We start from the raw sequence: 286,992 nt of genomic DNA, 5'->3' as shown, positions 1-286,992 counted from the left end.
TACCCAGGACAGCAGTGTGATGTGTGTGGATGTATGCACGCCCACATCAGACCGTAATCCTTTCAGAGCAGAACCTCTTTGCTGGGTTATGGCACGTTTGCTCTGCAAACACTCACGCTTCTGCCTTGCGAAGCAATCCCTGCAACGCTCCCCGAGAGCGGCCGTTTCTGCAGGAGGGCAGAATACGGGTGAGGTTTGAAGAGGTTTTTCACCCTCGTTGCAAGCAGCCACCTGGGTTTAGCTACTAGGATCATGCTTCTCCACGGCAGGTCAAAGACGGAACTCCCCTGATGTTCACTGTGCCCTGTAGGGCTCCTAAGGGCTGGGGAAGGGCAGCAGCAACACAGACGAGCTCAGAGGGAAGTGGCTCTATGTCTTACATGCCATCCAACCTCCTGAGCCCATCCAGGCTGGGGAGGTACCGACTCATGCTCTGCCCTCCCTCTAGTTCGGGGGCTGACTCCGTAGTTTCTCTCGGTTTTTGACTTACTTGTCACTTCCTTTGCCGCCAATGACGTAGATGAGGTCCTTGTGCGACACCACCGCATGGCCATAAACCGCGTAGGGGAGGGAATCGGCTTCACCCCACTTGAAGGACCTGGATCAGGGAAAGATGGGAGACAAGAGGATTTGTAGCTTGCTGGGTGAGGCCCAGAGCACAGGGCGCTTTCCAGACCTGGAGGTGAGTGCAGATCCTGACTAATGGAAAACAGAGTATCTTAAAAATATGAGGTTTCCAGCGAGGTAATGCTGAACCAGTAAATTTTGTCATTCTAAAAAATAAAAAGGAAGATAAAACATAAAACATGCCAGATGCTTATGCTAATGCTCATCCTTTTCTGCAGCATCCTCTACTTTTGGGCTTTGTGCATAAACAGTGTCTTCCCCCAGGGCCTTCCCTCTTCTACAAGCATTACCAGCCAAACAGAGATGAGACAGAGATTTCGGCATTATATAAAAAATGAAAACCAATGAGACTTAGGGGTGCAATATTCTGAGGACAAATTTCTCTCACTTTTTTTTTTTTTTGTTTGCTATGACCTTCGATTTTAAAGTGCTTTGGTTTGCCGGCAGCCACCAAGGTGGTTACACCCACATTTTGGAGTACGGGGTTGTGCTAAAGCCTCTGAGCTAGCCCCAGGGCAGCTGAGCTGAGGACGTAGCTATAAGACTTGGAAACCCCAAAGCGGTGCCTCTGCTAGGATACCCACTGCTTTTCCACGGCAGACCCTCCAGCTCTGTCCTCAGGCAGGGCTTTAGCACACCTGCGGTCTTTATTTTTACATCCTTATTGTTTACGTTGGGTAGCAGTAGCCCAAAATGGAAACAACTAAAATTTGGGGACATTTGTGGTGATCTGGACCCAAGGGAAGGCTCATCATCAATTACACAGCTACGTTCAGGGGGCAGCTATACAGGCACAAACAGGGCTGACCAATTTCTCAAGATGTGGCTGTTGATGTCCACATTGCTTAGAGCCATCCTCAATTTTCATCCATGTAGGGTGTACCCCCCAAGACTTGCGCTTTATTTTACCCAAGAATGGAGGTGCCTGGGCTCTGAGTGCTTTCTAATTGCCCAATAACTCTGGGCAAATTGTTGCTCCCATAGACCAGCAATTTGTCCTCTCCAGGTTTGTTAGCGTTGAGTTTTTTACCTAAATAACACCAGAAATAGAAGAGGTGTTGATCATCTCCCTGCTAGCCTCCAGCCAATATTTAAGCCACCCCTGATCAAGTAGCAGGAGGACACGCAATATGTCCCAGAGGGGCAATAAATACTCTACTCTGGGGAAATGAAACTGGTTTCAAATCTCAGCCTATAAAACAGATTTTGGAGCACACAAACCTAAATATAAGCTGACCAAAGGCTTGTTAACACCTACCACTGTGCCTCTTTAGGGCAGAGAGGAGCACTCTTTGGATATTTCTGCCTCCTGCGAGCAGAACAGGACGGTCAGTTTTAATATAGCTCATGACATAACATGGTTCAGAGCCCATTGTGCAAAAATAATCATATATTCAGCCTGATATCAATCAGGGTGGGCCATTCAGTGCCACATCTGAATAGTTTCAAAACAAGCTTTCCTGTACAAAAACCACTCCCTGTGAGACCACAGCGAAGGTCACCAAAACTCGAACCAATGGGCAAGAGCAGAAGGAAAAATCTCCCCTTGCTCCTCCGTGCAGGTCCCACGTGAGCATCTGCTAAGTTCAGCCCTTGATAATTTAATATCCCAGTTATGGCTCCCACCCTGGGAGCTTCAATTACAATAAATGAAGCAGCTGGAGAGAGACAGCTCGGAGCCCCAAGGTTCATCTCAAATCGCTCCCCGTGGTCCCAGCATCTAGGTGCAGAGTTCAAGCCCTGTCTCTAAACCTGGTCCCTGGAGAACTGGAGTCATTTTGCACGGCAGCTGCCTCACCTTCTCCTGCCAGCCACCTCCTGCCCCTCGCTCACACGTGGACACTTACAGCCGGTCGTAGCACAGGACCGAATCCAAGGTCTTCTCTCCCTCCTTCAGTTCTTTCCCTCCGACCACAAAAATGGAGTTTTCTGCCTCTCCCAGGCCAAAGAGGCAGCGAGGGGAGGGCAGGGGGGGCATGCCCAGCCAGTCTGCGTCCAGATGGTCGTACTGAAAGGAAACACATGCTCGTTAGTGGGCGCTCTCCAGGCATCTTGGCTTAATGAAGAGCCAGAGGCTAAGAGCAGAGCTGTTCCCACGTGCTGCTCATCACCCCAGCAGGCACTTTCTGCCCATGCCTTGCCCCTGCTGCTGCATCTGGTGCAGGATGGGGAATCTCCGTGCAAATCCAAGTCATACATCACCAGACGTGCTTTATGACAAGGCGTAAGAGCAGAGATGCATGAGCAGGAACATTTTCTGCTCCGTACACCAAAGCCTTGGCTTGGAACAAGTTTGGTTGTTCTTGTCCTTGTGCTCTCCCGTCCTTGGACAGGAGAGTCTCACGTTGGACCTATGAAAAAAACAGTTCCTGGGACTGGAGGAGCTGAAGCACTTCGGTCTTAGGGATTTTTGCCCGAACCTCTCCAGAAATAGCACATGCCGCAGTATTTCATCTTGTATTTTCTGTCTCTGCCAGGTAAGAATGTGGTGTCAGCAATGCTGGCTACACGGGTCACTGTCTTGAGCAAGGAAAGAGTGAAATGCCTTCTCCTCCCACCAACTCTCCCTCTTTTTTTGGCAAAGCTCAGTTACCGTGTTCCTCCTCTGCCTCTCAAGATACTGATGTCCTCTACCACCTTGGTGTGAGAGATGAAACGTGTGTGTGTCTGCCAGAACAAACGGTATTTACACGCTACCCGTCTACCCAACATCTACACGGCCTGATGAAGCTGAGATGGTGCTGCAAAAACCAGAGCTCTTGATGCTGACCACGGTGTGTCCATCCCACCCGACAGACACGGAGATTAATCCATACAGTGCCAGTAGATCAGACAGCAAAGTCCTTGGACATCTATGGACCAAGGCATTACCCCACTTCCCACCAGGAAAAAAAAGACGTGAAAGATTATGAGACAGCACGGGGCTGGGAGCTCTTTGGACATGGTGGGACCTGCAAAGTGGGGCAATATTTTTAACATATCTTGGCAGCAGAGGGGGGACATCGTGTGTTAAGCCTGGGGTGACCTCTAGCAGCCTGTTTGGGGGGACTCTGCACGAGGAGGCTGGGCTGAAGCACTGCCCGAAGCATCGTTTGCTGGGGGCTCGGGCCAAGGAGCTCCAGCTTGCTGGGCTGCCTCCAAAACTCAGCCTCAGCTGGGGGCCCGTGGCTGTTGTCTCTTTGTAAGCTGTGGCCCACATATTTGTTATTTATAGCGCAGACCCGAGCAGCCCGGTCACCAGAAGAGTTCCTGCTTCTCAATGGCTTCAGCATTGTTTTCAAGGCATAAATCTTAGAAGTGACAAATAAAGGATACCCTTTCCCATCTGGAATGTCAACGGAATCATTTTGTTCCTGCCAAAATGTGCAAGGCCTCTGGGATTTATCAGCATTTATATACATTGGTTCTTGTCCTTAAGTCTAAACTATCCCTGACCTAACTCTCAGCAGGAGGAACACGAAAACAGAGAGGATAGAAACAGAGTCAGAAGGTGCAAGATGCTGCTGCCCTGACGCCGTGGTTCAAGGGTTTGTCACACAGCTGCCTGCCTACATCTGTGTGAAATTTCAGCTGGAAAAGGCTCAGAAGAACATTGTATTCCTATACAAACTGTGACCTACGTAAGGGCACTGACGGAAACAAATCACACCTCCACGGACTGACAGCACCTTCCAGCCCTGGGACATGTCTGCTCTTCCCATGCAGGAGTGTCACAGCAGGCTTTGAAGGCACCTCTGTCCCTCTTTTTGGGGGAAAGCAGCTAAAAATGGCCATGAGGTGCCCCACTAGGGAGCTGCAGACATCAATGACATCTTCCCCTCCTCTTCTCCAGGCTGACCAGACCCATGTCCTTCTCTTCTCCAGCCCTAACAATCTTGGTGGCTTCTGCTGGACCCACATCAGTACCTCAATGTCTTCCTTGTAGTGGGGAGCCCCAGCCTGGACTCAGCACCCAGATGTGGGCTCACAAGTGCCTGATTAAAGGAAAAATCACTTTCCTTGACCTGCTTGCCGCAGTCATGGTAATACAGCCTTGCTTGATCAGCAACAAAACAGGTGGAGTATTGATCTTTGGACATAGCTTGTTTGCCTGCTCTGCGCTGCTAACTGATGGAGCTGCCCACATCTGCTGTGGTCAAAGCTCCTGCTCAGCACAAAGAGCCACTTCCCTCAGCCACTCCCACTGCCTTTCCCCTCCATCCTACTTTCCTGGGCCACTTTCGTGGTTTCTTCCCACTGACTCCTCGTTTCACAGGCTGCAGAGGCTCCAAATGCTGCCCCTTTCCAGTTGAGGACACGTGGTGTGGGTGCACAGCCCTACCCATGCAACGAGGCAGGGAAAGGACCAAATTGCGTGTCTCAGCGTGGGAGCTCCCCTTGCTTTATCCTTTCGATGCTTTACTGCTTCCTCCGAAAACAGATGTGAGCCATGGGAGAAGTACAAAAGGATTTCTGGGTATAAGGGAAGGATATAGGATTTACTGGATTCATACAGGGTCAGCAGGAAGGGTAGGGGCCTTGTGTTAGCTCCCTGGGGGGAAGGTGCTCATGGATTACAGCCCAGCCTGGGGCTCAGACCGCTCCCAGCTGAGTCTGATCGCAGCTTTGGTTCTTGCTCAGTTAGAGCAGCCACTTGTCTTGTGGGAGATCCCAAAGAGGCATCACACCGCGCCTTCCTCTGCACAGAATGGAAACGGCCAAGGCAGACTGAACTGAAACTAGGACTCACCCAGGGACAAGAGAAGCATTTGAAAAGGGACAGATATTGGTAGGTAGGGACGTACCCCACGTCCTTGGAGTGTTCTCTCTGTGGCTGTAGCTGTTGCTGTTCCCTGTGTTGGCATCTGGCAGAGTCTCTCCTGTTTTGCTGGGGGTTCATACCCAGAAACATGAAGGATGCAAAGCTGAATCCAGCCCTGATCCCACTAACCTTCCAGTTAGCGTGCCTTATGGCAGCAGGGCTGGACAATATGCATTGTTCAAAGTGATGCCCTGTTCAGGATTTGGATCAGGAAGGCTTATTCCTATCACATTCCCTCCTTCCTCAATGACCAGAACCCCCTGTCAGTGAGATCTCCACTAAAATATAAGAATCTCTAGTAAAGCAACTTAGATGTCTCACTTTCATTTACGGCCTTCAGTTTAGCATCGCATGACAATGGATATTACTGGCATCTGGTGGTGCTCTTAAGTGGTCAGAGAAATAAAAAAGAAATAAAGCTGGTACCTGCAGGAAGTAGGAGCTCATGGGATCCTCTTTGCTGTCCTCGTTGTAGTATAGTCCTCCGACAATGAAGATCTGATTCTCTTTGGTCACCAGACTGACGTGGTTCTTGGGGATTTGAGCAGACAGCGAGGCAAAATAGCACTCGTTGGCAGTGGGGTCATAGGCCACTGCTCCACTGTCACTGACCATGAAAATGAGGTCCTGGAGGAACATGCCAAAGCGCATCGTGTCGTTTAGGATCCCTGGAAGGGCATCCTCCTCTGCCTCTTCCTCCTCCTCTACTGCCCCATTGACAATGTTGTCTTTTGCCTGCTTTTCACCGCTTTTCTTCACTTTCTTCTTCTTCACCACAGTGAATTTGCCTTGCTGGGCATCCTTCACCATCTGCAGTTTCTTGAGCAGTTCTGGGCTGGACTTCACCATGGCGTGCTTCTCCACGTGGTCCTTGATGTAGTCCTTGGACATGAGGCGGAAGCGGATGCTTTCAAAGATGACAGGCAGGGCCTTCTGCCGGCTCTCACGGTCCTTGGTCCCCACCCACTTCATCACCACTTCGAAGACAGTCTCCTCTTTCTCAATGTTGAGGGAGTCACTGGAGATGATGGCAATGAGCTCGTCGGGTGAGAGCTGGTAGAACTCCTCATCGCGGGAGACCAGCGCAAAGCGATCGCAGATGAAATCCCGAGCTGCCACGGCCAGCCGGGCACAATCCAGCATCAAACCCAGCCTGAAGATAGCCAAGCAGTTGCTGAGGCAAAGCCGCTTCTGCAAGAAGGACACGCAGACGGTGAAGATGGAGGGGATCTGGAACATGTTGGCCACGGAGAAGATGTCCTGCACATTCTGCTCTGTGATCTCCAGCTCAGAGGTGTAGATGTAATGGAGGATCTTGCCCATGACATCTGGATCAACATCTTCCAAGCTGACCTCCTTCTTCTTGCTCTCTTCCATGTCTGAGAGGAACATTGCCCGGAAATACGGGCTGCAAGCTGCCAGCACCAGCCGATGGCAGGGAAACTCCTTCCCCTTGACTTTTAAGACACAGTCCAGAAACTTATTGTGGTCCAACATGTCCTTGAGTCCATCCTGGAGGAGAGTTTGCTGGTAGAGACGCAGTTCTTCCACTTGATCGAAAGGTAAACCCATAGTGCAGAGTAAAAGCCCTTTTTTTCCCCCGAGCCTTTCACCAAACCTAACTCTGTATTTATGAATATATCTGTCTGTGTGCCCCTGGTAAAGAAACTTACTCAAAGCAGGGCTCGCGGGGCTCCCTTGCTTCCAGCCTGTCAGCGCACGGGGAATGTGAAAGGCTCGCTGCTATCGCAGCTGTCTGTGTACTTCAGCTTCCAGCGCAGGGCTTTATATATAGCCGCAGCGCTACAAAGCTTAGGAATCCATATTGGAGCATGTGTAAGCCGATCACCCTCTAATATGACACACTGGACAAGGGGGAAGGGAGGGGACGGGGGGGAACAGCTGTACTTCCAGCCCCGATGCTTCAGGAGCGGCCTGGCAGCCCGTGAGTCACCGCGGGGGGGACGCGAGCTTCTGCCGCCTTCCCATGACGGAAGACGCGCGCGACCCCACGGCACGGCCGCCACGCTTGGGGAAACATCCTCCAGATGAATCAACCCCCCCTAATCTGCCTGCTGGGTCATGAACGGCAAGGCTGGGACCTTCTCCTAACACCACTAAATGACCGCTCCGAAACCTTTCGCTGTGCTAAGAATAGAGTGTGAAGTCAACGCTGGAAAGATGCAAGAAGGGAGCGTCTTGTGTGGGCTTTGTGGCACCCATGAGGCCAAACAGCTCATCCCCAGGGCTGCTTTTCTGCACAGGTTTGTCCTTTATTCTCCTCTGGAGTCACTTTTCGAGGCTGGAAGGGGGTGGGGGATGAAGGTGAGTTATTTATTTACACCCGTGTATGGGGTACGAGACCTATGTGGGAAGTTACTAAAAAAGTCTCACCAAAGGAGGAGACCCCAGGAGTCTGGGGGAGGAATGTCCCTGTGTTGCCTGCAGTATGTGCATAGGCCCCACCAGCACAGTCTCTGGACACCTCACCACTAACAAATCCACCTTTTCCACGTTTTGGTGGTGGAGAGAATGTCTGAGGCAGATCCAAAACATAGAGACCCCAACGGTGGGCTTCAACTCACAGACTAAGGCATCTAAACCCAGGTATCTCCTTGCAAGTTAGGGGTCTCCTGATAAGGGCTACTGAGATTCAACACCCCCATGCTGAGGCCTAGAGCCTGCCCGGCCCTCAGCTGATGCTCCAGGAAAGCTGAGGACTCCATCAGGTCCTGTGTCCTGCTTGCACCTCCTTGGATGTCAAGGAAGCCTCGTGGGGCCTCAAGTGGCTGGTCCAGGTCCAGCTCTTCCCACAGAGCTCACGAGGAAGCAAATTAATTTTGACAGGCATAGGTGAGCAGAGTAACTATAAGTGTTTATACCTATGCTGAAACTTCTACATAAGTCTTTTATTTTATCTCCATTATTATGGACCCTCTGGGCTCTCTGACACTCAGAGATGGCACAGATTTAATTAACAAACTAATTAAATCTATGCAAGGATGTTAGCCACTCTTCTCGGTGTATTTAAAGCCACATAACCACTTGCTCTGGAATGGATGTGCTTATAAAAGTGCTTTGTGCCATGACGGTTACCTACGTAAATGGGAAGAGGGAGGGAGCGATACTGGTACGAAGCCCTCTAGTACTGGTGAGGTTCCAGCAGCATCCCAGGAAGTACCAATATAGCAGAGGAGTAATCACATGCTGTTTTCAGAGCTCAGATCATAAACTCGCCTGGACTGCTCATCTGTGACAGGATCAAAGGATGAGCATTGATCTTTGAGCTGGGTCATACCTCAGAAATGTTCCTTTGCTCACAGATGTCAGGGACTGGCCAACCCCATCCTCCCCTCTCCCTTCCTTCTGTATTAGTTTTTCATTTTTCCAAGCATAATCCAGTGTGACTGTGCTATTGTTTGGGATTTTCCTCCTCTGCCTTTAATCTCCCTTGAACCCCTGCTTGTTTTCCTTTTCACTGTGCTCTCAGCGTGTGCTGTCATCCGAGGTTTGCTTCCACATTCCTCACGTCACGAGGTGCTGCTGCCGAGCCAGCTACAGCCCAGCTCTTCCCAGAGCAGATCCCAGGCGATCCTGTGGCTTCTTTAAGGTTTGTGGTCCACCCAGGAAAAGAACACCTCCTTGATCCCAAACCTGCGCTGGGGTCTCCGTCAGTTTCTGTGGCTCTGCAGAGCTCCAAGGCCTGGGGAAGCAACCCCAGTTCTTCCAGAGCGCTGCCTCCCCTCACTTCTCATCATAAGGTGACACCTCTAAATGCAATGGGACCTACCTGAAATCTCAGCTCCTGTAGTGAGTATGAACTCGTATATGGTCTTGGACTGTGCAGGTGATTGGAAATGGGTACTGGCTCAGGCACAGGTGAATAACCCACCCTGGGAAGTGGTAGGCAATGAGCAGTGGGCTCAATCCCTCCATGAGCAACAGCTCAGTGAAGAGCAGGAAGGCATTGATCCACCTCCACAAGTAAATCTTTCACTTTAGAGAGTGATGGATTGATGGAAATCAGTGTTTTTTCTGGGCAAACAGGGCCCAAGAACTGTTGTTTTAGGTTCATATTGACAGTTGATGGGCTTTTTCACCCTTATGGATTCCATCCTGGGGCAGACTTCTCCAAAGCAGCAGTGACCAGAGCCTTCCACCCTTCAGGGAGATGGAAAACCCCACAGAGACAACCACCTCAGGACAAATGAGCAGCTGGATTTCGGTTGCTTTCACCACCATGCCCTGCTTTGGCAGGGAAACCAGACTCAGACCCCCCTGCCCAAGTGGGGAGCGGCCCTGTTTCTAAACACATCCAAGCCCACATGTCAGAGATGGGATTTACCAGGCTTCATTTTGCTCTGAAATGAAGCCAGCCCATTCTAGAGCCTCGTAGAAATGAGCCATTTGGACTGAAAGGCCTCAGAGACACCATGTTATTCCACATGGCTTTGGCTCTCTCAGTCTGGGGGTGTTGTTTAAGCTCCCTACAACCACAGGGAGAAGCAGGCACCCCTGGAGCTGATTTCCTGCACCCACGTTAGAGAGTTGCCTGTGATGAAAGGGCTCCAGTGTTGTCCATCTTTCCCCTTTCACTTAAATCATGAATTCATGCTAGACATCCTTAACTGTTCCCAAAGCCTCCTAACCCCAGCTCCATGCCGTTCCCTCGGGTCCTGTCGCTGTCCCCAGAGAGCAGAGCTCAGCGCCTGCCCCTCCGCTCCCCTCGTGAGGGAGCTGCAGGCCGCCATGAGGCCTCCCCTCGGCCTGCTCTGCTCTGGGCTGAACAACCCAAGGACATCAACCACTCCTCACACGTCTTCCCCTCTAGATCCTTCACCAACTTTGTTACCTTCCTTTGGACACTCCCTAATAGTTGCATATGTGGCCCAGGCTGGACATGCAGGCTGTGCCCTCTGTGTTAACCCTGACCTCAAAGGGTCTGTAAGCCTCCTTGGCTCCTGAACACAAGCACATTCATCTCAGATATGGAAAATTCCTCCCCAGACAAGTTTCTGCCACAGCCTGGTGGGACACAAGGTTGATCTGGTGGACTCCAAACCCTCTGAGCAGCTCTGTGCCATGGGGAAGCAGTGAAAAGCCAGCAATGCTTTGTGCAGCTCAGATCCACAGCCTTCAGGTCCTCTCCACCACAGAGTATTTGGAGTTCAGACTAACTTTCATCTCATATTTTAAGGTTATATGTTTCCAGGCTGGATCTCAAGCATGAAATATTTTTCTCATTTGTGTGCATACTCTTCCCCCAGTCCTGTTTTTTATTTGTTTATGCTGGTTTGTCATTGCCATTTTACAATCTGTGTTTATATGCAGGGAGTTCGACAGAACTGGAGAGGTCTGGGGCTGGGTCCTGCCACACTGGCGAGTCAAGACCACATCTTATTGATTGGTGTGGAAGACATTTCTCTGTCTCCATGATAGCAGTGGAAAATGAGGCAATTGACCCTCCCTGTAAATATTAATCTCTTATGGAGGCTTTGATCATGGTAGACTTTTCCCATCCGGTTTCCATTTGCTGCGTCAACATGAAGGTAAGCTGGTCTCCAAGCAAGTACCAGCAAAGTTCAGAGGGTTTTAACATCTAAAAGTAGATGAAAAGGCACATACAGATGTGATTAGAGCAAGCAGTGATCGTTGTTACAATTTGACTATCTCTGTGCACACAAATATGTGAATTTACTCTCTCAGCACCCCCGGGGAACACTCCCAACAGTGCTGACTGCTGTAGAATAGGCAACACAACCCTGAACGGAGGTGGGCTACTCTGAGATAGCGTTCAGCTAACTGACCCTGGTCTAATGGGACTACAGCAAATGATACCCGATGACCAATGGACTAAGTCATTGTCTCCAAGTGGACAACAGTCCCCCACCCAGGGATGAGTGAGAATGAATGGAAAGTATCCTAAGGGGATCACTCCCCATCCAAGCAGGATCACTCCCTCCCATACAAGATTTTAAAACCAGAAAGTTGAACGCAGGACGTACAGCCGTGTTGGGTGTAACATGAAGGTGTCTAGTGTAGGACTATGAATTTGAAGTTTCAATTAAAAAATGCTTTTTTTGGCTTCTAGGTGAGTTTTGCTATCTCAGTCAAGTAATGATGAGATCAGATGAGATGCTTTCCAGGCGGGAGATGGGCAGTTGATAAAACCCACTCCACAGAGGCCTATGCTGAGGCTGAGGGACTCTGCACAAGGCTGAGCAGTGAGACATGGTTGTGATAGCACCACTTTGGTGCTTCTGGCCCTCAAGACTCCCTGAACTTCTAATGACAGTGATAACCAAGGGGATACCTTCAGGCAAAGAGAGAAAAAGCCCAAGTTCTCCCATGTACTGTTTCTCTAACAGATTGCTTGCTCGGTGTCTAAGATTAGCTCCTCCTGACAGCTCCATTAGATGCAGCTGCTGGGTAAATTTAGATCCTTAGTGAATGGGTTATTTTCTCCCCCAGATTATCCAAGTCAGGAGAGCAGTGCAGAGTCACTGAGCTTTGCCATGTGAGTCATTCCAGCACCAGGAGCTGGGTGACTCTCCTTCTCCTCCCGTGCAGCCAGGGACACCCACGGAGACAGAGTCCTTAGTCTCTGCAGCTCAGGGTGGCTTCAACTGTGTGAGGCCACCCGTACGGAGAAGAACTGAACTCTACCCTGGGAGGAAGCACATCACATCATAGCTGTTTTGGTGGTACAGAGTAAATGTGAGATGACGGAGGCTAAGAAACATCTACTAAAGGTCCAGCAGTAGACCTCTGTTTAAAAAGGCTGTGCCTGGCAACAGAAGGGGTTTTAGGAATGTGACAAGAGATGCCACCAAGCACAATATCTCCCTGTACTTCCAGCATTTTGGACCAGGTTCCCAAAAAGAAAACCAGCAAGGCTTCTGCCCCAAAAGCTACACAGATGCCAGTTTTACAGCAGTAGACTAGTGATGTTTTAGCAACATGGAAGTAGATTCAAAATACGAATGCAGCTACAGCCAAACATCACTGGCTCCAACTTGGTGACGCTGTTAAGGTGGGTGTCTGTTAATATCAGCAATGTCTGATGTGTCAAAAGTGGAGGCAGAAGGTGAGGCCTTGCAAACATACCCTTCTGTCTCCCAGCTCCGACGGTAGCTCATTGCCCAGGGTTTCACTGGCAACACAGCAACATACCATTGATGAGTGGCAGGCACCATAAATGTCCAACAATTATTTACTACATAAATAAATGACATTTATCAGGGACTTCATAAATTACTTTGGCAGAGCTGAAGGCTGGCTAAGAACCATTCCTGTTTCATCCACAGAGAAGCCAGAACACACCAGCACCAAGCATCTCAACCCATGGTTGCAAAGTGGTCCAGATCCTGTGCTCACCAAACACTGACATAATTCAGACATAAGGCCACTGAAAGCTACTGTAAAGTGCAAGAGAGCTGCAACTATCTTGAGTTATAAACTCACCTCTTCCCCAAGGCACCGTGTTCCACATTCAATGCGCTCCCTATGCAGTGTCCCAAAGTCTACTTCTCCTAGGAGGCTATCAGGCACTTTCCCTCCACCACCCAGCCCCAAATCGTTGCCCTTCATTCAGCGTCTTTCTCCTTTGGTTATACGTATGTGTGTGCTCCTTTAGCCACACAGGCTTAGGCTGCGTGCACCAAAGTCAGTTGAGCAAAGGGCTGGCTGCTGGAGATGAGCAAGGGCAGGCTGCAGAGTCCTCTTGTCCTCAGCCATGGGTAGGAATGTGAGCTAAAACCTTTGTCCATGGCATGCAAAAAATGTGGGTGGTATTTGGCTTGAGTCCCAGGGCGTATATCACAGAGAGATGGCCGTGGTGGCCACACTGATCTCACAACCATGGTGAGGAGCTTTTTGGGTCTGAGTCGGGGTCTGGGGACTGAGTGGTTGTGAGTTGGGTGCTGCGTTTCTTTGGCATGCCCGTTCCACAGGTGATCAGTACGCAAAGCAGGTATGCCTCCTGCACTGTCATTAACTACGCCTGAGGGTGGCATTAAATCATTTTTCAAGACATTTAGGAGTGAAGGGATTTTAGATCATAACAGACATCACTCTGCACCGCTGACAGGGGCAGGAAGATAATTATTCTTCAGTGTGCAGTTCCTGGTCCTCCCCTTTGCTATAAAGGCTGTTTATTTATTAGCCTCTCGGTGGGTATATATCGTGCTGAGCCACTTCACAGTCCTTAATGCACAGCCACGGGTGCTGAACACTTCACAGTGCATGATGACCGTTTGTTGTAGTGAAAGAAATGTGTGATGCTTGGACTGGAAGTGACCTGGCATGGTCTGCTCAGCGCAGGCTCATCACCAGCTAATCCCCTTCTCAGAGCTGTGTCTGGCCCACCCTAAAACCTCCATATGCAGGACCTGGATAACTTCTTCTGGAGACGTGGGCTACAGGTCCCGTGGGAGAGCTGAATGCTGGTGGGCAAGGTGTGATGGGAAGCATGGGGTGAAATCTCTAGGCTTGTATAACGTCAGAGGGTCAGGAAATTGATGGGTACTTAAATGTCGTGGGAGCCTACCTCAGCTGTCTGCCACACGTGGGGAGCCTGTGAAATGCCCACAGTGTCACAGAAAACCTTCCCTGCACCATGGGGGTGACCTGTGCCTTCCAGGTGACTTCTAGATGGGTGAGCTACAGCAGTCTGAATGCCAGGAGTGCTTGGAGAGCCCCCGCCAGGGGCTGGCCTGGCAGCGGTGGTCAGAGGGGAGTTGCTCTGGGACAAGCCCACCAGTGTCCGCTCTACTCTGCCTTGGCCTTGTCACCCTTCTCCTCCTCGATGGCCAGGATGCGTTCCCGCTCTTTGATCAGCTGCACTCCGCAGTACGTGATGAACCAGATGGACAAGGTGCTGACGGGGAAACCTGGAAGGTGGAGGGAGACATGGTCACCTCGGTGCAGCTGCTTGCCTAGCGGGGCCAGCTTTTCTCCAGCACTTCTGCCTCTCAGATGGGTTTGGGAGGTCCCACAAGTTCATGGCCAGCATCATTTTCCTTTGTGGATCCAGCCCTACAGCTTCACTGAGAGAGGAGAGCAACCCCCAGGGGCAGACTTTAGATGAATAAGTGCCTGAACCCACCGAGGCACCCTAGACCATGGTTAATGTTGCGGGAACGTGCTGGAGCTTTTCTTTGAGCATCCCCTGACCCCCAAACCCGCTTCTGCCCCTCAAATTCAGACTCCGTGGCTAGCTTTGTGCCCATTCAACCTGCCCACACCCATCCTTGTCCAGCATTGTGACCTGCTGGAAGATCTAGGCCCTGATGATGCTAAGGAACAACCCCAGCCTTGTCTCATACCTAACGCAGACACATTGTGTGCCCAGGGTTTTTGTCACCTGGGTCAGTGACCAAGAGCTGGGAGGTCTCCTTCCACTCTCAGGGCCTGAGGGCATTTGTAATGAGTCCGGTATCCACAGCAGAGGGGAGACACAGGCTTTGTACCTGCTAAAACAGGACCTCTGAAATGAATAATGCGACCAGCAAAAGCCAGCTAGCTCAGCGGGCAGGCACTCCTGGCACAGCGAGCCCAGAGCGTCACATTATCCATTTCCTACGCCAGCCCTGTCCCTGAGAGGGAGGAGGACACGGATTCCAGGTGGCTATTTATACCATGAGTTGCTTGAGATGACTTCAAAATAGTGCCAGTATCTACTGGCAAGAAATGTCCAGACAATTCTGTTCATTAGGAGCCTAGAGTAAGGATTTGTACCCTCCCCTTTAGCTTGATGCAGGACTAAAGCAAAAGGAGATGACGTAGGAGAAGAAAAGCCCTTTCTCCAGCAAAGGGATCATTTCACGGCCCCTCAGCCTACCTTGGAGGGGTCCCCGACTGCAACCTCTGCGTTGCTGCAAAGGGTCAAAATCACAGCGTCAGGCTGTGCGAGGAGATGAACAAACACACCTGGGATGCAGCTCGTACCCCGGAGAGCTCATGGGAAGGGTGGGAGCTCAGAAAACCATTCCTTGTACATTTTTCACAAGAATTAAGAAGGTTGTGAGCAGACGTATAACGAGTCAGTGGCCATACCACTTTGGAGACAAGAGGACTTGGAAGCTCCAGACCTTAGCTGCCCTCCCAGTGTCCCCCCACAAAGACAAGGGTCCCTTGGTGGGGAAGGCCGGTGGCACCTCACCTGTCAGGAGCAGTCTCTTGGTGACCAGCAGTGCGAACTCCAGGCTGTTGAGGGCCAGGATGTTGTAGAGGACGATGGCCCAGAAATTCACCGCCCCAAAAGCCGCCCTAATCCGCCGAGACATGGCTGCCGACATCTTGGCCTATACAGGGGAGAGGAGCAAAGAGTGAGGGGAAACGGGGCTGTAAGGAAGGGTTGCTGGTCCTACTCCAGCCCAACTCCATCCAGGATCTCAGAGGGGTAGGCAAAAATTAGAGCAGCCTTAGTGTCTGTGGTTTGAAGGAACAAAAAGAGAAGGTAAACTTCTGTTCTGCTGCTGGACGCAGAAGCATTTGGCACTCTGGACCAGTATTTCAAGGTCCTCTGTCCTCAAAAGGGGCGAGATGTTATACGTGGCTTCATGCTAATTGTAATGCCTGGGTACTCCTTTCTTCATTTTTTTTTCCCTGGTTAAGCTTTTCCACAAGGCAGATGAACGCTGTTGTTCGCCAGGATTATTATTAGCCCTATGTGCAAATCACTCCCAGCTCCCGGTAGAAATTGTTTCTTAGGAATTAAAGGAAAGAAAAAAAAAGCTGAAAACCAGTGACAGCAGCAGAGTGAAATTGTCACTGGCACATAATCCTCAGGAGCAGCTGCTCGGAGTGGAGCAGGGAAGTGGTTTATAACAATCTTCAAAGAGCGTGATGAATCCCCAGGCCACTTAGTGCTGAGAGCTGTGGTGCCGCAGGGAAGGAGATTTCACTGCCTGGGAGTGCTATAATCTGATTAGAAGTTCAACGAGGAGAGCAAACAGGAGGCTTGCTCTGCGAACTTTTGAGTCAAATGGGGTCTTTACTCAATCAGTTTAGGACCTCCAGACTTCGGGTTGGGCAAAGCAAATAAACAACAGAATTGTTTCCAGAATGGAGTTTTCTCCAAATACGTCTCCGAGGCACCTTGATCCCAAACAAAAATGGGGCAATAAGCTTTGGAGTGGTTGGAAAATAATTCATTCTGATACCTAAACATTTACTTTTATCAGAAGTCAGATCAAAAGCACTCAGAATGCCAAAATGTTTTGCAGAACAAGAAGAACAAATGCTTTCCATATGGAAATGCATAAACATTTCCCTGTGGACACACCTCAGATTTTGAAACCATCTGTGCTACTTCAGCGCCTTGTTGGGGCTGCAGCCCTGGTTCTCTTGAACTTTTTTTTTCTCTTTCAAAGCTCCACACTCAGCCTAAATTTCTCATGAAGCAGCGTAGGGACTGGTGGGGATTTGCTCCAGGTGGGTGGCACCAGGCATAAAATGAAGGGGTAAAGAGCATCAGGACTGTCCTCCCCTTGCACAACTGTGTTCCTGACCACAAGGTTGATAAAGTCTGTAGGAGTACCTGCTTGTGGCCCAGCTCCTCACCTCGAGCTTGGCGAAGGGCTCCCACTGGAAGAACTTCTGCACCCAGAGCTCGAAGTTGAGGCCAAAACAGTTGAAGACAGACCAGATGTAAACGATCTCACAGGGTCCCAACCACAGGGTGGTGACGGCGAACGTGGCAATGGTGGCGATGAGCTCCTTGATGATGTTGTCGTGGTTCTCTCCAATGTGGTCATACACGTACCTAATGGCCAACGAAAGTGGTCGGTGCTCCCCGTAGTCAAGGAGAATTCCTTCTCCCATGTTTGCCCACCACAAGCTCCTCACAGACAGGCCAGTCTAAAGTGCCCCAGTGAGAAAGGAGGGACGCTTTGGATGAGGCATTCTAGCAAAAAAATGATTTTACTGCAGTCCAGCTACTTATGGCTCACATTCCTCACAAAACTATAGCTCCTTAAGGACAAAATACCACCCTTTCTCAATTCCTGCAGGTAAAATTTGATAAAATGTGGGGATACATGTCTTAAACTCACTGGGACGCAGCGTTTCAGCACAGTGCAGCCACCACCTTCAGCACAGGTTTGCTGGTTTGTCCTGATGGTTGGACAGAGTTGAAGGGCTGAGGGATACGTACACGGAGATCACCCTTCTTATCCAGGATATGCAAGACCAGGGCTCAATTCCTCTTTCTGCCCAATGAAATATGAACCTTCCTCTTCCTCTGAGGGAACACTAAACCCATCAGACTGAGAGGTTTTCTTGGAGGGAACTCTCTTATTCCCAGTTATGGGTGGGGCTGTTGTACTTTGTTTTGATTAATTCAATGGTCTTTGGGATAAACAGAGCAAATCTGACTCCATTCCCTAGTGGGATTCACCCAGAAGAGAAGACACCTCAGCTTTGGGATGAATGGTATTTAATGCCTCATTGCTGTGTGATGAAAGAGAAGACCCCAAACCAGACTAGAGACACTGATTAGACACTTACTTGCATAGCCAGTCATTAATCCCTCTGTCAAAATGCCTAAAATACAGATGATAAAAAGCTTGTTAAAACATACAGGGCAATGACACCTCTCCATCCAGCAGTCATCCAGAGAAAGGTGCCTGGTCCCCCAGCAAGATACACCTCGAAACTCATTCACAGCCATTCTCCATGCTCCTTCCTTGCACAGGCCCTACTACCGAGTGGCCCTGCTCACCTCCCTCCTTACCCATTGCTCCCTGCCCAAAAATATCTCCTTGATCTAGTATATAGGTTCAGTACGGACTGGTCAAGACGAGGCCAGCTGCTGAGAAGCACGGCTCAGACCTCCTCATCCCCACACACATTTTGTTCAGGTCAGACACGCCGCCTCTCTTCAGCGATGCCCACGGGGTACTCACGTTTCTGCAAAGACGTAGAGCATGGTGATGCATTTGGGGGGCTGGGGAGGGTCCAAGTGGTCCAGTCTGGCAATGGTGTTGGTGACCCCAAACATAACGGCAGCTTTCACCCAGTCGTACACCAAATTGGAGTAGGCCAGGCCAGCTGGAGCAAAAAGAGCAGTCAAACAGGTGAAGAGGAGCACAGGACCTGACATCTTCAGGACTCTGGGACATCATGTCCTGTGGGACTGCGTAGTCTACTGCAACAAACATGCCATTGAGGGGACAATCTGATGCTGTCTGGGACCAACAAAGCTCAAAGAGCTCTTCAAAGCTCTTGAAATTAAGTAGCTTCTTAAGAAGCTTGAACCAAAGGACATCGTCTTCTTGGGGTATTAGGGAGCAAAGTGTTTATTGGTTTTAATAGTCAGAAAAAGTCACACAGATCTTTCATTTTCCAGCACAAGATCTTCCCTTGTAAGGCTTAACCTATGACAAACTCAACACAGTTCTCAACTCTGATCTCTAAGGGTTTTATCCACATTTCTAATTTGAAATACACCCACCCCAGCTCCTTGTGGCTGTAGATGTAACACAGATGCTAGGGAAGAGCTAGGGCCAGAATCTGTGTCCTGGAGAGGTATCTGACACTGTGAAATGATCTCTGCAGGAACAAACAGCAAAGAATTCAAATTTAACAGAAGCTAAAATGCCCCATCTGGGTGGGATTCAGCTCACAGATTAAAAGAGCCACAGGGCCTCAATGTGGGCCATGCCTGAGCTCCCACAGTGGACAAGAAAGATCTGGCCGATGTGGTACACGGAGCCCGCAGATCTGATCAGCTCCCTCTGGTGCAACACATCCTTGATCAGGTTATCTAGGTCTCTTAGGACACCCTAAATCAATGCTAGTGCCATTTGAACTGCATTAGGATCTCCCCCTGGCCTCTAGCTGCCAATCTGGAGAGACATCAGGCTCCTCCAGTCCCTGCCGGCTCTGCGAGGGTGTCACGAACCCTATGGCATCTCAACTGCTGCCCCTGGACATCTGTTTGGGCAGCTCAAATCCTCCGTCCAGCTGTCAGCTGAATGCCAGCGTGCTGCCGCTACCCATCCCAGAAGTTTGGCTTCTGGAAGTCCCTAATCCAGCCCTGAGAGAGCACAGCCAGCTTTGAATGGAGATCAGGTTTTCCTGGACCTTGTCCATTTAAATGTTGGATATCTCCAGCTCTTTGGGAGAATCTGGGCCCCTATTGCAGTGTTTGACTGCTCTGTGCAAAAAAAAAATCCTTAGAGGCACTCATAATTTGTCTTGGTGCACCTTGCCCATTGTGTTGTGCTTATTCTGTGCCACCTCCAAGAACAGTCCACCAACAGCCCTGTTAGGTAGCTGAAGGCTACAGCCCATGCCCCAGCCCCGGGGTCATTTTGGCAGCTCACAAGCACCCTGCTTTGGGACCCAGAAAGAGCAGCCACCTGTGAAGGCATCTAAGGTATCAGATGTGCCTCTGTGGGGCTGATTTTCCGGGGTGCTGAGCTCCCTTTCGGCCCACACGGAGGCAATAGGACTGGTGTGGTGCTCAGCCTCTTAAACCCCTGCACGGCCACTCACCCAGGGACCAGTCCGAGAGGCGGTTCATGAACTTCAGGTCCGAAGGGAGGGTGAGGATGTAGAAGAAGTGGAAGAAGATGTCCACAGCGATGACGGCCCCCACGTGGAGGAGGGCATGGACCCGGATGTTCCTCATCTCGTCGTCCTTGCGCCTCAGCTCTCGGGTGCTCACCTGCCAGGTGGCAAAGCAGGAAGAGGCTGAGCTGAGGATGGGCAGTGGGTTCCTCCATCTGGAGAAACGTTTGAGGTCCAAACGGGGTCTCAACGCCCTCCTTTAGGAATCCCACCGCGGATTGCACCACCCAAATCTCCGTTGATAGAGGACCCAAGTGACTAGCTCAGGCCAGCACACCCACAGGGATGGGGGACACGTCCCACCCAGAGCATCCCTCCAACACCTCCACCTCGATGCTGAGCACAGCAGAACACCTCTCGTGGAGCACGTTCATGGCAAAGGCTGCTCCTGTCACCATGGCAGTGATAGGTCCGGCTGCATCGTAGGGATCCGAGCTGAAAACCATACCAACCGGGGAGCTGGGGCTTGAGACGTGCCCAGGAAGCCAGCTTAAGGGTGGCCCTTGCATGGGTCACTAAGGGCGAGCAAATGTTCCTACCCACCCCATCCATGGGATGCCAGAGCCTACAAGAAAAGACACCTGCATGCCCCGGAGGGGTTGGGAGCAGGGCTGGAGTCCCAGCTGAGCGCCCTGCCCGGGACAGGTGGACGTGTCTGCTTGGGGTCGTTGGGGAGGAGGAGGATGGCTGATGGTCCCTGGAGCTCCTGCTGCAGACATCTGGTAGAAATGAGAGGGACAGCTGCTCGAGGGGCCATCCCGGTGGGCTGGGACTGGATCGATGGGGTTTTCCTCTCTGCTGCGCCCTGTGCAAGCGTGGGCTGGGCTTTGCCTCCCCGAGCTGTCATTCCCCTGGACGTTGTAACACAAACATCACCAGAGCGAGCTTTTAGGATTACATTGGGCGGACTGATGGCCTCGCTTCCCCACATCGCTGGAAAAATTGCTGCTGTATTCAAAATCCTCTTATGTTTATTACTTTCCCTTTATGCCCTGCGAGAGGTAAGAGCCCTCGCCAAGCAATCTGCAGGCTGCCGCACCAGCCCTGCCGTCAAACCAGATGATTCCCGAGAATTAAAGCCTTTGCCAGATTTGCTCGTGTCTGCTGTATGCCAAGTGCTTTACGGAGACGAAGAGGACGCTAAACCCTGAGTCAGGGGAGAAGCCAGGAGCGGACGCGTGGCTCCGGTCTCCCACCCATCCTCACGTCCGTGCGGGGTGGCAGCGCTCTGCCACCGTCCCCTTGGGACTGGGGCTCTGTCCCCTGTATCTCCAGCCCTCCAGAAGTGAATTTGTTCTCCTAACCCCACTAAGGGAGAGCCTCTCCATCCTGGGTGGGACTGGCCAAGCCCTGGGGCAGGTGGGTTCCCACCACACGTGGGGGTGCAAGGGGCGAGGGACCCACCACAGTTCAGCAGCAGCAGGAGCCAAGGAGCCAAAGGCAGCCCCTAACTGAGCCCTAAATGCCAGCCTGGGGAAGGGACTCGATCCCCCCTGCCCCTATAAGTGCTTTTGGGGGATTAGGAATTAACCTCAGCAGCGAGCTGCAGGTCCAGCAGTGCAGGGGGGCATTTAGCCAGGAGGTGGCAGTGGTGGCCAGGCCAAGACAGGGCCTGGGGGGGTGAGAAAGGGGCTGGGGTCTTGTTCCCGGTGCCTTTGGGGACAGGGTTTTACGCAGCAGAGGACGTGATTGCTCATTAAGTGGCTACAAACATCCTGGTTTGGGACTGTGCAGGAGGAGCAAGAAACACAGAGCCCCCCAGTCAAGCCTTGTAGGGGTAAAGGAGAGCTCCTGCCCTGCAGACCCTACAGATTTGATACCCACCACAAGTTTGATATCCCGGTTTCTATACACCTGGCAGCATTGTCAGGAGGAAGCAGGGCTGCCGAATTCTCAGGGAAGACTGATGGAAAGAGGGGAAGGAAAAGTAATATAGGGTGGGGAGGGCGCACCAGGGCTTACGGCCCCTTCAGGGGGCTTGGGCAATGGGGCTGCAGGAGCCATGGGTGCCTGGACGTCAGCCCAACATATAATGCACGACTGGAAGGGCAAAGCCTTAGGATGAGGTGGTGGGTGCCCCAAATGCTTCTGCCAGGGGGCTGGGGAGAAGATCCTGGCTGTCTCTGCTGCTGGGAGCTTGGTGCACTGTGAGCATCCGTTATGGGGGACACCGGAGCTGATCCGGAGAAAGTCCTTGTGGTCCTCAGGGTCAAACACTAACCCTTCGAAATGGATCCTGCAAGACCCAAGGGATCTTCAGTGTAAGAGGATGCAGGGACTGGAGGAGCAGGCGCCTGGTTCTGCTGTTTGGGGTCTGCCCTTCAGAAGCCCCCTTGGTTGCGTGCAACACATGCAAAGATTTGGGGCAGCGGGATGTTTCACATGGATCAGAGGAAGCCCCAGGACTGAGGCTGCCGAAACACAGCCTTCAGTCCAACCTCGTTGGTTTCTAGAGAAATAACCTCATCTTAAGGCACACAGACAGGCCATCCCTGGAAATTCGTGCTCCCTGGGCAAACCAAGGGGATGCAGGTGTGCCTTTGCTGTCCCAGCCAGCAGCGGGCAGAGGTCCCACAGACGGGCACCGTGGCCTCCTGGCATCGCAGAGCAGGACAGCACGGGCACACGGACACCGAGACATCATCAGAGCAAGTCCCCAGCGAGCAAGGACACGAGCTGAGCCCTCCCGTCCCCAGTCCCGGCACAGCACTTTCCCCGCAGCGATATCCTCCCTCCTGCGTTGATGGGGGAAGAAATGGCTAAAATCCCAAAGGAAAGGTTAAAAACCCATCAGTTTTTGCCTTTCCCCAAAAATCACGGCATCGTTGTGCCTCCTGGACCATGCCCAGGGACCACAAGAGGCTCTCACCTTCACTGTGGCAAAGAGTGGGGTTTTGTAGGCATTTAACCCGAATAAAGGGACACAGGGAGAGGTCCCCCTCTGGGCTGGCCCTGGGGACACTCACCTGGGCATGAAACTGGTCAAACGTCATGACGGGCCCGAAGAAGAAGAAGGGGAGGTAGAAGTTGTACTTGAGGAGGTCGAAGATGGAGTAGATGCCCTCCTTCCTCTTGGAGCTCTCGAGCGCGAAGCTCATGCAGCGCATGATGGTGAAGCCGCAGCCTCCGTAGAAGAGGACATCTTGAAGATCAAAAGCTCCCGTTACAAACCCGCTCTGGACGAGAAACGAAGAGTTACCGCCGGGAACGTGGTGCCACTTCTGTGCTCCCTTGCCTTGCAGAAGATGTCCGCACTCTAATTACCTCTAATTACCCTCTGGCACCAGCAGGCAGTGACCCCTGCCACCAGCAGGAGAAAGCCAGGGCCCCATTGCCATTGCCTCCTGCATCCCGAGGAGCCAGGAGGTGGTAGGTCCCCTTGGCCACGTCCTCGCCATGTGGCTGTGGGCCGCCTAGGCTTTGTTCTGGGGTGGGAATGTCACTTCATCCAGGGGACAGAGCCCCCCAGAAGGAGGAGAGGCAGTGGAAGGCGGATGGAGAGGTGGGAACACATTTTGGGAGGTGAGCTCTGGGCAGGGACGGGCAGCGCTGTCCTTCAGAGGGACTGAAGAGCCTTACAAGGTTCTTGCTGGGCTTCTCTCCACCCACCAGGGAGAGAAGGTCCTCAATTGGGCAGACTGAGGGGCAGGCCTGGGCGTCACCGAACCCATCCTAGCATGGTGCTACAGGCGGGGAAACTGAGGCAGGGGGCAGGAAGATGGCTTACCTGGGGGCAGCTGACAAATTGTCATCTAAGCAGCAAGGAGGACCCAGGCGTCCTGAGCTCTGCTTCTCCCCTTGGGTTTGGGCACGGCCCAGGAGCCCTCCCTGGGGCTAAACCCAAGGAGAGGGACATGGGCGGGCTGGAAATGAGGCAGAGGGGTGGCTCAGCACCTACCTGCCAGGAGCTGAAGGGCTCCAGCTTGAAGGAGGCGAGGCAGCAGAGCCCGGCCACGTAGCAGAGCCACTTCTGCTTGGCCAGCGCGACCGAGTAGAGGACGAGGCAGTGGGAGAGGACGATCATCAGGTAGACGAGCCCCATGCTGCCCAGCACGGCCAGGACCCCGTACAGCATGTACACCACGGCCCGGTGCTGCGAGCGGAGAACGGCCCCGACCAGCCGTCAGCCCGGTGAATTCTCCATCCCCTTCTCTCCCCGCCACCCTGCAGCCTCTCCCCGAGCCCCCAACCCCGGGGGATCCCAGGGCCCCTCGGTGCTTTAAATCCCCGGCTCACCTGCGGCACCGTCATGGAGCAGATCTTGGCGAAGAGGACGTGTCCCGAGAGGGCGAAGATGATGACGTTCCGGAACGAGGTGAACCACATCACCCACTCGAAATCAGCCGCATCCTGCAGGAGCAGCACCGGGCGCCTTATTGTCCCCACCCCAACACTCGTTTCGAGAGGAAACCATAAAAATTTCCTAGCCTTTTCCCATATTCCACCCCAGGGCTCCCAAGCACTTTGGCTTGGTGATAAAGACATGCAGACGTTGCTCGTCTCGGAGCACACAAAGCAGGGCATCCGTGCCGCAGGGCTAACATTTCCATCCACTGCACTCTTTAGGGAGAAAAAGAAAACACACACGGGCTTTCCCGAAGTGTCAGGAGCAGAAAAAGCAGCTCTGCTTTTCCAGCGGCCAGCACCAGCAGCGTCGCTGGGATGACCGGATCCTTGGAATGGGCTGCCCAGGGAAGTGGCTGAGTCACCATCCCCGGAGGTCTTTAAAAGACGTTTAGATGTAGAGCTTAGTGATATGGTTTAGTGGAGGACTTGTTAGTGTTGGGTCAGAGGTTGGACTCGGTGCTCTTGGAGGTCTCTTCCAACCTAGATGATTCTGTGATTGCTCCACTTACCATCTTCCTGCCGAAGTAGTGCCAGCCTGGCTTTATGCCATCCCGAAAAGCCTTTCTGTTCGCGCTGTCTGCAAAAGAACAAGAGGCCTGGGGAGAGGGACGGCTCTGGGGACAGAAGCGAGAGGTTTTTCGGCAAGGCAAGGAGCCTTCCTCGCCACGAGGATGAGCCATCAGGGCTCAAACACCAGCAGCCCCCGCCAGAAAGTGCCCGATTGCCACGGACAGCCGAGAATTGGGAACCTCAACCATTTCCACACGGCTTATATTAAACCCCAATGCAAAGGATCCCCAAGCCATTAGGCATGAAAGTTAAACCCGTGGCGATACTGCCGGTACCGAGAGACCCCCACAACGGGGGACGTTACCTCTGGATGCCTCGAAGATGCCGCTGCCGCTGTACACCACGGCACAGGTGACGGCGAGAGCGTAAAACCCCAGCTCGTAGCTGGGGAGCGTGGTTTTAACCCCCATGGCGATGGGTTACGGCCCCGGCCGGTGCAGGGGATCCAGACGTGGGAAAGGAGGGAAGGAGAAGGACTAAAAGCCGCCCTCCCACCCCTCCGGTGCCCTGACTCGGTGCCGGTCCCTGCTCCGTGGGCTTCCTTGCAGGCTGGTGGAAGAGGAGAAGAAGCAAATGGCATCACCTGGGGGCAGCTCGGGTGCAGGGGATGAGGATGCTGCACCACAAAACCCCCCCAAGGAGCGAGGGTTTGGGCTCTTCCCCATGTCCAGAGATGGTACAGGACCCCCCCCCCACCGCCCCCAGGACGGGGCACGTCCAGCATCAGGCCAAATTTCTCTCGTTTTCCCCCCAGGATCGGGCACAAAATGCCCGCCTGGAGGGGCCGCGATGAGGTGCTCCCATTCCCCTGCCCTGGCTGCTGCTCGCTTTCTGCCGGGGTTTTGCCCTTCCTCGAGCTCTCCTGGGGGGCACGGGGGGGGGGGGGGTCTCCTAAAGCCCTGGGCTAATTACTCCCGCCACTGCTAATTAACCCCGGGCACTGGCAATGCCCTCCCATGAGAGCTCAGCAGCTCCTGAGGGTCGGCAGCTGCCGAAATCAGCCTTAGGGGCTGGGGCAGGTTTGGGGGGGGGGGGGGACCTGTCCCCACCACCTGGGTGCTGCCAACCCCCCCACCCCCCCCGCCAGCATCCCCTGCGAAGCCGCTGCCGGCTTCAAGAAATAAAAAAGCAACCGGGTGCCCTTCTGCTCGCCCATCTGCGCTGCAAACCCTCCTAGATAATTTGGGGTCGTGCTTTCGGCCAGTTGGAGAGGGGGGGTCCGGGGGGGGGGGGGGGGAGAAGCCAAGCTGCCACCGCTCTGCAGTCCCCACGCAGCAGGGGGGGGGGGGGGGGGGGGGGGCCTCTGGGGGATGCGGCTTTAAAGGGCTTTTGTGGTTTTTTTATCCCTTTTCCATGCTTTTCAAGGCTTTTCTTCGCTTGTTTATTTATGTACTTTGCGGGGGGGGGGGGGGGGACACAAGGTCAATTCTTGCAGCCGGAGCGCAGCTTCTCCCCCCCCCCCCCCCCCCCCGCTGCAGCAGGGTGCTCAGGGGGGGCACCCATGGGCCCGCAGCATCCTCACCCCCTTCCCACAGCGGGGACCCCTCCCCAGCTTGGCCTTCCCCCCCCCTTCCAACCCCATGTCCCTCCCCATTACTGACCTTGAGCCCCGGGGACGGGGGGGGGGGGGTCCGGCGTCCCGCACCGCGACCTGAGGGCTTGGGGGGCACGAGGGGTAAAAAGTGGGGAGGTGGAGGGGGGAAAAAAAAAAAATAAAAAATCAAGGCAAAGCTTTGGGGGCCCTTGGCTTCCCCTAGAGCATCTCTCAGCCCGGTTGGGTGTATTTGGGGGCTCCGACCCCCCCCCCCGGTGTGCCCCCGGAGGAAGTTTGGCCGGGAGTGGAGCGCGGCAGCGGGAGGTATTTTTATTTTAGAGCAGCGCTGCAGAGGGGCTGGTTCAGGAGCTGTCTGTCACGGCAGCTGCCGGAGAGGACCCGGTGCTGGCTGCCAAAACCAACCCAGGCCAGGTTTGGGGCTCCGCTTCCAGCCCTGTAGGGCCTGGGGAGGGGGGGAGCCCCCCAAAACCCCTGCGGGTCTCTGCGAGCGGGGGGGGGAAACTGAGGCACGGAGGTGAACGGCGCAATCCCTCCCCGGTTGAATCGGCTCCGAGCTCCTCTGGAGGTTGTGACACCTCTGGGAAACCTCCCTTTGGGGTGTTCTTCGGCGTCTGCAGCCAAAACGAGGGGCGTTGAGGGGCCGGGTTGGGTTGTGGGCTCTGTTATTTTGGGGTCGGCCAAGGGGAAGTCAGGCCCAGCCCCGTGTCCCCTGCCGGGCTCCTTCTGCCAAGCCCCTGGGAGGTTTTGGGGGAATCTCACGTTGGGGCTGACATCCCCGAGCATCTCCTGGGCTGCCTGTGGGGCCAGGGGTGAGAAAGAAGGTGGGATTTTATTAAAAAAAAACCCCGCAGCTCGTCTGATTTGGGGTGAGACGAGGCGTGTTGTGGGCTCCAGAGAGAGGAACTCCAGCATGGGCCCCCCTCGCTGAGGGGCTCCTCGTCCTGCTGGAGGCTCCCCATGTGCCTGGGGAGAGCCAAGCCCCCCGTGGGGTGACACTGAGGACCCCAAAGAGCCCCAGCCTTCATCCTTCTGCCACAGCTCGGTCCCTGAGGAATTTGGCTCCTCAGGCCTCGGGTGCTCAGAGGAGAAGTAATTAAAGCGGTCGGCGTCCATAAGCGCGGAGACCCCGTTTGCCACGCTCCACGCGCCTGAGGAGGGCCCCGGGTTTATCGGCAGTCGGGGGCCAGCCCCTGCAGTGCCACGAAGAGGTGACCGGGGCTGAATTAGTCAGGGTGTCCCCAGCAGGACAAGGAGGGGACCCTTCCTCTCCCCTCAGCACCGGTGGGGCCGTGCCTGGAGCGCTGGGCCCAGCTCTGGGCTCCCCAGGACGGGAGGGACCTGGACACAATGGGGAGAGGCCGGCGAAGGGCCAGGAAGGGGCTGCAGGGCCTGGATGTGGCTGGGTGTCCCCAGGGGGACCCAGAGGTCCTGGGTCAACGGTCTGGGAGGCCGCGGGCTCTTGGTTTTGGGTGTGCCGGGGGCCTGGGGGGCTCCTGGGAGTGGATCCTGGGTTTTATCCCAGCGGAGGGCAGGAGGGAGCATGGCCTCGTGGAATATCCACGTTGGGAGGGACCCCCAAGAATCATCGAGTCCAACTCCTGGGTCCCCAAAGGGCCACCCAGAAAACCAGACCATGTCTGAGAGCATTGCCCGAACGCTTCTTGAACTGCTGTCCCCAGGGCTCCCTGTTCCCCACTACAAGACACACGGTGTACTCATAGCCAGAGAGCTTGCGGCTGATGATATACTTTTATTTATTTTTATTTTATTTTATTTTATTTTATTTTATTTTATTTTATTTTATTTTATTTTATTTTATTTTATTTTATTTTATTTTATTTTATATTATTTTGCTTTATTTTATTTTATTTTATTTTTATTTCATTTTATTTCACTTTATTTCACTTTATTTCATTTTATTTCACTTTATTTCATTTTATTTCACTTTATTTCACTTTATTTCATTTTATTTCACTTTATTTCATTTTATTTCACTTTATTTCACTTTATTTCACTTTATTATTTTTACCCAGAGCAATTTGTGAGCTTGCCGGATTAAAAGTGCAATATAGGTGGCGGGCTGTGCGGCAGTTTTTCACGAGGCTCTGGGAAGGGTGGTGATAAAAATCATTTAACTTTAATTTATGGAGAGGATAAAAAATTCGGAAAAAAAAATGCTCTTGATTTCTAATATAATAAGATTTATTTTTAATGTGACCAGCGTGCCTTCCTCGGCACAGGGGACACCTCTGTGTTTTATTGCCCCAGCACTGCTGCTTTATGACTAGGGGTTGTTTATGGCCTCGAGCTGATTTTAATGACAATTTTTTCCAACATCTGGCGGGTTGCTGGAAGCTGTGGCCCTCTTCAGCGTCCAGGGCAGCGAGCAGGAAGGCGGTGGGGTTCGGTGAAAGGCACCCAGCTCCAGCTTGCAGAGGCACAGCACAAACATGGTTTAGGTTGGATATTAGGAAGAACTTCTTTACCGAAAGGGTTGTTAGGCATTGGAACGGGCTGCCCAGGGAAGTGGTTGAGTCGCCATCCCTGGAGGTCTTTAAAAAACGTTTAGATGTTGAGCTTAGTGATATGGTTTAGTGGAGGACTCGTTAGTGTTAGGTCAGAGGTTGGACTGGGTGATCTTGGAGGTCTCTTCCAACCTAGATGATCCTGTTTCTGTTTTTTCTGTTTGATGGGGACACCAAAGGACCCTCCTCTCTGCCGCTTCGTCCTGCTTTATATGGCTGTCTCCCTGCTGCTGGAGCAGCTCTTTATGGGGTGAACTGGAAGGAAAGAGGGTTATAGTAAACCACGTGGTTGTTTTATACTGCCTGAGGTACCCCGTTGGGTTTGTCCATGCACATACACTGCTGGGAACGTGCCGACCACACCAGGACCTCAGCAGGCACCTCCCTGCAAGGATGGTGTGGGAGAAGGGAATGTGGGGAGACGCATCCATCCATCCATCCATCCATCCATCCATCCATCCATCCATCCTTCCATCCATCCATCCATCCATCCATCCATCCATCCATCCATCCATCCATCCATCCTTCCATCCTTCCATCCATCCATCCATCTGTCTGTCCGTCCGTCCATCCACCCACCCACCCACCCACCCACCCATCCATTGACCTATCCATCCACCCACGAATCCATCCATCCGCCCGTCCAACCTCCCATCCCAGGTCACCCCCAGGACCCCTCTCAGCACCCCCAGAACATCCAGCCTGTCCCCTGGGGCACAGAATCCCACCCAAGGCCCTCCTGCTGCCCTGGGAAGGACTCCGAAGAAGGCTCCCACCGCCTTTCAGGGACAGCCCAGCGTCGGTTGAAGCCCACCACCTTTACCCCCTCTTGCCAAGATCCCCTCTCTCTCCCGAGAAAGCCCAGCTAACGATTCCTGCTGACAAACGGGCTGCTCTAAGCCCCGGGAGCTCGCCCCGTGCCAGCAGATGGGATTTGGAGCCTTTGGTCTGTAAGGGGAGACGCGTGGGGATTGAGGTGGCATTTGCTGCACGGGGCCGCCCTGTCCCGCGGGATCGGCCGGCTCGCGAGCTGGGCTCAGCGGGGAGAGGATGAGGAGAGAAACCCAACACCCCTCTTGGCTCCGTGGTGGCTTAATTTAGAGCGCAGGGGCTCTGCTACGGTGTTTTTCCATTTAAAGCCGACCCTCATTCATCGGTCATGCACGGGGCGATGGCCCCGCCGCTTGCAGGGCAGTAGCAGCTGCTGGCCGTAAGCTGCCGAAGGGGTGGGCAAAGCAGATTTGCAGTGTCCCTTCCTCCTAATTTCCCCCTGCAGAGGACTTAAAAGTGTCTCCTCCTCACGCCTCGCCTTGCTCTGGAGCCTTTCCATCACCCAAGGAGTGCTGCTGAAAAGCAAGGTGACAGCCTGGGGTGGAGCGAGTGCCTCGGAAAGGTGACAGCCCCAAAATGCAAAAACCCCCGAGGGTTGAACGCGTGGGGCACGCAGCGCTCACAGCCCAAACCTGCGGCTCTAAATCAGAGCAGTTACACTGGGATCGGCTCCGATCCTCCGCGCTCGGCTCGGCAGAGCCCAGGGCACGGAGAGCTCGCGCGTTGTCGATGCCGTCTATATTTAACCGTGCTAATGCAACTTAATTCACGTTGCGGCCAGCTGGTTCCGCAGGCTGCACTCTTGCCGTGCCTGCTGTCCCTAGGTAGGCTTGCTCACGACAGACCGAGAGGAAAATGCTGACAATTAATCAAAGGTCATCGGGCTTTATTCCCGGCGGCTCAGCTGTGCTTTTAAAATCGGATGCATCCGTCAGGCACTTTCTGGCTGCTCCGTGGAAGTGCTCTGCCCAGCACTCCGGGGCGGGAGACAACCTTTGGCTCAGCCCAAGCGGTTGGAGGATTCGTGCTCTTAGCGCACGCTGGCTAAAAGCTGGCTGAATCCTAACGGAGAGCATCCGCAGCCTCAAATACCTGCAGCAAAATTAACTTGGGCCGTTCTTCACAGCTTAACTGTAGCCACCAGCCTGCGTCAGCAGCACGGGGCGTTGTCACCACAAGCTTGTCCCTGCCATTAACTAAGAGACTGAAAAAACTCGGAGTTTATCAAGAAGTGGCCTGTGACACGACCTTACGCTGCATGAAGGCTGTCCCAGAGAGGAGATGCCGGATACTCACGCCGCTTTTATCCAGCGGAGAAAGGCATCGTGACGGCTGGCTGCAAACCGAAGCCAGAGAAATTCAAATGAGAATGAAGGCAGGGGAGTTTCACAGGCTGGAACTTATCCGCCAGGAGAAACTTCCGAGGAAAGCAGGGGATTTTGAAGGTTTCAGATCAAGCCCAGCTGCATCTCTAAAAGAAACGTGGCTCAGACAGCACATCAAGCTTGCTGGGGAGATTCTGTGGGTGGGGAATGGCAGGAAGGGTTTTTGCAGGCAGTGACACCAGTATTCTCACTGGTTTTGGTCTCTGGGTGATGGGTTGGGAGATACGGGGCCGCTGCAGCCAGCTGAACTAGGGCTGCTGCTTCAAAGATCCGACTGGGTTTCTTATCTTCAGTGACAGAACTACACGCACTGGTAGAAAATTGCTCTCATACCTTGAAAAATGGGAATCAGTTCCTTAAAGAGTCAGCACGGAGAGAATTCAAAGTCAGGTCTCTCTGTTGGAGGTGCAGAGGGAACTTATTTCAAAACTCAGGTGGAAACTGAGAAGGGCTGGACTGCTCTGCGATCCCCCCTGCCCTGTGCTCAGAGACAGATCGCGTATTTCCATGAGGAACGTTCCTTACAGGTATGGGCTCCCTAAACAAGCCATTTCATTGTGACTTACTCCATCCTCCTTCTTCAAGGCACCCTGTGGTTGCATGTGTGAGTAAAAAAAAAGGGAGAAAATGCTTCCGTGCAACCCCAAACAAGCATATGTTTAAAGAAACAAGTGTTGCAGCACTTGCGAAGAAGTTTGCGCCACGTGCTAGCGAGCCATATGTGTTCTGTAACATACAGCGCTCCCATTCCTCTCGGAGTTTCCGGGGTTGACTCAGAGCCACCCCGGGAAGAATTTTGCTAGAGAGCGGTACGACCTTCACTGCTGCAGCACAAGGACGGGAGACAGATGCTGATCGCGTGTTGGGAAGGACGGCAGCTTTCCTCTCGTGTACTTACGGGGAAATATTATTGATTCACACTTCTGTGTAAGCGAAATCAGAGGCCAGCTGCAAGCTGCCAGCCTGAGTGTAGCAGCCACCGCGTAGCAAAACCTCCACGAGTCTTGCCACAGCTCAGGACACTTTTTAGGGTGTGCTCACTACTGCAGGTTCTGAAAATACCTGTCAGAGGTGTGCTGAACTGTTCTCTTTGGTCTGCTCACTCTACCTTGTGCATCATCAGGATAGGGCTGGGCAGAAACGAACCACGGCTCACTTGGATGAGACCTGTGTCTGTCTCCCGATCCAGGAATTACAGCTCCTCCAGCTGCCAGGAGCGCGTTGTGGGTTGCAGGATGTCTTTTCCTCTGATGCTCCTGGCAGGGTGAGCAGGAGGCATCTGGCAGCGAGCGGTTTCGGTCCTGCTTGTTCGAGAGAGGCACCTGACAGCTCTGCTCGGCTGTAAGCCAGCACTGGGGGAGCGGAGCAGGGCTCTAAAGCACAGGCAGGGTTAACGGCCGGGTGCTGAGCTTCTCCTCACCTCCATCGTCTCCGGACTCTGCGACCTGTCTGAAGAGACACCTCCGAACCTGAGCAGGAGAAAGACGGGAAGCACACTGCTCTGACCACGTCTGGATAACTCCTGTTCCGCCCTCTCTGCTTTATCTCAGCGCAAGCAGAGCCAGAACCCGATCCTGATGCTGCGGTGCTTTGCCCGTCCCCAGCTCCACCCTGTGCTGGTTGGGGCTGAAATCCGACAAACTTTGCGCTCACAAAAAGGGGCTGACAAAAGCAAAGCAGAAAGAGAAGAGCTTTCAAAAGACTTTCATCTGAAAAACAAAGCGGCACTATTCAGAAATGACTAGCTCTCCATTTGCTTGCGATCCCCAAGGCTGGCTCTCTGCTGGCAGCCTGCATGTTAATGCCTTATTAGCTTGCGTTTGGTGTTCTCACCACGCTGCAAGAGCAAAGGGCAAGATGCGAGAGTTTTCAGCACCTCCAGAAGTCCCTCCTCTACTGTAGTAAAAACCTGCCTGTGTTCCACTAGCATTTCTTCCTAATGAGAACAAGATCTGCCTGATGCATGCCTGCAGAGACCCAGAAATTTGGGAATTGATAGCCTGGATGGCAAGTTTCACACGAGCTGTTACAGGGAGCTGGATTTAAGGTAAGTCCTACTGATCGTGGGAGCAATCTGCACAGTTTTCCTTTCCAGTGGAAACTCTACTGAGCTTCAGAAAACCCTGCCAGTATGTTCAAGCAAAGAAATAAGCTGGGATTGTCAACAGAGACCACACAAAATGCTCCTGCAGATACCCATATGCCAGGCTAACCCGCTCCCTCAGCACTTGAGCACCACAGAAAACCCCAGACGGGCAGGTGTCAGTGTGCAGATACACAAAGAGCTCAGTTTGTTCTTGGCACGGCTTCGGGAGGGGGCTGGCATAACTTTTGTGCTGCAGATTCCTTCATGTGCTGATAAAAGCAGCAGCGTAATGAATATTGAGCCCTCTCTAGGAAAATTTGTTTGAAGCTAGGGAGCTTTTGCCTAAAATCACACCGCAGAAGTGCAGCTTCCTAAAGTGCACCGAACTATGACACGTGCACCCTGAGAGCCAGCTGCTTGCTAACTCACGATTCGCTGACATGCAAAATCTTCAGTCTTTTTGGATTTAATTTCCATTTCTCATCCTCTCCTGCAAATGCTAACGACATGACATGATCCGAGGCTGCAAAACTACGCTTCCACTGCATTTCAATCCGTGGGCACGCTGCCTGGGCTCTCTCTCTCCCTGCTTTGCAGTCCAAAGGACTCTGAATATCTTGCTTAACTCTTCTCTTGTTTCTGCTGCCGAATGGCCTGTAGAAAGATATCCTTCACTTGGTCCATTGTGTCCTGGTACAGTTTAAAGTCTTCCTCTTTCTTTCTCACAGTAGTCTCCAAAGCAGCCTTCAGAGCTTCGTTCTCATCCAGCTGGATCACAAGCCTGTGAGGAAACAAAAGGCAACTTTCATATGAGCTGTGGAGCTTCAAAGCAAATTAGAACAGTGCTTCAGCTCCAGGGAAGAAAACACTGAACCACATGCTCTCTGGTAATTTTATAACAGGCTTGAGAAAGAGCAGACTTATAAACACTTGTTCCTTCTCTCTTTGAGATAGAAAAGGGTATTAGAAGACCAAATACTTTTCAGACGTGTTTTTTTTTTTTAATTATAATTTTGTTTTCACTAGTAGGTTGAAATCAATGGCTAAGGAAAGAAAAATAAAAAGAAAAAAGGTGTCTTTCTTGCAAGTGTTTTGTGCTGCTTAACATTGGCTTAACATTTCTGGGTGTAATTTTTAGGAACGTTATGTAAGAAGGACATAGACAAGAACAAACCGGAGGATCTGTGACTTGTACAATCTACTGTTTTTTATTTTCTGAGGAGCTGGTCCAGGTAATAGCACTGCTAAGAGGACAGCAATGAATCTGAACTATTGAGCTATTGAAAAAAGGTGGCAGTAACACAGCGTGGAGGAAGGGAGAACATACCTTGTGCTCAGCTCCTCTATCTGCGATTCCAGAGGCAGCCTGGAGAGCTGGGCTGCAGAGAGCTCTTTCCTATCAGTCATGTTCAAGGTGAGTCTTGGGTGACTAGATTGGCCTGTAGATTTCATCACAAAATGGAGCTTTAGTAAAACAATCTTTTTCACTTGGTGAGGCACCGAGTAAACCTCAGGAAACAGTGAATAAATGCTAAGGGATCTGCTCGGTTCTATGTATATCCAAAAAGATGGTGTAAATATATAGGACAGGCTTTTATTTTAATCTCCTTTTAGCAAAATTAAAACACGAGGTAGTAACATATATGTTTGCCTGTAAAAAAAGACCATCCAAAATATTTAAGGCCCCCAAACGAGAGGTGACAGAAGCAGTTGAAAAGTATTGTTTTAACCTTTATCTCACCATTGTATTTCATTCAAGCTTATGACAACTGTTGCTTACTGAATGCCAGTGATGAGGTACGTGTGTGGCACGCACTGAAACAGTTTTTTTAAGCACCTTTTGATGCTCAGCATACACACAGTGTGGGTTAAGCTCAGTAAAGCAATTAAATACGCCTGTATAGTCAAACTGAGACTGTAAATCAAGAGCGCTTTCCGAAATAAAGCTCTCTCAGAACGTGCAGCATTGCTCCTGCCATTTCAAATGGACACAACTTTCAGGGTTATACGCAAAGGGTTATAAGAAAATCTATCTCAAAGTTACTACTGGGCTTGGAGAATCAAAACTGTGACCGATCAAGGAATCCCTACAACAGAAGAAGGCTCAGAGAGGACAGGCAAGGATGATGTGCTCACGAAGCTCAGAAAAGAACGTAGAAAGCAACCACAGCTGTCGTGAGAGAAGCTGAACTTATCTCAACACCAAGGGGACTGGAGGGTAGCCTTTGCTGTAGATAAACGGCTGTGTCAGTTGAGTAAATGTAAACAGCCTTCCCTGAAACAACCCACAGAAAGTACTGGCTCAGCACAACACAGAATATAAAAATCAACCAGCAAACCAAACCTTGAAGAGAACAATGGGCTTGTGCTGGCTTCAACTCATGTATTCCTTCCTGGCAAATGGGGACAGACAGCATCGTGACACCCAGAGAAGTGACAGGAATCATGTTTGTGATTCAACTGTACATTGCAGTCGCTACATTGTGCCTGTGTTGTGATTTCAGTACATTGCTGACATATTTTTTCTAAATTAAAAGACATTAAACATTTTTTTCTAAATTAAAAACCCACGTATTGTGAAATATCTTCAAGTAAATTTGCTAATAAAACACTGAATCCTCCTCATGTGGAATACCTAAAAGAACCTGGTCAGAAAGTACTCTGCTCTGACAAAACCATATGGGGAGAAAGGTCCTGTTGTATAACAAACAAATGCTTTTGAACTCGATGTTGTGTTTCACAGGACTGAGGAAAACCTGCTTTTACTTACCCGTTCTCCTCTGGGATTATTCTTTGCTAATTAGAAATTTGGATAAGACAGATAAAAAAAAAAAAACAAAAGCACGTATAATTTTAAAACACGACTGTGTTGTTTCTAACTACTCAGCCTCATTATCTACTTCCCTTGAATTGAGGAGACTAGAAACATTAGATTAGCAATTAGATCAGCTCTCTCCAATTTTGCACTTTCAGAAAGAAAAGAAAATATTATGTTAATTAGTGGATTCTCTAGTCTCTTATGTTCAAGCTTTTCATTCCTTCTCATTTCCTCAACTATCTGGCATGAAAGCGTTTAGATAACCTACACGCTCTGCTGAAGGGATGTATTACAGATTTCTAGACTTGTTCCTTGTACAAACTCCAGAGAATTTTGGCACATTACAAGGGGCTGGGCTCTCTTCAAACAACCGTGGTGAAAGAGACTGTTACCTACTCATCTTACAGACTCACAGAGGATTTCTTCTTGTTAGTCTTCTTGCCAATCCTTTTCGACATTTGCTTTTAGTCCTTAAGCAGACGAGGCTAACGAACTAAGTATTTAGTAAGAAGGAACCTGTCACGGTGGTAGGAACAATTTGCTTCCTCCAGCTGTGAAATGCCGGTCTCTCAGAGGTGAGTTACCACAGCGTTACAACAATTTGATCGAAATGGCTCAGAACCTGATGAGTTCATCACCACATCAATTTGAGGTTGCGAGGGAAAACGAAGTTGGACACATGCAGAATAACAGAGTAACACATCAAAGCTTTACACTACCAGGCTGTATAAAAGTCTAAGCTCAAAATATCAGTTAAATTCTCCTCTAGAAGACAGCACCAAAATGCTCCCGTACTATTTAAGGCAGGGAGACAGAGGAAAAAACTTGTGATTGAGAGCTGTAGTCTCCAAACTCCCACCTGCCTATTACCTCTCCCTACGTACACTCCGATTTCTTCCTCAGAAGAAGCCAGCTGAGAGCTCCAACGTATCTTACATCAAAACCCTACTGAGAATCATAAATGGTATCACCCAATACCACTTCTGCAAGGCCCAGCACTGCTCTTCTGTTGGGATGAACGTTCCATATCCTAAAGCCCACAGGCTGCTGCACTTGGTTTCTAAGCACTCTTCTAACATCGTGCTGCAACTTTCTGCACCGTGTCAGGCTCTCAGCTAATACAGGTAAGACAGCGCTAAAAATCAGTGCTTTCAGAAAAAGAAATAAGTCAGTGTTGGCTGGAGCCCTTGTAAAAGACACAGCAGTTCTGCTCCAAGGAATTGATGGATATTTTAGAGAGAAGTAGGTTTCAAGCAATCCTTCAGTATCCCTGCAGGACAAAGCTCCTCTGCATCCTGTTCCTGCATACCTGGTTCTCTCTATATGCCGGATGGGTGAATGCCAGTGCTTCACTTGAGGTCCTGAGCTCTGTGTACATCTTACACTGGGGAGCCTAGCTCTCCTGTGTGAATCGAGACCACAGTGAACAGCACCAGGCCTTTTCTTGCATCATCATGCTGCTCCAGAGAGGTTTCATTGCCAACCCCGGCCAATAGCACTGCGATGGGAATTGCAAGTGCAGTGCACTTCGAGCAGCATTTCTTACCTCGCCTGAACCGCACCCTAGGGAGAAACAAGACACTGGAGCAGCTGGAAAGGGAGGTGACTGTTCATACAGGTGTTCAATACAGACCGGCTGTAAGAAGCTGATGAGGTAGGACCGGTACACACAGTAGTAAAAAGCCACACCACGCATCTGCTGCACCGCGGGGCCGTTGTCCTGTGGCCAAAGATCATGTGTTCCTGCGTGGGGCAGGCCAAGAGCACGTACGAGCTCTGTTATGAGGCTTGTGACCTCTCCAGTCACCATAACTCACTCTGATGCCATCCCAGTATTTGCCAAATTAAAATGCTTATTACTACTGTTCGTCTCCTGGCATTTAAACTCCTTTTACTTTATGAAAATACATATAAAAAGGGAAGCCACTGGAAAAGTTTCCTTAAGAATATGTACCATTTTATTGGTTTAGACACCTTACAGAATCAGAGTCCTTAAGTAATAAAGAATCTGATCAGAGAAATAAAAATTTAACATCCATCATGAATTCTCCTCCTTTAACTATGCTAGTAAGGCTTTCATATTTATAGCAGGAGATTATCATGTTCATGGTATAATAAATTACACCAGATCTAATTACTACATCACCAGCAATACTTTCTCATCGACACTGACAGGCCTTAAATTGGGATGCGTCCTTTAATTCTGCTCTTAACCTTCAGATGAATCTCTCAGGCAGAAGTGGAAAGGGAACACAGCAGTGGTCACAGTAGAGACGCAGAACAGTGTAAAGTTCTTTCTCCAGACCATCATCCTGTGAAAACTACATAATGCAAAAGTCCTGGTCCCACTTAAATCTGTGTCAGAGTTCTTTTGAATTAAGTGGAGCCAGGATTTCACCTTCAGTATCAGCCCACTGCTCCGAGCAGGTCCAAATCCCTGTGTGTAAGGTCAAGCACTCGTGTAGGTTTGAGAGATGAGAGCCCAGATGTTGCTGCTATTAACCACCCAGGTAGGATGGGGGACACAGATGTAGATAAGAGCTCCACCTCACCTGTTTTGCTCCTCAGAGGAGGTTTCTGTGTACTTGTGTTCCTCCCAGGATCCATTTGTAGTTTTTCAAGCTGCTGCTCCAAAAGGACACATCGCCGCCGCTCTTCCTGAAGCCTCTTCTCAACTTCCAAGACTTTATCACTGCTTTCTTCCACCCTGATATGCAAAAAAAAGTGGTTCAAGCTTATGTCCTAAGTATAAAGAATGAGCCAGTCTTAAACACTGAATCCTACTCCATAGCTCCCAGCAGAGGGAACAAGAGAAGTTTCCATGCATCCAAAGGCAGAAATCCCAGTGCGATTCTTCCAGATGACATCCTCTACATTTGCAAAACAGAATTAACTAATGAGTATAATTATAAATAATAGGTTGGCTAATGGAGGTTGCCTAGATCCCTTAACACCGGCTAAATTTCCCACTCAGATGAGCAGGCAAGCTGCAGATTGCTGAGGGGAGATCTTTTATTAGAGCAGTAATAAACTGCATCTTTTTAAACACTGGGAAAAATTTGGAAGGAAAATAGTTTATAAAAACATTGTCAAGCATTTAGCTGTTCTGCGTCAGTTATCTGCGAGTACGAAAAGAAGCTGGACGTTGCTTTTAATAAACTTGGCCATTAGACACTACCGTGGAAGGAAGCGGGTGGAAGAGAAAGCGATGCAATAAAGGAAGAGCAAACTACCCATCTGTTCACCTCACATAACACCTTATAAAATTAACCACAAAGGTTTGATGTGCACCCACGGATGTAGTCAGTGGTGCACCTCGTGGGGAGCAGAGCCTGACACCAAATGATTTAGAGGAATTTAAAGCTAGAAGGAATCCTGAATTGACTGACACACTGTATTGGATAATGCAAATACAAAAAAAATCCTCCTTGGTCCTATGGGCGATAACTGATTATTTCTCAAATCAAGAGACTTGATTAGTCTTATTCCCCTCCTAGCTGGCAGAACTTAAAAAAAAATATTACAACTATAATAAAATTATATCACTGTCTTAAAAGTCTAGCTGCAGGCAAGGCTCCAACCTCCTGTGGCAGTGAATTAGCAGGCTGGTGACATGCTATGTGAAATTATATTTCTCCTCAGTGGTTCTGAATTCATTAAACTCTCGTTTGACCAGGTGTTCCCCTAGCACCCGCGTTAGACAAACAGTGGAGGAAAAATGACAGAACTCGTTGGTTTTTATGAAATCTTCTGCCAATATGTGCAGCAAACTGAAATCTTGCTCTAGCTCTTTCCCTTCCTCAAGCAGGGCCCAATCCTACAATCAGCCTACAAGCGAGCTGCTTCTGACAGCATCTTCTGCTCTGCGGTGAGCGGCTGTGAAACACGGTCGTAAATTCTGGCAGCTGCTGTAGGAAAACGCTACTCTCATAACCATTCTCAGTGCTCTTCTCTTGGCTTAAGCATTATATATGTTCCTGGAGCTTTGTTGACCTGTGCTCCAACAGGGGAAAGGAAGAGGAGGAACACCTCACTTTTTTACATATATTCATGTTGAAATACGACTGGATGCTATATTATCCTGAGGTCTTCCAAGAATTATTGCACACAATCTCATAAAATTTGCTTTACCTGCAGGAGCTCTTGATAAATGTGTGATAACCGTGGAGCTGCTGAATCATCACTCTGTGGCACATTTTACTAGTAACTGCGCATTTCATTGACTCTGCGTTCTTCATTAGCCCATATTCGCAACGGCCCCAGTTCAGAAATCACCCAGACCTCTATCCTTACCTAATTGCACAGCTCTATTAGTCACTGGGCTTACAGACATAAATAAAATCCTCCCAGTGCATGTTTCTAGGATTTAGCCCTTAAAAGCACAGGGGATGATACCTTTAGCACAGTTTTAAAAACCACATTTTTCTGATCGTGATTAATTAAAAGTCAGGTAAGTGAGATGATGAGAGTGCCAAATAAAGCAATCAAGCAAACAGTACCTATTGTATTCAAAAATACCCAGACAAAAATGTGTCTTCCTATAAACTGGAATACAGATTTGGGAATCAAAGCATATTTAAATCAAATTCTCTAACTGGGAAAAAGTCAGTAGCTGAAAGGTGTCTAAAGATAAAAGACTTTGCTTTCTCTGCCCTAGCTCGGTTTTAACATTGTCTTAAATTGAATTGAATAATGGGAAAAAAAAATGTCACTGTTATGCTTCAGTTAAGCCAGAAGAAATTCATTTAAAAGAGGATACGGTGAAACTTAAAAGAATGTGAAAAACTTCTGGAACAGAAATCAGATTATAACTCTAATTACAGTATTTAGTATTGGTGAATAATATTGCTGCCTAAATAACACCACACACATAAACACACCAACTCCAGCTTTATCTGAGTGTAGCAAGCTTGAAGATGACTCCATTTTTTTCTGCACTTTGTTCTAAAAGAATTTTAAAAAATGAATCATCCAGTAGACAGTGAAATTGAGCAGAATAGTTTCAAACACCCCTATTTAAGGCAAGTTTCACAGTGGCAGAGTACAGCATACCGGACTGTCTCAGCTGCTCCTTAATCACAGCATCCCACAAAGGGCACGGGCAGAATCAGCCACTACCTTTTCTGCAGCACAGTGACCAGTTCCAGGAGCCTGTCTCTCTCCACCTCAGCAGCCTGGCAGAGAGCCTTGTGCTCTGTGATCTGCGTCTGCAGCACTTTGAAATCCAGGCTGTCGGTGCCAGCAAGCCTAAAAGCAGCAGAAGCGTAAAGAGTCTGTTTCCCATTTCACGAATGAAAGAAATGAAACAAAGACAGCGTTTGAAAAAAACATATCAAAATACACTTCTGAAGCCCGAGCCAGAACGCACAGCCAGGCTCACTAACTCCCCCCAGCATCGTGCTTGATACTGCAGTACATGGAATAAAAATAGGTGGAAATAAAGCCGCTCTGAGTTTCACTAGAAAGGCCTTTCCCCTTGCAACGATGCTCTCCCTTCCCATCACCCTTGAAAACAAACTTCCCGCACCGATCAGTTCACTAACGCTTGACTCTCCTCCCGCTGCTCCTGCCAAAGAGAAGCCTGCACGTGGATTCTCCAAAGTGCTGCGCTAAGCTATTAAATGGCACGCTATTGATTTTCGTTAACTGAAAGGCTTCAGGCAGCATTAGTAAAATGGTTATTCTTGTGCCGAGTAGGTGATGAAAGGAAGGGGCAATTTTTCCACGTATCCCATTACTATGTACTTCGTTTCTTCTACCTCTGCACGGGAATATTCGAGAATATTTCCTTTAGAGCAAAAACCAGGAGAAATCTTGGTGGCTGGGGATGACAAAAAGGGAAAAGGGGATTTATGGGGCATAAAACTAGCAATCAATTAAAAAATTAAGACAGCAAGGAGACACTGCAGCCTGTGTCAGAACCCTTTGACAGTATCACGTGGAAGGGATGGTAAAAGAAGTTGTTCGTTTGGGAAACAAGGCCGATATTGCTGAGGGCTGCCAGCAGCTTGTGGAGCGTTGCAGGTTTCCTCTCTTGTTCGTGGCGAAGTTTATATACGTACCTTCCAGGTGGGATGTTATTACTGAGAAGGGGAGGTTGAGTAGCTGCCGACTCTACAAGCATATGGCCCATCTTGGACACTGCGCTACGAGAGAGAAAGCTCTGTTAAACGACGAGATCTACTGAGAGCAGTCATCCAAGAACTCCTCTGACTTTTCACTGTCTGTGTTTATTGTGGCCTTTCAGGGGAGAGACTCCCAGAGCCTCCTACGAGGGTATCACACAGGCTGGGCATACACAGCAGCTCACCTTGCTCTCCGTCCCCAAAACGCACTGCAAAACCACGTTGTGCGTCCCGTGTACAAATACCATAGCTCAGTTTTTGATCTCTGTGCTTCTGGAGGCACTTTGCTGGCCCTCCACGCCAGCATTTTGGAGCTGCGTGTCACAGCATGCGGATGTGGTGAGCAGGAGCAGCTCTTGACCCTGCCTGGCTCAAGCTGAAAAGGCAAAGAGCCACAGCAGCAGCCACTGCCACTCTGTTTCCTCACGGGCACTGCCTCGGACCCTCGCACAGAGCACTTTCACACACCCCCTAGGACATGAGCCAAGGACAGGTTACTGGGTTTCTTTGCTGGTGTTTGCGTATCGCATGCTTTCCTAACCAACCGAACCCCTGTTCTGCAGCAAGGTGCAGAACTTTCCTTTCCAGGTGTCTTTTAAAAATATATTTTATAGTTTTTTGAACTCTTCTGCTCTTAGGAAGATCTGTCAGACTTACGAATATCAAGATCTTAGGAAGATCTGGCAGACTGCTAACACTAGAGTATCACTTCCAGCCTGGATGAGTTTTATGCATCTGAGTGCTTGGGACGTAAAATTCCAGTGTTTGTTTTCCAGTCTTGAATTCAGCTGCCTGAAGGCCATTCCCTTTTCCTTGCCTTTGTGTTTCCTTGCCTTTAAGCTGCAGCTAACAGAGGATAAAGCCTTAATATTGTGGACCAGGCAGAGCTGCCTTCTAGGCTGTGACTGGTTAATCCATCCTAAAATCAAGTTAAGGTTGGTAATGACAGAAGAGGCCCAGTCTAAAAATGAGGATTTTTACTCTGACATCTCCAAGGGGCTTTAGCTCCTATTTATAGCATTTTTCATTTCATCTTTCCTGATAGGAAAAGATGATTCGCTAAAGCAAAATGGAATAGAGGGTTCATCAGCATATTAAAGTTAATGGAACGAGTGAGCCCTGCTGACCAAATTATTAATGGCTCTTTCAGTTTTCAGACTCTTTCACTGCCCATCTGACACGTCAGCCATTGTCAGGACAGAGCTATGTCAGTCACGTACACAAAAAACAATGTACGTGTTGCATTTAGGGGCTTCTACAAAGCCCATACCCAGCCTAGATTTCCTGTTCACCCTCCTTCAAATATCAGAGGATATTTGAAGTAATTGGTAAAAGGAAAAAAAAAAGTAGGTAAAATATAGATTGGCACCACGAGAGCACAACGTCTGTGGAGTTGGAAGTGGGAGAGTAAAGTCAACCAACATTGGAGACGCTACCACTCTGCCAAGGAAACTTGCATCTAAGTTCTAACTCTCGTTCCAAAACACTCTGAAGAACATTTCTTAAGTTTTGTAGTAATGTTCTACTTAGACTTAGGGATACATCTGACGGTTTTCAGGCCAATCTCAGTGTCTAAAGTAACGTGGTAGGCTAGTTAAAATTCCATAGGAGAAATCAGTTGTATCTTTAACTTAGTAAAAGAATTTCCTCCTTCCTCAGAAGGCCGGTCTCAACTCCTCATTGTCAATTAGACCATGAACTCTTTAGCACCAAACCCAGTGTTTTAACAGGATGGGATACAACTTGTTCTGGTGCAAGTTATGGCACCTTCACACAGCCAGAGTGAGCCAGAGCTGCCTCAGTGTGTACAAAAATCAGACTTATGACTATATTAATATAACTTACGTGGTCCTCAATAAGGCTTTAAAAAGGATGTTTGTTAAGAGTAAACAGCGTGGTGTGCTTTCAACATTTCTGCAAGGAAATCCTACTCAAAGCAGCTTTATTGATTTAAATAATGCACCGGTGATTTAGTGCTTACCTAAATTGGGGCTATGTATTAATTTGCCACCCTGCTTTCAGAAGGCTGCTCATTAGAAACCCTGTTTCTCATAAGAGTCATGAAACACAGGCACTTAAGTTAACCACATAAACATTATCTGAGCCGGAGAAAAAGAATTAGCTGCACTACCATCATGCCAAATGTAGTAATGTCTGCAAGTCTGTGCATCTTTCTCTGTTCCAGGACAAAAGTCCAAGAGACAATGTGATTAGAAATTCCCATATACTGTAAACAGCCCACCACAGCCGCTGGCACACAGCACTTGTGGTTTGATACGGTTGTCTGGGAAAGCTGTGCTTCTGAATAACTCACAGCAACCTAAAACATCGACACTAGGCTCTTCTTACCGAGCGGATTCAATCCTTCCAGCCTGATCACCGCCTGATGGCAGAGGCTTAAGCAGAGTAAAACGTGGATCTTCTGATTGCTCCGAGGGTGGTACAACAGCAGCTCCTGGATCGTCCCCTTGATGGGCAGATTTCTTCTGTTAATGGTGGAGAAGGTTATAAAACCAATGACACAGTTCAAAGGAAAAGAGCTGCACTAACGCCTGATCAGCAGATTATGGTTATTGCTACAAGCATGCCAGAACTTTTGATTTACAGGACCTGCTCCAAAACTTTTCTCTAGTTTCTTACCACTGCAGAAGAGAATCAAAGCAAAAGTCAGTAAAAAGTGCTGTTTTGTAGGTTATCATAGGGTATGCACGGTGTCACTACAGAACCTACAGTGCAGCACCACCACTGCCAGCACTGGCTTGTGTCCCTAACCAGGCTTCACCTTGGACCCAACGCTCTAGCCTCCGTTTCTGAGGTATCTGACAGATTCACAACCTCACCATTGTGAGGGTTTTATACCTTTAGGAACTGGATGTCTACCTGCTCTTAACAAAACCTGAATGTAAGTTAGCAGACCACACGAAAAGCCTTTGACAGTTTAGTGGACTGCCCCTCAATTCCTCTGCCATCTTGCAATCATATGTCTTGCACTCTTAGTTTTTACACTGGACCGTAAAAGTTGAAGACATTCTTAACATACTAGCCCTTAGGAGCCAACCTTCCTGATTCCTTCACCTGTACAACGAAATTTCCACGTGGCTGAGACTCATCAGACTCATAAGACTAGCATGGAGAGCTGAGGAAGATTTTTAAGTGGGTCACAGTGGGAGATGAGAATAACTTACTAGGGAGTCCTGTCACTCCATGAGGGGATGTAGCTGGGCTCCACAGCAGCCTGCTGATGTTGCCTCACCTATGTTTGCCTGCTTGCTTCAGCAGCCAAGGATGGTCAGTCCCCATTGCATCCCCACACCTGCTGTCAGGCTGATGTCACTAATATTTCTATATTTTTCTGCTGCTTAAACAGCTTGAAGAAAAATTATGTATAAACAGGAGAGAAAATTAGAGTTACAAGAGAGGACAGAAGACACTGTCAGTAGGGCAGGTATTAGTGGCCTGAGCTAGGAACCATCTTGGACAACACTGGAGAAGGAAGCGGAAGAACAGATCTAAAATTATTACAAGTGTGCTCCTCTAGATCATTTCTTCTGACTACCTGGAGTGTGAGCTGCCCAATCTCCTCTTCCAGCTCTTTAACTTTTGCCTCTCGTTCAGCCACCAGCTGTCTGAGCTGCTCTATAAGGCAGTTTTGCTTCTGAGCCTCGTTGTTCAAGTGCTGCCCTAGCATCTGCTGGGACTCCTTGTTCTTCTCATCCTGCTGGCTCAGGTGCTTTAAGATCTCCTGCATTTGCTTCTGCTGACTCTGATAAAATAGAAATAATGAGTGAGACATTCACTTTTGTACACAAAGATTATTAAGACTCCCTGTGTTTTACACCCTACAAGACAAATACTCACTTAGGAGCATGAGGGCAAGCCACTGCCCTGCCAAACTCATTTCCTGGTGTAAGCAAGCTGATGTCAGTAGCACTACTCCAAGAATTTGGTCCACTATGCTTTAAGCATGCGGTCACTTTGCCTTGCTCTCAGCAGCTATCACTTAAAAGAATGGCCCCGCACATCTACTTGTAACACCCAGACATGTTCTGCTGGGTAAGGGCGGTCTGCCCTCACTGGTCCTATCAAGACTTCAGTGGCTGGATGGTTCAAGTTGAAAAGATCTAAGGAACTGAAAGGTTCAGTTTGCTGGGAGCTTTGCTACCGAGTGTAGCAGAAAAGAAAGCAAGAACGGCTGGCTTTTGACAAAGAAATAGACTTTTTTCATAAGCTGAATAAAAGTGAAGATTTCAATGCGGTTTTTGTGACATTAGACCACGATCAGACTGCGTGACGGTGACATTAAAAGAGGAGGGTAGTGCGAGCAGACAGCTATGAGGTTAGGCTGTTTTGCCGGTGGGTTTTGGAGTTTTTCACACTCTGACAAATCTAATACTTGCTGGACAGTCTGTTCTGTCAGGCGAACAGACTGAAAGCAAGGTACTTCTTTGATGTAATGGATCAAAAATTAACCGCTCCTTCCAAACAAAAATTGTGTCTTTCTGTAATACTTTTAGTGAGAGTGCTCAGACTTAGCAGAAGTGCCAACTCTTATTTGGCTCCTCTGTAATCAGCCTAATCTGCTGGTCAGTGCCCATATTCCCCTCGTGGCTGCCTGGTGTGCAGAAAGGTGAATGCCAGCTTAGTCATTAGCCTCTGCTGGCTAAAAGCTCTGTACAGAAGCAAGGAAACGTAAGTGCTTTTAAACTTGTGAGAAGCTGGATTAGGGCTTCTACTAGGCAGTGGCATATTTTCTCATATTTTTTTCTCGTTATTGTAATTAGGGAAAACTGTTTGGAACCACCGCAGGACAAAGCAATCCCACAAGAGCATGACAGTGGGCATTTATTTCAGCATATCTGTGTCTTGAGGCCCCACTGGTACTCCTAGTTTTGAAGGCACCAAGTCCTCTCAGCTCCAGCTACTGCAGCCAGATGTGCACACGGTGCAGTACGCATGGTTCAGGTCTTGCGTGTTTTGGGCTGTGTAATACAACAAATTAAAGTGCAAGACTGTAGGCATTCTCAGAGAAAAAAAATCTACCAACGGGGCGGAAAGCAGAACAGATAATCCAGTCCAGCTTCTGAAGTCAGGAATGAAGCCCTTCCTCTACCTAACAGACATTCCTGCTTCCATCCTTCTGCAAAATGTTACTTCCAACACTTGACTCCAACTGTCACCCCCAGTGCTGTCCTGCAGCCTTTAGGTGATCTGCTCCAAAATGCACAAGGGCTTTAGCTAACTCCGAAACCTCTGGCTGTCGCAGTTTGATTCATCAGCCCCCTGTATAAGGTTGTCTGTGTCACTGTGTCATTAAATGACATCGTGTTTCATCACTTAGAGAAAGAGGGCTGATCGCAAGGGCCGGGACCAACACTAATAGGCAGTACCAGTAAGGCATCTATGAGCTCATCATCATGTTTTCCTTTCTCCAGCAGGGTTGCAATCTGTCCCTTCAGGGTTTTCACTTCGCCGCACAGCACTTTGTTCCTGGCTTTTGATGCGTCGAGTTTTTTTTTCACTTCCTCGTGATTTTTTTGGAGAGCCTCGTGTTCCCCAGTGAGTTTCTGCAGATGCAAACACATCGTAGGAAAAGACAGTTATAGCCTAGATGCTTTGGTGAGCTAAAGGAATCACACGTTGCCCAGCAGAACGAAAAACATGGCACTGGCATATCATATCATCCCTAACTAAGAAAGTATAAATAGCACTACTCACTGTTTGCTTGCCACCACCAAAAAAGGTCTGTCTGACCAGAAATACAAGGGAACTGGGTTGGTTTAGTACGTGCCAGGAAGTGTACGATAATTTTGTGCTAAAACCTAATTCTGTATGCTCCTGCTCATTCATTTGTCTCACTATATTCCCACGGGGAAACTGTCTTACTTCCAGATACAGGATGATGCTGCCACAGTGTCTACTAGAAGCTCTGCGTGGCACATGCTGTCTCCTGAGCCATGCCTTCACCTAGCTGGAACTGGCCAGGGAGTGTGCTGGCAGTCATGTAGCCATGGACAAGTGCAAAGGAAATTTTGGAGTGGAGCCTGAAACACAAGGGGAGAGTGGAGCCATGCAGATTACAGTTACCGAGGGAAATCTTCCCAGTGCTGCATGCCCGTGGCTATAAATCTCTCTCCTCCTCACAGCCAAGAGTGAAAGGTGTGCATTACCCCACTGCTCACTCTATTGCATGGTGAAATTGCGGGGAGAAAAGCAGCAGCTAATTAAGCTCTGGAGTGGTGCCAGGTGGCCTTTACAGAAGAGAACGCAGGAAAAGAGCTTAGGGAAACGTGCTTTGCTAGCCTGTCTGTATAGTTGACTCCCCCCTGCTGCACCCTCCCATGGTTCTTGTGGACATAGACCTATGGATCCTTTACGGCTCAGGGTTTACTGCGTGCCACTAGCCACAGCCCCTTTCGAGCCCTAAACTTGTTTATTTTTGTAGCAACTCAATACAATAGATGGAGAGTAAGATCCACGTCCAAAATGCCTCTTGGAAGGAGTCCAGTGCAATTCTGAACTTCATTCTGCTCAAATCTAGGAGCCCATAGCCATAAAGATATATGAGGTGGGAGGGGGATGCTTGTATTTAACATTGCATGGAGAATGCACACCTGGCCACGGGGAGAGGGGGATGCTCCAGAGGTTGGACGCAGCTAAGGCAGGGCTTCTTTCTACATGTGACTTCAGCACGAAGCCAGCACCAGCTGCATTGAAACCGAGGGACTCTCTGCCACTTTCTAACATCATACACCATGCCCAGTTGTCAGGTGTTTCAGGCCAAGTGGATGCATCTGACATGTGAATCATGAAGCAAGGGGATGTATCACGTACTGCAAAGATATGCCTCGACACACGAGTACAATACAGAAAGCCAGCGTGGAAGTCTCTTGCACAGCCTGTGAAGTGTGGCACGACTTCTTCAAGCGGATCGAGTGGGTTTCCAAAATGGTCTTCAGGTAGGGTACGTAACATACACCCCGAAAGTAAGGCAAGTTATTACTCACTATGTGCCCAAGTAGGACTCCGCTCACAACATTTTACCTCCAAGGCTTCTTTCTTTTCTTTTTCCAAGCTGCGAATCTTCAGCAAGTTCTTCTCTTGGGCTGACAGCTTCCTCGGATCAGTCAGTGCCAGCAGTTCCTCATCGATTTCACTCAGTGATGTTCTGCTCTTGGTTTGACCCAGCTGAGTCTCCAGCTCTCGAACCTAGGGCACAACACAGTGGTCCAGCATGAAAGAGCACAGAACCAGAGCTCAGAGCACAGCACCTGACCGTTCACTTCTTGACATTATCATGGGTACACAGAGCAGTGAACGTTGTTTTTTTTTCAAATTTATATTTGCTAGGTGCTTACAAACATGCAGACGCTTAGGGCATCTGTGCAGGAAGGAGATATGACCACAAGACCTACAGGAGATAAAGGACACATGGGAGCTCTGTGCTTTATCACAGCCACATGTGAAAGCAAGGCTGATACCCCAAAGCTTCTTGAATGCCACTAATTATCTATGTGGCCAACGGAATAATGTTAGATATCCTCTACGAGGGCAGACACCCACTTACCCATATAAATTTAAGCATCTCAGTCTTCAGCAGAACCACCATCCAGGATGTCCACATCTAAGGCACAGTTCACTAGCCTGAATATAGGTATCTGGCGTTGTTTTACATGCCCTGGGGTAGCAGAGACACATGGCACAGGATCTACAGGACATCCCTACTCCTCCAGAGCAATGGCCAAAGGTCAAAGGGATACCCTACAGCATCTCAGCTGGCGGTAGACACCAGTGTGTGGGCAACTGAACTCAGCTGCTGCATCTCAGCTATTCACTACAGATTTATTTTATAGTCAGGAGAAGGAAGCAGGATCACTTTTGATCCAGTGACTGCATTTACTGTATCACCACTGACTACAGAAGGGGCCTGCGGAGACTGGCTCCGAAATTTCTACAGTAGAGTACAATAATAATACGTACAGCCTTCAGCTGAATCCCAGCCAGGGGGTCTAATGAAAGGAAAATGTAATTCGGCCACGGGAAAACAGAGATTAACAATTTCAGTCAATCAGAGTGCAAAAATCACAGTTCATTGGCATATAATTCAACACCAGAAAAATTGGAGGATTGCGTACCAAATTACCTGAGAGAAGTTTTATGTAAGACAGACAAACTGCCTCCCTGTCCCGAGCTGACATTTCAGCTAGACTGTGCCCTTCAGAAGATTCAGGAGTTAAAGATTTTACTTAAGTTCCCGGGGGAACAACTTGAACATCTTATCTGGCCTCAATTCTTCCAGTCTGACTTTAGGCACCGAACAAAGGTGTCTGTCAGAGCACAGGCACTGACAGGGCTCCTGCTGTATGCAGTGGAGAGAGGCACCTTCAAAACATCCTGGGATTTTAACTAGGCTGCCACAGCTCTCCAGAGTCACTGAACTCTCTCCTCTGACACAGATGCTAAAGATTCCCGGCTTAAATATGGAAGTTTGCGCGTTTGCAATAGACTAATTAGCAGGAATTCTGAAAGACTCTGCACACATCATTACACGTTTAAAATCTAACACAGCACCACCATACCATGCACACACAAGCACTAAAAAACATTCCAAAAGTTACCATAAAGCTTTTTATTAAAGCAATAAAGGCAACATAAAGCGTAAAGCAATGGTTGCTTTCCTCAACACAGAGAAGATTGGCTACGTATTTGTAGCAAACTCTTTGTCCTGGGGCACATCTTATCAGCAGGTTTAGATGTTTTTACATTACTTAATGAAGAACCAAGAGCTTACCTCAAACATCCCACTCGGAGCACCCCGGCCCCCAGCTTACTGTGCAGGCCCTGTGCAGGGCCTCAACTCACCTTGCTTTGGAGAACAAGAATTTGCTGGGCTCGTCCACGCCAGCTGCCAGAATTGGTCAAGAGACTTTGAATATTCACATCTTCGCCAACTTCATTTGCTAAAAGCTATGAAGAAGGGATTAATATCAGCAATAAGACTAGGCTGAAATACCTGTGGTGGGGAGGGGAGGAAAAACTACTCTTTCTAGCAGTAAGCCCAAACCACTCTATCTATACACAGCAGCCTTTTCACCTGTATCTGATATCCAGGATCCCATGTGATGTAAGCTATTTTGGACCATTATCACAACACAGATTGTTGCTGCTTAGGAGGGGTTTGGCTAACGTGAACGGCTTCATTTGTTAAGGTGGGTATTTCGGTATTTTAATATTTCAGTATTAGTCTTTACTTCTTTTTTCTTTTTTAAATGTGAGTCTATATTTTGCTGCCTACCTACCAAGTCTGTCAAATTGTACTGTCTAGCTGCATAGTTGGGAGTTGTGACCTGTACCCCCTGCCCCTGACACTTCGTAATATGGTTAGCAAAACCAACACCACTTTATTAGGCAAATGGCCATAATATGTAGGCAGCCCAATCGCGTATCAGTCCCTTTCTATCTCCCCCTTTTCTGCATTGTGATAAGAACATCTACCAGGATGTGGTGACCCCCGTTACAGAACAAGCAAGCCTCCTGTTGGCATTGTGATAAGAAACATTTGCCCATGGAGGCTGTCCAAGCACAGGCACTGGGTTGTGACAGCTGTGGTGACACTTGTTATGGACCAGGGAAGCAAAACATGACATCAGACACTGCTTCTAAAATCAAGCAGCTGCAAATCCCAAGCAGGACTTAGAATAGAAGTGTTGCTGGACGGCAAAACCTGTGATCAGAGATGGTCAGGTGTGCCTCACCATCATCTTCTTTCTCTGAGGAGTGAGCAAGTGACTCATGTTCTTTTAGGTGAATTCTGAGTCTAGGCTGTGATTACAGTATCACATACTTGTTAGTAGGGATTTGACCCAATCTGCAGAGTCCAGACGATTAAAAAGTCCAGGTGAGTAAAAATTCTAGATAATAAGAAAGCTACACTACTTACTAAAAAGTCTGTGTAACAACAAGCTATGCTGATTGCTAATTTTTTTTATGTATTAATAAAGCTCTAGTTATAAGTACCCTGTGGCCAGCCCTTATTCTACTGAGGATCCCTAAAAGAACCCGCCTGTCCCCACAGCATGGGGCGACAGGTATCAGACTGTGCTACCTCTGTAAGAGGATTTCAAATTCATCACCAAGGTTTCCCACGCGTTGCTGACAGTTTTCAATACCTGCATTTATTCTGCATTCCATATAACTAGAACTGAACGGGAGCAGAGCAGAGATGCTGTCTTAATACACACCCTTGCAATCAGGCACTAAGCCAATCTCTCTTGCACAGTTCTGAAACAGCCACATTAATGAGAGCTAAAGTTAGTATGACGAGCGTTTAAATTATTTATAAAAAGGTCAGCAGAGTTCTATTTTTAGAAGCATATTCTCTACTCTGATCTGCATTGCAGGTCTCTTATGCAAAGGAATGAAACCAAAGGAAGCAGAGCACAGAGGAATGCATTAAACCCCATCGTGAATCAAGCAGGAAAAAGTTACTCTGGATGTCACTCCACCAAACTGTTTAAACATGCTTTGGTTCACGTGTGGGTTTTAATCTCACCAACTTCATGGGACTGAAGCCTACATTAAAAAGTAAATACTTAATTAAACGTTTTGGAAAAGAGGAATGGGCTTGACTGTATGTTTCAAGTCAGTCAAAACCTATTTTGCTGAACTGGGACTTTCAAACCTTAAAGGATCTGTACCCATCACAGCAGCAGAAATAATGGAAACAGCCATCCAGTTATAGGGGCAGGGCATGAAATCAGAGTGTGCCCATGTGCGTATCTTTCCAGTTCAACCACTCTACCCGTGGTTTTGTTACCTCCTTACAGTTGACTGGAATCACGGAGGCTAACGAAAGCTCAGAGGAAAAGAAGCCTCCTCCTGATGTCACAGGAGTACACCTCCTGAACAGGATCCCAGCCACAGACTGCATCCCGGAACACTACCTTTTGCGTCATCTTCAGTTCCTGCTTTGCAGACTGGAGTTGGTTACGGTACTCCATCACTTTAAAGTTGGCCGAGGTTAATTTTTCTTGCAATGCTTTCACCTCTGGACTCTCAGCCTTTGAAGAGAAGAATGGATTTGGTAAGAACAGAATCCTCAGTGAAAACCTAAAGTTATTAAGATCCACATATCCATCAGGATCACAGAATCTTTTTTTTTTCCAGACCCATTCCCTAATTTGTGGGGTATAGAAGAGGTGAAAACAGAGCAATTTGGTCACAAAACTAAAGACAGGGAGACATCCTTGCCATAAGGCAAGGATATGCACAATAGGAAAGGAATGCACAATAGGAAAGAACTAAGTATCAGCTATTACTTCTCATTTCCACTCTACGATTACAATTCATACCAAGTTTCCTTCTATCTTCTTCAGAGTTGACTGCTTGATTCCTGCATCATCACCACCAAGAGAATGTATTTTTTCCACAGCTGTCTGTAGCTGGAAAAAAAATGCACCGTTATAGAATGGATACAGTGAAGAACACCTTCATGGAAGACTAATTAGAAAAAAATACGATGGTAATTTTAATGATCCTGGATGTTTATCTGCTCTAAGAAAAAAAAAAAAAAAAGACTTCATTTCCCCCTGTTTTTTATAAAAAAGTAGTAGAAAAGCCTTTTCCTGAAATGTTTCCCAAAGAAGCCTGGGTTATTTCACTGCGAAATAACTTCAGGGAAAATGTCTCTGACTTGCTGAGATGGGACCAGTTACGGGTATTTCTGGGGGATTTTCTCATCACAGGTTCATAAAATAAGAATGTATACATATAAACGCAGATTCAATGAAGTACAGATCAGGATGTTGTCTCTGGACGCCAGTTTACTCACTTTTCAAGAATATCACAGGATATTTAATAAAAAGCACACAGCTCTTTTCACCAGAGGAACCTAAAAGGAGAAATGACTACCTAACGCCCTGCAGCTGAGATTTAGTAATGACGTTAAGTCTCTTTTTCTTCAGCTGAGATATCTCTGAAGTAGCATTTCTCAACAGGTAAAGAGTACGTCTGCTATTGCTCGCCACAGAATAGGAAGGCAGACACGTTGCCCCTACTCCTCGGGATCATGTCCTCTGTTGAGGTTGCAAAGACTTCTTGCTGGACCGAAGCGCAGTGAGTTTGGAGCCGGAAAGGCTGGGAAGTGTTGCTTTAAAGGGATGGGACTTCATTCTTTGAGGTGGGCAGAAAATCTTGGTTATTTGCCTGAATAAAAGAAGGCTGTAAGGAACAGCTTCTTCATTGAAGTCGTATCTGGAGAACCAGAGAGCGCAACTCAGGGCCATCTTACCTTTCTTTGCAATAAATCCTTGCATAGACCAACCACCGCTTCTACCCAGTTCATAAATTTGTTTAGGCAATGGACCGAGAGTCAGGAATTTCAGCGAGTGGTGGCAGCTGCTGGGTCACATTTCAATGATGTTTTCTGCCAACACCCATTTGCAGTCTTTGTTCATGTTCTGCTCTTTGCTAAGCGGTTGCTCAACGACCACACCCTGCATTTTGTTTGTGGGAACATATCCATGTTAAAACGCTTATGATTTCCATATTTTGCAGCTTTCATGCAAGCGAAGAGCTAACAACGATGTGAAATAACACTGTTTTCCCCTGGTCAAAGTACACCCTGCGACGTGTTTGCAAGGTACCGTCAATATGATTCATTTCCCTGAGTTTAAGCCATCTAGAAGCAGGCATACGGGATGAGATCCAACTCTCAAATTAACACTTTTCCTCTTCTCAGCGTGGGCTTCTCTATTCGTAATTAATGGAGTCTCATCAATACAATCAGGGAAGTCTACTCTTCAGCTCACTCTACACTAGACCCCTATGTTAGGTCAAGCAGAGGCACTGACCGCGGACTCTTTTTTGCCCCACACAGGTGTCTGGTCCTGTTGGAGGTGCCCAAGGGACGTGACATTAGCAGGCCCTCAGCTGCTGCACCCAGAGTGCCGGTGCTGTCACGTCCTACAGCCCTGCACGGGTGTCTGGGAGGTCAAGTGGCACCTCAAACGGTACTTTTATGCTTTGTGCAGGTAACTGAATTGTGCTTTAGTTGTCTTGTTCTATAATCAATGGAAAAAGATGAGTGGGTCTCATCAGCTTAGCGTAAAAGTTACCGAAGAGATGTGAGTATCTGCAGCTTCCTATCTGTGATAGCTCTCCTTACACCTCACTCAACATTTTTGATAGGTACCTCCCACTCTCGAGCACTGCTTTAATCCTACCCTTCCTTCACATCTTCATACAGCTCCTCTGAACAAACCCATCCCCAAAACTCAGCCAATGATCAATGGTTTGAAGAGCCATCCCAAAGGAGTCTGTGAGAAAATGGCCTCAAGCTGCGCCAGGGGAGGTTCAGGTTGGAAATGAGGAGACATTTCTGCTCAGAAAGAGCAGTCAGGCGTTGGGACGGGTTGCCCAGGGAGGTGGTGGCGTCACCGTCCCTGGGGGTGTTCAGGGAGAGGTTGGACGTGGTGCTTAGGGACATGGGTTAGTGGCGACATTGTTGGGAGGGGGATGTTGGCCCAGATGATCTTGGAGGGCTTTTCCAGCCCTGATGATTCTGTGATTCAATGAAAACACAGACCAGGGCATGGCTTCACTGGGGCCCAACTGTGGTTCATCTCTATCACAGATGAGACAGGTTGACTTCTTTTGTCTTTGATTTTGATGGTGCTGGTGTCCAAGGAACAGATTAGTTCGTACCTGAGGTGCCTATCTCTGCCCTGACCAGCACAGTTTCTTGAGAATTTCTGTTTACTTTGACTTTCTTTCCTGAAGCGTCTGCAATTCCTTTCTTTTAGGTCAATACCTTACAATATTTTACATTTCTGTTTGAACAATGGTCTTTACACTTCTATAATAGAGGATTATAAGCAAGATATTTTTTCTTAAAATTATCTGCATCTTGCTCCCCTACTTATGTAACTTCACAGCTCCTCAGCTACACCAGGTATTTCTTAGCCAGCCTGCCAGCTGCGTGACAAGGCCCTTCTGAGCTCTTTGGATTTATGCAGTTCTCAAATCTGGCATCTACCACGTCTTGATCTTTCAGGTAACTGGGATCCAATTCAGATAGCTGAATGACTCATGAAAATAAATGACTGTGAAAGATGGAGTCAAAATGCACATGTCAGACAGAGCGATAAACATTATCGATACATTTAAATGATGCCTTCTGAGGAGGCCAAGCGAAGAAAAACGCCCTAAAAATGATCAAAAAAATTACCAATACTGCACAAGGAAGATCAGTAGTTGCCAACGAACAAAGTAAACACTGACATCGGGGCATCTAATTTTCATTTCAGCAGTCACCTGAGGGAAATTAGTCCTGTGAAAGGTCAGCCTATATACAAACATTGTAGTAAACCAGAAGAATACAGCCGGCTGAGTGAAGATTTTCCGTCTTAAGTGACATAGTTCGTTATCGCCTCAGTTCAGAAAGCACTTACACTATTTGTGTTTCAAATACAAGCGAATGTTGCTAACTGGCATTTCATACATCTTTGGCTCATTATTTTGGCTCAGCTTACTGATAGCCTCTCCTAGCTCCTCCTTTCTGCAAAGGTGGAAACGGCTGAGGGCATGCATCCCTCCCTCCCAGCGTGGAAAGAAATGACAAGAACTCAAAGCAAGCATGAATGCAAGAGCAAATTCAAAATGGCAACATGAATCAAACCCACAGCTGCTCTGTCCCCAAAACTGGGTTTCTTTGTTTCTTTGAGAAAAAAAAGAACAAGAAAAATGCCTCACTTCTCTCTCCAGCTCTTTGACTTTGTTATTCAGTTGCTTCACTTTGGCTTTTTCGCTCTCAGTCTCGGCAGTTATCTCACGATTCTTTTTGGCCAGTTCAACGATTTTAGCAGCGGCAACGTCCCCCGCTAAACCACACGTCCCTGAAAAGCACACATAAAAGCAAAGGACATATCTGACAGGCAAGATTCAGAATAGACAATGCTTTTGTTCTCTGTCTACCGCACAGTGTACTTTTATTGTCTGAGCCGTCTCTCCCAGCGCTGTGCCAGGCACATAAATGAGTAAGCGAGGGAAAAGAGGCGTCACTGATCCAGCTGGACTGCCTGGCCCTTTGAGCCAGCATCACACCGCGGCTAGCAAAGCCACGTTTCACGCTGTAGGAACAGCCACACGTGAAGAGGCCACACCAGTGGTTCTAGCAACACACACAGAAAGGGGAGAGTGGTCTTCTGCTTGTGGCATATTGTGGCGTTTGTGGCACGTTACAGAAAAAGACAACGTTTTGTTTTGCGCTGGTTGTTTACTCCTGGAGGAGTCGCCGAAACAGAGGTGCAAACTTTTTCTAGACATCTGTCCTTAAAGGTCAGGAGCACTACTACAGCTGACTCCTGGATAACAGCCAGGAAATTTCATTGTGCCTATTTATAAGTCCCTCGCGATAACGCACGCAGCCTTACTGTATTACTGTGCTCCTCTAAACACACACTTTGCTCTCCTCCTCCTCAGAGAGGGGCTGAGCAGTGTCACCGAGAAAGCAATCCCCAGGACTGCCTTCTGTGCCGCTTGGCTTTTGTTAACATCACACAGGTGAAGAAAAGTTCTTGTCCAAGTGCAACACCGATATAATTGCATCCGGCATGCAAGAAAACCTCTAGCTCAGCAATGAATACCAGCCTGCAATCACAAGTTATGTCTGGCATAAATAATGCTCATTATTTTAAGAGTTTCCACTGATCTTCTTTATCTGATGTGCTCCCTCTTTCATCGAGAAGCTACTTTTTCCTTAGTTTTCCTAACAAATAACGGCCGCTAAGGATCACAGGACACACGAAACTAACCAAAACCCAGGCTCGTCCTTCCATGTGATGGCCCCTGAATGCATTGCACGTGTTTAATTAAAGCTCTTTCTTTCCCTGAAATGTGTCCGGGTCTCTTGCCCCGAAGTAGATAGCTAAGGCATGGTGCAAAATGCCACCAGCTGGCATCTCAGTCAGCCAAGAAGCTGCAGCAGCATTTCTGGCTCCTGGTTTTGACCCAGTAATAGCCTATCGCCTCTCCTAAACACAAGATAGAGGTAATTATTACGAGTGGAGGCGTACGCATTATTTGGTTTCGCTTATTGCTGGTTTTCCCCTTCTCTACCGGCCTGGTCATCGCTGCTGTCCTGAACAACAGTGGCACCCAGTGGAAGAGGTTCCAACTGCACAGTTCAGCCTTCAAAGGACACCCAAACCGCTTTCAAAGCTGGACTTTTCGTTCAGCCAGCGTGCTGCACGTGTCCTGTTCAGGCAGTTAAACAAAAGAAGCCTGAATAAGGAATTTAACACTGTGTAGCAGAGAAAACCTCTAACACTGCCCCTTGACATTAATATAAAGGCTTCTAGAGTCATCATTTTTTGTGCTCATCAATGCAAGTTTGGAGAAGATCTGTGAGGAGCAGAGATTAATGTGTATCCCCACGGCACTACACTTCTTTAAAGGGAAGTATCATTATCAATAACAATATTCTGTGCCTCAGTTCTGACCCGGAAACCTCAGACATCTTTTGGTCCTCCCAACAGCTCTCTTTCTAAGATGGGGAGCAGCAGCATTCGTATTTTGCAGCTCATGAAACTGAAGGAGAGTAAGACGCAGACCTTAAGCACACACACGCCAAGCCACGTGTGTGTGCTATCACGTCAAACCACTGCAAGGACCTCCTCACGGCCAACAAAGCCATGAGACTCTCCCGAGGGGGGAAATGTCAATGTTTAGGTAACTGCAAATGCCAAACAGCGTCAGCTTAGACCCTTGCAAGTTTAGGCAGCAACGAAGTGTTGACTATGTGAGTATATTCTCAGGTGTCGATTTCCAAAATCCAGAGACAAGAGGCTTCGGTGCTACGGCAAATTACTGCCAAGCTCAACACCAAATCTCAGAGGCCAGTTGTTTCTCAGTTAAAAGAGCTGATTTTGGTTCATCCTAGCAGAAGCTTATTAGAGAAGAGCAAATGGAGGCAAGCACAATGTGAGTGAAATACTCCTTTTTAAGCCTAAAGCAGGTGAAGGGATGTCACATTACTCTTTCTCTGCCAGGAGGATGATTTGGCTCACAATGACTCCGTCATCCTGCCTCTATTGTCATCAGCATCAAGCAAACCCCGGAACTAACGCGGCGTGAATGCAAAGCTCCCGTGGTTACCTGACAAAGCCAATCTGTCCTCCTGCATTTTTTTCTGGAGTTGCTTTATTTCAAACTCTTTCTCTTTCACCAGTTTGTACAGCCTGCAGTTCTCATCCCGGACCTCTCGAAGCTGCTCCTGAAGTTGCTCATTCTCAACTTCAAGCAACCTGGGGGAAAATAAGTCGTAACAACAACAAACGTCACCATGATGTGCTTCAAAACAATGCTTCCAGAGATAAAAGGAAAAGACTGTGTGCTGGATAAGCTGAGCTCACCAGGAATGAGTTTACTGAATTAAGAAGAATATCCTGAACCTCAGGTCAGAACAGAAGCTGATCATCTGATACCCGATCTATTCAGTTCATTTACGTCTTCTTCAAAAATTCTGCATTTCCCCACGTTTTCTGGGGCACAACATCACGGAGTAGGTATCTTTTTAGGGCTCCTAAGGTTACAGAACAGTCTCACCTCACTCATTCTTACTTATCTGGTTCATCAGAGGAAAGCAGGAAGGCTTGCCATTCAGCATCTGTGACATTCAGCCTTTACTTCCTCTGCTTACCAAAGCCGCTAGAATCCAACAGAGCATAAGTTACAAAAGCTGCTACGGAGGTTCTTTCTTTAAAAATGAACGCTTCAGAGCAATTCACCAGAGGCCAATTGCCTGTGTCCTCATCCGATTTTTTTTGGTACCCCACCAGGACGGCCTAGCATCAGTTTGTATTGTTAATGTCACTTTTTGGAATTCATTTAAGAACAAAGAATATCAAAAAGCCCTCTGAATGGGAGGAAATGGCCTCGCTCCTCCAATTCTTTGGTACATTTAGTAACATTTATGGGTTTCATCTCTCTCAGGCACACAGAGGATGAACAACTTTAATCTCTTTGCTGTCCTCACACGATGGTTCCTCCAAATGTACAATCTAGAAATCAGGGCCGCGGGGGCTCAATCAAACCGTGGGCACGCAGGCATCTACCCGAGACGCCCCAGATTTATCAGAGCCCCCTGTGTGAGGCCAGCAGAAACGATGCAGTGCCCTTGTCTGAGTCCCATGGGGATGCTCCTGATGTACCCTCGGGCACCCCAAATACCACCAGGCACCTATGGCAGGCGGCTGAACTGAGCCTTAGGTTCCCATTACCTGCAGCGCGACCTGGGTAGCTACATTGTGGTGGTTAAATCAGAGCCCCACACCTTTAGCCTACACAGGGCCTGCTCCAGACTGCAGCCGAAGCAGGAAGCAGGCAGCCTGAGTGATCGTAGAGGGTTGGATGTAGGCCAGTTGTTCCAGTGTATGGCTGTGGATATAAGCATAACGAGAGGGATAAAAGCGTTTAGGACGAGAGGGAATGGCCTCAAGCTGCGCCAGGGGAGGTTCAGGTTGGAGATGAGGAGACATTTCTGCTCAGAAAGAGCAGTCAGGCGTTGGGACGGGTTGCCCAGGGAGGTGGTGGCGTCACCGTCCCTGGGGGTGTTCAAGGAAAGGTTGGACGTGGTGCCTGGGGACATGGTTTAGTGGTGACATTGGTGGGAGGGGGATGTTGGACCAGATGATCTCGGAGGGCTTTTCCAGCCCTAATGGTTCTGTGATTCTATAACCACAGCCGGATGTCGGCTTTCTCAATAGCTACCTGCACATTTTCTCTTCAAGTTTTAGCAAGCCTTTGGCTCAAACTGGGCTTTAGCTGTTAAATGCACGCTGCATGTGTGCATGTCAGAATAAATGACCCCTTAAAGCACTGTCACAAACAGCAGAGTCAATTTATAAGATGATTCACAATCCGTAATTAAGCAGTGCACGTCTGTTCCAGAGCTGCAAATCAAAGGGAGATCAAAGGCAGCTGTTTACAAAGGAGAAGAAAGAAAGCAGCAATCTAAGCAGAGAAAAGACAAAACTAAGTTATTCCCACATGTACCACTCACAGAAGTGAACAAAACCATGCAGTTTTAATGAGGGATACACAGAAACATTTTCAACCTTTACGGAACTAACACGAAAAAACGGTTCTAAGCTCCCGGCACACCTGGTCAGCGATGTCTGCCCTGGAGCTGGCTTCCACATGGTAACAAATAGATGGAAATCCCAACTGCAAAGAGCTGGAGTCTCCTCTGAGAGACTTTGACGCGTTACAGAGGAGGTTCTACCCAAGTGGTTCAGCAATGGAAAGTCAGACAAAAGCAGCAGGCCACAGAAAGCCAACCTGTTTTACTGCAGTTCAAGGGAAGAGAGCTGGGGAAGCTTGTGAGCAAGGGCTGTGACTGGAATTCAGTGTTTTTCCCCGCTCTGTTAGGGATTCTCCACGTGATGGGGAAAATCACTTAATCTGAAACGCACCAAACAGACCAGGGAGGATAAAGTCACACGCGCACGCACACAAACAAAACCAAAAAGATGGACTGAAATGTCAGCTAAGCGCTTGCCTGACCAAAATTTGGATGCAGGAACAGAAAGATGGAAAAATGAGCTCCCGAGGCCCAGAGGAAGGGAGACTTCTGGGCAGAGAATGCTTTCAGGGCGCTGCTGTAAACAGCACCGCCACGCTCAAGTCGCCGCCGCTGCAGACCATACGGAGGGAGCCCTGGTTCTCTGAAACGTGTTCCTAACGTCTTATCTTGGCAATCCTGCAAAGCAGCATCCGCGCATCCTGGTGAATCCCCTCCAGAAGCAAATCCTGATTGGATTTGATACACTCATAACCACTCTTCTGCCAAATGTAGATGTACCTGAACAAAGGGCAACACAAATAAACCTGCAGCGTGCTACACCTGCTACGTCAAAACGGGGCTTTGAACAGTCAGTGCTGCTGAACGCAGAGGTAAGCAACAGCTCCTGAATTACTCAGACCTCAGTTTCTGAACTGTAGGTGGCAGAGAAGCAGCCCCAGAGTCGCTGGGACTCTCTTGTACTCTGCACCTCGCTGCACCAGGATGTTACAGGAGCTCCTAAGCCCTAATGCCCAAAGAAATCCACACGCGAAATGTGGGAATGAGTCTCCCCCTGCATTTAAAGAGAAAGAACTGATTCAAATCTCCTCGCTGACCTGTACATGCTATCAGAGAAAATGCTGAAGGGACGAGGACAGCTGGCAGAGGTCAGAGCAGAAGCTTACACTGGCCAATCAGCCAGCCACAGAGAGGGACCTGTGTGTGAAGGAGGGAACGGATGGCGCAAGGAGGAGAGCACCAGGTTACTCCTGGACGCTCGGCTCCCTGTTTTGTACAAACACCACGTTCCCAGAAGCACCTGAAAGTTTCAGTGGGCTCGCTCCCAGGCTCCCTGCATCACCACAGGAGCCCTGCTGCAGCTTCTGTACTCAGGCATTCAAGGAAGCGATCTTCAGAAGAAGCTGATCAGGGAGCTGCCCAGAGTAACACAGAAGGAAGACCAGCATTTAGGGCCCAATAAACCTTGCTTAGTGGCCTGATAAACCTCGGTAGAGGTGCCCTTCCCACTCTGGATTCTGGGAGGGAAAACTGTCTCAAAGGTATACACCTCAGTGCATGTACCACAGCACGTCACCCTATCGTGACGCCAATAAAACAGCTTGTGGGGCTAAAGCTGTAATCTGGATCACTGGAATGACCCGAGATAAAACTACCCTTGCCCCAGAAAGTGAATTCAATTTCCAGCACAGCCCTGAAAACAGCTGTGTCGGCACAGGCGCAAGTAGAGAGCAGAAGCGGGAATTTCTTAGGCTGCCTTCGCCACTAACAGGGGGCAAATCCCAGAACAGCCAACGCTGTGCTAACTGCAGACATCTCCGGGATGTGTCCAGTTCCAGACCTGTTCCAGTCTGCGAAAATAAATTAATTAGGTCGGAAGGAGACACTGACTACATCCTAGAAGGAGGATGAATGATCTGAGCTGGGGTTCCAAATCTGCGCCAGTAAACTGATTTCTGCACTCAGCTCCAAAAGCAAGATTCAGGAAGATCCACAGCAGAATGCCCAGCGTCCAGGCAATCCAGATACTCACCAGTGGGTGAGGTAAGGCCCAAACCCTTGCCACCAGGAAGATTTACAACCCTAACTTGTACATCCCTGTCAAGTATCTTACCTGTGAGGCAACCCCACCCATGAGACTCTCCTATATTTCATCTCCTGTGGCTGTCTTTTGACTTACTAAATCATGTCACACTGCACAGGTACGTGGGGAACACTGTCCTGGGCTGCAGGCCTTTGGCTTGTACCCATTAGCTGCATGACGCGTTGCACACACTGGTCTTTGGAAATTATTGGTGTAGGAAACCTGTTTACAAGGCGAGGCAGGAGCTAACCAGCAGCTCAAAGGGCATTAGTGATCGTGGAGCGACTGGAGGTGGGCAGATGGCGCCCAGCTGCCCTTAGCACGTCACCTCAACCCCTCTGTCCTTCCTTCAGCTCTTCGTTTGTGAAACTCGGATAACAAAATGCACCTAACAGTGCTCTGAGGCTAAACGCACCAGAGACAGCGAGAGTCTTCTCAGGCTACTGAAAGCCTAACACATGAGGACAAAGTGCTCTCTTATTGTGAGTTTCATAAGATCATAAGCAAAACACAGTTCTGTGACCTCCTGAGGGAACAGTGCTGCTACACCTTTACCTTTTGCTGTCATCTTCAGTTACAGGTTGTTCTGTTTCAAACAGGTTTAGATCATTCGGGATGCCGAAAGTCTCCTTTGCATTGCCATTGTTAACCTTCTGACTGCTCTGCTTGTCCTTTTTCCTCTCCATTAGATTCTGCAGCTTTCTTTGCTGTTGTTCCTGAAGAGCCTTAAACTGGCTTTTAAAATGCTCCTGTGCTTTGATGTCTGACTCCATGGTTTACTAAAAGCATCGCAGGAGGAAAATGAAGAGCAACAGAGACCAGAGATCAACATCACATTCAAAACATCCTCTTCTAACAGCTGCTTTGTAGTTTTTCCACCCCGACCTTTGCCGTCTCCCTGCCACCTCCTCCTCCTCCTCTCAGCCACTGCGCTCCTCAGCCTCACAGCCTCGCTTTAAGGGCCCTTTTTTTCCATAAACGGCTTTCAAGCAGAAAAGCCTTTAGGTCTTTTTCGCTCTAGCATTCAAAAAGCAATGCTTTAAAACGCTTGTAAACGTATCTGTTTAAAAGAAACGTTTTTAGAGAAGAGCAAGTTGGAGGAAAACCCAAGCAAACAGAGCAACCAAACCACGCAACTTCTAGTTTTTATGACTAAAAGGAACGCAGGCTGGTTGCAGCCCAGGCCCATGCAGCCTTCCTCCCCAGGTTTCAAAAAAAAACCCAAATCCCCCCATTTTTGGGGCTAAGCTGGGACCGACAATGAGAGATCTCTGCTTATCCTAAACACCAGCAGCGCGGCTTACAACTTTCCCCTCAATTTCCAAGCAGCGAGTGCCACCCAACGTGACCCACGGGCACGGAGCAGGTCCCGAGGGCCCCACCACAGCTCAGACTCCCCTCGGGGGGGGGGGGGGGTGTCCCCGCATGGCTGCCCCCAGGGGCCTGACCAGGCCGCGCTGCCTCCCTCAGCCCCAAGCCTTCGGCCCACGCCTCCCTCCCTTCCAGACCTCCTCCGGCCGCCTCCCCCCACCCCCTGGGCCCACCTACGCCGCCCCCCGCAGCCCCCAGCCCGGCGGCGGCGCCCCCGCAGCAAGGCCCGGGCGCAGGCTTCAGGCTCCCGGCTAGGCCGCGGCCTCACACGGCTGCCATAGCAACGGGCGGGTGGCCCGGGCCGCGCATGCGCCTTGAGCCGGCCGCCATCTTAGCGCCCTTGCCCCCCCGTCCCGCGGGGCTGTAGGGCGGCCGCGGGTGAACGCAGCTCCTTCTGCCCGCCCCCGTTCCGCCCTTCTGAGGGAGGGCTGGGGTCCTCCATAGCAGCCCCCTGCCCTCTCAGGGTTTTTTTTTTTTTTAAATCCCTATGTACCCCCTCACACAGTCCCCACCCCCCCCACCCCGGAGGTTTTGCACACAGGGGGAGCCCCACCATAAATCCCCAGTCAAAACTCAACCAGCTCGTCTCCATTGCTCACGGCTGTTTATTCACATCATATTTTATTTGTATCATATCACACGCTGCTCTCAACAAATCACACCGGTGCAGGGTGTATCTTGCTTTATTAGACCTCCTCTTGTCACACTGCCACCATGGAATGTAAGCTCGTCGGAGAAAATCTTGCCGGTTTTCTACAAATTTGCTTCATGAACACGTTTTTGTGACTGCTGTTAAGAGATTCAAGGGGTTCCTGTGTAAAATAACACTGGCGCTTTGCAGAGAAAGATTTTACGCCTCACAAAGTATGAGGGCGGCTTTTCAGATTCAAACGTTTTAAAACTTCTGTGGGGAATGGTACTGCAAAAGTCAGAGCTAGATCATATTTTAAAAGCATTAGAACAAATCAAAGTGCATTTCAAATGTTACATTTAAATGTTACTCAGAAGAACACTGTAAATAAAGTTACAAAATACAGTAATCAAAGCATCTGAAAACCTATAGTAAAAATAGGGAGCCGGTGTTTTCATTAACAATTAATAAATATAACATTTAAATAGCTGAAACACACCACGTACTTATCTTATGCCTTAAATAAAAAAATAAAATAGATGTCTATAGGTATCTCGATGTTTTAGAAGTCAGTGCTGCTAGAAGCTTCTAAATTACACAGCTGGAGGCTGACAAATATACAGGACAGGAAGTGACAGCAGAACATTCACAGCATTCTCAATGCTACCTTACAGATGGGGCCTCTACCTAAGAGAAGCTAGTTCAAACTTCGTCACTTTGGGCAACAGCAGCAAGAGAAGTCACCAATTGCAGGATTGAGCTAACACTCAAGGGGAAGATAAAGTGATTGTACTCTACTATATCCCCTAAAAATTGGGATAGAGTAGTGTAAATCAAAAAGAACCAGACCCTGATACCCATTTTACCTACTATGCAATCATTCAGACTGCCAGCCTCGGGACAGCGTACCATACACAAAATAAAGGGCAATTCTCTCAAGCCACGTATTTTTTTTCCCTCAAGAACCCCTCAATATTAAGTTGATAGCTGCAGTACACAGGCCACCACCAGGACAGAGGTTTAGGTTCTTCCATTATTCCTTGGGCTTTATCACATACTCCCGTAGCATTGAATACAGCACACCTGCATGACAAAAAAAAAGTATTAGAAAGCTGGGTTAAATATGAAATGAAGGGTTTCAAAATCTGAACACTGAAGTTCTGAGAAACCAAAGTAATATTTCCCTTACTCTTCTGTTTCATCCTCTCTTTAAACAGCCATGATGAACACTACAGAATTCTTTATACACAGGAACTTTTCCTAGTTTAGTGGTATGCAGATCCCCAGCCAACTCTAGTTCACTTTGCAGCCAAAGTCAAGCTTTGCTCTTTTACCTCCTGGGAATACAGTACAGGCAAACAGTGTTTCATGGGATATAAATTCACACACATACACAGCCGAAACACTTAGATGAGACCCAGGAAGCTGACTTTCCAGTGCATTAAGTTCAGAAACAGCAACATATTTTCAAGGGAAAATATTAACAGCAGATGGCCTTTTTTTCTTTGCCTCTAATTTCCGTATCTGTAAAACCACACATACTGTCCACATCTAAAAGTGGTCAAAACTTCTACTCCTAAAGTTAGTGGAGTTTAATATTGAATATATGTACTTAAACAGTATGTGAACTCTAGGAAGAGTGATCAAAGAGGCATAAATATTTATATGTAGTAGCCCGAATGTTTCCACCCCGAGGGTTTTTAACACATGCCGATGTTATCCACCAGCAGAAGAGGTGTGAGAGGGTTTACATGACCCAAAGGACCCATGACAAGAACCTCCTGCTCGGTACCTACCACACGTTATTGCTCCCACGACGAAGCCCTGGGCTGCCACACGCATGTGAATCAGGTGAAGCGACATTTTCATGTTCCCTCGGTGCTTCAGTTTGTACAGCCCATAGCCCACCACCGCGGCGAAGCCAGCCATCCCTGCAAAGGAAGGAAGGCATTCCTATGAGTAAAAATCACCTCCGACATCTCAGTGGCATTGATCTATCTAAACAAGAAATCCTGGGACTACGCCTGGTTTTGCCCAACGCTATTTTTGCGTAGAGGTCCCTTTTCTTCCTACTGCTTTCACTTGAGTGCCATCTCCTTTAACACACAGCGGGCAGAACAATGATTTCCGCTGGTGTTAAAACGCGACAGCAGACTCTCGCAGTACATTCTCAGGGTGTCACGGAGTTTCCTTGGTATTTTTCAGAGGGCACAAGCGCCGCTCGCTTTCTTAGAAGGAACCTCACACCAAGAACACCGCTCGGCTTCAGCCAGGACACTCAGTGCTGCTGGTGCACGGGTGCATCCCGACATGCCACCTGCCCGCCGAGGGTGTTATTTTGGGTTGTCACATTTGGCGTGCTTTCACCGGGACAAGTTCTAAGTCACTCGTCCCACACCGTGGGTCTGAGGTTCAGCAACACCGTTCGTTTTAGTGCTTGGACAGACCAAACACAGCCCAGGCGGTGCCAATTCCCACCACGGACACCGATGCTCTCACAGAACAGCGGTGCGCAAAATATCCCAAACCCAGTCCCTTTTATTCCGCATTTAGGATGATTATTTACATAACCCAAAGAAAGCTGCCAAGTTTTAAGGGCTGTGTGTATTTTACTGCCGAGAACCCAGACATCTTGGCTGCCTGAACAGGAGCGTGACCAGCTCCAGTTGAGACCAAACACCCTTTCCCTGTGCGTGATTCACACGATAGCTTCATTAAATACAAATTAAGAGTTCTAGGGCCTTCAAGCTAGCTCTAACTCAGGCTGAAGGTAAACTCCACTAATCTGCCTGGGAGAAGCTGGACTCACCGAGTCCATCGTGAGCTGGAGAACAAAGTCCTGTGACCACAAACCAGCAGCTATCTGCTGGCAAGGAACAGCTCACCCCGACTGACCCATCCGCCCTCCATTTAAGGCGGCTGGAAATCAAAACCCATCTCCCATCAAAGGCAGTTCCTGATCGGAGGAAAGTTCTCAGGGCACACAACCCTCTCCTCGAGGTTTTTTCGGGTCTCAGCAGAGAGGCTGAGGATTTTAACACCACCCTTAAGCCGGGGAACCACTGAACCTAGTGGGAAAAAGCATTTGGACTAAGGGACGGCCACAAAGAGGTGAAACCTTCAGGAGGTGGGATGGATTTGGGATACTTTTGGCTGGGCGTTTGTTAGCTTGAAAGTCACCGTGTGGTGATCACACAGCTCCCAGTCCCTCCAGAACAAGACACCATCCTCACCACCTACCAGGATCACCCAAACATGTTTTTTTTTTTTTTAAACTCACAACTTTCTTTTTTCTAGGTTCTGGGTGCTCTGTTTAAGATGAGAAGCCTCATTGATTTCTCCCTCCCCTTGGGAGCAAATACCACCCCAGGTAGAAGCTGTTACTACAGCCCAGCCCTGCACGAGGAAGTCATTTCAGAGCAATTTCCTTTTCACGGCAGGTGACCGTGTTTGCCATATTGATCCCCCAGGAGGAGATTGCCAATGAATCCGCATTTTCCCCCACTTAATCTTACCGACGGGCACAAACGGCGTCTCTTTAAATTTCCGCAGCAGCTTCGACGTCTGGCTGCTTTCCGCCTCATACTCGGAGAACACGGATTCCTGACCGGACGACATGGTGCCTGCAAGGACGGGGAGCCTCCCTGGAGGTTTTAGGGATGAGAAGCGCAGAGAAGTTTTCGGAGGAAGGAAAATCCCCCGGGGATCCTACGAGCGCAAAACGATTTACAAGGGCTAGAGCTGAGCCGAAGCGCCGCACAAAGCTGGTTTAATTCGAGTGAAATTTCGGGAAACGAGACCCTGACATACTGGAACGGGGGAGAACGGGAAAAAAACCAAGCAACAGCAGCACGTTCCCACCGCCCCAAAAACCGGGCACCGAGGGCCCCGCTCCTCCCCCCCCAGCCCAGCCCAGCCCAGCCCCGCTCTGCTCCCCCCGGCCCGGCCCCGCGCTCACCGCCCCCGCCGGGTCTCGAACCCGCGAACCCTCGGACCGCCGCCGCTCCGCGCCCGACCTCCGGCACCGGCCGGTCTCGCGCCCCGCCCCTCCGCTCTTATTGGCCAACCGCGCCCCGCCCGCCCCGCTCTCATTGGTCCGTCGCGCCCCGTCCTGCCTGACAACTACAACTCCCAGCGACCCGCGCGGCGCCCCGCTTTCCGCCGGCCAATCCGCAGCGCGGGGGGGGCCTCCTCCCGGCGCCATTTCGGCGCCGGACCGCCCTCCGAGTCCTTATATGGGCAAGAGGCGGGGCAGGGCGTGACGTCACGCGGGGTGGCGCGGAGGCGCGGGGAATCCCCGGGCGGCGGGCGCGCCAAAAGTCGGCCATGCGCCTGCCGCGGGGTGTATGTGCTCCTCAGCTGCTAATTTCTATTGCTGTTTTTCTTAGTTTTTCTTAATTTTTCCTCATTTTTCTTAATGTTTGCTGCTCCACCAGGCGCCAGGAGCTCGCTCCCCAAAGTTACAGGGGTTTGGGGTTGAGCCCGGCGCGTTGCTGCACTCCCAAGTTGGTTTTCCAGCTGCTCCTCGCAGGGGGGAAGGCAGGGCGCTGCTTTTTCTGCCAATTGCTTGAGTTTTTGCTTCAGAAATGTGTTGGTGCGAAGCCACCTTTCGACACCAGATGGGAGTTTTTTTAGCACGGGGCAAGGGCAGGCCCTGCGTTCCCTCCATCTGATTTCCCTGCCAGTGAATTGCCTTTTTATTTTATTTTTTTTTTTCTTCTGAATTTGGGCTTTGCAGCAGGGCTTGGTTTGCCCCCTCTGTATGCCAGGCTGGGGATTTTAAAGCCCCAAGACAACTTAGAAATGGTTCTGGACTTCAACAGCAGGACCCTAGAACAAAAATCCCCTTGGATCCTGCAGATCCTAAAACCTTCCCCTAAGTGAGGCAGCAGCTTGACAGTGAAAGAGCAAAGGAATGAGGCTTTTGGAGCCCCCTGCCCCATTTTTGTCTCAGGAAAGGCAGAGCCCCATTCCTGACCTGCAGCGTTTTCGGCAGCAGGAAAAGCAAGCAGCCCAGCCGAGCGTTTGGTCGTACCACTGAATTTCGCTAAGTGCGCTTCCCATTACTGATAACCTCGTTACCTTAATTGCCAAAGCCATTAAGGATCTGCAGAGTATAAAATGAAAAAAAAAGAAATCTATGCAATTACCAGTTCCCAAATTGAATTAAAGTCTGGTAATAAATGGCAGCGAGGGCTGCTCTCGGCTGTGGCTGGCACAGGCACATCTAATCCCCTGCAGCTCCGAGCGATACGTGCTCGGGGGGAGAAACTCGATTAAAAAACCCAAACTTACTTTGTTTTTGTTGCGGGGCTAATGAAGCTACAGTCACCTGGAGCAGCCTCGTTCAGGGCCTCTGCTTTGTGAGCGGCGTTTTGCTGCCTGCTGCCGGGGGCATTGCCCACACGGATGTGCTCGGGGGCTTGCAGGGGAGGGAGCAGGGCTTCGTTTCCAACCCGAACCTCCCCTGGCACAACTTGAGGCCATTCCCTCTGGTCCTGTCGCTGGTTATCTGTGAGAAGAGGCCGACCCCCAGCTCCCCACACCTTCCTTTCAGGCAGTTGTAGAGTGCAATGAGGTCTCCCCTGAGGCTCCCCTTCTCCAGGCTCAACAACCCCAGTTCTCTCAGCCGCTCCTCACAGGATTTGTGTTCCAGGCCCTTCACCGGCTTCGTAGCCCTTTGTAGCCATTCACTGGGGGGTTTCAGCCCATATCTAGGTCTTTGCTACTCTCCCTTTGTTTCTTTAAGAACATTGATAAGGAATATTATCGAAAGATTTCTGAAAAGCCCAGAAAGGTCCAAAATATCACTGGCTCAGTCCTAACCCCGCACTTGTCTCATCTCAAACAGCTCCAGCATATTCGTTTCCCTCCCCAAAAACTGTTTTTTCCCCCAAAGTCCCCATCCCTGGAGGTATTTAAGAGATGGATGCACCACGAAGGGCCGTGGTTTAGCGATGGGGCTCGGCAGGACCTAATGGTTGGACTCGGCGATCTTGAAGGCCTTCTCCAACCTAGATGATTCTGTGATATCTACTACCTACAAAAATAGCTGCTTATTCTGCTCCTCACCCCGTTCCCACCAGTGTGCTCCAGGTGGAAACCTAATGAGCCCCTCAGTTGTGTCCTGGAGGGGTAGCACGCCCTGGCTCCATGGTGCCCCAGCCTGGCCCCTGTCCCATGGCGAAGGGATGCACGGAGAACGGGAGAGACTTTCGAGAGCCTGACCACTGCTTTTTGAGAACCTGACCACAGGCAAAACGGCGGAGACCTGGAGGATCTTTTGGCCCACCTTCAGTTGGGATGATGTCCGGAGCCACCGAGAACAGGACGGGAGTGGTACCAGCAGGCAGAGCCCACTGCTCCTTGCCTAAACACTGAGGAAAGCAGGGACGAGGATCCTGCAGCGTCCAGATTAACTGGAAAATAATTAGATTTGTTGGAAAACAACAACAACAACAAATTCTACGCTGGCCAGAGAGGTTTCCTGGGCAGTCCCCAGGGCATCTCAGCGCCGAGAGCGAGCGGGTTGGATCCTGCCTGTGGGAGCCAGGAGGCTGCAGGGTGGACATCACCTAAAGGTCCGTCTCTTTCTCAGGCTGGGGCAGATGTTTCCAATAATTAAAGTGTTTGTTTTTTTTTCTGGAAAAATAAATCCGAAAGAACATGTTGTCACATCAGGGGTTGTTACGTAGCGAGCCTCAGGCCAACGAGGAAAACGAAGCGCAGGCTGCGTGCTGAGCAACCCCAGGAAAGGGGAAACAGAGCCAGGGCGGTTCCACTGAGCTCGTGTTTCCTGCCCGTCTTCTGACACCACGACAGGAGGTTTCTAAAGCCTGAGTCAAGCTCTGGCAGGATGGGAACTGCCCGCCGTGGAGAAGCGGCTCTCGTAAGTGTGTTTTCTCTTTTGTGCTTGGAGATAAAGCCGTGGGAGAAACCTGGGGAGGTTCCTTTTTTTTTTCTCCTTGAAGGTTGGCCAGCTCCGAGCGCTGGCACGCGGGCGGGCTGGGATTAATGGCAGCGCACAGCCCACGTCGTTTTTTTGTCAGGGTGGGAGCAGCAGCACAGTACGGAGGAGGAACGACGTGGCGGCGGGGAGAAAAAAGCTGAAAGAGACCCCAAAACGGGAGCTGCGGGGACGGGTGGCCCTGATGGGGGGCCGTCGGAGGTGCTGGGGAGTCCTGCTGGATGGGGCCGCGCTCCGAGCTGCCGGGCAGCTTTGGCTTGCTCCCAAGAGCATCTGGCCGGGGGTGGGTTTCCTCCAAAATACGAATAAAAAACTTCATCCCTAGATCTTTTTTCGGGCGCTGTGGCTGCTCTGATGCGCCGCGGGGCGCTTGCCAAGGGCAGGGCGAGCCAGCGAGGGAACATCGCGGCCCAGCCCTGCCCAAACTTTCCCTTCGTTTCAGCCGCCCCCGGGTGCCTGGGATGGATATTTCAGCAACCCTGGACACGGGATTGCTCCAGGTAGGTCTGCGGCTTCCCCCCTCGCTGCTCTGCACCATCAGGGGCCCTCAGCACCCTGCTCCGAGCCCGGGGTGCTTTGCTGAACCTGCTTGGGGCGCAGCGGCTCCTGCTTCAGCCCCCTCCGGAGGGGAGACCCAGTTCTGCCCCTGGCTGGCTCGGGGGGATTTTGGCTCTTTGGGGTGCTGCACGGTGGCCGTGGGGTGAGCTGGGACCTCCCTTCACCTCCGTGAGGTTGTTTCCGTGCAGACAGCAGCGGGGCAGAGGTCTGCAACCCAGGCAGGAGACACGTGTGTGCTTTGGGATTGCTGGAAAAATGAGTCCCGAGGGAAACGAGGGCAGGTTTGGCCATGGCTCAAAACCTGTGCGCTCTTGGGGTCGGGGGCATCTGCAGCCAATCTTCCCTGGTTGCCGGCAGCACCTGGAGAGTAGCCTTGGCTTGTAAAACCCCGCTAACCTCCGTGGTGCTGGTGGGTGGTGGCTCAGGCAGATCCCATCTCCCGCCACAGGAGATTTCGGCTCTTCAGCAAGAGCCATTGCCCAGGTTCCATTTTTGGAAGACCTCGTCCTCATGGTGCTCCTCGAGGGGTGTGTGTGTGTGTAGTTTCTCGAGAATCAGGCTCCAAAAATAGGAACTTCTCCAAACCATCGGCCACTTCCCAAAGGCCGGGCTGCTGAGACGCTGACCTTGTGCCCCTCGCCTGCCCCACACAGCGGGGTTGGACCCGCTTTATCTCACACGGCGCCAGCAACGCCGTTCCAGCCAAACGTGCCCTCACCTTCATTCAAGGAGGTCATTCTGCTGCCCATGCGTCCTTACAGCTGGGGTTTCCCACTTACTAACATCATTTATGGGTGCCCGTGGCTTTGTGTCCTGGAGCTGGCACGGAGAGGGGACAGAGCCCTTCCAGGAGCGGTTACTTTTCAATGGTTTGCCTCTGGCTGCGGCCCCACCAACACAGAGGTGCCGGTGGTGGGTTCCCCTCACCGAGAAGCGCGATGCCGCTTCCCGGCAGCACCCGGGGTGACCCCAGAGCGGCGCACAGCGGGGTGTGGTGCTGGACTCTGCATAATTTAGGGCACAGACTTCCCCAGAAGCTCGCAGTGGTGTCAGGAGGAAGTAATGAATCATCCCAGGGGAGACCGTGCTCTTAATGCGTGGGAGTGAGGAAACCAGAATGAGATTTTTTTGCGTATGTGTAGGCAGCCTTCTCCGTGCTGCAGGCAAAGACCAAAGAGCGCAGGATGTGGGAGAGTCACCCGGAGGTGGCAGAGATTTAAACCTATGAACTAGAGGGAAACACTCTTCTTTCTATGAACTAGAGGGGAAACACTTCTGCTTTTCCTGGATGGGTTGGAATGATGTTTTGAAACACTCGTCTTGAAACTCGCTTGTCTTTTTTCTTAGGCAGCCCCATGTTGAGCGCAGCTTCCAAGGCAGCAACAACTGCTGCAGCCCTGCTGGATGCCCAAGATTACGCTGCCAATGCCACCGACTACCCCTACGAGTACCTGGATGAGGAGGACTACATGCAGTATGCCCTTTGCACCAAAGAAGAGGTACTTTCCTTCAGCAGGGCGTTCTTGCCGGCTTTTTACACCGTGGTGTTCCTGGTGGGCTTGGCGGGGAACATTCTGCTCTTTGTCGTCCTCATTCTGTACGTCAGGAAGAAAAAGAAGATGACTGAGGTGTATTTGCTCAACCTGGTGGTTTCAGACTTCTTGTTGCTGCTAACCCTTCCTTTCTGGGCCCTGTACATTTCCCAGCGGGTGACCTGGGATATGCTGTGCCCAGTCTTAAGTGCCATGTACACCATGAATTTCTACAGCGGTGTCTTTCTTGTGAGCTGCATGAGCCTGGACATGTACCTGCAGATTGTTGATGCTTGCTCTCCTCGCAGCTCCACGATGCAGAGGAAATCCATCCTCGTCTTGGTGGTGGTGTGGGTCCTTTCCATCCTTCTCTCCATTCCGGATGGCCTCTTCACCACCACGAAGCATATCAACAACAAAACCATCGTGTGTACCCGTGATTATGGGCAGAAACACTTATTCTGGAAAGTTGTCTTTCAGGTCATCCAAAACATCCTGGGTTTCCTTTTTCCCCTCCTGTTCATGGTGTTCTGCTATTCCCGCATAGCGTGCGCGCTCACCGCGTTGCGGACACCCGCCTCGAGGAGAGCCCTCTGCTTGGTCTTCGCCCTGGTGGGCGTCTTCTTCGTCCTGTGGTTCCCTTACAACATCGTCCTCATCCTCCACTCCCTGCAAGACGTCGGTGCGATCCGGAGCTGCGAGAGGAGCAGGCAGCTGGACTACGCCATTCAGATCACAGAGAGCTTGGCCTTCGTCCACTGCTGCCTCAACCCCTTGCTCTACGCTTTTGTGAAGAAACGGTTCCGGCTGTATTTGTGGAAGATCCCTCAGGCCATCTGCAGGAGAAGCGCTTTCGTTGACATCCAGCCCTCCAAGACAAGCCCCTCTTGCAGCAGGTACGCTGCCCAGATAGAAATGCTGAGTATCACAAACGCATGATAAATATTTACACTATTTTACGTTATTTTTTATGTCCTCTGCGCTCTATTTTACTGGTCCTGGCCATGCGATGGGGTCGGCGTGAGCCCACAGGGCTGCGTAGCCAGAAGTGGCAGCCTAGCACCGGCATCCAACTGAGGAATCTCCGCGTTGGGATTGGAAAACTACATGTGGGATTTGTTTCTGGTGTCACTGAAAGTGATAAAATGATTCAAAACGACTGCCCTGGGTCTGTGCTAGAACAGGGGAAGCCCCTGTGTGAGGTTTGTGAGGGATTAGTGGGTGAAGGAGCGGCTTGCCTGGGTGTTGTGCACAATCTGAATGCCCTCAGGGAAGAACAAGGGTGGGAAGGTAAGGAGGGGTGTAAAACCACGATGTGAATCCTGTGCAGAGCTTCTCCCTCACGGATCCCAAAGGGGCCGTCGGAGCAGAGCCGTCCCATTACGCCCCCAGCCCACAGCACCGGCTGGGCAGTGTTTTCGGCACACCCAGCCGCCAGGCCGGGCACGGGCAGACAGAAGCCCACCCTTGGGCAGCTTCGCTTCTCCTGGCTTCTGCCGTCTGCCAGACGTGTTCACAGGATCACAGAATGGTTTGGGTTGGAAAGGACCTTAAAGATCACCCACCTCCAGCCCACTAGATCAGGTTGGCCAAGGCCCCTTCCAGCCTTGCCTTGAACACTTCCAGGGACGGGGCAGCCACAGCTTCTCTGGGCAACCTGTGCCAGTGCCTCACCACCCTCTGAGTGAAGAATTTCTTCCTAATGTCTAGTATAAATCCATCATCTTTTATTTTTAAGACCATTCCCCGTGTCCTATAATGATCTACCCAAGTAAAGAGTCTTCCTCCATCCTTTTTGTAAGCCCCTGTTGTGGTTTAACCCGGCTGGCAGCTAAACACCACACAGCCGTTCGCTCACCCTCCCCCCTCCCTCTCTGGGATGGGGGAGAGAAACGGGAAAGTGAAGCCTGTGAGTTGAGATAAAGACAGTTTATTAAGACAGGAAAATAATAATAACAATAATAATAATAATAGTGATAATGGTAATAGTATTAACAATAATAATGTGTAAGAAAACAAGTGATGCACAATGCAATTGCTCACCACCCGCTGACCGATGCCCAGCCTATTCCCGAGCAGCCGGCCCCCCCACCCCGGCCAGCCACCCCTATATATTGTTTAGCATGACGCCAGATGGTATGGAATACCCCTTTGGCCAGTTTGGGTCAGCTGTCCTGGGTCTGTCCCCTCCCAGCTCCTGCTGCACCCCCAGCCTGCTCGCTGGCAGGACAGAGCAAGAAGCCGAAAAGTCCTTGGCCTGGTGTAAACACTGCTCTGCAACAATTAAAACATCAGCATGTTATCAGCGCTCTTCTCATCCTAATCCAAAACATAGCACCCTACCAGCTACTATGAGCTACTTAACTCTGTCCTAACTGGAACCAGGACAGATATCCACCCCTTATTCCATACCATTTATGTCATGCTCAGGTTACACTCTGTCCAATACATTCTAATTAATCACCATTTTCATCTATGATATATAGCAATCATGGTAGTGATGACATACATTATTATATAATAATTAACATACTACAATTCAACTCATGGGCTATTCTCACCCAGTATCAAATCCCCTTGAGGTACACACCGGACCTCCCCATTCTTTTGCATTACCCACCAAGTGCATCCAGGTCCCTGAGCAAAAGCAATTCCACGAATGGGTTTGCCTTTTCCTGAGGCAGGAGTAGCCCAGACTGTTTTACCCAGCATGTTTCTTACGTGCACTACAGGAACTTTATCCCCTTCTACAGTGCGTAACAGGTTTGATTGGGCAGGTCCAGCTCGGTTGGCAGATCCCCTGGTATTGACTAACCAGGTGGCCTTTGCCAAATGTGTATCCCAATTTTTGAATGTCCCAGCACCCATTGCTTTCAGTGTAGTCTTCAACAGTCCATTGTATCGTTCAACTTTTCCAGAGGCTGGTGCATGATAGGGGATGTGATACACCCACTCAATACCATGTTCTTTGGCCCAAGTGTCTATAAGGTTGTTTCGGAAATGAGTCCCGTTGTCTGACTCAATTCTCTCTGGGGTGCCATGTCGCCATAAGACTTGCTTTTCAAGGCCCAGGATAGTGTTCCGGGCGGTGGCATGGGGCACAGGATATGTTTCCAGCCATCCGGTGGTTGCTTCCACCATTGTAAGTACGTGGCGCTTGCCGTTGCGGGTTTGAGGGAGTGTGATGTAATCAATCTGCCAGGCCTCTCCATATTTATATTTCAGCCATCGTCCTCCATACCAAAGAGGTTTTGACCGTTTGGCTTGCTTGATTGCAGCACATGTTTCACAGTCATGAATAACCTGTGCTATAGTGTCCATGGTCAGGTCCACCCCTCGATCACGAGCCCATCTGTAGGTTGCATCTCTACCTTGATGGCCTGAGGTGTCATGGGCCCATCGGGCTATAAATAATTCACCTTTATGTTGCCAGTCCAGGTCCACCTGAGCCACTTCAATCTTAGCAGCCTGATCCACCTGCTGGTTGTTTTGGTGTTCTTCAGTAGCCCGATTCTTGGGCACATGAGCATCTACATGGCGTACCTTTACAACCAGGTTCTCTACCCGGGCAGCAATATCTTGCCACAATGCCGCAGCCCAGATGGGCTTGCCCCTGCGCTGCCAGTTGTTCTGCTTCCATTGCTGTAACCACCCCCACAGGGCATTTGCTACCATCCATGAATCAGTATACAGATAGAGAACTGGCCACTTTTCTCGTTCAGCAATATCTAAAGCCAGCTGAATGGCTTTTACTTCTGCAAACTGACTCGATTCACCTTCTCCCTCAGCAGCTTCTGCAACTCGTCGTGTAGGACTCCATACAGCAGCTTTCCATCTCCGATGCTTTCCCACAATACGACAGGACCCGTCAGTGAACAAGGCATATTTCTTCTCATTTTCTGGTAGCTTGTTGTACAGGGGGGCTTCTTCAGCACGAACCACCTCCTCCTCTGGTGATATCCCAAAGTATTTGCCTTCTGGCCAGTCCATAATCACCTCCAAGATTCCTGGGCGACTGGGGTTTCCTATTCGAGCCCGCTGAGTAATCAGTGCAACCCACTTGCTCCATGTAGCATCAGTTGCATGATGCGTAGAGGGGACCCTTCCTTTGAACATCCAGCCTAGTACCGGCAGTCGGGGTGCCAGGAGGAGCTGCGCTTCAGTACCGACCACTTCCGAAGCAGATCGAACTCCTTCATATGCTGCCAATATCTCCTTTTCAGTTGGAGTATAGCGGGCTTCAGATCCTCTGTATCCCCGACTCCAAAACCCCAGGGGTCGACCTCGAGTTTCCCCAGGTTCTTTCTGCCAGAGGCTCCAGGTGGGACCATTCTCTCCGGCTGCGGTGTAGAGCACATTCTTTACATCTGGTCCTGTTCGGACTGGCCCGAGGGCTACTGCATGAACTATTTCCTGCTTAATTTGTTCAAAGGCTTGTCGTTGCTCAGGGCCCCATTCAAAAGCATTCTTCTTACGGGTTACTTGGTAGAGCGGGTTTACAATCAGACTGTAATTTGGAATATGCATTCTCCAAAACCCCACGACACCTAGGAAAGTTTGTGTTTCTTTTTTGCTAGTTGGTGGAGACATAGCTGTTATTTTGTTGATCACATCCATTGGGATTTGACGGCGTCCATCTTGCCATTTTATTCCTAAAAACTGGATCTCTCGTGCAGGTCCTTTAACTTTATTCTGTTTTATGGCAAAACCAGCCTTCAGAAGGATTTGGACTATTTTCTTCCCTTTCTCGAAAACTTCTTCTGCAGTGTCACCCCACACAATGATGTCATCGATGTACTGCAGGTGTTCAGGAGCTTCCCCCTGCTCCAGCGCAGACTGGATCAGTCCATGGCAAATGGTAGGGCTGTGTTTCCACCCCTGGGGCAGCCGATTCCAAGTATATTGGACTCCCCTCCAAGTGAAAGCAAACTGTGGCCTGCACTGTGCTGCTAGAGGGATGGAGAAAAATGCATTAGCGATATCAATTGTGGCATACCACTTGGCTGCCTTTGATTCCAGTTCATACTGGAGTTCTAGCATGTCCGGCACTGCAGCACTCAGTGGTGGCGTGACTTCGTTCAGGCCACGATAGTCCACTGTTAGTCTCCACTCACCATTAGACTTTCGCACTGGCCATATGGGACTATTAAAAGGTGAATGAGTCTTGCTGATCACTCCTTGGCTCTCCAGTTGACGAATTAGCTTATGGATGGGACTCAGGGAGTCTCGGTTGGTGCGATATTGCCGCCGGTGCACAGTTGTGGTAGCGATCGGCACTTGCTGTTCTTCAACCCTCAGCAACCCCACAACAGAAGGGTCCTCTGAGAGACCAGGCAAGGTAGACAACTGTTTAATGTCCTCTGTCTCCAAAGCAGCTATGCCAAAAGCCCAGCGGAACCCTTTTGGGTCCTTGAAATATCCTCTTCTAAGATAGTCTATGCCAAGGATGCACGGAGCATCTGGGCCAGTCACAATACGGTGCTTTTGCCACTCATTACCGGTTAGACTCACTTCAGCCTCCAATACAGTTAACTGCTGGGATCCCCCCGTCACACCATAAATACAGATGGGCTCTGGCCCTTTATAGCTTGATGGCATTAGAGTACATTGTGCACCGGTGTCTACCAAAGCCTTATACTTCTGTGCGTCTGACGTGCCAGGCCATCGAATCCACACAGTCCAATAAACTCGATTGTCCATTTCCTCCCCCTGGCTGGAGGCAGGGCCCCTCTAGTCCTGGTCAGAATCTTCATTTCTGTGTTTAAAGGACTGCCTGCTGGAAGTTGGAGCAGCAAACCTTTCAGAGAACTCCTTTTTCCCAATTGTTTTCCTTTGCAATTCACGTACCCGTGCCTCTAGGGTCGCAGTAGATTTTCCATCCCATTTTCTCATGTCCTCTCCATGGTCACGTAGGTAAAACCACAGGGTGGCGCGGTGTGTGTGCCCACCATATTGTCTTCCTTGCATAGATGAACGTTTACCCCTAATAGCTGAGACACTGGTTTGTACAGGTGGGGAGGAAAATAAACTCTCTTTAAGTTGGTGGATCTCTTCAGAAAGTTTCTCCAAGGTATTCTCTTTTAGCTGGTGGACACTGGTTCGTTCAGGTGAAGGGGAAGATAATCTTTCTTCAAGTTGGTGGATCTTTTCAGAAAGTTTCTCCAAAGCATTCTCTTTTAGCTGGTGGACACTGGTTCGTTCAGGTGAAGGGGAAGATAATCTTTCTTCAAGTTGGTGGATCTTTTCAGAAAGTTTCTCCAAAGCATTCTCTTTTAGCTGGTGGACACTGGTTCGTTCAGGTGAAGGGGAAGATAATCTTTCTTCAAGTTGGTGGATCTTTTCAGAAAGTTTCTCTAAAGCATTCTCTTTTAGCTGGTGGACACTGGTTCGTTCAGGTGAAGGGGAAGATAATCTTTCTTCAAGTTGGTGGATCTTTTCAGAAAGTTTCTCCAAAGCATTCTCTTTTAGCTGGTGGACACTGGTTCGTTCAGGTGAAGGGGAAGATAATCTTTCTTCAAGTTGGTGGATCTTTTCAGAAAGTTTCTCTAAAGCATTCTCTTTTAGCTGGTGGACACTGGTTCGTTCAGGTGGAGGGGAAGATAAATTCTCTTTAAGTTGGTGGACCTCTTCAGAGAGTTTCTCCACAGCTGAGACACAGGCCTTTAGGGAAGAGGAGAGATTTCCTTCGTACTGCCGGAGCTGGAGCTGGAGCGGCTGCAGGAGCTGGAGCTGGAGCGGCTGCAGGAGCTGGAGCTGGAGCGGCTGCAGGAGCTGCAGCTGGAGTGGCTGCAGGAGCTGCAGCTGGAACGGCTACAGGAGCTGGAGCTAGGTTGCTAGTAGCATCAATTGCAGCTCGATAGGCACAAGCCAGACCCCAGCACGCTACAGTGATTTGTGTCACTTTGGAACTGCCAGAGTCATGACACCTTTTTTTCAAGCATTCTGCCAGCTTTTTAGGATTTTGCAGTTGTTCAGGGGTGAATGTCCAAAACACTGGAGGTGACCACTGCTCTAGAAACCTGCCCATATCCTCCCACACTCCCTGCCACTCGCAACTATCCCGCCTCAAGACAGATCTCCGGATGAGATTCCTAAGTAGTTGTTTAACCCTCCACAAAATCTGAAGCGCATTCAGGAGACATAACAACAAGAGCAGGCTGGTCTGAGTATCCCAAGGATATTCAACATCTCGGAGAACCACCGTAACTAACTCGGGGGATAAGAGGGTGGTGGTGAAGGAGAAAGGGAGAGTGAACAGGTAGGGAAACATGTCTTCCCCTGTCCCCTTCACAGATTGGCTCCCTAACGAAAACAGGCAATAGGTGTAATTGCTAATAGTTTCCGAGATATGGGTTCCAAAGTATAGAGTCGATGTCAGTGCTGAGTACAAATACCAGGTTAAAGTCATGACCAGATATCTCATCATTTCATAAGCCATTGCTACACCGCACAGTACCATAACAATCTTAAACCAGGGCCCGGAAAGGATAAACAGTGCAACAGGGAGCACATACAGAAAGTAACGCACCATAAAACTCAATTTGGAATACAGGTACAGCAGACTGGAGATTAAGGCAATCAACATCGTGACTAGCAACTATTAAGCAGGTCCAATACTTATACCAATTTTGGTTTAACACACTCTGGTCAGATTTGTCGATATCTCAACCCTTCGAGCCCCACGTTGGGCGCCAAAAAGACTGTTGTGGTTTAACCCGGCTGGCAGCTAAACACCACACAGCCGTTCGCTCACCCTCCCCCCTCCCTCTCTGGGATGGGGGAGAGAAACGGGAAAGTGAAGCCTGTGAGTTGAGATAAAGACAGTTTATTAAGACAGGAAAATAATAATAACAATAATAATAATAATAGTGATAATGGTAATAGTATTAACAATAATAATGTGTAAGAAAACAAGTGATGCACAATGCAATTGCTCACCACCCGCTGACCGATGCCCAGCCTATTCCCGAGCAGCCGGCCCCCCACCCCGGCCAGCCACCCCTATATATTGTTTAGCATGACGCCAGATGGTATGGAATACCCCTTTGGCCAGTTTGGGTCAGCTGTCCTGGGTCTGTCCCCTCCCAGCTCCTGCTGCACCCCCAGCCTGCTCGCTGGCAGGACAGAGCAAGAAGCCGAAAAGTCCTTGGCCTGGTGTAAACACTGCTCTGCAACAATTAAAACATCAGCATGTTATCAGCGCTCTTCTCATCCTAATCCAAAACATAGCACCCTACCAGCTACTATGAGCTACTTAACTCTGTCCTAACTGGAACCAGGACAGCCCCCTTCAAGTATTGAAGGGCCACAATGAGGTCTCCCAGGAGCCTTCTCTTCTCCAGGCTGAACAGCCCCAGCTCTCTCAGCCTTTCTTCACAGGAGAGGCGCTCCAGCCTCCGAGCATCTTTGTGGCCTCCCTTTTGTGTTCAGCGGGCTCGGCCCTTTTGTCGACCAGGTCAGACCGCCGGAGGAATGAGGTGCTTTAAACGGTGCTGAAACATCGCAGTCGCGGAGCTGAAACCAGTAAGAACCAGGGGGGAAGAGAAAAAAACGTGGGCTTGGCAGGATGGCGGTGGAGTTATTTGCCTTCCCAACATAAATTTTGACAAGATAAAGCTCTGCAGCCATCTTTAACGCAAGTGTTGGCTTTACATCACCACAGGGTGACAGCACGGCCTCAGACAGGAGAGCACGGACAGCCGGTACCAGTCCTTACACCCAGTGTAGCTTTAAAGTTCAAGGTCATTAGTTTGCTGACCGTTATGTAAAAGGTACTGTTTGCTTTTGAACCTTAGCTGGGCTATTTCCTGCCTGGAAATAAAGTGAATACAGGAGTTGCATAGAATTGTGCAAATAAAGTTTATAATTTAAGACAAAACTCTCATCACCTTCTTGCTTTTATTGTGAGACGGGGTTACCGACAGGACTGAGAAAGGTTTGGAGTTGAACTAGAAAGGTACGTTTGTTTTCACTGGCATTATATTTTTTTTTCCAGCATTCCTACAGTGAGTTTTCATGCTGCTTGTGCGAAAAACAGTACGGCTGGGAGCTTTGCTTAAAAAAATGCCGAAGCACATATTTTGCTGGCACCATGATGTGGCCTTCATGAGGTCACCGGGAGGGAACGTGGAAAGGGAGAGCAGCTGGGAAACAAATCAAAGATGAAGGCTGCACTCTTTGCATTGGGACCTCCCCAAGGAGGGCTCGTGGGACTGTGCAGAGCTTATGATGGGATGTGTAGGGGAAGGGGGGAAGGTAGGGAAAATGGGGGGTGGATTGGGGAAGGACAAGGGAGGGAAAATAAGGAGGGGGTGCTAAAGGGGCTGGTTGTGGGTAAGCAGCATGCCCTGCGCCTGCTCGTCGCTGTCTGTCCCATTTTCTCTCCAAATCCTTTTTCTCTCTCCGTGTAACATCCCTCCATCCACACCAGGTGCTGTGCCGTGCAAGGGGCAGCAGCTGGGGCAGGGGCTGCAGTCACCGGGCCCCTGGGCCGGGCTGGCAGCAGCGGGAGGCACAGCACAGCACAAGGGACAGGGCCCTGCTCCGTCGCCCAACCCTGTCGGGAGACATCGAGAAGCAGAAGGGGAAATGGGTAAAACTGTTAGAAATCTTTCCTTTTGGCATTTGAGACGGATTTAGATCAGCTGTCAGCCCCTTCCTTCCGTCCCAAGCTCATTTCTAGCAGCATTTCCAACACCTGCTCCTCCTTTCCTTTTCCCAGCCTGCAGCACGTGTCCGTAGCCTGGTGTTAAAGGCAGAAATCACCGAGGGGAGATCTCTGAAGCTCCTTTTGCAAAGCCTGGGCTCAACGCAGCCCAGAAAAGGGGCTTTGCTTGAGCTGCTGCAGAGCCCACGCTGAAGCCCTTGCTCTTTATGCGGCAGCCCAGTAACCCCAGTTGACTACAACGTGCCTTCCACCTTAAAAATCCCTGCCTGTTAGCCAAGGGGAGAGATGTCCTCACGCTACAGGGGAAAAGCAAATACTTGCTGCCAATCCGGGCAGATGCTGTCAGCTGTGCATCTGCATATCAGCCCCTGGATGGGAATAAAAAGCACCCGCCTGCCTCAGCCTGGCTCAGGGTCCCGCTCCCGGCCGGGCACGGGGCTCTCATGGCGCTCTGGGCAGCTCTCCTCTGCACCTTGGTGGCATCGCTGCTCAGTGGGCTCTACCTCCTGGGTGTCTTCCGGAGCCGAAGACCCAATGAACCCCCTCTGGATAAAGGTATCATCCCCTGGTTGGGCTACGTGCTGGATTTTAGAAAGAACAGTTCGGAGTTTCTAAAAAAGATGCAGAGAAAACACGGGGATATTTTCACGGTGCTGATCGGAGGCTATTACTTTACCTTCGTGATGGACCCCTTCTGCTTTGGAGCCATCATGAAGGAATCACGATCTAAGCTAGACTTCAGGTCCTTCGCATCTAAACTGGTCCTCCAGGTGTTCGGCTACAAGCCCATCAAAGCCAGCCAGAGCACGATGCATGCTTTGAGCATGAAGCACCTGACGGGAGATGGGCTCAACCTCCTGACGAAAGCCACCATGGGTAACCTTCAGAAGCTGATGTTTTCCAAGCCGAGCTCACGAGAGGAGGAGCGACCGTGGCAAGAGGACAGCCTCTTCCACTACTGCTACAACATCGTCTTCAGAGCTGGGTACTTGGCTCTGTATGGCACAGAGTCCCACCGAGGGGTAGATAACGAGGAGGAGGCTAACGAGCGAGATCTCATCCACTCCAACCAGCTGTTCAATGAGTTTCGGAAGTATGACCGCCTCTTCCCTTGCCTGGCCTACTCTATGTTGCCCCCCAAGGACAAACTCGAAGCTGAGCGGCTGAAGAGGTTCTTCTGGAGCACGCTGTCCGTGAGGAGGAGCTGTCAGAAGGACAACGTCAGTGGGTGGATAAGCGATCAAGACCAATTTCTGGCACAAAACGGTGTCCCTGAGTACATGCGGGATCGTTTCAGGTTTATGCTCCTCTGGGCATCCCAAGGCAATACAGGCCCCACTGCCTTCTGGCTCCTCCTTTATCTCATGAAGCAGCCAGATGCCATGAGGGCTGTGAAGGAAGAGGTAGAGAAGGTCTTGAGGGAGAACGGCCACGAGGTGAAGGCTGGAAGCCCACCAACTGACATCACTAGGGACATGTTAAACCAGACTCCCCTTCTGGACAGCGCTCTGGAGGAGACCCTGAGGCTGGTGGCAGCCCCGTTGCTGGTCAGAGCTGTCCTCCAGGACATGAGTCTTGAGATGAGCAACGGGACGGAGTACGTGCTCCGTAAAGGAGATAGGGTGGCTCTGTTCCCACACCTCTCTGTGCAGATGGACCCCGAAATCCACCCCGAGCCTCACAGATTCAAGTACGATCGCTTCGTAAACCCAGATGGCACCAAGAAAGATTTCTACAAGGACGGGAAACGGCTGAAATACTTCAACATGCCTTGGGGGGCAGGCATATCCATCTGTCCTGGGCGGTTCTTTGCCACCACCGAAATTAAATTGTTTGTCTTCTTGATGCTGGCTCACTACGACCTGGAGCTGGTCGATGGTGAAGAGGAGATCCCAGCCATCGACATCAGCCGCTGGGGGTTCGGGACGATGCAGCCCATCCATGACGTTCGCTTCAGGTACCGGCGGCGCTTCTGAGAAGGCCTGGTTGCATTTTTTTTTGTTGTTGTTCAGCTGTTACCTATGAAATAAACTGCCCGATCTCATGGTCGCTGGATCTGTGTGGAGCCGATAGCGGTATGTTCTTGTTCGCTTAGTGGTTATTGTGGCTTTCCTCTCTACCTCCTTCGCACGTGTCGCTGCCCTGCACCTCTGGTTCCTGAATTCGGTTAGGTTATGAGGTAAAAGTTCGTCTGCACGCCCACAAAAGAGCGCAGAGGGACAATGGTGAGGTGGGGGAGCCCAAATAACACCCTGCTGGGCTACTTCCAACCCCTGCATAGGGGTCGCCAGCCCATCAGAGACACATCCGCACAAGCCCGGAGGAGCACGGGGGCTTTGTGGCAGGTGGAACCCAAATTAAGGACTTCTGAGGAGCCAGCACTTTGTCCGGGCCCCATAGGGACCTCAGCTGGGTCCAGGACGTGCCATCAGGAGCAGCTCTCCAGACCTCCCCCGGATCCAGGTGGGTCACTGCCAAGGGGTGAGGCGTGTTGTGGGGTGCGGGGGAAAAGCGTTTGGGCATTGTATGGGCTGTATGATGGGATGTTGGGGGAAGGAACCAAAAGTCTGGGGGTCCGTGGTGCCGGCAGCTGGTGTGAGCATGGGTGTGCAAGCCAGACCAAGCTGGATGAGGCAGGGAGTTGGTGAAGGGGCCTGAGAGCTGGGGATGAGCCCTGTGCGTGCCAGCTCCACCTTGGGACCGCTTTGTTTCCCTTCAGAGCCCTAACGACACATCGGAAGGACCACAAGGTGAGCAGGGATCCCAGCTTATTTTCCACATGAAGCATCACGGGCAGGATGGCGTCAGCTTGTAGTACACCCCTACAGGTCAGACAACAACAAATGTCCTCTCCATCAGGATTTCCTAGGGGCTTTCAGATTGCCTCATCTGTCATCCCCTTCTCTCCTCTGTTCAAGACGTGCTCCTATGAAGCCTCCACAGAGGTGCCCCTCACAGCAGATGTGGGACATACAGAGCAAGGACATACTGACAACACATCCCCTGCTCATGCTTAAGAGAAGGACAGATTTTCCAGTCTTGTTTACTGCTTTAGCAAGAGGAGAAGTGAGTTGCAAATGTCAGTAATAGCCTAAGGACCCGTTTCCGTGCATCGCCCTGAACTGGGAATGCATGTGGCCACCTGCCCTACCAGGACTGCAGGAGGCTGGCTGTTCAAGCCCTGTCTTGTGAACGGTTTCTGGGGATATAAAAAGCTTTGTGTGTGTGTTTGTGTCTGGCTTCATCCCACCAACCACAACACAGCTCAGGTGGGATCCCCTGCAGCACGCAGCCAGCTCACTGCTTCAGTGCAAACCTTTGCAAAACCCAGAAATTCTGGAGTTTGCAGAGGCCGGCAGCAGTTCTGTCCTCCTGCGAGGCGAGGGCTGAGCCTGATCAGGATCCCGATGGTCTTCCACCCTTCCCCTCGAGTCCCCTGGGCTGACGGTGTTCCCAGATGCCTGCTGGAAAGTGCCTCCCCCCCTCCAAATTTAGCCCCCAGCCTCTGCAAACGTGTAAGGAAGGAGAAGGGGCTAGAAAAATGAACTAGGGTGTGAGCAAAGAGTGTAACAACCTCAGCCCCTTACAGACTACAGCCGCTGGGACCTTCTGGGACCCCAAACATCTTGGTTTTATCCACCTCGTGTGATGAAGGATAAAACTTTGCCCTACAAGTGCTGCTTTGTTTTTTTCCCTTCATCATCGCAGCTCTAGCAGGAGTTAAACCCAGCCGTGCCTGTGCAGAGGACAACAAACCGATTTTAACACTGACTTTGGACTTTGGAGGTTACGTATGAGTGAGGAACATGACTCGAACATTTTCACGTATGGCAAAACATCAAAGCCAGACCCTGCTCTGTGTCGTGAAGGACAGGGTTGTGCTGTAGATTTGCCCGTCAAGGGCAAACGGCCCAGTGCTGCCACGCTGGGCATGAGCCCAGAGCTTGCAGGGGTGAAAATTCAGACAGAAACTGTCAGGCAGCTGTGGCAGAGCCAAGAGAAACAAGATCTACCTGTAACTGCACAAGGCTCGGCTGTGACACTTCTGATTAAAAACTCCTTTTCACAACTTCCATGTTCCTTCTATGGCTCTCATCTCTTTTTTTTTTTTTCCTTCTTTTTTTTTGTTTTTGTTTTTGTCATCATCACATGTGCTTTTTTTTTCCTTTGCTCTGCTACCAGGAATTAAGCTGGAGCTCTTCCCAAGTTCTGGCCAATGGCCTGACCTTTGCACACTCCAAACCGTGCCCAGGGATGCCTTGGGATAGCCGGACAGGTCAAGGCCACGGCAAGGACTATGCTGCCCCTTAACATGTGGACAACTGAACCTCCACACCTACAAATAGTCCCCGAAAGCACCTTAATTGCCCAGGAGAGTCAGACCCTGCAGCTGATGCTGGTACCTGAAAATCTGGCCTGCATTCCTCCCAGAAATGAGCTTACTTGGGTGGTTTCTGGTGGTTTCTCCCCCTGGTGAAGGCAGCACCGCCCTAGGAAAAAAACACTCTGCATTTTAGTGCTTTACTTTCTCAGCTGTACTCCCAACCAGTGCAGGAAATCTGTCACCGAATCTTTTTTTTGGTCCTATGACAGGAAACTCTTCCTTTCCAGATAACCTAAGTATATCGAGAGGCTGATGGCTCCAGCTGTCTCAAAGCCTTTGGTGACCGCAGAAGCCTCTCGCTCTTTGGGAGACACCCACGGGAGCTCCTGGTCGCACAGCAACGTCCTGGCCGGGTGACATCCCCACTCCAAGGCACACTCTGGCAAGAGGATTTCTTTTTTTTTTTTTCTGTGGGTTGTTTACATAAAGGCTGTTCATGACTAATGCACTTGGTGGTGTGTGTTTTTTGTTATCGCGTGTATAGGCTCCAGGTCAGAGGGGAGGGATGGGTTCTGCACAAACACAGACAGGGTTTGAGAAGGGGGTGTAAAAATAATGACAGTGACAATGATTCGGCAGAAAAATTTGGCTTTACTTCCTTGTCAGAATGGTTAATTTAACAAAACAATATTGAGGCTGTAAAAGACTTCAGACATGCTCAAATGCATGCAAGTGTGAGAAGCAAAAAAATCACTTTGAAAATCAAATTTGAGGAAGTGTGAAAGCTCCAAATGGGTTAATCAGCAATCAATGTTTTATGCGTAGATGGGCTGTCCCCTGGCACCGAGCACTCCATCCCAACGCGTACCAGCAAGAGTGAAGAACTAGATGCGCCGACAGAAACCTTACTGGGTTCATAAAAGAAGTTAAATCGAAGGAATCCAGGGTCCTGAAATATTTAGTGGCCAGACCTCGTCACACTGTCTGTGTTGCTTGACTTCTCTGTCCCTCAGGAGCGGCATCTGGCCCTAAAACCTTGGTTTTCTCTTCTGTAGAGCATTGTGAGGACAATATTACCTTGCTATTCAGAGTTTTACGGTCTATCGAATCAGTGTCTGCTCTCCACAGCACAGTGAAAGCTCCTTTGCTCCCAGTTCACTCTGCACACCATGCAGGAGAAGTAGCCGTGATGCTGCACGCTTCAGGTCTGGGACAACAAGGGTTAAACGTGTTGGAAAAGACCACCACTGGTGAAACAGCATCACGTCTAGTATTAAACTGTAACACGTTAGGAACTGATTTCCCATCCTCGTCCCTCTAAGGAGAGTGAGATGCGGCTCTGGGAAAGCCTCTGCTTACATGCTGCTTGTGAGGAAAGCTCAGGAAACCCAGGTGTACCCGCACGTACAACATTCACACCGGAGAAGCTCGCAGGAACAGAGGTTATAAGTGCGAAGCAATGACACAGCTAACACTGTCCTTCGTGAAGGCAAGCAATCCTCAGCAGATTCTGAGGAAGAAAAAGGACCACGAACGTTCAGGTTGCTCTAGGACTTTTCAGGAGAAATAAACCCCCCAGCATTTGCCAATGCTGCTGGAGTCACGTCCCGTGATAGGTGAGCCTCCCTGGAAAATGACAGCTGGGCTTCGAAGCGGCAAAGTCCCTTGTGGTGCAAAGTCTGCACGGAACGAGGTCACGGTCACTTCTGTGTGCTGCCGTTGCTGTCCTGTGCTGAGCTATCCCCAGCACGTCACAGCATGCGCAGAACTATCCCGTGGCGGGCAGAATGCACAAATCCAGACCTTTGCGAAGCCAGGCGGGAGGGGGCAGTGTCTTTGATGGGCAGCAAAGCAGGGCAGAGACTTTGCTGCAATGAACTGGCCCGGTGCTGACACCGCCACTTCCCAGCTCTGGATGTGCTCAGAGAAGGCTTGCTGCACGTGCTCGTTTTAGCCCTGCCTGTAAGGAAAGACATACAACTAAATCCTGCTCGTGGTGAACATCTTTCCCAGAGCTGCTCAGACACGAAGTCACAGCTTGGTTTGTCCAAGAGTTGTGTCTGTATGTTTGTTCTTTAACGTGTCTCTAAGACAAAGCGATGTGGATGCAGTCAGCCAGATGAGGGATTACTGCTAGATCCTATGTGATGGGTGAGTTGGTCATCTAGGTCTAATATGAAACTTCAAATACACTTCCAAAAAACCCAAGTTTTGTGGAGTTTACTCACCCTGAACCCCTTGAGAAGCACGGTCAGCTCTGCAGCAACAACAGCGCCCATGGAGGGCTGGTGAGCTCTATGACAGCAGGAGCTGAGGGTTAACTTGGGGACCAGGGAGAGCAATAACTCCTCTCAAAGCCAAGCAAGCTATGCGGGGTGAGGATGAGATGTGCGCAGTGGCTGGAAAGCCCTGTTGCCATTGCCCGCCCTGCACACACCCTGTGCTCCAAGGCTGCTCTCACAGAGACTGGCTCGGTTTTTTCTTGGTGTCGTGGGATGGAAAGGGTTTCCTCACAGACAAAGTAAGGTTAAAATCTCCCCTGTGGCACCACTGTCACATACGTAGCACACCTCCCCTTTGCAGCCTCTTGTTGCTCCGCAACAGCCCTTCTCCACCCCACGTTTAGTCTTGGGTCAGGCCCCGTGCGGATGGTGCAGAACTTGGCCAAGTGTGCTGAGCCCAGCTTCCGATGGTGCTGTCAGAGCCCTACTGCTCCCTGTGCCTGGCACGTGGCAAAGACATGGCATCACAGGACAAGTCGCGCTGGGAGGGACCTCACGAGGTCTCCGGTTCAATGCTCTGCTCAACGCAGGGTCAGCTGTTGGCTCAGATCAGGGCTTTATCCAGTTGGACCTCCACGTCTTCCAGACACGCTGCTGTCTAATACCCCACAACTCCCGCACTCTTCGCTATTTCCCCACCGTGAATCTTTCTGACTTATTTACCCCGATTGCTTCCCCCAGTCTCCTATCACCTTCCCTGAGTCCTCTCCACGTCAGATATTTTCCCATCACAAGTATTCACCATTTTCTTTTGGATCCGAGGCAGGTGAGGAGCGCACCAGGCACTCAGACCTTGCTGCAGTGGTTACGGTGGGACAAGCAGGCGAGTAACGTGTCCTAGTGTCTGGTGGTGACACCCTGGGGCCAGGGGCAGAAGTCAGGGCCCAGTATTTGCACACAGGGAGTCTTTCTGACCTCAGGGAATGATTTGCAAAGCTGCTCGGGGCTAGTAGCTAGTCCCCCTCAGAAATGGCTACGCAAACCTTTCCCGGTTATTCCTGGAAGCATGGAGCCGAGTGACACGTACCGTAAAGTTACTGTTAGTCAGCTGAGCCATACTGACAGCCTGTATTTCTGTTCTTACCACGTGGCAATGCGAGTAACGTGGATTCATGTGCTCAGTTACGCTAAATTGCACTCACGGAGAGTGATGTGCACAGCCCCAGGCAGCCAGCCTGGCTCAGGTGATGCACAGTAACTCAACGGCACCCTTCGGTACCAAACGCTGGGTGCAGAAAGGGAGAGGGAGACCGTTGCTGTCCGTCGCCACATCTCCTTCACTGGGCAATCATGAGGCCGTACTTGGAGCACAGCAGGCCCCTTTTCTTTTCTCGTTCAGTGAGGAAATTCCTCAGTTTGGTGGTGGGGAAGGTAACCAGTGCTTGCTGCCTGTTGTCCAAACCGGTCTCCTGGAGCCACGGACTCTGAAGGCACTCGGAGGCTGATGGCCTTCCCCTAGGACATGGGTGAGAAGGTCAGTTGGGGATCCACGTTGGGTGAGGAAGAGCCTCACAAATGGGCGAGGAGGAAGGGGCAATAACCAGGACCTACACAAACTGTCCTGCTAGAAAAGCAGGCGCTGCCTTACCAAGGATTTGCACACAGTGTGCTCTGGAGAAAGGACACGGCTCCTCCAGAAAGACCCGCGTAGCACCGCGTGAGCTTCACCTTCCCCTTCCTGGTTGTTCGCAGAAACTCGCAGGGTACCTCAGAGCTGACAGGGTAGTTGGCACTCAGCCTGCCCCCCCAAAAAAAGAATTATCAGCACGAAGGGTGTAGCTCAAGATGACTCCTTCTCCTGGGAATTCCCACCCAGCTGCGAGATAGGGAGCTCATGGCAATGTGCAGAAGCATGACATGGAGAAACGAAATCCCGAAGAGCAGTGTTTCATGGCTTCAGCTGCTGTTTTGGTCGGTGTAATTTGAATTATTTTTTTTTTTGTTAAAGCTTTTCAGATGAAGCTGAGTGAACACAGCAGCAGCTGCTGTGCTGCAGAACAGCCTCCTTACTTTATGTGGAGACCTCGGTGGGATGGGGCCTCCTTGCAAGGTGCGGCCAGCTCCACACCCTTCTGGGGCACTGCCCAGGAGAGCGAGCTGCGGAGGTTAACTGAGTCATTGCAGCTCCCCTTGCTGATGACTCTGAAATTGCACTTTTAAAGCCACTCCTAGGGTAGGGACAGACAGACAGACTTACATGATGAACGCTGTGATTCCGACGGACCAGATGTCAGTCTGCGGGATGGCTCCTTGCTCTGTCAGCAGTTCTGGAGCTAGAAAAGGAAATCGGTGTGAGCCAAGCTCCTTTCCAGTGCTACAGCACTGAAGCCAGCACAAAACAGCGGGTACTTTTACACTTTGCTGCCTTCCCAAAGATGAAAAAGAAAAACTTTCTAGTATGGGGAGCCGGCTGAGGTAACTCTCCTAGTTCATGACTGCAATGAAACCTTGAGAACATCGAACCAGCAGGGACTGCTGGCTGTAACATTGCATCCTTGAGCTTAGGACTCATGGATGCCTGCCAGAGCGGTGCTGGCCGTGACCTCTGGTTGTGTCCCCTGTGGCCTGCAAGCGGGGTGGCTGTCACTGCTACCCATGCCCATCAGCTCATGCTGCTACTGGAGGGCAGCACTGCGGGGACTGCTTGCTGGGGCCAACTGCCTTGACTGATGGTTCAGTCTGTCTTTTTGTTTGCCACAGATTGCCGATGATGCCAAGGTTCTGTGAATGAACTCCACTCACCCATGGTTTCAACATAGTCCAAGCACTTGTCCATGGTAATAACCTTGTCTTGCGTGTAGAACTGTGCGTTGCCAAAATCCAGGAGCTTCAGCAGGTTGGGCTCGGTGATGATCATGTTTTCAGACCTGAGATCCAGGTGCAGGATGCTGTGCGCATGGAGGTACTCAGCTGCACTGAGGATCTGCCACAGGTAATCTCGGACCTCCACTTCTGAGTACGATGTCCTGGCAGAAGAAAAAGGGGATAGAAACCAGAGGTGTTTTATCTGCACATCTGAGAGCACCATTCTGCACCCACTGTCATATCTAATCCCATGAGACACTTGAGAGCCAAGAAACAACTCTATTAATTTAACAAATCTATCATATACAGAGATTTCTACCCATATTGTAATTCAGGTTTACAGATACAAGAGGTTCGTGAGGTTGTGAGAGCTGCATGTTAGAGGAAGCAGAGGACGTGCAAAAATCAAATTGCAGATTTGATGCCCACCATTCCCACTGTTTCAGTCAGAGGGTTCCAGCAGATCCATCCTCTGCCAATGTGAGAAGCAACATGGAGGGGAAACAAGGCTTCCTGAGCCAGAGTATTCTGCTTATTATGGGAAAAAAGGGGTTCATATTAACTACTGCGATCTGCTTTCAGCAACTCAACCGAGTGGCCCTGAATTGTTCTCTACCCCGGCCTTGTAGGGAACCTAAGTACCTTTTTATGTCATGAGAAGTTGCAGAATAAATGCACTGCAATTCAGACCAGAACAGATGAGAGAGATGAGCCAGTCTGACGAGTGAAAGCAAGAGGTGCTTTGCTACCTACACCAGCCCTGATGGGGAAAACTGTTCGCTCCACTTGTTCTTACCGTAATGCCAAGGAGTGGAGCAGTTCTGGTCCCACGCACATCTCCTGGATCAGCACCAGGTGCCGCGGGCTGACATAGGCTCCCTTCAGCTGAGCGATGTTTGTGTGGTGAAGCTTCCTCAGGACTTGGTACTCCAGGAGCACAGTCTGCTTGTCCTCTTGCCAGTAAGGGATAATTTTAGCTGCTAAAGTCTTGCCGCTTACTTTTTCCCTGCACTGTCGGACGATGCTGAAACGCCCCCTGGCACAGAGGAACACAAGGGCAGGTTAAGCTTCTCCGCTACTCCTGGAAGAGCCAGGAGCTTCTGTATTTCAAAATCATAAGGATCCCATGCTGTGGTTTTCATCCATGCTGTGAGTTATTGCAGCAATTGTCACAGTTTGCACATCCTCCCGTGTCTCTAATCTGTACAGTCACTTTACATCGCAGGAGGGAGATCCTAACTCCTCTGGAAAAAGAGAAGTTGGCTCATCCTGTCGAGAGCATGAGAACTGGCCCCTGCAGGCAGCTGCCTGCTTCTCTTGGCAACAAAAGGATCCCAAGTCCCTCTGGGACTTTATTCCTTTTTATCTAGACAGTGAAAGTTGAATCCCAATGCTACATCTGAAACCACTACCTGCAAAGGGTGTTGCAACAAGGAGAGGAGACTGTTAGCCCTGGCCTCACTCCACAATACGCTAAGGGGCTTGTTATCCAGCACATAGTGCTCACCACAGGTCCTTTTGCTCTCCCGGAAAATCCACACATGAATCCTATTAAACTAAGACGAAGCTCGTTCAGCCAGTGACCTGAGGTTTATTTGCCCAGTGTATTGCTGCGGAGGTGTTCTGAACAAAATACCGTGACTGTAGCTGAGCAGCGCATTTATAAAAGTGACTTTTCTAAACTCTAGCCATATGCAGCGCTTCCTGCTACTGAGTACTCAGTTGGATTCCCTACCTTTTGATCTCTGTTTGGAAGGCATAGGTCTGGTAGGTTGGGAAAGGTTCGGATGGTGTGATTATTTCACTCTCTTCCTCAGTAGCAGCTGTTGGGAAGCTCTTCATTGCAGCATGAAGCTCTGCAGAGAAAAAGTGGCAAGGATTACACGAGAAAACAACTCCATGTGGAAACGGGAGCCTCTCTGAGCCACCCTCCGCTATCTACGGGCAAAGATAAAGACAACAGCAGAGCTTTCTCCAGGGAAGTCTGCATGTTGGCTCCCACTTGAGGCACCAAGGGCTACGTGAATGCAACAGAGTCTGGGCTGACCATCCAGTAATTCCCTGGTGTGACCACTCCGGACTATACGAGATCGATTGCATGCTGTGTGCTGTGACTATGGTATCAAACAGCTCAGCTACCATTTCTCGTCTGCTCACATAACCAATCAACGGGGTACAGTAAGACACTGCTAAAGGATCGGAAACTTATTTTGGTTGGGTATACTGGGAAGTAGCTTAAATTGGTTTCTCTGGTTCTGGCATATGATTCTGTCTAAGTGCTACCTGGAAGTATTGTAGCATCCCCTGACATAATAAAGCATCTGCTTAGAAATGCTGGATGCATTTAAATAAAGGAATCTGACAGTATGGGCCTTTTAGGGAGTGACTGCAAAGGAGCCATATATTTGTTAATGAATCCTGGGCCAAGGGAAAGCAGATGACTTAGGGTGAGTTAAAAATATCTCTGTGAACTGACTTTTACAAAGGAATCATCTCCACTGGGAGGAAATTCCATTTAGACCATCCTTCCACTTCTTGGAAGAGAATATTTTGCTACAAGGGTGTATTTTTTGTGGGGTCATGGACTTCTTCAAAACAAACAAACAAAACAAAACAAGTGAATAGTACAAAGTATTCAAAGAAGAAAAAAAAAACAACAAAAAAGTAAATTGAGCTTGGTTTACTTTGGAGAGAAAATACAGCTGAAAAATACACCGCAGTAGGAAGGCAACTCACAAGTATAAACCAGAGCACATGAATTAACATGAATTAATTACGACTGTGTCTATGAGAAGGAGTAGATCCAGGGCTTTAAACAATGGCAGATATACACAAATAGATCAGTGCCTCACGTAACATGGTCATTGTCCCAGACCTCACGACCTCATGTGGAAAACTGAGTGTGTCGTCAGGGGGCAATCTATAGTTTCCAGATGCCGTGCATAGATACTCCCCTAATTCTGTCCTGAATTAGAAAATAATTTACTTTTAACTAAGAAAACCAAAGGGGGGAAGCCCTGAAACACCTCGAGCCAAGTGGCATTGGTCCTGATGCACTTGTTCTTGATTTCTGGACCTGCATCTAAAAGAGTGCAATTATTTAGATGCAGGAAGAACACAGTGCTCTCCCCGTGCTCTTACCCATTTGATCCTTCCCGATGATTTTCACTTGGGCAGATGGGCTGCTGTAAGGGCCCATGCCTGCTTTACTGGTGCAAGCAATCCTGAAGCAGTAGATAAATCCCCTGGAGAGATTTTTGGCATAGTAGCAGCAGTCAGCAATGTCAGCAGCAAGAGTTGTCCAGTCCCCATCTTAGCCAAGGAAAGAGAGAAAGAAATTAGGACTCATTTAGGATGGTCAAAATGAAAAACTGACCTGATATGGCCTACTTTTGTGCATGGTGTAACTAGTCAATGTGGCAAACTCACCTCTTCCAAAGTCAGCTGGTTTATATTTGATCAGTCCAAGGTGTGGCAATAGTGTTTCAGAGTAATGGTGAAACTTTCTTGTATGGTTTCTCCTTATCTAATTCACACCACCAATCTCAAATGCAAATATATATCATGAACTCCAAACAAAAGCCCAACAAAATCACCTTATTTTCCCTTTGGCCCTGTCTTGAATCTTGCTGAAATCACGAGCTGCAGGATTTCAGCACAAAACCTTTAATTAACACCCTCCTAGCAAACCCAGTATTTGAAACTGAGGTTTCAAGTTCACTCAGCTTTTATAAAACTTAGGTGGTATCTCAGGGAAATGAAATTGTAGGTTTGTCTTGGACTTACCAACCATGGGACTAAGGTGTGAACCAGGAAGTCAGCAGCAGACATTTCACATAGTGCTGTGTCCCACACTTTGTCATTGCTGCTGTGTTCAAGGCTGAACTCAAACTCCCTGAGATTATTCAAGAATAAACCCATCCCTTCATTCAAATAAACACTGACGGGGACCCTTAAATCATAGCAAAGGCAATAATTCCCTACTTAAAACAAAGGTATCAATGACTTTGCAGGGTACTGGTTGAATTAGGGTGTGTGTATGTGTAAGAAGGAGCTTAAAATCAGAGAAGTTTCAGAAGAAGCAGCATGCCAAAGCCTACTGTCAAATAATGCATAAAACAAGGATTATTTTTTCTGTTTATCTTAATCCTCCTGTGTTCAGGAAAGTAGGATTTCACTTGTTCCTGTCAATAACACAGAATGTGATTGAAGATAGTAGATGCAGTTTCCTGGTTTTCTTCCTACCTAGAATAACTTGCATTTAGCATCCTCTCCAAAGTCCTGGCTACAGTTGTGTCGAAAGGAATGACAATAAAGAAAGGTGTGTTGGAGGAAAAACAACTGACATCAGCTCCAGAATAAAAAGGAATGTTAGTGTTAATCCAGAATTAAGTGTTTGGAGAATTAAAAGGAGCACGGAGCAGTACGTTCCAAAGGGTGATGTACGCGTGACTGCAATAGAAGTGACAATTAATTGCAGTACTCTTAAGAACAACAAAACTAATCCCAAGAGAGACTGAACAGACTCAGCGATTTGTTTTGAAGTTCATGGAATTAAACAAGAAAACATCCGCCAATTTCATCAGGCTCTGAATCAAGCCTTGGAAGAGAACAAAAGGGATGGGATGTAGTTTGATGAAACTTGGGTCATTTGGCTGCCTACCCTAAATTTCCTGCATCAATGGAAAAAGAAAGTGTGTCTGTTTGGTGTAGGAAGAATTGCCTTTTTGATGGACCATCCTTCTCCACGGACTGTACAGAAAGCCCAGATATAGGATGATATCATCTGCTAACCACCGTTGCTGTGGATGTTATTAGCGTATAATTATTTCATTCCTAACTCCAAATGAGGGAGCCAAAGCAAGGCTGTTTCTGAATAAAAAAAATACATCCAGCTGGTGGAGAGATCAAACAAATCGAGATGTTCTCTGCAAGGCAGAAAGGCAGAGCTCCACTTTACCTTCACTCTTGCACTGGATGGTGTAACGGACAGGGGTGTTGGTTTCCACGGGTTTCCAGACCACCTGCACTCCATCCTCGTAGACCTCCACGATGTCAGGGGGCGGAGGGCTGGGAGGAACTTCTGTCGAGAGGAGGCACGACAACCAGTGAGTGTTAGCAGCAGCACTGCTGTGATACACACCCAGCCAGCCAGCACTTCTGAGTCACAGACATTCTACATCATATACATACGTATATATATGTATCTATACATACATGCACGTTCATAGTGGAAGGACAGTTCAGTTGTGCCTAGTTTAAACTCAATACTAAGATTTTGAAGTCTGATTCTATAACCACATGGTTACTAGACTGGTTCTAAATCCAGTAGAGAGACTAAAGGGTGAAGAAAAGGGAACAAACACGGCAAAAGGTGCCACGCCACCAGAAAACAAGGCCTGTGGCTGTGGACTAGAGCAGGCAAGGGAGGAGAAACTTTCCCCTGAAAACATTTGCAAGAATCTCACTTCACAGGTATTTAGTGGTCACATTTCCTTGGTGGCAGTACTGCCACCCCTAAACCTGTGGCTGCTTACAGCTTCAAAATCTGCTTGCTGAACTAAACCAGCTTTGTGAAGTTTGTTAATCCTCAGCATCTCCCTCTCTGTCCATGCTCCTGAATGCCAGCTGCATTAGCTATTACAGAGATCCTTTTGTAATTTTTTTTTAAATCTACCCTGCTTCTAACTCTCAAGTCACAGAGTCTCCTGATTTCAGCTGGCTTCTTGCATCTAGGATAAGGGGAAACAACAAAACCAACAATCTGATGAGGGAGAAATCCTCAAGGGCTGACCAGTTCTGCGTACAGCACTTACAAGAGACAAAAAAAAAATCTATATCCTTCTCTTACCTGCTTTTCTTATGATGCAAGAGGTAGATGTTGAACCCAAGGAGTTGGTGGCCACGCAGGTGTAAATGCCAAAATCATCGGCACTGACAGAGAGAATAGTTAACAGCTGGAAGTTTTTGAGTGTGGATGAGATGAGGATCCGACTGCTGCTGTGGACAGGTATCCCATCTGAAAGGCAGAGGATAGGAGAAAAAATAAGTACCCTACAAATTCAGGTGCCTAAACCTTCCCTGCACCCCTGTCCTGGGGGCTGGGTACTCCCTAAAGGGGTGCAAACGTCACCTCTGAACCAGTTGATGAGCAGGGAGGAGTGAGCCGCCGTCCGGCACGACAGCGTTACACACTGTCCTACTGCAGCAGCCTGGTCTAGGAGCTCTTCAACGAACAAAGGCGCTGTGAAGAAGAGAAAAAAGTATTGATGCAGAGCGGACAGGAGTGCTACGTGGAAAGTAAGTGCAAGCAGGATGTTGTAGAGCATTTTTGATCAGTTTAAGAGCATTCTGTTCATGCCCTGGCATTCTGGTGACCACTGGTTTTCAGAGAATCCCCTGGGCACTGGGCACGCAGGCACAGTGTGACTGCCCTCACGTGATAATTGAGACGGATCTGGGGAACACGAGCATTGTACAGCCCTGCTGGTACAGCTACAGCAGCAGAACCCCCAGAGGGGAGGAAGTGTAAGTCACAGCAGGAGTTTTCTGCTGAGCTGGTACAAACGTGTGGGCAAAACTAAATGAAGGCATCTCAAGGACAGGGGAATCGGATCAAGACACCATGAGGAGAAGGAGGAAGAAATAAAAGACGGATATAGAAGGAGAAAAAAAAGCCATTTAGTGGGCTGCCCTACTATTTCTCATCTCACAGCGCTGCCTCTTACAGCAGCTTGCCTGGCCCTTACACATCCATGCAGGTCTGTAGCACAGGAATCCACAATTCCCCACTTCTGCCACATGGATACTCCATTGGATACCCTAAGATACTCAATTTCTTTCCTTTTTAGTTTTCAAGTAGGTTTTAGTTGTCTTTCGTGGTTTCCTAGAATGGCTCCAATTTGCTAGCAAGGCCACGAAAAGACAGTTTTAGCGAAGACACTCTATACAGTACTGATAGAAACTATATATATCAGTATAAAGGACTGATATTCACACATATTCATTGGTGATGCTTCATAATAAAACTAACTGGTGACTTATGCAACAGCGATACCTTTCTCTTTTGGCATGAGGCTTGATAATTTGAAGGAAGCAAGTCCTGATTTCCGCTTCAGAGATCCTTCAGCCCCTGTTAAGGGCTCTTTTTCTGTTACCTCACTCCCCAGCTCACCGAACTCTGTTTCAAAGAAAGGATGAGAAGTCATTCAAGGCCGTCATTCCTCCTGTGGCATGCATTTACAGCAGAGGTCTGCCATTCATGCAAAAAATAACTTGGCAGACAGGGACGTCTTTATTAACAAGCCTTTAGTCAAGAGCCTTTAGAAAAGGCTGTGACAGCCATTACAAGGAGAACGTACGGGAAGAGCAGGGCGTATGTAGGGGTGGCAGAGAAGTAAGGACAGATTCTGTGGTCCTGACATGAATATCATCATTAAGTTAGGCAGCCAGGGTGACTTTACCAACTTCACCCGGTCTCTTTAGCCTTAAAGATTTGTCATGGTCAGACGACAGCTGCAGGTGGAGGCATGCACAGCTTTTGTGCACGGTCAGGCAGGGGAATTCAGCTGCTTCCATCAGCAGATTACCCCAGCTGACCCTGCACTGGAGCGGGACACTAACAGAGAGCTAGTGGTGGGGCTGAGGACAGCTAATTTCATGACCTGCCACTGCCAGTTTTGCAATGACCGTCTAACCTCAGCCTCAGATACACTGGGGGGGAAGGAAGAGGCAGATTTAGTAGAGCTCAGTTATAGTGGTTAATCCATGAAGGCACAGAATAAAATACTTACCTTCCTCTGCCTCTGGCTCTGGAGATGTCTTTCCTTTTAGGATTCTTGAAATATGGGCAACAGAAGCTTTTACTTTCTTCTTCAGACTTTGCTCCACTGACTGCTCCACTGAGTGAGACCTTCCATAGGGTTTAAAGAGTCCTGGCTTGCTGTAGAAGGAGCTTTTCTGCTTGCCACTTGAGTCCTTTTGGGGGCCATACATTTCCCTATGGCTCTCTGACCCTTTTCCCGTGACTACGAGGTTAGCTGCCTTTGAATCCTCAGATATTTCCAAATGGTTCTTCCTGTTCTTTCCTTCTGCCTCCTCTCTGATGCACAGTCTTTTATCCTTATGCAGGTGTCCCGCAGGAGGTGACCTTGCCCTTGCCCTTTCACTAAAAGGTATAAACCGCCTACCCGTTGGTTTGGGCGGAGGCTTCCTAAAGTTCATGAATTCAAACGGAAAATAGACAATGTCATACAAGTCAGAGAAATTCAAATAGGCAGGCTCCACCTCTGATATGTCGAGTTTTGGAGTCCCGCTGCCAGGACTGGGTGCTTCATCCGACAGGTCTTTGATTTTCACTAACGAAACTTCTGGGTGTCTGCCGGTGTCCTTGCTCACGGGCACTTCACCAGGTGTTTTCTCGGCATCCAAGCTCTCCGTCGGGGAAACGCTCGCTTGGCTAGAACTGAGGCTCTCGAATGCCAAGTCCTCCAGATGTTCACATTCATGGGGAACCGTTTGTGCTCCCTGCCCTTTTGGTACCTGTGGCTCCTCGCTCACAGCAAGGTAGGGTTCTGCGAGGTCATCCAGCTCAGAGACTTCTCGTTTACCCCCTTGTACAGAAGGGCAGGAGGTGTCCATGGGTGTTTGGCTATCTAGGCCTTTGTAGAACATCTCTGTGGGAGGTGAGATGTGCTTTCTGCATTCCTCCTGGCCAGAAACTGACTCTGCCCAAACATTCATCTCTTCAGAGAGGGAAACCATCTCGTCCACTAAGCCCTCCAGCACGGCAGACTCCTCATCGCTGTAAAAAGAAGACCTGTGATGGGAGAACTCCTGACCTTGATCCCTGTGGAGCAGCGGTGGGACAGTTTTTCCGTCATCACAGCTTCCACTTTCTAAGGCAGTGTCTCTCGTCTCACCACAAACCTTTAGATGTTCCTCGTATTCTAGCTGATAGACTGAAGCCGGAGACTGAACTTCTGGTTGTGGAGCACTTAAAATACCCGGGCACATGCCCTGCAGAGCAGCAGAAACTTTGCCACCAGGATAGACGGCCTTGTGCTGCTCAAACACCTGACTTCCAGCCTCGGGGCAAGGAGCAGACGAAGTCTGCCCCACCTCTGGGCTTCCACTCGTTGTGACAGCAGATCTCACCTCACTGTGAAGTGGTGCCCTCGGATGTTCTTGCTTTTCCCTCTCATAGACCGAAAGGAGACCAGTATTTTGGGATGTAACAGCTGTAGCCGTGTGTCTGCCCTCCAGAGCAGCAGGCACCATGCCACTGCCCTGAGAAGCCTTCTGGGGTACAGCTCCCCCGATTTCAGCTTCATGGACCGAACTGGGAACAAGTTCTGTGACAGATGAACCTTCACCCCTCAGAGCAGCCAGCATCTCCTTGCTGTGAGCTGGCTGCTCCCTTTCAGCGTGCCGTGCTCTGTCAGCAATGGCAGTTCTCATCGGTTTTGGTGGCAGGACTTTTGAAACTACGGGATGCTCTCCCTTTAGGATGGCTGATGTCGTGTCTGCACGAACTGAAGCCTTTGTGTGGGATTCACTTTCATCACCGTGGGCTGAAAGTGGAGTGATCGCTGCAATACTTGGTCCTTCATGCTCCAGGACTGCAGATCTCACCTCTTTGTAGGTCTTTGGCTTCTGGTGAGCATGTTCACCAGCTGTTTGCAGAGCTGATGGGACACCTGGCTGTTTGCCCTCCAGGCCAGTAGGTGCTGGAATGCTTTGGTCGGAAAGTTGCTGACTTTTTTCTTTACACACTGGAAGTGAATCAGTTTCTGTCTGTGGGCCTGTTACAACAGAAGAGCTTTCGTGCTCCATGAGATCAGACTTGACAACGCTGTGGGCAGAAGCCTTCTGATGGGAATGTTTCTGCCTTTTGTCTTTCCAAGGTGGAGCTGGGGCTGTCCTTTTGATGAGGAAGCCCTCACCTTTTACATCGGGATGGGTGTCGGTGCTGCGAGCGGACTCCTGGGGCAGATGGTACGCTCCTCTCGTACTGCCAGGGGCTGACGTGGAGGTGGTCTCTGACTGCGGGACCGTCGAAATGGCCTGTTCACCCTCCTGAAAAGCAGCGTCAGGAGCACTGCCAGAGGGAGGCTTATCCTCCTTGATTTCATGTTTTTGAGCTGATGACGCAGTTACGTCTGAGTGCTGGGCAGACAGAACGGGGCTTTTGCCTTCCAGATCTCCAGCCTCCTCCTCCATGTAAGCAGCTTTTGACTTCTTCAGGAAATGTTTCCTATTCTCACTCCTTTGAGGTGACACTGGAAGTCTGTCTAGCTGTTGCACACAAACAGCTGGGCACCCATTACCCTCACATTGTGTGGAAGGAGAGAGCTGCTCTTCTGAACGATCCTTGCTGGCTCTCCTGAAGTCCTCTTGCTCTGAAGTGCCTGCAGAACATCCCTTGCCTGGCCCCGCAGAAATGTCGCAGTGCTCGCTGCCCTCTGGGCAACTTTCCTGTGCCGTTGTATCACAGTCTTCTTCCAAAATATCTTGCTCCCTCACTGATCTCGAGGCCCTCAGCCTGTAGTCATCCAGGGAACGACTCCGGCTAGACCCAGCAATAGCAGGATGGGGTGGTTTCCTGGCAGTATCAAACGAAGCTGATTTGGTCAAGGAACCCAGCAGGCTTTCCCTGTGATCATCTCCATCATCAGACTTGCCTTCTTCTTCTTCCAGTTCGAACTGTTCCAGGAGGGGTTCACGGAGACCACTGAGGGGCACTTTTGAATATCCAGCTTTCCGGAAAGTTCTTCTGGCTCTGTCCAAGTGCCTCCTGAGCTCCCTGCTGGGTGACGAAGGCATCCTTGCAGGTAGTTCAGCTGCTTGGCTGTAGAAAGTGCTTTTAATGACGCTCTGTCTAGGAACACACACAGGTGGCTTTTCTGTCCCATCCCCAGCCTTTTCAGTTCTGTCCTTTTCAGATAAAATTATGTCTGGTTTTTGTTTTTGAGATAGATCTGATGCGTTTTCTGAGGAAGTCTTCGCTGATGAAGGTTCAGCTTCACCACTTCTTTGGGACCGCTCTGCTCTTTCATCTTGCATTCTGATCTGAAGCCCCTCCTCTTGCTCTTTTAAAATACTTGTCATGAGCTCTTTGCTTTCTGTAGGTGATTCGTCCTTCACTTCACTTTTCATTGCAGCGTACTTCTTCCTCATGGGTTTTACAGGTGGGATTGAGGTTTTGGAGTGCTTCTCTTCACGTGGATGTTTTGGAGGCTCCTGGCTGCTCGGTGCATCAAATATGGACAAGTGCAGTTCAGGTGCAGAGCCAAAGTGCCTCTTCTTGGGGAAGTGCGAGTTCTCGTTGTCTGAGGAGGAGCCGCTAGTGCTGGAGGAAGTGCTTTCTTCGATCAGATGCCGGGAGATGGCCAGGGAGGTGTTGTCGTGAGTCCCTTCCAGGATTTCTGGGATGGATCGCATCACCAGTATGGATTTATAGCACATCAGGGACCGCTGAAAGCCAATACAAAATACAGCACAATCAGCTGGAAACATGGTGGAGTATGGTAAAGCAAACTTACGAAAATGATCTCCTGCACCCTAAAAACCACAATACTAGTTAAATAACGCGTTGCCACCCTTTTTTAGATACAGTCAGCCTAAGCCTCCGTTGTTCATTGAGCCTTCCTCATCACCCATTCGCAGAGATGAAGCCGTATTGACTACTACATACTTGCTCTGTAAACAGAGAAACTGGACCTGGTCTGAGATTTTTAAAGACAATTTGGCCATTCAAAGCAGATGGAGAAAGAGTTTTTAACCAAACACGTTAGATAAGTGCAAGGTGCTGTACCTGGGTCAGGGCAATCCCAGGCAGGAGTACAGACTGGGAGAAAAACACACACACACACGCACACAAAAAAAAGAAAATCAAAGTAAAAGCCAAAATTTCTGCTGACTCCAGCAGGAATGCAGAAACCTATTCCCATCTACACACCTAAAGGCAGGTGTCTTAGTCCTTGTTTCAGTGCCCGGTGGCAAAGCACTGCACACACCCCAGAACTACAGTAAAAGCCTGGGTAATTTATTTCTGCCACATCCACAGAACTTCTGGGCTTATTCCCCATTCATAGCCAAGCTGAGATCTCTGCCGTGCTCACTGTCCTAGCACAACAGACTTTAAAAGATTCTAATGTAACTGAAAAATATTTACCTAAAAAGAACTAATATAGATTAAGGCCAACTCACCTGCCACTTGCTCCGAGTCACAATGAATTTGAGCTGCTTGGTATTAATGAAATGAGCTGTTTCAAGTGGGAGATTATGCTGCCAGGTAGAAAGAGAGGAAAATCAGTGGTTAAAAATCCTGACTGCATTTCCAGAGAAGTTGTTGTTGTTTGTTTGTTTTGTTTCGTTTTTAAGGACTGACTCCTTCCAGAATTGTTTAATTCAGGAAAGTTATAATAGAACAAATTCTACAATCCCATTATGGCTACATTGTAGGCAATGTCAGTTTTTCAATGATAAAAGCAAGCCTTGTTCAATGCACGTGATTCGGTAAATTTCCTTAATTATTATTTCATTTTTTTAAAGGTTTTTTTTTTTGCTCTTCCTCCTTAGAGATTTATGGCACCAGAATATAAACCATAACTTCCTTCTGCAAAACCAGATTTTCCTCTCTCTACAGACATATTATATTTGCTCATGTCAGTAGCAATCTTTGGAAAGGAAAGATATCCTGGCAAGTAAACACCAATGTGTCTCCTCTTTCTAGAGAGCCATGCCTGGAGACCAAGAGAAAAAATAAAACAGCAAATAATTATCAAGCAGCCTCGATAAGTTATCAAGCGCCGCCCCTTCAAAGGTCTTTTCCATCCTGAATTTATTTTTATGGTTTTAATAAAAAACAAGGGCAAACTTACCAGGAACCACTTGTGGGAAAGGCAGTCCAAAGCACTAGGCCTGTCTCTGATAAGAGAAAAAATAACCATTTTAGTAGCAAGTCACTTCAAGCAGCAACCGCAAGATCTTCCTGAAGGTGCCTGCTTCATATGGACACACGCATACACATTAGTGTATGTCTTTTTGCTTCTGTTTTGGAGCTTAGAAGCCACAGAGACAGAAAGAAGCTTTCAACCCAAAGTTTCCTTCCCTTGAGGCAGAACAATTCTTCCTGCCCAGCCTGAGACTCCCTGCAGATCTGCAGGAAGATCCCACGGCACCCTGTAGGGAGCCTGTTCAAGGGCATCAAGAGCAGTCCCATGAGTGACTCTGACTCTTTAAAGGACCAAAGCAAAAATAGCTTTGGCGCCAGGCAGAAAGAACAGAAATGAAATTAAAAAGCAATGACCTCTACACATGCCTTCAAGCCTCCTTTTGTGCTTGAGACTGCTTAATAAATGTGGTTCATATTGTTTAATTCCCCCATAACTTCCTCTGTAGCAGCGCTCTCTCTTCCCACTTCCCCATGTCATTTCAGAAACTCATGTGCCTGGAGCTAGGGAGTAAAGACATGGCCATACCAGAAGCAGAGCTCTTTGGCAAACTGTGTTCTGGGTAGTGAATAAAGAATTAGGGCATAACGCACCGCATCTCACTCAACTTTCCACTTTTCAAAGCAACTGCAGCTCTGATGAGCTGAGATCTGCCTGCTAAGACACCAGCATCTTTGCATGCCATCTGTAGGAAGCTCAAAAACGCACTCACTTGGGGTGCTGCTGTAGGATCCACTTTATAAAATCCTTTGCATCTTCACTCAGGTGAACAAAATCAGGGATAGTCCATGAAATTTCTCCTTTTTGGATATTTAGAAGTGTTCCTCTGTCGTTCTCCCCGGCAAATGGAGACTTGCATGTTAGGCTTATTCATTGAATGACGTAAAGTAAAAGGAGACAGACTTTAGATTTTTATTTGCTGTTCAACAACAGGAGCACACATGTCTACGTAGGGCTTGAAGAGGCCTGAGGGACTCCATGCGTGGGACTTGCAGTGCTTGTGAACAGTGCATCCATTAACAGAGCATCTTTTACTACAGCATGACTCAACATCTGACTGATTATTTATCTCTTACTCACAGATAAGGAATTTAGGGTCTGATTTTCCACAGCTACAGTAGGATGATGGCTAAAATGAGCAAGATAAAGACTGAACCCGATCCATTGCTCTCATTGCTGAGGAGAGCAGCTGTCGAGTCTTTAGGCAGGGACAGTGACCAAAGCCCTTGGCGATGCAGAAAAGAGTGACCAAAAGAGAAAATAAAATAAATCACCAAAGGACTTGATGCTTCGCTCATTCAGATCCCTCACTGGAAGGTGCTGGAGGGCTCTGACTGGCAAAGGGATATTGAATAAGTATGTCCAAGCAGATTTATTTACCTTAAATATGTGATGACTCCAACAGCCCTGAGGAGAGAAAGAACACAAATGTCAGATGTCCGTCACTTTCTCCCTCCTTCTCAAGCACACAGCCCCTTTTCCTGCCACTAGACAGACACCTCAGCACAGTAAGATAACTTTCTTCTCCTCACCTTTCCAAGGAAAATAAATCCCCAAAGCTTTTGCTTTCACCTCTTTTTTTTTTTTTTTTTTTTTTTTTTTTTTTTTATAAGATTGGTCTCAAGTATTCCTCCGTTTTTAAAGCACAGGTAGAGGCAAAGACTCAAAATACTTTTTAGAGACTGCTGGCCTTTTCTAGAAAGCCTCTTAGGATCGTTCTCTCTAGTTGCTGCCTCTTTATGAAAGATTGGCTTCTCTAAGATGCTGCTTTGCATTAATTAGCTGTCTGAGTTCAGTAATGGTTGACCAAAACAAAAAGAAGGAGCTTTAAATAACCCTAAGGGGTTTGGGATTCTCGGTGTTCACTTTCAGTTTCCTTTCTTATCATCACTAGTCTGTTTACTTATTCAATGTTAAGGACCACCTTTATTAACTGCACCATCTCTATCAAAGTACAGTGTTACTTACTCCCTAGTGCCCTGTTTGTACCTATAAGCACGTGGTACATTGCAGACATGGCAGGTGTGACCAACGGCTCGTGATTCTGCACAACACTCCCCATACCCCCACACAGTCAGATTTGCAAAGCAGAGGGTACTGAGCTTGCGATGAGATGAAGCCTATCCACTGCAAAATAGTTTGCTGTAACTACAATAAATTACCCTATGGAGTGAATGTACACACACAGTATAATATCATTAGGTATTCTTAAGAAAACATTTGTTTCAATCTAGAAGCCCCAAATTCAGGCTGTCTAGTGCAAAAGGTTTTTAGAAAGACAACAGGTTACCAGATATCAGTTGCTTTTGACACCGGTGACTGAGAAACAATTTCTGGGGCAACAAACTCTGGAGACCCATATTTGCTGAACTGAGGCTCAAAGGGTGTGATCTTCTGAGCAAAGCCAAAGTCACAGATCTTAAGGTCTTCCCTTTCAGGATAAACCATGAGGATGTTCAGAGGCTGGTAAAATAGAATAAAATAGAATAAAATAGAATAAAATAGAATAAAATAGAATAGAAAATAAAATAAATAAAATAAAATAAAATAAAATAAAATAAATAAAAAATAAAATAAAATAAAATAAAATAAAATAAAATAAAATAAAATAAAATAAAATAAAATAAAATAAAATAAACATTCCCTGGCCAACAAGAAGCTATGACAAACTAGACCTGCCACTGCACATTACCTTGATGTCCAAATGTAGAATGTTGTTGTCATGAAGATATTTGACTCCTTCCAAAATTTGCTTGATATACAATTTGACCTAAAAAAATCAATAAGATATTAAACAATTAGTCATTAAAGCATTAAACATCAATATTAAATAAAGAAGGTCCCTGATTCCACCAATGGTTTCTTTTTTTTTTTTTTTTCTATGTAAGAGAGGAAGAGATTGAACTAGGAATACTTTTAAAACTGGACTGAACTTCTTATATTAGTCCTTGCAGTTGAAATCAGATGTGAACCAAACATTACTGTGTGGAAGGAAGTTGAGCCTAATGCGAGAAAGCCCTCACTTAAAAAGTTCAATAAGCCTTATTTTTAGAACTCAGATTTGGCTCATAAACAGCGTAAATCAAGCAAACACATTTGAAAAACAAACAGACATTAAAACTATGTTGCAAACCTATTTTCTTGACTGTGTATAGATTCAGTGTGACTAAGACTGAATGAGGAATGAAGATTTACAGCTAGCTTCAAAATTGGAAGTCCATCGCCTTTGAATTTTTATAGTGTTGACTGACATTTCCCTCTGAGTATCTCTGAGAAAAATCAGTTTTGTCAATAAGTACAGGAAACTTGGCTAATAGACAGGAGACGTGAAATATTTTGAGCTTTGAGTACCAAATATTAAAAAACTAAACCCACCACCTTAGAAACTGTCATTTCAGCCCTTGGATACCGGTACAATTGTGAAGGGACAAAGCATTCAAAGCATTACGATATTAAACAAGTGAAGATATGGAATCTCCATAGGTGACAGATAGCAAAGAAATGGTGCATCAGCAAATACGGTTTGTATTAGGCTGAATGTGATGTGGTGTGCAAAATCACTGGTAGTTTCTAGTTGTTCCCTGAAGAAACTGACCAATAAAAGCTGATGGGAACACATTGTAAATCCTGATTCTGTTTTGACAGGTTATCACTGATTCAAAGATATTCCTCACACTGGAAAAAGAAAATATAGCTGGAAATTATTCTCTGCAGAAGGAACAGGTGGTACCCACCAGCTCTGGACTTTCAAACGAGAAGGAAAGCTTACCTCTGCTTCGGTGACGACACTCTTCTTGAATAAACGGTCAAGGAGCTCCTCGCTGGAGCATCTCACAAGGGCATTAAGGGCAAATACAACTACAGTTAAATTACTCTTTTTACTTTGTAGCTACCTCTGCTCAACTAACAGAGAGCAGAATTCATGAGATCTCGTTGCAAACTGAGTCGTTCACTTCCAGATATTTCAGAAAAGAACTTTGGTGCTTAACAACTCATTCCTACTCTTATATGCAAGCTATATCATGGCTTTTCCTAAAACAGCAGAAACATAGTACTTCAGTGAGGAGTGCACATAGCTATGTTATCCTGTAAAGTGTGGAAAGATTGTGTGTTTTTTTTTATCTCAGGCAAAAACTAAAAATGGCTCTTCGCTTTATTTGATAGCTGAGGTCTGCCTGAGGAATACTTCCCAGCCTCCTCAGAGAAGAAGCACAGAAAAGGATACAACTCTAGAATCAAAATCAGGGTTTTCCGTGTTTCAAACTGATCCAGCAGCCTGGTAATTCTGTCATGGGACAGAGAGGCAAGAATATCCCTCTCCTGATGTGCACGAGCCTTCGTTTTGCTTCGCAGAGGGATGAATTTGGCAGCACAAGACACTCTGTTCCCTTTATGCACAACTCGTTTCACAAAGCTGAAGCAGCCCCTGTGTAAAATCAGAGGAAAAGCCCTGCTCAGACTCGGTTCAAAGTCCCCTGCGCTGCAGGTGTAGACCTTTCCACTCCCCAGCCTTTTTCAGCTCCTGCTGCTCAGGGCTTAAACTCTCCGCCAACGCTGATTTTCCTGTGTGCGAGCTGCTATTGCCCTCTCCCGGCTGTCTCCAAAACTAAGCAATGAGTTCCTGTCGAAGGAAAAGGAATTTCAGGTGCTACAGGCTTGTGCTGGCAAAGGCTGATGCTCTCGGACCCCTTGGATGGACACAGTGCTTGTAAGTACGTTACTGTGGGCTTTTGAGGCTAATATTGCCCAAGAGCCATACCTGGGCACCTTTTCTGCCAGGCTCCGACTGGTATTTCTCTGGTGGGAGCCACCTGGACCTGCGGGCTCTATGGACTCTCCCAACCTGGCAGAAAACTCAGGGAAGTGTTTCCAGCCCACCTGTAGCGGGGTGACCTCCCACTTCTGCCAGTCCTTTCACCATTCCCTACTTTTTCACAGCTGGGCCCTCTTGTGCCTCTGGTTGCTGCTGCTCAGCAGCTGAGATGGGCAATGAGCTGTACTCCTGCAGCGATGCTGTGATGTTGGGAAATTCCTTTACCTTCCAATCTCCTGCTTAACCTCGTACAGGGAATGGAGTTTTCTCCGGGTGGCCACTTTTTTTGCTGCTTGGTCTTTCTTAGCTTTGGAAATGAAGAAAAATGTAAGGGTTAATATTCAGACCACGATGTCTTGCTAACGGTATTCAAATTTACTTCAGGACAGTATATAGAAAATATACAGGGGTCCTCTAAACTTCTGCACAGAATTAGGTGTAGTTATTTGATGACAGAACCTGCCAACACGATCACTGGGGCTGCATCTTCATCTGACAGCAATAAGAGGACTCAGGGTAAAGAGCAGACCACCACCAGAGGCATGACCCCACTTATTTCTGCGGCCCACTATATCATATCAGTGTTCATCATATGGTCTCAAGCAGGGAAAAAAAACCAAACAAACTCCTTTGCCCATCTGTGTAGGTGATTAGACCATTTACCTTTATACTGGATCATGCCATACCGCTAATATCCAACTGCTAGGTAGGGATACATGGCAGAAACCACACGAGTACCAGGAGAAGATGGCAACAGAATAAATATTGCAGGGGCTATCGCAGTAAATCCCGCAGCTGAAAGAACGACATTACCTTCGTGTACAACAAGTTCGGCTTTGCACAGAACCTCCCCTCCTGCATTTTTGGCTACACAGGTGTAGACACCACCATCTTCTGAGCCAACGTTGTCCAGGATTAAGAAATACGTTGTGCCTGCCATCCCTTGATGGAGCCTATTGCTGTCTGTCAGCAGTGAAGTGCCCTGAAAGAATGAAAGGACTTTTTGGTACTGGAAAACCAAGATGGAAACAGATATTTCTTCTCTTCAAGAAATGGAAAGAAAACAGATGCTGGCTGAAGAAGTCCTCATGGCAAACTGTTTATCTATGTTACACAACATTTTTGTTTTGTAACCCATTCATGGGAATACAGGCTTGGGAGGGTTCACCAGGGCTGTGTGGTTTATGTTTCATCTCTTCCAACACACCAAGCCTGGGCAGTCAGCCCAGGGAGCACAAAGATCAGCAGCCTTGCTCCTGCCTGGTCCCCACTTTGTGCTGCCACGCATGCTGTTTTACATCCATAAATGCCGTAAAAAAAGAGTACAGGAGGGGTTGTGTGACATAGAGGGCAGAGTATGAAGATGTGCAGACCTTATGAGACCAGTTGACTGGGCAGTAATATATGTCAGATGAAATTTAATACAGATAAAACATAAAGTGATGCAACCCTGTTTCTCCATATGAAATGACGGGCTGTGAGCTGTTCTTTACTACACCGGAGCAAAACTTTGAATTACAACAGATCACTCCATGGCAACACAGCTCAGTGCTGGATGGCAGTCAAAAAAGAAAAAAAACAAAACAACAACAACAAAAATTACATACCAGATGTTAGAAATGATTAGGGAAGAACCATAGAAGGCGATAGTACCATCTTATAAATCCTTGGTTTGCCAAGGGTGAGGAGCTGTTGCAGCAATGGTCTCTCTGTAATAGCTTCCAGACAAGGACTGATAGAGCAAGTTGGGGCTCTTCAGCCTGGAAGGGAGGCTTTAGCAATATGTTATGACAGAGCTGTCTAAAATTCTGAATAGTTTGGAAAGAGTGGGCAAGGACGGACTTTTTCTGATACGAAAACTAAGGGCCATCACAGAACAATGAAAAGAGGTGATGCTTTGGGCAACATACCATTGTTGGATTGAACTCCTTGCCAAAGGACACTGTACATGCAAGAAGCTTACATGGGTGCAAGGGGAGACTAAATAAATGCATGGAGGAGTGCTTTGTTATGGGTTAGTGAACAGGTGAAAGTTCATCAAGCCCACGATAACACTGAGCTGAAAACATTAGAGACTGGGAGAACTGTAACAGGATGTATCACATATTCTTGCCTTGTTCTTATCTTTTCAAGGTGTTCAGGCATGTGTATGTGTGCACATGTGGGTGCAGGAGGGGGTTTTTTTTGGTTTTTAAGGTTATTTCATTTGTCCGAGTAGTTTATCCTTGCCCTTCCCATACAGAAGGTAGAAAAAAATAGAATCAAACTTTCGTGAACAAAAACATTTTTTTGGACAGAAGCATTTCAGACAATCATTATGGAACAACACTGGCTTATTTGAGGGGCACAACAATATTCTGGGGAACAATAAATGATTTCTCCTTCCTTTCCATTTGGTCAATTACTGTCTTTACTCACACTCAGTTTACTCAGTTTATAGAAGAGGTACAGAGCCTGGAAGTCAGCTGACAATTGGAAAACCATTCTTAAGCCCATTTGTGACCCCAAAACTACAGCACACATCTTGGTGGCTCTCAGACAGACACCTCCTGCCCACCTAGGTCCCCAAACCTCTCTGGTTGTCCTCCCTGTGAAAGGAGCCTCAGTGACACTGGAGACAAGACAAAGCAAGGTGCATGATTGGTGTCCCAAGGAGACCTGCAGCTGACTCAACATCTACAGATATGACCCAGAATCAGCATAAGAGGTGTAAGAGGAAAGAATAAGATTTTTCCCCACAGAAGTACTGCTTTGCAGTCCTCCCCACAGTCCAGGGAAACGTCTGCACTTACCTTAAACCACAACACAGTAGGCTGAGGGGTTCCTTCAATGACTGCCTGAAATTTGGCACGTTCCCCAGCATTCACCTGCACATCCTCTATTGTCACTTGCATATAGGGAGGACCTGGTGAGACACAAAGGTTTGAGGTGTTCACGATACCATAACTTTGTCCATGGTGTGCTGCTTTAGGTTGAGTTGCTCGAATGGGATTTTCATGACCAGCCATTTTGGATATGATATTGGCTTAATATCATATCAAGAGACAACACAGCAATATTTTTGGGTTTCTTTATACATTACCTTTAGGCTTATCTTCATGCTTATATGTTACTTTTTGTTTAAAAAAACAGTTATTGGTCAAGACATTGAATTATTTCAAAACAAAAACCACCACCAACAACAAGTCAATTAGAGGTATCAGCCAAAGAGAAGACAACGACAATCACAGGATTTGGGAAATTGAAACAAGTCTCTTCCTTACTTGTTGGGGTCTTCTCCTCAGTCTTGTACACATGAGTTCTTTCCGTGGTCTCAATATAAACTTCACTGTGTACATCCCAGACCACATCTCCTTCTCTTCTGTACCAGTCTCCTGCCCCCGCAGCTGGTGATGTTCTTTCATGAAGAAAAGATTATTACACAGTCACACATAACTGCAGGGATATACTTTGCCATCGATCTATGTATTTAACCACCAGACAAAACAACATCTACTTAAAATTAATAAAAGAAGAATTTAGTTTTGGTGGAATTAATTTCTCCCCAACCATTTATATCCTTCTTGCATACTGCATGTGTGCACAGGACTCTGAAGACGATAACAAACCTACAAGAACCAGTTCAAGTCACCAACTGCTTCTCTACAGAGGACTTGCTTTTCTGATACCAAAGTCTGCCACGTTTGGAAATCTGTGTGTCAGAACCTGTATTCACCTGGAAATGGGAACAGTGCGCTCCTGAGCGCTCTCAGCTCCAGCTGCCGCCTCTTCGCGGGAAAGGCCAGGGCTGGGCTTCGGTGCGCTTGGTTCTTCAGCTGGAATCTGCCTTTGTGCTTTGTCTGGTGGCAGAAATAGGGAAAGTTAGGCATGTCACCCAGGAGGGCACAGCTGAAAGCCAGAGCAAAACTTTGGAGCTATCTCCAGTCTGCCTTGTGTCAGAGCTGAACCCATCCGACCTCAGCTGAGCGTTGTTGAAGCTAAAGGGGGGATTTGGCCCTTTTGAGAAGGCCATATGAAGCAAAGGGCTGCTTTTTCATTATTATTATTATTTATTTTTTATTTATATGAACTTTTCTGTAAGGAAACACATGCAGGCACAAATAGAAAAGGCAGTCTATAAGGGCAAAAAGAAATAGGATGACTGAAAGGAAAGTGTTAGTTCAGAGCATCCATTTTAGGAGATAATTTAACTTGGGCTTGGGTTCCACCAGTGTGTGACTATGATGATATGCCTGGTGTTAGCTTTCTACACACAAATAATACAGTTAAACTATGCATTGTAAGGACAGTTTCGGATTCACTGGTGCAATCAGATTGCATCAGTGAAATTAGTAAGCTTACATAAATGTAGAACTGGTGGCCATGGAAGGCCGTGTCCAGAGGTACAGCTAGCATGGAAATAGGCTAATCTGGAGGAGTAATCTGGTACACCTCCCTTGGGTTCTTGGAAAATGTCCCCATACAGCTCTTAAATTACACCAGAACAAGGTTTGGCATCTGAACATTACAGGAAGGATGAAATAAAAAGATGGAGGAGCTTGAAGGCAGATGAGATATTTTTGTTTTTATTACTAATTATTTGATCAGATATATCTTCAAAAACTGGTTTGAGCATCTATTCCAAAAGTACCTGTTTTTCTTTTGACACTGACCACTAGAGTTACACCCTGGAATAAAATACATCATCTTTTCCATCTGAGAAAAGGGGAAATAAAGAGAAGTCTTTTGCCAGCGGGAAGGAGCTTTTGAGGGCAACATTCTGGCAATGTTTGGTGCAGGCTGGTTTTGGAAGAAAGCAGCAGTTTCTAGAAAGCACATAATACTGCTTTACTTTGATGAACATGATTATTCAAGGCATTACCGGCAGGGTGAGGGATCCCAGCTGGGTGGAAAATGGCTTTGTGCTTTCCTGTTGCCAGCACTATCAAAATATTTGCCTTCTTTTTATTTAAAACATATAATCAAAGGGACAGTTGTCAAGTCTCCATCTTATTAAAATAATTCCCCTGTTGATAAGACCTTTAGCTGCCTCGAGTGAAAGGACTGCAGACCCATCACATTCTCTATTCTGTGCTCTCTGTATTTGAGACTAAAGAAATAATCCATTTCACATTTTACTTCTGATTTTTCATAGAATCATAGATCATTTTTGAATTATTCTGCTTCACCAGAGGATTATTTGCATGGATGATTTCCCACTAAAAGAACAACAACAACAACAAAAAAAAAGGTTTTAAAATCCTGTAATTTTTTGAGCAGTTGTTTTGGGTCTGATTCCATTAAATCATTCTAAAGTTTTAGACATTTTTTTTTTTTTTAACGGTGTCTGGAGTTTGAGGGCTGCAGGCTACCTGACAAATCCTTTTAGGATCACCTTGGTGGAGGCCAGATGCTCTGACAGGACGCAGACAGCCCAGACAAGTTGTTAGGGCAGAAGCAGGAGGAGGAGCGGAAGGGCTGCAGCTTGTTCGTGTGTTTCAGAAACACCACGGACATGAAAGCCTTGTTCCCATAGCAAGACGCAGTCACACACTTCATTGGTGTTAAGCAAATAAACTGCTGAGGGGTCTCCTCAAGCGCCAGGGCCAGCGAACTGCGGGTGAACTTGTGCCCTACGTGCTACAGAGCCTCTGGCGGTTGACAAAGGGCTCTTAAAACTCCAGCTTGTTTATGGCAGACTAGAAGAGAAAAACAATCTCCCTTCCCCACCCCACCAAATCCTGTTTCCAGAAAGATCTGCCCCAAGGTTTGTGCCAACCTAACCCCAACCCACAGCACCACGTTTCACTGGGTCTGGATGTCCTCTCTTACCCTGCGGCTGCTCAAAACAGACAACCAAGGAGGAAAAAAAAAAATCCTTATTTGTGTGTTCAACATTATTGCCTCCCTCAGCTTCCCTGCGACATGTTCCCAATTAATTCCAGACCTACCATGCCCTCCAGCAGTCTGGGTTTGGGTGCTGGCTTCGTGAACAGGAGGCCCGGCTGCTGCTCCCGAGTGGTCTGAGGGAACGGGCCCAGGAAGGCCATGGCCACCGGCTCCTCGCACGCCCGGGGGAAGAGTCACAAGCAGTGACGCCGAGTCCACAAGTTTCCTTAGGGCTGTCTTGATCTCCTGGTCAGCACGCTGAAGCGAGGCCTGGACAGAAGTCTCCAGCGCTGGCGGTGAGGAAGCCCTTCCTACAGACAAGAAGAATAGCTTTTCTCTCTTCAGCGTAAAAAGAAAACAGCAGCAGCATCCAACCCCTCACAATCAGAAGAAGCGTCTGTCATCACGTCCTTTTCCCCTCACAGAGCAGGGAGATGACGCAGGAACGCTTATTCCAGCAGGAGGGAAGGTGGCTAAGACTCAGGACAAGGAGACTGGCACGACAAACTTCGGACAGACGCATCTCACCGGGGCGAGGACACCGCACCACAGCGCGTGTCCCCGGCCCCTCAGACATCCCAGACAGTGGAACGAGGGATTCATCTCCTCACATTGGGATTCATCTCCCAGCTCAACCCCACCCTGGCTGGCCTGGCAAAAATACTTTCATTGAGAGCAGTGAAACGAAGCCAGAGGTGACCTGCTGTGCTGATACCAAGGCTATTGTCCCGGGGAAGGGGAAGGAGAAGGAGGATCGGGCACGTACCAGGCTCGGTGGTGCCTCTAAAGAAGGGAGGGTTGATGAGCCTGTAAGCCTGAAAGGTTGGCAAAAAAGACTCTGAAGCTACTGCTTGAAGAATAATGTATTTGTCCTCCTTTGCAATATTTAGGTTTGCACTGGAAAGTACCTGAAACTTAAATTTTCACTCAGCTGTGTCTTTGTAAGACACTACAGGGGCAAGGCCAGCTGGTGTGCACAGTAATGCACAGCAGTTGTGGATAGGGAAGCGTTATACAGAGGAAGACATATCTTCTGCCTCAAGAAACTACAGTCCTGAAGGAAGAGGGAAGACAAGAAGCTTTCCAAACAAAAATGGATTTTGAACACACATCTTTGCAGAACTGCCACCCGGGAGACAAATCCCACAGAGTCCTCCCCAGCCAGCACTGGCGGAAGAAGCAAGGGGAGGTGGGATCACTGGATAATTCAGATTGGAAAGGACCTCAGGAGCTAATCACATCCAATCTCCTGCCCAGCACTCCTTCCCCAAAACATGACGAGGCACAACAAAGGGACAGATATCTAGGGATACCCTTAAATACCCATCAAAAATGACAAAACCCATGTCAGATTAAGACTATTCATCATGTTTACAATGTGATTGCTTGCAAAGGAAGGGTACAAATGTGAATGATGTTGCAGTCCACGACAAAACGAGCTAAAAAGCTCTACTTTAGACATCTTATTCTGGTTGCCCAAACCTTAATTATTTTAAAAACATTTCATACAGGAATTAAAAAAAAAAAAAAAGTTTCCCATAGGTAAAAGAAAAATAAATCTGATTGTATTCTCGGAGCGGAAAAAATGACTCCCTGCCATACCAAGAATTGGTTCCCAGAGGGCCAAGACGCAGGGAGAGCAATCAGGATCTTGCTGAAAGAAAAAAATTAAAATACTTGCATACACATGGTTCTGACTTGATTCACGTCATTCACATACAGCAGGTCCTGCAGCTCTGTTTCGATTCTGCTTCTTTCCCAGCCTTTAGACAGCAAATTCACATGATAGGGCTTAAGGTAAAGTTGAAGGCTAGGTTTGGATCACCCTCTTTTAACACAACTCACTTGACTTTATTTTTTTTCTACTGTCCTTCTCCCATGGTTATGGAATGTTTCAGTTCTGGGTCTGTTGATGGAAAAAGCAAGTTTTGCTTACACGTCCCAGACTGCCCCATCAGCAGTCATCAGCACTGGGCTGGGTGAAAGATCTTTAAATGTTTCCCTAGAAAAATATTTTGATTCCCTGGAGTTCCTGTTATGATTGCTGCCAGCTGGTGCTGCCCTACCAGCTGGGCAGCTGCCAACAAGTGAGCCATTTGGAAAGGCGTGAAACACCCTCGGTGTCTCTCAAGGAGAAAATATATTTCAGTTTAACTACGATTTGTGTTATTATGGTCAAATGTGGTATTAAGATCAAACTAAGACAACTGGTGAGGCAAGAGGTTCTCAAACATTCCAGGCCTAACAAGATAATGCAGGATTCAGCTCCCCTGTCTTGCTAGTACCATTGCTTTCTTCCGTACTTAGTGATGTTACACACTGGGACTCAAGCTGTTGACCTGAGGAGCTTGAATATTATCTAAGGTACATCAAACTAACACTGTGGCGATGACGCTCCTGCAATGGACAGCCTGTTTGCCAGTCCTAAAATCTTGACCATGAACCTTTCCACCTCACATCCCCTTCAGCAAATAACCAGGAACACAATACCCACGCGTATTTTGAAGTTCCAAATCAGCCTCAGAGAAGAACCCAAGTAGACGAACATTGTTCAAAATTATTAAAGAAACTATTGAACGATCGTAAAACTGAACAGGAAGTATCCCTCAAAACAGGTTCTTTCATTTCCACACTTCTGAAACTGTTTGTAAAATATTGCAGCTAGAGCCGAACTGCGTTAATAATGTCCTTGGGCTGCAGCTCAGCTCCTGCTGGTCGATGGGAGAAGTGGATGAGCTGACGGAGGGTGGAGTGCAATGAACAGAGAAGAACACAAAACCAGCAAGTTTAGTGACAGCCGATGCAAGACATTTATTGATATAAACTCAGCATCTAACAGCGTATCTTGCATTTGATTTGCTTTGTTGTTTTTTTGTCTGTTTGTTTTTTTTTGTATCTCAAGCAAACTGAAGTTTCCACTTTATTAATACCTGCAGGAATTATGGTAAAACATTGTATTAAAATTTTAATACAGCTGTGTTTTCATCTACAAGAAATAAACCCCCACACGTCTCATTAGTTATCTACACAGTTTAATCACTTACAAGCATAATTTTTAACCTCTAGGAAAATATTTTGAAAGAATATGTGATGGACTTCTCATAAACCTTTCATTTTTTGAACAGAGTTCTACATAAAGATTTTAAACATTCTTTTCAATTGATTTTCTTTTGCTTAAATTTCAAAAGAAAGTGTAAACAGATGTTAATTATTTTGGGCTAATGAGTATTTTTTCTATGACCATCTGAACTGCAGCTTTCTAGCTTCTTAAAAAAAATACCTGAGCATCAAGCACATCAGGAGGAACCTCTGCATTCCTTTATGCATCTTTACTATCTTTTGGATTAATATTATGTTTTTAAAGACTAATATAGAGCAAATTTGTTTGTTAGCAGTATCTACATAAATCCAAATGAAATTCACTTCCTCCCGTGGAATTATTCTGTATGGATACTTGAATAACTGAGAATAGAATCAGGTCTGATATGAAAGAAACACTTCCAGTTTCAAAAGTATTTCCCTGTTGTACGTCTGCTACTTTCCAACATACAGTGCAATATATGAAAGAAGCACTAATATATATCCATTGTATTGCTTAATTATAAAACAAACCGTATAAACCAAGGAGTTGTTATCAAAAACAGAAGAGTAACATAAAAGAGGCTTCATTTCTTTCACCATATGCAATCACTGGAAAAGCATCCTATATCTGGAGGGTGGTTCACGTGGTATTACACATAATATCCTGTCTGGATATTGAAATGAAAAAGGCTGTGAAATGCATTAATTTCAGTCACCACATGATCAAGGTGCAGCCACAGAAGAAAAAAAAATGCATTCTTTTCTACAAGCACCTTTTGTAAATTCAGTCCCTGTTAGCAGGAATATTGCCTGGAGGACTCCAGAACAAGTTTCACAATATTACCTAGCTGGGAAACACTGAGACAGAACATCACACACCAACATTTCCAAGGCAAAAACTCACTCAATCCTCTCTCTTCATGCTAGTTAGAAATTCAGCTGCGTCTGAGCATTTCTGGTTTCCCTGCACCATCTAAATGAAAACATTTTCTACTGTGACACGGCCACACAACTCAGCAGGGACAAGGTGTTAGGACTTTTCACCCCATACCTCTGTCAGATGGAGAGGGCCAGTGCTTGGTCCTACTGAGATCAATGACAAATTCCAGTTGACTTCAACTGGGACCAGTATTTGGGCCTATGAGCTCATTTCTTTCCAGGGCTGAGCAACTTGTTGAAGGTTTGTGCAAATTCCACTTTTGGTGAAGCCAACAGGAATGAATGAGCCATGCCCGGTGCATCTCAGCCTTCCCCTCGCAATCAGCTCTCCTGCTGCAAAGCTCCAGAGAAACTCAACAGAAGGCAGTAAGGGTGACATCTACAGTGCAGTTCAACATACGTGGTTACAGTAACGTGATGCAATTGTACCTGGCAGTGCTTCCAAGCAGCCCAAAATATTATCAACAGGTGTATTCTTCAGCCAGACATTTGTGGTCAAGATCTGTTGCTTTGTTTTGCTTTTAACTGCGTTTGTGCTCCTGCTGCTCAGTGGTGAATTCCTTTTAGCATGTTAGGAGACATTATCCATCAATCTGCTAATGGCAACGTTTCACCACTGGCATGGACAGGAGACCAAATACACCAGATTATTCTACCAGTAATATTTATTGACAAAGACCACATTTGTGGTTCTCTGTGTGTGTTAGCATTTGATTATAGATACAGAAGTCATTTTGTGCAGCCCTTTAATTTTTTGCTGAGCATTAAGTAAATCTGTATTTTAAAAGGTATGGTTCATAAATCCACTACACTAGAATGCAGAGAAAATGAAACCTACATCTTTACACAACTAGGAAGTGGACTTGAACATAGCTGTCATTTTAAATACGGTATTTTTTCTTGTATTTTTATTTATTTATTTTTTTAACTCAATGCAGAAGAGAGCAATGAAATCCTTGACCTCCTCAAGTCAGCGGGACTTTGACCACTGACTTCAGTCAAGTTAGAATTTCAACTGAAAGGTCTGAGCAGCCCTTTGCATTCCTAGTAAATGCAATATTTCGTAGTTATTTCATTCTGTGGCAGAAGTTCATAATAGTTTAATCAGGCTGTGCATGTTGAAAGGTTTATGAAGAAAATTTTGGCAGAGCTAATTGGTGTCAAAGCAGTGAGAAACTTCACGACCTTCAGGTGCACACCGTGACAGGAGATTGCTTTAGCTGTAAACAGTCTTCCTATTCTGGCTGCTGAAGGATGCTGAAAAGCTTAGGTACTTTCACCTTCTTGCCACACTATAATTTACAAGTTGGCATGTGAAATAATTTTTATGATCACGAACAAAAAGCACTTATTTATATTTGTGTCACAGGTAGGAGAATCAGGGTTTTCTTAAGCCTATCACCACAGCTCCACTCTGGAATGATATATGTTCACCTCGATCAAAGCTTTTAAAATTACCAAACTGACATACATGTTCCCTTTAAGACTGGAAAAACTCATATTTAAATACATTTTTTTCAAAGATATTCCCTCATACATGTTACCGTGTAATCATTGCCACCAATTCTCCTCACCTACAACAATTCTGATTTTTTTTTTCTGCTTTTCTTTTGTGTTAAAAATTATGCTTGTATCTGCTCAGCTTTGGGAGAGGTCTTCTGTGCTGATGTGCAGCGTAACAGGCTCACCAACAGTCCCATAGCTGAGGGTTCTTGTGGAAACTTCAGTTTTAAAACTCGACTGTCCGTTGTCTGCCGAGAGCTGGACTTCAGTGCAGAAAGATGGTTTCACTGTAAAGGAGGGACCAGGAGAAGCTGCTGCTGTTGCTGCGTGCACTCCAGGCGTCACTGCCATGCAGGTATCGCTCACATGGAAAGAGATGTTTGAGGGGCCTACAGACTGCACACCAGTTACTCTAGATGCCGACACGAACATGCCCCCAGGAACATGCTCCTCAAACTTGCTGAAAAATCTTTGCCTGGGCTTGGAAACCACGGGTCTCCCCAGGTTCAGAAGCACTGGTTTTCCAATCGTTGGCTCGTTAATCTCTGTCTGGAGCACAGAGATCTCGCACGGTTTGTCTGCTGTCTGGTTCTGATCATCACACCCGTAGGTCTCGCCTTCTTCAGGAACATAGTCTTCAAGATCCTCCAAAGTTAATACTTTGCCATTGTGGGTTAAGATTTTGCGGTCCCGGGTGCTAATGTCTTCTGTCTGTAGTTCTTCTGGCTCCTCAACTATGATGACATTATCCTCTTCTGGAAGGACATCTGGCACTACTTCGGGTACTCCCTCTTCAACAGGCCAAGATGTGTCTAATTCATCCTCCTCTTCTTTAACCTCGGGGCTCGCTGGTGAGAACAGAAGTTCGTGTTCGTCTGCAGCAGCAGCAGTCTCAAAGCTGAAGATCAAGGGCTCACCCCCGCAGGCAAGCAGTGGGGAATCGACACCTGATCCACAGTGGGCACTCGCTTCCTGTGGGCTGCTCTTTCCTTCAGTTCCGTAATCAATAAATGAATTATTGCCTAGTTGTTCAGACCCACACGGGGAACTTCTGTCCTCACTGCTGACTTGAGGTCCTTCCTGATCTGTTGCATACACCAGGGGCTGGATGTCAACTTCAGAGAGATTGTCTTTAGGCAAAGAAGATTTTGACTGTTCCACCAGTTTATTGTTGGAATTGTTTGTGTTTGGATCATCATCTGGGGAATGCCTAGGCCTTGAGCTGGGAAAAGTGAATGTTAACACCCCTGAGTCATCTTTTTCTTGTTTTGCTGGAGAAGATCCTCTTTTCCTTGCAGGTTTTGGTGATTTTTTCACCTTGAATTCAATTATTTCTTCTACTTCAACCCATTTGGGCTTTTGCTCTTCTGTCTTGGTCTCTGTGATTTCTCTTGCTGCTGCTCCTTGCCTGTTCTCGGGCTCTGTGATATAAAGCACGGGGACAGCAGACTTCGATGTTGCCTCTTGCTCATGTCTGTGGACAGGCTGCCTGATCTTTGAAACGTAAACTGGCTCTGGAGTTGGCTCCGCTCTCGGAGAGCGGGAAGGTGAATGACCTGAAGAAGAACGGGCAGGAGAAACCCTTCCCCTTTGCCTTGGGCTCTTCACCACAGTGGTTATCGTTTCCTCTCTGATGAGGGAAAGGGTTGAGATGGAGTTGGCAAGAAGACGAGACTTTTTGGGGAGCCACACTCCATCCGCACATGCCATTGTGGATCAAGGTGCTATAGTGGGGTTAGTTTTATGAGCACTCCAGCTTTTGGTGAAGCATGTCATTTTGGAGGGGATACACACACAACACACACACCCACATGCCCATCTCCACTTACTTTCTGAATCAGCCAGAACCTCAGTGCCATTTCCCCGAGGTGGATCCTAGCTCCATTAGCCTCCTTGAGTGCACAAAGACAATGAGTATCTCCAGCTGAGAAATGGTCTTCTGGATGCTGCTATATCTCACGTGCTTGTGTTCACCACCTACTATGCTACTTTGGACCCACATAGCAGTTTCACCCGAAGATTTTAAACACTTGCGGTGTTCACCCTTTTTCTAAGTGTCCTTGGCTAAAATCTGGGCTTCAAACTCAATGGCAAAATGTTCTTTTTTTTTACAGTAGGGTCAGTAGTTTCCTCTTTTTTAATAAGTCTATCATATCTTTATGTTGCTGATTCTTTTGAGACCACACATCTGCCTTTCCACAGGCAGAACAGTTACATTAAGAGGGCATTTGGAAGCCAGGAAAAGGAAGTTAGAACATTTCCCGCAGAAGTCATCTATGTCAAACTATACTCATTTTTACTCTTCATAATACTGCCATTGCAGGCACAGCCTGATCCTACTACCAGCGATTGCCATAGGAATACCAGATCAATCTGGGATGCATGATTGCTATTTCTGAGAGGAATTCTGCTGGTCTTTATATTTTTTGAGGCACCCAAAGCAGTTGGGATTTTTCCGTATCTCTGCAGAGATAAACTGCTTGTGTCAAAACAATATTCTCCTCCCATCCCTGAGCAAACTGACTTTAAATGAGCTATAGGTAAAATTCTATCAATAACTAAAAGCTGGGGACAGGAACACCCAAACTCAGTCTTTAACGTTCATAATTCATATGTTTAACATGCAGTTACTCCTGCAGATATTTTCAGTGTCATTTTTCACATGGAGAAACGTGAAGGCAAAGACAGCGTTTGCTTTGCAAGTGCAAGGAAGCTGATGCTCTTCAGCAGAGGTAGCTAGTTCAGTGGAGCCAAGAGGCAAAACTGATTTTGTTTTTGTACTGAGATTCTCTTCCTACCTCCAAGCAACAGAGACTGGAATAAAAAAATGGAGGTAACTGAAGGATAAAGACAATCGCCTGAGGCAGGAAGGAGTGATTATGAATCAATACGATAGCTTTTTTTTTATTCTTCTGTTTCTCTCTGTTTCCTCCCCAGCCTCAGCAGCTAGTCTGACATGCTGCCTTGAAGGGCTGAAACCAACAGTTCTGCTCTCCAGTCCTCTGTGCTCTGGCTCTTCAGTTGGGACTCAGAGATAGGTGGAAGGAGCCCCTGTGAAAGCAGAGCCTGTTTGTCCTGCTGCACTTGCCTAACCAGCACAGAAGACTAACCAGCTTGAATACCTTGTAGGCTTTCTCATCTACCAATTTGATCTTTGGGGACTGGACTTGTTTTGGTAGTGCCTTCTGCTAATGAGATCAGATTTTTTCCCATGATTATTCTGCCCCTTTGGGGATGAAGTGAAGGTCAGGATTGGATCAGCTACAGTGAAATTTCTTTTCTCCCTGAGCAGCCTTCCAGCCTTCTTTTCTACTGCTTACCTCCTACTGCTTTACTCTTTCCCAAAAGTTATCAGAATTTTTCTGCACCTCTTGTTGGCCTTGTTTGCTGACACTGCAATGCAGAGCCTTCATAATGACCACGGCGCCTTTCTGAATTATGCAAAATTAAGTCCCTTCTATGCAGATGAGAACGAATCCTTTTTGTGTTTGCAATAGACTTTGCTCTACATTGCAAGGTTAAAATGCTTTTTTGGCTCCAGGATTTCCACATACAGATATTGTTCAATCTTGTCTCTGAATTAGCTGTCTATTTATTTCCTGGTTATAGTTTCAAAGCTGCTTCTGTTGCTCTGCTCATTATGTTTCAAAAGATGCAATGTGCCCTTAACAGAGCTGTTCCAAACTTTACTCCATCACTACCCTAGTCCTAGCTGAGGGCCTCCCTGACGGGTTCATGACCCCATCCATTAGCAAAAGGTGGGGGATTTCCATCGGTCTGAGAACCTGCTCTCAAAGATACCAACCTTCTTTGGGGCTGCAGCCCTTAATTTAGGAATCACCTCTCGAGTTGCCCAATGCAGTAGCCCATGGAGCAGTTAAAAATTTATGAACCAGCTGAACTGATGGTATTTTGCATTAGTTTGTTTTTATTTAATCAGCCAATATTAATGCTGCTTCTTGTGATCTGAAATCGTAAAGAGGACGGTAAGCTTACTGAGGAGAGATGTGAAATAAAATCATTTTTTCAGCTGACATACAGGCACAGATATGTAGAAAGATGAGCTTTACTAAGCTTTAGACATGGCCTGTCTGTGGGTGATTACTTCCTGCTCATGACTTTCTTGGGATGTTTCTGAATGTGATATCAAAAAGTATTTCTCTTTTTTGTTACCCTGTAGATATCTGAACCCTGGCTCTTGAGATGGCATAGGCAGAAGCACCTTCATTTTCTGGTCTTTACAAGGTAAAAAAAAAAAGTAAAATGACTCAAGGTGTTAACTGAACAGATGTGTTCAAGGAAGGGGGCAAAGGCAGACCTCCTTCTTGCCTCTCCTTCCTGTTCTTTGCCAATTTATCAGTTATTCAGGGCAGAAGCTTCTAGGAGCAGGAGGCATGGAGGCATATTTATAAGAATGATCCACTGGCTCCAAAGTGGCTAAATGATGACAACTGACAGTCATCGCAGAAAATAATGCAAGAAACAAAAGGTAAAACAATTGCTTAACCATATTTGAGGTGTCATTTCACACATCCACCTCACCATCTAACAAAATTGTTAAAAAGAAAAAGCATCATGTCCAAGAATCACGAAGCATGTCCAAGTCGATGATTGGTTTTAGCAAAATTATGACGCCGGTGGAAATGCATTTCCCCAAAATATACATTCCACAGTCACCTATGGCCATTAAGACACGGCTTACATTTTTTGAAGGTGCTCTGAAGGCCTAACATAGAAGGACAGTGTAGCCCCTCCAGCACACAAGACAATTTTATTTATGTACTTTCTTATGATGCTTATAAACAAGAAGATACTTTAAGATTTCAATGGCTGATGAGCTACTGGTCCACATACAATTGAGAAAGTACTGTTTATTGCTGCAACTAATCTTTATATATTTCAGTATAAATCAGGATCAAAGTAACCAAGAAGCCCAAGGAAAAAAAAAAACTCATATTAGAAATAGAGCCAGAGAGGGTAAAAATGTGCAGCTTGTTTCTGCTTTATCATGAAAGGCCTTCCTGAAGAATTTAAACAGGAAGGCAAAATAAAACATTGTAAGCTGTGTTTGTTATGTCTGTACATCTTTTGAGTAGCCAGTTTCCAACGCCTTTTTTTTTTTTTCCAACACTGTGAGTCAGATTCTACATCCTTGAGCCCTTGTGCAACTCCTGAAATAGTCAGTGGAATTTCCTCTCGTATAGTATCCTAAAAAAAATTAGCCCATGCTGTCTAACAGCAACATTGCTTTTTTTTTTTTTTTTTTTTGAAGGGGACAGTAAGATTTTTCAGGTTGTCACTTTGTATAACACAAAATACCATGAGATCTGGTGGAACAGGAATGAACACACTTGCATGGCCAATAAACACAAGCTTGTTATTGGATCATGCATAGGCAACAAGGCAAATCACAAATGTTACCAGAAAAAAAAAAAAAAAAGTCAGCACTTACATGATGATGGTTTTCTTGGGCACTTTAGTCTCTTGTTCAGTGACTACAAAGAAAACAGTATGAACAGCATGGGGTTAAAGAAAGGCAAAAGCTGAAATGATTAAATTAACTTTCCTCAGTTATTCAAAATAAACTGGAGTGAGAAAAACACCTGTACCATCCCATCCATGCTTTCTGTGGTTATTTCCAGCATCACCTTTAATGATTATGACCAAGAATGAGAATTCAGAGTGCTCTCTGCACAGAGTAATTTAGATTTGCAATTAACTATTTCGTTGAGAACAATACCGCAAAAAATGGTTTTTGCTGTTGTGAGATCATGGCATTTTTGTTTGGAAGGGCAAACATAGAAAACAAAGTCGTTGTTTTTTTTTTCCACCCTTTTTTTTTCCTTCCCCTATAATAAGTTAGTGATAGTGTAAGAAACCTGAAACCTGGAAATGTCTTGATATGAAAAACCCTGGAGAGCTGAAATTCTTTAAACTGTGATTTCACTTACTAGAAGAAAAGTTTCCCCCAAACAATAAACAGTTTCCACTGTGGACTAGATGCAAAATCCAAGCTGATAACAATGAAAACTAAAATCATTATCATCAGAACAGAAAATTGGAATAAAAAATTCTCTACCAAGCCCAGAGGGAGCCCTGTAATACGCTTATGTCTACTTCTTCAATTTTTTATTTTTTATTTTTTTTTACTTAATTTGCAGATTTTCATGACCCTTGTCCCATAATGAACTAGAATTTCTTGATAACATTTGAAGAGCTAATAGAAATTTTCAGCAGGTTCCCAACTTATCTGCCTGAATGAAATTAAGACACTAAACCAGACTGTTTTGAACATATTCTGATCTACTGAACTTATGCGAGATTGAGATAAAAACAAGACCAAGCCCCATCTTTTATTTAATAAGTTAGTAAAACTAACTAACTAATAAGTTAGTTAGTTTCTATAAAAATTAATTTAATGTCAAAGTAATTTTTCCAGCAATTGGTTTACAATCTTCCAGCCAGCGTATAATAAATAAGCTCTTGTCTGAACAATTACAAGTGAACTGCAACTCAAAACAAATACATAAAATCTATAAAATCACAAACAGTTCTTGCCCAGGGAGCTTGTAGTGTCTGTGTTATTTGTCATATAACTTATGATTCATGCTGATATTTTTAATAGTGGCCAAAAACTGCATTGCCAGAATATTTAAAATATATTTACAATATTAGATGGAATAGTTGAACCTAATTTTATTTCCACTTTCAAGGAATTTCTTCTGCCGCTAGGTGAAACTGCAAATCCCACGATAATTAAAGAGAATGTTGTGCAAATATTGATGGTAATATCTGACCTAGAGTTTTATGCTTTGTTTGCAGAGCTCTGTCTCATTTATGCGTGTATAAATTTGGAATCATTTCCAACAGAGTCAGGGAAGTTACTATAGAATTAGGTGGGTTTAAAAATAATTCATTTGGAAATAAGAGTTTACTCTTTACTCTGTATCTGCTATGTCAAGGATAAAATTATTTTGAAATGTTCAGATGTGAATGTGAATAGAATATAACTTCTTTACCTACCTACTTAACAATTTTCAAGTATTTTAAAACATCAATTTTTCTATTACGAAATACATCACTCAGTGATGGAAGATGAATTGAGAGCTCAAACAACTTACTGTGCCCAAACTGGAAATTTCCAATGAATATGTAAATCCTTAAACTGATATTGTGGAATTTTTACGTAACGTGACTTTTAGAAAAAGTCATCAAATAATATCATGAGATGAATCCATAAGCAACAAGAGAATCAGTTCTGATGTAAACAGGAAATGAATTAATTTGATTGTACACCTAAACACAGGTGTTTAAGCAATTATTAGAACAGCAACCCTATTTAGATAATAATTAAATATATATTTAACAATGTCTGTAAGAAAAATTCCCTTGTAATGTTTACTTTATTACTGTGTGTTCTGGAAGTCCTCCCATATGACATTGATTGCAATACTTCTATCTGCAGCAGATGCTAAGGAATTCAGTATTTCGAGGGTCAGCAGGCCTGGGCATGAGGAAACTGTAAATGGCCTGTAGTAAATAGGCCCTGATGAGCTGCAGTTTAGTGCATAAAACATCTGTTTTATACGTGCTATATCCAAGGTGTGAAGGAGGATTTAAGCAATTCTTTGTGAAGGATAGAACCACATGAAAGTAGGATGAGAGAACTTGGGATTCTTTTTCCAAGAGGAAAATATTCTGCATCCGTTTTAGCACCGGATTTATCATTTCAACTTGTTTGATAGCAGTTTAGGAAAACAGCTTTGCAAAGCAGGAGCCCCTGATAAGCAGGTTAAAAGCTGTAAGCATTAGGATCAGCCAGTGCTTCTACAAGACTAGACTCCTCTTTGGTTAATACATTAAATCAGTGACTTATGAGATGAAACATTTAGGCTAAGTCTGAATGAATGTCAGCTTTTGCTGCTCTGAAATGGATGAAAGGTGGTTTCCAATGCAGCCTTCATTACACACTTTAAGTTCTACTTCCTCCACTCACAGAAGCATAAACCTATTTTTCCTGCTGGCATAAACCAGGGGAATGCTTCTCTGCATTCACCCCTCTTCTGCTACATTTCAGAGATAAGCCCACAAGAGAGGATGAACAAAACTGACATGAACTGCTACAGCTAATCTCAAAATGAGCAATTCATGGACACAAAATATTTTCCTAAACTGTGTGAATGAAATGCAAGTGTTTTTCTCTCAATGTAGAGGGAAAAATGTTTTAGTCCCACAGCAACAGAAAATGCTGTAAAGACAGACTGTGCTCTCTTGCATTTTGCACTGAACACCCCATGGCTGGCACAAAAATGAGATTAACTGACACTGACAACAAATTAAAAATAACAAGATTAATATCTCACCCCAACTGGGGAGCTTTAAAATGTTCAGGGGAACAAACTCATATGCCCTATTTCTTCCAGAAAAGGGTAACACTAGGAGATCTAATGCTCTTCTGCATTTAAAGCAATCTCACATTTGAGAGCCTCAGAATACTTAGCTTTACCTCATAAGAGGGGTATTACCAAAAGCCTAGTACAAAGCAACTAAATAACTTGCCCACAGCTCTGCATGTGAACTAACACAAAACTACAAAGAAATTTCTGTTACCTGTGCTAGATTTTGGGTATTTTTTCTTAAAGGTTTTGCTTATATCCGTTTGACTACCTGATCCCTTCTCCTACTGCTGACTGTCTCACTATACATCCTGGATCTGCCCACCCAGATGAAAAAATCCCAACTCTTTTCAGAATCTGGGCTTTTTTTTTCTTGAAAAACAAAGAAAAAAAAAGAACAAGTTAGTGAACCTGAGATGAGTGGATTGCAGTAGTAAGGTGTTAAAAAGGGATGCCAGAGCACATCAGCCCATGTCAGGTCAGATCTGCTGTATGTAGGTTAAGCAGCGAGGCGGGTGGCCACAAAGCAGACAGTCAACTTGAAGTCAGAGAGACAGATCTTCCAATTACATGTTTTTAAAGTGTCTAAAATTCTCCCAATATCCACAGAAAGAGGATTTTTAAAGCAACTCTCCGTTGACTTCAGTGAAACAACCAGGTGTAACTGAAGGCAGAAGTCCGCCTTTCAGGCCTGAAGCCTAAATTGCAACTGTTTGCAAGGGGACCCCTTAGTTCAGTGGTTTCCATACTTCTTGAATTTGATCCTTCCAATGGATCTGCAAATTCCCATACCATGAATTTAAACCTAATGACAAGAAGTTTGTTTTTAAGATCCCCTAATGTGGGTCTGTGGATCATCACTGACTGCAGGCCAGGGCCCGTAAACCACTGTACTAATGGTATCCCAACTTGTAACAGTAGGTTTGGCTCAGTATAATAAACAGTACAGAAAAGGCAGGAGAATAACAACTAAAATAATGGCAATTAAAGGCTCTTGGGTGCCTCAGAAGGCTCTGGTAATAGACATTTCACAGAACCAACAAAAAATCAGGTAGAATGTAGACCCACCATGCAGGTGAGCTAGGAAACAGACGCAGTTATCTATTTTCTAATGTAATAATACCGCACAGCAGTAATGTAGTCCTCTTGGTGAAGTTAGAAATAATCCCATTTTCACAAGTAGGAAGGATTGTAAGGATGGAAAGAGAAAGCCTTCATGAGATCCATCCATCCTCCTGTTCTTTGCCAGATGAGCTTGATTTTTCAATAGGTAGATCAAAGATGGTTATTGATTCCCAGGAAAGCAATGAATTCCCTCCTCGTTCAAGTGCATTGTGCTAAATTCACCCCTGATACGATCCTGCTCAGAACAGTAATAATGCTCCATGGCTGAGCCTGCTTTTTGCTCCAGTTGGCCTGGGGCAGCTCTCGCTGTTTCTCCATGGAGGTGACTCAGGGAACTATTTCCTTCCCTATTACCAACCTCAGGCAATTGCACATCATGGACCAAAAACAATCTCATGATAATATTTCTGGAGCTTTCAGGCAAGCTCCAATTATATTTCTTCAACCAAATCCATAAAATCTGTTTGTTTATGACTGTGGGGATGACACATTACATGACTAATTCAGGGCTGAACACACACATTTGTAACCCCATGAGCTGAACAATGCTTCACAACACTTGTGAAGAGTTTTTACTTGTTTTACAACTCTTGTTTGTTTTTATATCTTCTCCCTTGGCACAATGGAACTTCATGAAGATATGCCACCCTAACAGTAATTTATTTCTGTTCCTCTACATGCTGCATATAAATTATTTTTCTCTCTTTATGCCTCAGCAAGGACAAAGCATTAAAGTACTTCAAGGTTTATGCTACTGAAACAATTCTAGTGTAACTACAGTAATACCATTTTCCCTGCAATGTTGTTGAATGATTTGATGGTACTCTGGTTAAGGACCATAAGAAAAGCAAACATAAAACCAAAACAAGTGAGTACATAGATCTGGATACTACTCTTAATGGCCTAGTGTGGCTGAATCCTCATAGTGTAGCAATACATTATCAGCCCCTACAGAGGGCTGACCCCAAGGTCCATCCAGACCAGGCTCCTGTCTCAGACAGGACCAGCAGAAACCTGGGGAAAATTATAAGAAAATAGGAGAGTGGAGTGCCATTTTCTCAAACTGGTCAATTTGCTGCTCAGAAGCCTCTTCATTCAGGTCTTTGCATTTGATGGCTCTCACTTGAATGTTGATAACACTTATCCCATGTCAAAAGCACATTTGAACCTCTGTTATTATAATGAGTTAATGTGAAAACACTGACAATGAGGAAAGAAGGTTCTACGGTTGTTGGCAAACCTTTGGCTTTTGTTGGCCATGTCTCCTCTAACTGCATCTGAAACAGCTCTCTGACACCAACGCTTGCTGGCATGGAATGGCCTATGCCTATCCTAGTCCTCTCTCTCGCCCTCCAAAACAGTAAACCATTTACTATGTATTATAAATTGTCCCTTGGCTGTATTATCTCCTGAACTACTGCTGGGAGCTCTTCTGAAGAGACAGCATGGTTGGAGCATGTCAAGACAGCCAAGGACATGTATGAAAAACCAATTTCAGATGCTGGGAAATGTGGCATACTCAGATATAGCCACTGATCTAAACTCATTCACAATAGGTTTACAATAAGCATGCCTGACATACTGCTTGTGGGAATTCCTTTAGTACATAGGTAACTACAAGAAGTCACTTCCTAAATGTGTTAAGAAATAGATGCATTATTGGATAGGTGTAAGATCAGCCCTTATCACCCTACTTATACAGATAAAAGATACAGGGAAAAAAAAAAAAAAAAGATTCTATGACTGTGTGATGTTTAATACCTGAACAGTCCTAGCTAACAGGAGAACTAAATTGTTCGTGACATACTGCTGTCAGTTTTGCTTTCTTAATCATTCCAGAAGCTTTTCAGTACTATTTCAAGAAACAATCACAATACATCTGCAGCTTTACTTACTGGCCCCTGTTTTTTTCTCAGTAATATATAACTCATGTTCTGCCAGGCTGATATATGTTTTCAAGTACTGCAACAGGAATAGAAACATTTTTCTTGCGCTAACAGTGCTGTGACATACCCTTCATTTACTCCTCCTTTTTCATATAATGCATTTATGAACATTATATGATGAAGTTGACTTGCCAGATATGGAAATCAACAGATGGTGATGGGTATAGAGCTGAGCCGCAGTATACCCATGCACATCTTGATAGACATACACAGACATGTACACCAATAATCAACATGGATAAGATTGCAAATATATTTGAACCTCGATGAGATTGTTTTGGAGTAGTTCACTGGCATACTTACAGAGCTGGACAAGGATCATACCTTCTATGGTAATGGCTTGGTCTCCTCTCCTCTCCTGAGTCAGGGCTGCAGCAGTGTGATGGTAAAGTTCTGCTCCGCTTTTTGCTGACCCTAATCTGTTCACCAGCTGGAGAGAATTATGCAGTACTGAATAAAATGCAGGGTGTTTTTATAATATAAAATCTTTCTATACTGTGTTACAAATGCATCACAATTACATGACAACAGAAAGAGATGAATTTGTGACCCCAGACCTAAGCTACAGTTTCAATGAACACATGCTGCTCAGTGAGTCCATTATAATGTTTTACCGCAAATGACTCACACAGACAAGCTATGGCCAAACAGCTAGCTTAGTTGCTTGTTGTTTGATCTGTGACTTGGTCCTAACGTGACTCTGTCTTTATCAAGAGACATGAATTCCTGTCATATGCCATTTAAGAGGTAGTTAAGCAGTTGCTGTTTTCTGTTTATCTTCCATTAATCCACTCAATCTTACTCAACCAAGTGAATACTGGATCTTGGAATCTTAGCTAAATGGCAAATGCAAGGTAATGTGATTTTGTTAAAATTCTAACAGAAAACTTTAAATTATATAGATCACATTAAAAATTATGTGGAATAACTGTGAGGTTGCTGTGAGCTGAACTGTGTACAATTTTATTGCTGAGTCCTGAGAGTTTATTACTCTTTTATTACAGTGAATGCACAGACTATGACTAATTTTTAGAGAATGTTTTACAGCACATTTGTTCTAATTTTGTTAGATACTTCCCATATACGCTTAGTAAATAAGCAGGAATGTCAGTGCTTTCCAATTCTATTTAAACTTTACTTCTTACTCTTGGATTTGTAGTGGCATGAGTATGTTCTAATTTAAAGATGGACCAGAAACAAAACATCATGTCAGAACGATCCTAGACTTTACAAGATGTAGCTCTAGAGATCTGGATTTAAGCTCTAGAATAAGCTCACCCTATTATTATTTGAACAACCAAACTCTCAGGTCAGAATATTCTGAAGCTTCACAATTCAGATCTAGTTAGGGAGAACCTGACTTGTATAAACTTTTTTGATATGGCATGCAGCAACAATTGCTCAGCCACTAATTTCATGCAATGGATCTCAGTAAAATGAATTCTACAATCTATGTCGTGTCAGACAGCAGATCTCTCACTCTGAACTTACTTCACATTCATAGTGTCCCATGTCTTCATTGGAAGGGTTCTTGACCACCAGGACTAGAATGCCACTCCGTGGTTCACTGAACGTCTGGTATTTACTTGTGTCTTTCAACAGTACACCATCTTTGTACCATCTGTATGTGAAAAACATTGAATATAAGCCAGGAAAAACAGGCAAGTTCCCAGCTCAGTGATCCATCTATCAGATCAGGGGGCAAACAGCTCAGAAGATAACCATTAGACAAAAACTTGTTTCCTAGAAGACAGGTCTACAGGTAGGTAGATCACACATGGATACTGAACTGCACAAGTTTCTGAGATCCTTCTCAAGACACCTCATCAGCCAATGTAGGGAAAAAACTTCTAATCATGAGAAGCTATCCTGAGCTTTCTATCTGAACACCCCAGACGGGTTGCTTAATTTAAGTGTAGAGTAGGGAGGATAAAGGAATGATAAAAGGGCATTAGATCTTATATATAAGTATTAAGTATTTCTTTTCAGATTCTAGAGAGAAAAAAAAATATTGAGAAGCTCAGGAAAGGTGGGATCAGGAAGAGCCGGCATTGGGATGGCAATGAGGTGGAAAACACAGAGAAGAAAGGGTCATAACCTGGAAAAAAAAAAAGCAAAGAGACTCTTCTGGCCATGCAAAATGGTAAAACAGGATTTGTCCCAAAGCTACGTGAGGAACTGACCTGACTTGAGGCCTAGGTGCTCCTTCGATAGTACAGGTAAACTGAGCATCTTCACCCTCGACAAAATAAGCATTTCTAACCTTGTTCACAAACCGTGGTGGCACTGCAAGGCAAGGATAAATGTAGTTAACAGGTGGAAATATGATAACTCCCTAACAGATACAAAGGATGTATCCCTGACAACATAACTAATGATTTCTGCACACAAAACACTAAAAGAGACAGTTTTTTACCTGAGAACAATTCACGACCACTGTAGCATCAAAGAAAAAGCATTACCCATTACATGCTATACAGAACTTCTGGAATGTCTTAATGTTCCTGTTTATGGCATTATATAGAAGACCTCTTTGAAACAATGTATCTGTGCAGCTCTTTACCTTGAACAAGGATCTTTCCTAAGGTACTGGCATTTCCAGCGGGACTGGAAGCAAAGCACATGTACTGTCCTGAGTCAACACCTGTTAGGTTGTCCAAGATCAACGTACAGGAACCATCGGGATCTTCTATTATAATGTGATGGGGATCCACCTCCACTGGCTTTCCATCTTAAAGATAAAGGGAAAAAAGTCTCTGTAAACTGTTTAGTATGTTTAATTACGTTTTCTCCTTGGGAATTTCATTCAACACTTCCACTTCAGAGGACTGAGAGCTGTGTTTGCTCTTTCAGCACCTGATAGTAGTAGCTGAAGAATGAGGTCTTCATCTTCCTCCATCTGTCTACAAAACAACCGGTAGGTAAATCACTGTTTGAGCATATTGTTCATCATCAATCCTCATTTAAAAATGAAATTCTCCCACAGTATGTGTGGTGTAGTTATAGCTCTTATTTGCTAGCCAAAGGACCACTTCCAAAGTTACTGTAAGCATGCAGAACAAATCTTTAAAAAATATTAAGTTATAGCAAAGTTGTTTCCTCTGCAATATAGCAATGCTAGGGAAAAAGAGTGTGTCCACAGAGCTGCCTGTGCCATGACACAGAAATGCCTGAGCTAGTACAAACAGGTTGTTCATTTCCTAGAAATTGTTTCACTGCAACAAGATGTAGCTTTACACAGACTAAAAGACAAACTTGAAAAGCAGGGTATATTAACTCTCAGGAAGATCTGTATTACCTGCATCTGGGTTGTTTAGTAGCTAACAGTAAGGCTAGAATGGGGTATCTCTAGGTGATTAGCTTTCATATTACCCACTGACAGCTTAACACAGAGCAATGTACACAGAAAAGAAGGCTGGAGTATGCATTCTGTGACTTGCTTCTCATACCTTTGTACCAGCTGACAGATGGCTTGGGAGCTCCTGTAACTTTGCAAGCCAGCTTGACCGTCTCTCCCAGCTCAGCTGTACAGTCTGCCAGTTCTTCCTCAAAGTCTGGAGGTACTGAAACATCAGAATAAGCATGTTAGTCCCAAGGAGGATAGAATGTCTGTAGGACAGCTGCTACAAGGTAAGATAACAGGCATAATTTCTGCAGTTCTGTGAGGTTCAGATGGAAAGCTGAATAAGAAATTTTAGCAGCTAGTGACTTTCAAGGCAAAATGCTGTCCTTGCTTATTTGAGAATAAACTGAATCTGACAAATGTCCTTTGTTGGCAATAAAGATGAACAATAAAAAAAATGTGAATTTGCTGCTGATGTGGAAGTATTTTAGACCATGATTTTAATAAGCACATCCATTATTCAGACACCACACTGCTGCAACAGGTAAAACAATTCCCCCAATTAAAATACACCCTTGAAATTAAAACTAGTATTCTGTTGGTCTCCATATAGCAAATCTATATTTATTAAGATACTTTTATTTTGACTTATTCCTACCACACAAAACTATATAGTTTGTTCTGATAGTCTTTTTCATTAGAACACCTCACTAAAAGCACAGCAATAAACGGCCAGGACTTGTTTTCAATGTATATACATGGAAAACAACTATGTTCTGGCATTTTAAGATGACAAATTTCCTTATGCTGTAAAGCGCACCATTTTTGACTTATAGCTGGACAATAAATATCTAATATTCCTGCTGACAGATTTTGTGGATTGGAAACTGGTAGAATATTAAATAACAGTGAGGACAAAACGACTTGAATGACAAGATAAAAATCCAAAGCAAATCTACATGACCAGGTACAACAATGTAAGCCAGAAGTCTAGGGTGGAGGATTCGATACCCAGGAAAGTCACAGGTGGCTTTATACTGATATCAGCAAGTCTCTGGTCTAAATCTTGAGATTCTTTCTAGAAATTTCAATAATGTTTGTCTGTCCTCCAGAGATGCACATTTTCTGGGCTATTGTAATGGAAAACGACATTCTCTGTTTATTGACAAGGACATCCAAATATGAAGACAGAGAACTGAGCAACCACCTCAGCCTCTGACTCTGACCCTCCATCAGAGGGAACCCACATAACAGGTATCAGTTGAAATGGCCAGGGACCATGTGGGAGCACTGTCACATAAATTTAATCACTTTGATGGTATACAGTCTTGGTTCTCCTGATGACAAATGGAGAGAGTCATAAACCATGGTCCCATCCTGATAACATTGCCTACCCCAGTTCAGGCAAAAGACCTAACACAGCTATAATCATCCCAGATAAAGCTTATTGCTTGCAGTCATGTGAGTTGTTACTTAGAGCAGTGATGTGACTGTGGGAAAACTCTAACCCTAATTCAGTTCAAGAGCTGGCATGTGACCCTAGATGATTTCTATCTGTCCCGACAACAAAATCTTCCTGAATCAGGGAGCCACCCCAAAGCAAGCAGTAGGAGGTCTGGGCTATCCTGGGCCATACTCACCCCAGACAGGCTGGCTGATTCGCTGCTGTATGCCACAGATCTCCTTCACCCAGGAGTTCTTGATGTTCACGGTACGCGCCTGAAGGAGGTACTTGCGGACTGAATCTTCCCGTTCGTGCCAGATCTCAAACGCACGGTCATCCCCTTCCACGATGTCGTTCACATCGATGTTGTTCAGCTGCATTACAGAAGGAACACAAGAAAGTCAACACAAATTCTTTGTTTTTCTACCTAGGGTTGAATTTCAGCCAGAACATTCCCCAAATCTTAAATCCCACAGTATAGCCCAGTTCAGGTCTGGACCTAGCCTTTGTGAAACAGAACTGTCTTCAGTAAAGGTTTTAAATGAAAGCAACTACTAACCATCAGCACGTCTCCTGTTGCCAGTGTGTACCCTCTTCCACGGGTGTTAGTTATGTCATTCCCAGTAAAGCATATTAGATGCTCTAACAAATGGGAAACAAAGATAACTTACACTGCTTTTAAAGATTTGTCAGACTCTATGCAACATGGCTTTGGTTGAACAGCAGTCAAGGCCACTTTGCAACCCTTTCCCTTGTATACCTGGCTTTTGGATACCAAAAAAACATTCTCCTGTGAGTAATTATTACATTTCAGAAAAATAACATCCAGCATTAAAGCGTATCCCTAGATGGGATACAAAACTGCCCTATGGTGCAGTGCTGTTGGGCTGACAACAACACCTGGGAATAGCACAATTAGGGACTACATGAAAAGAAATTAAAGAGCAGGCACTCTCTAGACAAAATATCCTTTTCTTCTTGGAAAATAAATTTTGCTTGTAAATATCCATGAGAACAGAGATAAGGACTTTCGGAAGGCCCCAGCTGCACTTAGTCAAGAAATCCACATGGCTTTTTGTTTTCTTGTTTATTTGTCTTTTACTGGAGTTCAGTATCTATTGCCTGAGTTCAGTATCTAATGCTCTTTCTGTGACTTCTTGCAGTTTTAATCTGAGCCCTGAATATCTGAAGATGAGACAGACAAATGTCTTGAACTTTTCATTTCTAAACAGGAATTGCTTTCAGAAAAGGTTGCAAGCAGTAAAGAGAACCACTGGGATTGTGCCATTTGACAAAAAGCACATTTTCTCCAATTTAATTCCACCGCAACAGACTGCCAAAACCAAAGACCAAATTCTAGCAAGTACTCTAGAGAACGCCCAAACTAAAAACAATATCACACACTTTTGCAGTTAACTCAGTGAGATAACAATGAAGTATAAACACTTGTATGTGTAAATCTCATTGACGCACAGTAAAAATCCACCCATGCTTCTGGTGGCTTCGGGCAGATCTCTAACAGGGCTCACAGAGAGACTTTTGGGACAGACAGATTTTACTTGTGCTTCAAAGGCTTTCAGAAACAAAGGAAGAGCTCAAAAGGATTTGTGAAACATCCTGGTTTTAGATGATGAGAAGCTGGACATAAATGTGAAGTTCTCAATGACAGAGAAATGCTGTAGGTGAGGATGTAGTGATCAGACCTTCATGATGTTCTTGAAGATGTAGCTGTAGGTGTCCGTCTTTGTGTCTCGTTTTGGTTTGCAGATCACAATGTAATTCTTGAACAGGAAGACATGTCTTTTGTGTCCTTTCCATGCCATTCTAGCTCCTGGAGCTCCTTCCCACACAATGAAATGGCCCTGATAGGAAAAATAAGAAAGAGCACATAGTGGTAACTCTGCAATAATTACTATGGTGATAGCTCACCATCATTTTTCAGCAACAAGATAACAAATGTTTACTGTTATATCCACATCTTATGCACTGTTGTTTTATTACAGCATAGTAGATTGCTTCTAATGCTGATGGCAATGAATCAGACTGACACAGTGGTTGTCATTACATTGTCCTTCAAGTGATGCTATGTGTGTGATGGATTTACATGACAAAGGCTTGGTAGCAGGGGGGCTGCAGGTGTGGCCTCTGTGAGCAGAGCCAAGGAACTGTCCCATGTCAGAGCAGAGCCAGCTCCAGATGGATCCAAAAGGGACTCACCGCTGGCCAGAGCCAAGCCAGAAGTTCCCCTGCAGCCTGTGGAGATGCCCCTGGTGGAGCAGGCTGTCCCCCTGCAGCCCACGGGTCCCACACGGAGCAGATCTCCACGCTGCAGCCCGTGGAGGAGCCCCCGGTGGAGCAGGTGGATGTGGCCTGGAGGAGGCTGCGGCCCACGGAGAGCCCCCGCAGGAGCAGGCCCCGGGCCGGAGCTGCAGCCATGGAGAGGAGCCCACGCAGGAGCAGGGGGTCTGGGGGGAGCTGCCGCCCGTGGGGGACCCGTGCTGGAGCAGTTTGCTCCTGGGGGACGGACCCCGTGGTACGGAGCCGTGTGGGAGCAGGTCTTGAAGAGCTGCTGCCTGTGGGCAGCCCCCGCAGGCTCAGTTGGGGAAGGACGGCATCCCGTGGGAGGGACCCCGCATGGAGCAGGGTCCTTATCTCAACCCTTGAGCCCTTTCCATCGTATTTTCTCCCCCTTTTCCTTTGAGAAGGGCGAGTGAGAGAGCAGTTATGGTGGTGTTCAGCTGCCCAGCAGGGTAAAACCACCACTATGTGTTGTTAGATACACTTCACCAGTACTAATGCTGATAGAGAATTATATCCTGTGTGTTATGAGGGTGCTTTATATGCTTATTTTATCTCCTTCATCAGAGAAAGATAGTCATTTTATATATCTTCACTAGCAGCTCAGTTAGTGGTTCCCCCCAGCATTAGGGAGAAGCTAGCACACTTGGGCTGTGATTCACTGGACTCTTTTTATCGAATGACTGAATGTGAATAGCTGGATTCCACCAGATGGTCTCACAATCACTGTAATTTTGCCTTACAGCCTTGCTCCGTAGAACAGTGATTCCTGTGCAAGAGAGGAGATACAACGAGACAGAGTGAGTGACTTGCCCAGCATAACACAGACAGAAATTCCAGTTACCTGTCGGATAGGTTCACCAAGGCTTTCCAAAGTCCCTGGGTAATTCTCAATGAGTGAGACATGAAGGTTGTTTTCTGCTCTTCGGGTGAGTGCTGACACAATGGCGTAAGCCTGCTCCAGCAAAGTACAATTTTGGCTATTTCTTGCTTTGTTTCGGATTAATTCCTGTAGATGAATGATGCAAATGTTACTGTGTGGTCAGAATAAAAAAAGTGCATTTCCTCCAGAAGATAAGTTTCCCAAGTATCTGTTCCAGCTCCTTCATCTGAACAACATTTATCCTATTCTTTCACATTGCACTGCTTAGCTACCAAAGTCTTTGCTTTCCAACCCGTTCTGCAGCCTCACTGACTACCCAGTCTGGCTTTTCCTTTTATCAACTGTAATTAAACAAAGATGAAGTTGCAGCAAATACCGGACATGCTTCAGTGATGGAAAACAAAACAATAAACAAAACAAACACCAAAGCAATCATAAATGTATCCATTGTGTTTTTCTTGTGCTTATCCTGACAATACCATGAGGCAAGCAATTCATGGGACAATGCTAAACTAAGAGTAGATATTAGATATAAATACGAAAGGATGGAAAAAGTATAAAAGGGCAGTTATCTTTTTGCTCTCACGTTTGTTCATGTGTCTCTCTTTTATCACTGAAGGCATGGGAAGCACACATGCTTACCGTCTGTTCCAAGACATCCTTAAAATCTTGATGTCTGTGTGCTGGCAGGTGTTTAAAATTAGAAAATTAATTTGACCCTTCTTCAAACTATCCACACTGCTTACTCACTTCTATAAGGCTAAAATAAATAATTTTTTGGCCAGACAAGTTTCTTTCTGGATACTGTTGTGCTACTTCCCATGAAAAATACTACAGAAAAATGTTGTTTTGAAGCTTTTTCCTGAGGTCTTGGCTAGAACCTAAGATAGCAGGACAGATGAAAATTTGAAAGCTGAAATATTTCAGGATGGCAGAGTAGGGAAGTGGGGAAAAGCTTTTCAAAAACAGAAATTTCATCGTACTATAATGTCAATACAAAACACAATGAGGTAAACTGGTAATTCGATGTCTTGAACATTGGAAATTGCTTATATTTATAACAAAACTGTTGCTCAGTGCAACGCAAATTCTCACTTGTCATGGATATATACATACATTTATCCACATATATACATATATACGTATATATGCATCTACTTAAATTTAATTCAGATAAAGCTTGCTGAACATTATGGTGTTGGAGACAGTGAACCTCCATCTGGATTTACAATTACAAAACTATTCAGGGAGCATCATCACCGGTAATGTTTACTGCCTTAACTTACTCAATCAGTTTTTGACAGTAGTTACATCAGGATGAAGCCAAGAAACATGAAATAAAAATGTTTTTTCCCCCACGGGTTGCACAAAGCAGAATATAAACCTATCAGAAATAAGCATATAATAAAGCCTCTTCACCTTGATAATAGTCTGATACTGCTGGATCCTGTTTATGGGTTTTTCCAGATAGTGCTGCAGTGGTGGGATAAGTGGATGTGACGGATCTTCATTAGTTAAAATTTCATCTGTGTATCTCTGAAAAAAAGTACATAGAAGAAAAAGAGAAAATATTGTTATAAACAGCAATAGAAAGGATTACTCCCTTAAAAATGCTCATATGGTACCCTTTCGTAGACCTAACTCACTAAGCCAAAATTGGATAGCTCTACCACTCTGATATGTAAATATGTTCACATATCCATTGTGTCTACCAGGGAGAGCTAGCGAGTGAATGCAAAGTATCATACGTAGCCATGGTTTCACTCCAAAATATTTACTAATTCTTTTCAGGATCACAGTTGTAATTAATAACTACATTTCATGACGCAGTGGGTTATAGAATGCACATTCAGCAGGTACTTTGGTTACTGTTTACCTTGTAGAAATCCTGGACAGCTTTGCTTACAACAATCGACTCAGCCTGTACCCGCCCCACCAGGTACTGGATGTACTTATCAAATTCTGCCTCATGTTTAATAAAGCACATGGCCACGTCATCATCAGTGTCACATTTCTGTAGGCCTCGGAGGAAGACACTGTGGAAGCAAACAAAAAAAGACACCTGAGGAGAAGGTGATGGATTGAGGCTAGAACTCAGCCCCAGCAGCCAGACCTTTAGATCAGGCACAATCTCAGATTAACACAATTAAGTTATCTTAAAAGTAAGCTGGACGCATGGAGTCTTGAAGCATTGAGGGGTATCTTGGAGTCCCAGCCCTGTGCTCTGACTTAAGCTATGCCATCATCTCTCATCCCAAAAGGTTTATTAGTTTCCTTGCACCTTGGCACTGCCTATGCTCCACATCCTTCACAGTAACCATAGCTACTCTATCTCTGACATCATGTGAGCCACTCTTTGGTCTCAAATGACGGCTCATGAGGATGCCTACCTGGAATGGAAGCGAGCAATGTCATCAATATTTCTGAAGATGGTGGATTTCTGACTGGCAACAGCTCCTGGGACATTGGGACAGACCTCAGTGTACTTAAGGTGATGAGTCTGGAGGAACTGTAGATCCTGAATGTAGTCCTCTTCTGAGATCAATAGTTCTTGAATAAGAACACTGAAGGGAAGACAAACAGGCAAAAAGAAAGAGCAATCATCACAATTATGCTCAACATGTTAGAAGACTTTTAGGCTCTAATGAAGAGATACTTGATCAGAGTAATAGACTCCCTGGAGTGTGTTGACTAGATCCTCTCTGACCATAAAGGGAACTTGGACAACCTCACTCATGGTGTGACAACTACCTCTACCTTACAGATATCAACTGTTAGGGCAGATGAAACAGAACATGAGTGATAAAAGGATTTATGTAAAGTAGACAGCAGCAATTTCATTGTCACATTATGTTACCAAGAAAGCAAATATCTCTGTGACTGCACATTCAGTAGAGTGCTGCTCTACAGGAGAGTAACACAAGGTTGTAGCTGGTCTTCTGAGGGAGCTTTCACTGTTTTTAGACATCATCCTCACATATATGCACCCTAAAGGACGGAAGTACCAAATTTTAAGGTGTTTTGTTTGTTTTGTGAAATAACCACCAGCATTCCATCACTAAAATCCTCCTATCCTCCTTTCAAGTCACCCAATGTGATTTAGATTGCCTGGATTTCTCCTTGGCTGAAAATGGCAAAAACCAATCAAACTTCAAACATTGTATGTCTTAGAAAGGGTAGGTGTCAGACCTCAGAGGAACAAAAAAGGCAACTCTGGCAGAAGGTACCTCAATGCCAATATTCATGTTAGTTCAAAAACCAGCAAGACTCAAAGTTGCAAAAAACAAATGGTAAGACCTTACCTTAGCTTCCTTTTATATTCGTCCTCAGAAACAAATTCTCCAGGAAACTCGGGAACTTCTGTTGATCCCCACTCTGGTGACAACTAAAATAGAAGAATAAAGAAATATATTCTCTTAAGTTAACAGTCCTTTTATCAGCACACACTGAGAAATATCCCTCGTGTGTTCACAGTCACTTTCAATAATTTCTAAAGCAGCAGTGTGAAATTTCTTTCTTGCTGGAAGATGATTAGGTCTTTCAAACCTAGGCACACCTGCACACACAAAGAAATAATGCCTAATCATAACATGCAAAAAGCCCAATCATTTTGCAGACCTCTTCAATGACTTCCTCACTTATTACTTCATGCAAAAACAATGTATATAGATGGCAACAAACCCACGTAATTTTACATAAAAATAAACACAGTATGATCAGTCACCTTTAATTTCTTGTCCAGATAAGCTGGAGATACCCAACCCTGTCGAGAGGGGCTGGATTTTGTGGGTTTAGTCCTGACCAGCCACTTCAGAGGATGAGCTGAATCAAGGACTTCCACATATTGGCCTTCCTTCAAAGTGATGGTCTCCCTGTCAGGTGCAGCAGGCACATAGTCAGCTGTGACCATGTAGACATCAAAGATCTGCATGGATGAAATGACAGTTATTTCGAGCTCTGAAAAGTGAATACAGTAACACCATCAGAACATAAGTTCTTATCTATGTTTAATGTTTTATTTCCCAGCCCCTTCATAGCAAAGAGAATCACTGTTTGCTTTTTGAAAGTGGGACATAGTTTCAAGGAGGTTTAAGCCATATTTTCAAAACTGTCCAAGCTATTTGGGATTTACATGATGAAACAATGAATTTTGCTCCCAAGGAAAAAGAATGGTCCTGAAAATGTCAAAATTGGCCAACATTGCCAAAGGTTTAATTTTTTTTAATTTATTTTTTCTTCTTTTCAGAAACTTTTTGAAATGAACATTCAAAACCATCCTAATTTACTTTAAATTCTATTTTTACCATGCAAAAGGCTTCTCAACAAAATTATTCTGACCAGCTGTAACCAAGGCCACAGAAAATCAAGCTCTGACTTTCTGAAGCTGAGTGGTGAAAACAACAGTATTAAATAAATAAATGGTTAAGTTTTGACCATGTTGACTTGAACAATTTGTTCAAGGTCCCACAGTGAGCCATGAGAATTTGATTCTTTGTTCTCTGTATCACAGGTCCAATATATTTTACTACTAAATGTACCTACTGAAGAGAGGTACATCCCCAAAGGGGTTGGAGATCCTTAAAATACAGGAGACTGATCATTCTAAGTAAGGTTTTCTCCTTGCATGAAACTTCTCCATAAAGGTATCATACCTCTCCTCTGGAATCCCCATCTTCAGATTCAGATGAGGACTCCTGAGCAATGGATGAAGGTCTGGATCGTCCATGCCGAGGAGATGCAGAGGGAGTTTTTGACTCCTCATCACTTTCTGCACCTGGCACTCGAAGTGTAGCTAAAAAGCAGAGCAACCCGAAAGTAGGAAATTAAGATCTCCTATTTGAACATGGACCAAATCTGTAATAACTTTCAATGTCATAAAAACAAATATTGCCAGAGAAGATCACTTGCAGTATTTAGTGTGATATCCTACTGGTATATAGGATTGAGTAAACAATGGAGACGTTTTAATGCATGAGGCTATGTGCCTACTACATGCATTGTTACTGCATTGCAAGAATATCTGTAGGAGAGGTATGTCTCTATCTTTGCTTCAAGATAAAAATTTACTACATGGAAATAAATAGATGGCAAGATAATCAGTACACAAAACCAGATATTTTTCACATAATTCAGCAAGTCATTGATTTACTGCACAGCTATGCACAAAGTTTTCAGCCTTGACTTGATTTTTAAAACCCCATTTTGAGCTAAAACTTTAAGATGTGGGAAGTCTTCAAAGCAGGATTCCTCTCTTACTCAGGAGCGATGCGTATCTGAGTAAATCAAAGCACCTAAGATGTTCAAAACAAACTTCTTCCATTTGTACAATTTGCCCTACACTCCAAAGCTTACATTTAATCCTATTTATTTAAATAAACATTGTGTGCCTGAGATGGACACAAGCCATTTCAGTGTATTGTAGTAGTTTATTTATTCTTCAAATTTGTAGACTAAGACATGTCAGTTTGGATGGGCTCTTACTAAAATTCTTAGTACTAAACATTTACTAATGTTCATATGCTTATGCAGGCTGTCTCAGAACCTGCTTCACAAATCTCACTGATATTTAAAGACCAAATGATAACAAAGACTTCATATTTTTCTAAACTAATTAAATTGTGCTTGCCAGGTTGCTTACCCTGACTTATTTTTGCAGATACCATTTCTGAGATATGAGAGGTGAGTTTCTGGAAGAACTCTTCTGTTCCAACATCAGCTAATGAAATAGGGGTTTTGGGTACGCCTTCCCTACCAGCTTCAAGATCTCCTGGAAACAACAACAAAAAAGTCTACTAAGCATTCAATACGGCATTGGAAAGTAATTTTTAAGTAACAAAAGCTTGTGTGGAAGGAAGGTCTATGTTTCTTCACTTCCGCTGCTTTTAAAATTGTTTGCTCACATTTTCTTCAAAAAATTTAACCCTGAATAGAGACCAGTCCCAAAAAGTTCCATTTTGGACAGTTACAAGAGAAAAGAAGGACAAAAGTAGGTGGTGATCATGAAAAACAAAGACAATCTCAGCTGTAGGTGTAAAGGGCAGGAAAAGGAGACAGAAAATAGCTTCTCTTACCTTCAGAGGGATGAACAGCTCTGAAAAAAAAAAAAAGAGTAAAGCATAGTTAGAAGTTAAAATGAAATGTGTAGGAAGAAGATCTAAATGAGAAACAACCCCTCCTTCACACAGCTTGTGCATGAAGGCTGAGAACAGCTCGATTAGGACTCTGCTTGGCATTGAGCAATGCTGTTCATCCAGATGCCTCCACTGCTACCTAACACAACTGGTGGGTCACCGAAGTAGCTCAGTGTCAGAAGGCTCACACTAAAAGCAGACACCAGCACTGGCTCAGTTCCATCACTCCATATCCTACAGTCTGTACTGCCTGAATTCCTTTTGGCTACATCAAGATCTGGAGCACCTGGCTCATACAGGCACAAACACATGGCTGTCTTAACTTTTAAGCCACATCCCACCTGAGAATTCTTATTCCTGACTTGTTTTAAATTTGTAGCTTGAGAAGACCTGGGTGCTTGGGAAATGGGTTGCAGAGTAACCTCTGTCTCCCAGGTGTTACATGGACTTTATTCTCAGCTGGCACTGAAATAAAACTATTACAGTTGGAGGCATTATGTCAAGTGGGATCTGCAGTTATAGAGGGACAATGGTCAGTACTACAGATGTTGGTATTCAAGATCTATGTTCAGGATCCTCAATGGAAATAGCCTCTTTTTTTGTAGATACTGAGCCACTCACTTCTCACTGTTTTACCAAAATCATTTCCAGCTACCTGATAGCTACCAGACCAGTGACCACTCTGTCACACACAGCCAGTAATTCCGCAGTGAAATCTGGTGCTGAGACATGTATACAACATGTCCAAAGTACAACACTGCCTATAACTGACTTGGGAACCTGTGCAGGATGATATCAGCATTGCTCCACTTCAGCCTGGGTGGCCAGCCACTTACCCCAGCGTGGTCATTATGGCTTCTGATACCATCACGCGCTCTTGGGTCAGAACTTCAGCCTCTTTCACTGCAAGATTAGGGTTTATCATCAGAGGACAGAAGACATAGGATGGTCTTTTATCTATTTACTCTAGGCACATTTTCTAGACATGGATTACTGGGAATACTGGCATGGTGAATCTGCTTTGTTAGCAGCTCCTGAGCTGAGATACATACTCCCACTTACGTGATGCAAACACCTTGTTCCTCTCCCTGTTCACAAAGATGTAGGATTGTCCCATTTCTCTACAGTGCTCAAGCTATTCTGCTTTAGCTCTTAGTACAGTAAAAAAGTGGGATGAAAGGAAGGATAAAAGAAAAATACTTCCAAGTCCTTCCGAGTGCTGCCCGTACTCTCAACCTATATTTACTTCCCCATCCTCTTACTGCAGGGAACATGAAAGAAGAATTTATGGAAAGTTACCAATAGAGGAATCAAATAACTGTGTACGTCTTGGATTCCTAAAGGCAACTCTGCAATGCAAAATACCTTAGCAGACTGAAACATTCATCTTAAAATATTTTTATGGTGACTTTTTCCAGTTAATTTACATTACTTTTTTTTTTTAAATTATTTTATTTTATATTTTATTTTATTTTATGGTTAATGTGGTTCTTTCTCATATTTGTCTTCTGTTTATACAGAAAAGATGCTGCTTTTAACTGAAGCTTGGGAAATCAGAAATCTAAAACATCATTATAAAAGTTAAGAGCATCGTCATCTGCAAAGCAAGAAAAGTCATAGCTAATCTTGTGAAAGCATATTTATTTTGGTCTTGATTAATTTCCTTATCAGTCATACTCTTAGGGACTGTATGAAAAGTAATATAGACAATCTCATTATTTTAAGAAAGATTTACCATCTGCAACTTCTAGGGTGGCAGTGCAGATGGACTGGCCGGCTTTGTTGGTAGCAATGCATGTATAAGCTCCACTGTACTTCTTTTTAACATCCAACAGGATTAGACTGTGATGCATATTTGAACTGGCAAGTTTATATCCAGGAGTATCTGGTTTGATCCACAGGATGTCTTCCTGAGACTCTTCTTTCAGCCAAGTAATAGTTGGTGGTGGATGTCCTAAAGGAAAACCAATGAAGTGAACTTAATTTTTTCTAATGGTGTTATTTCCACACAATCACAAGCCATGCTATGAACAAATGCTGCTTTTGATTTTTGCTTCCTGATTTTTCTCCAAAAATAAGTCATAATACATAGTAAAGGAACATAAAGATTTCTATGGCACACTCATAAAGACATCAAAACTTTTTTTAAAGCCCAGGCTGTTAATCAACACATGTTCATAGGACTAGTAAGTATTATTATCCTTATTTTTACATACAGAAAAATGGAGGTGAAGATGAGTGACACGCTTTCCTGCAAAGTGGACAAAATCTCTTAGAGTTGGGAGTAAAATCCCAAACTTCAGATTAATTACAGGAGATGAGGCTGCGATGACTTGGGTCAGAGTGTCCAAAATGTATTATGAAGTTATGCAATTTAAGTGTTATGGAAGGAGACTAGGTAACTATTCACTTACCTTCAACTTTTACAGATAATGTGATGCTTGCACCTTTCTTCACCTTTTTATTAGTAAATCTTTCTAGGAACCTTGGTGGTATCAGCTGCTCGTGGGAATCTGAAAATGACATTATTGATGAAACATGGTGACAACTTCAGTGTGTGAGTTTAGACTATTGAAAAATTCCTACAGGTTCTGTCACCACCTGCTGTGGCTTCTCTCACCTGTTTCTGGCTCTTCTTTCTCATCAGGATCTGTAACACAAGGAGAAGAAAACAAATAAAAAATACAAATACGTTTTTGTCCATGAATTGATGAAAAAAAACAGAAAGGGGATTCCAGGGGATTACTCACTGCAGGACATATTACACAGAAATCTTAGTTCTGTTAAAACATTATTCTGAAGTACATTTATTAATAATGACAAGAATAGTCCTATAGCATAGGAATGTATCCTGTTTAGGTTTTCAAGTACTACTATAACTTATACTCATAAATATAATTTACATAACTTACAATGCCTGCCTACCAAGATGACCTAATTACTAATTTCAGAACAATTATATTAATAAATACAAATATACATGGTCGTCTCTGGAAACACCAGCTTCCACAACTCTCAAAATTTTAGTTTTATGACAGTGCCTTATTACAACAGCCTCATATATTACTTATAAGAGGCCCTCAGTTTTTGTAAAATTAACCATTAAAGTTAATGTAGGCAGGAGTAAACTGTATGTTTATGAAACAGTCAGATTCTAGAGAAGTGATATGTCTCATCTTTGGGACTCACAGTAAATTTACAGGTGAACTAAGATTCAAGCATGTCGTGTTTTAACTACAGCCTTCTCCATCTCCCATGACCTCCCTTGGTAGGCTTTCTCAAGAAAAATAACTATTCAAATGGGAGAATTTCACCGGAACAGAGAAAATCAGTTCACTGGAACAGAGAAAATCAGGTGCCAAAAATAGGCCAGTATTACCTTTGACTACCAGCCTGGCTGATGAATATGCAGAACCAGCAGAGTTGATGAGAAATATTGAGTATTGGCCAGCATCTGACTTAGTGACATTGAGAATTTCCAGTGAATGCAATTCCCTTTTATCGATCTTCAGGATACGATCCGAGGCCTTTAATGGCTGTCCATTCTTGAACCAATAGAGGCGGGGCTCTGGGTACCCTGTGAGGAGCAGTTACAGACACAGACAACAGAATGCATTAGCAACATTGATTTGGGAACATCTCCAACAAGGCAGATCCTTCTGGACAGAAAAAGAATCCTCAACTGTGCCCTGGGATGCTGTTTTGAAAGTTTACCCAACTAGAACCGAGAGCAAATTCATGAAATTCTATTTATTTATGAAAGTTCTTTTGTGTCTCTTCAGTTTCTGGCACTCCCCATATTTGTTGCATATCCAAATGCCTTCCGGGTTGGAAAGGTAATGCTCACGTCTGACTTGCAAAGTACACAAAGTGGAAAGTCCCCAGTGAAGTAAAATGTGGACCTAAATCACCCTGGCTTATATCACAGTTTCAGTATTGGCTCCAAAAACTGAAGCAAAAAGAGTTCTCATCATTTTTACAGGCAACAATCAGAAAACAAACAAACAAACAAACAAAAAAACAGTAGAATCTCTACCTCTCCCTACAATAGACAGGCAACATCAGAAGGATGTTTCTGCATTTTTTAACTTGTGGCCGTGACTCCCTCACAGAGTAAGGCAAATCTAGAATTGTTTCATTTATTAAAGTTAATAAAAGACACTCTCAGCCTTTTTTTTTTTTTTAATTTCTTATTGCTCCTCTATAACTAATGTGCTCAGAGCCAGTAAGACTTTTTTTTCAGAAGCATATGCTTGTAATTATCCCTGTAGATATAGGAAGAGAATGAGACACTTTATTTGCCTGAGTCTGCTGCAAAAGTCAATGCATCAGCATTGACTCATCAGCACACATAGACATTCTTCTAGCTGTTTTGTGTAAACATGGTGCAAGATGCACAGACTGGGGGCACAACTGCAGAAGAGCACATCAGAATGCCTTGGCCAGCACTTCACCCTGACAACAAACCTGGAACAAAGGACAGTGTTGTGGGCTCCCCTCACCTTTCACCTTCAGGTGGAATTTAGCCAGTGGTGCTCCAGGTGCCACATGAATATCATGAAGTTCATCGAGGATCTGGGGCAATTGCTCCTCTTCAGTGGTAGATTCCTCCTGTTCTCGACTAAGAAGCGATTAGAATTAGAAAGAAGAAAGTCAGCAAGCCAGAAAAAAGAGATTGGAATCAGAAACGCCTATTTTAGATTAATTTAATCTGTGTATTTTGTCATTATGACAACAGATTCAGCAGCATATGGCATTAAAAGTAATGGAAAGATATTGTGAAGAAATATCTGGGCTAGCCTCGAGGCAGCCAGAGTAAGTTTCCACATGATAAACGTCCAGCTGTTGTAGTTACTGCATCTGAATATTCAGCTGGTCAGTGTTCCTTTATGACATTAAACTGGCCATACCAGATATAGCAAAAACGGACTTCATATAAGTATACATGGCGATCTTATCATTCCAAAAGTCAGAAAGAGTTAGAGTTCAATATTTTACCTTGAAATATATTCTTTGGCGCTGTAGTAAGAAGATGTCTCTGTTGCATCTGCTGCTGTCTCATAGTCAGTGCTGGTCACTGTTAAACAGAAAAGGAAATGTTTTATATACTCTGAGCTTTGAAAATTTTATTCTACTATAATCATAGTTTCCCTATTAATGTGAGTGACTGGCAGTTTGATTTCACTGCTGCTACTGCAGCAAGCTCCCACTTGCCCCTGCATTATGTAAAACACCTCAGTTTATCGGAAAAGCTTTGCTCAGAGCCTCACCTTGGTGTTGGCAAAACCCAACTGAACCAAAGAGATTTGAGAGTGAAACATTTTGTGGGCAACGTGTACATATTTTTAATATATGCAAACAGTGTTTTTCTTGAAAAAATATATATCCACCTCTGAACATGACCCCCTCCCTCTGTTTTTTCTACAGTGGTTTTGAGACTTACAGTCCACTCGAAGCTCAGCCTTGGTTGAAGCAACTCCCATGTTGTTTTCAGCAAGGCAACGGTAAACGCCCATGTCAGTGGGGACCACAGCTGTGATGATCAGCTGATGGCACCCCTCCTGGTCCTCGTTGATCATGTAATGATCATTTTCTTCAATAGCTTTCCCATCCTTGAACCAGCGAACTGTGGGGAGGGGTTTGCCAACAACGATACAGTCGAAACTGACAGGATATCCATCTTGTACCTCTTGGTTCTGGAGCTCAGTCATGAACATGGGAGCTAAAGCCAGGGTAGTTTGGGAGAAGGAAGAAAAAAATGGTTGTGTTAAAAGATGTATTTTAGGAGCACTGCTGCCCAGTGCCTGTAGACTTCTGGTTTAGGGTTTTAAATTGCAGAGTAGTTTCTTTCCTCCAAGACAACAGTCAAGAAGAAAGTCCCTGATAAACACTATGAAGATATTCCACCATAAGCATTGCAATACCACCAGTGCAAACTGGAACATTGTATTTGTTCCTCCCCTTTTCAAAACATCTTTTCTTCCTCAGGACTGTTCTGAAAACTGTTTCATTGATGTAAGGACAATAATCATATAGCATTTATGGCCATCTGACCACAGTAGGGGACATTTCTACTGTGAAAAGCAGCTTTGTAAATAAGTGAATACTTTGCAGTCTCTGCCTTCATCACTGATCTGCCCTCCTCTCCCACATACAAGAAAGAACAAAAACTTAATTTTTTTTTCCAAAAGTGCAAAGTTTCCAGGAAAATATCTGCACAAAATGAAAACCAGAAATTTTAGAAGTTACTTAATGAGTGAGAACATTCTGACGTGCTCTAGCTGCCTTTTTTCAAATAATAAAAAAAATATATGCTTTACCTACCTGTATCAGAAGTCAGCAAAGGTGGTGGTGGTCTCATTACTGGTGGTGCAAACTTCCCATGGGTGGGTGGTGTTGCTTTACCAATACGCAATTCAATTTTCTTAGGGCCCTGTTCTAAAATGTCAATCTCCACAGGTATTCCCAGAGCACCGAACATCTCTCTGAAACGAGTGGCAGCAGTTTTTGCCTCGGACAAGATTTCAAACTTGATGTAAATGTATTGGTCATCCTCACGATATGTCTGATGGTCAACCACATCTATGTCCCCTTCATCTGCGCTGACAAAGAGCTCTTCCTCCACATCAGATATCTCCGTTGAGATCTTGGCCCTGAAAAGTCTATGAAGTCTCCTTCCTGCTTTACGGAAAGCATCATCCAGCTCGCTGCCAGAGGAGCTCTCTGTCTCACTATCAGTGCTTTGTTTAATTTGCTTCTCCTTACGAAGCACTTGAGGTTCCTGAGTGCCAATCACCACCTTGGCACTATGTGAAACCTTCCCAAATTTATTGGATACCTCACAGGTGTATTTACCTGCATCTTTCCTATCCAGGCCAGTGATGATCAAAGAGCAGGTCCCATCACTGTAATTATCTATGTGATAGTAGCGACCATCCGAAAGTTCTTCCCCATCTTTCAGCCAACGGACTTTCATGTCAGTTTTGCTGTGGGCCATGCACTCAAGATGGAGAGTGCTTCCAGGCTCTCCACAGAAGTCTCGGAAGGTCTCAGTAAACACTGGACATTCTTGTTGCTTGATCTCTTTCCTGACTTTGTAGCCTTTGAAAGCAGCCTGGATCTTCACAGCAGCCTTGTTCATGGAAGGATCATCTAAATCTGTTATTTCTGGTTCAGCTGGCTTAGCAGCTGGGGCAGCCACAACAGTCTCCACACTGGATTTCTCCCACTGTTTCCATAATTTGCCTGTGGAGACAGACTGAACCTTGGTAGTAACACTAACACTTTTCTTTCCAGCTTTCTTGAGGTAGTTCACTAGGGAAGGAGTCCCAGCTCTGGACTCATCATCTGAGCTTGTGAAGGACAAATCTGCTTCTCCTGTCCTGGCCAGCTCATCACATGTGGAGTACTCCTCTGAGTAATAGTGAGACATCTCTGCTTCCTCCTTCTTCAGCTTCTGGAGCCTCTCGTCCTCTTCAGGTACCTCGCTGATGGAATCCAAGGTGGGCTCCCGGCTCATCCGGCGTTTCTTGGCCAGAGCTTCCCACAGGAGGTGGAGGTCTCCCTCCTGTGCAGCCTCGGGGGGCAGCCTGGGCTGGTCGTGGCCATCTACCAGCTCTTCCTGTTGGCTTGCAGGGGGCACTTCCATGGCAATTTCTTTTAGCATTGTCACTGTAGGCACTGAGGAGAATTAAATTGATAAGATGTTAAAAGACAAAGTCTATGAGTAAGCTCTGAAAAGCACGTGGAAACATTATTCTAAAGTCTGGACAGAAGAGGGCCAGTGGCACTTAACTAAGCATTTTGTTGAGAACAAAATACAAATTTAATAAAACTGCACATGGTCCTGGTCAACTTGTTCAGGGTGACCTTGCGTTGGGCAGGTGGGTTGGACAACATGCCAGATGTCCTTTTCAACCTCAGCTATCCCGTGAGTCTATGCACGAGCATAAGACATGGCCAGACAATAACTTTTTTCTTCCTCACACATTTGAACAAATAAATTTATGAGCTTTTTGAATATATATTTTTGAATAAATTTTTGAGCTTTTTAAATGTTGCAGTTTAATTAATATCTACCTAAGACTGTTAGTGGAGCCTGGAAAGCTATTTATTCATGTTCATGCCATTTTAAAGCTAGACAGGGCTCCACCAACTGTCTGAAATAGCTCTCCAGTGGCTGTAATGAGAGCTGAGACTCCCCTCACATGGAGGCACCTGCCTGTGGATACCTTGAGTTACATGTGTCCAAGTGTGAAAGTTATGACTCACCCTCTGGGACACACTGACCTGCCACAGCATGGTGCCCAATGACACCGGAGATGCTCCAGGCTGTTAGGGACATCCTTGTGTGGCTTACAGATATAGCACAAGACATATGAGCAATCTGGGTCCTTCCGAAGAAGGAGACAGAGGCCAGGGACAGTATCCTAAAGCACCTCAATTGGACTAGATACCTGTGTGTGGGCAATTGAATCCACACCTTAAGGGTGCAGTTCAGCTTCCTTAGCACTATAACCTAGTGCCATTTGGGATGGCCAGGACAGGGGCTGGCAGATATCATGCAGAACCTATGAAAGAGCTCTTGCTTTTTGAAGTGGTAGCTGAAGGCCAGGCAGGATACCCTAAGGCATCTCAAAAAGCACCAGAAACCCAGGTAGAGGCAACCGTATCCCACCTTAAACATCTTATGTGAGCAGATCAAAGCTATTAGAAATTCAGGAATTTACTGAGCTGTACCAAAAAGGAAAATAACAATTATTTGTGGATCTTAGACATAGCTTGTAAAGGAAAACAAATTCCAATCCAACACATGGAGATGCCCCTAGCTGTCCATAAACAGAACTGATTTAACATCACCCGAATGCACACACCATACCTTCAAGACACAAGCTGGCAACAGATTTGACTTCTGGAGAAACCATGCAAGTATATGTGTCCTGATCTTCAGGTTTAAATGCATGAATAATGAGTATTTGCTTTTTTCCATCAGAGATGATTTCATATCTCCCTCCAGCGTGTATTTGTTCTTTTCCTTTCAGCCATGTCACACTCTCTTTGATTTCACTTGATAATTTGCACTCCAGGCGAGCCATGTCCCCTTCTGAGACTGATCCTCCCACCAAAGGATGGGTGACCGTAACTGTAGGTTCTGTAATTATGAAAAAAAAAAGGTGAATTAACACAGAGAACATACCACAGTCTGACTTTAAGGCACTCCAGATCGCTCTTTGAAATGTCCAAGCATCCCATCCTTCATTTACAGACTCTTTAATTGCTGTAGACAAGCAAAAGAAAAAGAAAAAAATCACTGGCAGCATCCAAAGTTTGCACTTCCAAAACTGTACAAGCTCTCCTAGGGGTTAAACTAGCTCCACTTAAATATATACATGCAAAAGTCATTGCATTTTTTCCATTCCTGCGTTTATTTGCTGATCTTCATTTACCCATCACAACCAGTATTCAAGCAGTCCTACAGATCCTAGAAGATCTTAATGTTTAGAAGTGAAAAAATGAAGAAACAATATGAAGAATAAAAAAGAAAATAGATTATTAAAAGATGCATTCATCCAAGTGTTGAAAGGGAAAAAAAATAAAATTATGCTAGTTTAGGAAGAGTTTAAAAAAATCACAAAAAGCATAAAGAATATCTCAGAAAAAATCTGTCTTCTTTACTTTGGCTTGCAAATGAATTGCTGTTTGTACGTCACTGAGGCTCAAAATGAAGACAAATGCTTTAAACGTGCAGATGTTGACTCAGCACACGGCTAAGTTCCTGCAAGCAGCACACATCTGAGTGTGATCCACCCCTCTGCTCATTTCAGCAGGGCGAGGGAACCATTGCCCAAAATACCTTGGATTTGTTGTAGACAAAGGGAGCGTATGCAGAGTTACCAGGGTCCAGCTGACGCACTGAAAGACGTTGCAAAACCATCACTGAGTATCTGAGCTTAAGAGCAAAAGAGGATTTTTTTTTATTACCGTTATTCTCACTTCGAGGAATTTGCTGGGCATTTGGTTATCACAGAAGGAGTTGCAAGAAAAGAAAGATTGAGGCAGTGGCTCTGCATCCCACTTCCAAAGATACACCAACAGACAGCAAAGAAACTCTGTTCTCCAGCACTCCTTTGTGGGGGTTATTACAAAAGATATGCAAATAATGTAAAGAGAGGGGAAGATGGGTGAAGAAGACAACATTGCCCACCACGGCATCAGTACCAGGGTCTTGGTTGCCCCAAACACATTCCAGCATGCCCCTTCTGATGCATTCCATCTGAACTCCACCAGAAAAGAAACTCGTGGCGACCGGAAAACACATGGATGCAGTGCAGGCTGCAAGACAGCTTGATGCAGGTTGGAGAAAATAAAGGTCGAGTACTAGCAGCACAGCAGGTTTTGCTTTGTGGCAGCCCAGAACAATTTATTATTTTTTTTTTTTCAAGCTCTTTCTCCTATATTGTGTTGGCAGCAAAGCACTGAAAGGTGTTGCAGAGTGGACTCTTCCAGGAGATACCTGGAACGGGAGAAGCAGACATGCCATGCGAAACAGGCCTACAACAGCTTGCAGTCCTCCGTGGGGGCATCTCTCCTTTCTCACCTAGCTGCACCATTTGAGGGAAGTGCACCGGCTCGCTGGCCCCGACTTTGTTTAGAGCCGAGACGCGGAATCTGTAGGGTTCACCTGGGGTGAGATCATCCACGATAAACTCCGTGTTTGGAATAATGCCCTTGCTGCATGACTGCCAGCCAATACCTGGGATTTTCCTCTCCACTTTGTAGCCTAGGATGTCGCAACCACCGTCGCTCAGCGGCTTGTACCAAGACAGAGTTACAGAGTGACTGTTCTTACTTAAAACCTCTGGTTCTTCAGGGGGATCAGGGTGGGCTGGAGGCACAACAGAGGTCCGGTGATGCATGATATGAACAATATTGCTTTATATTAAAACAATCCAAGAGCTTTCTACAAGCAATGAAAAGGAAGCATGACAAATTCACTATTTGTCTCATTGTAAAGCTGAGGGGTACATGCCCATGACTCAGACGTACCTGTGCACTGGCTTCTCCTGCACTGATCTACAGTGCTAACAACAAACTTATTTTCCAGGTGCCCTCTCAGACACTTAATGTCACATATTATTGTGATACTTTTCCTGCTGCTTTGTCCCACTCAGTTCAAAACAAAGATGACCCTATACTATGTGTGTTATTAACGAATCTGGCTGAAAGTTTCAAGTACATTTGGGCCTCGATTTTATTCGCTTCAGGTCCGGCCTTGAACCATCAGGTTACCATTGGACTACAGAGTAACTCAAATAACTTCAAGAGCAAATCACTTAATTTCTGTGTAATTGCTGTTTGTGTCGTAGCATCAGGCATTAACAAAAAAATACATAATGGGAATACCGTGGTGTCCTACCAGGCTGGCTACTGACAATCATACTCAGTACAATGGAAAATGTTCCTTATCTAATTTACTCTTTGGCTTAGAAGTTGGAAATAATTACAGTTTTCAAGTTCATGGCATTTACCAAGTAAACAAACTGCCACCATGTACTAAACCAATAAATTAAAGATAAAGCAGCCAGTTCTTTCATTTTGAACACCACAGTCTTTTCTTCCCACATAATAGAGAACTATTTTCTATATTTTCAGCCAAAATTCATCTACAAAACCTGCCATCAGGAGTTCACGAGGATACCATTTTACAATTCTTAAAGTGTAAATGCCCAAAATAACGTGAAACTGTTTTCAATGGAAGATATCAGGCATCTCTCAAGTCTCAGCACTCATGAGAGGGACAGAACAGGCTACCTGAAATAATTTAAAGAAGGGATGGTCAGTCAGTGGCTCTTGAACGTCTCAAGTACAGCGTACAGCTAAAACACATTGCAGTTATCTCATAACCACCCCTGGGGCTGTGCTGGCATGACCATTGCTGGATGACTGACCTACCCCCCTGTGGGAAGGAGCCAGGCCTCTGGGTGCTGGAATGGATATTGTCGAACCATTTGTTTAACAAACTCCGCAAGCGATTTTGGCAACTACTGTCTTCTCCACTTGCAAAGTACTCCAAGAGCTTCTCATTCTCCTATCTCTGAAGTATGAGGTGCGAATCTTATGGATTTCAGCCACATAAAGATCGTAATATGCAACACAGTAATCTGGAATACTGGTTGCCTTGCACTTGAGTAGATAAGCAGACTTCATAGGGTTCTCTGCAGCCCTTGATAAGTTTTTCCACATGCACTCCAGTGCAGCTCCTTCCTGTGCCCACGGGTTTGCTGAATGTGGTGTTGAACTCTGAGTAAATTCATTTCCATGCAATTGTGTTACACTTTACAGAGGACCGCAGTTAAAGAAAGCTGGTGAACATCTCTATCATCACTAGCCTGATCTAATTTTATGCTGATGGGCTGAATTGTTTCTGGTCAAGGAACAAGTTGCCCTGAAGCATCTTCTCAGACAAAGAACACTACCTCGGGACATGGAAGGCAAAGAGAAAAAAATCAGTACAAAGATTAGAAAATTTGAGGTTGTAGCTCAATGCCAAAGTCTGAGATTTCAAGTGCCACAGGGCTAGAACATCAGACACAACATATGAACTTACCTATAACAGATAACTTGGCTGATGCAATTATTTCCCTGGAAGCAAAGGTCACCTCTCCTGAGTGATGCGGTTGAGCTTTTCTCAGAATAAGTTTGTATTTGTTTCCATCTGCTTGTACCTCCCAGTCCTCATCTGATTGGATCTCCATGTCATTAATATACCAGGTAACTTCATTAATTGGCACAGCTTCACTTAGAACACAGCTAAATGTAGCTTTCTCTCCCAGAGAGACTTCCACATCAGCGAGAGGCTGCAAGATCTTCAGGCGCCATCCTATGGATGAAAATAATTAGACCCTTAGTTATGGCAACAAAACCAGGTAAGAGATGGTGTGAATATTTGTGTTGAATCTCTGGACAGTCAGGCCCCAGAGACCAAGGAGATCATTAAAAGAGAGGTTATGTGTATCACTAGAACAGATGATATCACTGGGGGCTGAAACTTTCCAAAACTTTCAGGAGCAAAAATCAACTAAGCAATGTCTTTCTTTTCCAAGTAGCAGAAAAATACAATGGAGTTACTTAAGGGAACTTGCAGGGCATTTCAGTATCTGAATTCACAAATCTGAAATGTCTGCTTTTGTCTGTTCTCCTTACTGAGCGATTTGTGAACACTGCCATGAAAATGTGGAGAAGTGCATTCCTTGCCCGTAGGATTCTGTATCTCTGTGATATCGGTATTTGCAAGGCATGACTCATCACACGGAAGGTTTGAATTACACTGTGAACATACCTCAATTCCCTACAAAGTACAGCAGGAATCTAGGACAAGTGGATTTACTGAATTCACAGATTTGCTTAGAGTTACCCAAGCTGATTCATGCTCCCGATGCCTCGATGCAAGTGGAAAATGCATAAGCCAGCAGTGCAGAGACAATTGGCTTTGTTAAGAATTGTAAAGAAATCAGGTGGTTCCTCACAATTAGCTGGAATGAATGGATTGAGCAACTACAGCCTGATAAGACTACACCTGGCACCTTACATGACATTTTGTACCCTCCCAGAGCATCTTACCACTGACAGGACACGTGGCAAGAAGAAACCATGCTGTGGAGGACTTGTTAGTGTTAGGTCAGAGGTTGGACTAGATGATCTTGGAGGTCTCTTCCAACCTAGATGATTCTGTGATTCTCTGAAAGGGATTCTGATCCCCTGGGGTCTCAGTGTAATAGCATAAAATACTAGGATACAGAGATAATATTGTTGCTGATATAACTCATCTCTGAAGCTCTGATTCAAATACAAACACAATTCAACTCAGCAGAAAAATGACAATTGTAAGACAGTCATTTGCTGTTAACTGCCAGCTGATGCTGCTTATATCCATGTCATAGCATACAGAACAAGGAAAAAAAAAAAAGGACATTTTAAAAATATCATCCATTTATTGTGTGGGAAGAAAAGTCACATGAAAAGAAAGCAGCTTATGCCTTTTTCCTCTCTGCCCTTCGTAATATGTTCCTGGTTCATTTGCCCTGTCCAACCAGAAGTTTAAGCCTCCCCATGCAACACTTGTTTCGGTTACCTTTCACCGTCAGGAAGGCTGAGGTCACGGCGTCGCTGCACGTGAAAGTCACCCTGCAGCTGTCCTGGAGAGTCAGGTTCTTCAGCAGCAGCAGATGCCTGCGCCCATTTTCAAAGTAAACCATCTCAGTGTTTTCTGTAGTTTTGGCAGGCTCGTCGTCAATCAGCCAGTTGTAATCGCAGCACTCGGGCTTGGAAAGGTAGCATTCAAACAGGGCTTCTCCTCCTTCCACTGCTTCCACATTCTCCAGGCCCTGGACAATGCTGTTCTTGGCTAGCAAGGAAGGAAACCCAAGGGCATTAGTGGGCTGCTATGCACAGCTGAGCATCAACAAGCCTCGGAGCACCGGATGACTCCCACTCCTGAAAAGCTGATGGAAAGCGCGGGGATGTGATAAAGTGTGCTTGAAGGCTTAGCTGTTATTTCCAACCAGGCTGTAACACAATACTATATTTAAAAACATTTTAACCGGTGAGATGGTTTAAAAATAATGATGAACCCCTGGGACCTCTAGCATTTTATTTAAACTTCCTCCAGAAGCCCAACTTCTGTTTTGGCAAATAAAGAAAAAATGTCGGTGTCCTTTTGTCCCACAACAGGCACCGTTCCCCCAGATCTCCCAGGCAGTAAGATTATCACCAGAGCTGGGAAGATGTGAACCAACTGGCAGCTCACAATGCAACCTTTCTGTCTGTCATGCAAAGCAAGCATGAGAGGATATTACAGCTGGCAAAGCTATAGTGACTGTCATTGGAGTTAACATGTTTTGCAAGTCTGCTTCTAGGAAACACGCAAAGAATTAAAATCTAAATTAACAATATTTTGAATAGCAAATCTGTGAATTATTATAAAGGCTCTGTGATAATATATTAGCTTTATTTTCTCATGCATGTGTGGTTATATGTGTGCTCAGAAACATGCCCATACCTACACACTCCATTTGCCTGCACAGTCGCTGCATGCATTGGCTGGTATTTGCACATAAGCAGCCAGCCTGATGCAAAATTAAGCATGGGATGGTGCTTGAAAATATAATTTCTGTTAGACCAACTAAATGGACGAATTATATGCACAGCAGTGGGAACCCACAGTTAGGTATATACAGTTTACACAGATACCCTACAATGGTCATATATATAGTCATATCAATTATGATCCATAATATAAACCAATGACCTGAGACATTCCTTGTTAGGATCTCTATAGTTATTACATAGAATTGTTCTAAACAAAGTAAAAAATAATGCCAAATTACTTAATTAAAAAAAATGCACGAGTAACTAAAACAGGTCTATATTTTATGGTATTCGTACTTATGGAGGACAATGAAGGTTTGGTAAATCCGTGGAGAAAGTATAATTTTGTTAGGATAGAGCCAAGCTGTTCCTGTGTGTATTTTTGGAGCACTACTTTCTCTAACTATGAGAAGCAGATAATTGTAGGTCCTACCTCAACCTCCTCTGGGATGTTTTTAGATTATATTCATTAATATATTTTTAAATCCCTAAAATGGAAAGTGCTTATCAATGTAGCAAATTCTACAGTTAATAATACGCTGCTGTTCTATATTCACGGCTCTGATTAGGCAAAAGGCATAATTTTGCCTAACAAAACTTGACAATTCAGAAATCAAATCAGAACCCCTGTCCTTGCTGATTGAACTAATTCACCCGGTGACTGAAAATAAGAATCCCATATGCAAACAGCAGAAAAAAAAAAAAGAGACATCAACAGAAAATCATAAACCTATTATTAACCTTGTTGTTTGCTGATTCTCAGGACAAATTTCCCTTACAAATGCTGATTACAAATGAGAAGGTATTTCCCAACCAATTGGTATTTGAAGCAGGTAAAACAACATGATAGCTTAGCTTAGCCATAAAAAGAAATTTCACACCTTCTATTAGCTACTAGTTTTAGAGCATACTGAGTGTAAAAATCATTCTGTAACGGCAAAAAGTATTCTTATTATTGCTTTGGGCCAACATTATGTCTGGGAGTCCACAATAACTCAGCAGGACACATCCCATTGCGCTGATGTTGCAGCCAAATCCGGTTCCTTGTAGAAGAGGTGTGATGCATAAGTGGTGTAATGAGTGAGCAGTAATTAGAACTAAGCTCCAACGAAATGCTGCAGCTTCATATTCAATTCCCATTAACTCCCAACTACTTTTAGCATCATTATCAGCACTGGAGTGAACACCAAAGAGTGGGTTCTAACGTGTCACTTATTGCGAGATGCTGCCATGATTTTTCCACCTCTTATTGGGAAGCCATGATAGTCTTCCTCTTTGGCTGGAAGACCTCACCTTGAACTTCAAGTGCAGCCATCACTTTAGTGCCTTCAGCTTCACAAGAATAGATGCCACTGTCTTCTGGTACCGTAGGTTTAATTATTAGCATGCTTACATTCCAGTCATGATCGATAATCACTCGCTGCCCATCTGCATGTATTTCCTGATCATTTTTCTTCCATATGGCGTGCACTGGCCTAGAGTATTGGCATATGAACTCTGCTGTGCCATCTTCATCAACAGTTATGTCCTGCATGGGACTGACCACTTCAATGGTTGGATCTGTCAACCAACACGTCAGGAAGGACATGCATTAGTGCATCCTCATGGAAACAGCAACTTAGAGACTTTTGTCAAGCACAGAGCCCATGGGAAGCAAGCAGAGTGAAAGTGCAAGCAGGAAGCTGGCCGGGCACACTGGGCATTAGCAGTTTAGTCTGTGTTTGTATCAGCATCAAGCAGGACCGAAGCAAAACTGGCACATTATAATACAATTATCATGTTGGAGCATGGGCCACCGACAATTAAGGCCAGCACTTTAATAGCTCTGAATATGAACCTCTGTACAGAGCATCTGCTGGGAGTTTCTCCAGGCTTAGTTTTCCTCCCAGCACGGTTGACACCATCTAGACTAGGAAGCAGGGAGCGCGAACCACTTCTGCTTCCCAGAACGTGCCAGGAGTGCAGGTGTGAGACAGGAGTGCAGTGGATGGGATGCTGAGGGTGCTTCCTTGTGATGTGCAACCTCACAGCCACGAAAAAATGCCACGCGCTACAAGAGGCTCCTTCTGTATGAGCAGACAGCAACCACTCATTGAAAAGAAATGCAATGCTCAAATGCAGATATTCATTCCTGTCCTGTGCTGGTGATGGCTACGTGTCAGATGTCTTTGGAAGTATGGGGAGCAAAGTTCCAGGTCAGTTGTAATTAAAAAGGGCACTTCACAGGAGAGGGGTACTCTGTATTTTGATTAGCTATGTGTTCCTCTGTAGAAGAGACATAATTTGGGTAAAAATAATACGCTATTTCCTTTACAGTAGGTGATCTAGAAACTCAGCTGTGTGAACCTGTTGAACTCTCACCTGCCAACCACTGCAGTCTCAAACTGAGAGCCCCCAAAATGCTGGGAGCAGCTGGATAGGCAGCTCCTCTGAAGATGGTGAGATCCATGAGGTTGTTTTAAACAATCGGTGTCTTTCTTTTAAAATACTATTTCTGCTTCTTGAAAGGCAGCTTCAGGACAGTAAATACATCTAACCTCAAAATCCTGTGAGCTTCCAAAGCAGCCCAGGAGTGTCTCCTGAGATGTCAAATTGGACCACCTGCATACAACTGCAATATATATGCTGAAAAGAAAAATCTCAATGGTGTCTGAAAAGTGAAGTGTCTCTGCAGTATCCTTCTCAGCAGAACCACATCAGCTCCTTAAAGTCTTGGTAGGGCTACTGATACTACAATGGGACATAAAAAGATGGCAGTCAGAGAAAGCTAATAAATACCCTTAAATTTCAAATAGTTCTGTTCACAAACTGGCTAGAAAAAACTACACTGGATCTCTGCCTGGAATGTTCCTCTTGAAACTGGTGCATTGGGTGGAGGACTTGGGATGTTACTGGCAGACCTTGGGAAGCAGAGATACTTTTACTTATGTCTCTTAGAAACTTGTTGCAAGTCTTGCTCCTGCTCTCTAAGTCTCCCTCTACCACTCTGTGTGTCTTGTCTGTGTGTTTATGGAGAGGAAGATCAATGGCAGATCCTGGAGTTTTTTTGCTACACCAGGACTGAAGAAGCAAGAAGGTATCTTTGCAACCAGGGGAGTACACTACCACCCCAGTTCATAAGATGCAGACGTGCTCCTCGCAGCAAATGTCACCTGTGGTCTTGGAGAAGGAAGGTGTCCTGGTTCCACTGCCCCATCACACTGTCCCACTGCTGGGATAAGATCTTGGTGGCCCTATTTGCCCTTGCAGAGCAGCAGGAAGCTCCTTGGGCCTTGGGAGCCAAAGAGTTGCACTGGGGTCTGTAATTCTCACTCTGCCCAAGGGGGTCAGAAGGCTGCAGCTCTTTCAAACTTGTCCCATTTTCTACCTTCCCCTATATGAAGATGTCGTCATGCTGGGCCATTGAATGAATGCAGTTCTAGGGCAGTGATACTGTGAAGGCTGAAGAACCTGTCCTAAGATCTCACTTATTATAAAATATCTTCAGTTATAAGCATGCTTTACATCATGAGAATGGAGCATATGGAACTGAAAGACAACTTGTTCCTTGATGAAGAACAAACCATGGATAGAAAGATAGACTGAAATATGCCTAATTTGAAGAAAGATCTATTTCTAAATCTCTGGCCAAAATAAAGTGCAGGAAAGTGGCTTTTAGTACAAGCACAGTTAGAATTTTACTAGTTTTTACTTTCCTGCTAAATCAAGTGTTCCTGAGCACAGTGTAATTGGGGTGTTTTTTAAATACTTCTCTCATCCTAATCCAATGATAGTCATATACTAATGTGATTCATGTTCACATCTTGCCTTAATGGAAGCACAAAATATCCACACACGTGTAGTAGCATGAGCTGTGGGGTTGGATAAGATGATCTCCAGAGGTTCCAATATCAACGATTCTGTGACTCTGTGAAATTTCAGGAAACTTCTCAGGAGCCCTTTATCTGGCTGAGTAGAATACCTCATGATGCATTTATCTTTAGTTTATGCTTCATGCCCAGTAGAGTTCTTTGCCTAGAGAGCTTGGAACCAAATTCTGTCTCGGGAAATATGAAACTCAAAAGTCATACACACAGACATGGGGTTTGTGGGTTTTACACGTTGCCTCGATGTTGCATGATTCTGATATTAGTAAAAATGATTTGGTATTTTATCTCTGCATAGAGTTACATTTTCTGAATGTACAAGGGACACATTAGATAGAGAAGGAGACATCAATCCCTGACTCAATTTCATATTGTGGATCAATTGTGTTATGGTGAATAGCTTGGGGGTAGATTTTAATATACAATGCTTAACCCTTCATATCAATATATCATATATATTTATATATAAAAATCCCTTTTCCAAGCAAGGAATAACTGTTACTTTTGTCTGATAAATAACAGCTTTTCCTAATGGCTATAAATGGGCTGGATGGGAAGCAGCTTGCTTTACCATGAGGTCTGGATCTCAGTGTTATTTGCAGTTTGTGGCTACCCTTACCAAATGAGAAAAATATTCATTCAACAGACAAGGTTTTGGTAGTACAATGATGACCATTAGTATTCTGGCAATCAACAAATGAGGCCTACTTTTTTACTGGGTTACTGCAACGTCATCTACCATTTGGTTTCCAGAGTGAGCTCTGAAGCCATCAGCATATATGCACAAGGTCTTGTCTCAGGAATATGCTGAGCTCAGTACCAGTAACAAGGCTATGGAGCAGCACAGTGATCAATTCTGTGAATTTTCAACCACACAATTTTCTGTGGTATTATAAAAACATGTTGAAGAGGGATAAAAAATCAGGCACTACCACAGTGGTGAAAGCACTTTCTTCTCCTATGTATGTTCAGTTCCATTGAGAAGTCCAGTGAAAGCAGTAGCCCTTCTTCGCATGAACCATTCAAAAAGTTGAAAAAAGTTGACGTGCTTGTACCTACAAGACTTCTGGAGTGAGCGTGGGTGACTTGCAGAAGTGGAGAGCTGCAGGATTATCATGCCACAGAAGAATTGTGGAGAGATTTAGTAAGGGTAGCCAGGAAGGCAGAAGCGCTAGTGCACTGAGCAGTTCCAGAGGTGGCCATCTTTGTCCATCTAACAACTAAATACCTTTGACTAATAATTTAGCAGAAGATATAAGAGACCCAGCTCTGAAGGTGACAGTGCCTGAGTCGTGGCACGCCACATCATTTAGGGTTAAAGTGTGGATTATCCCATCCTGCTCAGAGATTTCAGTCACAAAGTTGTTGTGAAGGGGAGATCCGTCGAGCCACCACTGTACGTTCTTCACGCCCGGGTGTGAGAGCTCGCAGGTGAACGTGGCTGACTCACCCACAAAGACGTCTGTGTTCTTTAAACCAGAAACTATGACTGCTTCTTCTTCTGTATAACAGAGCAAGAGAAGGTGCCAAAGGAAAACACAAGCATAAACATACACAAGTTCCTTCCTGTAGAACTAACCTAGGCAGTAGTGCAAGTTGTCCAGGAGAATTGAACTTGCAATGCTGTTCTGGGAAAAAAAAGAGCTTAAATTTTCTTTAAGGGATTGAGAAATGCCTTCTATCCATCACCCACTTGCAAGGCAGTGTGTGTCTGCAAAAACTGTTTCACTGAAAGGACACCATTCCATTACTAGTTCCTGGCTGTCCTGTGTGTTGTAGCCATCCGCACTGACATTTGTACGCAGTGCAAGGCAGACAGGTAGCTTAAGAGTTAAACGGGATATTTATTTTTAGTACAGTAAAAAAGTTATACAAGTATCAACAATGATAGAAGCCATAATGAATAATAATGAGAATTTCACTATTTTTTATAACAGTTCCTCCAAGGAAATGTTTTTAAGCAGTACCACCGCCTCCTCTGGTGCACAGTACAGTCACTACCTCGAATTACTTTATTTTATACACATTAATCCAACCCCAGCCTGAATGTAAATGTTTATATCTTCACTGAAATCAGGGAAGAAATGAATGGAGTTCCAACCGTTTGCGTCTGTGACAAGTTTGGGCAGTTACTGCCAAAGATTTTTGTAAGAAATTCAGGCAGCAAAATAAGAGCATTCCCAAGTTTCATCTTACCTTGCACGTATACAGAACCTGTGGTGATCTCGTATCCAGTGCTGCAGGTATAATCCCCGCAGTCCTCAGGCTCCACGCCATGGATGATCAGCTCGGCAATGCTGCCTTTCAGCTTCATCTCATATTTGTCACTGGGCTGAATGATGACCCCTCCTTTTCTCCACTCAACTGGGGCATCTGGCTTGGAGATCTCACAGTGCAAGACAGCTGTTCCCCCTTCTTCGGACTCCACATTTTTCAGTTCTTCATTAAACAGCACGGGTAGTACTACAGTGGAGAAGCATCCACAATAGTAACGGTGGTCAGGGGTGAGTGACTTGCATGTTCCTTTCTCCAGCTTGGCATTCCCCGTGTTTCTGAACCACAATTTGCGAGTCGGGAATGCCAAGCCCAGAGCAGGGCGTTTGAGTTGTGCCACAGCAGACACTCATGGGGCTGCTGGTGTGAAGTTGAACACTGCTGCCCCGTAAAGGATTGGCAGAGGTCATGGGCTGTATAAGGGGCTTCATGTGCGCATAACCACAATTTTCAATGTAAACAATTAGAGGTACAAAATTGCCAGCGACACCAATTTGAACGTTGAATCACTGAAACCACACACTGAGCAAAATGCTGGTTATGGGGGCTAAGCTCAGGATCTAGAAGCATGATCTTTTTGTCTGAGTTAAAATACACAGCATTCAGTATAAAATGAATAGAACTATAAAATCCTGTAGCATAGCCACTAGAAAAAGACAAAGAGCCACAGATCTTGGGCTGCTCAGGCACAAATAGCCATACTGGCTTCATTTAAAATGGGCCTGGTTTAGGTATAGGTGAAATATTCCTGTCTCTTATTGCCAGGACTGTCAGCAAGCAAGTTTTTTTCTCCTGTATGTACTCTCCATTCACAGCAGCTGCAGTTTTGCTCTCAACTTCCACAGTGAGATCAAAACTGCAACTGAGGATTGGGTTTAGAAGACACTATATTCTTCTTTAAAGAGCAGACTGAGGATCAAACCCCCTCCTATAGCTGAAATTCATAGATACAGAGCAATTCAGTGACTAAACTTCCATTTGAAACCTACGGAGGGCAGCCACAGCTGTAACTTCTCTGACATCAGGCAAGGCTTCTCCTACCTTTGACTTGCAGTGACGCAGTGGTCTGTTGATCCCCCGAGTCGCACGTGTAATCCCCAGCATCCTGAGCCTCAGCATCGTAGATGAAGAGCTCAACACGTGTCCCCTCTTGCCGGATCTCGTACTTGTCGCTTGAGTGCAGCACGGTATTTCCTTTCCTCCACTCCACGGGTGCGCTGGGCTTCGTCAACTCACAGTGCAGCACGGCTGTGCGCCCTTCCTCCACCTCCTCGTTTTTCAGCCAGTGTTTGAAAAGCACAGGTAGGGCTTGAAAGGGAGAATGGTGGAAAGGGAACAAACAGGCAAAACAAAAATAGAAAACAGAGAAATGTTTTGTTTTTTAAAGTACGGTAAGAACTGGAATGGTAATGCCATTCATGAAGTTCATGCACAATTCTGGCTGTGTTTACCTGAAGGGGGTTGTCTAGTTCTAAACCAGACAGAGGAGGTGGAGGAGGAGGGAGAGCAGTTAACCAGTAGGAAAAAAAATCAGTTCTACAGGAGCTGCATTTCTTTCCCCATATCCTAAACTTTCTTTTTTTTTTCAAAGAATTCCCACCTAACTTCAATACTCATTTTTGAAGTCCAGAAAATGAGCACCCCTTCATTGTGAAAGGCTGCTTGTTTTTTTTTTTTCCTTACCTTCCTAATCAAAAGAAATCCAAATTTCTTTTAATGCAGCTTGTACTTGTTGCCCCTCATCTGTTTGCTGGGCACCCCAAGGACTCTGTCCCTCTCTTCTCTGTAGACCTCCATTAGGTAGTTGCAGACAGCCATGAGGTCCCCCCTCAACCTTCTCTGCTTTTCATCAAGCTGAACAAAGCCAGCTGCCCCTCCCTTTCCTTATACTTAAAATCAGAGAATTATTAGGGTTGTAAAAGACCTTCAAGATCATCTGGTACAACCACCTCCCTCCTACCAATACCACCCCACTAAATCATATCCCTAAGTGCCAGGTCCAACCTTTCCTTGGACACCCCCAGGGACGGTGACGCCACCACCTCCCTGGGCAACCCGTCCCAACGCCTGACTGCTCTTTCTGAGAAGAAATGTCTCCTCGTTTCCAACCTGAACCTCCCCTGGCGCAACTTGAGGCCATTCCCTCTGTTCCTACTTCATGCTCTCCAGTCCCCCTGCTGCACTTGCTCCAGCACCTCAGTGTCTTTCTTGTACTGGGGAGCTCCAAGAAAGCGAATGTACTCCTTCAACTGTGGTCTTGCAACTGCTGAGCAAAGAGAAAATCATACCTTTAACTTCCAGCCTGGCCGTGGTCTTCCCATCAGCCGTGTGGCAGCTGTATTCTCCCGAGTCCTCACGGTTCAAATCGTGAATGACCAGCGTGTGCACGTTCCCCTCCTGCTTGATGCTGCACTTCTGGCTGGAGTGGATCACAGACGCACCTTTCTTCCACTCCACCGAGATGTCAGGCTGGGACACCTCACAACACAGGTGAGCCGTGCTGCCCTCCTGCAGCTCCAAATTTTGGAGGACCTTTACAAAGGTGACTGGAGGAACTGTGGGGAAGACGGTACAGACACTGCTGCAAGTGGGGAATCCAGCACTGCCCCAGATCAGAACTGAGTGCCCAGAGTTGTATTTTGAACATGATAAAAGGGCAACAAACAAGATAAGTATTGACGGCCAACCTTTCAAAATCATTCTATAGAAATTAATGAAAGGCTATATATCTGGCAAATATCTGAAAACATCTTAAGTGGGAAATTAATTCAGAGAATATTCTTGACATTCTTCAGCATTGATTCTGACATAAATTAGATGCTTGGTTTAGGATAAATTGGGTGGTTCTCAGAGGATGTCTGCTTCACTCTACAGGCTGTTAAAAGGTCTAAAATGACTAGCTCAGATGTGCATGTCTAACTCTAAATGCCTAAATTAGGTTAGCTGAATCTCCCGAGATTTCCAGAGACCCCTGCTCCCATATACACACCACCAGAAGCTAAGGCAATATCGGCAGTGCTTACCAGTAGCTCCTAAACCCTTCTTTCTAGGAAGCTGCTCACCTTGGACTGTTAGCTGCGCTTCTGAGGTATGCTGCCCGACTTTGAAACTGACAGGCCCACAGTCTTCTAGTGTCACCTTTTTCAGGATCAAAGTGTGACGTGTCCCTTGGACTCTGATCTCATTCATTTCATTGGATTGCAAGGGGACATCTCCCAGGAACCACTGAGCATCCTGAGTTGTTTCCCGTGACAGCCTGCATTCAAACACTGCATCTTCTCCTTCATATGAAGTGACGTCCTTCAGCATCTCCACTATGGTTGCTGCTGGTTCTTTATGGAAAGGTCAACAGAGTTTGATATCTACTTTCAAGTGATGCCTCCTATTTTCCTAGGTTAAACATTTTGTTATGCTCATTCTTGACAGTACTGTATTATTTGAAAGAACTAATGGCCACAAGGCACGAAACACTACATGCATGGGTATGCATAGTGTGATATGTTAGTCTTACAGATGTATTATGTATGCACGTATGTGTGCATATGTATTATGCACATATATATGATAGTCTAAAAAGTATACATGTTATACTATATTGTGTATTTAAATAATAGAAACATTTATATGCAATATATGTATTGTGGAAACATTGTCAACAGATTTTAGTAGGTGACGTTAACATTAAACCATTGACTAAAGACATTAAACATTAAACCATTGACTGAAGACCCATTTCTGATTCTCTAGAAATAACTGCTGCAGTTCTGATGCCTTTGAAATCACCCTTGTCTCTGAAATCTCTCTGGGCACAGGACAATGTCTAGCTGTCAAATTACTTAATTGTGTGCCACAGCCATAGCAACGATCTCCGTATCACATTTTTCCCACGTGAAGCCCTACCTTTCATGTGCACAACTGCGGTGGTTTGCTGGTCCCCTGTATCGCACATGTATTCCCCAGCATCAGCTTCACGCAAGTTGCAAATCGTTAGCTCAGCCACAGACCCAGACTGGCGCATCTTGTACTTGTCACTTGGTCGCAGCACTGTCCCAGCCTTCTTCCACTGCACAGTGGCATTTGGTTTTGAGATTTCACAACGCAAGGTGACGGTGCCACCTTCTTCAGCTTGCTGGTTCTGGAGCAGTTGCGTGAAGATTACTGGTAAAGCTAAGCCAAGAGAAATCAGAGGAAAAGCTTGCTTCATTGATGACTGTGTCACTAAGTCTTGCATTTAGTGAAATTGCAGGACCATTCCAATCTTGATTAAAACTTTAAAAAACAAACTAGGAATGAGAGAGAATGTTGGATTTCCAGGAGTACTAAACACTCAAGAATCACTGGGCACTGCACACCCTGACAACCTCTGGAAGTATGTTCCACTTTACACAGGAGTGGTCACAGATATGGACTCTTGAGCATCTAAGGGCATGTAACTCCAAATGGGTACACCAAAGCCACAACTCAAAATCCTATGCTTGATATCTAAGTTCCCAGGTATTTATGAGGGTGCACAGAAAAATATCATTCTACAATGCTTCTCATTTGAAAGCTGGACCCAGAAGAGGAATGAAAGTTGGATGTCTCTGCACTGAAATGTAACTGACGGGTCAAGACAGAGTTTTGGTAGGTTGATTTAAAATGTGCCATGTGTAGAACTTTTGTTTCTCAAGTCTAGTTGTCTAGAAGAACCGTGGTGGCTCCACAGATAACGCTGAAATGGGATTAATAAGGGAAGGAAATGGGGTTGTAGAAGTGCATTTATAGGAACTGGGTGGCAGATGTATATAGAAGAGAAAGATGAGAAGGTGCTTGCAGGTGACATAGGAGTGGATGGTGTATTCTGTGGGACAGATGGACAATAGCTTGAGTCAAGGTTTTTGTACAGTGGCATTTGAAGTGAAGGCATCCCACTGTGCAGCTAACTCCTCCAGCCCTATGCCTCTTTGGAGCCAAGAAAGAAATATGGAGTGCGGAGAAATAATGTCTTGACAGAAAAGCTTTGTGGAGACCTAGTCTGTTAGACTCGATTACCGTTGAGTGAGAACCCTTACTACAAAAAAAGAAACAGACTTCCTGCCATAGTGTCCCTGAATCTTTCATATGGAATATCTAAACTAACCTAGAGCTCCCTAAAAGGTGAAGTGACAGCTTTTTTCACCTCTCACTACCAAGGATGCCATAGTTCGCTCATCGCCAGAGTCACAGATGTAGTCTCCAGCATCCTTCAGCTGTAAATCATGAATAACTTCACAGCAGAGCACATTTGCTTTATCTCATACTTGTTGCTGGCCTGGAGTAAGACTGAACCTTTTTTCCCCCTCACTGGTGCATTGTGTTTGGAGAGCTCAGCATGAAGGGTGACTGTAGAACCTTCCTCAGCTTCCTGATTTTGGAGGTTTCTTTCAAAGAGTGCTGGAATGGCTGGGACCACACACACAGACACAAAGGCCAGCCACCATCAGAGGACGTGCTTACAGTACAGATATTCTGGCATCACTGGATTCTGAATTTAGTGTGACTAAATGCATGCCCTTCATGGGAAACATGTCCTCAAGGAATATTTCAAAAGATGACATTTCACAAGAACTTCCAGTCTCCTTTTTATTTCAGCTGATCTTCTGTCTCACAAAAAGTCCCATTAATACTGTGTTTGTAGCAGGGTGGATTTTTTTTTCTTTTTCTTTTTTTCTTTTTTTTTTCTTTTTTTTTTTCTTTTTTTTTTTAAATGGACATAGTGGCACTTTATACCTATTTTTAAGACCTTAGGCACTAACCATATTTAGGTGCCCTGCTTTTCACCTGGAATTGAGTGCCCAGGTAAGTATGAGCACTTTGATTCTTGAGCACCATTTGTCCAGGTGGGAACACAGCTCAAAGGACAGAGATGCCTGAGAATCAGAATGGTGTCACGCTAATTTTATTTCCAGCCTTGTTTTTCTGAGTGACAAAAAGGAAGACCTTGGGTCTAGAATTGTGGAAGCAGTTACTATGCTTGGAACTACTGGACTTCAGAAAGCAAAAGGACTCAGATGCTTTATGTCAGTAAAGCAGATCTGAAGTCAAGGACAGTACAGCCTTCTCACAAATACTCAGCCAAGAAAGTGGAAGAAGCTTCTCATCTTAAAACAAAACAACCTACCTTTAACAGTTAAAGTGGCCGTCGTTTGCTCATTTCCATTATCACAGGTGTATTTACCCGAGTCTTCTGGTTTTAAGTGATAAATCTTTAAAGTATGGATTGTTCCCTCTTGCCTGATTTCATATTTGGAGCTTGGGGAAATCACCTGGGCACCCTTCTTCCACTGCACTGCAACATTAGGCTGGGAGACCTCACAGTGGAAGGTGGCAGTTTCTTCTTCCTGCAATTCTGTGCTCTGTAATTTCTCCTTAAAGACTGGAGGTGGCACTGAAATTACAAATGCAGTAAAGGAACTTACAGTCATCTTTATTCTGTTTCTCTACAGTTGTAAACCTACAGCTGAACAGTAAAGTATTAAAATATACTTTAACTTCTGTGTAATATTCTGGGACATTAAAACAAGTGAATGGATTTCTGATGAAACACACTCAGAAATATTTTGTGAAGTTACTGGAAGCACTAATCACAAACTTTAGAGATGTTTTGGTCAGTTCAGGTGGAATAGAGACTTTGACCAGACCAACAGTTTCAAAAAGGAAAGGAGAAGAACGTTTGACCGAGAATTTCTGGAAAACAGTGTTTAGAGAAAGAAACACAGTTTCAGGACCCCAGAACTGGTGGTTTCTCCACTTTGGATCCATAGTGGTTGCACCATATGAAAGCACATTAGTGCATCATGTGCACTCTGAAGAACAAGCACCCTACTAACATGAACTAACAAGAAGTGAACAATGGCCTTACATTTCCTATTAGCATACACAAAAACAAAACGTCACCTGTTCTCACCAATCTTGTTTCTTCAGCACATCACAGGGCTCCTTACCTTTTACTGTGAGCTCTGCTGTAGACACATGTGGTCCCACTCGGAAAGCGATAGTGCCAATGTCCTGGTCTGTCACCTTCCTTAACGTCAGCTTATGGATCTTTCCCTTTTCCACTGAGATCTCATTCATTTCATTATTTTGCAGAGCAACATCCTGTAGCTTCCATTCAACATCCCTTGCATTCTCATGAGAAACCTGGCACTGAAAGGTGACATCATCCCCTTCGAATACCACCATGTCCTTTAGGCCACTCACAATGGTCACGTCAGGCTCTGCAAACAGCCCAGTCAGTAGTCAACACAGGAAAAACATGGATCAAATCACAGAATCACAGAATAATATGGGTTGGAGGGGACATCTGGCACTCATCTGGTCCAATCAGAGCCAGCTCACAGCAGATTGCTCAGAGCCTTGTCCAGCTGAGCTCTAAATACCTCCAAGGACAAAGATAACACAGCCTCTTAAATTACCTTTCAAACTCTGCTGTTTGACTGCTGTCAGTGTATGTGGCAATATGGCCAGTATCTCTGTTAGTGCTTTTATTGCTTGCTCTGTCTCGGAGATGCACTGCATATTGATTTTTGTAATTACATTTGATACTGTAATTGGGTGAATAAGGCTTGAATGCCAGATTCCAAATGCAGGATTTTGAAATTTGTTACATTTGCACTTAGATATCTTCACAGAATAACATTAAAAAGTGATCCCTCTGCTACCTTTTTGCAAACAGAAATACTCTGTGCTGGTGCTTCAAACTGGCTGGGTATGTGGATGGCATGGTGCTCTCAGCACGTCTTACAGGATTAGTGGGAGCACAGGACATTTGTGCTTTGGTTTGCTTGAGTCCTGCTTCTAGGACAGCTGGGCACCTGCAGAGACGTGCAGGGATCACAAAGACAGCCTGCAATAGGCAAAAGCTGTACCCTGAACCTGATGGAGAATACTGAAGGAGAAGCAGCCCAGTCTCCACCTGAGCAAACACAGTACTTATTTATACAACTGAGGTCACTCTGCATGAAAAATGGTGCAGCTGGGCATAGCAGGCAGAGTATCTATAGTACGGACGAGCCTGTAGGGTGGTTGTTCCAAACTAGTGGTCCAACCTGAATGCAAGCTCTGTTTGCAATAACATTAGGGCAGCTGCCATGTGACTGGAAGCTAAGGATGGATGAACCATCTGTTCACTCACATGCACATGATATCAAGCAAATATTTCAAGCCCTGAATCAAAAATTTTATCTTCCCCTAACCACCAAGTGAATCTTTGCTTCTGTACATTCTTACACCATAGCATTTTACACTACTTCATGATGCCCTTCCTGCACTCTGTGTGCATTTATCACAATAGGATCAACTATGTTGTAAAACCTTAGTAACTTAAAGTGAAAATCCCCCTGCCCCAGGAAACATCTCTTGCCTTTCACAGTCAGTTTTGCAGAGGTCGTCTCATCTCCAGCCTTGCAGGAATATTCGCCAGCATCACTGGGCTCCAAGTGGTGAACACGCAGCTCACGGAGGGTGCCGTGCTGCCACATTTCATACTTGGAACTCGACTGAAGCAGGACTCCGTCTTTCCTCCACTCCACTTCTGCTTTGCTTATGGAAAGCTCACAGCGCAGCTTGGCTGTTCCTCCCACTTCCACTTCTTCATTCTTCAGCTGCTGCCTCAGCTGGGGCTTGATGGCTGCAAAGTGCAAAAGACAATTAACACATGAACATTGACTTCAATGTACAAATGAATGCCCAGGTCTGGACAACTCAGCACAAGTCACCCAGGGTCTGAAGCTGCAGAATAAATTTGCATTATGTGGTTATATGATTCTTATAACAACTTCTTCTTTTTCTTTCTTTTGTAAATTCTATATATCCAGACAAGGAGAGGATCAGAAAATTGAATATAAAGCAAGCAAAGGACTCACAACTGAGGCAGGAGCTGCTTCCTGGGTCAGATCCAGCCCACAGGATAGAGTTTGAAATGCTGTGGCTTAGATCAAAGCCACAAGTTCCACCTAACAGTCAGAGACAACCACAAACACTTCACAGTTGACAATTAATCACAGACATTACTCCTGGTTTGTTTAAACTTGATGTTCTCAGGATCTTCATGGAAGGACATTACAAAAATTGAAAGCAGTAGGTGTTTTAAAATGCTTTTAGTAAATGCCCTATAATTAGATATTGATCCAAGTGAACAAGCAATAAATGCTAAGTGCCAGAAATAGAGATCTACTAGAATTTCAACACCCCCATGATGCAGAGTTTTGCCATTATCCAAGGAATGGACCAATGCACTGTGCTTTACAGGCGTAAATAGCCATTCTGCAAATTCTGTCCCATATGATCATCTTTTCTGTATTTTGGTTTATGACTGGGCACCTCCTAAACCTTTCCTCTTTATCTTACTTTTGGGGGGCCTGATTCACCAACAAATAACAGAATACCATCTACACAGTTCCACAAATCCCTCTGAACTTCTGTTCCACTTTGATGCAATGCTAACCATTCACTCGGAGGACTGCTGTGCTCTGCTGGTCTCCTGTATCACATGTATAATCGGAGGCATCTTCTGGTTCTACATTATGGATCACAAGTTCAGCTGTGCAACCACTTAATTTAATTTCATATTTGGCGCACGAGAAGAGCTCCATGGTGCCTTTCCTCCACTCCACAGTCGCATTTTCCTTTGTCAGCTCACACTGGAATTTCACTGCAGCTCCTTCTTCAACCTCCTTGTCCTTAAGCTCCCTTTTGAAAAGAACTGGTAGGGCTAAAGGAAAAAGAAAACAACAAAGAATAGAAGCTTTTATTCAAGCCAGAGTTAAGTCCTGGACAGCACAGATAGCTGGATACTTGGGGGAACAAGATACTGTTCTTTGCAAGTGCTAGATTCCTAGGCAGGATCCATGTTTTCTAATTTGCCTGGAGCTAGTAGCAGATCTTTCTGCATCAAAAGCAGCCATCTGCACTTATAACATTTCTTTCCTTTGCTCCTTGACTCAAATCCTTCCCAGGGTTGAACTCTTGGATTTATTCTTCAGTTGAACTTGCAAAGATCTCAGGTGTAAAACAGTTGAAAACTCTGTGGACAGCCTTGACAGATCAGGAAGGTCGTCGTCAGTCTCATTCCAGGATTTGCAAGAAAATCTTTTTTTGAAATACTTAAATCACATATCATGTGAAATATCCAGAAGTTATGCTAAAGCATTATTCTTTCTTTAATTTCTCTCCAGCTGTAAAGCTAGAAAGTATTTCTTCTTAGAGCCCAAGACTTAAATACAGCACTGTTAAGAACAAAGCATCGTTCTTTTCCATTCTTGAAAATGAAAATATTTATAAAGAAAAAAGAATATGTAGTTCAGAATAATCACATTCAAAATGTTGCCTTGTGTTAGACGAAATCTACTGCTTTTTGAGTCAGCTCATGCCACATACCTTTTACATTTAAAGATGCCTTTGTTTCCTGATCCCCAGTATCACAGCTGTATTCTCCTGTATCTTCTAATTTGAGATTATGTATTAAGAGCTCTACCAGACATTCCCTTTGTCTCATTTCATACTTCTGGCTGGGCTGCAGCACCACTCCTCCTTTCCTCCATTCCACTGCAGCACTGGGTTTTGATAGCTCACAGCAGAAAGTAGCTGTACTTCCTTCCTCTGATTCCTTATTTTGAAGGGGTTGCTTAAATGTGACAGGTAGTGCTGCAAAATTTGAGAGGAAAGTGTTTTAAGAGTGTTAGAGCCCAAAAAGGATCCAGTCCTACCATCATTCTGCAGAAACAGCCTGTTCTAATGATTCCACAATCCTGCTGCTCTCGTTCTTGGTAGCATCTTTCTTGAAGCATTATATGAACCAAGATCTGAGGACAGACGGTGAAGTTAGAAAAAAAAGAGTGGTCCCCAGAACGTCCTGGTGTGCCGCCTGAAGTAGTCAGACTTTCCTGTGGACATCTCTCTGTGCCAGCTAGGGATGCTTTAGTCAAAGACCACCAGGACACAGTGGGACGTGCTCTCTCCTACTTGAACCCTTGTTCCTCAATATAAGTCTCTGAGTTTGCAATATTGAGCTAAGAGTATTCCTTCCTACCCAACACACCCCAAATAAAACTTCTACCAACATATAAAAGATTAAGTTAGCATTCAAAATGCAAGAAGAGGCAGTGCCTTAAGAGGTGACATTAAAGTGATAAATGGAAGAAGTACAGATTTCAGGCTATATCTTGCTCAGGTTGGTAGAAGGGGCTGAGGAAAACAGATGTGGATGCAGGTGTTTGCACTCAAAGTTTATATCTGAGGCTGAAAGCCTCAAGTAATAATACAGCACATTCACATGTTACAAAAAATATTTGTCCACCAGTTGTTGCATCCCTTATCACCCCAATCAGGCATTATTCCCAGTTATGCATCTCTCATGCCTAGTGAAGCAATCAACAACCCAAAAGGATCAGGCTGCCTAGCCTATCTTCTGTTATCCATTTCCTAAAACCCCACATGCGACCACACTTCCTGCACTCATAGGGCAGGAAGGTTCATCACATTTTGACATCGTGACACATTTAAATTGCTTTGATGATGATTAATCACTCCAGATACTGCAAGCAAAACCTTTCTACCCTGACCAAGGGTCAGACGGCATGGACCAGCAGCAAAACAAATAAATATCCATAGAGAATACTAAGAGATGCTTCTTTCACTTCATCTCTGTTGAGATCAGTACTCCGCCTACCATGTACAGTTACTGCAGCTGTTGTCTGCTGATGTCCAGAGTCGCAGGTGTACTCTCCTGAATCATCCAGTTCTAAGTCATAAATGACCAGTTCAGCAGTGGAGCCCTGCTGCTTCATTTCGTATTTCAAACCAGGGTAGAGAGTGATATCGCCTCTCCTCCACTCCACTGGAGCCTTGGGTTTGGTAAGCTCACACCTCAGTGTTGCCATACCACCTTCTTCTGCCTCGGTATTCTGAAGCTCTTGTTTAAAAAGTGCTGGTAGGGCTATAAAATAGAAACATAACTTGGAACATACTGCAGTTGGGGTTTGGGAAAGAGAAAGTAGAAAGAAAATGGAAACACCAAAAGAGCTTATGTGCAGATAGCTGTGAATCTCAATGCTGTAGATTTAAAGTACAAAGCTATTTCCCCATAGGAGGTAATAGGAATATCTGCAGAACAAGAAGAAATTGATTTCAAGAAGTTACATTTGCCACAAAGGGTATACTAACTTAATCCAATCTGTGATTGAAAAATAGCGGAACATTTTCCCCACTATAAAAGTAGCCAACACGTTTTTCTGATTGCTGAAGATGTGTCCTGAAAACCAGCAGGATTTTTAATAGTTCAGATTCCCTCTTAGGGCAGGCCACTTGCAGGAGAGAGATTACAATTACCCTGAAAGTAAGAGACTGAGAAAATGTATTTAGCTCTGCACAGCAATTCCCATTTTCTACCTGTTCACTCTATCAAGCTGTATGGACCATGCTATTACACACCTTCCTTATGAATCATAGCCAAGTTTTCTCTTAGAGCCAAGTGACACTAACACACAGTTTTATATCCAGGAAAAAAGATATTTATATATATATATATGTATATACGGGGTGTTTGTTTTACCATTGACTGTCAAAGTGGCTGTTGTCTGCTGATCTCCACACACACATGTATAATCTCCAGTGTCCTCCACATCCAGCTCATGGATAATCAGCTTTGCAACAGCACCATCATGTCTCATTTTATATTTGCTGCTTTCTTTGAGCACCTCCTGCCCTTTCTTCCACTCCACCACTGCAGGTTTAGTCAGCTCACAGTGCAGCGTAGCTGTCCCACTTTCTTCAGCTTCTAGGTCCTTCAGGTCTGTTTTGAATTCTGGAGGCAGTGCTGGAGAGTAAAAGAATTACCACATAGGGCGTGAATATTCCTAAAAAAAACACTGTAGTCCATTGGGAAAGGATGCATGGTGCATTACTGAGCCCTGATCCAGGTCAGTGGAACACAACGGGAAAATCTCCCCCAGCTTCCCTGGACACTGCATCAGGGCAAGGACAGCAAGAAGAACCAGCACAGCTGAGGAGGACAAATACAAATACCAACAAGCAACTATTTGCCCTATTCCAACAGTAGGAAGAAGCACATAAGCTACCTCCAAAGGAACACAAAAGCCCAAGCAAACAGAAAGGGAATCGGAAGAGACCACAGCAATAGAGACTCGGGTAGGTCTAAGGTCTGGAGAACCTTAGTCCCAAGGATTACTTTACCATGCACTGTTACGGCAGCTGTAGTGGTCTCATCTCCACACACACAGGTATAATCTCCAGCATCATTCAAGTCTAAATCATGAACTACCAGCTTCACGACACAGCCTTCCTGGCTCATGCTGTACTTGTTGCCTGAGGTGAGGATGCGATGGCCCTTCTTCCACTGGACAGGGGCAGATACCTTGCTGAGCTCACAGTGCAAAGTGGCCGTTCCACCTTCTGCTGCTTCCTTGTTGGTCAGTTCTTCTTGGAAAAATGGAGGCACAGCTGAAGGATGCAGGTAAAATGTATTACAAACTGAGGATATCTCCTGGGGTGGGTGGGTGTACAAAGTGACAGGGTACGGTGAAGGTTATGGAGAGGCACAGCATCAGCAACAAAGAGAGGAAAGAGAAAGGAAAACATCCTAGGGGGAATATATACCTTAATCCTTTTGGTTTGTGCTGGTTTCCTACTAGCATAATTGCAATGTCATCAAGAGATTTACACCTGCTTTCTACCAGTTTCCATATAAGAAGAACCAAGAGCATCATCTGTGAGCTCCTTACTTCACGCATGTGATACTGACTTTCACAAAATTCAGGCCTTTGTAATGTCTTTTCCTTCTCAAAGAGCAGTTCCACTGAGCTCTGAGTGTTGGCACAACTCCTTCCTCATCATTGTTCCTTATCCCTTGAGGTGCCCTTGAAAAGATTCAGCCAGGGCTCACAGATGCCCCTTGAACCCACAGAAAATCTCCAAATGCTGAATCCCAAGCCTGTACTCCTGCCTCAGAGCATACTTTCCCCATTTGCTTAATTCTAGTAACCACTGCAAGTTATGACCCTGAAATTAATTATGTGAACTTCACATATGTCCTTCTATTAACTAGGTGAGATAACAGGATATTCCACCTGTTGGACAGAAGGTTGGATATCTCAGATCTTAAATTTAATGACTCACCCCACAGTCGTGAAGCTAAATTAAAACATCCTACCTAGAAAACCAGACTCGCAGTGCTAACCTATCTCTGTGCATAGGACAGCTGTTATGGGCACAAAACCCAATATAAACATACCTCAGCACAGAAGAAATAACTAACACAGCCTTATTCTGGATACTGCTTATTATACCCTACATTCAAATGCTAGGCATTGAGAATGCCAGAAAGGAAAGGGAAAGAAAAAGCAGAATTGTGTTTTGGGAAACAAAGACAGGAAAGGAAAGATAAAAGAATAGTGATTTTACATGCTAAGAAAGGAATACCAGAAGGGAAAGATGAAAGGAAAGCAGGTTTATGTTTGAGGAAAGGAAAAGACAAAAGGATGGCACAGAAGAATAGAGAGTGGTATTTTCTAATCAAAGGTCACCAAAGACAGGCAATACTATTTCAAATAAGTGGAACTTCAACTGATAAGGTTGAACAAACAGACATGGAAAATCGAACACCTGCCAGCAGAGGATAGACATTTCTAGTTAGGAAATAAGGGGTCAGGATAGTTTTACCCTTTACTGTTAAGACAGCTGTAGTCTGGTGCTCTCCGCACACACAGGTGTAGTCTCCTGCATCTTCCTCAGCTATTTCATGTATCACCAGCTCTGCCCGGGTCCCTTCCTGCCTCATTTTGTATTTCTTGCTCATTTTGAGAACCCTCTGGTCCTTCTGCCACTCCACTGGAGCAGCCTTGGTGAGCTCGCAGTGCAGGGTGACATCTCCACCTTCTTCTGCTTCCTTGTTCTTTAGCTCTTCCTTAAAGAGTGGTGGCAGAGCTGAAGGATGCAACACGGACAAACGGTCATCAGAAAACCAGAACTGAAATCCTAATTTCTTTTCCATACTTGGGATTATTTCCCTTTACACCTCTCTTTTTCAGCCTATTCTAAACATTAGCTATAGCCTAGTTCAGGAACTCTGCCTTCTTCAGGCAGGGTAAGTAAGTTTTCCTTACCATAAGTGATCAGTTCCCTGACTGTTGTTTGTCATGGTGAAAAAACAATACTGAAAGGGTCAAAAATGCTCACGAGTAATGCTACTGGGCGCAGTATTTGGAGGCTAGTAGGATGTTGTCATTTTCTCTTTTGTTTTTACCGAAAACTTATAGCCCCATCTGCATGAAAGCAGCCAGAGTTCAAAAGAAAACTGCTTTTAATTTCAAATTGAAATTTGAAGGACCATTATATAGAAGTGGAGAATTTCAAGTTCTCACTATTTCCCATGTTGAAAATTGGGAACCAAAGAATGAAAAAAAATTCAGGAAAAAATTATTAACATTTACCCACAAATGTGCCTCATGCACAACTACTGTTAGCGGTGCAGTACACAAAGAGCACTTCCAGAACATGTCAGAAAAGTCCATCATTCAGGAAAGCTCAGTGAAGGGTCAGGAGTTTTTGGAAAAAGCTGGAGGGACGGAACTGGATCTTTGACCAATTAAGTTCCTCAGAGACAAGGGCTGCTTGTCCATTAAAATAGATACTATACTCATTAAGGACATGAGAGGATAATATCAGGCAATGAGATTATTAACATAACACAAGGATGTATTTCTGTATTGGTCTGTTGGAAGCTAGTAGGATAAAGAAGGGGATAACTGCTGATAACCTGTCTCTGTTGCTGTGGGGTTTTTTTTTTGTTTGTTTGTTTATTATTATTATTAATTTTAGTCCCTAACTGTCAAAATAGTCCTTACTCTGCTGATCCCCACACACAGAGGTGCAGACCCTTGCATCCTTCAAACCTAGGTCAGGGGTACTGGCTCTGAACTCTTATCTCTTTCTGCATGCCTTAAAGTATGTGGTACCCTTCCTGCCACTGCCCAGGAGCAGCGGTGGCCAGGTCACACAGCACCAAGACTTCTCCTCCTTCTGCTTCCCCATCCTTCACTTCTCCGAGCAGTGCTGTAGAGCAGGGTGCCTGACAGACCCCTGTCTGCATGTTTTGGAAAAGATTGAAGCTGGCTGAAGTGAACTGTGGAGGTCAGAGGTAAAAGAGCTGGAAAACGTAAATACATAAGAAAAGGGATCCTGAACAGAAAGAAAAATCTCATTCTCCTTTCAAAGGGAAGCAAATTTAACCCCAAAATTTTCCCTGAGCTATTTTTTTCTCAGAAAGAAAAAAAAAATAACACAAGTTATTGAGCAATGGCAGAAACACCTGAATTTCAGAATGATGACTATCTATAATGCTATTTATTAATGTTAATAATGACTTTTTACCATGAACTGTTAAGGTTGCTGTTGTCTTCTGGTCACCACAAACACAGGTGTAATTTCCAGAATCTTTTACATCTAGGTCACGTATGACCAACTCAGCAGTGGTGCCATGCTGACTCATTTGATATTTGTCACTTGCTTTTAGCACTTTGGACCCTATTTTCCACTGCACTGGAGCTTCTTTGCTTAATTCACAACGCAGAGAAACTGATGCTCCTTCCAAGACTTCTTCATTTTTCAGTTCTTCCTTGAAAACCACTGGCAGGGCTGGGAATGGAAAGTCAATAGACAATGTATTTAAACTAAGACCTCTGCATTTGTGCTTGGCATAATGAACTATTAATTCAAGTTTAAATCTGTCCAAGTCAGATACTTCAGCTGTTGGGTTTACCACTACAATGACCTGGAAAACTAAATCCACCAGTGACAGAGAGAAAAGTGCTTAGCTGAAAGGTCAAAGTACAGTACGTCAAAGGATGGATTCAAAATGCAACTTAAAGAACATACGACACAGTTACCCTCCATGGGAGCAGAACATCTCAGCCTAACAGGATCACTTCCTGGGCAGCGTGACCTTAAATATGCAGCATAGCCATCTGTCTGTAAGATGAAATAGTCCTTTCCTCAGCCCCCTTTTCAGGTATATCAGACAAAATTAAGACGCCAGAACAAAAAGTTCTCCTTTTCTGAATGCAAATTAATCCCTAGGAAAAAGCCTAAAGCTGAGAGGTGAACACTTCATACAGCAGCAGGATGCTGCAAAGAAATAAATAATGGACACTCATCTGCAAGATGAATTTACCGTTCACTGTCAGAGAAGCAGTGGTGTGTTGGTCTCCACACACACAGGTGTAATCTCCTGTATCCTGAAGATCTAGCTCACGAATTTCCAGCTCAGCAAGGACATCATCCTGCCGCATGATGTATTTTTCACTTGCTCTGAGTATTTTGTTTCCTTTCTTCCATGACACAGATGCAGCCTTGGTCAGCGCACAGCGCAGAGTGGCTGTTTGGCTTTCCATGGCCTGCAGGTTCTTCAGTTTGTCTTTGAAAAGTGCAGGCAGGGCTGAAGGTCACAAAATGGACAGAGAACATTAAAATGACATGTCAGACAGGTGATGGAGGAGATGAGGAGGTACAGAAAGAGAGAACATTTTAGTGTGGAAAGAGGTTCCTTTCCTCATAATCCTAGGACATTAGATAAACCAACAGATGGAAAAGTAGCCTGGGTGCAACCAGATCTTAAAGACAGCTTACAAATAAATACAAATTCAGCTAGAGATGAACACACAACAAATAGCGATGAGCTGGTAAAGAAATACACAATGGTACAGATATACGGATATAGTTTTTTTTACCATTCACTATCAAGGCAGCTGTTGTCTCCTGTTCTCCACACACACAAGTGTATTCTCCAGCATCTTTCAGTTCTACATCATGGACAAGCAGCTTCACGACTGTGCCCTCCTGTTTCATTTTGTATTTGTCGCTGGCTTTGAGCAAAGTGCTTCCCTTTCTCCACTCTGCCTGAGCAACTTTGGTCAGCTCGCAGCGCAGAGTGGCTGTTCGACCTTCTGTTACTTCCTCATCCTTCAGGCCTTCCTTGATGCGTGCAGGCAGTGCTGAGGATGCAATGACAGAAGGTTAAAATGGAGCCACAAACACAGCCTCTGGATGAGGGGCAGAGCTGTGATGGGGAAAAGCTAGAGTAACAGCGGGGAGATGTCTTAGGGCCTGGTCTCTATTTCATAAGGGATCAGGTCCTAAAGCCAGTTTGTATGGGGTGTAGGTTTTCCTCTTAGATCATAAAATACAAATTAATTACCATGACATGCAATGTCAGACAAGAACTATGCAGAGATAACAATGGACATGGGAAAAAATAATAATCAAATCAAAAGCTTGAAAATGAGGACATCTAGATGAAAATGGTTATTACCGTGTACTGCTAAGGAAGCTGTGGACTCCTTATCCCCACACACACAGGTGTAATCACCAGCATCACTCTCATCAAGGTTATGGATCACCAGTTCTGCAGTGGCATCCTTCTGCCTCATTTTGTATTTCTCACTAGGTTTGAGTACTCTGTGCCCCTTTTTCCATTCCACTGGAGCAGTCTTGGTCAACTCACAGCGCAGAGTGACTACTTCACCCTCAGTGGCTTCCTCATCTCTTAACTCTTCTTTGAAGAGAGCCGGAAGGGCTGAGAAACAAAGGAGCAAACATTTTCATGACATGCAACTTTTGGCCACCATAAAATAAGAATTAACCTGATGTTTACCACTATCTGTCCATGCCTCATTATTGACATCAGAACCATTGCACAGAAGGAAGATACCAATTTGTATCACAGCCACAAACAGCAGGAATGGGAAGACTTCATGTATGGCCAAAACTATAACTTCCTTAGTATAATTCAGCCTGGAAGATTGATATAGGAGGTTATACCATCAGAAAAAAAAAAGCTAAAGGAAAAAATGAAAAGGTTTATACATTAAGGATGCCTACAGACTTAGCTTGAAACTTAGAATGAGGATGAAGGGCAAAATCACAGACATATAGAAAGGTCTTGGGTAACAATAAAAAGGAAAAAGAAGTAGGATGCCTCCATTGTGAGTATCTTCTGTAAGATCATCACACCAGGAGGTTCAGGAATATCATAACACCCACCTCTTTTGGAACAAAGAATGGAATCATTTAAAGGATAAGATTGGATGGCTCTGTGATGGTAAAATGTACTGTGGAAGTAGTAGGATGGGACGATGCCTGTTAAGTCTTTGGAAAGGGGTGGGGGCCACTTTTAGATGAAGACTATATATATGAAAGAAACGAAGAGGAGGATCTCCAAGTCCTGACTCCAACCATCAAGAAATAAATATTTGGGAATACAGATGTGGAGGATAATGGGGCAGCCACCAATATGAAGCAGGGGAGCTCATGGATTTTAGGACAGGCAATGATGGAGAAAAAAAAGGGAAATTATGTGGGAAACAAGAAGGCAAGCTTCAATAATTTAAGAATTGTTAATTATGACCAAGTAGAGGCAAATTTAAAGGACAAGGTTTAAGAGAGCAAAAAGCTTCCTGAAAAAAAAAAAAACAATATTAAGGGCATAATTACACAGATTGTGCAACTACAAGGACCATCAGGGACAGCCTGTCTAAATCGTTAATTCTTCAATGTCCTGAAACTCAAGAGAGCTGTAAAATATGGGTGGTTTAGACCACTGTGAAAGAAATACTACAGAATATAGAGGCAAAATCAGAAAGGTCAGGTTCCCTGCATGTCTCAAGAGGGTCAAGGGTAGTTCCCCGTTCCTGGGCTCTGGCACCTCATGGACAAAGATACTGATATGAAAGAAGGGCTGAAAGGTAATCTGCAAAATGATGCTGATATCAAGTGTCTCCAGACACAGATGCACATTCTGTGTAGTTGTACCCAGCAACTGGCTGGTATTCTCTGCTTGCCTTGTAGCACTTGGTTTTATCAAAATGTTATCATGCAAATCCCAGAAAATCTGGCCAGTTTGTACTAGAAAGAAACAGAAATAATACAATGATATTCTGTAAGTAGATTAGAAGGAAGAAAAACAACAAGAAACAAGTTGGTATACCTCTCTTTCAGGAATGTAAATTGATAGTTGGTGACACAGAGAAAACTGAAGTGTTTACCTCCTTTTTCTTTTTTAATATTAAAGGTTAATGATAGCGAAGAAAATAATAGAAACTCTGACTGGGATAAGGAAAAAAACAGATTAGAGAACATTTAAATAAACTTGATATTCTAAAAAGCACCTTGGTGTGATGACGTGTCCTGAAATACTTAAGGAACAAGCTGAACCAATATCAGACATAAACAGTTGCACTGGAGAAATCCAAGAGAATGGGAGATGTTCCAGAAGTACAGAAAATTAGAAATTCAGAGATGGAAAATGTCTCACAGACTGAAATACAGGCACTTAATTCTCACAATGTAAACCAAGAGTCTAAGCTCCCCGGACAGATCCAGACAAACTCAGTGGAGCCAGTGGATCTATCTGCTATCCATCTATCTATCAGTAAACATCTGCTACAAGGTAAACTGGTTGTTTCCCTGGCTTCCACTGACTGAGTTGACTAGATCTCCACTGACAACAACAGGAATTTAGGAATACTCACCAGTTTTACTCATTGAGCTGAATTTCACCCACAGTGCTTGTCTTGAAAAAAGACGGGACAGGGAGAAGCAGAGAGAGGATCCAAAGAATAATGGACATTTTAGCTTAACTTTAATTCTCTGAAAAAAATATTGTAGCAATACACTCGGATTTGCCAAGAGCTATTCTCTTCATGAAGGAGTGGACCAGCGTAATTTTTCTTTAGTTAAATTAGTAAATTTCACTGATCGAAACACGATATGCTGTACACCTTGATTTTATAAAGCTCTTAAGCTCTTAAATTTTATTAAAGCTCTTATCCTGAAATAATTCTAGGAAGGAAGCACTATCAATTTGAAAACCTGTCAAAAAAAGCAACTAGGATTTACAGTCACAATGAAAGAATGAGTTGAGCAGAGTACTTCAATACTCTGGAGCCCAGTAGCATTCAGCATTTTCTTTAGTGACTCGGACAATGAAATGCAAAGTACTTTTAATAATTTGGCAGGTGATCTCAAGATGGGAAAGGAGAGAAACTGAAAGCAGTTTGTTAAACAGGATTAGGATTAAGATCTTGATGAAGCAGTGGTGAAAAAAATAGGCTGCAATCCAGCAAGAGCAGGCACAAAATACTGTATTTAGGAGCAATCAGCCACACCAATACAGGATAGAGAACAATAGGCAGCAGATCTCCAGAGAGAGGTTTGAGGCTACAAGAGATCACAGCGCAAACACAAATCAAGAAATGCAATTCTGATGTGAATAAAGCAATCATCATAATAGAATGTATAAAATGGAGTGTCATATGCAAGATACATGAAGTCCTTCCATCCTACTCCAGTCTGGAAAGCCTCAGATGGAGCACTTTAGTCCACTTTTGGCCACCACACTTCTAGAAAGATGTGGATTAACTGAAGATGGTCCAGAAAGTAATAAAGATGAGCTGAAGTCTAGAAAACATGACCTATGAAGAAAGAGTGAAAGGAATGAAGTTACTTAGTCCAGAAAAGAGAATACAGGAGGAGACATGATAAAAAATTTCAAATCTGTAAAGTCACAGAGAGAAAATAATATTTCTCCCTGTCCACGGGACATGGGAAAAGAAGTAAGGATATAAGCCAGCTCAAGAAAGATTTTTGTTGGCATTAGAAAGAACTTTCTAGCAGTAATGACAGCTAGGCAGTAGAATGAGTACCGAGGGGAACTGCAGATTCTTTACCATTAGAGTTTTCAAGTGCAGACTAGATAAGGATGATGACGTGGGGCTTAAGGATGGACTAGATGACCTGTAGATGTTCTTTCCAATTCTGTTTTCCACAGCTAAATTGGAAGTGCAAGATTAAACCCATCCTTGCGTTACAGGTAAATATCACGGTGAAAAAGTCTGGGCACTGAAGCAAAGAAAATGACTCATACTGATTTTCCAGGTGAGAAAGATGGTTGAAACTGCTTCCTACTGTCCTACATTACTTGTGGAAATAAAGTTCTCCTTTCTTCCAAAGAAAGTTTACAGGTGAATTTGACTGAGGACTGTTAAGCACTCTCACACTTCATAATGCTGAGTATTCTCCAATATCAGAATACAAATCTACATGACTTTTAGTTACAGCTATATAAAAAAGTTGAATTGGATCATTATTTTTTTTGCACTATTCATAATAATCTGTCAAATCCTAATGTAACTTGAAATCTAAGATCACTCTGTTTTAAGAAGTACAAGTGTGCCTGCTACTCCATCTCCCTAGGTCCAAGTCAGAAGTATGTAAACCAGAACAAAAAATGCAAGCATGTGGAATCCTTCAGCCTTCAGTGTGGTACAAAGCAATACAGCCATGCACCAAAAAGAGCAGGGAGAGGAAAACAGGGAAAGTGTTAGTATAATCCATGGAACTAGAATTCTAGTTAGAATTAGATAAAAATCACAATAAATGAAAATAAATAAATAAACGCATTACAGACAGAATTAATGACGTCAAGATTAGAGAAAGAACTCATTGTGAGTCAGTACTTAGGCTCCCAGAGGAAGACAGGAGAAACACCACACAAAAGTATAATTTCTAATTTCTGTGTTTGTGTGTTTTTGTTTTTCTTTTACCGTGCACTGTCAATGCTGCAGTAGTCTTCTCGTCTCCACACACACAGGTATACTCCCCAGCGTCCTTGACTTCTAAAGCATGGATCAGTAGTTGTGCTGTGGTACCTTCCTGTCTCATAGTATATTTTTCACTTGATTTGAGTACTTTGTGTTTCTTTTTCCACTCCACAGAGGCAGCCCTAGATAGCTCACATTGTAGTGTGGCTGTTCCACCTTCTGTGGCTTCCTCATTCTTCATCTCTTCCTTGAAGTGTGCAGGCAAGGCTGAGGAGTTCAAAATGAAGAGAATGTATGATCATAGTAGCTATCCAAGTGACTACTTATCTGGTCCATGGACCACATGGGACAAGTAAAACCTTCCCTAATCAAACTGGAATTGATAATCACTTTGAGAAAAATATGATGGTGACTCTGGAAAGTTGGAGAACACCTTTTTCATAAGGCAGAGTTTTTTACTGTGACGTGGTCTGTGGCATGAAATGGAGAAACATACTAGTCCATTTCTTCAGACTCTGCAAGACTGAGTCCTGCCTTACTTTGAGTACTGCTAGCACAATGGAAAACAAAGCCTAACTGCAGTGTCTAAGATCTATTACAACGCAAATCATTACCGAAAAAGTTCATAAATGAAACTATATCTGAAGCATCAATCTCAATTTTCCATGAGATTTATCCTCAGATAATGATCTAGCAGAACTTGACAGTGAAGTTATTCTCAAAGAATGTTTAACACCACATTGAAAACTATGAAAAATAACTCATCACCAAATTCTAATACTGTCAGCTTTGGGATTGTAATATCTTATCAACCAACATCTGACTAATATGACTTTCCTTCTTTAGCAACTACTGCTGCACATGAGCATCAAAGAAGTGACTTGGAACCTAGATGAATAATTGAAATTTTTGCAAGAAACATCTGACCTTTGCCTGGTATTGACCAGTGCATTCAGGACTTTATGTCCATGTCCAACCATACGTAGCTAAATTCAGAAATACGGCTGCAATTTCTAGGCTGATCCTAGCATGTTTTTAAGAAACAGCTGGTCGGAAATAATCTACTTAATTAGTTATATGAGATTTTTACCATTCACTTTTACGGCAGCTGTAGTTTTCTGATCTCCGTAACAGCATGTGTAATCTCCAGCATCTGTCAGCTCTAAGTCACGGATCATCAGCTCAGCAATTGTGCCCTCACATCTTATGGAGAACTTGTCATTTGGCTCTAGGACTCTGTCTCCTTTCCTCCATTCCACAGAAGCTGCAGGCTTGTTCAGTTCACAGCACAAAGTGACTGTACCATTTTCTGTGGCTTCCAAGTTCTTCAATTCTTTTTTAAAATGCGGAGGAAGGGCTGAAGGTCACAGGTGAAGAGAGAGCACTTTAAAAGTGAGGAAATAATGCATCTTGTCTGCTCCACTGGATTAAAACCCTTTAATCTCTAAAAGTTGTGATTAAAATATATAGCACCCAAGAGACAGACAACAACAATTTTAGGGGCTTCCCTGCCTTATTCTTTGTGACATACTCCTTTCAGCATGCATAAACTGAACTGGAAATCAGGATTGCAGAACTATGACTTCGGTACTGGGATGTATGTTTTAAAGGCATTTTAAGATATAAACAACAGAAAGCTGGCCCCAAGCCTTACATGAGCTTGCACAGCTCTGTCTTAAGATCAGATGAACAATCAAAAGGAATGCTATGTTAATTAGAATTCCAGGCTGCAATGCATCTTTCTCACCTATCTTTCTCAATTGTTATCATAACAGAGCACCTTCCAATTCTATTCAAGAAAAAGAAGTGAAATCCCAGTGATATGCCTAGAAATCAATTAAAGGAAATACTGAAAGTGTTATTTATGACCAAGGTCATGATTAGACGCTTCCAAACTCGATTAACATGATAGAACAGGGACTGAAAAGACTGTGATGCCGTTTATCATTCCCAAGTGACAGACTTTCAGTAAAAGATATTTGAAGTGGTTTACACAGCTATCATAAAAATTTAAAGTAATACATGGAATCAAGACTCATTTGTGATCCTACATGAGTGCCCAGATGACAAAAAAATCCCTATTAAATTTATGTATTTTACCATGCACGGTCAGGGATGCACTAGTTGTCTTCTCTCCGCACACACACGTGTAATCTCCCGCATCTTGTTCCTCCAGGTTATGGATAGTCAGCTCAGCAATGGTATCCTTCAGCCTCATTTTGTATTTGTCACTAGGCTTGAGCACCTCTTGCCCTTTCTTCCACTCCACCGGAGTGGATTTGGTTAGCTCACACTGCAGAACAGCTGTCCCGCTTTCTGTGGCTTCCATATTGGCGAGCTCTTTTTTGAACAGTGTAGGCAAAGCTAAGGAATGTAATATAAACAGAGTACATCAAAACCATTGACTGGACCTTGAGGAACCTAGGACTAGATCCCGAGGCTTGTCCTTCACCATCACAGGAAAACAAAACATACAGTCTCTGTAAGCAGTCATCTTGCACTAACTAGAAAATTATTGCAGGGTCTCACAAGGATAATTGCCACGATAACCCACTTCTAAAATTAAATTATGCAGTACACTTGCCATTTCCCTGCTGATTCCAGTGGTCCTCTCTATCCATTTCAGTCCAAATTCATCTATCTTGAACATTAATGACTTGAATTCTGATTGAAAGTCATAGCCCTTGATGCTAGCACTGCTAGCTGGAGATCTTTACATGAAACGACTTTCCTAACACCTTAACTGATGTTTCTTGTTCAGAAAAAAAACAGTTATATAATTTTAGGTGCACCTTTAAGCCATAATTTTCAAGGGCATAAAGGCTCTAATATGAGGAATACAGGTGTTTTTTTCAGCAGCACTCTGCAAGTTGCCTTGTGGTGTGTCACCGTAGCAAAAAGGAAGTGACTTGCACAAGGAAGAAAGTGCCAGCTTAGAGGAAGGCAAGAACAGAAGTACCTTTGACTGGGAGAAAGAAGAGGTAAAAGCATGTAAAAGTGTGCTGAGAAATCTGAGAGAAGAGAGTTTGTCTCCAGCACCTCATCCTTAAGATATACCTCAAATAAAAACATTCCTTTCAGTTACTGGAACTGTATGTCAGCTGCTGCTGCCAGAGGTGTAACCAAAGGTTTTCACTATTCACCATGGCAGAAACAGGATTATATTTTGCCTAACTTCTCTCTAAATCAGGGCCTTCAGAGTAATGGCTTGTTGTTGGTGATTTTTGTTCATTTGTTTGTTTTTTGAAAGTGCCATTTCACCAGCACAATGTATCATTGTCCTGCAAAAAAGGATGGTCTTTCTCTCCCAAACAGAGAACAAAAATCTCTTGCTAACCAAGCTCAGCACCCTTAATGAACATTCCTCCAATCCACTGACACCAGTGAGACACAAGGGACAATCCTTCTGAGAACAAGCTATTTGCTAGAGCCCTGGACACTTTTGGCCTTACATACAGCTGCCTTTTCACACTAACAACATGCAGAAGGGTCTAGGGTAAGAAACTCTCACAACTCTATGCTGCCATAAGGCCATCAGTGTCAAACTGACAACCAGTGGGAGACAGGATGAAATAAAGGCAGCCAGCAAACCAAGAAAAGGCTGCAGAATGAAAACATCAACACGGGTGAGAAAGTGATCTGCCAGAGAAAAGGGGGATCTCTGAAATGCTGTTATCATAGAGGAGAATGTTTTGTTTTTTTGTTTTTTACCATGGACTGTCAGGACAGCTGAGGTCTTCTGGTCTCCACACACACAAGTATATTCTCCGGTATCTTCTACCTCCAGATCTCGGATCAACAGCTCTGCAGAGGTTTCTTCTTGTCTCATCCTATGCTTATCACTTGGTTTGAGTGTCTTGTCCCCCTTTTTCCACTCCACTGGGACCCCGACCTTGCTCAGCTCGCAGTGCAGTGTGGCCGTTGCACCATCTGTGGCTTCTCTGTTTTTCAAACCTTCTTTGAAAAACGCAGGCAAAGCTGAGAGACAGCAATATGAGCAGTGAGACGTAACGCTCCAAAGAGTTAAAATTAAACACCGATGTTTAATTTTCCTTTTCCTTCTTGTCCTGAATTGGTTTATCAACACAAGAACATAAATTGTCAATAGTTTCTATGAAAAAGTGTGAGGAATGAAATAACTGCGAAAAGATTCAGTGCTTCCAGTAATTCATAGAGATTTTTTTACATGTACTCAGAGTCACAAACCAACAGAAGTAGAAAACCCTTTTTTTTCCTGTGAAATTTCAAAGAAAAAAGCTAATTTGAAATTTCTGAAAAAAATTGGTTTTCTCATATGAAGTTTTAAAGCATAATGAAAGGAGGATATTTACTATGTTTTCACAAACTTAAGTAAATGAGAAGACATTCTACACTAAAAAATGAAACACTGAAGTTTTATTCTAAATGTCAGTTTGAAATGAAATTGTTCATTTCAATACATGATGGGAAAACAAGCATTTTCACTTCAACTGAAATATTCTTTCAAATATGTCAGTTGCAGTAAAAATCAAAGTTTGCAATGAGCCTGATCATCACTAAGAAAGTACTTAGAAGTACTCCACTTTACACAGTAGAGTAACTGAATACAATGACAACTGGCCTGTATATATAAAAGCACCTTGTTGTCCTAGGAATAGAGTATGGGAATAAGATTCTAGGGAATTAGCCAACCTTTCTGAATGTGATGAAACCTTAACACCACTAAGTCATAGTCCGTTTTAATGGGCTTGAGCATAACAGGAAGTCTGATAAAGGAGAACCAAAATGATCGACTCTCGCTAAAATGGTAGCAGCCATCCTGGTTGCCTATCTTTTCTCAGAGCTTGTATTTTGACACCCCTCCTGTGCCATGCACACCAGCCATGCTGACACCAATAGGAACACTTCATGGACATCAGTGGGCTCTGGGTATGGGCCTGGCAGTAGGAAAGGGGGTAACTAGGTGTCTGCCCAAACAGACAGAGAAAACAAGATAGTTAATTTTAGTATGTGTCTTGTTTTGTTAGTTTTACCATGTACTGTTAGAACTGCCATAGTCTGCTGGTCTCCACACACGCAGGAATAATTTCCAGCATCCGTCGTGTCTAGATTTTGGATTATAAGCTCAGCAACGACACCTTCTCGTTTCATTTTATACTTGTCACTTGATTTGAGGGTCTTGAATCCCTTTTTCCACTCCACATTAGCAGCAGCCTTGTTCAGCTCACAACGCAGAGAGACACTTTTACCTTCTGTAGCTTCTGCATCTTTCAGTTCTTTGGTGAAAAGAGTGGGTAGGACTGCAGAGTAAATGGAATACAGACACAGCATCAAAGCTGAGAAAGCCTGACCCATGACCTACTGGCTCTCGTCCCTTGTCTCCCTGAACCTGCACGTCACTAAAGTCACAAAACCTTCTTCACACTCCAGGATTGTGTTCCATCTCTAACAATTCACAAGAGATTTTAATTTGCCCTTTTTTTTTTTTTTTGTCCTCTCACTTTAAAATTTGTTTTGAAAGCAGTCTTGTTTCTCTATAAACTTGACAAGTCATTTACCCTTTTATGCATCATAAAATTAAAGGGATAAAATTAGAGGCCATACGTCAGTATGACGCCCAGAGCATTTTGTTACCCTGGAGCAAAGGACCAGCTCTACAGAAGGGCTTGTATCATGGCCCTGTCTGTATTTTTATAAATGTAACTCCTTAAGTAAAACACTTGCAAACATGCTGTTGGCTTTCCGCAGACATACAGGATATGTTCTGGGATAATTAAAACAAAATTGGTATAAAAAAAAAATAAATAAAAATGTAAAAGGCCTGGGAACAGCAGGAGCATAATAAAGAGTATTTTTTCAGTAAGAATCCTTATGTAGCATTGCATGTTTTTGAAAACTTTTTCCACTTAGCAGTAATGGGTGTAGCAGTTTAAGTAATGAAAGAAAATATTAATCTCACTTTTAGGACAATCCCTATGGGAAAATTTTTAAACAGAAGGTACACGGGACTTGTAGATTGTGTTGAGCTGGGACTTGTACTTCACTTGTCATTTAAACACAGTACAGAGGAAGAAAAACAGCACATCAAGAGGGGATCAGGTGAAGGGTGTGGGGGTGGTGTGCAGAGAGAGAGAGAGAGAGAGAGAGGAGAAAAAGAGGGAAAAAGTCAGCAAAGGATGGAAATGGAAAGTATACAGAGATCAGATGTAACAGGAGAAAAAGAGGAACAGTTCAGAATTATGCAGGTTTACTTGAGGTGTGTGCCAAGAATTTCTTTTTACCATTTATTGTCAAAGTGGCCGTAGTCTGTTGATCTCCACACACACAGCTGTAATCACCAGCGTCTGTCAAATCCAAATCCCGGATGATCAGCTCCGCAAAGGGGCCTTCCTGCTCTATTTTGTATTTTTCACTTGGTTTGAGGACCTTATTCCCCTTTCTCCACTCAACGGGAGCCGATTTGCTCAGTTTACAGTGCAAAGCAACTGCCTCACCCTCTGTAGCTTCCTTGTTCACCATTTCTTCTTGGAAGAGGATAGGCAAGGCTGAAGGATGCAATACCAACAGAGATGGAATCAGAAATATAACAAAATGATCTGGGCTTTTCTGTGAATTACTGGACTACAGCATACGCATTTAATCAAACGTACTACTACTAGGTGGTTACAGTTGTAAGGGGGAGGAAGATCTCCTGGAGCAGAGAGAAAAAAAAATGGAGAAAACAATATAGAACATTGCTGAGATTTCTCAAAGCTAAAAAAGCACAAGGGAATATTCTCTAACAGGGTGACTCTGGCTCCACAGAGCTACCATAAAACTTCTTCGAAATCATACTGACCAAGCTTCAGACAACCAGCAAACGCTGTCAGACACACTAAATTTGGGGCTTAATGAGAAACATGTGGAGAATGTTTACCATTCACTTTCAAAGTAGCTGTAGTCTTCTGGTCTTCACACACACAGGTGTAACTCCCGGCATCGGTCAAGTCCAGGTCTTGGATTACCAGCTCAGCAAAGCGGCCTTCCCGTCTCATTTTGTATTTGCCATTTGGCATCAGCACCTTTCCGTCCTTCCTCCACTCGACCGAGCTGCCTGCCTTGCTCAGCTCGCACTGCAGCGTGGCCGTTCCACTCTCTGTGGCTTCCTCATTCTTCAGCTCTTTTTTGAAACGGACTGGCAGGGCTGAGAGACGCAGAATGAACAAGGGATCGCAACCCGAGGCCCTGCCCAGCACCTCCGGTCAGAGGCTGAATTGTGAATGATCAAATACTTATCCTCATACCCTTATCTATAATTACGCCCTGCCTTTTTTGTGGCTGGTAAAAACCACTCTCTACTAACTGTTTCTGTGGAAATCAAAGTCTCCGATTTGATCTCGATCCCACATACAAAGGACAAACTCATCCTCATCATTAAAAGTAATGAACCCTCCTCAACAGAAAATCCCAATGAATCTTTTCCCATACTAATTCAGGAAAACATACATGCATGTCAGCACCCTTCTCTGGAGAAGGGTCTCTGAGAAGACATTACAACAAACACATGCAATATTGGGCATAATGAAAACAGATCATGGACAGGGATTGGGGAAAGGAGTGACACAGCAACATGAAAAAATGGAAAGATGACAAAAGTAGATACAGGACATAAAGGTAGGTGTTGAAAGAGAATGTACAGAAAGGAGGAGGGAAGGGATGGACAGAAACGTTCCAGAGTTTCATGGGTTATTTCTGACTTTTTACCATTCACTGATAAGGCTGCTGTGGTTTTTTGGCTTCCCACTACACATGTATAGTCTCCAGCATCCTTTGTGTCCACATCATGGATCAGCAGCTCAGCCACTGTGCCCTCTTGTCTCATCCTGTACTTGTTACTTGGCCTGAGAACAGTGTGCCCCTTCCTCCACTCCACGGCGGCCTCTCTGCTCAGCTGGCAGCGCAGGGTGGCTGTCCCACCTTCCAGAGCCTCTAGGCTCTTAAGTTCTTCTTCGATGAGTGCAGAGACAGCTGAGGAATGAAGCATTCTCATTTTACTTTACCCCATATGGGACTTAAAAGACTGAAACAAATTCTCTCAGCACAGCTAATGAACCTTGACTTACCTGCACCTCCAGGACTCTACTTGCACTTACAATAGCATACCATGAGTTTTGGGGAAAAAAGAATTATTTTCCAATAATTAAAATATAAAAATAATTACTTTTCTGCTCCCCAAATGCTGTTGGTCACAAATACATGGAAAACTTGCTCAGTAAGTACAGAACAGAACTGCATATTCTTTCACGAAGCACGTGGCTGAGGCTCTTCTTACCTTAGAGCTCAAGCGAGTGCCTCTGTCTCAAGAAGAAAGCAGAATGGTTATTTCAGAGGCAAGAAAAGATACCTTGTTATGAGGTCAAGGACATTCGATTGTTATGTTTTAGTATGAAGTTATTGTCCGAGAAAACAGATAACATAATGGACCCAGCCAGGGCTGCCATTCATTTGTACTGGTCCCTTTTTTTTTCTGAACACTCACTGTAAATGTGCAGGACCATGGCAAGAACAATAACAAATGGTCACAAGCAGGTGTCTTATTCCTACCATGGATTTTGACTTGGGCTGTGGTCTGCTGGTCTCCAGTGTCACAGGTGTATCTTCCCGCATCTTCTGGCTCTGCATTATGAATCACCAGCTCTGCCACTGTTCCCTTCTGCTTCATTTCATATTTGGCACTTGCCTGGAGTGTGGCTTCTCCCTTCTTCCACACCACAGTGGCATCAGCTTTTGTGAGTTCACAGCGCAAAGAGACAGATTTCCCCTCTTCCATTTCCTTGTTCTCCAGGGTTTGTTTAAAAAGGACAGGCACAGCTAGAATACAGAACCAGGGATCAAGACAAGCCCTGTTGTCTCGCTGTACAAATACCCTATGATAGCTGTCACCCCTAAAAAGAGTCCTTTTTCAAAAAAGCAGAGCAGTCCTAGACTTCTAGTCCAACAAATTCCCTGCTTTTGCAGGTCTCTGATACAGTACCTATGCCCTAAATCTCTTGCTTTCTTCTCCAGCATATACTGCTTTTGGAGGCTCTCACTCTTTTTTACTAAAGCTGTTTGTTTAGTGGCATTGGGGAGGACTGATGGCATCTGAGAGCCTTTAAAAAGGATGTCTGGGGGACTTTGGGAATCTAAACATTAATCAGTTGGCCACCTGCAATTTGCTAGGGACTAGACCTGACTGCTGTGCATTCCTGTCTGCTCTTACATGTTATGTTTTCACGTTCTCCCTGTGCTGTCATGCTGCTAGTCTCAAAATCTAACTGCAGTCTTAATCACAACCGTGTAAAATAGCTAACAGGTCAGGAACTCTGGCACAAAGGGTATAGGAAACAAACCGCCTGCACTTATTTCAGGCTCAGTGGGAAGTTACAGATTTAAGCTCCCAGATGCATAACATAAAATTACATGAATGAAGTATGTACAGGTGCTTACAAGTATGCAATATTGCCATTAAATTTTAAGCATGAATTTGTAGATGATACTCCTACAAAAAGAAGTGCTGTGGTTTTGTTTGTTTTGTAGAAAATCTATAAAGCAATGCATTAAGAAAGTGCTGCAGTGCATCCAACCTTGCCTACCATTTACTTTCACCTGAGCAGTGGTCTTCAGTTCTCCAGCAGTACAGGTATAGTCCCCAGAATCTATCGATTTGACATCTCGAATAATGAGCTCTGCCACAGTGCCATGCTGCTTAAATTCATACTTCTCACTGGCATAAAGAACAGTGTCTCCTTTCATCCATTTCACTGGGGTATCAGGTTTGCTGAGCTCACAGGTCAGTTTGACTTGTTTTCCTTCTTTAGCTTCTTCGTTTTGAAGCTCTTGCTTGAAGAGAACTGGTATTTCTGGAAAAGAACATTGCACGTGTTAAAGGAATCACACAAGCTTGGAAATCACTTTTTAGTTTCAGACATTTTTTTGTTCAGGTAGAAAACCACAGGAATGAAAATACACTAGCAAACAAAGGGAACAGATTCTTACAAATCACATCTGGCTGCCAGAACTCTACAGAGAAGTCTCAAAAATATTCAGAACTGTATGCTTTTTATCTTTTAACCATTATTTGTACTATTTAAAGACATTGTTATTATTATTGTTGTTATTAACAACAGCAGCAGATGCTGCCAATACTGTTAGTGACATAAAAGTACTGTTTCAGTACTTTGGGAATTAGTGCACAATTTCAGTCTTAAAAGATCTTTAGCAATGGCCAGACACTCAGTTATTGGAATTTTCCTCTCCCATCCCCTCAGTGGTAAAGGGAACACCAAAATTATGTAGTGTAATGCAGGGGCACTGCAAGGGCCTAGCTGTGAGGGGAAATGTCCTACTTCAGCTCCCCTGTGCCATTCTGGGACGACAGCCAGATCCGTGGTGCAAGGCACAGAATATACAAACAGAAGCCAGTCCCAGCAGTGCAACTTAGCCACGCTCTTTGTGGTGCAAGAAGTCAGTCAGGGATGGCAGACACTGAACTACATCACAGACTGGTGGTCAAAGCTCAATCACTGGCACAAAAAATGTAAACTCTAACCGAGGTCACCTCGTACGTAAACACAGAAAACACAAAGAAATGACAAGGCACCTTTTATCATGACTAGCATTATTGATTTCTTATTATAAGAAACCAAGACTGATTTTCATCAGACATGAATGCAGACTTAAAAACAGCACAGAAGAAACACAGGACATGCTGGACACAAAAGGGCCCCTGGGGAGATTCCTGTGCAGGCTCTATCACAGCCTAGGACTCAAGACTTTAAGGTGAGCTACTGTAGAGATAGCACTTCCTGGGGAAGAGGAGGGAGGAAAAAAGGTCTAATAAAGTGTTCTTATGAATATGGAGGTCAGCTACCAATTCATGGTGTGTTTGTCCTGTGGCTGTTGAAAACTTACAGCCCATTCTTCTGTTCTCTTTTCACCTCTACTTTGTGGATACTCACAGTGTCACATGAATATTGAATTTTTCTGCTATTTTTGCATTCTGCTATTCTGATGTGACTTATTAGGTAAAGGAATGTTACAACAGTATAATTTGTTGTAGACATCCTTATGACTTGATTCCTCTGCATCTACTAGTGATCTGAATCCGTTTTCAAATCCTACATCCATCCACACCCTACTGGGTGAAGGGAGAAATGGGGCAGTTCTGTAACACGCGTTATGAATGTTTATTTTTTATTTAACAGAAAAATTCCACTACATCACACGTAAGATCCAGGTCATACTGGAGTCAACACAGGTCCTTCCTTTGTGTGTAATGGGTATTGGGAAAGCATATTGGTGCTAAGGAAAGTTATAACAAATCTGGACCAGTAACCACCAGCTATCACCATCATCCAGTTGTTCTCTTTCCTTGCACAGCAGACCTCAGCCTTAAACTGGTTTGTTTCTCTGTGCTCTGGCTGAGCAGTTTGCCTTCCCTCATCGTGCTCTGAGGTTCAGGTTGACTATTCCAATGACCCAAAGCCTTTTTGTTTGCACTGACTTCTCTAATCTGGATGCAGCTTCTGATCAGCCCTTCCAGAGTGTGTTGGGAATAACTGCATGCAGAATATCCACTGGTGAGGCTAAGTATCAGCAGCCTGCTGAAACCTGCTTGTGTGAATGAGCAGACTTGCTCTCAGGAACTGAGCTCCTCCTCAGGCTAGGGAAGTGACTCACAAGAGGCTGGAGAAATTATGATGGGAGGGTTTGTAACGTGAATAGCAGGTGAACCTAGTTCTGACCCAGCTCATACCCACTGCTCTGCCTAATATACTTGGTGCTTTCCTAAAATGCTCAGGAAATACACTAAAATCTCATGTGTCTAAGAAAATAACATTGATTTGTTGCAGCTCAGACAATACAACCCTTCAGTTTCACCTCCTGCCAGATAATGTTCTTTGGAATAAATGCTTCGGATGTGTTACTCTCAAAAATTTAGTTGCCTAAAGCAATTATCTAGACAATTGTGGGGGCATTGATTTCTTCTTGGAGAGAGACAGCATAGGAGACAGCTACAGAAGGCGACTAATTTTTTCTCTGGATTATCTCTTAGGCTGGGTGGATATTCTACAGAGACTGTTCTCTGCTGACTCACTGCTGACTGCTCTAGAAAGATGAGACACATTCCACAGAACCCAAATCAGGTAAGATGAAGGATTTTCCTGTCTCACATTCTGCCACCTCTCTGGATGCTGCCCTGGATGACTCAATTAGAACCTTTTCTGCACTGTGGTGCAAAGACACGAGGTTCCTTTTCAGTATAGCTTCACGTATATAGCATATAGAACAAGGTAGGACCCAAACCATCACTCCAAATGTTCTTACCCTTGACAGTAATAACCGCACTACTTTTAGCTGCTCCAGCCTCACACTCATATCTGCCACTGTCTCTTTCTTCTGCCCTGTGAATGACCAGCTTGGCTTCAAATCCCGACCGGCTGATGTTATACTTAGAAGAATTCCTAAGGCTCTTCCCATCTTTGCACCACTTTACAGGGCTGTCTGATTTGGAGATTTCACAGTGGAGAATCACATCCTCTCCCTCAGTGACTTCAGTATCAACCAGCTCCTTTGTGAAGATGCAGGGCTTTTCTAGAATCACATAAAAATGGTCTGAGATTTTCAGAAGAGGTGCAGATTTTCAGATCACAAGTAATCTGTAAGACTTACATCCAAGATCACTTGTGTCAAAACTACAGATCAGGGTTAGTAATGAATAATTTGGTGTGCAGGACTACAAAGCCCTCAGGAAGGCATCAGTCATGCCATAAAATGTGGTTTAGTGAATACCTAATGCCATCTGGAAGAAACTGAGAAGGAAATGCCTGTAGAAGAACAAAAATAACATCTCTCATGTCTCATTAAATATAGGTAAGATGGAGTTACTATTCATAAACACTTCTCTAAGTGGGTTTATCAGTTTGAACCTTCTAACTGAACATCGAAAGTTAATTCTAGATGAAGTGAGGTGCAATACAGATTTCCCAAATCCAGTTATATAGAGCAGGGCTCACCTCATCGGTATGAGGTCATCTAAAAACCAGGCAGATATCCTAGACTGGTCATACAGAATGTTTCTATTATCAGTGGAAGATGATATGCTCCTCCAAGGACCAGATATTTACTTCCAAAATATGTCATTAGGAGAGAGGAGATGAACTGTTCTCTGGAATTGCTCATCTCTCTACATGGCTTATAGAAGCTGGATAGCAACAGCCAAGGTAGATCTTACCCCTCTGAACTTCTGGCTTTTTCATGTTTTTTTTAATACACAAAAATCCAACTCATCAGAAAACCAAAAACTGTTCTCATCAGCACTACAGCATCACATATTGGTGTTACCAAAGGGAGTCAGCCTTTTGGAAATAAGATCTTTCATTTGATTTCAGAAAAATCTAATGCACTTTTGTGGCATGGAAAAAATTGCCAACTGGAGAAAATTTTCAAATTAAAAAAAAAAAATCCTTGCAAGAAACATGATGATTCCAAAAAGAATGAGAATACTATCTGACACAGCAGAGACTGTTTTAGATCTCTGTATAAAGACAAATATTTATATTTCCCATAAGGAAACAACATTTCTTTAAACCTACACTCTTAGGTTGCCCGGCATTCATCTTATTCCCTCACTATAAAAGTAGACTAACATTGAAGTTTTGGTCTAGTTCAACTTTTCTGGAGAAAACATTGTCAACAATGAAGAGCAGACAACACACCTAATGTTGCCTTTCAAACAATGAAACATAAATTAAAAACATATCGATTGTTCTTTTTTCTTTTTTTTTTTCCTGGAACTAATCTATTTCTTCTCACTCATCATCACGTTGCCACCCTACCAGCTTGGCTGAAGGAAAACTGGACAAGATATCCAATGTACCATCATTATAGTATAACATTCCCATCTAAGGTCCAATAAATACACTGACAGCAAAGTGTTAATTCTCCACCCCTAGCTTCATCATACAGTTAATGATATTCTTGAACATATACAGATATGCATATGCAGGGGCCAAATTTGTTGCCGTTTTTCACCTGTCCACATTATCCTGTAGATATTTTTATGCATTCTCTTCTCTCCTGCAGTTTTTATGCTTGAATTACCTTTAACAACCAAACTGGCAGATGTTTTCTTATCACCAGCTTCAAATGTAATGACCCCCGAGTCCTTCAGTGAGAGCTTTTTCAGTGTTAGCAAGTGACATCCATCAGGCTGAGACTGGATGTCATTAAGTTCATTGGTATGAAGTGGGGTTTTATCCAAAAACCACTGCACTTTGCTATAGTCTACAGGAGAGATTCTGCATTTGAACATGGCAGATTCTCCTTCTAACACAGTGACATCTTCCAGGTCTTCTGTTATTAGCACTTTCTGGCCTGAAAGGAACACAGATACATCAATTACTGGAATCTTCCACTCCTAGCATGAAAATTGTTATGGAAAACTTATGGATTATGGTTATGGATTTCCCACATGAGTATTTCAAGAAGGAAATACATTCATGATACAGAAGACTGAAACATAACTCCCCTGTAACTGAACACAAAAATTATTCACAGGAAGATAATATATACAGGACACACACCAAAATAGGATGAAGACAGCTTCAAAATACCAGAACACATATAGCAGAACAAGTAGCCAGCACAATGCAAATCCAATGTTATGAAGTTTCTCCTAACAGAACTACCTGGAATGCAGCATCAGGGAACTTTACTTTTATCTTGAGCTTTTTGACAGAGAACTATTTTTAACTCATAAAAGTCGGAAAAGTTAGAAACCTCACACTAAATTCAGGTTCACCAGCTCCTCCTCACATCAGCATTATGGTTTTTAAATCATTCCTAAGGTGCTCCAGATGTAAACGCTTCAAATCAACAAATTGTTCTGCATGTCCAGTTCCAAGTTGCTAGATTTTTGTCCACATGGCCTGTGCAGCCTATCTATATCAAGTATCAGAACCAGAAATCAAATCTGCTATCCATATGATGAGAAATAGATCTGCCTGTGCATGGATGGCAGCACTTAGACATCTGGACATGTAGCCACCCAACAACACTGCTCTAGTTCAAACAGCCTTCCCTTTTGGGGCACTTGGCCTCCTGCACATGTCATGCACAGAGCATCTAATCAGGCCAGACAGCTGCAGTCCCAGAGATTTGCCATAAATGTACAAATTCAACCAAAATAACATTTGCTGTTGGAAAAACAGGACGAACAGTCTTATTCCTCTCATGCATACCTTGCACGACTAGCTTGGCTCTGGACTGAGCATCACCAATGTCGCAAGTATACGTGTCACTGTCACTTTTCTCCAAATTATTTATGGTCAGCTGCAGGACTTGTCCTTTCTGTGTGATCTCATATTTCTTGCTAGCCCTGAGTTCAGCTATGCCTTTCCTCCAGACCACAGAGGACGCGGCTTTCTCACTCTGGCACGTAAAAACTGCAATTCCACTTTCATCAACTTTCAGATCTGAAAGTTCCTTGACAAAGTAATTAGGTTTCTCTGGAAGGAAAAAAAGGGGAAGGAGGAGAGAGAGATATTTGTTACCCCAACAAGTCCAGAGCATACAGAGGCATCTTAAATCTCCTCTGCTCTTCTGCCCCCAGTTACAGAATCACGGCATGCAGAGATGGAAAGGGTCTAAGATCATCACCAAGTCTACCCCTCAACATAGGACATACCAGGTAAAATATTTCCAGAAGATATCTAGAAAGTTTAAGGCCATTGTACAGTTACTGGTGAGATCTCATCTGGTAGACTGTGCATAGTTTTAATCACCCATATTCAAAAAAGACTAATTCAAATTACCAATATAGATTGGCTCTTTAAGTAACACAGAAGATTATGCAGTCTCCAGATTTTGTTTAAAAAAAGACTTTAATCCATGATATTTTTTGAAAACCAATAGTTGACCCTGCTTGAGAAAACAGAAGAACACCTCCCACAGGTTGCTGATATTTAACCCAACTTTTGTAAGTGCCAGCCCCTGTGTGTGTTTCAACTGACCCTGCACTGTGATCCTGGCTTTCGTTTTAGAGACTTCTGTCTCACAGGTGTACTCCCCACTGTCCTTGACTGTGGAGTCATGGATGATCAGGATGGCCCGTGTTCCCTCTTGGTGCAAGTCATACTTCTGGCTTTTTCGGATTGCTTTGCCATCCTTGTACCACCTGATGCTCACATCGGGCTTTGACAATTCGCAGCTCAGGCTGATGTCCTGCCCCGCTGCTGCTGTTTTATCCTCCAGTTGTTTTGTAACCTCTGTAGGTTTTTCTGAGGGAAAACAAAAATAAATGAGTTCCAGATAAAAAACACGATGAGAAATGCAGTAAGATTAGGGTGTTTTTTTCAAATTCAAATATCCAACAAGTTTTCTTGTTTTCCCATGAATAATTCAGGTTATGATGGGGAAGGGGGAGACAAAAGCAATCTAATCTTGTTCTTTAGTGCACATTAATTGAAGTTACAGGCTCTCAGTGAATAGCAATGATCACTTACAGGAATTTAGGACTCATCTTGACAGCATCCTTTTCAGAGGCCATCATTTTGTTGTCACTGAAGTTACTGCAGGCTTACACTTAGGGTGGGGTGTCTCTCTCTAAATACAGACATTCTTCTCCCCCTCTTCTTCTGAGGAGGGGGAGAAAGAGAGTGGTTGTGGTGGGGTTTAGCTGCCCAGCTGGGTAAAACCACCACATACAATTAGATGGCACGAAGGCCATCCCTTCAGCTTAGACTTACAGGATATTTGCACCTACAGTTATTTGAACAGATCATTCTTGATCTACTGCTAATAGAACTAGCCAGAGTGAGAAGTGGAACTAGCCATTTCCAACACCACTCAGTGTATTCTGCAATTCTCACATATCTATAAAAAAAAAAAAATCACCCTTTTACCTGCTTTTAAGGGAAATTCTCAGTGCTTCAAGGCTCATAGAGAGGGCTGCTATTCACTTTAACCATATCACAATTTTGCCCTCATGGTTTACTGGGACACCTTATGAGAAGAGAATAGAAGATATCAACCCCCAGAATCTCTCTGGTCTCATTACCTTTCACAACCAGAGAAGCCTTGGAGATTAGACCACGGGCAGTGAAAATGACTTCCCCACTATCATCAGGAATCGCACTTTTGATACTCAGAGTATACTTCCGACCCATGTTAAAGGCTTTAAATCGCCCTCCACTTTCCACTTTGCTCCCATTCAGTGTCCAGTTGAAGTCATCAATGCTTTCATGGGACAAAATGCACTCAAACATACAGTCTTCTCCCTCCTGGATTTCAGTGTTCTTCAGCCGTTTGGTAATGCCAATGTTCAGTTCTGGAAGACAAAATGTAGGTTAATATAAGAAGAAAAAGCATTTACGATTGACATGAGAAGTAGTACTGACATTTTTAGCTCATCAGACTGGTTTATCTGCAGGATTTGCAGGAAGCTACTGCATTCCTTACTGATGTATTTGACATGTAAAGAATTCCTCAGACATTATCCAATCAGAATTACCAGAAAGCTATAGCAAAAGGGACATGTGAATCTCCTGGCTTTGCTCTGGAAGGACTGTGTGGAGAACAGCTCATTCCATGAAGCAGAGTGAAGATGTAATGAGGAAAAGCTAACAAACGGAAATACTCTGGGATATTGTATGAGACAAAGGTTTTTGCCCATGATGAGAAATTGAATGTTTTTATTTGCGTATTTGTTACCATCCTACTCCTTCAGGTGTTCGAATCATACTGAAATTCAAAACTTGTTTCGTTACCAATGAGAGTTCAAAAACCATGAACACTCCTCCTTCCTTCAAGAAGCCACAAGGATTAGAGGACAGATTGGATTGCTGTCTTCTTCAGCAGACAATATTGAACTGCTTTCGTGTTCACACAGCAGACTGAAATACTAGCTGAGCCATGTGAAACAAGCTGCTTTTTCGTTTTCTTGCCCCCCCCCATCCCCCCCCCCCCCTTTTTTTTTTTTGGCATGTGTACGTGTTTTGCTTTGGGGTGTGATTTTTCATTGCATTGTTTTGTTTTGAGAAATCAGCTGCTCTTCTGGGAGGGTTTCTCCACTTTAGGAATGTTCAGAAAGAAAACATTGCCGGTACATTCCTGACACATCCAGAGATTTTCATGGAAACACAAGGTATACTTACAACAAAGAGCAAGAAGAACTGTTCAGAAACCACTGTGGTAAATTCCAGCAACACTGTTTTATAGTGGAGGCAATTTATGTCCATGAGGGGATAGGTGTGAGATGTAGGGACCAACCCACATGTATTTTCAGCACCCCTTTACTGGCAATTGTCAACAGTACTTACCCTGAATGCTGACCTTTGACTTGGCAACATCAGTGCCAATATCACAGGTGTATAAACCTGCATCTGTCTTTTCAAGGTCATGGATAAGGAGACACAGAGTCTTCCCGGACTGTATCTGCTCATACTTGTTGCCAGCAGTGAGCACCACATCATCCTTTTTCCAAATGGGTTTGACCTTCTCTTTGGAGACTTCACATTCCAGTTTAATTACGCCTCGCTCCTCACCAAAAACATCATCCAAGGACTTCATGAAGACAGCAGGCTTCTCTGAAGTTTAACAAGCAAAACAGGAATTAACCAGGAATTTAAGCTGAGAAATTTTCAGTCACTACCAGATATTTAAAGAGGGCTTAAGAAAACCCTTACCAAAACTGATGGTACCAATATAGAACCTAAAGCAGTTTAACACTCATGATATGAATGAGTTTTATGGAAATCAGGACAGCACTGCAATTTTGGTCTCTCTCTGAGATTGCATGGACTCCTTTTTTGTCTGTGTTGGGTCATCTGTCAGGCAGAGGTGATCCCAAGGGAGACGCAGTCACAGAGACTAGGGCTTGAATCAGACATGCGCGGCCTTAGTGAAGGCCAAAGGAATAGCTTCATATTTAGAAGATGCTCAACAAGATAGCCTAGTAAGGAAAACCTTGCATGCATCATGAAGAAGAAGAAAATGTTCTCTGGGAATTTCCTTGCTTCTTGCAGCAGTGCTCAAGTGGAAAGTGGTCAGGTGGTTACAAGAAACACATGTGAAGGGAAATAATTGGGATGTAGCTATTCCGAAGCTGGAGAGCTGGCACTGCCTTTGTATGAAGCAGAACTCATACAGTAGGCAGGAGAAATAAAAGGATATACTGCACACTCTCCTGAACATCTTTGCTCTTGCTTCTAAAGGGCATCGATTCCCTTTATTTATCTTAAAATATATTTCATGCAGAAATTCAGGGGAATTTTTTGACCAGGTATAAAAGAAAGGAGGAAGAGGAAATACTTCAGACTCTCTGAGTAGGTAGAGTAAAAGATTTAATCTTTTCTGATGCTCTAGGAAAAGCAAATTAGTGATGACCAGGAGGCAAAACACATGAAGAATGGTCTCTGATTTCCTACAAGAATATGTAGGATATTAGACTCTCCGACTTTCAGAGAGAACGTCTCAGAACATTTCCCACTGACACTTCCATCCTGGAACAATGCAGATACATGATGGAATTAATTTATGGCAACAAATCCCTATAAGTTACCTGAGCATGCCTTTAGAAACAGGTGTATTTCTAAAGAAAATATGATTTTTAAATTTTGATAGAAGCTTTACCTCATGTTTCTAGCATGCTTGAAATAATATCATGCAACTTACTATGGCCTAGCTGATGCATGAGAACGTTAAACCACAGCAATTCGGTTCTGTGAGCAAACTTTAAAACATTAAGGACAGCAGCAAATTTCATTATTTTTCTCATTTGAATCAGTCCAACTTGATGATAGATACACTGAAAAGCGTGCCCTACCCTTGAAGGTACACTGAAGCTCAGCTCCTTACAGTCAAAAAGAAAATCTTTAGAAACAACAGTATTTAGACTACATACTATTTAAGAGAGCAACAAGTAAAGGAAATTGCCCTTGAAACTATAGTTATGATAAGTAAAAGAATGATAAACAGCTATGGAAATTTTTGGCAGGACACCAAAACAATTTTTGGAAAATCATCAGCTACAGTAGAAACTTAAACTAGAAGAAAGCACCTGAACACTTATCCCCCCAGAGGGGTGAGGCTTAGAAGGAGGATTGCTGCATGGATGTGGTAAATAATAGCTGCTTTACGTCTCTTAGTTCTTGAAGAGTATGATCAGACCCACCTATCACCTTCAGATGCGCAGTCTCTGACACCTTGTCTGACTTCATTGTCACTGTGCCAGCATCTTCAGGCTTGACCTGCTTCATCGTCAGCATGTAGCAGTTGCCAACATTCTTGATGTCATTGAAATTGTTGGTGTAAAGGAGGGTGCCGTTCAGGAACCATTCCACATCCTCGTCATCATGGGACAGCTCACAGGAGAAGACAGCAGAGCTCTCTTCTTCAATTTCCACATCCTGCAGGTGTTTGATTACTTCTACGTTGCGGGCTGTTGGATAAACAAGGTGTACCATTACCACTGTTGCTATATATTAGTACTGTTACACAGATTTCACAGTGTTCAGGGTTTATTAAATGATTTAGTCTGATCTCCTGAACATCACAGGCCAACACATTTCATTTACTTAGTTCTGCACTTTGTCCAACAGAAGAGCATCCATTACAAAAGATTATGTTGTCCAGAGCCCTCAATTCTCCTTTCACACATAAATCTTTTTCTTTTATTTAAAGATAAGTAATTCTTCTGAAATGGTAATAACATTACAGTGATGTCTAAATACCCCTCAGAGCTCCAGTCCCTGTATTCTAGTCACTGCACACACACATACACAGTGTGTAAATCATCCCTGACTCACTGCCAGGGGAAGAATCACAAAGAAGATGATATGAAAACAAGGGTTTTGGCCACAAACAGCTACTACAGAGATAAAACAATTTGCTAAGGTTTAGGGAGCAACAGGAAGTGAATTATTTTCTTTTCCAGTCCTTGGCCAGAAGTTTGTCTTTGAAGCTTCTCTACACATGAAGTGCTTTTTCTCAAGGACTGGTTAACTCCGAAGAGGGTTTTGGAGAATTAAAAAATCTTGTCATTTGGATGAACCTCTGCAAGGCCAAACTGTTACCAAAAGCTGCTTCCTGGACTGCTGGAAATGATTCAGCAGCCTACCTCCAAGTCTTGTTGAAAGTGACACAGAGGTCAACTTCTCTTCCAGTTTCACCAGAGGGGAAGAACTGGCTAAACAGTACTGCTATACCAGGATGTGATAGAACACCAGTAACAGATATATTACAGATAAAAGCTGACACAGCGGTTAGTGGAAATGAAAACCACAAAGGTACACAAAAAATCAGAGGCCTATAGCAGTTTAACACAAGGAAAACATTTTTAGCTAAAAGTATCAAGGAGTTCCAAAGAGTTCAGTTCCTTGAGCAAAAGGGAAAATGATGTGCCTTAAGAAAGACAAACACACTTCTGCCTAATCCCAGCACCTTACGCAGACACTACCCTTCCATGTACATATTCTATTTGATGGTAAATGCTGGATTTCATTATGTTGGAATATCAGCACAGTGCATAATATAAATAGATCAGTGAAAATGGTACGCTTATATTAAATTAGCAGAAGAGAACTGTAGATTTTGACCTCTAAAAGATAAAAAATCTAGAGAGAAATACTGAACAGTAAAGATATGCAACAGGCAAACCTCCCTGCTGCAAACTGCTCATACCTTCAACTGTCAGTGTGGCTTCGGTCTCCGCATTTCCTGCCCTGCACTTGTACACACCAGCATCTTCAGGCTTCACCTTCAGAATCTTGAGCTCTGCTGAATGCTTCTCCCGCTTGATCTTGTACTTTTCAGAGGGCTCGATGGGCGTGTGGCCCTTGAACCACTTCACAACCTTTGGAGAAGGCCTGAAGTCACAAGACAGGATGACAGAATGGCGTTCCAAAGCTGTCTTATCCTCCATCTTCCTGGTGATCTGTATATGGTAATCTGCAAAACAGGGTCGGAAAAGAAGAAAGGATGAATGCAAAGTGAAGAAGAGGAAAGTTTATACTCTGTATTTCATGCCAATTAATTTCATGTATTTCATGTTCATAACAGTTCTGTGAGCTGCTCAGGTGATGCTACAGGTTTCTGTTATGGACCTGATTTACCTTGAGGCTAAAACAGTACAATAATCTATAAGGGATACTGGTGACTACATTTCTGTACAATAATATTGCACCAAATGCATGGTCCAGTTCTGGTTCAGTGCTTATTGAATTGCTCTCTGATTGAGGACTTTACTCAAATAACAGTTAATTAGAAACAAACCTAGGACTTCAGGATGTGATTGGAGACATTTACAATGGTGACAACAGAAGATGAAAAGTCCTGAAGCTTCGTCTCAGATCAAATCAATGAAAAAGTGAATTAAGGAAATCTGCCAGCAAACTTGTCTAGTTCAGAAATACAACAAATAAATTCTCTGGGGAAATTTAACCTGTTTTGACTACTTTGGTAAAGCTAAGAAAAAAAAAAAAAGTCTTGTCTCTATAGATTTGAATACTAGGCACACCACACCCATTAATCAGATGCCTTTCTGAGACATTGCTGTCACATTTAGTGCCCAACATCTTGTAATTGGGAACCTAAGCAGACCTTCCAGGTATACACACAACATTTCAAAGATCCCAGGCAGTGGAGCCTGCACATTAAACACTATGTCTGGAAAATTAGCTTCCAGAGGCTGTGAGAGAAAGGATCTCTCATGATCTAATTCAAGCTAGAACATATCACATTACCTCTGACAAGCAGGTTTGCTGTGGATTTTGATTTGCCGATGGAGAACTGAACGGTGCCTGTCATATCAGCGCTGGTTTTCAGTATTGTCAGCCGGTGGATGGTGCCTTCTTGCTGCATGATAATGTTTCTGCCAGCCTGTAAGACTTCTCCACGTAGATACCATTTGGGGGGTTTCACAGATGGAATGGATATCTCACATTCAAATTTGGCTTCTTCTGGCTCAGTCACGTCCTCATCACACAGTTCCTTTACAATGTTAATGGATTGCTCTGGATGAAAGATGGAGCAAGAGAAAGCAGAGCTTTAAGATCCATGAAAGAGCTCTTTGATTGTCATCCTGCACATTCATGCCATCTTTACTGCACCTGAATACTGAACCAGGCTCAAAAGGCCTTAAAACATCCCTTTTTCTTTTTCTAAATAATAAATACGTATTGCTGCTAACAGCTCAGACAGTAAGACTATAACAAACTCAAGAGAGGATCCAGATCTCCTGACTCCCAGTCCAATTTCTAAAGCAGACCACCACCTTCCCACCCTGATATTAAACTCTTGGAGCTATAACTGGAATTATATATGGAAAATTTTATTTCTTATTATTTCATATATAAATGCAATAGAGGTTCAGTGAAATGCAGATAATGTTAATGGGAAAGATTTTGGTAAACTATAGCAACTTTTCTCTGAACAAGCTTTGTTTAGTAGATCTTAAAAAGTTCTCCAGAACATGAATTAACCACTCTCCTTAAGAGAAGGTACAATTTTCCAAGACATTCCTGCCCTTATAATCCTACTAAGAAGCAATATCAATGGAATTCACGCTAAATCTGCACTGAATGAAAAAACTATAAGTGGTCTTGTGTTTTTAAAGTGAATGACAAGGGCTTTTGAATCAGCCCTTCCAATGTATTCTGTGAGGAAAAATTGTTTACTACCTTCAACAAAGAAATGAGCACTGCTTTTGTCATCAAAGGCATCACAAGTGTATGTGTCCTCATCTTCATAATCTGCATCGTTGATAATGAGTTTCCGATAGACACCTTCGCTCACAATTTCATATTTGTCACTAGGGTGAATTTCCATATCCTTTTTATACCATCTAACTTCAGCATTGGCACGAGATACTTGGCATTCCAGGAATCCCCGATGTTTTTCAAGTGCAATCTTATCCCGCAAAGGCTTCACAATTTTTACAGGCAGCTCTAAAAGGAGTGAAAAAAAGATGCAATAATCGGTGCAGTTCCTGTGAAAGGTGTCAATTAAAATCTCAAAAGCAATATTTCTTTTGTGGATAGTTATTTGGATGATGACAGGAGTCCCCACCGTGTTAAGCACTCATCTAACATACAGCAAGTAAAGAGGTAAAGAAAGAAAGACTTGCTATCCCTATTTTACCACTTGGATGGCTGAATTACAGAGATAATAAGTAATTTACTCAACAAGGTTGGGGACTGATAAGAGATTTCCTGAGCTCTTCCTCAGCGTGTTTGCTCAAATGTCTTCCTTCACTTTCTCTATCACATATTTAAGCTGTACATTAAAAAAAAAATAAATAAAATGTTTTCTTTCCAAACAAAAGCCAACAAGAGAAAATGAAAGTCAAACCATGTCTTTTTTGTCCCTCACAGTCCAAACATGAAACTGAATGTCTAAAGTAGGAAATCAATCTCGTGAGAAAATGAATTGTTTGACTTAGCAAAAGTAAATCCCCAACAGTGACATGGATATTTCACCTCCACAAAGGTTGGTAGAAGTTTTTATTTCTGTGAAAGCTTTAAGTGCTGTTTAACTTTCTTCACGTTAAAAGTAAGGGAAATTGGTTGGTTTATAACAGGAGACAATTTAAGTGGTATTGTTATCAAAAGTGTAATTACCTTTCACTCTAAGCTGGGCACGAGATTCTGCCTTTTCAGCGACAAATTTGATCTCTGCTGCATCTTTGACTTGGACACGCGTGTAAGTCAGCGAATAGGTCTTTCCTGAGAACAGACACACAACCACACACAGCTGCCTGTGAGCAAACAGCTTCACTCTCCAAAGCACATTGCCAGGTCGGCACCACCTGTCTGGTTTCAGAGCATTACTACCTGTTCTTGTGGCAGCAAAGCCGACCATTCCCCTACATCCACATCCCTGTAACAAAGCGTAACCTAAACACAGCTTCTCCAAGGACAGACTGAATGCAGCTCCCATCATCAGAAAATTACTTGAAACAGAAGGATCCCACCCACTGTCAGACACAAACTCCTTTGAGAGATTAACTGACTGCCCTTTTTACTGCCTCTTTGGAACAAATTGCATTGATTTCCTACCTGCTGCTGGCAGCATGGGATAGTGGCATAACACCAGATTTGCCACACTAAAGTTCCCACCTTGTCACTGCCCCAGCCTAACTGCAACCCCAAAACAAAAGGGGAGCTCTCTGCTGAACCTTCTTAACTTGAGTTCAGAGGTCAGACCATTCTGCTTATTCTCCCAACCCACCCCCCACTCAAGGATAAGATTCCTATTTGAATTCCTACCATCTTGACGCATTCTAATGTTGTCATCAGCCTTCAGCTTGCTGTCATCTTTGTACCACTGGGTTTGGACCTCATCGTGTGAAATCTCACAGACGAAAGATGCACTCTCATATTCATTCACTTCCACATCTTCCAGTGGTTTAACAATCTTGATATCTCGGGCTGTGAAATCATAGAGACAAATATTTATTGGAGTTTCTACATAGCTGAGTGCAGTGTCTTTACCTTATGCATACTTGCATGGAAAAAAAAAAAAAAAAAGAGACTGCATTTTATTCTAAACCACCTTCCCTTCATGGATGGTATCTTCCTTCAATACAGCAAATACATTTTGCACTTGAACCCACAGATAGAATTACTAGCGGCAGTGGAGCTCACTGCAACTGGATTTTATGGAAGCCAGAAATTTAATGTCTTTTAAAACCTGTCTAAACATATTAATGGAAGAAAAATCTGCCAAGGAAAACTAGACACACCCCTACAATCTCATGTCACTATAAACCTGTCTCATTCTTATGCTTCTCTGCATACCCCTCTCTCATTCCTTTGCTTGTGTGCCCAGACTGTATCAGCCATGTTTTACCTAGGGGGTACCTTTGTTTAAGAATCCCTTGAACTTGGCACAATCCCCTTTAACTCCACAGATCTGCACTTGTTTATGTCAGAACTGATCCATATTTCTGTGCTACTGCAGCCCTTTCATTTTGAAAGGACAGGTCTTGATACATCCTGGATTAGCCCCAGGAACAAATTCAGATATAAATCAACCCATCCCAGTCACAAGGTCAGGGAGAAAAGGGGAGTTCAGCAGAGCGATGGAACAGGACAGATGTTCATGAAGAAATTGCTAACACTGAACCCAAGTGGCCACATGAGGACAGCAACTAGTAAGAAATAAGAAAAAGCTGATTTGTTTTTTAAGATGTCCCTTTGGAAAACAAATCTGCCAGGGCACAGCAGACCTGTCTGTTCAGTAACTGGCCTTCAGTACTTATGATCTGGTGCTTCAGAGCCTGGTGATAAAATACATCTGGTGCTTATCCAGTGTGACATATGGAGGGAAAATCTGTCTTGAGTATGAAGAAGAGATGCAGTCAGAAATCTTTACACTTTCCCTTAGCATTTACTACATAAAAGGTATGGCAAATCTTGAGATCATTCCCAGGGCTTATTTGGTTCAGGCAAAGTCCCTCTATGACAATGGCAGAAGCTAAACCAAACTATGTGTGTGTCAGCCACTGATGCCCTGCTTTGTGCCAGACTGTCCAGTATCTGCTAACTTGCCCATCCAGAAACACTATTTAAATTCCAGAGAACTGAAATGACTTCTAATAAATGGAAAAATAAGTTAGCACTTCTTCCAAAAATAACTCCTCTAAGGATAGAACAAGAACACAACAGCTCTGCCAGTATTTTCTCACTAAGAAGAGAAAGGTATCCAAAATAGTAACTGAGAAATGCACAAACTGTCCGTGAAGCATTTCTTACTGTGGAGTAAAATACTGCAGTAGGGGTTATTTCCTCTTTCAGTTGAACATACCATGAACCTTCAGGGTAGCTGATGTCTTGTCTTCAGCTGCTTTACACATGTAGGTTCCCTGGTCTTCATATTCACACTTGTGAATAATGAGACTTCTCTTATTTCCTTGGGAAACCATCCCCACTTTTTTACTTTGCTGGAGCTCCTTCCCATCCTAGAAGGGAAAAGGCCGAATCAGATCACCATCAGCAATTCTTCATCTGCTCTGAGCAAAAGGAGCATTCTGGTCTATGCTTAATTCACCTGTCTCACTGGACTTAATGGATCTGTGCTTACTGGAACATATGCTGAAACTTAAGCACAGCACAAAGTTGTCAACATGTAGGAATGGCTGAAGAACATGCATGAATTCTGGCCAACCTGTGACAGCTATTTGCAGACTTAAGGCACTGTACAGGATTGGCAATAAACCCATTTGGACATTAGCTTGAAGAAATGACATTATCCCCATCTAAGGGAAGAATCAGATGAACCCCAAGGAAGGTACATGAAGTGTCTGAGCTTATCCCTAGGCTATCAGGTACAAAGGGAACTGAGGTCTCACTTTAAACCACAGTTCCCAATGAGGCTACAAATCCTGTGTGAGAACTGCTAGGTATGAACTGATGCACAAGACTGCACTCCTATTGATAAGAGTGCTCACATTCTGTCCAAAAAGAGCTCAGATATTCACTTAAAATGCAAGAGAAAATTCAAACTAATTAATGTATCCGGTAAATAACAAGGAGTGATGAACTGGGCGAATAAATGAACATAAAGGCAAGAGAGCAATGCTGAGACCTGTACGGCAAAGGCTTACATCCCTCAGAAGTGAAATTAAAGGCTCTCATTTCCAGAGAAATCAGAAATGAAAATACCACTGCCCATCACATGCTGTACCTTGAACCACTTAACATCCACGTTGGGCCTGGACAGCTCACACTCAAATGTGACCTTGTCCTTCTGAGTTACACTAGCATCTACCAACGGTTTGCTGATTTTCACAGGCAATTCTGGGGAAAAAAAAAAAGAGAGACAAATACAAAAGGATGTCCAGTTAGTAGGGAATGAGGTCTCTAGAAACATCTGGCACAAGGAAGAATGGATAGGCAGAGCCTAGTGCCTGTTTTCCACGTTTAATATAACTTCTAAGTGAAAAGAAACCCCCAAATACTATTGTTTTGAACACATTATGATTACATGTACTAGGGACAATGATGTTACAATAATCCTGTTGATATTTGAGGGAAATGTTACTGATGAAGAAAGCTTGTTGCCCTCTTAAAGGCTTACTCTCTGGGGACAGGAGCAAATAACCACGTGCCACACCAAATAGCGCCTCAGACTTTGGGGTCAGTGTACCTCTCACAGTGAGCCTCCCTGAGGAATGAATGCCATCTGCTTTGAAGGAGATGAGTCCTGCATCTTCAAGAGTCACAGAAGAAAGTGTCAGTGAATGCTTCTTCCCCTGGACGCCCATGCTGATATTCGGGGCAGGCTTCAGCCGAACACCGTCCTTCTGCCAGGTCCCTTCCACATCCTCATGGGACACCTCCACCTCAAAGGTGACAGTCCCTTTCTCAGAGACTTCGAGGGGCTGAAGGCCTTTCACCAGCTTGATCTGCCTCACTGAAAAACAACATGGACAAGTTGGAGATCTCACAGCAACAGCTGAGAAATTGCATCAGGACTTCCAAAATACATTGCTTCCTCACACAGGTACAGCATTTGCCAATTAAAGAACCACCTTTGCAAAAAAAAAAACACAAATAAAATATCTGTCCCTGACCATACTGCTAGTATGGCTGCTCTTAAATGGATGCTTTCAGCTGAGAAAAATAGGTCCCACAAACATTGCAGGGCCCTTTTTCTAGCCAGTTCCCCCCGCAATCACCCACTGTCTAGACCAGAAATCAACTAAATAGTATAGCAATTTTTAACTCAGTAAATTGGCCCCTAGATATATCCTCACCTTGTACTGTACACAGGACTGGAAAAAAATTGCTTTTACAAAGGCCTTCTCATCATAAAGCAGCAAACATCTGGGGAATGGCAGAACTTCTACAGGATTTATTTTAATAGACAATAGTTCATGTCAAGAGATTTGAAATTTTATATCCATGTTCTTAGGATAACTTCTGCTATAATTAATTGACCTAATTATGCTTTTCCCTGATGAAAACTTAGAGGTGTATCAAAAGGAGGATCACTTTACTAAGGAGTTATTTTTATTTAAGTCTTCCTCAAATATCTCCTCCTGGAGATGTTTTATTTATCAAAATAAAATATTCAGGCCAATAGGATATTGGTTTGAGCAGCTCAGTTGGTTTTAGGATCTGCTGGCATCTTAAGATCAGAACAGACACTGATCTTTTGGTTAAGCATCTTTTATACTGGAGTAAATCCATAGATTTTTGCATTCTTATTCCTTTTTTACCTTGCTCCAAAAGCACTTTCAAGCCAGACAGTATCAGTCCAGCTCGGTGTTTAAAAAAAAAAAAAAAGACAAACAAAAAAACAAGAAAAGCCCCACACTCCTCTAAAATCAGGCTTCTTAGCCTAAAGGTCAGCACCAAATAATAGTAGCTCATTTTCCTAGCCTGTGAGCATTTAAAGAACATCTGCTGACCTCAATATGAGCTCTAAACAATATATTTAACTAAAAAGAAGACATTTGCTTGAATGCCAAAAGACAGAGTGTAATTTTAGACTTCCACTTTCAAGGTCTTGCTTCTGCCATAAAGCAGTGTGAGCGCCCACTGCCATGTCAGCTGGAGGACTTGGATGTGGAATCCCTACAGTCAAGTGAGATTCCTGCCCCATTCCTGCTGCACCTCATAACTAAGGCTTGGATGATCAGAAGAGTCTCATGGCTTTATTGGCCATGAGGAGTTCTTTGCGGTGGTTTGACATGATAGCATACACATGTGGCTTGGCGTGTACGCTTAAGGTCTGCGTCTTACTCTCCTTCACTTTCATGAGCTGCAAAATATGAATACTGTGAATTTTACTGTGCCCAGTTCTGGGCTCCCCGGTACAAAAAAGACAGGGATCTCCTGGAAAAAGTCCAGCGGAGGGCCACAAAGATGATACGGGGCCTGGAGCATCTTCCCTATGAGGAAAGGCTGAGAGACCTGGGTCTGTTCAGCCTGGAGAAAAGAAGACTGAGAGGGGATCTCATTAATGTGTATAAATACCTGAGGTGTGGGAGACAGAGGGATTTGGCCAACCTCTTTTCAGTGGTTTTTGGGGATAGGACAAGGGGCAATGGCCACAAGATAGAGCACAGGAAGTTCTGCACCAACATGCCAAAGAAATTCTTCCCAGTGAGGGTGACGGAGCACTGGGACAGGCTGCCCAGGGAGGTTGTGGAGTCTCCTTCTCTGGAGATAGTCAAGGCCCATCTGGATGCCTACCTGGGCAGCCTGCTCTAAGGAACCTGCTTTGGCAGCGGGGGTGGACTCGATGATCTCTCGAGGTCCCTTCCAACCCCTTCAATTCTGTGATTCTGTGATCACATGTGAAAAGAATTCCCTACAATGAGCTGATTTCCAGTTTTGATCATCTTGGATCACCTTGAGTTTCAGCCACTTAATGAAATGATCTCAGTTCATCAACAGAGAAGCTATCTTTTTTTACGGTGTCTCTAAGTGATGAGAGTGCAACTGGGTATCTGCAAAGCACACACCCAGTAATTATCTGGTACCAGCATTCACTCCCTCCATCAGAACAGGAAGGTTTTAAACCAGAGTCATGCAAGCTTGCATGAGGCACCTTGCACAAAACTATAAAACGCTGTTGGTAGCTATCAGGACTAGCCATTTTTTTCCTGCATAAACATTTTTCCATCATTATTTTTTTTAACACTTGGCTATAACAACAGCCAGTGTCTAAAAAACTCATGCAACTGGAGCTACAACCAACTGTGCTGAAACATCTTGCTGGAGGGAGACTGACTCAGCCAGAGTTTGAAAAACACGCCTTGGTGTACAACATGTAAAAGAGGATGGCGCAGCAAACTGCCCCACACTGCCCTGCATTCTTCCAACCCATGGTGACCAGGGAAGTACTGTATTTCCCTACCTTCTGTGGAGCCAGCTCATCCAATTTAACTGAGACAGTCAACCTGAATCTAGATCTAAATCAGGACTGTAGTCACCTGTGGTTACTTGAATATTCAGAAAGACATTCCAGAAGGTAATTCAGTACATCTACAACTTAAAAAACTTATTTATTAAAACACTCTTTAAAGTCCTTTTTTTTTTTTTTTTTTTTTTTTTGGTTCTCTGTAAACAGAAGGAGCTGAAGGAGGATTAGACTTAGATTTAGGCTGAATGGATCCCAGATTAATCTAATAGGTGCTGGTCTAATGTCTGTGGTTTTTGTTTGTTTGTTTTTCCTAGAGCTATTCAGTTTGGAAAAAAGATGAGCAACATCCTATAGAAGTGATAACCACCACATTTTGTGACACTAAAGAAATGCGTTTTGACAACTGTCAGCCAGGAAGATTTTGAAGATGAAGCTGTCCTAACAGTGCATGAAAGTGATTTGACAAACCCTGCTCTGTATGAGACAGTTTGTCATCAATTTTTGATACCTTTGATTCCCACTCTGCTCTTAGGCAAACAACCCTAGTCCTCATCTCGCCCTCTCGAGCTGCTGCCTCACAGAAGGGGCAGAAAAAAACACATCTGTATTAGCAGGGAGATTTGAAGTAGACTAACTTGGAGAGTGACAGGGTGGAAATCCAACATTTAGCTACAGGCACATGCAGCTGCACAGAATCATGAAGTGAAGGACAAAGTAAAAAATTAGAGCCTCAAAAAAATGAGAATCATTGGGGTTGTTCCTACCAATTTCATCATGCCCAACCTATTTCCAAGCCTAAACCTTTCCAATCAAAAAATGGAAAAAATATATATATATGTAGGGAGAATTACTGATGAATTTTTTCATGATGTTAGTGTTAATAATATGCACAAAATCCTAGAATGATGTATTGGGTTTATGTGGCAAGGTTTTGGTAGTGGGGGCTGCAGGGGTGGCCTCTGTGAGAAGAATCCAGCAGCTGCCCCATGTTAGATAAGGGCCAGTATCAGCCAGCTCCAAAGGGCCACGCCGCTGGCCAGAGTGGAACCAATAAGTGATGTTGTTTGTGCATCTGTGAGAGCAGAGTTAAGAAAGGGGGGGAAAAAAAAAAAAAAAAAAAAAAGAAAGGCTGCACAACAGCAGCTGGGAGAGAGAGAGGAGTAAGACCCAGCACTTTTAGTACTGCTGAAAGCTGTAAAAGAAAAATCTGAACATTAAATCAACTGGTTTATCTTGTGTGAAGGTATGTACTCACACCATCAGAAGATCACAAAACTGTAAGGCTGGAAATACCCAGAAAAATCATCTAGCCCTTCTCCACTGCTTCAGGACATGCTCAGCTCTTTATGTCATCCCAGACTGCTATTTCACTAACTTTTTCTTAAACCCATGATGGAGGCCTCAAAACCTCTCCAGATGACCTATTCAGTCATCCAACTATTAAAAAGCTTTTTTATTGTATAACCTGGATCTTCCTCATTGCAACTGAAGTCCATTATTTCCACATGGAGAACAGATTGTTCCCTTTCACTTTATAACAGCCTTTTATGTACTTGAAGTCTGTTATCAAGTCCTTCCTTACCTATTATTTATGACCTACACAGCACCAATTGGTGGCAGGGGTTTTGCAGACAAGATTAGGTAGTCCTTAAGTGCTTAAATTCTATCTTCATCTATCCTGTAACAATCATGACAAAAGGATGCAGGAAAAAGGGCAGAAGTACAGGGCTACAGCTGAGATACCATTAGCTTACTTGAAAGGGTAGAACCCACAGATAGAAGATTTACTCTCGTGTTATTTTTTTTTTAACCCTGACTGAATATAAAGAGTTGTTCTGAAAGAGGTGCTTTATAGAGAAGAATTAGGGCAATGGATGGGTGAACAAGGGCTAAAAGCCATACAAATGAAAAAACAGAGTGTACCAGGGAGTGAGAAGTTTCAGAAGAGGAAGAATCAGCTAAGAGGTTTAATAGTCAACAGCATGACTGAAAGCTCGTGGGATGAGATGAAGGCAACAGGAACCAGCCATCCACATTCTGCTTACTGACCTCTCTTCCACATTATCTCAGAAGTTTGACTGGTGGCCAAGCACACAGCTGTGTCCCCATGTCAGGTTTGGTGGCAGTGGCCATTATGATAATGGAAGAGACCAGAATCCACATCCAAATCCTGTCCAGGGTATTTACGGACCTGGCAATCATTCAACTTACTTTCCACGTTGATCTTGGCTTGGGTCTTGTCATCAGGACTCTCACAGCAGTAAAAGCCCCTGTCTGCAAAGGAGATGTCCTTAACCACCAAGATGTGCTTTGTTCCCTCAGTTTTGATCTCTATTTTTTCACTGGGCTTCAATACGATGCTGTTCCTCATCCACTTCACCTCTGCAGGCTTGGTCAGTTCTACCTCCAAGGTCACCGTATCCTTCTCTTCAACAGTTCTGGCCTCCAGTTTCTTCTTGAAGGAGATTGAGGCCTCTGATAAAGGAGAAGTAATAGTAGTAAGAATGTAGAGGATCCAGAAAACATGTTTTCAGAAAGAATTAAAAAGGTGTCTTAATTATCTCTAGTCCCAATACATTCTGGACTTTCCTATTTAATGAAGCAAAAGCAGAAATCCCCTACTGCTACCACAATCAGAGAGAAGGCCATGTGAAACCCACAGGCCACAGCATCAGAGACAGCCCGTCAAAGGTGCACTATGGCCTCTTACCTCGGACTCTGAGATTGGCTGTGCTTTCTACACCCTCCGCATTGGCAGAGATTTCAGCTGCATCTTCCAGTGTCAGATCAGTGATCGTGAGACTGTGGTTGGTGTCCTTCTGTGAGATCACATACTTCTTGCTGGCTTCAATCTTGACACCATTCCTGAGCCACGTGACTACAGCATCACTGGGAGAAACGGTGCACTTGAACACAGCCTCTTTTCCTTCCTCAGAGACCACACTGTTGAGACTCGTAACAAATTTCACCACCCTGGGAGCTGATGGATAGGAAGAAAACGTTTAGGAGCATGTCTCTGAGGCATGGCATAAGCACTTTCAAAGAGCCAATAGATTCAATGATTTCATTAGAAGCATCAAATTTCATTACTTACAGTAATAAATAATGGACCATCATATTTCTCATCTCTGAGTAGGTTTTATGTATAAAGATGCCAGAAGAAAGAGGTAAACAAAGAGGGGAAAAATCCTGTCATAGATATGGAATACTTAATTCCAGCCTCAAATGCAATGTAAAGGTTGATTTGCCCACATACTAAGAGACCTGAGCTCAGCAATGATGTTCTTCACAAACAGAGGTTCCACAGACATTCAGAGAAAAAGTGGAGTTTTGTACTATGTTGTTAACGTAGGGAACAGCATAAACACAGGAATAAACTTGGCTTTGTAGGATTGTAACAGCTGAGGAGGAAAGCCAAGGACCTTTCCACATTGTCACCATTCAGTTCTAGAGACTTACCTTTGGGGGTGATGGTAATGCTGCTCTTGTCATCTCTGGACTCACAGAAGTACTCTCCCTCATCCTCAGCCCGGATCCCTGTTATTGTCAGGGTTCGTTTGACACCCTCCTCGTGAATCTGGAAACGTTTGCTGGGCTTGATCTCAACTCCATTCCTGCACCACACCACCTTCCCTTTGGCATGGCTCACTTCACAGGTCAAAGACACGCTGCCTCCAATCTCAGCATTAACAGCTTCAAGCTTTTTGGCAAACTTCACTGGGATTTCTGAGGTGCAGAGGAAAGGAAAAATGGCAAGAAAGGAAAAGTTAAGAAATCTGTTCTACGAAACCCACTGTAGCCAACTTAAAAAAAAAAAAAGAAAAAGAAAAAAAAAAAGATAGAAGGTGGAGATTTCATTTACATGAAATTATATTATCATTATCACTCTGAAAAGTAAGAACTGCGCCTTAAAACATGTTTGTGTTTGTGTTGTGCCCTTCTTTCTTTCTAATATTTTACTTGATGAGACCACAGTGGGTATTTTTGATGTTTTGCTGTTTGATCGGTTGTGGGTTTTTTTGATGTTGTTTTGGTTTTGATTGTTTGTTTGTTCTAAACATCAGAGCCTAATTTGCCTGACTACACATTAAAACTACTCATCAGCTTTGTCACACTGGTGAGCAGTCAGGATGAGCTAAGGCTCTGCCTGTGCCCTACCCACTGGATTAGGAGGAGACAGAAATGGTGTGATAACATTGGAGAGAAAACACCAGGAAAAGCACCCATCTTAGGTGTTCTTGTTGCCCAAGAGGCTACTGAAGGACGAAAATTGGGTCTTTGAAGGCAGGAAGGACTTTGCTGACCCATGGTGGGGAAGCTGCAGTAGCTGCAAAAGCAATTCAAGTCTAGAGGTTGGAACAGTTTTTGAGAGAAGTCCATGATCTTCACCTTATCTTCCCATAAGAGGAACGCAACTGTTAGGAAGGGACACAACTTGCAGGCTGCTATCTGCTCACCTTTCACCTGTACTTTGAATTCCTGCTTGTCACTTTTTGTCTTGCAAGTGTACACAGCAGTGTCTGTGCTCTCTGCCAGGTTCACTGTCAGAGTCCTGGATGCCCCCTCGCTCTTGATCTCATACTTCTTGTTCGCCTTGATTTCTGCTCCATCTTTGAACCACTTTACTACAGCAGTTTCAGGTGTTACTGAAGTAGTCAAAGTGATGCTTTCATGCTCTTGAACAATGAGGGGCTCCTTCTGGACAACTTTATTTTCAAATTTAGCCTCTGGTTCTAGGAAAGACATTAAAATAGAAAAACTAATAACTTAATTCTCAAATCCTTAAACACAGCAATTTTCAATTTCTCTCTTCATGACTCACAGTCACATACCAGCTCCTCTATAATCTCTAATAACACAGGGAATATGGCTGAATCTTTGTGGCTGCTATAATCTTTTGGCGAGTGGGAAGAAAGAAAATCACCTGCCAGGTAACCCAGAGCTTCTGCTTAGAACAGAAGCAAAGGAAAGAAAATGAAAATACACATCCTGCTACTATAAAAACTTGTTTCTTAGAGATAAAATGACCTGTATAATTTTTGTTCTCCCATTTTTAGGATTCTAAATCTAATTACGAAGTATTAATATGCTAAATCTGAATTTATGCTCTATTCTCTTTTCTGTTTACTCCTTTTCTCTTGGCCTCTTCTCTACCTTGTACAATGCTTTGCCACAGAACTGGGCAGTTCTGGGACACACACAGCAGCAGAAAATCTTTTCTTAGTTTCCTTTCTCCCCAGCTCTATTTCTGCTCTTCAAAATTTCCCACTTCTACTTTTAGCTCCCTACCGTTGAAAAAGATCAGGTGATGAGATGTGCAAAGCAGATAAACAAAAAAAGATATAGCATTTCCTTAGCCAAAAATAGACTTCAGACATTTTCCACTTCACTGCTACGTTAAAAAGGACAATTTCATGTATGATGTGGTTCAGTGATGTTGTTCCAGGGGAAATCATGGCTGCACCATGGCCACTGGGTGGGTAGATAACATCCAGTCTTCCTCTAAACCACACAGAATGCTGCTTAGCGCCTCCAAAGTGAACGCTCACCAGTTGGTTCCAACTTGAAGGTCAGCTTCTGGCCAGCAGCCTCACAGACGTATTCTCCGGCATCTTTCTTTTCCAGCTGCTCTACAACCAGACGCCGAGTTTTACCCACAGTTTCTATTTTGAACTTTCTAGAGGAAACAAGGAGTCTTCCATCCTTGTACCATTTTACTTCAGTTGCGTCCTGTGCTACCTCACAGCTGAGAACGGCACTTTCAGTCAGGACAGCATTTACCTCCTTCTGTACCTTTTCCTGGTTTATAAATGCAGGTTTGGGCTCTGAGTGAAGAAAAGGAAGAAAACATTTACAGAGGGATTAAAATGAAGTCATCTTACAGATTTATGTGCACAGGCTGGTAAATATTTAGGATGCGACTTATAACAAAACTGATTGCCTTCACTAGACAGTATCTACCCTTCTGTGTAAGCAAATTGTAATTTGGAAACTAGGGAAGACAGACAAAGAATGAAATAGGCCTTTGTGCCAAGCTAAAGCCAAACATTTCAGTTCCTACAAATCCAGGCAATTGGTCACAAGAAAATCAGGTACAGGTGAACCCCGAACACAGTCTATTGCAACTGGACCACTCTGTGATAATTACTATATTTTTTACTTTATTATCCTCCACTATAATTCAGACAATGTCTGTCTTACCTGTGACATCAATCTTGAAGGTCAATTTCTGGCCAGCAGCCTCACAGGTGTACTCCCCACCATCTTTCTTCTCCACCTCACTCACCACCAGCCGACGAGATTTGCCCTCCGACTCCACCTTGAACTTCTTGCTTGAGGTGATCAGCTTCCCTTCCTTGTACCATTTCACATCGGTCTTCTCCTGGGCCACCTCGCAGCTCAGCATGGCATTTTCTGTTAGTGCAGCTTTCACCTCCTTCTGCACCTTCTCCTTGTTTGTAAATACAGCTTCTGGCTCTGAAAAGAGAGAAAGATTCAGCATCTACAAAATATGAAGTTGCCTGGTCCCCTTAGGGCTTAGAGAGAATGCTGGAAACAATCTCTTTGACTTGACAGTACACATCTAAAGCTACTGGAAGAACATGCAAACTGTTCCATGGGGGGTGGGTGGTTTTTTGTTCTGGTTGTTTGCTTGCTTTGTTGTTTAGTTTTTCAAAGAAGCTTTTAGTTGCTTCACGACAAATCACACAAAGATTAGTGTCTCTGTGCAGCAAGCTAGGAGATCACCTGATGGATCATCATCACTCTATTGCAGGCCCCAGTTAAGGCAGGAAATATTTTGGTTGAAGTTGAGTGCAAACTGATGAATTCCTAGCGGCAGAAATTGCACCATGCTGTGTCAGAGCCCCATTTGTTGATTTCTCTGGTTCCCAACAGCTGCCTCTGCTGTCCGATCAGCACCAGGTCATTTTGTTCAGCGTGAAGCGTGCTTGACCAGGACATCCATGTTCAAGACTGTGTCATTACTTCCCATGTGACCTTTAGAAAAGCCTAGCCCATCTCACATTGTTGCATCCAAATGGTGAAATACCCTTGTTCTTCAGGAGGCATTTTAGTCAGGCTACTTGCAAGAGGAGCAGTAGGCAGACTAAGTCAGAAAACTGAGTCCATTCTCCCACTCCGGAGCCCCAGAAGGGCAATGCATCTTGAATGACACTCCATGCCACTTTCTCCCCCAAGCTGTCATTTATCAAGGAATCACAGAATCATTCAGGTTGGAAAAGACCTCTGAGATCATCTAGTCCAACCTCTAACCTAGCACTAAAGTCCACCACTAAACCATGCTACTAAGATCTACATCAACACGTTTCTTGAAGACCTCCAGGGATGGCGACCCAACCACTTCCCTGCGCAGCCTGTTGCAATGCCACAAAACCCTTTCAGTGAAGAAATTTATCCTAATATCTCCTAATATCCAACCTAAACCTCCCCTGAAGGAATAAGCATAATAGGAAAAACTTGGAAAAAAAAAAAAAAAAAAGCATATTTGAATAAAAAGTAAACTTGAAACATTTGAAGCATAATAGGAAAAACTCTTACAAAATAATAATCATTTTTCTAAATATCCTAGAAATAGGAAGGATGGACCAAAGTGTCTTCTCTTACCTGTAACATGAATCTTGAAGTTCATTTTCTGGCCAGCAGCCTCGCAGGTGTACTCTCCAGCATCTTTCTTCTCCACCTGATTCACCACCAGCCGACGAGATTTGCCCTCTGACTCCACCTTGAACTTCTTGCTTGAGGTGATCAGCTTCCCTTCCTTGTACCATTTCACATTGGTCTTCTGCTGGGCCACCTCACAGCTCAGCGCGGCATTTTCTGTTAGAGCAGCTTTCACCTCCTTCTGCACTTTGTCCTTGTTGATAAAACCATCCTCTACTTCTGGAATTGAGGGTAAAGTAGCAGATTAGAAAAGTGAACCTTTTCTATACAGCCCTTCCCAAATGCCCACATCAGTCTTTGGATTGTGGTGCTGATGATGGCTTTCCTATTCGCATTTCCTTCCAGTGCTATTAACTGAAAATTAACATCTGAATTACATCAAGTGCCAGTGAAGGACTCCCTCAGTTTAGATGGCCTGAAACCTACTTTCACTTGTACCACCATCATTCTCCAAAATCTGCAGAAAAATTCACATTTCTCCAATGTCCAGCAGCACACCAGTGCACATAGTTGTTAAGAAAATTGTTTGATTTAAGTGGACATACATTAAATTGTCCAAACAAGCTGAGAGCTGTAATTTACTTTGACAGCAAAAGCAAAGGTAGGCTTGAGAAACAATCTTTGTGAGTACGTTATGTGCTTATTACCTTTATTTCCCCAGTGTTCCAAACATGTGTCAACCCAGAACTATGTTTCTCTAATGAATTTGAACTAGCTAGCCCCCATGGTATTTGCTTAGCACTGCACAATGCCAGAATCAAAATGCAATCTAATATATGAACTCCTCAATTTGCTTTAAATTCATCAGTATACAACCAAGGGATGTCAAGGTTAAATCCCATTCTTGCTTACGTCATGTTGAGGAAACTTGTTTTCCTCAGCTACCACTTCTGAGAACGGTTCTCATATGGCAGAAGTGATAATAAAAAGGTTTCCTCTATAGAATTAGAGAATAAATTGGGTTGGAAGGAACATTTAAAGATCATCTAGTCCGATCCCCTTGGCATGGCCAGCACCATATTTCACTAGATCTAGTTGCTCAAAGCCCTGTCCAACCTGATACTGAACACTTCCAATGATGGGACGCGTGCAATTTCTCTGAGCAACCTGTTCTAGTGTCAGACCACCCTCATTATAAAGAATTTCTTCTTTATATCCAATCTAAATCTACCCTCTTTCAGTTTACAACCACTGCCCCTCAGCCTGTCACTACAGGCCATGTTAAAAAGTCTTTCCTCATCTTTCTTATAAGCCCCTTGATACATATTGAAAGTTTATCTTTCTCCATTTCTGGAAAGAAAAGCCCCAGCTTTAAGTCTTTTTTAACATTTCTTTTGTACCTATTATAGAGAGGGGAAAAAAAAGTGAATTACATTTTATTTGTAATTTTATAATTTACAAAAAAACACTAATGTCTTCTTCCAGCATTGTGACCAAATGCTGGCTCTAAGACTCTATAGTAAAAAGACACTTCATTTCAGGAAGAAGTATTGGCAAGAAAATGCTTGTGATCAGAAGATTTTCTATGTCCTTTAATTTCTCCTGCAATTATTGAATTATTATTTTGTTATCACTGCATCTCCATTAGATTAACAAATTTCCTGGGCGTAGGCTACAGTAATCCTCTGAGTTCTCTGCTTTCAAAGACGGAAGACAGGCCAAACAGTGTGAACGGAAGTGTGTTAAACAGCAGAATTTAAATACTCCATCAACTGACTGCTGAGGTGGAATTTGTCAAGCCGTGCAATTTGTCTTCCCTTCAGTTTTGGGGGGAGATTTAAAAACAGATGAAACATTTACTCACCTGTAACATGAACCTTGAAGGTCAGTTTCTGGCCAGCAGCCTCGCAGGTGTACTCCCCAGCATCTTTCTTCTCCACCTCACTCACCACCAGTCGACGAGATTTGCCCTCCGACTCCACCTTGAACTTCTTGCTCGAGGTGATCAGCTTCCCTTCCTTGTACCATTTCACATCGGTCTTCTCCTGGGCCACCTCGCAGCTCAGCGTGGCATTTTCTGTTAGTGCAGCTTTCACCTCCTTCTGCACCTTCTCCTTGTTTGTGAATACAGCTTCTGGCTCTGGGGGGAGACAGGGAGAGAGAAAGATTAATTGGGCTACTTGAAAGAGGAGCAGGAGGCAGAGAGGGAGCTGGAAAATAGAATCCATTCCCCCACTCTGGAGCCCCAGCATGGCAATACATCTTGAATGATTCTCCATGCCACTTTCTTCCCTCAGTTGCCATTAACTCAATGCCTTAGAGACCTGAACTTTCACAACGCTTTCCTGTCCTACTCTCCTCACCAGCTTAAACGAGCCCTTCCAAGACAAACAAAAAGTGTGCAGACGTGGGGCAGACACCCTATTGCTCACCACTGTGCCCCTGCTCTGAAACGTCCTGGGAATCAGCTGCACCGCAGAGTTGTTCCACTTGCACCAACACGCAGTGATGGAGAGGTGCAATCAGAACCTTCCTTTCCCCATTCCCCATTTCCCCATTCCCCATTCCCACAGTGAAGGGAAATTCCTGAACTTTTCAAAGGAAGGAGCTTCCTCAGAACTGTACCTGGAACACTTTCTTCCATTTCCCCATCAGAGCTAGGTCATCCCAATGATGTTCTCCAAAAATTTGAAACATAATTGGAAAAAACTTTTATAAAATAATAATCATTTTTCTAAATGTCCTAGAAATAGGAAGGATGGACCAAAGTATCTTCTCTCACCTGTGACAACAATCTTGAAGGTCATTTTCTGGCCAGCAGCCTCACAGGTGTACTCCCCAGCATCTTTTTTCTCCACCTGATTCACCACCAGCCGACGAGATTTGCCCTCCGACTCCACCTTGAACTTCTTGCTTGAGGTGATCAGTTTCCCCTCCTTGTACCATTTTACATCAGTCTTCTCCTGGGCCACCTCACAGCTCAGCGTGGCATTTTCTGTTAGTGCAGCTTTCACCTCCTTCTGCACTTTGTCTTTGTGTTCGAACATATCATCTGTAAGATAGCAAAGAATGAAAAATCTGTGAAAAAAAGTATCATTTGAGATAATGCTTGACCATTAATTTGTAAATCTACCTTGAACTAAATGTAAATCCACCTGTATCAAGGTTACTAATAATTGATCTCTGCTATCTGTTGCTGTTTCAATCATTTGCAATGCACAGCAACCCCCAGAAGCAGATTTTTAGTCTTCTGTCCGTAGCACTTCTCACTGAAGTACACGTTCATGGATATGTAAGAGAGAAATGGCATCAGTTCTTTGTCCCACAGCTGGATCCAGCACTAAAGCCCTCAGATGTAACAGAAGTAAAAGACAGGCAATTTGGAAAAGATCATGTTAACCACAGCCAAGTGCTTGGAGGCATCCTGCAACTCTCTGTGAATGAGGTGGTACCAGACATAGCTGGGCTCAGAATGCAATACCGTATGGACAACTAGCCAGCCTTTTTATGGCCATGGGTATATCCCATCAGAGCTGCACAGAAGAATGACAAGAACAGCCTTCACCTTTTATTTCTACCTTGGAACACAGTCTAGGTTCTTTCAGGCAAGTTTCCAAACCATGTCAGTGAAGCTGGTGACAGATTTTAAGAAGCCTGTGACAATTAAAGCTTTGTCTCTGAGACTGCATGGTACTGGGTTTTCAGTGGGAGACTGCCTAGTAGGTTACAATTTAAATAAAGCAGATGTAAAATCAAATAGGCTAACAGAGCTAAGCAAATGCTTGAGGAAGCATTGGCAGAAACTTCCCAACAGTACAAGCTTGCTTTGAGACATCACAGTTTCTGGCTGCTGCTCAGTTGAGGAGCAAGAAGAACCTCATCCTTAGGCTTCCACCAGCTTTCCTGCAGACATGCTGTAGGGTCAGTTTCTACAAGCCAAGCAGGAGGGCTCTCTTCAGCAAGCACAGCATGTTGTGTTCACTTGCAGAGAAGACTGGTCTGCCTATCTCCTGTTTACTGTAGATATACCAGGCAGGATCCTTCATTTGCCAGCGTTGTCCCCATATTTGGGTCCAGATCATTTTCAGGAAAAAAAAAACAATAAGGGTTAAGGAGTAGCTGCATAACAACTGGAGTATCTTCACAGTGATTTATATGGAATTGTGTCCGTATGGATCAGCATAACTTCCCAGATATATTCTTCAGAACATGTGCTAGTAATAATACAAAATTACCAAGTCATAAAACAATTCAAGTTGGGAGTGATATCAGCAGGTCATCCAGTCCAATTTGCCCACTGTGAGCAGATAAAATTACATTGCTTCACTCAGGGCCATGTCGCATTGAGTTCTGAATATCTCCAGTGGTGGAGAACCCACAACCTTAGGGCTCCTGTTCCAGAGCTTGATTGCCTTCATGATGCATATTTTTTGTAATACCTTTTCAGAACATCCCACATTTCAGCTTGAGTACTTTGCCTCTTCTCCCTGTCACTGTGTACCTTTGAGAAGAACCTGGAGCTATATCCTCCCATTAGCTAGCTGCAGGCTGCAATAAAAACTCCCTTTGGCTTCTCTTCTCTAGTCTGAACATATCCAATTTTCTCAACCTCTAACCACTCCTCATATGACATGCTCCAGCCCCATAATCATCTTGGTTGCCTCCACTGGAGCTATGCCAGCAGCATCATGGATTTCTAGATGTAAGAGCTGGGAAATTCTCCAGTCAAGCAGACACTGAACTAAGAAAAGTAACTTGATTTTAGGCTTAGTTTTGGTAAACTCCAAGGACATCATTTTAAAAGTTGGACATGGGAAATAACCCTAGATATAAGGAACATAAGATGATCTAGTTTAAAGTCATAGAAGAAATTAAAAAAATATCCTGTAATGCACTTATTTGGAAGCTGTACACCTGGGTGAATTATGAGAACTGATAATTGAAGAAAAGATGAACAACTTGTTCAAGACTGTGTTCAATCTGGCTTCTTCACATTAAAGGGTTTCAGAATCTTCTTTTTACCCAGTAGAAGAAGAGGAGGGAAACGATCATCAAGACCAGCTAAAAATCATGGAACTGTCCCTTAAAATCCTTTAAAAGACACGGCACAAACAAGGAATAGAAGAAAGGGCAGCTCTCCTAGAAAGCTACATCTCTGGTAACAGGAGCAGTAGTAATAGAGCAAGATTTGCCAAAAGTCAGGCTGGATCCAAGCTCGTGAAGGAAGTTAAAACACTTAGCAAGGAATACTTTAGCACATATAACCCTTAAATGTATGTGTAGGCAAGGGAAGAAGTGAGGCCATGTTACAAAGAGCGTGGATTTCAAGCTTCAGACCTTTTTGTACCATACTTCCAAAGATAACCTGCAGATGTTCCTAGAAAGTGTTCTACAGGTTAATTTGTTTGGCTCTCACCCTAGGTAGACATTTCATCTATCAGTATAAACCAACAGAGGTTATACAGCTACTAACTGAATGATCAACTCCTAAGCTCACACGTCATGTTCCATCCTAGACAATTCTCTTCAATTGGAAGCTTCAGTTTATTTTAATTTCCCTTGGGGTATTGTTACTTGCTTACACAAATTCTAGTTGGTACTCTCCCTAAGTTGTACCTTTAATCATCCACAAGGTGAAAAGAAAGGTGACCTAGGATTAAGGCACAGAAGAGGGTCAGAAGATCCATTTCCCTGCCTGGTTCTACAGTGTACTTTCTCTGCAGTCTCAAACAAGAACCTCGAGGTTCCCAACTTCTGTCTTTAAAGTAAACGGTCAATCTCTCAGTGTCAAGAGAAGGCCTACTCTTCTTTGCCCTCCTATTTTTGCATTTGCAAAAGCTGGAAAACATCCTCCCTTTGGCAGCAATTGGCTTGGAGAACACTAATATGTATCTTACAGATAAACTGCTTGTCCACTTTTCTATGGTCCCCCTGTATCTCACAACCCATGATATGAAAAACACTTCCATTGGGTAGGACACTGTTCTTACACCTATTTATTGGAGAGGACGTGAGGTGCAGAAATGTGTGGTGATAGCAAGGATACCCATCTCAAGTTGCAGAGGATGATGCCATTTCCCAAAAATATGAATCCTCATTGTCCAAGCCATGGGATTTTCTCCCATGAATGTGACTGAATATTTCTCAGACGCCCTGACAGCAGGCCAATCTTGGGTTTTCATCCCAAAGTCTCATGCAACCCTCAGTTATTGCTGTCAACAGCTTTCCTCAGAGATAGATCTTTTGGCTAAGTTGTAAGCACAAACAGCTGCTGAAAGTCCTTCAGTGCCTTGTTGCATCCACTAGAGGATAAAGTTCTCCTGGTCCAGATTATAAGATCCTTCCACACGAAGCTAAGAAGAGTTCTTCTTTCAAATAGTGTAATAAGATCCTTTAAAAATGAAACTAAAAGGCAGAAATTAATAATCTACTACATTTTTTTCTTGAACAGCTTCTGCTATCAATGACATTCATTGTTTGAAATAAAATAATGATTCAGTTTTACCCTGTACCGCTCCTACAAACTGCATAGAGCTGCAGAAGAGTCATGTAACTGACCCACAAAAGAAATATTACTGTATTTTTTCTAGCACAAAGGAGAGTTGCCACCTCTCAAAGCAGAATGAGGCACATTTGTCTCTAATTTCCTTGTAGGGTCACTCCCCAGCAATATATACCATAGAACACAGACACAGCAGGGCAAGCAAAGTGAAATCCAATCAGCTTGTACCTCAGTGAGACCCACAACTGGCAGTCACATGAATCTCAACGCTGTAATGTCATGCTTTTGCTCAGACCACACTGAGAGGAGGCCAGCCACAAACGACCTCCAGTGCAGAAGGTAAATAACCACATTCTCAGCTGAGTCCAAAATAAAGAGCTTTGAGGCGTGAGTGGTGCATTGGGCTGTGTAGATGCACACACTTCAAAAATGAGCAGATTCTAGTGTTGGGTAAATCCATTGAAAGAAAAAACGGCAAGTCTTTGCACCAAATCCAATTCTATTGTTTTGCTTCACTTTCTGGTAGTTTTGCCTGTTTTAGTTTTAATTGCACGCATCTTTAAAATTATCTTCTTGTCCACAATCAATTAAGAAATGACTACATCAAAACTAGATAGTCTTCTCTCAATTCTTTCAAGCAAGACAGAAGGAAGGAACATATTTCGTGACAAAGGAAGTATGGGGTAGTGTTTTCAACAAAAATAACTAGCAGCAAAAATAGAAGGGTATGTATTGATGACAGAGTTGCTTACACAAACTGCTGGATAGTGTTCTGAACTTACACTCAAAATGTGTTCTTCAATTCCTCACAAGGTCATATTGGCAAAATCTTTCAGCAAAGCCATGTCTTGTATAGATATGGTAGAAGCAAACTCTGTCCCAGCAGAGACAGAAACTACAGATTTTTAGAGTGGAATTAGTGATTCCTAAAGGATGGAAGGACTGTTGTATGTTCGTCTTGTTCTTAAATCCTTTATCTTAATAACCATTCTTGGTCAGTCTCCGAGAAAGAATACTGGCTTGCATGGACCTCTCTCTTTCCTAAAGTGTCCAAGCACATGCCTTTAATATCGATTTTTAAGAATAACGATATACGTTCTGTTGCAGAACCACACAGGTCAATGCTGGAAGTAAATCACTGGAATTCTGGAACTAAAACACTGGGGAACTCTCTTAATAGTTATGACAAAAAATAAATAAATAAATGTAAATAGGTAATCTCTCACCTGTGACATCAATCTTGAAGGTCAGTTTCTGGCCAGCAGCCTCGCAGGTGTACTCCCCAGCATCTTTTTTCTCCACCTGATTCACCACCAGCCGACGAGATTTGCCCTCTGACTCCACCTTGAACTTCTTGCTTGAGGTGATCGGTTTCCCCTCCTTGTACCATTTTACATCAGTCTTCTCCTGGGCCACCTCGCAGCTCAGTGTGGCATTGTCTTTCGTGACTGCCTGCACCTCCTTCTGTACCTTCTCCTTGTTTACAAAAGCATCTTCTGCTTCTACAGTGGGAAACAATTTAAAATGCAAAGGTACAGTCATTCTGTCCAAAGTGTTCATAACCAAATGCAAAATTCGGCTTACAACAACTTCATGAATCTTTGTCATTTTAGAATAATTCCATCCATACTAAAGTGAATGAACATGATCCAGATTAAAAACGTTCTTTCAGTAAGTTAACAACCTAACACTTCCTTCTCCAGACAACTAGTGGACTACTGTAACCATATATTCTTCATATCTTATAAAGTTTTAAAACAAATAAGGTTCTTAATCAAATATTTTCCTAATTTAAGCACAGAGCTGTCTCTAAACCAGCCATCTGTAACCCTCTTGGGTACCTGGATAGAAATCTAGCTACTTTCATGCAGCAGAGAGGAATGCATTAGGCTGACCTCTGGAGATCCTTTTTAACTCCATTTCTCTGTGGTTCATGGAGCTCTGCATAAACTCGTTTCTGCAAAATCTGTTTTTAAATGAGTATAGTGTTTGCATGGTTACATTAATTAAAAATTGGAAACCAACAGCAAACGGCAAATATGAACATGATGTGCTCTGTAATATCTAGCTATCAGCAACAATTTCTTAGAAAATCTGTGGTAATTGGAATATTTTGTACACAAAACAATATACTCATATTAAAATCATATGCACCACCAGTATTTATTTGACCTCTGATTACATGCTTGTTTCAGCCCTTGTAAGCAGGAATACTGCATTTTTTGCTGCATACCTACAAATCAATCTCAGCTGTGGAGCGAATCTTCAAGAGTGAAAAAAGGTTTTATGTTACTGAGACCCAGAAGCCACTGATGATTCTCAGTAGTTAGGAATCTGACATCATGACAGAAATTCACTCAACTTTAGCTACCCAGGAGGTAGAGCTGGTCTCAGCTCCCAGATTAAGACACCTAAGCTTAGATTTCCCAGTGAGAAGGTGGTACTGGAAACCCTGCTGTAGTCGGGGTGACCCTGTCAATGGTCACTTCACAGACTGCACTGATTAGGACCACGCTTCAGTTGCCCACATACAAGTGTCTTGGGCAATTTGACACACCCTGTGCACCCAAGATGTCTTCAAGAGGCTGGGACATATACCAGGGACTCTCGGGAAAGCTGCCCATTTCTAGTAGGGCAGATGGATGCCAGCCAGGGATCTCCAGAGCATTTTGGGAATAACTGGAAGCCTACATGCAGGCATCTGAACCAAATCTTATGTCCATCTTGGGAACGGATAGAAAGAGGTAAGATGTATCTAACACCCTGTGAATCACACTCAGTTTTGTAGAATGACAAATAAAATAAAGCTGCAGAGTGCATATAAACTCAGAATATGTTGAAGGCAGCAATTAATCATGATAGGAAACAGTACTGAGAGAATCTCTCTCCTACCTGTGACGACAATCTTGAAGGTCAGTTTCTGGCCAGCAGCCTCACAAGTGTACTCCCCAGCATCTTTTTTCTCCACCTCACTCACCACCAGCCGACGAGATTTGCCCTCCGACTCCACCTTGAACTTCTTGCTCGAGGTGATCAGCTTCCCTTCCTTGTACCATTTCACATCGGTCTTCTCCTGGGCCACCTCGCAGCTCAGCGTGGCATTTTGTGTCAGTGCAGCTTTCACCTCCTTCTGCACCTTCTCCTTGTTTGTGAATACAGCTTCTGGCTCTGATATTGGGAAATGTTAGGGAAAATATATATAAGATACAAATAGCTTGTGACTGGAAGATATTACACATATTTTGTGTACATATTGTATAGGACAATTTCTTGTAAGGAACATTGCTTTACGGTTGTGTTTATCATACATTATAATGCACCCTCTACAGATAGTCCATATAATCATTCTGTCTCTCCAACTATTCTTTTAAAACAGCTGGAGCTCCTCATTTTCAAATTTCTTCTAATGAAGACAAAGATAAATCTTCACCTTTGTGACTTTTTCATATTGCTACACTCTACATTTGAGTTTAGCCAAATATAGCCCAATTATGAATCACAGACTGCTCTATCACATTATTTACAGGAATTTACCAGCATCTGAGTATGTCAGATTAAGACGGGATATTGTTCAGAAAATATCTTTTAACTTAATCCCAAGGAAATTATAAAGATACAGTTCTTAATATGGAAAAGTACTTGGCTTAAGTTAATTTTCATAGCTCAGCTTTATGCATAAAATACACTTTTCTGTACTTGGAAATCTCTGACTTTTCAGAAAACTGACTGAGGGAATCTTCTCTTAATACTTAACACATGCGGAATGAAGTGTTTAAAGTCACTTTCTTCCACGCTTCCCTTTGGAACCTCTGTCTCAACAAATGGAGTTGGCTTCAAAAGGATATCATGTATCCTTTTGATAAGGGTTTCACTGTATACCATGAATCTTGAGATAATGAGATTGCAGATTAAACTCTTCTTACTACACTTTTATCTTGGTCTCTAAGGTGTGCAGCACTTTGCTCTTTTTATGATGAGCTAAAAGGGCCATAGCTGCATCCCGATACTCAACACTAAGAATCTAACCTTAAGCTGTCCTTAAAATGGGATGGGTTTGTGCTACCAGTGGAACCCTGGAATGTAGGAACCCTGAAAAGCTTTCTGAGTACAATGGTAAGAGGATAAATTAAGACTCAGAAAGCCATTGCACTTTGGGATAATCTAGTAAGACGAGGACTTCTGTAGCAAAAGAGCCAACCACTCAAAGAGTACTCATAATCCCCTCCTGACTTTCACACTAGATCATTTTCCAGTGAGTGCTGGGCTTGCACGTCACGTTACAGTGGTACACATGAGAAATACAGCAACAGTAGCTAGGCAAGCACTCTCCACTTACGGCAGAGAGGGAAAGGTGTTAAATTACCTCGTGCAGCCATGAAGTCACCCAGTTTGAAAGAGAACTGAAAACCTTTGGTTTCTGAGGCAAACAGCTAAGAATAGCCCTCAGCTAGTGAAATTCAACCGTAAAAGCCTTACGTTTCTGCGTTTTCTGTCTACACCTGTGCAGTAATGTATGGGCTGGCTTCAGCAGCTGAGGATGTACTTGGTTTATTCTGATCCATGCCACAGTCTTTCCATCAATGTCCACGTTGTGTGACAGATGCCTCTCAAACCTAGCCTTACTGTAATCCATCATTCACTGAAACTGGCAATTTCCTAAGCCAAAAGCATGAGCTACACAACTCGTGATAAAGATCCCAAGGCCCTCAAATCACACCCCATGTACACCACGAGGTGTGGGGACAGTAACAGCTGATGGCTGACAGTCAGGGCAGCAGCAAAGCTTTGTGCTATAGGAGCAGTTGCACATTGCACACTGAAGACTCAGGGAGCGGGATGCCCCAGGACAGTGACAGCAGAAAGACTGCAACCTTTACAAGGGAACAGAACGCAAGCTATGCCCTGCAGGGACTTCAGGTCTCCAGCATGTGTGCAAGCAGGAAAGTCTGTAGACTCCCAGTGCAGTTGCTCCTCTGCATAGCTGATAAAATGCCAGACCTCAGCCAGGATTAAGGTCCAGTGTGTTCGATGTCATAAGAAAGAAAAAAGAAAAGAAAAAAAAAAGAGAAAGAAATTGGATTCTTTGTTCTGATCAGCTCAGAATACGAAACAAAAACTATAAAGTTAACAGAGAGCCATCTGACTTATGACAGAGACAGCAGAGTGTAACTACTACGAGGAAAACAAAAGCCCTTCTTATCAGCCAATTCAGAAACAGTCACTCAGAACGTATCTGACAAGCCCATGGATGTCTGGAGCCTAAGTTACAATGTATTAGACCTCTCACAAAATTTACTGATACCAAAGAAATCCATACTGCAGTTAGAGCAAGAGAACTGCCCCTGCACTAAATCCCCAGACTCCAAATCTAAAGAGTCCAAATCTAAAGCTAAAGTGAAAATTGCAAATAGAAATACACATTACTGGACTCACAACTGGTCGTTACAGATGTAGAACTTGGAAGAAACAGTCATCAACTTGCGATTCAATAGACCACAGACAAGTGTACTGCATCTGATTGAAAATTTTTAGGACAGTATGCTACCATCAACGTCCAAACCCTGATGCAGCCACAACAAAGCAGGGAGCTGTAAATGCTACTGTTGCAATATTGATTGGTAGACCTGTGTTGCACAGTTCTTATAGCTGGATAAATCACATTCAGGTACCCAAAGGCAGCTGATGATGAAGGAAGAGGTAAGGGAAGGATGAAAGGTTGTTAAAAACAACTCATAATTCAAGTTCCACGCATCTGTACCCACTTCTGTTCATTATCCACAAAACTGTTTCATGAGAGAGTCATGAGGAAGTGTACATGTATGTGATTGCACAGCCGGACAGTGGAATAATCAGAGAAATTCTTCGTTTTGGTAGATAGGACGTTGTGCATAGAAAAAGATGAAATGAAGAGGGGAGAAAACAGTTACTTTTGTGAATGAAAAGCAAAAATAAGAGAAGGAATACCAAACTGGAAGAGGTCTCTTAGTACAGTGCCCCCTAGCAAAAACTCTAGATTCAATATCTGAGCCTAAGGAGACAGGGGAAGTCGAGTGGCTGATAACAAGATACCTGCGTGTAATCAGTAGACCTGCCAAGTCCGACACAACCTCACTGAAATGGTAGCTTAGGCCAACACCAAAAGGCAGCCTAACAGTATTTTTGGACTGAGATAACAGGAGAGAACACCTAGACACAGAGAAAAGGCAATGAAATATCAACCAAATCAGTGGATTTCTCCTACCTGTGGCAACAATCAATTGCATCAACACATGGCGATGGAGACGTGCAATCAAAACCTTCCAGCTTTTTTCTGCATGGCCCTGTTCCCACAGTGAAAATAGGGAAATTCCTGAACTTTTTACAGAATGGAGCTGCCTCAGAACTGTACCTGGAACATTTTTTTCCTTTTTTTATGGCCCCATCAGGGCTAAGTCATCCCAATGATGTTCTCCAAAAATTTGAAACATAATGGGAACATTTACAAAATAATAATCATTTTTCTAAATGTTCTAGAAATAGGAAGGATGGGCCAAAGTATCTTCTCTCACCTGTGACAACAATCTTGAAGGTCATTTTCTGGCCAGCAGCCTCGCAGGTGTACTCCCCAGCATCTTTTTTCTCCACCTGATTCACCACCAGCCGACGAGATTTGCCCTCCGACTCCACCTTGAACTTCTTGCTCGAGGTGATCAGCTTCCCTTCCTTGTACCATTTCACATCGGTCTTCTCCTGGGCCACCTCGCAGCTCAGCATGGCATTTTCTGTTAGTGCAGCTTTCACCTCCTTCTGCACTTTGTCCTTGTTGATAAAACCGTCTTCTGCTTCTGTAGAGTGGGAGAAGCAATTTAAAATGCACAGGTATGTTCATGCTGTCCACAGTTTTCACAACTGAATATGAAATCCTGCTTATGAAAGTTTCACACAGCTCTGTCATGTCAGAATGGTCCCCACACAGAGTTGAGGTACGCCTCAGACAGGACATGACCCCGTGTACAACCTGAGGGCAACAAATCACCATTTCTGAGCAAAATGTTCCAATGCCTTAGGAGTTCAGGTTCTTCTTATGTCTATGGATGTACAGGATATGTCTTTTTGCTCCATAAAGTAATGCACATGCAGGTATCTGATCTTATCTGCCACTGGTACTCATATATAAGCCTTGTCCACTCTAGGTGTCTTCTTGAACCTGTTCCCAGACCTATTTTCCAACAGATCTGGGAGCTGGCCCTACCTTTATGCCCATAAATCACATCAGAACATATCATTGTTTGTTTTTCCTTTACCAGGTAGTCAGAAAACAGCAAGGGTGGCTACGTGGGATTCAGGTCACAGATGAAGACACTTAGCTATAAGCATCTGTATGATAGTGCATGCACACCAACTGATTATCTGATCTCTGTCACTACCTCAATGAAGATCTACGCTACCAAATCCCTGGAGCCTAGAAAGTGATTTATTCTGGTCTGTATTAAAGGGGACCCATGGGCCATTCCATAATGAGAAACAATGTCTCTCCTACCTGTGACAACAATCTTGAAGGTCATTTTCTGGCCAGCAGCCTCGCAGGTGTACTCCCCAGCATCTTTCTTCTCCACCTGATTCACCACCAGCCGACGAGATTTGCCCTCCGACTCCACCTTGAACTTCTTGCTCGAGGTGATCAGCTTCCCTTCCTTGTACCATTTCACATCGGTCTTCTCCTGGGCCACCTCGCAGCTCAGCGTGGCATTTTCTGTTAGAGCAGCTTTCACCTCCTTCTGCACTTTGTCCTTGTTGATAAAACCGTCTTCTGCTTCTGTAGAGTGGGAGAAGCAATTTAAAATGCACAGGTATGTTCATGCTGTCCACAGTTTTCACAACTGAATATGAAATCCTGCTTATGAAAGTTTCACACAGCTCTGTCATGTCAGAATGGTCCCCACACAGAGTTGAGGTACACCTCAGACAGGACATGACCCCGTGTACAACCTGAGGGCAAGAAATCACCATTTCTGAGCAAAATGTTCCAGTGCCTTAGGAGTTCAGGTTCTTCCTATCTCAGTGGATGCACAGGATATCTGTTGTTTTGCTCCATAATGTAGTGTACACGTAGGTATCTGATCTTATCTGCCACTGGTACTCATATATAAGCCTTGTCCACTCTAGGTGTCTTCTTGAACCTGCTTCCAGATCTATTTTTTGACAGATCTGAGAGCTGGCCCTACCTTTATTCCGTTAAATCACAACAGCACGTATAATTGTTTATTTTTTCTTTACCACGAAGTCAGAAAACAGCAAGGGTGGCTACGTGGGATTCAGGTCACAGATGAAGACACTTAGCTATAAGCATCTGTATGATAGTGCATGCACACCAACTGATTATCTGATCTCTGTCACTACCTCAATGAAGATCTACGCTACCAAATCCCTGGAGCCTAGAAAGTGATTTATTCTGGTCTGTAATAAAGAGGACTCATGGGCCATTCCATGATGAGAAACAACGTCTCTCCTACCTGTGACAACAATCTTGAAGGTCATTTTCTGGCCAGCAGCCTCACAGGTGTACTCCCCAGCATCTTTCTTCTCCACCTCACTCACCACCAGTCGACGAGATTTGACATCCGATTCCACCTTGAACTTCTTGCTCGAGGTGATCAGCTTCCCTTCCTTGTACCACTTCACATCGGTCTTCTCCTGGGCCACCTCGCAGCTCAGCGTGGCATTTTGTGTCAGTACAGCCTTCACCTCCTTTTGTACCTTGTCCTTTTTTGTAAACACATCCTTCTCTGCAAGAATACCACAATAGTCAGACCGTTTTTTGCAGTAGTCTTCTCTAGTGCTTATTCAAGTTCCCCCTAGTTCACCGTACTTGCCTCTAACAGAGCAAGTGCTTGCCCGTTAGGACAGGAAAGCACCTTCTCTACTTTGCCAGTGGGAAATGATAGGTGTGTGGGAACTGTGGGACAACGTTAAAAAATTCGAGCACAGGTTTGGACCTGAGGCACCAATATGCACTGCCTGAACCCTCCTCCCTCACCTCTTTCTCTCTTCTGATATCTCTGTCAGCTTCCAGTGAATCAGAAGGGAAGAGCCCTCCTATCTAGGAATCACCCCCGTTTTTTTCACCTATTTGGGTCACTTAAATTTTGCAATTCTCCATCTAATCAGAGCTCTTCAAATGCCACCCCCTTCCCTTTTATTTACCCCTGCACCTCTGCTATGGCCTTGCACTGTAATTCTGCAGGAGTGTTTCTGCAGACACACCTGCTGACTGTGAGAGGTGCAGAAATTACCCTCCTTGCCAATCATTTGTTGCAGTTACTACTGAAACTATGTGTACAAAAGCTGATGGGATACTTGACTGCAAATCAAGTCCTACAGCTGAAATATTTCACCCCAGAGAGGTTCTGAGATCGTTCTCCAACTGCCAGATATTATTCAAAATGGAGTATTACTTGATCTTTGGAATTTTGAGCATTTTCTCACCTCTAACTTTGACTTGGAATGTTGCTTTGTCGTTCTTTGTTTCACAGGTATAGCTCCCTTGGTCTTGCAGCGTCACATTTTTGATGATGAGCTTGCGGTGTGTCCCCTGAGAGATGATTGTTGTCCTCTGGTCCTGCTTCACCTCAGTTTGATCCTTCTTCCATACGACAGTTCCACTTGCAGCCGACACCTCACACACCAGCTCAAGGTTTTCAGAAGGACTGACTGATATTTCCGGAGTTGTTTTGGGCTTGTTAACAAAATTAACAGCTTCATCTGAAAAGAAAAGAAGAAGGCAGTTTACACCCTGATTCATGGCTTATTCAGCACAATGTTAAGATATAGTTACAACTGATTGTTATTTCATTGCTAGTCACGCTTGGGTGATCAAGTTTCATCTCTGGAGGTATAAAGGTACAGATGTGTGCATGGTACTGTTTCAATTTAACTATGGCAGGGCATTAACAGACACAGCAAGAAGGTGTCCTTACAAGTCAGAAAAGTCCTCCCACCGAGGTACAGCAGAGTTATCTGTACTGGGGAACTCGTTGCTCAAGTTTTAAGAGAGTCAGTACACAACGGTCTCCAGTTTGGGAGCTGGGTATTGATGAATCCTTTATAAATGTATACATGTGAATAAACTGTTTTTCCATATGTGTATACATACACTCTTATATACACGTGCATGCGTGAGACATACAGAGATAGGAGAATATTATGTTAAGCCTCACTGTATTCAATGCGACTGTTTCTGTAAGTAAAATGGTTGCAGAATTGGGTCTCAACATGTAACTTCATACAAATAATACTCAGTGTGTTTTAGTCAAATACATGGAATTTGAAAATCTGCAATCTTTGATCTTTTAAATCAAGCTGAGATGCCCTCAAGTTACTGACAGCCTTTTTTTTTTTTTCAATATTTTTTTCTTTTCAATCAATTCAGTTTTCTGTATTACTGTATTATTTTTCTGCATTTCTAAAGCTAAAATGAAGGCAACTAACTAAGTGGAAACAGTCACCTTGCTTGCAAAATGTGAGCAAACCTATTCAACACGCCCAGTCCCTAAGCTAACAAGTAGTGTTTGATGAGCATGTCAGGTATTTCATACCCTTCGTTCCATCAAGCCAGCCCATGCCTGAAGAGCAAGCTGATGGCTGTCAGTTACCAGCAATCTTGGCTCAGTATTGTATTTCTGCTAGCAGCAACTGTTGCTTTCAGTCACTGAATATACCAAGGACATTTGCTATGCTACACCCATGCCAGGCAAATTTGTGGCATCAGGAAACAATTATTTCATTAAAAACTGTAATCATTAGGAGGGATCTATTCTTTTAAAACTAGACGAGCAAGGAAGGATACTTCTTCCAGAGTCCTGCTATTCAAAACTAATGGGGTAACTCATTACCATAAAGGCGGATTACTTTCCTGCCTTAAGACCATATCATGACTGTTTGGTACTTCCTATTAACAACCTGGAAACATTTTGTGGTGACATATGAAACAAGGTGGAAGTTGCCCTAGCTAAGGTTTTGTTAACAGGCTGTAACTCATTCCTTGTTCATCAAAAAGTTCATGAGGATACACAGATACTTTGCATATGATGCTGGGTTTTGTTTGTTTGTTTGTTGTTTTCTGTTTGTTGGTTTTTGTTTGTTTGTTTTGTTTGTTTGTTTTGTTTGGTTTTTTTTGGCAAAACAGCAAACAGAACTGGAGGCAGGATGCAGAGTGAATACTTGAGCAAACATCACCTGTAAACTGGAAGCAATCCCTCTAGCTCAGTAAACCCTCTAGGAATCCCAAGTCCAGTGATATGCTAGATCTATCAGCTCTGCTGAGTTTTTAAGTTCGCTGATGGACAGCATTAGAGTAACTCAGATGTACTGCTACAGGTCACAAAGCAGGGAGTTGTTACTTCTCTTAAACCGTATTGCACTGCAGCACATAGATACAAAATGAGAAGCTTTCGCTAGAGCTTCAGTTTGTAACTGAGGACTGGGTTGAAAAATTAGGCTTGAGACACAAGCCAGAAAACCATTTTTAAGAGAAAGCTTCCCACCAGGCTATGCAAATTGAGTCAGCAGAATTTCCCAGATATTGAATTTCACAGATAATTTCTTGTGTTATTTTATACTCCAGCTCCATCCTGAACTGGAACACATCAGTGACAAGCATTACTCTTCTGGGCTTGATCTGAGAAGCACATGCTTGAGCATGTGCTTTATGCTGATGGGCATATGCCATGAACTAATGGCTGGGCTTACGGCACCTCGGAGAGACATCTCAGAGATCATAACGTCCTTTGGGAACAAAAGGAGATGCTTAGCTCTCCAAATCTCCAAGCTCCGACTTGTCAAAGGAGGACACAGGACTTCCAGGGAAAGACTTTATGGCCACTTCAGTCAGGAGGTTCAAGGATAATGTAAATGCTGAGGCAATCCTTCAAGTAAAAGCATAAAGCCCATTTGTGGCCCTCAGCCTGCTCACCACATGGAGTGTTCAAGTCAGGACTACAACCCTAGCAAAACCTTGAGCGGACCTGAACATAGAACAGCATGGTTATATTATTTGCCTGTACTGTGGATTTGCAAGGGGATTATTGTAAGGTCAGTGTTTCTGAAATAGTACTGTGCAAACTTAATCCAAAGACCTGGCAATCTACAAGGCAACTACAAGTAACTTGAATCAAGTCTTGAGTGCCTAACACAGATTCTGATCCCATACTTGCATCACAAGCTTACCTGAGACTTTTAAATCAAAAATAAGAGTGTCATCTCCAATTTTGCATGTGTATGTTCCCTCATCTTCTTTTGTCACAGCTGAAGCCACAAGTTTATGCAGTTTCCCCTTATCTTCCATAGTGAATTTCTTGCTGGCCGTGATTTCTTTGCCATCCTTATACCACTTAACCATGATGTTGGCTTCAGAGGTCTCAGAAACAAATTCAGCTTCTTTTCCAGTGATGGCTCTGATAACTCCTCCAGTTTTCTCTTTGTTTATGAAGTTTGCAAGTGCTGAAACAAAATATGGACACATAGTGCTGGTAAATAATTGCATAAACATTAGAAAACATGCACATAAGGTATTAATTTATCGTAAGAGCAAATATCCATGTATAATTATGGATATAGTCACTAGATTCTAATTCAGAAGCAGACAAATTTGCAGCCTTTACAAACCATATACCAGATAATCATACATCCAAAAGTCAGAGGACATAGAGAGGCTGAGTCATAGGGAGAGGAACCTAGGCAATAGGGCTTTAAGAAAATACCTGAAATAGGAAAACTGAGGAAAGAATTGAAACAAGCAAACTAGAAGGAAAGAGATGAAGGATATCCAATCATTCTATTGTAACCTCCTGGCAAAGAAATCAACTCCAAAAAAGGTTAAAATGTAATCTAGATAACTAAAGTTAGAATAAATTAAAAATCTATGGAGATATCACATAGGACAGAAATGAAAAAAAAATATATATCTTCCTGGAAATCTACTGGAGCACAGAAGATAGACGATGAATCTGGCATCTATTAATACATAGTGGAATAATCAAGTCACTTCAAGTCACTGACTGCAAAGATTCAAAAAAATCACCACTATGCTAGCCAAAAATGTTAGCCTAAAGCCACAGTCCCACTTTACTCTAGATAAAGGAATTAATCTTCAAACCTCTTGTTAACATATTATTTTAAAATAGCACATACAATTAAGTCAGATTTTTGGGACTGTGCTGCCAAAGCTACTAAAATCAAAGCCTTTATTATGTATGCATTTTTTCTGTAATTTCAAGAATGTGCACACATAATACTAATTAAACAAATTTGTACCAAATGGCAGTGTTTTAGGAGCTCAAGAGCTAGCTGATGTACACAGAAGTTTCTGAGATCCTGTAAATACGTTTAACTCCATCCTATAATCATGTCAGATTTAAAAACTCATTTTTCAGAAACTGTTACTTCTAACTGCACATTACCGCTGATGGATATAAGCCCAGTCCATGCAAATGCAGTTATTGGCTTTCATTGCTGATACAGTCCACAGGACTGGACCAGCTAAGCACAACTGTCACAGGATTTGCTCCAAAGGTGTTATTATCAGTGCTACCTCCTGGTGCAATGCATGAGGGCTTTCCTTATCTCAAAGCCCTCAGGAGACCTTATCAACAAGGGTGGATTTTGCATTTAGCTTCTTTAGATTTCCTTAGTTTTCCTTAGGTAGATGTATCATCTACCTGGACTTGTGCAAGGCATTTGACACTGTCCCCCATGATATCCTTGTCTCTAAATTGGAGAGAGATGGATTTGAGGGATGGACCACGTGGTGCATAAGGAATTGGCTGGGTGGTCACACTCAAAGAGTTGTGGTCAACAGCTCAATGTCCAGGTGGAGATCAGTAATGATCAGGTGTTCCTCAGGGATCAGCACTGGGACCAGTTCTACTTAACATCTTTGTTTTGATATGGACAGTGGGATTGAGTGCACCCTCAGCAGGTTTGCCGACAACACCAAGCTGTGTGATGCTAGAGGGAAGGGATGTCTTCCAGAGTGACCTGTGCAGGCCTGAGAGGTGGGCCTCTGTGAATCTCACGAGGTTCAACAAGGCCAAGTGCAAGGTCCTGCAGCTGGGGCGGGGCAAGCCCAAGCACAAACACAGGCTGGGTGGGGAATGGATTGAGAGCAGCCCTGAAGAGAAGGACCTGGGGGTGCTGGTGGATGAGAAGCTCAACATGAGGTGGCGATGTGTGCCCGCAGCTCAGAAAGCCAACCGCATCCTGGGCTGCACCACCAGCAGCGTGGGCAGAAGGGTGAGGGAGGGGATTGTCCCCCTCTGCTCTGCTCTCGTGAGACCCCACCTGGAGCCTGCACTAGAGCAAGTCCAGAGGAGGCCAAGAGGATGACCAGAGGGCTGGAGCACCTCTGCTATGGAGCCAGGCTGAGGGAGTTGGGGTTGTTCAGCCTGGAGAAGAGAAGGCTCTGGGGAGACCTCACAGCGGCCTGCCAGGGCCTAAAGGGGGCTGCAGGAGAGCTGGAGAGGGACTCTTTGTTGGGGGTGTAGGGATAGGACACAGGGAATGGTTTTAAACTAAAAGAGGGTAGATTTAGATTAAATATGAGGAAGAAATTCTTCACGCAGATTGAGGTGAGGCCCTGGCTGCTCCCAGGAGCTGTGGCTGCCCCATCCCTGGCAGTGCCCAAGGCCAGGCTGGATGGGGCTGGGAGCAGCCTGGGCTGGTGGGAGGGGGCCCTGCCCGTGGCAGGGGGTGAGATTGGGTGATATTTAAGGTCCCTTCCGACCCAAACTATTCTGTGGTTCTGTGTGATTACATGATTAGCTGTTCAGATTTCTCTGAATGTGTAGTGCTTTTAATTACGTACAGATTACTAAATATTTGGTAGGAAATCAACATTCACTGGCTTGTACAGTGACAGTCTGGACATCTAAAGAATTAAGAGTGAACTGACTTGCTAAGCAGTCCACAGGTAAGAAAGAAAAAGAAACCTAGAAGAAAAAGAAACTAGAGACCTCTCTAGTTCTGGTCCTCAAGTGAGTCTGTTCAACCATAAGCTTCTGGCAGATATGAAATTTTATCTGACCTCTCTAGGTTGCTACCAGCCCTGTTTTTGGGGGTTTATTAAGCTTAGTGAAGCAGTGTCTATGGGTAAAGAAGTCATACCAGATACATTTAAAACAATGAAGCCCCGTTTCTTATTTTTTTGTCTGAGGGTTCTGTTTCCAGTGGTTTCTCTAGAGACTCAGGATGGTGCTGCTTTGCTTCAGCAGGACAACAACGCAGTGTCTCTCTTCTACCCAACTCCTATGCCCATGAAGCCTGTGGAGGCTGAATGTTGCTGAGATCTCCACTTCTCCATCAGCATTATTGGAACTTGGTGCATAGGTTAAAAGGTTTAGGAGGAAGAACAGGAAAATAAGCTTATTCATGCACTTTTCCATTACTTAGAAAACTAGAATAAAAACTACAGCCACGGCAGTCTGAAAGAGACTTCTCAGACGTCCTGTTTCGACGCAGGAGGTTGTGTGTCAGAGGACATCTGACACGTGAAGTGTCACGGCAGTGTAGGGACTGCAGTGATAAATGACAAGTGCACCTTCTAGCGGGGCTTTTTGGGCATCAGGCCCAGCAAATGGCACACCTCTGGCCGCAGCTTGACACAGAGGCCTCTCGGCAGCCACGTGATGCTCGTGTGCTAGACACAGCTGACCTGCAAATCAAATGATTTACCAGCTAGCTGTACCTGAATTACAGGAAGAACAGATCAAAGGTGGCGATGCTGGAAAGTGAAATAGTGGGACAGCATGACATGGGAACTAGTTTTGTGAGCCTCGTGCTACCAGTATGAGATGTATCAAAGCTGATTCTCCAGTAATCAAGCTACAAACGGCAGACATTTAAGTCACAGATTGCCAACACAGATTTTAAAATAATAGCATTCGTTACTCATTTGATGGTCACATTACAGTGAAAAGCACATAGACATGTCCATCAACTAATTCAATTAAATCCGTGGGTAGATCTGCCAGTGTGAAAAATTATGCTAAAGAGGCAGAGAGAGAGAAGAAAACCAAAATTAAGAACAGCTGCCAAGCGTAGACAGAAAATTCCTGCTCCATAAATTTAGTCCCATTTTTCAATCAGTTTTTTTCAGCTGTCTTCAAGTCTCTTTTGAGTTTGCTTTTTGAGAATAACCAAGCAAGTATGTTTTCCAATGCCAAAATGCATACATTACTCCAGGGTTTTGTTGTTTCTAGAGATGAATGAGTGTGACAAGCCAGCAGAATATGATGGAGAGGAGCCTCATACATACTCAGTGCAGTCATTGCTGGGAAGAAGGTGCCTTTGCATTACTGTAATCTGCATGCAGTCCTGAAGATTCAGGACAAAACAGCAAATCTTTCTATGGAGTACACAAAGGATTCTTACTTATTGCAACCAATGCCCAACACACTGATCTCAGAGATCAGACCTATAACCTTCAGCAAAACAGGTATTGGGGTGGAAAATTTAACCCTCTCTTTACTACTGTGTATTAAATGACAGAATGACAGCTGGGTAAAAACCCCTGTAACTCTTCACAGGTCTTTTCCTCTTTCAAATTTTGTATCACTGCCATAAAAAAAAAAAAAAAAACTATTTACATCACCTCTTCTAGCTATCCTAAGAGAACAGCAGAAAAGTTAGGTTGCTCTTCTTCCCATCTTTTCCTTGATTCCTCCTGTATCTTAGGGATAAATTACAGAACAGAACAAAGAAATCAAATGGCTCTACAAAGTGAATTTGCCGGTTTAAATCAAAATAGCTACTGAACACACCCCAAACAATGTCTGATAACACACTAGACTGCCCTGGAGTCAGGCTTTATACTCTGAACTTCAGCAGACAACTAGATGATACTCATAAGGAAAAGTCTGGGGACCTGGTGCTTTTCAGCCGAATTCTGGTCCCATTTGAGGTAGACAAAACTCAAAACTGTGAGACAAAAGTTTCATTCCACTGTTTTCAGAGAAAAGCTTCAAGATTCCTCACCTTGCTCTGAGGGTGGATGTGTAGTCACAGTGCCTGCCAGCTAGAGAGAGGGCATGCAGTAAGGAAAGGACAGCCATGAAGGCAGAAACAGCTGAACAACAGGCAGCTGTAAAGTTGTACTGGTTCAAATCTGTCAAACAGGAAGCATTAATACGTGGTTTGTTCAGCCCAGAGTAGAGGAGACTGATGGAAGGCCTCATGGCGGCCTGCAGCTCCCTCACGAGGGGAGCAGAGGGGCAGGCGCTGAGCTCTGCTCTCTGGGGACAGCGACAGGACCCGAGGGAACGGCATGGAGCTGGGACAGGGGAGGGTCAGGCTGGGGGTTAGGGAAAGGTTCTGCACCCAGAGGTGGTCAGGCACTGGGACAGGCTGCCCTTGTCACAGCAGCAAGCCTGCCCGAGTTCAAGAAACATTCAGGCAATGCTCTTAGATACATGGTTTAACTCTTAGGTTGCCCAGTGTGGAGTCCAGAGATGGACTCAACGATCCTTCTAGTTCCCTTCCAACACAGGATATTCTATGATTCTATGATACAAAGGAAGTTATATTTTGCTGTTTGTTCCACACAGCGCTCTATCCGAACACCCTGCAAATAGCAATGAGTCAAGCCATTCAACCATGCCCTGGAAACGTCTGTTCTTATTTGCCAGGGTACTGACAGAAAACAAACAAACAGATGAAAAAAACAAAAAACTGCCAAAAAACAGTGCCAAGATTACCTTGGTCCCTTCACCTTTAATCAGAGCTGAACTACCTCCTGAGTGACTTGCCCACCATCACATAGCAAGCAAAGGGCAGAGACGGCATCATGACCTGCCTCCGTGGCTGAATTTCTTCACCTTTTCACTACCTACAATTTAAGCTCATGAAATAAAGCCTGTGGAATATCAAGATGCCAATCTGAGTGAAAACATAGCTCTTACCACTGAGATGGTGTTATATCTTGTATTCACTACCAAATTCTCCTACTCTGGGATCTTAGACACTGTCAACACTGGATGTCGATGGGAAGTTAAGACAACCCCCAGTTCCAGCAGCTCATGCCACCACCTCTGGAGCACTCCCTTTCTGTCCCTTGAAGACTCTGTTGGCATAGGGCAGGAACAGGCCATTCGTGCAAAGCAACCCAGTCACATACCTTTCACTGAAAGCTGGAAGACCATTTTATCCCCTTCACAGATGCACTGGTAAACTCCAGCATCCTCTGTTGCAATGTTGCGAATTTTCAAGACGTGCCTCTTCCCCACAGCTTGAAGTTCGTATTTTTCACTGGCCTGGAGCTCTTTCCCATCCTTCATCCACTTCACAGTAGCGTCTGTGTCTGAAAGCTCAGCCTGAAGTTTGGCTTCCTCACGCAGCCGAGCAGAGACCTTTTCTATATCTCTGCTCTTGTTGGTAAATCTCACTTCAGCACCTGTCAGGAACAAAGGCCTCATTATTTCAAGTTATATCAGGCTAGCATGTCCCTGATATGTGTCTGCTGCAAGACCTTTGAAAAAGTGTTAGGTCCTGTTCCTGCCCTCGCAATTCTTTTCCCATTGCAGATTTAATCTTTTTTTTTTTTTTTCTTTCAGATTTACTAAGGAAAAAATGCAAATTTTCTACTGATTAACAATACTCTAAACACATTTCTGCAGAGATTTTCACCCAAAGCCGAACACTTCCTTCCGTAAGAAACATTTTATTCGTTACCTTTAGCCATGCTACACTAGTAGATGCAGATAGTATTGCCATTAATGCTCCTTTACTTTTGTATGATTCCACTACAGCCAGAAAGTCTAGCCAAACCTGGAGTTGAAATTACCAATTTAAAGGGATTCAGCAGTTTATCTGGTAACTGAATCTACTGAGTGATGGTTAGGAGCTGCAGAAATTCCCAAGCTGACATTAAGCAGTCTAGTTTAAATACCAAGCAGCTGAGTAGACTGACTCCCTCTGTGCTACCGTGGTTCTGTCATTACCAGGACCCACATTAGTCCATATGCTGCAATTTCAGGTATTTTTTACAGTCCAGGCCACAGCGCAGGCCTCCAGCCCCAGTTCTAACTATTAGGTCACAGCAACTGTCCCTTGACTGGAAGAAGAAAGGACAACGATCAAAATAAATACCTCTCACTCTCATCTTGGTGCTCATATCAACATTGTTGGCAACAAATTTCACTTCTGCTCCATCATCGTTCTTGGTGACATTCTTTATGATCAGGTTGTGAGTAGTTTGGGTTCTCTTAATGATATAGGTCTCACTTTCCTGCAAGACCTTACCATTAAGGTACCAAGTTCCAGAACAAGTTTTTGTGAGGTCAATAGTGAAGATGGCATCCCCTCCAGGTACAGCTTCAACAGTGGTCAAGGGGGTTTTCACAGCCAGGACCGGTTCTGGGAAAGAAGAACAACTTGTATGTCTGAGAACAAAAGACACAAGACTGCCATGCTGGAGAACAGTCCTTCCTAAGAGCAAAGCTCTCAAGGTAAATGAGACGTGAGAATAAAATCCTACACACTTACACAACTTGCATGTACCGAAAGCAATGCACAATGGGTGAATGGGATTTGATTTCTATGTCTGCCATTAACTGACCTGTGGCACTAGATTAAGTCCTGTTTCCTGCACAGATAGAACAACAAATATATTTTACTTATTTTTCCCCTGCTGTCTTTAAAGGCATGACAGACTTGAACCACCCAGGATCCCTAGCAAGCGTGCTGTTTCTTTAGTAAAAAATATTACTCTTAGATTTCAAAAGGATCTTCAGCAGGCCACTCAGCCCGCTAATTACTTCTAGATATTCTAGGGAAGCACAGGCATATGTGGTCAGCTAGGGAAAAGAATGACACAGTAACAAGACAGAGTGTGATCTGGGTCTAAGTAGATATTGCTCAGTAGAACGAATCAAAGGAGGAGACAATCCCACTATACATAATTCTGTGGCACACTGGTACCCTAGAAATAAAGTAAAATCCCCATATTTCTCATAGTAACTCGGACACTATAGAGAGACCAATTGGAACCTGGTTTTTAGGGCCGCATGATCATCACAGAAATATTCTTTAGATGCAAGTTCAGTATCTCATCTATATACTGAATATTAAATCACAAGCACACCTTTATTTTTCCCTTCATACGAGCGCTGGAAGAAGCACTTCCAGGTGGAAGATCCACTACAGAGAGCTCTGCCTCTCACACAGCCTGGTGTGAGATATTGGAATATAACCATATTCACAGCTCTATCACAGAAACCCAACTTGCATCACGTTAGTGATAGGCAGGCATTGAAATGATGTAGAAGAGCTAGAAGCAAAGGAAAAAGGCTTTGGAGTGCTACTGCTTGGTACTCCTCAAAGACATGGGAAATGTCTTTAGAGCACCAACGTGGCAGGTCAGCACAGACTGAGCCATTTCTCTGGGGGTTTTGTGCTCACCAAGGTGCATGCTCCCTGGGAATTCCAGATACGGGCTCTGTCCATGCGCGTTGACGGCAGACACTCGGAACTGGTAATCAGCCTCTTCTGCCAGATTGCTCACTGTGAACTCGGGGACAGGGACGTGAGACTCGTGGCACCTCACCCAGGTAAAGCCGGTTAGTTTCTTGCGTTCCACTACGTAGCCATCGATTGGAATGGGGCGGTCCAGCTTCGGAGGGGACCATGCTAGCGTCACTGAGGTTTCTGTTTTATTTTTCACCACGGGGTCAACTGGGGGCTGTGTGGGAGGTTTTTTGGGAGCTGCACAGAAATAAAAACAGCAAGAAGTTTATCATAGAATCATTTAGGTTGCAAAAAACCTTCATGATCATCAAGCTCAACCATCAAACTGACCTACCGAGTCCCGTCACTAAACCATGTCCCCTACTGCCACATCTACGCATCTCTGAAATACTTCCAGGGATGTGGACTCCAAAACCTCCAGGAATGTGTACTCCGAATGTTGGAGTGAAAAGGCCACTGTGTCTCACTGAAGAAAACTAGAGCTTACACTGGTCTAAAGGCTACCCTAGGTTAATAAACCTCTGTAAAACCTTAATGTGACATGGAAAAGCAAGAGAATGGATGGAAGATCCTTTCAGGCTGCTTTACACAGACAAAGAGTTTACTATGAACAACTCACAGGCTTAAAGTAGATACAGACCCATGCCACCTCCTATACAGCTCCTGGATAAAGCAGACTAAGGCTCAGTATATTATTTTCACTCAGAAGAGGGATAAAATCACCATCAGAAGTTGTCCAGAATGGTATGCACCAAACTCCTCTTCCACTTCCCTAGTGTGAATCCAACCAAAAAATAAAAAAAGGGACATCAATGTGATTTTACCCCTCATCCACCTGCCTACTACATGTCATTCATTAAACAGGGGATTGACCTGCAATAATACTGCCAGCCTACTGGGATTCATCTGCTGTCAGAACTTCAACCGAACAAGTCCCCTCGGAATCACAGACAAGAACACAAATGTGCCTATGAGAACCAGCGTGTGGCAAGGCGCTAAGGTGTCAAGGAGGAGCACAGTGATGGAGAGAGACTTTTTACACTGACAGATACTGATAGGACAAGGGGAATGGCTTTAGACTAAAAGAGGGGAGATTTAGATTAGATATAAGGAAGAAATTCTTCACTCAGAGGGTGGTGAGGCCCTGGCCCAGGCTGCCCTCAAGAGCTGTGGGTGCCCCATCCCTGGCAGTGCCCAAGGCCAGGCTGGATGGGGCTGGGGGCAGCCTGGGCTGGTGGGAGGGGGCCTTGCCCATGGCAGGGGGTGGATTTAGATAGTCTTTAAAGTCCCTTCCAAGCCAAGCCATCCTATGATTCTATAATAATATTTTGCTATGCTTTCCATGCAGATGTGGCATCCTGTGAGGCAATGTAAATCTACCCCATAAAGAGCAGCCTGTGCCAGGAGTCTGTGGACTAAATTTCTTCTCAAGAACCTGTTCCAACAGCATACAGAAATGTTTCAGTCTAGGTTATAACAGGCTTAAACACAGACCAGCTAAACGACTGGGACGTTTCAGAGATAAAAGATACGCATGAATAAAGAGTGCAAGGGTTTTGGAGTCACACTGCCTCACAGAAGTCTCAGTTGTGGGTTACACAGGCTTGTCTGTTCTCTGCAGCCACTTTCTTCTGGGAATCTGTCCTGTCTCTGAATTTTATGCCACAGACAGCCTTCTGTAAACTTCGTCTCTCAAGAGTGATAGCCATCAGCAGGGACCTCTGTTGGGAAAGGTTTGTTTCAGTAATCTGTGCAGAGCCAGCGTTTGGGGTTGGGGAATTAACTTTGAAAGGAAATGATGCAAAAGGCATGTCCCACTGTGGGACCCTACAGCCAAGGAGATGTGGCTATTTCGTGATCCCTGAGGTCACATATGACAGATTTATTCCTGCAGGTATTTGCATAGCAAAGATTTGCATTCACCCTCTTATTGCTCTTGTAGAGAAGGCTAAAATCCTACTAGGGTTAATCACTATGTGCTTCCACTGATATAGGCAAGAGGCTAGGCATTAGCTGATGTGCTCTAGTTACAGACTACTGACACAGTAAAAGATTAACCTTGTGTAATTCTGGATATTTAAAAGTTGGCTGTCTGGTTTAAGTCAGCCATCCAGACTCCAACTGCAGTCCTATGGAGAACAGCACATTCAGAAGCAACACATCCCAGCTTAAAGGTGTGTGAGACAGGGGCAATGAGTTGCATGTTGCAGAGACTCAAGTATTCAAGACTAAAGAGGGAGCCTGTGTGATGAGTCTAGACTACAAACTGAAGTCTGGGAGATCTGAGCTGTTCTCTGCCTCAGTTTATTATCTGTAAAACAGACGTGGTAGTAACACACGATCATGAGCAACTAATATATAAACATTGCTTGTCCAGTGAATGGTATTAAACAGCTAACAACAATCTTAACCACAACAACAATCTCATCCAGCTAGTCGAAAAAGATGTGGACACAGCACACAGTAGCTAATCAAATAGGCACAAAGTGTAAAAATAGGAAATCTCAATGTGATACACTTTTTCTTCATTACATAAATAGACACATAAGTGTTTTGGGGTGCACTGTTACCAGCCTGTCAGTTGGTGCTGGTCAGAGCTAGATGCCAAAGGTCCTGCTAACATAGCATTAAGCTGAAAACTAGACGCTGGAATTGGATCTCCTGACCTTACCATCAGAAACTGAAATGTAATATTTTGTTCAGAGATACCTGCTTGCAGGAAGACAACTACTTCTCTTTTTCTGTTCCATGAATCAGCTCTTGCTTCACCATTTAAACAGCAGAGTCAGAAATCATACTGAATATTGTCATCCCCATCAATGCTTGGTTGGATGTTACAACTTCCCAAATACCTTAGGAAATGTCATAATGCTAAGATACTTATGCCTTTTTTCTCATTAAAACATGTAGCTTAATAGCATCAGAATGCCCCAAGCACTTCAGATAACACAACAGTTTTAAACTGTTATTTAAGGATTTCTTTTTACTACTCAGTAATTGCAATTTGGAGGTGCTGGTGGGAGAAAAGAAGTATTATTCTCCCCGAGTGGTGAGTAGAGTTGGTGTTCACATGCAGACCAGAACTGCAGCAGAGCCAAAAACCACACGTCTGGGAAACACAGTGCCAAAATATGAACACCTGCCTAATAAAATTAGGCAGTTTCATCGAAATTTCATTTCAGGTCTGTTATCAACTACACTGCACCTGCTGTTACTGCTATGTTTGGGACCCTTGCTCAGATCAGATTTGCCATCCGAAGGAATTCTGCAGCCTGCATATTATATCCGTTGCCCCACAAAAGGAAGGAAATTGTATTTTCATGAGGAAGCATTTTCCCTTTTTCTTGGAGGTCTTTGTTTTTTTCTTTTATTTAATTTTTTTATTATTATTTATTTATTTTACTTCAATGCAAACAGCTTAAGAAGCTAAAATCAAAGTAAGATGTTTCAAGTTTGTTGAACGCTTGACTGCCCCTGAAATGTTTAGTGTGCAAGTGTGTAGATGTTCTTTCACAGATGTTTTTGCTTCCTAGAATGGAAATGAACTTCACACACTGCCAAAAATATTTGGGACACCTATCTACTTCCCTGTAAGAGCCAGCATGCCTACAAGCTACCCTCGTGTCTCTGGAGACTGAGGACTTAGGGACTGAACTGAATGCTGGCTGACACTTCCCTCCAAATACTCGCTGAAGAGAGGGTGAGAAATAAGTGGCAACAAGGACTGGTAAATACCCCTCAGATAAACTAATGATTTTGGAAAATGAAGGTCAGTTTGTAGACAGAGTACCCACAGCACTCTGTATAATGAAGCAAGATGACCATAATGCATGTAGCTTACAAATTGTTTTCTAAGCACCTCCCAGTGTGAAGAAATCACACATCCCTTACCACTACATTTTACACAGCTGTCATTGTATATTCGTTCCAGTATGGAATGAGTATGGTATGGGGGAGACACATTTGTGCCACGCTCTTTCCCAAAATGTGTTTTCTCTCTCTCTTTTAACCTCTCCATAACATCAGGTCGTTGGCCTTTTCTCGCAGGCAATGAACTTCCCACTGTCTTTGGACAACGCATGACTTACCATGGCAGTAAGAGCAGTGCTAACACGGGAGTACCTGCTTGCAGGGGAAGACACAACACCAAGGCCAAATAAAAGGGAAACTTACTGGTCACAGTGAACTGGGTAGAAGTCCTGCTTTCATCAGCCAGGAAGGCAATTTCACCAGCATCTTCCATCGTACACTCTCGGATGATCATGGTGTGTTGCTTGCCAGAGCGTGTGATGGAGATCCGATCACTGGCTTTCACCTCCTCTTTGTTTTTCAGCCAGCGGATGTTCTGGCATTCGTTGTCCAGCTCCACACAGAAGATGGCTGTATCGTTTATGGAAACTGCAGTCTTTCGTGGAAGTTTTTTAATGATGTTCCCTTTAAATAAGAAAGTAATTACGATTAGCAAACAGCAGATATTAAAATGTCTAGTAACACGAGACCAACCAGACTACAGCTGTTCTAGCCAATAGCTCTCACCTAATCGAAACATTATAGACACTACACAGGCATTCCTGAATGAAACCCTAGGCTCTGTTATACAGAAGAGATAATCCCAAGGACTCATTTTGCCCTTCAAAGAGAGAAAAACAATTTTATTTGACTACAGTCGCTCATGTTTCTAGTCTCACATGCAGTATCTGTTGTTGGGTAAACACAAGGTACGTGGCTTTGCCAAGAACAGATTTGTCAGTGATACGGCTTTTATTGCCTGCATATGCTGGGAATTTGCACACTCTGCTGAAGTAGGTCAGTCTTAAACCAGACAGGTCCTCGGCTGTCTTTGGGATTTTGTTTCCATTAAATGATCAGTAAGTTACATAACCAAGAGGCCAAACACAGCAGCCACCTAACTTAACAGAAAATACATCGAAAGCCTCAGATTTCTTTTTAGAGTGAGCCCTGAAATTCATGTGGAATTTAATCACTTACTTGTGGCCTGTGCATCCTGCCAAGCTCTCACATTCTCCCAACCCCACCCTGCCCTCTCGAATATTCTCCCCCAAGGCAGGCAAGGGGATTCCCCAGTAAGCCTCTGCCTCCTTTCCCTCCTGAGAGCTCCACCTGGCTCAGTCACTGTCTTATAATGGAGCTTGTTGTAGGACCACAGCACAACACAAGTACCAGATGTCCTACAAGGGCTAAACACATTTACAGTGTTTGAATGGCTTAGACATCCTTTTTGTTCTTTTAGGGCTATCTAAACTCTCAGGTGTCTGTGGGCTATATAACCCTTCTGCCTTCATCCACATGAACTCTTATGTCTTTGCTAATTATACAGAAAGGAATATGCCCAAGGATGAAGAGCACCCAGTTATCTTTCACCAATTTGTGTAGTGTAGAACTTCTGTTTTCAGTGGGAGTAAACTCAGGCTTCAAACGAGACAGGAAAAGTGTGAGCCTGTAGCTATTGTAGGTCTGCAACTCACTCTACAGAAAACACACCAATGATTGCAGCGTAAGCAGTATCTAAATCAAAACTGCAGGTCCTGGAGTTGCACAGCTAAGCAAATTGGTGAGTTCCGAACTGATGGCCCCTTCTGCAGACATGCCTGTGTCTCTGATGAGCACGTCCACTGGTTGTGAGACACCAACAGGGCACCCAACTCTATGCCTACATTAACTTCAGTCCTAAGTTGCCAGTCTCAGGGGGATTGGATGTGGATCTACACCTACATTTTACCCCTTACTCATCAGCCTTCCATACCTCAGAAAGTAGCTCCCGATGTCAGGGCTCTGAAACACGAACCTGGTTCCCAGTCTGAAATCATTCTGGTGATGACCACAGCCTGCCCCACATGTCAGACCATAGAACCGTTGCTAAGCCAACTTCCCAGTGTGATCAGCACCACTCTCAGACCAGATTTACCATCGTGTCTGCCAGACTCCTGGCAAGACCGGTGTGAGACAGCACCAGGGGACACATCCTTTGCTTTGGATCATGTTAAGTAAAGTCTACGATGCTGGGCTACAGCTCAAGGGCTTTGCCTTCTAGGAAGCCCCTTCAAGCACAGAGCCCCACCAAGTGACATGTCTTAAGCAGAAACACAATCTCTCCCTGCTCTGTGACCCCATGTCCCAGATACGCCCTGGCAGGAGACCCAGGGACCCACTGACCCATCACACGTGGCTCTCCTCTCACTGTAAGGGAGTCGGCTGTTCTTCCATACATACGTGCAGGGGATGAACGTGGTTCGTAAGCTCACATCTGGAGGCTCACATGTGCATCTGGCACTCAGTAGGCGAGACTTGGCCTGTCTGAAATAGTAAGATTCTTCCTTACCTTGGACAGACAGCTCTGCAATGGTCCTGCTCCCTTCTTTCATCTCACAGATATAGACGGCATCATCATCTGCAGTGACGTTCTGGACGGTGAGCCGGCGGTACGTGCCCTCTTCCTCGATGTTGTATTTCTTGCTCTGCCGGAGTTTGGTTTCCTCCTTGAACCAAGCTGTCTCCGTACTAGGAACAGGTACCTCGCACTGGAAGGTGGCAGATTCCTTCTCCCGAACTTCAAGATCCTTCAGTTTTTCCTTGAAGGGTATCGAGGGTTCTTCAGGGAATTAAAAAAAAGAAAGGAGAAACAAGAATTTGGGATAGTCTGAGGTAAGAGGCATGCAAATAAATAACTTAGTAGGGAAGACTTAACCCTAACACTCCTCAATAATGATGATGATTTGTACTGGGCTCCCATCCGACCCCAGAATCAAGCCCTACTGCAGTAGGTGATCTGTTCTCATATTAAATATATATATATTAGATCTCATCAGACATATTTTTCAGGACTTACTTATAGACAAACCAGTGTCAGTCTGAACTGCAGTACCTGCCCCGCAACACCGCCCAGGAGTTAGCTCTAATCCAAAGCCATGTGAACGAGCTGGTGCAGCATTGGGTTGGCAAGTTCTGCTCTCATGGCCTGCTCGTCCTCTAACATGAACGTCTCTGCACCGTACTCGCTAAGTGCTACAGGTGGGAAGGACACAGGGCAGCAATTCTAGGTGGAAGTGAGCAGCTGAGCTAGTCAGCTGGTGCAAAAAAACGATGTGTAAAGGGTCTTGAGTCAGAAATGAGCTCAATGGAGGGATCTGAAATGGCACGGAAAGATGAGAGGTGTCTGTGCAGACACGGGCAGATGGGAAGGAAAGCACCGACACAGCTGATGGAGGTGCTTCCTGTTCTCCCTGCAAGCACCAAAGCCTCCACATCTGCTTTGGTCGATGGCAATGAAAGGACAGGAGAAAGAGCCTGAGTCTCCCAACGGCCTCTGCTTTCCTACAACAATGGGGCTGCACTGCTGTGGCTTAGGGAAACACTAGAGCGTAGATCAAACGGGCAGAACAGCTGCACGGCAGCGAGGAAAAACATTTTACAAACAGAACAATGCAGATGCCCTTTAATTCCCGTGACAGCTGAGCTGTGAAATCATCCTGATATCCCAGCAACAAACTAGAGAAAGGGGAAATGAACAGAACAGGGCAGCCAGTGGTCAGCGGTGCCACTGCCACATCAAACGCTTGGATTAGCTCATGACAATGTGTCACCACTCATGCTTCATGAGAAATTATGTCTTGATGTGCACCTTCACCTTCTAATAGCTCCTGCATCAGCATCCAGGCTGTTCTCATGGTGCCATTCCTCCTCTTCTTGATCACACATACACACTCCCAGGCTGATAATTTCAGCTGGTGGCTAGCAGCTAGTAATTTCAGGTGTTAGCCTAAGTGTCAGGCAGGAGTGGATTCCTCTTCTATTTATGAGCCCATGCCCACAGTGGCACATCTCAGAGCATGGTTTAAAACTTGCTTCTCGTGCGTTTGGTAGCTGAGTGTATACCTGAACCATTGTCTGCCCCATCCTGTCCCGCCACTGACTTTGGTGTGGTTTGTTCTTTATTGAACTCGAGCCCTGGGAATCCACGTTTAGTTTTGCAGGTCTCCTATTCCACCCCTGGCACAGCCACAGCTGCAGCTGTCACAGACACCTCCAATCACTCCCAGCTGAGCACCGCCTGGACAGAGATACCAGACCCTCGGGGCTTGGCAGGGCACCTGGAGGGAGAGATGCTAGCTTGGTTGTTAAATGGGGACTGAAACCTGACTGGGAACCCATGGAATACCTTAGGAACAGGGACGTGTCTTTTGGCTTTATGCGCTTCGTTTCAAGGCAAGTCAAATTCTTGCAGTCTTGCTGCAGTAACACAGACCTTGTCTGCCCCCATCCCACGTATTAATTATCTTCCTCTTCCTCTATCCCATGGAGAATTGAGCCTCCTGCCCTGCACTCTTGTATTTCACATCTGCAAGCCCCCTATGTGGTTACGGAGAATGATGTGGATGCAATTCTCATGCCATGGGACCAAGCAGGGGGAGGAGAACAAGCCTTTATCAGAAGGATGCCAGCCTTGAGGAACTGGAGGCGATATTGCTGTGTGAGACCAGAGGGACTCTGGAGCTGGCCATGAGAGCACAGGGGCATGCCAAGGGCCAGAAGGAAATCCAAGATGCACCTGAGAAGCACAGCAGCTTGTTTCCACACTTGGAGCAGCTGGCCGTGTCATTAACCTCTCCCTTTACAGCCACTGAACAGTATCTAAAGTAAAAAAAAAAAAAAAAAAAAAAAAAAAAAAAACAACTACCCCAGGAAAATGTTCTTAAATGTATAAACACAGGCAAGTCATTAGATTCTTTCTTAAGTGTTGCAGTAAAAGCATGGCTTTTCCAGCCAGGGACGGTAGGTATAAGGCTATCCTTGCCAGCCTAGGGTCACAGATCTCCTCTGAAAACAACTTTGCTTTCATTCTGCTGATGTGCACACGCATCTTATTTTTCTCTGAATGGGCTTCAGAGGGACAGCAGCTGACAAACTGAACTAAAGGCTGCAATTCTCCCAGACCACTGCTTTTTTGGAGATATAAGACAGGCTCTCAAACCCACCAGCCTCCTCTTCCTGAATACATCTTCATGCCCTTTACACAGTCTAACATGTGCCTGGTCAGCTTTCAGGCAGAAGGTGTCAGTTTTGGTAAGGGGACCACAGAAGGACCCCACTGGTCAGAATGGTGAGTTGAATAGAGACCTCTACATCGCCCTCTTTCACCCCACACTGGGCTGCAGATATTGCAGATATCAGCCAGATATCGACATTCACAGTGCAAATCCTCCAGCCCAGGGACCCTCTTACTTCTCTGTACAGCACCCAGCACAACTCTGAATTCTGTGCTGCAGCTACCGCAGGCGTTTGTGGAAGAGTTGGTGCAGATAACTACATTATTCTTGATCTGTTGGACTCCATAAATATAGACTACTCAATTCTACATGCCTGTTTGTCATGCATTACTTTCACAAGGTAATTCTCAATGTAAGCTCTTGTTAAGTATGACTCTAATATGGAAGATAAAGCCAGTTGGCTACCAACTGGTGTCCTTATCCAAAATGTTCAGAATATCTGAAAATGTCCTTGGAAGATAAGGTACATTCACCTGAGGTTACCTGTGACAGTTTGCACAGGGAGCCCTGTTTCACATAAGAAGTGCCACTAGTTCCCACCTCTAGCTCCTATAATACCAGAGCTGGTTAGAAATTATTTAACATCAAGTAAAAACGGCAATTTCTGTTCCACAGCAAAATGCTGATTTTACTCAAGACCCTAAATTACTCAATTTTTTTTTTTTTCAATTATTATTATTTTTACCTATAAGAAAATTTAAGTGGTTTGTGTCAGCCTACCCCATCTTGTATTTAAGTGGTTTGTCAGAATGACTGGAGTGGAAATGTTCAAAAGTGGTAACAAAAAACTTTTTCTCCCACCAGAAGACAACCCGGTGATCTGTTGTGGTGCTTTTTGGACCCCACTCTTTGGCTGTTTCATGTCCCCATCCTTTCCTGAGGACACACTCCCCACTGGCTCCATCATTCCCACGACAAAGCACTTTCAGCTCTGCTCAAGTCACCAGAGCTCCCGGCAGAGCAAGGGCCACACGTTGTGGAGGACACAGTTTAGACGCAGCCAAGGCTGGGGGGGAGCAGATGTCCCCGAGCTGTGGGCCTTGTCAGCTGGAAGCACAGCTCATGTGGATGTGATGTCGTACAGAATCAGACCACAAGTATAAAACAAAGATTTTCTGATCACTCCAAATCAACCATTCTCTAGAAACGTTTACTTCCATCCAAGCTCAGTGGTCCTAATTTGAGCATCACTTCTACTTTGTCCTTGTAGCACCTGGACTCCCAACATGACTCATTTTTATTCACTGAGTGCCCTGAGAGGTCATTTAAATCCATTTCTACTGTCAGTATGAAATTATTTTTTTAATGATGAATTCTCCACAATTTTTTGGCTACATTTTTCTATTAATCTGTCTTCAGCCAAAGCAGAAATACTCACCAAGGCACATAATGAAGGCAATAAAAACATTTCTGAAGAAGGAGAAATGAAAGACCTACAAAATCCTGCCTACTGGGAAAAATGTGAGATGGAAACAGCACAACAAAACCCCAAGGGAGCATGGAGCAAGAGCAGTTCAGGGAGTCAGTGGGAAAGCTGCAAGAGCTTAAACCAGCTATAAATTTGGCTGCTTGTCTTGAAAACATATTTCTCCAGAGTGTCATAGGCTTTTGTTTGGTCCATACTAACCAAACTAGCAATGAGATGATGTTATGTGTTAAAAGCAGGTCCTGCTCACACATATTTTGCTAAGAATAGGTGCAGCCTGCAGAGAAGCTAGTGTCTTCTTAACCTTCCCAAGGCATATCTGCCTGCCTGACCTTTATCTTTTCACCTGTAGGTCTTTTCACACATGTGGTCTGATTGCTGATTTTGGGGTGGGCCTGTGCAGACCTGGGAGTTGGAACTGATGATCTTTGTGGGTCCCTCCCAACTCAGGATATTCTGTGATTTTCACCTGCCTACATTTCCTGTTGCCTACTCCTTGCCTTCTCAGAGGTTCTCCATTTTTTACTCTAGAGGCAATTTTTCCTTTTTCTCCAAAAACAGTCCAATGAGAGTAAGAATATGGAAAATACTTCCAAGAGAAACTATCTGAAGGTGTGTAGACAAGCTTCCACCATCTTGTTTCCTTGCTCTTTTCCTTAGTTACTGTGCTTTCCAAATTGCCTCTGTGCCTCCACGTTTCTCATGTTGTAGTTCTCTTTCAGATCTCAAATGCAGCTACCATGACAGCAGTCATCCAAAATCACTTCAGATCAGAAGAAGAAAGGAGTAGCCTCAGCACCGGTCTGTTTTTCCAGTCCTGATCCTATCTGACTCGCAGCCTTTAACCTTTCCATACAGTATCTGATTACTCAACCAATCCCTCTGTATTCAGTGACCCAGTCCCAAATTCCTTTCCTCAGATGAACATTGCTTGGCCCAGGCCCGAGGATAGAGACCTGTACGCTATTCTTGCTAACTTTACGCACGGCTTAGGGACATCTTCAAAGCCTTCAGGAAATTTAAGTCATTAATTCACACTCTTCTCGTCGTCTCTGCTCTTTGGTTCATCAAAGAGGTTTACTCTTGGGAAGAGTTTCTTAACTTTTACAGCTCACGTTTCAGTATGTGGCTTGTGGTTTTATCCCTGCTCTAGACACTAGAATCCAGCACATTTCTGAATAAGAGTTATCAACTCTTGGTTTTCCTTAACTATAATAGTGACTCTCTGCCTTGTAGCCTCTCCTTTGAGATTTTCACCTAACCGACTACATGCCATTTAAGAACAGCTCAAAAAAAATCTCTTTCAGCTCAATGATATTTAAGGCATTGGGTTTGGTCAAGTGTTGGGTCCCTAGGTCTAACATCTAGACTGACAAAATACAGGACGCAAGCTAGAAGATGTCTGACCTGTGCCCAGTCCTATACCCCGAGAGGCTGCTACTAAATACCTCAGAGGCAGGATGCTGAGCTAGCTGGTTTTTTTTCTTATTATTACACTTTAAACACCCACAAATATTCTCACTCAGGCTGAAATTACGTGCTACATGCGAACCAGAATGCCAGAGGGTACTTAAACCCATGAAGCTTGCCTACCCAGGTATCTGTGGGTATGGATACACTCTGGGGAAGCAGAGTCACAAGCTCTACAAACATGCTGCCACCTGTGTAAAGCCAGTGCAGCAGCTTCATGCTGGCAGAATGTGGCTGCACGGAGAGTTTTGCTCAGTCCTGCAGAAGTGGCTAAGAGAAGATAATGTGGCAAGATGACCTACCCCCCAAAACATGATTGCAGATCAGCTAAGGGCACCACCAATGGCATAATGGACAGAATTAAAAGCTCCCTTCACTGCTCCATCATTCTGCTGTCTTTGGATGACTGAGGACTTCTGGTAACGAAAAGGAGAGTCATTATGCAGGGCCTAATTATAACCAACCCATGTGGATTTTCCATGGCAGCCTTAGCCTGGCCAGCAAGCCCACCGCGGTGTAGTGTAACAAAGAAACATACCGCAAACATTTCCACTTGAGCCCTCTGACTCACAGGCGTCTTTTGACAATGGACATTGATAAATAACCCTTTCCCGTGGTGCCTGCTCCCAGACCTGCTGCTTCACGTGCTTTGCCTGTCTCCTTTGGAGCAGGTGCACCCGTTGGGAATAACCACGTAGGCACGGGGCAATTCTCTGCGAGACAAGAGCTAGGCAAGGACTGGAGCCTGAGCCACACTCAGAGGGAACAGGCTCAGTCTTCTCCCTTGAGTCCCGTCTCATAAGGGAATCACAGCATTATGGAAGGGGCCAAATGCCCTTCTCGACACCACTCAGCACCTCCAGGGGATAGCAATGAGCAGGACAAGTGCCAGCGAGCTCAGCGGATCGGGTGTCACTGATGGGGACACGGGGACTGAGTCACTGACGGGAAAGATGGTGAGCACGAAAGGAGAGGTCTGGAACAGGGAAACCAGAAAACCAAATAAAAGCTGAGAGTCTTAAAGACAAATTTCAGATACAGACCTTTCTTACTCATTTGAATTTCTAACACATTTTGCTGACAGTCAAAAAAGTCTATTTTGCCACACCAGTGGCAAAGAGTTGTTGTTGTTGTTTTGTTGTTGTGTTGTTTTGTTTTTGTTTTTTTTTTTTACATCTGAGAGTTAATTTATTGGGGTTGCAGACTGCCTGCTGAAGCCTTGCCAAATGGGAGAGCAAGTTGAAAATTTAGAACTTCCTCTGTGAAAATGTGCCACATTTTTGTTTGTGTTCTGAAGAGCTTAATCTGACCTCTGCCAGAGCTGAGGGACCTTCTGAAGGCAAGTTCATCACCACTAAGCACTGCAAACAGAGGCATGCTAGAGCTGGGGGAGATCTGGGAGCACATGAGGACTACAGGCTATCCAGCAACACAAGCTGGGAAAAGACTGAAGAGGCCAGACAAGAAAAATGCTGTTGTTGGGTCACTCTGGGCAGGAAAACTGAGAGGGGACAGTATTAAAGCTGGGGTAGGCCCCTCAAGGGATCCGGTGCAACCTGGCACACACAGTTTGCAGGGAGGAGTTTCCTCTACCACCTTTTAAATGGCAAGCGTGAGATTAAGAGGACCAGTTTGATTAAGCCCTGTGGTGAATTTAAACCTTGATTAAATATGATTAAACCTTGGAGGGGAAGATGAGGGGTTAGTAGTCACTGAACTAGAGGATGATAATGGATCTCTTAGATTACTACAAAATGAGGACAGAGGGGGGCTTTAAAGATCTAGTTCATTCCAGCTGCCCCACAACCTGCCAGTTCGACACCATCCATCCCTGAGTGATACTTGTTTATTGTGCTTCCTAGAAACCTCCAGTGACGGGACTCTCTCGCAGAGACCTCCCCAGGTATTCTGGAACCTTCCCAAGTATTCTGTTCCAATGCTAACCCCCTTCACAGCTGGAGGGCTTTTCTTCATACCTCACCCACGCCTCTTTCCTGAAGTTCTGCCCACATTCCCACCCGATGTGGAAGTGCTTTGCCTTTCTTGTGGGCTGCCAACCCCAGTGAGACGTCAGCACTCACCTTTGACAGTGACCAACACGGAGCTGTAGGTCTGGCCTGCCAGGTTAGAGGCCGTGCAGGTGTACAGCCCGTTGTCTACCTGCTTGCAGAAGAGGATCTTCAGCACAAAGTTCTCCTGATCGTCCTCGTAGATGACGTGCCGCCGCCCTTCCGAAATGACCTCGTTGTCCTTCTTCCACACGATCTCAGGCTTGGGCTCACCCGTCACGTAGCAGCTCAGCTTAGCGTGCTTGCCCTCCGTCACGCTGCACGTGCGCGTCAGCGCGCCGAAGGTTGCGTTGCGGGCCCCTTTAGTGGTGAGGCCGGCCGCCCGCTCGTAGTCCCGGGAGAGGCTGTAACTGATGCTGGACAGCCCTTCTGTCATGGAGTAAGACTGGGCAGCCGTGGAATCGAGAGACCCATGGGCTACGTCCGTCTTCCTGATCTCCTCCCTCCTCTTTTGCAAGTGAGACAACAAGGAAGCTGTCTTGCCACAGCTGGTGTCAAAATGGCTGCTGCTGCCTGGGTTCGAAGAGCCCTGCGTTTCCACCACCAGCGCAGCTGAAGCGCTGGCGGAGCCGATGGGATTCTCTGCCCGGCACGTGTATGTGCCGCTGTCCCCCAGCCGGGCACATTGGATGGTGAGAGCATTTGACTCCCCGGCAGACTCGATCTGGAAGCGGCCTGCGTCAGCCCGGTTCCGCAGGTGTCTCCCGTCTTTCTCCCAGTTCACCGAGAGGGGAGGGCTGCCCTGAACTTTGCATTTGAACATGGCATCCTCGCCCAAAGTTACTTTGATGGAGGACGGTTTCTGGATGAAATACGGGGCTGACTCTGTTACCGTGGTCTCCTCTCCAACTTTGATACTGACAGCAGCAAAAGCTTCCCCAATGGTGTTCTTGGCCCGGCAGATGTATTGGCCACTGTCCTCCAGGCTCAGATCATAGATTGTTAGCCGATAGAGATCCCCATCTTCTGTGGTTTTAAACCTTCCCCCAGACTGGACTGGAAGTTTATCCTTTTCCCAGCTCACAGCTGGGATGGGGTTCCCAATGATCTGGCAGCTCAGGGTGGCGTCCTTCCCCACAGACACCATAAATGCCTTAGGCCGGGTCAAGAATCGGGGGACTCCACTGAATGAGCTGTAATCCATCTTGGTTACCTAAAGGGTGAAAAAGAAAAATGTCAGGAGCGAACAGATTAGGTGGTACAAGCAAAGAACTGTTGCACTTTCATGGTTTCAGGACATTTGCCATCTAGAACAATCTGGTTGGGGCACGTTTTCATTGCTCTCATTACGGGTGAGAAGATCTTGCCTACTTCTTGGATTTTATCTCAGTCATGTGAATCTGCTGACGGAGGAAGTGGCCCAGTTTACCACTGGAGTCACCAGGCAAAATACAAGTATTTGGGCTGTTCATACAGGAAGAACATGATGGCACTAGGAAATGATCAGCACTAATGCTATATAACATACGGACCAGTTTTGTAATCACAGAAAACAAATTCTGAGAGATGGGCCTACCTATCAAGATGCCTCCTTCTTCATGCTCACCTCTTCTTTCTTTTCATCTTTTTTTTTTTCCATCCCCCACTTCATTAACCTTACTCTTTTCAACATTTCTTTCTCCTTCCCATTTGTTGTTGCTGTTTTAATTCTGCTAATATAACACTCTCCATCTCTATTGTCTCTGTTGTCTGGTCTTTATCCACCCCTAGGCCTTGTTCTATGAATCTTGTTCATGCAGACCTTGCAGTAAACCCCGCTCCTGCGGGGGCTAGTCTTTAGTGGGGGACACAGACATCCCTGCCACGTTATTGATGACATTTCTCTTTATTCCCAATTTCTATTCAGCACAACCCTGAGACACAGCCACTTTGACTGGGATGGTACTCAGCGAGTATCTGTCACTTATGTGCAGCTTCATCCAGACACTGCAGGGCCAGACCCAGCCGCAGTGGGTCTGCCTTCTCACTCCTGCCTTCTCCCACCTGCTCGTGTTCCCAGGCGCACAAAGGCACATGAAGGAACCACCACGGGACACCCACACTGGAATCCAGATGGTGCCAGGTGTCTCCAAACAGGCACCACGTGGCTTAGGGCTCACAGGAAAGATGTCTCATCACCCGCCTGTTGTCAGCTGCTCCCAGAGCTAGCTGTGCACCAGCCTGCAGCTGTTTGACAACAAAGACCAGCCAAGGAGACGAGGCTTAAGCAGTGTTCAGAACTACAGCTCATGGCAATATCGGTGCCACTGTGTCCAAAAGCCATCAGTGGCACTACTCCTGACAGCCCTCATCCACACAGAGTCCACCAGCCCCTATGCGGCTGGAGAAAAATACAACAGGGCTACGAAGCTGAGGAAGGGCCTGGAACACAAGTCCTGTGAGGAACGGCTGAGGGAACTGGGGTTGTTTAGTCTGGAGAAGAGGAGGCTCAGGGGAGACCTCATTGCACTCTACAACTGCCTGAAAGGAAGGTGTGTGGAGCTGGGGGTCGGCCTGTTCTCACAGGTAACTAGTGACAGGACAAGAGGGAATGGCCTCGAGTTGCGCCAGGGGAGGTTCAGGTTGGAAATGAGGAGACATTTCTGCTCAGAAAGAGCAGTCATGCATTGGGATAGGTTGCCCAGGGAGGTGGTGGTGTCACCATCCCTGGGGGTGTTCAAGGAAAGGTTGGACGTGGTGCTTGGGGACATGGTTTAGTGGTGACATTGGTGGGAGGGGGATGGTTGGACCAGATGAGCTTGAAGGTCTTTTCCATTCTTAATGATTCTGTGATTCTATGATTCTATGAACAGAGAGCATTGCATTTAGGGTCCCCTTGAATTCCCCATGACACACAAACTTGTCTTCTTCATTCGCTGCTCTCTATACAGACTCCTGGATGTCCCTTCCCTACCGAAGGAGTGAAACTACTTCTAATCCTCCAAGAGCAGAATCCCTTTTGTGCACTGGCTGTCACTTACTTATACAAGCAAAGCACAGCTCAAGGCCTGCTATTGACCCTACTGGCACCAGAAACCCCAGGGCGCACCACCTGACTCTTCCTGGGAGCAGGATGAGGCCTGGGAATAGTGCTCCGTAAAGAGCAAACTCCCCAGCTCCAAGCCTTTCTTCAAGGCCTACTCACCAGACCCGTGTGCACTGTTCCTCTCCAAGCTACTAGATGTCCTCAGCTGTATAATGCCAGACACTTGGGCATTAGCGAGTTGCACCCTCTGAGCCATGGGAGCTACTCAGGGGAGATCTGCAAGGCTGCTCTCACATCTCTGCTTTTTCACCTTCAGAAGGGCCACACGAAGAAAACTGCACTGGCATTGTAAGTAATTCAAAGGAAATAATACCCAGTCACCTTGACAGAAATATCCTTCTTAATCCTACAGCAGGTTGGCTTCCCTGCTGGCCACAAATCCACCCACTCTCTCACCCAATGACAGATGCATGCCCTTACAACCTCCTTCCCACCTCCAGCAGAAAGCACTAAGAACAGGCTAAAAACCTGCTTTCATTTCTTGCACCACCGTTTGGGCAGAAGTTGCACTAGTTTTTCCTTCCTTCCCCAGTTCCCGTTGCAGTGCATTAATGTTAATATGCAAATCGATAATGGCACAAGGGTGTGGGAGTTGAGTGGGCTGTTGACCTGCAGCATGACCTTGGGGAAACTGCCTGCTTGCCCTGTGCCTTGGCTCGCCTCCCACGTCGTCTCTGTATTAGGACAGGGATGGTCTCACGAATAATGATGTGCTGCGTGCATATGACAAGGTACTTGCTGGAGTATATAACAAATCATGCATGAAAATCAACAGCAAATTACTGTTTTTCATTCCATATTCTCTGCTGGAGACTGAAAGACACAAATTACCATTAAAATTAAATACAGGGAAAGTGGTGGCACAAAAACAGAAAATGGTTTTCACTGTAATCATTATTACCATTGAAGATGGTATAGCTGATCTAACCTTCAGATTTCATTTGGGCCATAGATCTAAGCCAAAACCAAATACAGTCTTCCTGCTATATATAACAGGAAAAATACACTATTTACAACCCTCTCCTGTCTCCCTCTCCAACATACTGAACTCTTAAGAAGTAGTCAGACACCTTTCCATTTAGAGGAAATTGATACTTGCTAAACTAATTCAGCTTTGCTTGGTTTTTTCTTCCAGTTATCAAGCATATTGCATTATTCCACCAAAAATCTTTAGCAATTAAATAAATTGTTCTCAAAGTTTAAACCTGAAAAACAGTAATGGGGACAAAATCACTCTGTAAATGCTAGGAATGCAAAGAACAATTGACTTGCAATCATTAATGCTCAGAACATCTGACTTTTTGTACAGTGGTCACCTTTAGTCATTGAAATTAATGTACAGAACTGTTTTTCCCTTAGTCTCAAACTGAGTTCAGAAATCTGCGAACTAGTTTGCACTTCCTATTCCCTCTGACTAAATTCAATCTCTGTCCTCACTTAAGCTTTAAAATATATTTTCCATAAACACGTGCAAGGCTGCAAGCAGAGAAGCTACATGAATGGTTGGAAGATGTAGATACAGGCGTTGGGCTTGAGCCAAAGTACACTGAAGTCAGTGGAAATTTCCACTGAAGTTGACTGAGTGATGACCAGGGTCTTCTGCTTGTTTGAGGCTGGACAGTTTTAGTGGTGTGTGTGTGTATGCTGGGATCCAAGTTCATCTCTGGAGAATCTAGCAGGAAAATTCATGACAATAAGAATGAATAAATCAAGATATGGACTTCGAGGTCACGTCCTACCTAATTTTTCCTGCCCTTTAGGCTGAATTTCAGGCTGCATCGTGGCATCAAAGTTTTTGGATCTACCTTCACAAGGCATTGCCGTGTCTCATCCTTTCCTGATCCCTGTTTGTTTCTGACAGATGTGTCACACCAACAACATTTCCAGCTTCAAATCCACGGCATCAAAAAGAGCAAAAGAGTGAAGTTGTTTCACTTCTGTGAAGTGGGATCTGTGTAATATGGAGCAGTGCTGGAGCACAGAGATGGCTACAGACACAAGAGGTGCCTGGTTATGAGCCAACCAGAGACCGTTCAGCAGAGACTTCCCTCAAGCAGCCGGCCTCCCCTGGTCACCAGGGGACATCTCCATGGCTGGAGGAGAGCTGTGGGCATGCGGTGGGCGCTCACAAAGCCTGGCTGTTACAAGGTGAGAACAGGAATGCTTCTCACTTCCTAAAGCTCTTGTGCATTCACCTCACCCACCCTCCCGTGCTTTCCTTCCACCCACAGCCTGCTTGCAGGGATACATCCCCGTTCGAAACGGGTGCCTCACCATTCGCTGGTAGCTCTGACAGCCAAGAGCAGTTAAAACATGGGGAAGCTGCAGCATCGACTGCCTATTGGCCTTGCTCTTGAACTAGGCTGGTGCAGCCACTCCAAAACACTTCTCTCCAAGGTCTGCTCCCTTAAGCTGCAGCCTCCCTCTCCCCTTTCTCCCAAACCCTTCCCTGGTGTCTGCATCTCATTTCTCTTCTCTCCAGCAGGCACAAGCCCCTATGCCCCAGCAGACAGAGATGTCCTTGTGCCAGGTCAAGCCCCTAGGTCTGATGCTGTAACCTACAGGCACCTTGCTCTCTACCAGCTTTCACCACGCACCATCACACTGGACGGTTCTTATGCCATTATAGATGGCCAGGATGGCAGGAGACCACCAGGCATCAGTGACAACAGACCAGTGACATCAGAATTATTTTAGATACATTTCTAATGCGGTAGGGAAATAAAACAGGGCTTATTCCTTGCTCTGCCACTGGCTTACTTTTATAATCATGAGAAAATCACTCGTATCTTCAGTCTCTGCCTGAATAAAAACATTGTCTTAAGGGTGCTGAATGCAAGAAATCCCGTAACAGGCATGAAATCTTAACTTGTGGCAAGGATGAAGCTACAATAAATACCTAACCAACAGTCAGACATAACAAAAGGTTTGGATAGGTTGGACTAGATAAACTACATTTTATAAGTTTAAATAGGACAAAATGCATCACCTTAGATTAGACTGATAAATAGATTATGAGTAAGAGGGAGAGGATAACCTTGTGGAAATACTGCTAAAAGATTTATTTTTTCTCTATAGGGCAACTTGCTAATCAATTTAGTAAAAAAAAAAAAAAAATCACTAATTCAAATTCTTCGTAGGTGCATGCAAACGTCAAAAATAATAGTAACTCTGCAAATGCCAGGACAGCTCTCTTGGAAGTGGCAGGACTGACAGCAAAGCATGAATAAACCTAGTCAATGCAAACGCCCCTTCCAATTAATCTCAGACATTTACCAGTGTCATATTTCACTTCATAATCCCACTGTGATTAATCATTTGCAGCAGAGATCACATTCCCATCGGGGTGTTTCTGAGCACACTGAGGGAAAAGCAGTGGTATTGTAATTTAACCGCGTCTTTATCCATTCAAATTTTCACCGTTTTGTGGTTTGGGGAAAGAATTGTCAGATAATGTAAATAAATCATAGGAAATCACACACAGCATGCACACAGCCAAGGCCCCCGACACTCTCCTCACTGCTGTCAGCCTCCACCTTCATGTGCTTCCCCCTGGACAAACAAGCCCCTGACAGTGGTTTTTCCACCAAGGGCACATTTACTTTCAGGATTCTCCTTCTGAAGAGAAAAATAAACTTAAATGGCCTTCAGAGAGAAAGGCCGCTCCCCTCAAGAAAGAAACATCACCTCAGGCCACCCTGCCGACTGCAGTACCGAGAGCAGGCCTCCTGCACACCAGCAGGCAGCCCCCACTGGAAGCCGTCGCAGGCGTCTCTGGTTACATCAATGAGAAGATTCCCTCCTGCCACTTGTCTTAGCCCGTGGAGCCAGGCACTGCCCTTGTCATTAAATGTCACCCCAAGTATAGGCAGCGCCATCGCTCGCTTGACCTCCCGTGACTCGCTGAGCGGGGCCGGGTAGCGGATGGGTTTCACCTCGATTCGCCGATGTTGGGCTGCATCTGAGAAGCCTTCAGCAGCCCCTGGGAAGGCAGAGGCCCCACGCCGTGGAGTACTTCCCCTGTAGTGATGCTTTTTGGCATGAGAGGGTACAGAGGTGGCAGGTTATTCTCTGCCGAGGCCTCTCAGGTCAATGGTTGGAAAGGAAATCTTGTCCACCATGACCCTGGGCAAAGAGCACCGTGCAGTGCACCTCACAAAACATTCCCAAGACAAACGTGGCCATGAGTAGCCCCCCCCAAAGAACAAGGAACTTTAAGGATGTTAAACACATGACAACAGATCCCTAAACCTAGGAGACTAGTGAAATGCAAGTCAGGAACACGAGGGTTCTCTCAGAAACACATTAAGACCCATCACATGCCTGCTTGCTCATTTACTGAATCAGCTTTAGAGCTCATGTCTCCTGGAGTTCTCCACAAGGAGAACTGCTACAGCCTTGCACTCCTTCCTCTCCTGAGATGAGAGGCAATTAAGTCAGGGAAGCTCCTGTTCCTGGGTCCCAAACCCTTCCTGCTTGGAGGATGAAACGCACACCAGCACACCCAGTGCTACATGGCCATCACACCTCCAAATCAGGTGTAAGTAGACATTCCCACAGACGCACTGCTCTGAGATGACAGAATTGATCAGATGCCTGTTTCATCTGCGCAGGAACAGGATCTGTCACGGAGGAGCTGGACATAGAGCTTAGCCTGGGCTACTCTAAATTCTTCTTCAGTGAGAGACAACGGATTTTGGCACGTTTAAAGGTCACTTGGTGAGCAGATGAAAGCTTTCCATGGCGCTTTGGAGGATAGGCGTCCATGCTCTGTAGGAGATGTTGGACACAGAGGACTCCATGCATTAAACTAAGCCTACTGCCATAAGCTATCTCAAGTCAGAGGGAGGCTCACTTGCCTTCCCTGACATCTGGTGCCTCCATAGTTAGCCAAAGTCTACAGGAAATGTTCATGGAAGTTTCACAGCTGGTCAGTGGCTAGTATGTGGCGTTAAAGGTTGTGAGTAGCCCTCAGCAAAAAGACAGCTAAGCTCAAGACAAAATCTTCCAACCTGGCCCTCAGGGAAGGGCTAAATGTGCACCAGCTATCTAGGAAGGGACCTGCACCACCTCATGCTCCTGGTATGAATCCTCTCTTAATAATCTGAATATTTCCAATGACCGGTAGCGAACAAGAGAGTCAAACCATTAGAAAACTCTAACAAGTATCATTCACGAGGTTTGAGCAACCTGGTCTAGTGGGAGGTGTCCCTGCCCACGGCAGAGGGGTTGGAATTAGATGACCTTTAAGGTCCCTTCCAACCCAAACCATTCTATGATTCTACCAAGTGAGGCAGATCACCTTCCAGTCACATAAGCACATGGTTAATGTAAAGCACAGGGGAGCTGAAGCCAACTAGATGGCTTACATTGGTTCAAGCACACTGGTCTTTCCTGTTTGATGAAGGCAGACCTATTGCTTATAAAACTCACCCCTTTTAACCATACAGCTAGTGTTTGCTTTCCTTCTAACACATCCATAGGTCCAAAAAGGTCCATAGGTCCACATAGAGAGACTTCTTCCTACCAGGGCTTTGCTGCAGCATAGGGTTTCATTGGGATCCTCTGATGAAGCTACAAAAACAACCCTAGAAGCTTCCAAAGGACCAAAACTGTTCAGCTCAGCCCCTCTGATACTCAAGATGGTGTGGCATCATCTTTTCCTTTTATTTTTCTGAACCTAAAGCCACCCAGGCTGCTCTGACAGCACATAAAGAATAGCTACAATGCAGGGGAGTTCTTAGGCATGTGGCAATGCTCATCACTGCTTCAAGGAGCTGAAAAGGCAGGACGTGAGTAGAGGGGAAAGACAAAAATTATGAGTTTGACACCCTGGGGACAGAAAAGGAGCAATGTAAGCTCTAGCAATTTCATCACAGATTTCCTCCAGTTGGATTTTGCATAAAACATATCCGGAATGCAAATGTCTATAGCAGAACCCCTGCTGCAGGTGCAGCCCAGTGTCTGCTCAGATGGCAAGGAATGACAATGTGAGCTGGGTGAGCTCAAAAAGTTCAGAAAAACAGTGGATTCACACAGATTTATAATACTTCATTTATACTACCTCACAGTTTTGAAGGCTGGAGTTCTACATGTCTGAAGTTGGCAGCACTATTCCACAGCTGAGCTAATGCACGTTTCCTCTCCGTGCACACACACACACTGAATGTGTGCATGTACCTTTCTCTCCCTTACACACCGAGTCATAGATTCAGCTAGGTTGGAAAAGTCCTTCAGGATCAGCAAGTCCAACCACCAGCCTGACCTCCCGGGTCCCATCACTACACCACGTCCCTCAGTGCCACGTCCACAGGTCTCTGAAATACCTCCAGGGCTGGGGACTCCACCACGTCCCTGGGCAGCCCATTCCCATCCCTGACCACCCTCTCCGTGCAGAAATTCTTCCTAACGTCCAACCTAAACCTCTTCTGGCACAACCTGAGACTATTTCCTCACTTTCTGCCACTTGTCACATGCATATCCACGAGGAACGCAGGCTCTTTCCAGCACTGAAAGAAATAATCCCAACCCTTAAATACTTCGCCACCAGCGTTAACAGAAAAGTAAACTGTCTTATATTAATCTGGAAGCGCTGCCTCGAGTTTTAGCACGTGTGATTTCCTGTGTGAGGGAGTTTCAGGGTCACAACTGCCGCAGGGACAAAGAATTCCCTCCGTGACAATTAGCTACGAGGCTGCGGCCCGAGCGCTTGTATTTTAACGGGTGGACGTCATTGTCATTACAGCCACTCCACCCCATTGAGCTGTAGGGCCGAAAATAGCCTCAGCTGTCGAGCTCCATCTCTCCCCATCTCTCGTCAGAGCCATTTGTAGAAATGTGAGGAGGGTGGGGGGCTGTGGTTTGAATTGGTATTGACACCGGAGAGAAGCTCAGAGGAAAAAAAAGTTCTTGCTGAGGAGAAAAGCAGCGCAGACTTTATGCCCTGCAAATAATTCTTTAAAAAACACTCCTTGCTGCCACCTCTCCGCAGGAACCTGATTTACTCCAGGCTCTTCACGCACACTGCTCTCACCAGTTTGAGGAGAAAATGTACCAAGTACAACCACCAGCTTTAAACCTGACTTCCCTCTCTTTTCTCCTCTCCTTTGGAGGCCGATCTTTGCTCTTTGGCTAACAAGGCCAGAAGTAATTAAGCGAAGCAAATCCATATTTGCTTCAGACCAGAAGAAGGATGGATTTCCTCTGTCTTCAGCTCCACCTTCAAATACGTTTCGTGAGACAAGACATAACTCCAGCACAGAAACACTGTCAGAGGAATAAGCTCACCCCTCCCTCAGCTAGGACCACCGTCCTCCACTCTCTCTGAAATACCAGATTCCCCGAGCCTACTCCTCTTTAGCTGAAGGTTTAGATCTTACCTGGAGTCTTGTCAGGGTCTGAGGAGGTAAAAAGCTCTGGGCAGGATAACAGCCGCTTCCTACTGAGATGACAGAAGGGGGAAGGGGGAAAAGGGGAACAGAGGACGTGGGGGGACCATGTTGCTTTTGGTTCCCCCCTTTCCCCTTCAGCAAAATAAAACAGAAACCCCAGCGACGGCAGGGATGTGCAGCAGGAGGTCCCCCCAAGTCCCCCGGCAGTGCCTTTGCGGCTCGGGGTTAGGCTGTGCCACCCCCTCCCCACCCCTCCTCTCGCTTGTCCTCCTCCCGTCAAATCGCTGACGTGCTTCGCTTTTCCCTCTGCAGCCCGGCTCCAAAATAGCTCTGGGTGTCATTTACCGGGGAGATTAGGTTTCCTGCGGGAGAGAGGCGAAAGGGCAGCGTTTTAGGGACTCTCTGGGACAGTCCAGCAACAGGGGGGGACTCATCGGAGGGGAGTGTGGTCGGTGGTATGGGGGACAGGCTGTGGTGACAGCACGGGTCAGGATGGCTTCTCCAGAGCCCGTCCCAGAACCAAGCGATAAATGTGAAACAGGGACTCGGGAGCGGGCAGTTGCCAGCTTATCAGCGCTGCATGCCGCTCCTCGCAGGAGTAATGCCTTTTTCAAAAGGCATCAGATCAATAGTAGGTTTATTTATAGCCTCCCAGGCAAGAGTTGTTAGAACGGCAAATAAGCATTGAGTTAATAAGCATCGAGTTAATAACCCTAACACTATCTCCCTTTTTGCAGCACGAACCAGTTGTGCACGGCATCGGCAGAAATGGCGTTGAGTTGCACACGCATTGCACCTCAGAGGCCCAAGATCCTATTTTCTACCTGTAAAACTGCTATTTTTATTTATTTCCTCAACACAGAGCTTCTGGTAACTCTTACTAGCAATCAAGGCTCAAAATTCAATTCTGCTAATGTTTTGGGCATTAGACCAGAGTCTAGCAGAGCCCCCCACAACCACTTCACCTCCACGTGGCTATCGGGAATGAGCTGTGAGATATGCTTATTCTTGGCAGGAAACAAAACAGATAACATTCTGCATGTCTGAGGACACGGATCAGCTGAAGGCACAACAATGTGTTGTGTTTACTCGCTTTCCAGAGGACAAAAACACCAGCAGGGGAGCAAATGGGAGTGGTTTAGGGATTTTGAGAGCAGGGGCTGGTAAGAGTAAGAGGGACCAAAGAGACACTGGAGGAAGGTGGCAGGCTACTGCCTCATGCTCCCCACTCCTTTTGAGTAAAAATACAATCAGAAATTACCCACAGTGGGTCAAAAATAAATAAAAAAAATATAAATAAAAAATAAAAATAAATAAATAAGTAAATAAATAAAATAAAGCTCTAGGATTGAGGAGGAAGAAGGCACCTAGATCTTAGGTGGCGTTTTCATAAGTTCCTCAAGTTGATAGAGAAAGCCCAGGCAGAAGTAGACAGATCCTGGCTTGTGGTTATCATTGAGAGCTTTGCAATCCTGAACCAGAACATGCTAAAAAGTTCCTGATATAGTTCATGATATCAATACGAAGACAGTTTGATCAGAAAGCACAGGCAAGGAAAAAAGGGAGAAATTATCTGAGGTGGGTAGCTAATGCTGACCCTCAGGAGATAAGGACAGGAAAACTAGAAGGCTTTGTTATCAAGTGAACAGTCTGCCAGCCAGATGGACGGTGAAAGACTGAATCCCTTTGAACCTGGGATTCCAGACAGTTTTCCATTCAATTTGTAGTCTACCCATCTAGTTCATAGTTTTCTGAATTGGCCATAGGGACAGCATAGCAGACCACGACGAAGTCCGTTCTAACCATCCACTGCTGTCCCCACATCATCACAAAATGGCACCAGGTTGGTCAGGCACTACTGGATATTGATCCACGCACAGTGGCTGTTCCTCTTCACCTTCTGGTCCTGAACTGCCTGCACACTGGCTGTGGGATCGGGAACACCGGGACCACCACCCAAAGCCACAGGCAGCATGTACAGAAGTTGCTTTCTTCCAGACATCTCACCTGCCATTAGGAACAGAAAGCCAAACACGTGGAAATACAAAGTCTACAGCATCATTGGTAGTATCTCTGATTTGATATGTAAGATCAGTAGCTGCCTATTTTCTTACAGCTTTTGTGAAAGCAATTTGTGGAGCTATTTCAGAAGAGTTTTTCTCTATTCTTCTATTCTCTATTTTCTAATTCTATATTTTCTCTATTTCTTCTATTTATAGAAGAGTTCAGGTGGACGTGAATGCCATTATGCTGTCCCTGACTACTCGTCCTCATTGCATGACAGAGCCAAATACTCGGAAACAGAGAGGCCACTCATGGTTAGCACTATCTACACAAAGTAAATGGTGTGCTCCACGCAAATCTTCAGGCACTCCTTTGAGAGATGGAGGCAAAGGTTTGTATGAAGCCCTTTTACAAATGACTTGTAACTTTATCTGATGTTTAGTGATGGCTTTGTGAAACTCATCTCCCATCTTAAAGATTCTGGCCCTTCTGCTTAGTTCTATGAAGGAGGATTAGGTAATTAATGTGCAAGACTCACTCTTCGGAGGTGCAAAACATAAGATGAATGCACCTGCATCAGCTCCACATTGCAACCCTGTGATGATAATGGCACAAAAGCCCCTTCCAAGCCCCCACCTCTGTTCCTGTTCAATTCTGCAGGCACCAGCTGAAGCCAGCCCAGCATCATAAGGGTGCTGGCACTCCCCTGATGTGAGTGAAAACACAGGCACATTTTTTTTGGAAGGGCTTCCAGCTGTGCACCTTGATTCTGTGATTCACCTGGTGCATTTTGGAGAGATGGACAAGGAGTGCCCCTTTATTCTGACTTTAGGGTGCTTTTTTTGGTGGTGGTGGTCTGTTTTAAGGAAGGCTTTTAAACGTACTTTGGTCAACAAATGTGTAATCCTTTTATTTTGGGAGAATGTTTCCTTCAGTCTGAGAAAAAAAAACCAAAACTGAGTTTAGAGTTCCAGCAAATTGTCACATATTTACCTAATACCTTTTAAGAGGATCCTGTTTGAATTGCCCCTCACCTTTACGTATCACCAAATCCCCGAATGGCTAAGGTTGGAAGGGACCCCTGGAGATCACCTTTTCCAACCCTCTGCCCAGCACCTCACACAGGATGGCATCCAGGCGGGTTTTTAATACCTCCAGAGAAGGAGACTCTGCAGCCTCCCTGGGCAGCCTCTTCAGTGCTCTGTCACCCTCACAGTAACAAAATATTTTCTCGTATTCAGCTGGAGCCTCCTGTGTTTCACTTTGTTCCCATTGCCTCATCCTATCACTGGGCATCACTGAAGAGAGACTGATCCCATCCTCTTAACACCCTCCCTTCAGATAGTTATACACATTAAGACCCCTTCTCAATTTTCTCTTCTCCAAGCACAGTTCCATGGAGCATTTACCTCATTGCTTAACTCATCTCCTTGCAGCTCCTCTTACCGTGCCTGCCAGTACTCCGCAGTGGCATTCCCAGGCACCACACAAATGAGTGATATCTCTCCGTGTTCTCACACTAGCAGTTGCTTTCCTGGACTCCAACTCATCCCAGATCTCTTGACGTGTGTGGACGACCTGAGAGACCCTGAATGAAGATCTCTCAAGTGAGATGAACTGAAGTAGCAAGGAGTTATTTACCTAGAAGTTACAGCATCGCAGGTATAAACTAAAGGAAAAGCTCTATATCAACTAATAAGTGTTTGAAATTGCAGATGTAAATTAATGATTTAATGATGAATAGGTTGAAGTAACCTGCATTTGAATGAGAACACACAAAATACCAGTATCAGGCACAATACCAGTCCCTTCTCGTCCTTTGTGAAGTCAACAGCCAGCTCTTCCACAAGGATGTCTTCTTCCCTTCTGTCCCTCCAAACATCAGGGAGCTGTGCTTTAAGGAGCAATTTCTATTCATATGGTTTTAAAATGGAGAAAATTCTTTGCTCGTGCTTGAAAAGGTTGTATCTTTGAGCTCCAGAGTTGTTCATCTAAATTCTAAGTTGAAAGCAAAAGGATTCCAAAGTGATTTAACCACAGCTTGCAGAAAACGAAATGAGTTGTGCTTGTTTTTGCTTCAAGCAATCAATGATATTCTTTGAATTGCTCCAACTGGCAAGGCCTAGAACATTAGGTCTAATTGCAATGTTCCTCTGAAGTACTACATATTTTGGACAGAAGGGCAGGTTTTCATCAAAAAAAAGAAAAACAACAAAAAACCTTTTTTCCCTACAGGAGATTTTTTTTTTACCCCCAAGTGATGCTGTAAAAAAAAAATAATTAAAAAGCTGTCACCTTTTTTCTTCTCAATATTATTTAGTTTTCACAGAAAACTTTAAAAAATGTTTTCTTCCCGTCTAACACTAAAATAATTTCAGAGCAGGAAAAAAACAATGCTAACAAAAATTTCACACATGAACAACCTGCAGACAACATATTTTTCTACCACATCTAATTCTGATTACTAGAACCACCTATTCTGTGCCAAACATCTTGCAGTCACTAGCAGCTTTCTAAAGCACTCCGCACTGAACAGAGCATTTCTACCCCAAAAGGTTGCACGTGCCTGACAACATTACTTGGGAGTTAAAAGTCATGGAGGATACAGAAATGACCATAGCACAAAGGGAAATTTAAGTACCTGAGAAAAAAAGAACAGAGGTACTGGATCAACTTTTTTTTTTTTTTTTTTTTTTTAAAAAAAAGGCATCTTTCCAGGATTTGATGAAAAAAATAATTTGCGGACAGACAATAATGAAAAACAAAATTTACATGCTTGCCTGGCTTAGTACTAAAGGCTTCAAAAAATTGTACGAAGGATCCTATGCCATCTTTTTCAGCCTTTTCCTGTCCTTGACATTAAAC

At 44.9% G+C, this 286,992-nt stretch overlaps 7 protein-coding genes and 3 long non-coding RNA genes across 21 annotated transcripts in view; 5 read left to right on the top strand and 5 right to left on the bottom strand.

Moving 5' to 3' along the window:
- Positions 1 to 7,149, bottom strand: part of KLHL40 (kelch like family member 40) — a 10,180-nt gene extending 3,031 nt beyond the window's left edge. Inside the window, exons 1-3 of the mRNA XM_013182370.3 lie at positions 5,855 to 7,149; positions 2,475 to 2,635; positions 491 to 598 (exon numbers count right to left, since the gene is read on the bottom strand). Of these exons, the coding sequence (XP_013037824.3) occupies positions 491 to 598; positions 2,475 to 2,635; positions 5,855 to 7,000 (1,415 nt within the window). The 5' untranslated portion in view covers positions 7,001 to 7,149. The remainder of the gene's footprint in view (positions 1 to 490; positions 599 to 2,474; positions 2,636 to 5,854) is intronic.
- Positions 7,150 to 7,243: 94 nt separating this feature from the next.
- Positions 7,244 to 11,763, top strand: LOC136789993 (uncharacterized). The gene is made up of 2 exons (XR_010829029.1): positions 7,244 to 7,692; positions 8,919 to 11,763. It is a non-coding gene; the product is annotated as an uncharacterized lncRNA (long non-coding RNA).
- An 860-nt stretch (positions 11,764 to 12,623) lies between these two features.
- On the bottom strand, positions 12,624 to 26,772 carry HHATL (hedgehog acyltransferase like). 2 transcript variants are annotated; one of them, XM_066991381.1, is made up of 13 exons: positions 26,524 to 26,772; positions 25,227 to 25,471; positions 24,862 to 24,929; positions 24,242 to 24,355; positions 23,904 to 24,098; positions 22,972 to 23,181; positions 20,587 to 20,724; positions 19,931 to 20,102; positions 18,337 to 18,481; positions 17,939 to 17,974; positions 16,994 to 17,195; positions 15,591 to 15,732; positions 12,624 to 14,319 (listed from the first exon to the last, which is right to left on the bottom strand). In XM_066991381.1, exons 2-13 carry the CDS (start codon positions 25,330 to 25,332, stop codon positions 14,198 to 14,200), a joined length of 1,650 nt encoding a protein of 549 aa, XP_066847482.1. In that variant the 5' UTR covers positions 25,333 to 25,471; positions 26,524 to 26,772; the 3' UTR covers positions 12,624 to 14,197. The 2 variants fall into 2 exon arrangements, with proteins under 2 accessions (XP_066847482.1, XP_066847483.1); XM_066991382.1 differs by lacking the exon at positions 20,587 to 20,724 and having other exon boundaries at positions 26,524 to 26,771.
- A 3,930-nt stretch (positions 26,773 to 30,702) lies between these two features.
- Positions 30,703 to 65,109, bottom strand: CCDC13 (coiled-coil domain containing 13). Of its 6 annotated transcripts, none has more exons than XM_048062293.2 (16): positions 64,953 to 65,109; positions 63,964 to 64,187; positions 59,399 to 59,547; positions 56,996 to 57,138; positions 53,596 to 53,685; positions 53,188 to 53,304; positions 51,107 to 51,211; positions 49,289 to 49,453; positions 47,635 to 47,811; positions 45,804 to 46,010; positions 44,597 to 44,733; positions 42,185 to 42,268; positions 41,241 to 41,369; positions 38,675 to 38,829; positions 34,632 to 34,743; positions 30,703 to 34,085 (listed from the first exon to the last, which is right to left on the bottom strand). In XM_048062293.2, the coding sequence occupies exons 2-16, from the start codon at positions 64,179 to 64,181 to the stop codon at positions 33,926 to 33,928; spliced, it is 2,148 nt and encodes a 715-aa protein (XP_047918250.2). In that variant the 5' UTR covers positions 64,182 to 64,187; positions 64,953 to 65,109; the 3' UTR covers positions 30,703 to 33,925. The 6 variants fall into 6 exon arrangements, 5 of the variants coding, with proteins under 5 accessions (XP_047918250.2, XP_047918251.2, XP_066847473.1 ...); XM_048062294.2 differs by having other exon boundaries at positions 64,957 to 65,088; XM_066991372.1 differs by lacking the exon at positions 64,953 to 65,109 and adding an exon at positions 64,294 to 64,817.
- LOC106036849 (uncharacterized) lies at positions 34,031 to 35,643 on the top strand. Of its 2 annotated transcripts, none has more exons than XR_010829027.1 (2): positions 34,031 to 34,191; positions 34,525 to 35,643. It is a non-coding gene; the product is annotated as an uncharacterized lncRNA (long non-coding RNA). The 2 variants fall into 2 exon arrangements; XR_007162697.2 differs by having other exon boundaries at positions 34,052 to 34,191; positions 34,443 to 35,643.
- Positions 65,110 to 65,366: 257 nt separating the features above from the next.
- Positions 65,367 to 69,618, bottom strand: HIGD1A (HIG1 hypoxia inducible domain family member 1A). The gene is made up of 4 exons (XM_048062301.2): positions 69,369 to 69,618; positions 68,926 to 69,118; positions 67,207 to 67,341; positions 65,367 to 66,493 (listed from the first exon to the last, which is right to left on the bottom strand). Exons 1-4 carry the CDS (start codon positions 69,612 to 69,614, stop codon positions 66,444 to 66,446), a joined length of 624 nt encoding a protein of 207 aa, XP_047918258.2. The 5' UTR covers positions 69,615 to 69,618; the 3' UTR covers positions 65,367 to 66,443.
- Positions 69,619 to 71,309: 1,691 nt separating this feature from the next.
- Positions 71,310 to 83,982, top strand: ACKR2 (atypical chemokine receptor 2). Of its 4 annotated transcripts, XM_066991375.1 has the most exons (6): positions 71,310 to 72,299; positions 72,460 to 72,660; positions 72,820 to 72,877; positions 74,283 to 76,264; positions 82,747 to 82,990; positions 83,130 to 83,982. In XM_066991375.1, the coding sequence occupies exons 1-4, from the start codon at positions 72,267 to 72,269 to the stop codon at positions 75,404 to 75,406; spliced, it is 1,416 nt and encodes a 471-aa protein (XP_066847476.1). In that variant the 5' UTR covers positions 71,310 to 72,266; the 3' UTR covers positions 75,407 to 76,264; positions 82,747 to 82,990; positions 83,130 to 83,982. The 4 variants fall into 4 exon arrangements, with proteins under 4 accessions (XP_066847476.1, XP_066847475.1, XP_066847478.1 ...); XM_066991374.1 differs by having other exon boundaries at positions 82,747 to 83,980; XM_066991376.1 differs by lacking the exon at positions 72,460 to 72,660 and having other exon boundaries at positions 71,313 to 72,299; positions 82,747 to 83,979.
- Positions 83,983 to 84,143: 161 nt separating this feature from the next.
- On the top strand, positions 84,144 to 86,331 carry CYP8B1 (cytochrome P450 family 8 subfamily B member 1). The gene has a single exon (XM_066991373.1). It carries the CDS (start codon positions 84,578 to 84,580, stop codon positions 86,108 to 86,110), a length of 1,533 nt encoding a protein of 510 aa, XP_066847474.1. The 5' UTR covers positions 84,144 to 84,577; the 3' UTR covers positions 86,111 to 86,331.
- Positions 86,332 to 119,968: 33,637 nt separating this feature from the next.
- On the bottom strand, positions 119,969 to 282,350 carry OBSCN (obscurin, cytoskeletal calmodulin and titin-interacting RhoGEF). The gene is given in 100 exon segments (XM_066991378.1): positions 119,969 to 124,335; positions 128,158 to 128,200; positions 134,497 to 134,602; positions 135,664 to 135,793; positions 136,356 to 136,458; positions 136,736 to 136,903; positions 137,622 to 137,735; positions 139,156 to 139,333; positions 140,663 to 140,821; positions 142,102 to 142,266; positions 143,560 to 143,676; positions 144,017 to 144,176; positions 144,531 to 144,704; positions 145,443 to 145,525; positions 145,865 to 146,065; positions 146,793 to 146,932; positions 147,779 to 147,907; positions 148,212 to 148,231; positions 149,108 to 149,174; positions 150,007 to 150,225; positions 150,686 to 150,784; positions 150,892 to 150,921; positions 151,651 to 151,848; positions 152,774 to 152,892; positions 153,270 to 153,348; positions 153,715 to 153,993; positions 154,596 to 155,951; positions 157,150 to 157,422; positions 158,869 to 159,156; positions 160,879 to 161,151; positions 162,403 to 162,675; positions 164,712 to 164,978; positions 168,513 to 168,785; positions 169,481 to 169,747; positions 170,600 to 170,866; positions 171,847 to 172,113; positions 172,621 to 172,890; positions 173,459 to 173,725; positions 175,698 to 175,964; positions 176,521 to 176,793; positions 177,939 to 178,205; positions 179,022 to 179,288; positions 179,954 to 180,220; positions 181,245 to 181,511; positions 182,127 to 182,390; positions 182,768 to 183,034; positions 184,253 to 184,516; positions 185,963 to 186,226; positions 186,762 to 187,025; positions 187,318 to 187,581; positions 187,899 to 188,162; positions 192,190 to 192,453; positions 193,277 to 193,543; positions 194,287 to 194,550; positions 195,898 to 196,164; positions 197,199 to 197,465; positions 198,447 to 198,710; positions 199,082 to 199,348; positions 199,909 to 200,172; positions 200,749 to 201,015; positions 201,780 to 202,046; positions 204,514 to 204,780; positions 206,290 to 206,562; positions 207,429 to 207,695; positions 208,200 to 208,466; positions 209,246 to 209,515; positions 210,507 to 210,773; positions 212,360 to 212,626; positions 213,868 to 214,134; positions 214,929 to 215,198; positions 215,865 to 216,131; positions 216,804 to 216,908; positions 217,452 to 217,613; positions 218,992 to 219,145; positions 219,871 to 219,983; positions 220,333 to 220,599; positions 225,271 to 225,534; positions 225,770 to 226,039; positions 226,519 to 226,785; positions 227,517 to 227,792; positions 228,609 to 228,884; positions 229,261 to 229,536; positions 230,686 to 230,961; positions 232,547 to 232,822; positions 238,411 to 238,686; positions 240,077 to 240,352; positions 243,733 to 244,008; positions 244,704 to 244,979; positions 245,677 to 245,949; positions 246,650 to 246,925; positions 249,389 to 249,661; positions 255,330 to 255,605; positions 256,301 to 256,567; positions 257,612 to 257,914; positions 261,851 to 262,111; positions 264,018 to 264,287; positions 271,720 to 271,978; positions 271,981 to 272,007; positions 272,129 to 272,860; positions 282,112 to 282,350. Coding segments are annotated over 99 exon segments (25,209 nt in total). The 5' UTR covers positions 272,852 to 272,860; positions 282,112 to 282,350; the 3' UTR covers positions 119,969 to 122,840.
- On the top strand, positions 256,526 to 261,852 carry LOC125182606 (uncharacterized). Of its 2 annotated transcripts, XR_007162695.2 has the most exons (4): positions 256,526 to 256,659; positions 257,616 to 257,760; positions 261,211 to 261,404; positions 261,725 to 261,852. It is a non-coding gene; the product is annotated as an uncharacterized lncRNA (long non-coding RNA). The 2 variants fall into 2 exon arrangements; XR_010829028.1 differs by lacking the exons at positions 261,211 to 261,404; positions 261,725 to 261,852 and adding an exon at positions 259,026 to 259,162.
- Positions 282,351 to 286,992: the final 4,642 nt, after the last annotated feature.

This window comes from Anser cygnoides, chromosome 2, assembly GCF_040182565.1.
Source record: "Anser cygnoides isolate HZ-2024a breed goose chromosome 2, Taihu_goose_T2T_genome, whole genome shotgun sequence".
Taxonomy (NCBI): domain Eukaryota; kingdom Metazoa; phylum Chordata; class Aves; order Anseriformes; family Anatidae; genus Anser; species Anser cygnoides.
This window is presented reverse-complemented; position numbering and strand designations above follow the sequence as displayed.

What these genes read in the sequence shown, in the direction of transcription:
- HHATL (XM_066991381.1), bottom strand. Translation starts at nt 25,332, where the DNA reads ATGGGGGTTAAAACCACGCTCCCCAGCTACGAGCTGGGGTTTTACGCT. An exon ending in CATCTTCGAGGCATCCAGAG is followed by an intron (nt 24,930 to 25,226) that starts GTAACGTCCCCC and finishes GTTCTTTTGCAG; the next exon opens with ACAGCGCGAACAGAAAGGCT. An exon ending in ATTAATGACTGGCTATGCAA is followed by an intron (nt 17,196 to 17,938) that starts GTAAGTGTCTAA and finishes GTTGGCCATTAG; the next exon opens with GTACGTGTATGACCACATTG.
- CCDC13 (XM_048062293.2), bottom strand. Translation starts at nt 64,181, where the DNA reads ATGGAGTCAGACATCAAAGCACAGGAGCATTTTAAAAGCCAGTTTAAG. An exon ending in GGACAGATTGGCTTTGTCAG is followed by an intron (nt 57,139 to 59,398) that starts GTAACCACGGGA and finishes TGTGCTTTTCAG; the next exon opens with GGACGTGTGGTTTAGCGGGG. An exon ending in AGCTCATAGATGCCTTACTG is followed by an intron (nt 46,011 to 47,634) that starts GTACTGCCTATT and finishes CTATTTTATCAG; the next exon opens with AGTCAGCAGAAGCAAATGCA.
- HIGD1A (XM_048062301.2), bottom strand. Translation starts at nt 69,614, where the DNA reads ATGGCGCCGGGAGGAGGCCCCCCCCGCGCTGCGGATTGGCCGGCGGAA. An exon ending in TTCGAGACCCGGCGGGGGCG is followed by an intron (nt 69,119 to 69,368) that starts GTGAGCGCGGGG and finishes TTGCGCTCGTAG; the next exon opens with GATCCCCGGGGGATTTTCCT. An exon ending in CGTGGGAGCAATAACGTGTG is followed by an intron (nt 66,494 to 67,206) that starts GTAGGTACCGAG and finishes TTTGTCATGCAG; the next exon opens with GTGTGCTGTATTCAATGCTA.
- ACKR2 (XM_066991375.1), top strand. Translation starts at nt 72,267, where the DNA reads ATGGGAACTGCCCGCCGTGGAGAAGCGGCTCTC. An exon ending in GCCGTGGAGAAGCGGCTCTC is followed by an intron (nt 72,300 to 72,459) that starts GTAAGTGTGTTT and finishes TTTTTTTGTCAG; the next exon opens with GGTGGGAGCAGCAGCACAGT. An exon ending in TGGACACGGGATTGCTCCAG is followed by an intron (nt 72,878 to 74,282) that starts GTAGGTCTGCGG and finishes CTTTTTTCTTAG; the next exon opens with GCAGCCCCATGTTGAGCGCA.
- CYP8B1 (XM_066991373.1), top strand. Translation starts at nt 84,578, where the DNA reads ATGGCGCTCTGGGCAGCTCTCCTCTGCACCTTGGTGGCATCGCTGCTC.